This window comes from Camarhynchus parvulus, chromosome 25, assembly GCF_901933205.1.
Source record: "Camarhynchus parvulus chromosome 25, STF_HiC, whole genome shotgun sequence".
Classification (NCBI taxonomy): domain Eukaryota; kingdom Metazoa; phylum Chordata; class Aves; order Passeriformes; family Thraupidae; genus Camarhynchus; species Camarhynchus parvulus.
Window position 1 is genome coordinate 1,572,769 of NC_044595.1, and position 273,448 is coordinate 1,846,216.

General features: G+C 59.7%; 22 protein-coding genes and 1 non-coding gene across 28 annotated transcripts in view; 14 read left to right on the forward strand and 9 right to left on the reverse strand.

Annotated features, from left to right (window-relative positions):
• Positions 1–1,081: 1,081 nt before the first annotated feature.
• TRNAR-UCU lies at positions 1,082–1,155 on the reverse strand. The gene has a single exon. It is a non-coding gene; the product is annotated as a tRNA-Arg (tRNA).
• Positions 1,156–39,476: 38,321 nt separating this feature from the next.
• Positions 39,477–63,150, forward strand: CADM3 (cell adhesion molecule 3). 2 transcript variants are annotated; one of them, XM_030965472.1, is made up of 10 exons: positions 39,477–39,627; positions 51,550–51,690; positions 52,547–52,699; positions 53,740–53,877; positions 55,590–55,760; positions 56,732–56,822; positions 58,409–58,578; positions 60,328–60,438; positions 61,135–61,260; positions 62,298–63,150. In XM_030965472.1, the coding sequence occupies exons 1-10, from the start codon at positions 39,552–39,554 to the stop codon at positions 62,414–62,416; spliced, it is 1,296 nt and encodes a 431-aa protein (XP_030821332.1). In that variant the 5' UTR covers positions 39,477–39,551; the 3' UTR covers positions 62,417–63,150. The 2 variants fall into 2 exon arrangements, with proteins under 2 accessions (XP_030821332.1, XP_030821333.1); XM_030965473.1 differs by lacking the exon at positions 60,328–60,438.
• An 8,305-nt stretch (positions 63,151–71,455) lies between these two features.
• LOC115913450 (serum amyloid P-component-like) lies at positions 71,456–72,705 on the forward strand. Its single transcript, XM_030965474.1, has 2 exons — positions 71,456–71,519; positions 71,701–72,705. The coding sequence occupies exons 1-2, from the start codon at positions 71,456–71,458 to the stop codon at positions 72,318–72,320; spliced, it is 684 nt and encodes a 227-aa protein (XP_030821334.1). The 3' UTR covers positions 72,321–72,705.
• A 99-nt stretch (positions 72,706–72,804) lies between these two features.
• Positions 72,805–73,892, forward strand: LOC115913226 (mucosal pentraxin-like). The gene is made up of 2 exons (XM_030965149.1): positions 72,805–72,972; positions 73,126–73,892. The coding sequence occupies exons 1-2, from the start codon at positions 72,805–72,807 to the stop codon at positions 73,822–73,824; spliced, it is 867 nt and encodes a 288-aa protein (XP_030821009.1). The 3' UTR covers positions 73,825–73,892.
• Positions 73,893–74,859: 967 nt separating this feature from the next.
• DUSP23 (dual specificity phosphatase 23) lies at positions 74,860–78,106 on the forward strand. Of its 2 annotated transcripts, none has more exons than XM_030965390.1 (4): positions 74,860–74,957; positions 76,363–76,635; positions 77,710–77,891; positions 77,998–78,106. In XM_030965390.1, exons 2-4 carry the CDS (start codon positions 76,366–76,368, stop codon positions 78,014–78,016), a joined length of 471 nt encoding a protein of 156 aa, XP_030821250.1. In that variant the 5' UTR covers positions 74,860–74,957; positions 76,363–76,365; the 3' UTR covers positions 78,017–78,106. The 2 variants fall into 2 exon arrangements, with proteins under 2 accessions (XP_030821250.1, XP_030821249.1); XM_030965389.1 differs by lacking the exon at positions 74,860–74,957 and adding an exon at positions 74,961–75,093.
• Positions 78,107–80,908: 2,802 nt separating this feature from the next.
• On the forward strand, positions 80,909–99,906 carry IGSF9 (immunoglobulin superfamily member 9). The gene is given in 24 exon segments (XM_030965453.1): positions 80,909–81,221; positions 81,624–81,815; positions 85,461–85,613; positions 85,742–85,893; positions 86,039–86,156; positions 86,272–86,413; positions 86,563–86,708; positions 86,814–86,956; positions 87,926–88,066; positions 88,146–88,262; positions 88,660–88,810; positions 88,896–89,019; positions 89,093–89,268; positions 89,342–89,592; positions 89,664–89,748; positions 90,593–90,763; positions 90,901–90,946; positions 91,462–92,015; positions 92,018–92,657; positions 93,151–93,296; positions 98,813–99,021; positions 99,092–99,266; positions 99,349–99,451; positions 99,524–99,906. Coding segments are annotated over 24 exon segments (4,461 nt in total). The 5' UTR covers positions 80,909–81,037; the 3' UTR covers positions 99,666–99,906.
• A 2,170-nt stretch (positions 99,907–102,076) lies between these two features.
• SNX27 (sorting nexin 27) lies at positions 102,077–118,231 on the forward strand. The gene is made up of 12 exons (XM_030965444.1): positions 102,077–102,349; positions 107,297–107,528; positions 108,533–108,725; positions 109,798–109,862; positions 110,754–110,858; positions 111,520–111,598; positions 112,909–113,072; positions 114,109–114,198; positions 114,469–114,618; positions 115,909–116,037; positions 116,939–116,998; positions 118,044–118,231. The coding sequence occupies exons 1-12, from the start codon at positions 102,090–102,092 to the stop codon at positions 118,089–118,091; spliced, it is 1,575 nt and encodes a 524-aa protein (XP_030821304.1). The 5' UTR covers positions 102,077–102,089; the 3' UTR covers positions 118,092–118,231.
• Positions 118,232–122,627: 4,396 nt separating this feature from the next.
• CELF3 (CUGBP Elav-like family member 3) lies at positions 122,628–134,524 on the reverse strand. The gene is made up of 13 exons (XM_030965359.1): positions 134,142–134,524; positions 131,700–131,782; positions 129,624–129,672; positions 128,457–128,585; positions 127,993–128,072; positions 127,174–127,317; positions 126,326–126,464; positions 125,796–125,945; positions 125,662–125,727; positions 125,239–125,337; positions 124,246–124,389; positions 123,364–123,496; positions 122,628–122,731 (listed from the first exon to the last, which is right to left on the reverse strand). The coding sequence occupies exons 1-12, from the start codon at positions 134,284–134,286 to the stop codon at positions 123,369–123,371; spliced, it is 1,356 nt and encodes a 451-aa protein (XP_030821219.1). The 5' UTR covers positions 134,287–134,524; the 3' UTR covers positions 122,628–122,731; positions 123,364–123,368.
• A 1,408-nt stretch (positions 134,525–135,932) lies between these two features.
• On the reverse strand, positions 135,933–143,768 carry MRPL9 (mitochondrial ribosomal protein L9). 2 transcript variants are annotated; one of them, XM_030965326.1, is made up of 7 exons: positions 143,664–143,768; positions 141,839–141,998; positions 140,543–140,667; positions 138,866–138,916; positions 138,691–138,792; positions 137,829–137,912; positions 135,933–136,727 (listed from the first exon to the last, which is right to left on the reverse strand). In XM_030965326.1, the coding sequence occupies exons 1-7, from the start codon at positions 143,724–143,726 to the stop codon at positions 136,596–136,598; spliced, it is 717 nt and encodes a 238-aa protein (XP_030821186.1). In that variant the 5' UTR covers positions 143,727–143,768; the 3' UTR covers positions 135,933–136,595. The 2 variants fall into 2 exon arrangements, with proteins under 2 accessions (XP_030821186.1, XP_030821185.1); XM_030965325.1 differs by having other exon boundaries at positions 141,839–142,052; positions 143,664–143,740.
• Positions 143,769–144,058: 290 nt separating this feature from the next.
• Positions 144,059–152,651, reverse strand: TDRKH (tudor and KH domain containing). The gene is made up of 12 exons (XM_030965338.1): positions 152,167–152,651; positions 151,687–151,793; positions 150,433–150,634; positions 149,220–149,362; positions 148,813–149,140; positions 147,296–147,471; positions 146,415–146,587; positions 146,246–146,330; positions 145,319–145,429; positions 144,604–144,672; positions 144,359–144,452; positions 144,059–144,236 (listed from the first exon to the last, which is right to left on the reverse strand). The coding sequence occupies exons 1-12, from the start codon at positions 152,285–152,287 to the stop codon at positions 144,193–144,195; spliced, it is 1,653 nt and encodes a 550-aa protein (XP_030821198.1). The 5' UTR covers positions 152,288–152,651; the 3' UTR covers positions 144,059–144,192.
• Positions 152,652–153,159: 508 nt separating this feature from the next.
• On the reverse strand, positions 153,160–161,170 carry RORC (RAR related orphan receptor C). Its single transcript, XM_030965150.1, is given in 14 exon segments — positions 153,160–153,321; positions 153,577–153,686; positions 154,491–154,601; positions 154,674–154,781; positions 155,865–155,945; positions 155,948–156,063; positions 156,483–156,630; positions 156,913–157,040; positions 157,094–157,325; positions 157,987–158,128; positions 158,775–158,860; positions 160,745–160,876; positions 161,008–161,067; positions 161,158–161,170. Coding segments are annotated over 14 exon segments (1,629 nt in total).
• A 3,073-nt stretch (positions 161,171–164,243) lies between these two features.
• LOC115913404 (acyl-coenzyme A thioesterase THEM4-like) lies at positions 164,244–169,558 on the reverse strand. Of its 2 annotated transcripts, XM_030965425.1 has the most exons (6): positions 169,488–169,558; positions 169,095–169,257; positions 166,752–166,932; positions 165,839–165,949; positions 165,183–165,307; positions 164,244–164,464 (listed from the first exon to the last, which is right to left on the reverse strand). In XM_030965425.1, exons 3-6 carry the CDS (start codon positions 166,928–166,930, stop codon positions 164,403–164,405), a joined length of 477 nt encoding a protein of 158 aa, XP_030821285.1. In that variant the 5' UTR covers positions 166,931–166,932; positions 169,095–169,257; positions 169,488–169,558; the 3' UTR covers positions 164,244–164,402. The 2 variants fall into 2 exon arrangements, with proteins under 2 accessions (XP_030821285.1, XP_030821284.1); XM_030965424.1 differs by lacking the exons at positions 169,095–169,257; positions 169,488–169,558 and adding an exon at positions 168,474–168,785.
• Positions 169,559–170,679: 1,121 nt separating this feature from the next.
• On the reverse strand, positions 170,680–176,765 carry S100A10 (S100 calcium binding protein A10). Its single transcript, XM_030965354.1, has 3 exons — positions 176,603–176,765; positions 173,047–173,200; positions 170,680–171,451 (listed from the first exon to the last, which is right to left on the reverse strand). Exons 2-3 carry the CDS (start codon positions 173,176–173,178, stop codon positions 171,290–171,292), a joined length of 294 nt encoding a protein of 97 aa, XP_030821214.1. The 5' UTR covers positions 173,179–173,200; positions 176,603–176,765; the 3' UTR covers positions 170,680–171,289.
• Positions 176,766–178,010: 1,245 nt separating this feature from the next.
• Positions 178,011–187,717, forward strand: DEDD (death effector domain containing). Its single transcript, XM_030965496.1, is given in 6 exon segments — positions 178,011–178,957; positions 182,704–183,067; positions 183,643–183,750; positions 184,686–184,832; positions 186,399–186,419; positions 186,422–187,717. Coding segments are annotated over 5 exon segments (987 nt in total). The 5' UTR covers positions 178,011–178,957; positions 182,704–182,709; the 3' UTR covers positions 186,775–187,717.
• Positions 187,718–188,209: 492 nt separating this feature from the next.
• NIT1 (nitrilase 1) lies at positions 188,210–193,138 on the reverse strand. Its single transcript, XM_030965350.1, has 6 exons — positions 192,956–193,138; positions 192,240–192,509; positions 191,457–191,560; positions 190,696–190,829; positions 190,218–190,343; positions 188,210–189,626 (listed from the first exon to the last, which is right to left on the reverse strand). Exons 2-6 carry the CDS (start codon positions 192,497–192,499, stop codon positions 189,357–189,359), a joined length of 894 nt encoding a protein of 297 aa, XP_030821210.1. The 5' UTR covers positions 192,500–192,509; positions 192,956–193,138; the 3' UTR covers positions 188,210–189,356.
• Positions 193,139–193,664: 526 nt separating this feature from the next.
• PFDN2 (prefoldin subunit 2) lies at positions 193,665–199,384 on the forward strand. The gene is given in 5 exon segments (XM_030965386.1): positions 193,665–193,727; positions 195,225–195,234; positions 195,237–195,312; positions 196,766–196,889; positions 199,133–199,384. Coding segments are annotated over 5 exon segments (447 nt in total). The 3' UTR covers positions 199,307–199,384.
• Positions 199,385–200,738: 1,354 nt separating this feature from the next.
• Positions 200,739–212,847, forward strand: LOC115913228 (V-type proton ATPase catalytic subunit A-like). The gene is given in 15 exon segments (XM_030965152.1): positions 200,739–200,814; positions 201,278–201,406; positions 202,074–202,288; positions 203,006–203,143; positions 203,827–203,978; positions 204,805–204,967; positions 205,924–206,032; positions 206,541–206,663; positions 207,123–207,257; positions 207,260–207,290; positions 207,856–207,946; positions 209,050–209,253; positions 210,856–210,950; positions 211,494–211,665; positions 212,755–212,847. Coding segments are annotated over 15 exon segments (1,926 nt in total).
• Positions 212,848–215,009: 2,162 nt separating this feature from the next.
• LIM2 (lens intrinsic membrane protein 2) lies at positions 215,010–217,637 on the forward strand. Its single transcript, XM_030965153.1, has 4 exons — positions 215,010–215,175; positions 216,262–216,402; positions 216,831–216,980; positions 217,570–217,637. Exons 1-4 carry the CDS (start codon positions 215,010–215,012, stop codon positions 217,635–217,637), a joined length of 525 nt encoding a protein of 174 aa, XP_030821013.1.
• An 861-nt stretch (positions 217,638–218,498) lies between these two features.
• NECTIN4 (nectin cell adhesion molecule 4) lies at positions 218,499–231,369 on the forward strand. The gene is made up of 9 exons (XM_030965324.1): positions 218,499–218,854; positions 221,987–222,340; positions 223,474–223,764; positions 224,775–224,889; positions 226,273–226,436; positions 227,750–227,897; positions 228,688–228,766; positions 229,483–229,587; positions 230,246–231,369. Exons 1-9 carry the CDS (start codon positions 218,791–218,793, stop codon positions 230,522–230,524), a joined length of 1,599 nt encoding a protein of 532 aa, XP_030821184.1. The 5' UTR covers positions 218,499–218,790; the 3' UTR covers positions 230,525–231,369.
• Positions 231,370–232,348: 979 nt separating this feature from the next.
• ARHGAP30 (Rho GTPase activating protein 30) lies at positions 232,349–240,263 on the forward strand (the record flags this gene model as incomplete). Its single annotated transcript, XM_030965154.1, has 11 exons — positions 232,349–232,553; positions 233,673–233,775; positions 235,282–235,426; positions 235,503–235,585; positions 235,667–235,774; positions 236,329–236,456; positions 237,468–237,603; positions 238,320–238,420; positions 238,513–238,603; positions 239,138–239,463; positions 240,115–240,263. Coding segments are annotated over exons 1-11 (1,479 nt in total), but the record flags the coding sequence as incomplete, so codon positions are not given.
• A 3,863-nt stretch (positions 240,264–244,126) lies between these two features.
• Positions 244,127–254,740, forward strand: USF1 (upstream transcription factor 1). The gene is made up of 11 exons (XM_030965170.1): positions 244,127–244,203; positions 246,279–246,347; positions 247,205–247,254; positions 248,048–248,166; positions 249,030–249,131; positions 250,062–250,251; positions 251,032–251,119; positions 251,496–251,554; positions 252,638–252,732; positions 252,835–252,963; positions 254,556–254,740. The coding sequence occupies exons 1-11, from the start codon at positions 244,145–244,147 to the stop codon at positions 254,643–254,645; spliced, it is 1,050 nt and encodes a 349-aa protein (XP_030821030.1). The 5' UTR covers positions 244,127–244,144; the 3' UTR covers positions 254,646–254,740.
• Positions 254,741–256,487: 1,747 nt separating this feature from the next.
• Positions 256,488–266,879, forward strand: F11R (F11 receptor). The gene is made up of 10 exons (XM_030965171.1): positions 256,488–256,626; positions 259,068–259,124; positions 260,313–260,426; positions 261,388–261,531; positions 262,447–262,649; positions 263,346–263,448; positions 264,467–264,574; positions 265,243–265,252; positions 265,407–265,455; positions 266,391–266,879. Exons 1-10 carry the CDS (start codon positions 256,497–256,499, stop codon positions 266,424–266,426), a joined length of 954 nt encoding a protein of 317 aa, XP_030821031.1. The 5' UTR covers positions 256,488–256,496; the 3' UTR covers positions 266,427–266,879.
• A 1,591-nt stretch (positions 266,880–268,470) lies between these two features.
• The window catches only part of KCNJ10 (potassium inwardly rectifying channel subfamily J member 10), a 7,188-nt gene continuing 2,210 nt past the window's right edge, over positions 268,471–273,448 (reverse strand). For both annotated transcript variants that reach the window (XM_030965168.1, XM_030965169.1), the window contains one exon: positions 268,471–270,366. In XM_030965168.1, the coding sequence (XP_030821028.1) occupies positions 269,227–270,366 (1,140 nt within the window). In that variant the 3' untranslated portion in view covers positions 268,471–269,226. The remainder of the gene's footprint in view (positions 270,367–273,448) is intronic.

The following is a 273,448-nucleotide window of genomic DNA, read 5'->3' on the forward strand; positions in this document are numbered from 1 at the left end:
TCACAACAGGACCATTCCACCATTTCTGCCAATTCTTGGGTTGCCGTGGGATCATTCCACTGTTTCTGTTGTTTCTAGGGTTGCCATGGGCTCATCCCACTGGTTTTATTTGTTTCTAGGGTTGCCATGGTAGAATTCCACACTTTTTGCCAGTTCTGGAGTTGCCAGGGGGGCATTCCACCCTTTTATCAGTTCTAGGATTTCCAGAGGAGCATTCCACCATTTCTGTGGGTTCTAGGGTCACCACAGGACCACTCCACCATTTTTGTTGGCTCTAGGGTTGCCAGAGAAACATTTCTCTAGTCCCACCCCCACCATGGCAGGGTCACCTTCCGCTATCCCAGGGCGCTCCAAGCCCCATCCAACTTGGCTTTGGACACCCATGGGGCATCCATGGAATCATCTGTGCCAGGGCCTCCCCACTCTCACAAGGAACAATTTCTTCCCAATATCCCATCTAACCCTGCCCTCTGGCAGTTTAAAACCATTTCAGAGCACAGAAGTCCAGGTGGGGAGCACTGAGTTACCCAAATTTACCAAGGTGGACCTTCAGATCAGAGACCTACATTTCTTTGGTCACACACAACCCCATTTCTCACAGGAAATGCCACCAGAAGGTTCTGACCTGCTTCCCTACAGCTGGGCCCTACTGGAAAGCACAGAACATCCCTTAGGAAGAAGGTGTCAAAAAATGGGACATTACTGGGGGGGTTAAAACATCTGCTTGGAGGAGAAACCAAAGGGAATGAGGGAAGGGGGTGATGATGGAGGAGAAATGCCTGGAGAAGGGAGCACAGGGATGTTACATCCATCAGCTATGGCAGGAAAAGTGATTCCCTCTCCATGCAAACTCTCAGGGGCGTTATAAACATAAGGGATCGGGACCTGGGAGGGAAAAGAAAAGAGACACCTGCCTGGAGATCCTGGAGATCATCTCTGAGGGTAAATGGCACTAAAAGAAGAGACACCTGCCGGGAGATCATCTCTGAGGGGAAATGCCACTAAAAAAAAAGAGACACCTGCCTGGAGATCATGTCTGAGGGAAATGGCCCTAAAATAAAAGAGACACCTGCCTGGAGATCATCTCTGCCGGGACTCGAACCCGGAACCTCTGGATTAGAAGTCCAGCGCGCTCGTCCATTGCGCCACAGAGACCTCACCGTGAGGGGAGCGTCGGCTCCAGAACTGAAAAATCCACAGCGCCCGCAGGTTCCGGTGCCCATCGACACCTCCCTGGCACAGCAGCACCTCCAGAGTGCCCTCCCTGCACAGGGACAGGCAGGAATAATCCCAGGGATGATCCATATCTCGCTCGGCAGCAGGGATGCAGCAAAAAGCTGGATGCAGGCTGGTATCCGCCTCTCTGGCAACCTTTCTGCAGCATCCCCGGCGCTCTGGGCAGAGCTAAATCCTGGAGCAGAATTCCTCGCTGCATCTCAGCAGCATCACAGCATCCTCCTCGCTGCAGAAGCCGAGGGATAAAGATGAAAGAGGATTTAGCTCAACGGTGAGGGGAGCTCGGCTTGTCGGGGTGAAATAACGGCGAGAACCTGAGGTTTGAGCAGGGGAATGAAAGGGAAAGCAGCTACCGTGGGTTTCCTTTCAGCAAGCTGTCAATCACGGCTTTAATGAAGAAACGTTTGTGCCTCTTCTGTAGGGAAAAAAAAATGAAGACAGATGTCAAAACAACAGGAAAGGTCCATTTACAGCCACTGACCTATTAACAATGGATCAAACTCTGGCACGGAGTCGTCGCTGGGAATTCGCAATCCCCGAAAGGAACAAATTTCAGGCTGGGAACAGCACATTTGGAATGCTTGAATGGAACATATTTCAAGCTGTTCTTTGCTCCCAAACACAGCCCTCGATTCCTGTGAAAGGGGAGATGTTAAGTGCAATCCCAGAAGAGGAATTCCCTGACACAGAGAGCTTTTGCCTCGAGGTCAGTGTGACCTGAAGCTCAGGCAGCTCTTCCTGGCGAAGAACAGCCCAGAGCAGGAATAAACAGCCCAGAGCAGGAATAAAGAGCAGATTCACCCCCTTCAGAACTGAGGATAAACCTCAGAACCTCAAAACTGAGGATAAACCCCCCCAAACCCCATGAAAGGGGAGATGTTAAGTGCAATCCCAGAAAAGGAATTCCCTGACACAGGGAGCTTCTGCCTCGAGGTCAGTGTGACCTGAAGCTCAGGCAGCTCTTCCTGGTGGAGAACAGCCCAGAGCAGGAATAAAGAGGAGATTCATGCCCCAGTGAAACCAGAGTTGAGGATAACCCCCCCCACAAACACCCGTGTTTAGATGGTGAAGATCACACCAGGTGTGTTCCACCTGCACAGAACAAGCTCCTGCTGCATCACTGCTTTCCTCAGTGCCTGTCCTTCCTGCCTCAGGCTGGGGCACCTCTGGGCTCATGGCTAAAATCCCATTCTGTGCCAAATCCTCCCTCGAGGGCTGGAAAAGACCTGACTTCTGCCCAAAGTGAGCTGAGAAGTTGTGTGGTGCTGAAGAGGAGAGGCACAGCACGGAAAACCTCAGCACACCTAATGCAAACCCAAAGGATTTGGAGATCCTTTTACTCATGGAAAGCTTTACGGTGGTCTTGACAAGTAAAATCCACCTTGGAGTGGTGGGAAAGAAGGCAGGGGTTGAACTTCTATCAGAAAAACCCTTCCTGCTGCAAAAGATAGCCCAGTGAATTGATAATCCTTGAAATAAATCCCTCTGTGAACCAACTGTGATCACACTGGGACCTGGAGAAAACTCAAAGTCTAGAAAACACCCATCTGCAGGGTGACCAAAGGCTGTGTTTAAAAATGTCATAGAGAAAAAAAAAAATCTTAAAGGTAAAAAGCTCTAAAGGATGAGCAAAATCTCCCACAGCCTGTGACTGTGTTCTCCTCCTGGGGGATGAAGACACCAGCTTTCAGCATCATTTTGGGAGGCTGCACCTCAAGAGTGCCTGCTTTGAAGTCAGCAGCAAGCAGAAAATCTGGAGAGATGATTAATGAAACAGCAGAAACTCTCAGAAGAATGGCTGTGGCTCTCTGGGCAGCCACATCCCTGGAATCAGAAGTTTGAAGGAATTCCTCCTGCCTGGAGCTTCCCCTCAGCCCTAATTGCACCAAACTCAGCAAACGAGCAGGAGTTTGAGCTGATGAAAATGCCACATTTCTGTCAGGGGAAGTGTGGGGAGAACCAGGGGCTGCAGAGGAGCAGCAGCACTGCCAGGAGAGCACCAGAGCCTCATCCTCATCCTCAACTTCATCCCAACATGCAGCTCTGGAGGCCTGGGAACCTTTCTGTACCTTCAAGAACCCTTCAGTCTTCCCTGAGCTCTCAACTGTCCCTTTGCTCCTTGGAGATGTGACAGATTTGGGAAGCAGAGACTGAAGGGAGCAGCACAGGTGCCACCAGGTTGGTTTTGGTGCATCCCATTCTGTGGGAAGAGCACATCCTGAGGCAGGAGAACATCTCTGTGAAATGTGTCAGGAGTTAAAAAATGTGTCAGGAGTTAAAAAGCTGTCCCCCAGCTCATCCTCCCAGCCTCAAATCATTTCCCACAGACAGCAGGAACATGAGCCACGAGCAAGGATGCAGTGGCCCAGGGTGAACCCAGAGAATTTACCACCTCATAAACAGCTGGGAAAGGCCTTTGGGAAGACAAAACTCTGAGCAATTTGGTGACTGATGGAGCTTTCAGATCCACCACACCTAAAGCTGCACCAGGGCAGCATCACCAGGGCTGGGAGATCCAGAAATCCTGTGTACACTGAAAGAAACAGCAACAGAAAATCCCTACAGAAAATCCCTATAGAAAATCCCTACAGAAAAACCCTACAGAAAAACCCTACAGAAAAACCCTACAAAGCTGGGACTGCTTTGTGGTTCCCAGAGAAAGGTTTTACAGTACATATAAATATAGACAGTAAATATAAATATACATTTACATATTATAAATACAAAATATAATTATATATATAATATATAATGTGATATAAATTATAAATGCAACCACCCAATTCCTCAATAAAACCTTCCCCAAGAGCCACCAAGCTGTGTGACTTGAGACCAAAAATCCACTTACACCTGTGAGATGGTGCAGGCTCTTCCAAAAATTCTTACAATAGGTATATTCTTATTTTTTTCCTAAATTTGTAATGCCTTTTTCTTCCTTTGCAAGCCATTTCAGCAACACCCAAAAGGCAGCCAGGTGTCTTGTTCTTGGTTTTATCACATATATTTTCAAACCCTCCAGTGCCTGAGCCTTGTTTGGTCTGTAGGATTGGGTTCATCTAAAAAACACTTACTAGGAAATCCTAAATTTTGCTCCCCTAAAATGATCACACAGACACAATTTTGGGAGGTTTTGCCATGGGCTGGCAGCAGTGGCTGGGCCAAACTTGCTGGCTAAGTGGCTGATTTTCCTGATTTTTAGTTTGCTGAGCTTTCAGTTAAAATACAGCGTGTGGTCTTTGGAAAAGCAGCTCAAATGCCACAGAAAAATGATTTTTTTGCTGGCCATCAACCCCCAGAGGGGATATTTTTGCATCCCAGGTTGAAGCAAAAACCATCAGGGGGGACAGGAGTGGAGAGAGAGGCTGTGATGATCCTGGGGAGAACACTGGATAAACTAGAAAATTATAAATGGGCACTGGCCTTGATTACAGAATTGAGGGATGGTTTGGGAAGGGATCCAGGGTGATCCTTTGGGTGGGAAAGGATCCAGGATCATCCTCTGGGTGGGAAAAGTTCCAAAAGTACTGGGATCCTTTGGTGGGAAGGGTTCCAGGATCACCCTTTGGTAAGAAAGGATCCAGGATCACCATTGTGTGGGAAGGGATCCAGGGTCATCCTTTGAACAGGAAAGGATCCAGGGTGATCTTTTGGGTGGGAAAAGATCCAGGATCATCCTTAGGCTGGGAAGGGATCCCCCATGCCAGGGACACCCTCCACCATCCCAGGTTGCTCCAAGCCCCATCCAGGCTGACCCTGGACCCTTCCAGAGATGAGGCACCCCTGCAACAAGCCGTTCCAAGCCCTCTCCGCCCTCACAGGGAGGAATTTCCTCCCAAAACCCCAAAACCTCCCCTCCCTTTTAAACCCATCCCCTTTGTCCCACACCCCACGCCTTTTTCCAAACTCCCCCTCCAGCGCTCTTGGAGCCCCTTTAAGCACTGGAAAAGAATTCCCTTCCAACCTCCGCCACCTCCGCCCCTCAGCATTTCAGCTTTTGAATGTTTTCCTTACAAAATTCCCCTCACTCGGGCGCTTTTCCCGTCCCCTCACGGCCCGTCCCGCGCAGGCCGCGCCTCACCTTCAGGGCTCGCTGCGGGGCCGGCGCCGCTCCGGCCGCTGCTCCTCGGTGTTCCCGGGCTTAGTTCACGGTGTCCCCGGTGTTCCCGCTGCTTCCCGGTGCTCCTGGGGCTTAGTTACCGGTGTTCCCGATGTTCCCGGTGTTGTTCCCCGGGCTTGTTTTCCCGGGGTTCTCCGGGGTTGTTTCTCGGTGTTCAGTGTTCCCGGTGCTTCCCGGGCTTGGTTCCCGGTGTTCCCGGTGCTTCCCTGTGTTGTTTCCCAGTGTTCTCGGTGTCCCTCGGTTTTCCTGGCGCTTCCCGAAGTTGTTTCTCGGTGTTCCCGGGGTTGTTCCCCGGTGTTTCCCGGCGCTTCTCGGTGTTCCCGGGGTTGTTACCCGGTGCTTCCCGATGTCCCCCTGGGTTGTTTCCCGTTGTTGTTCCCCGGTGTTCCCCTGGGTTGTTTCCCGGTATAGTTCCCGGTGCTTCCTGGAGTTGCTTCCCGATGTTTCCCCATGTTCCCGGCGTAGTTCCCCGGTCAACTTCCCCTTGGTTGATCCCGGTAAAGTTCCCCGGAGTTGTTCTCCGGTGTTCTCGGTGCAGTTCCCGGTATAGTTCTCGGTGCAGCTCCTCGATGCTGTTCCCGGTGTTATTCCCCGGTACAGTTTCCCAGAGCAGTTCCCGGTACAGTTCCTGGAGCAGTTCCCGGTGTTACTCCCCGGTACAGTTCCCCGGTGCAGTTCCCCGGTGCAGTTTCCCGGAGCAGGACGCGGCCCGCGGGCTCCCGGCGGCTCCAGGCCCGGCCGTGCCCCGTCCCGGTCCCGCCCCGCTCCTTTGTGCCGCCGTCCGGCCCTTTCCGCCGGGCCCGGCCGGGTTTCCATGGGGACGGGGCCGGCCCGGACAAAGGGCCGGGGGAGCGGGGCCGGCCCGGGGGAGGAGGCGCTGGGATCTGCTGGGGGACAACGGGATCTGCTGGGAGATACTGGGATCTGCTGGGATTAGATAGGAGTGGTTAAATCTGCTGGGATCCACTGGGGGATACTGGGATCCGATGGGATCAGATGGGAGCCGCTGGGATCCACTGGGGTCCTTTGGGAGATACTGGGATCCACTGGGATCTGAGAGGAGCTCCTGGGACCCACTGGGATCCACTGGGGTGTGATGGGACCCACTGGGAGAGACTGGGATCCACTGGGATCTGATAGGAGCAGTTGGGATCTGCTGGGAACCACTGGGAGAAGCTGGGATCCACTGGGAGATACTGGGATCCACTGGGAGATACTGGGATCCACTGGGATAGGTCAGGAGCTCTTGGGACCCACTGGGGTCCACTGGGGGGTGCAGGGATCCACTGGGAGTGGGGCTTTTTCCCCTCCAATTCCCATAAAAAAATAGAGGTTTGGGGTTTTCCCCATTGTTTATTGGAAAAAACCAAGATTCTCCAATTCCCGGGGAAAACGGGGATTTGGGAGATTTATTCCAAGTCTAAAACTCCCATCTGCTGAGTGTGGGGCACATCCAACCCCACTCAGGGACGAGCCAATAATATAAATTAGACAATAATAGAAATTATATAAAAATATAAATTATATAATAAGGGAATTTATGATATATAATATAACGGAATATATTCTATATAATAATATATTATGTAATATATGTAATAATATATATAATATAATATAATATTATATTATATTATATTATATTATATTATATTATATTATATTATATTATATTATATTATATTAGTATATTATATAAGTATATTATATATAAGGGAATATATTATATATAAGGGAATATAAACCAGGCTGGGACAAAACTGGTGCCTTTAATAATGAGATTTCTGAATTTTTCACCTGCTGACCCCAGAGCTTTGTGCCAAGTCAATATTTACTCCTGCTCTGCAAACTCAGGCAGTTTGGGGTGCTCTGGATGTGATCATCAAGCCTTGCTGACAGCTCAATTTATCACAGAGCAGGTTTTGGAGTTTGGACCAGGCAGAATTTCCCCCCTCGTCGTTGGTTGTGTTTTATTCCCGCTGAAAAATCTCCGTGGAAATTCCCAGCGACAGCAAAATTCCCTTTGCATTCCTGGTGCACACTCAGGCAGCCAAGCAAGGCTGTAAATAATTGAGAACCCATCATTTTCCCTTTGCAGTCCTCACCAGAACCAGCCTGCTTTGCTCTCAACAGCAAATATTTAGTGAGGTAATCAATCCAAGGGGAAAAAAAAATAAAATCTTACTTTGGATAAGAAAATCCAATGTTTTTTCCCCCAGATCTTCTGTCTGATTATCTCTGGCATCCATCCTGCTGTTCTCAGGGTAGGTGCTGTAGCGGGAGATAATTATGAGGATCCCAATTAACTGCAGCTAATGCTTCTTATTAGCATTTTGCTGGGGCTTGTGGAGTTTTTCAGCTGAAACAGATAAACAAGCTCAAACATTCTCATAGGAAAGCTCAGACAAAAACAGAAACAAAGAGCCACCGAGGGAAAACCCAGAGCAGCTCTGGCTGGAAATCTCAAAGTTTGCAGCTCCAAATTATCCATATCTGGGGGGTTTTTTTGGTGGGTTTTTTGGGGAGCTGCAGGGTGGGAAGATTCCAATTTGTGGACAAGTTCCAGCTGAGGAGCTCCTGTCCTTGGTCTCACCTGCCCCAGGTGTGCTCCAGAAGAACCAAGCAGTTGACAGCTCCAAATTATCCATATTTGGGGTTTTTTGTGGGTGTTTGTGGACAATTTCCATCTCAAGAGCTCCTGTCCCTGGCCTCACCTGCCCCAGGTGCGCTCCCACAAGAACCAGGCAGTTCACAGCTTCAGATTGTCCATATTTGAATTTTTTTTGTGGGTATTTGTGGACAAATTCCATCTCAGGAGCTCCTGGCCTTGGCCTCACCTGCCCCAGGTGTGCTCCCACAGGAACCAGGTAGATCACAGCTCCAAATTTGGATTTTTGCTCCATATTTAGATTTTTTAAATGGGTATTTGGGGAGCTGCAGGATGGGAAGATTCCAATTTGTGGACAAATTCCAGCTCAGGAGCTCCTGTCCTTGGTCTCACCTGCCCCAGGTGTGCTCCCAGAAGAACCAAGCAGTTCTCAGCTCCAAATTATCCATATTTGGGGTTTTTTGTGGGTATTTGGGGAGCTGCAGGGTGGGAAGATTCCAAAAGTCATTCCCAATTTGTGGACAAATTCCATCTCAAGAACTCCTGGCCTTGGCCTCACCTGCCCCAGGTGTGCTCCACAGGAACCAGGTAGATCACAGCTCCAAATTTGGATTTTTGCTCCATATTTGGGGTTTTTTTTAATGGGTATTTGGGGAGCTGCAGGGTGGGAAGATTCCAGAAGTCACTTTAATAAGAGCAGAGCCTGGTGTGGGATTTGCTCAGGGGAATCCCAGATCCTGCACTCAGGGGGTTCCCCAGCACATCCAGGCCCTGGGACATCCTCCCACCAAATCCTGGGCACATCCCAAATGCCAGAAACCTCTTCAGCTGCTGCCTTGTGAAGGTTGACTGAGAACAGAGACCAGACAGAGTTAATTAATAAAATAGGGATTTATTAAAAGGCCTCAATGGATCCACCTTGGGCAGCACAATTTTTATTAACTTTAATAACAGCAGAGCCTGGTGTGTGCTCCAGGCAGGGCCAGAGCCCATTCCAGAGCTGGGGATGGACTCCTGGAGCTCTTTCCTTCCTCTTCTGCTCCCCTCTGAAGTCCCATTAATGTGGGATTTTACATTAACGGGAATGCAGGAATCCCAGATCCTGCATTCAGGGGGTTCCCCAGCACATCCAGGCCCTGGGACATCCTCCCACCAAATCCTGGGCACATCCCAGATGCCAGAAACCTCTTCAGCTGCTGCCTTCTGAAGGTTGACTGAGAACAGAGACCAGACAGAGTTAATGAATAAAATAGGGATTTATTAGGATTTATTTGTGAATCCCTCTATAAAATCCCACAGCTGGTTTTGTGACCAAGCCACACCATCCTATTTTTGATACCTGTTGGCTCTGCAGGCCCCCAGCTCACCCCCAGTTCCTCAGGGCAGGGATTTGGGTCATTTTCCTGCGTTTGTCCTCATTTCCAGGAGTTTCTCAGATGCTCCGGGGGCACAGCATTTGTCTAGAAAAATGCAGCTTTTCCCCCTAAAATATTATAAAAATATAATAATATAATATAACATAACATATATAATATAATATAATATAATATAATATAATATAATATAATATAATATAATATAATATAATATAATATAATATAATATATAACATTAACATATAACATATTATATATAATATACATTATACATTATATATTATATATTATATATTATATATTATATATTATATATTATATATTATATATTATATATTATATATCATATAATAAATAAAAATACAATTAAATACAAATTGAAATATATAAATATAAATGTATGAAAAGGTATAAAATGTATACATATATATATAAATTAAAAAATATATATAATATAAAATATAAAAAATTTCCAAAATATCTCCAAAATCTGTTTTGGAGAGCATCCCTCTCCCAGCCCATCACTCCACAAATAAATATCCTTGGGATGGGTCAGAGCACGTCCCTTACCCCTGGAGCTGCCAAAGCAATGGGAAGCCCCTTGAAGAGAGGTTTGATGTGGCAGCCTGGAGCTGATAAGCCATCGATTTCTTCTCCTTTTTGGGCTGGAGGAGATTGTCAGCCCAGGGACACAATAGCAAGGCAGGGCTGATAACAGCCCAGGCTGCTGGAGGATCCTGGCAGCCCAGGGTGGGATGTCCAGACAAAAACATCCTTCAATTTCTCTTCCCCAGACGGAGACATCCCAGATAAAGCCCTTATCTGGCCTTCTCTCCAATCAATGAGATGCTCCAGCCTGGCTCGGCAGGGCAGCAACAGCTTTATCGCAGCAGCCACGCACGGGGAATTTGTCTAAATTCCCAATATCCGAGCCCAGAGGGGCCTGGGTGCGTCCCTGGCACGGTGGCAGTGCCGGGCTGGAGCTCCAGGGAGCCTGAGGGTGCCAGCCCAGCCCAGCCCGGCCTGGAGGTGCCAGTTTGAATTCATCAAAGCAAAGGTACAAACGCCCTGGGCTCACCTCAAACATTTCCCTGCTGGGTTTCCAGCAGCAGAAACCCCTTTTCTCTCCCTTTCACATTTTCTCCCCCTTTTCCCTTTTTCCTTTCCCATTTTCTCCCCCATTTTCCTTTTCCATTTTCTCCCCCTTTTTCCTTTTCTCTCCTTTTCCCATTTTCTCCCCCCTTTTCCTTTTCCATTTTCTCTCCCTTTTTCTCCCCCCTTTTCCCTTTTCTCCCCCAATTCCAGCCCTTTCCCGCCTGCCTTCGAGCAGGAGAGGGCAGCAAATCGCTCCTCTGGAAGGAAGGCAAAGCACGAGGTCTCCATTTGGGGATGTTTTTGCTGTTTGCTGTGGAAATCTTCACTCAGAATCGTTTTCTCTTCCTCCCAAGGGCTTCCTGCAACCAAAATATTTGGATCAGTTCCCACCGGCTCCTCCCAAAATCGGGATTTTTTAAGGATGTGAGGCAGATGATGCTCAAGTTTTGAGTCCCAGCCACCAAGCCCCGACCTGAAGTGGTTTTTGCAGCCTTGTGCTTGCACCTCCAGCAGTAAATTGGGATTGTCAGCTATTCCTTGGCACAGGGACTGTATCTTTTGGACAGTTTTTAGCCCATTTTCAGCCATGAATCCACCTCCCAAACCATCTCCAGGCACAGAGAAGGGACCATCCCCAAGGGGCTCCTGCTGGGGACGCCCTGCTCTGCAGGATCTGAGCCACCAGAGCTCAAACTCCACTCCTGAGAGGGCCCAGGGATGTTTAAATATCAGTTGTGGTGATCCCCCTGCATTCCCCTGCAGGATTCCCACAGGACTGAGACAATTCCAGAGCCTCAGCTGAGCCCTCATCACCGGTGATGGGAGAGTCATCCTCCCCAAATTAAACAACTGCAAAGTTGTCTCCAGTGAAATCATCAGGTTTTGGGGTTTTGGTGCTGTTAGAGTCACTGGTGAGGAGTGGGAGATGATCCCATACAGGGAGGTGCTCCTTGCTCTCCACCAGACCCTGATCCCTGAACTGAAAAAAAAGCATATTTAAAAAATGCTAAATTAAAAATTCAATTAAAAACTGAATTAAATTAAATTTTTTTAATATTAAACTAATTTAAAATTTGTTTATTTCTCTACGTTATCATTAAAAACTATAAACAAAAACATTCGAAAAAATTCATTTTAATCCCTACTATTTTTTTCTTTTAATCACTATTAATAAAATTTTCTTTATACCCTTTTAAAATTTTAAACCTACTTGACTTTTCTCCTAATCCTATATTACAACAACAACAAAAAAATACACTAATAATTAACCAACACCAAGTTTGGATGCTGAAATTCACAGAATCAAACCCAGAAAGGGTTGGGTTGGAAGGGACCTTAAAGATCACCCAGTGCCACCCCTCTTATTCCACATTTCCCCGAGACAGCTTGAAAAACTAAAAAGAGAAAATAGAAAAACCCTGAAAGTTCAGCTGAAAGTACTACAGAAAACCTTGCAGGGTGGGAGCAGCTGAAAATAGAGCTGCCTGCACACACCCACCCCCCTGGCTCGTGCTTGCAGAGCCATCTCCAGCTCCTGGGTTTGTATTTATAGCCCAGCAAGCCAGGAGCTGGGGGATTGTGCTCAGCACGAGTGGGGAGAGGCATGAACCCAGCAGAGAGCTCGTTTGTCCCTGGAATTCCTCCTGGAATTCCTCGGGGAGCTCGGCCCTGAGCAGCAGCAGCAGCAGCAGGAGGTTCCTCCATCCATGCCACTGACCAGGATCTTGCTCCACTGACCAGGATCCTGCTCCTTTGGGAGCCCAACCCAGATAGATCAACCCCAAAATGGCCAGGATGAACCCAATCCAAAATGACAAACCCAAAATGAGCAGGATCATGCTCCTTTGGGAGCCCAGCCCAAATGGACCAACCCCAAATGGACCATGATCCTGCTGCTTTGGGAGCCCAACCCTCATGGACCTAACCCAAAATGAGCAGGATTCTGCTCCTTTGGGAGCCCAACCCACATGGATCAACCCCAAAATGGCCAGGATGAGCCCAATCCAAAACAACAAACCCAAAATGAGAAGGATCCTCTTCCTTTGGGAGCCCAGCCCAGATGGAGCAACCCAAAATGGACCATGATCCTGCTGCTTTGGGAGCCCAACCCCAAACGACCAACCCAAACCTACCAGGATGAGTCCAACCCAAATGGACCAACCCCAAAACGGCCAGGACGAGCCCAATCCAAAATGACAAACCCAAAATGAGCAGGATCATGCTCCTTTGGGAGCCCAGCCCAAATGGACCAACCCCAAATGGACCTGGATCTTACTCCCTTGGGAGCCCAACCCACATGGACCAACCCAAAATGGCCAGGATGAGCCTAACCCAAATGGATGAACCCAAATGGACCAGGATCCTGCTCCTTTGAGACTCCAACCCCAAAATGACCAATCCAAAATGACCAGGATGAGCCCAACCCAAATGGACCAACCCCAAAATGACCAGGATCCTGCTCCTTTGGGAGTCCAACCCAAAATGAGCAGGATCCTGCTCCTTTTGGACCCCAACCCAGATGGACCAACCCAAAATTGACCAGGATCCTACTCCTTTGGAAACCCAACCCACACGGATCAACCCAAATGGACCAGGATCCTGCTCCTTTGGGAGTCCAATCCACATGGATAAACCCAAAAGGACCAGGATCCTGCTCCTTTGGGATCCCAACCACAAATGACCAACCCCAAAATGGCCAGGATGAGCCCAATCCAAATGACCAACCCAAAATGGACCAGGAGGATCCTGCTCCTTTGGGAGTCCAACCCAAATGGACCAACCCCAAAATAAGCACGATCCTGCTCCTTTTGGATGCCCCAAACCCATTTCCCTTCACAGGAGTGGGCTGAAGCCACCAGAGGTGTCTTGTGCTGCTCATTGGGGACTGTAAAAGCCATTTGGGACCCCCGAGCCCTGAGGGACTGCTCACAGCAGGGAAACGCCCACAAATCCAGGGAAAAGACAGCTTGAGGCACGCAGGTGGTTGGAAACTCATTCCCAGGCCAGGGCTCCTCTGGTTTAAGCTGGAGCCAAGCTGAGGAGCGCAGCTGATCCCTGGATGCAGACCTGGCCCTTCCTGCCAGCTCCGAGAGGGCAGATCTGCAGAGCAAAGCTGAGCTTAGAGCCGAGCCCAGGCTCAGCAGGGCCCGGGGGTTCCTAGGTAAGCGCCAGCTCTGGCAGTGTCACTGCTGTTGTCACTTTATCAGCCTGCTGCAATCTGCTTTTCTGCTATATTTGCCTGTTTATAATTAGCCTGCTGGGTTTGCTGTTCTCTCTCGGTTTTCTTATCTGGCTCCTGACAGTTTTCGAGATGGCTCCATCTTCAATCTCTCCTGTGCTTTAAGAAAAGAAACTCTTCTCCAGCTCCCTTTGAAGCTCAGCACTCCGGGGAGAATGCCAGGAGACAGGCTTTGCACTCCCAGAGAAAGGGACAATTAGGTGGCAGCAAACATTTAATTATCAAATGGATTGGTGCTTCTCACGCTGCCTGCAGTTAAGCAGGTGCCTCACACGCAGGATCCTTCAAATATCAGATGTGAGGAGCCTTTGAGAGCTCACCCAAACGAGCTGATGAGCACACAGAGGCTGTGAATGAGGCAGGAGTTTTCAGCACAAGGCTGGGAGAGGCTTCACACCTGCAGGGAGCAGCTTCCAGGTCACTGCACACCTGGCCCGGGGCACAGGGAACCTGCTGCTGCCTGGAAAAGCCTCCATGGATGCCAGGATCCTGCTCCTTTGGGGGACCAACCCAGATGGAGCAACCCAAAATGAGCAGGATGAGCCCAACCCAAATGGACCAACCCCAAAATGAGCATGATCCTGCTCCTTTGGGAGTCCAGCCCAAATAGTCCAACCCCAAAATGAGCATGATCCTGCTCCTTTGGGAGTCCAACCCAAATAGTCCAACCCCAAAATGAGCATGATCCTGCTCCTTTGGGAGTCCAACCCAAATAGTCCAACCCCAAAATGAGCATGATCCTGCTCCTTTGGGAGTGCAACCCAAATAGTCCAACCCCAAATGGACCAGGATCCTGCTCCTTTGGGAGCCCAACCCAAATGGACCAACCCAAAACGGACCAGGATCCCGCTCCTTTGAGAGTCCAACCCCAAAATGACCAACCCAAAACGGACCAGGATCCTGCTCCTTTGGGAGCCCAACTCAAAATTACCCAAAATGGACCAGGATCCTGCTCTTTTAGGATCCCAACCCAAATGGACCAACCCAATATGAGCAGGATTCTGGTCCTTTGGGAGCCCAACCCAGATGGACCAACCCCAAAGGAGCAGGATGAGTCCAACCCAAATGGACCAATTCCAAATGGACCTACCCCAAATGGACCAGGCTCCTGCTCCATTGGGAGCCCAACCCAATTGGACCAACTCAAATGGACCAGGATGAGCCCAACCCAAATGGACCAACACAAAATGACCAGAATCCTTCTCCTTTGGGAGCCCAACCCAACTGGACCAACCCAAACCTACCAGGATCCTGCTCCCTTGGGGCCCCAACCCAAAATGAGCAGGATCCTGCTCCTTTGAGATCCCAACCCCAAAATGAGCAGGATCCTGCTCCTTTTGGATACCCAAACCCATTTCCCTTCACTGGAGCGGGCTGAAACCACCAGAGGTGTCTTGTCCTGCTCATTGTGGAGTGGAAAAAACATTTGGGACCCCTCATTCTGCGGTGTGCAGGGTGGATCAAAGCTGGGGGAGAAGGTCTGAGCCATTCCCTGCCATCCACTGGGAGGTCAGGGGTATTTCCCTGGATGCTGAGGGGAGAAATCCCAGCCCCAGGACGGAGAGGAGGGTGAGACAGATCCTCCCTGTGAGTTTTAGAGACAAGGCTGCCAGAGCTCCCAGGAAAGCTGCAAACAAACCCTGAGTTCCTCCAGGAAAACAGCAGCACAATCCAGGCACAAAGCAGGAAAAAGGGGCACAAAACTCCCTGCAGCTGTTTCATCCCAGGATGATCTCAGAGGTCTTTTTCTGTGGAGCCTTTGCTTCTTTTTTGTCGAGGATTAAATGTGTGAGGTGGTATTTCTCATTTGGACTCAGATGTTTTGATGTTTTGTTGCTCTTATTTATATTACAGTCTTACAAACTGTGAGTTCTACATCACTCTAACAAACTAAAAAATGGAGCCTTATCTCTCTCTCTCCAAGGCCTTTTAAGGATAAACTGTTTAATTAAGAAATGACACCTAAATTATTTTTACTTTTGACCCAATTACTAACTACCTGTGGCCTGTAATGCCAGACTTTTTAATCTAATTACATAATACCTCCTAAACCCATGGAGAAGGAGGAGAAGAAGGAGAAAAATGAGGAGGTGGAGAAGAAGAAGAGAAGAAGAAGAAGAAGAAGAAGAAGAAGAAGAAGAAGAAGGTGAAGAAGAATGAAGAAGATGAAGATGAATAAGACAAAGGTGAAGCAGAAGGACCAGCCACCGCCCTAAAACCTCCATCTTGCTTTATATATATTTCTATATTCTAAACCCTTAAACTCTAAGTTTTCTGCCCTGTGATATTACACACTTCTAATCAAACTCCACACGCATAATCCCAGTGCTATCATTCACTTTTGGAAGATTTCTCAGGTCAAATGCAGAGTTCTCTTGGGGGTCAGTGCCTGTCAGCACAGAAAAATCTAAAATTCTAAACATCCAGGGTTCCAACATTTTTCAACCTAAAAAAATTTTAAAATTCCAAGTTTCTGTCTTAGACACGCCAGCACCAGGAAGAGGGGACACAGCAGCAACTTGTCCCTGTCCAGGTAACACCCCCTGAGCCTGCAATTCCAGCAGGAATTATCCTGGGACCTTCACCAAGCACCAGGCAGGAATATTTGGCAACAACAACAACAAAAAAGAGCTTTTCCCACTCTCCACCCTCTGCCACTCCAGACTCCCCAGCCCTGACCATCTGCACCAGGGCCAGGCCAGCTCTGGGAAATGGGAAATTAAAAAAAAAAAATAGATTGATTAAAGCAGGCTGTTAGAGCCACTTCCTAATGCAATTTCCCAAACATTTCGTGCTTCAGCTGGGAATTTCTGTTCTTGCATCTTGCAGGGAACAGCACACCCTCAAGACAGAGGGACAGACAAACAGACAGACAGACAAATCCATGCTGGCTTCCCGAGTCTCATCCTTCAGGAACTCCATGTCCCTTCCTGCTTTTCCCCAGTCTCGGGGTGGGGATGGATTTCTGGTGCTCCAGCCCAGTCCTGTGGTCCCCAAAGGTGTCCCCATGCCTGGAACGCCAGCTCTGCTGACCTGAACTCCTCCTGCATCATGAATGGCCCATGAACAGAAGAGATCTCCTGGAGGGAGGGTTTTTTCGTGGGAGAGATAAAGAAAACTGCCCAATGAACAGAAGATAACGGCTCCACCCGGCTCAAATCCTGTCCTGAGCGTGGTGGTGCCACCTCCCTGGGGCCATCGTGCTGCTCTGCTCCAGAGCTGAGCTCTCCTCCCAGCCCCAGGTCTCCTGAGCATTGCAGGGCAGCGGGTTGAACCCCATCCAGATCTGGTGGCATTTGGAGGCACAGAGAGGGTTGGGTTTGGGGTTTTTTTTCCCCATTTATTTGAGCTTTACAAATCCCACCAAACTGTCACTTCACTCCTGATGGAGCAGCAGGGCCATGAAAATGGGGAAGGGTCTGGAAGGGGAAGGTCTGGAGCGGCTGAGGGCATTTGGTTTGTTCAGCTGGAGAAGACACTGAGGGGAGACTCAGCTTCTCCTGAGGGTCAGCTCTGCTCTGTGACCAGGACAGGACCCAGGGAATGGCTGGAGCTGTGCCAAGGGGGGGTTTGGGTTGGATTTTGGGAAAAATTCTTCCCCTAGGAGGTGCTGGCACTGACCGGGGAATGGTCACAGCTCCAAAGCTGCCAGAGCTCCAGGAGAGCTTGGACAACGCTCCCAGCACAGGGTGGGATTTTGGGATGCTTGTGCTGGGTCAGGAGTTGGATTTGATGATCCTTCTGGGCCCCTCCATCTCAGAAAATTCAGTGATTTCAATGCTTGGCCTCCCCTTCAAATTTCCAAACCTTCCCAGGCAGTTCCTCTCCACCACCTCCTAGGAAAGAACCCAAACACAAGCCCTGCCTTCCAGGTGCCCTCAAATCTGATTTTTTTCAGCCCAAATCGAACTTGTCTGAGGCTCAAAGGCCCAAATGGGCTCCTGCTGCCACGGTTCCTCCCCCGTTTGCTCCCTGCTGGTTGAGCCACGCGCAGCTCCCAGAGAGCCAAATCCCTTGGAGACGCAGCACGGGGGCTTTGCTCATGGCTGGAGAGTGCAGCTGAAGCAAAGGCATTAATTCCACTTACAGGATGAAATTGGCAGCAGAGCGACTGAATTTTCCGTCCAGCTCTAAAGTGCTCTCAAAGTGATCTAATTTATCACTGCGGCAGCAGCAGCAGCCATTCAAAGGCTGTCCCAGCTCCCTGCCTCCGCCGTGGCGGGAGGAGATGACTTCAGCAGCAGATGGATCCAAATTCTTTGTCTGGCTCCAGCTCTGGGTCCTCACCAGACCTCGGCTCTGGCAGACTCCAGCCTGGTTTTTGTGCTTCAAGGCTCCACAGGAGGAGAAAGGGCCTTGGGTTGGACATCAGGAGGGATTTTGATGTGGAAAGGGTGGTCAGGGCTTGGAAGGGGTGCCCAGGGGGGTTTGGGGTCACCAAGCTCCCCCAAACCACCTGGAGGTGTCTGAGGAAGGCGTGGAGGTGGCACTCAGTGCTCTGGGCTGGTGACAGTTAATTATTGCAGACAGGGATAATTAGGAGCCTCTGGCCATGGCAGAGCTGTTCTGAGGGATGCTCTGGAATCCTGGTGCTCCTGAGGAGGAGCCACAGCACGGAGCTAAAGGGAGGAGCTCCTGAACCCCCCGTGACAGATTAACCTTGTGACAACGTCCAGGAGACCACAGCATCCAGGAGACCTCATTACAAAATCCAGGAGACCTCATCACAACATCCAGGAGACCACAACATCCTGGAGACCTCAACATTTGGGGGACCTCATCACAATGTCCAGGAGACCAGAACATCCAGAAAACCTCATCACAATATCCAGGAGATCTCAACATCCGGTAGACCTTGTTACAACATCCAGGAGACCTCATCACAATGTCCAGGAGACCTCAACACCCAGGAGATCTTGTCACAACGTCCAGGAGACCTCAATATCCAGGAGACTTCATTGCAACGTCCAGGAGACCACAACGTCCAGGAGACCACAACGTCCTGGAGATGTTAACATTTGGGAGACCTCATCACAGCGTCCAGGAGACCTCAATATCCAGGAGACTTCATCACAACATCCTGGAGACCTCAACACATTTTATTTTATTTTATTTTATTTTATTTTATTTTATTTTATTTTATTTTATTTTATTTTATTTTATTTTATTTTATTTTATTTTATTTTATTTTATTTTATTTTATTTTATTTTATTTCATTTCATTTCATTTCATTTTATTTCATTTCATTTAAGTTCAGTTTATTTTGTTTTATTTCCTAACAAAAAACTGTTATTCCTACTCCCATATCTTTGCCTGAGAGCCCCTTAATTTCAAAATTATTACCATCCAGAGGGAGGGGGTTTACATTTTTCCATTTCTGCCTTCCTTAGCAGACGCCTGTCTTGTCAAACCCAGCAAGGAGAGCTCAGACCTTTGTGGAAATTCATCAAAAATCCCACTGAAGCTTTTCTGGCACTCCAGGGCGGCTGCTGAAGGACAGTGGCTCCATCGCGGCCGATGAGCCGTGCAGCGTTCAGCCTTTGTGGATTTTCCCATGTGCTGCCGGATTTATTGGGGACCTCTGCTGCCCTGAACCTCCTCCAATGGCCCCATCCATCCAGGAGCAACGAGGCAGCTGCAGCTGTCAGAACCCAGGAAATCCCTCTGGTTACCCTGGAGGGCTCCAGCCCCTGCCCAGGGGGCTCAGGGACCCTGGCACAGAGCCCCAGACCCCTGTGCCTTTGATTCAGCCCTTGGAAAAAACAATCACCAACCTTTGTATGAAGGATTACAAGTCACGACAGTTTAAGTAGAATGATAGTGAATTTATCACGGGGTGAAAAACAGAATTTTGAGGTTTTTAGAATGGGGGTTCAGGGGGCAAGATGGAGGAATCTGGGTGTGTCCAGCCTTTCTCCTTCTTCTTCTTGGCCTCCATCTTCTGCTGTGCTGGTGGCTCTTTTGGGTTGGTTTAAGGTAGAAGCTCACTGTCTGACACAGGTGATTGGTATTGGGAAGTTATGGTAAATATTGTACACGTAGTTTTTAGTATAAAAAGATAACACTGCCCCAGGGGCAGGCAGAGTGCCTTGGACTGTCTTGCTGAGTGGACCTCAGCTGTTCAGGAGAAAGAATTTTATAGATAAGGAACAATAAACAACCTTGAGAACGAGAACTGGAGAGTTCTGACTCCTTCTTCGACAGCTGGGCTCGGAAAAGAGATTTTCTGACGCATCTCGGGGTCGCTCTGAGCAGCAGAAGTCCTGAGACCTGCCCTGGCTCCACAGGAGTCACAGAATTCCCAGAGGGGGGAAGAGAGAGGGGCAGGACGCTTTCCATTATCCCAGGCTGCTCCAAGCCCTGTCCAGCTTGGAACATGGGGTTTTGGGGTTTTGGGGTTAGGGTTTGAGGAGCTGCTGACAAGAAATCCCAAGAAGAAAGGTGTAACCACCCTGGAAATACGAAGCAGACCAAGAAGGGACTCAGCATTTCTTCTGGAAGTGTCCTGGCTCCACAGGAGTCACAGAATTCCCAGAGAGGGGAAGAGAGAGGGGCAGGACACTTTCCATTATCCCAGGCTTCTCCAAGCCCTGTCCAGCCTGGCCTTGGGCATTTCCAGGGATCCAGGAGCAGCCTCAGTTGCTCTGGGCACCTGTGCCAGGATCTCCTCACCCTCACAAAGAGAATTTTTTTCTCAACATCTCATCTAAATCTCCCCTTCTTCAGCTTAAAGCCATTCCCCTTTGTCCCATCCCTCCAGGCCTTGTCCAAAGTCCCTCTCCAGCTCTCTTGGAGCCCCTCTTGGTCTTTGAAAAAAATCCCATCCAACCCCTGACACCTTCTAATCTCAGTTTTACCTAATCTCAGCTCACATTCTAATCTCAATATTTCAGGTTTTCCCTTTTTTTCCTCCTCCATCTCTGGATTGTGTGCTCACCCAGCCTGGCCTTGGACACTTCCAGAAGAAATTCTGAGTCCCTTCTTGGTCTGCTTCGTATTCCCAGGGTGGTCACACCTTTCTTCTTGGGATTTCTTGGGAACAGCTCCTCAAACCCGAACCCAAACGCCAAAACTCCATGTTCCAAAGCCCTGTGAGGGAAGAAAAGCAGGATGGGCCTGCTGAAGCCTAATTACTTAATTACAAATTGGCTCATCTGAGCCCCAGGAGGAAACTGGGGACGATGTTCTGTGCGACGCCAGGATGGAGCATTCACACTTCATTTTCCCCCTAAATTTCTCATTTTAAACCCCACCAATTTTCATTCCTGTCCTGGGACTGGCTCCACAATCCAGGCCTGGAGAAGTTTTCCAAATCCCACTTAAATCAGACATTTATCATGGCTCATCTGCAGCAGTTATTTTAGAGAGATGCTCCAGGGAAGGATTGAATTGAGCGTTTAGAGATGCTGCAAGTGCAGCCACCAGGCACCCAAAGCCCCTGAGCTGTCAGGGGATGAAAATGGGTGCAGGTGCCTTCAAAACCCCAAATCCAGGCATGGCTCCTCCCAAACCCAACTTGGTGCCTTTAAAAAACTCCCCAATCGCTTCCAAACCCAACTTGGCGCCTCTAAAACCACCAAAATCCTCCCAAACCCAACTTGGTGCCTTTAAAACCACCAAAATCCTCCCAAACCCAACTTGGTGCCTTTAAAACCACCAAAATCCTCCCAAACCCAACTTGGTGCCTCTAAAACCACCAAAATCCTCCCAAACCTAACTTGGTGCCTCTAAAACCACCAAAATCCTCCCAAACCCAATTTGGTGCCTTCAAAACCCCAAATCCAGGCATAGCTCCTCCCAAACCCAACTTGGTGCCTTTAAAACTCCCCAAACACTTCCAAACCCAACTTGGTGCCTTTAAAACCACCAAAATCCTCCCAAACACAACTTGGTGCCTCTAAAACCACCAAAATCCTCCCAAACCCAGCTTGGTGCCTCTAAAACCACCAAAATCCAAACAAGGCTCCTCCCAAACTAAACCTGGTGCTTTTAAAACCCTCAAATCCAGGCACAGCTCTTCCCGAACCTCCAAATCCAAGTAGGGCTCCTTCCAAACCCAACTTGATGCCTGTGAAACCCCCCAAATTCAGGCACAGCTCTTCCCAAACCCAACCTAGTGCCTTCAAAACCCCAAATCCAGGCAGGGCACCTCCCAAACCCAACCTGGTGCTTTTAAAACCCCCCCAAATCCTCCCAAACCCAAATTGGTGCCTTTTAAACCCCCAAATCCAGACACAGCTCTTCCCAAATCCCCAAATCCAGGCAGGGCTCCTCCCAAACCCCCAGATCTCCAAATCCAGGCAGGGGCTTGTCTCAAACCCAACTTGGTGCCTTTAAAACCCCCAAATTCCAGGCACAGCTCCTCCCAAAGCCCCAAATCCAGGCAGCGCTCCTCCCGAACCCAACTTGGTGCCTTTAAAGCGCAGGGCTGGGAGCTGAGGAATGTGGAAAGGTTTGGAGGAGATGCAGGAGATGCCAGCCCTTCGGAGGAGCCGGTTGCCATGGAGACGGGCTCGTTTAACCCAATCAGGGTCAGGCAACCCTTTGTGCCGGAGCTAATTTAATTAAAGACGTGCGGGGTGAGCGAGAAATAATTTGGCCCGGAGCTCACCTCGGGGTGGTTGCCCCCAAGGCTGGGCAGGATTCTTGGTGCCAGGTTTAGGGGGAGATTTTTTTGGGATGGGGCCATCCCAAACCCCACAGGCAGCCCCTGGAGAGGAAGGAATCGGTGAGGAAGGTCCAGAAAAAAAAAGGAGAGAAGAGGGGAAGCGGAGATGCCCCAGTGCCTCTCATCCCTTAACATCTCCTGGGGTGTGGGAGCTCCCAGCCTGGATGGGTTCCTTGCCTGAGCCGCTGGGAACGCGGCTTTGTCTCCCCCCACCCCTGCTCCCTGAATTTTGAAATGTGGATAAAGCAGAGCTGGCAAGGTAATTATTCCTCGCTGTCAAACATCGCTCTGGGTTTGCTGGCTGCAGACAGCCCGAGAGTGATGAATCCTTTTGTGTTTGCGGCAGCCTTGGATTGGTTCCAGGAAAAGGTGTAAACGGGCAGGGGAGTTTGGCAGGAACCTGCCCCAAATCTGCTCCCAAATTCGGCTGTGGAACCCCCATTTTTTTCTGCCATTTCCTGGATCATCCTGTCCCAAATCCAGGTGTGGAACCCCCATTTTTGGGTTATTTCTGCCATCCCCTCCCCTGGATCATCCTCTCTCCAATCCAGCTGTGGGAACTTCATTTTTGGGTCATTTCTGCCATTATCTGGATCATCCTGTCCCAAATCCAGGTGTGGAACCCCCATTTTTGGGTTATTTCTGCCATCATCTCCCCTGGATCATCCTCTCTCCAATCCAGCTGTGGAACTCCCATTCTTGGGTCATTTCTTCCATTCCCTGGATCTTCCTCTCCCAAATCCAGGTGTGTAATCCCCATCCCAGGGGTTATTCCTGGATCCTCCTGTCCCAAATCCAGGTGTAGAACCCCCATTTTTGGGTTATTTCTGCCATTCCCTGGATCTTCCTGTCCCAAATCCAGATGTGTAATCCCCATTCCAGGGTTATTTCTCACCCACACATTTTTAGGCAGGAAAATGCCCTTTTTATCCCATTCCTCAAGCACAGGATCTGCTCTGTTGCTTCGCCCAGGCTCAGAACTCCTTTCTGTGGCTTTTTTTTCCCCTTCTTTTTCTTTTTCTTTTTTTTTTTTCTCCCTGTTTAAACAATAAATAAATCTCTTTTCCTTTCCTGAGTCTTGTCCAAATTCATTCACTGGCCCTCTGCCTCTCTCCTGAACGACTCCATGGGAGTCCTTGAGTCTCAGCATTATTATATTTTATTTATACAGCACAATAAACGTTCGTGGCACTTCCCAAACATACATCAACCAGCAAGGTCCATTTTCTGATGAGTGCACGATTTGATTCAGAAAAACACTTTTTATAAAATGCAACAGCCCCCCTGGCACGGAGAGGCTGAACTGTGCTGGTGGGAAGGATCTTCCTCAGCCCCTAAAATTGAACCAAGCAGGAGAAATCCCCACCTGGAGAGGAGAATTCGATTTGGAAATGAAATTTCTGGAGCTGCTCAGCTTCCAGGTTTGGGGAGCTGCAGGGGAATTCTGCCTTTGGGGAATCTTTATTCTCTGGTTTTGGGGAATTTTTATGCTCTGGGATAAAAATTTGGGGATCTTCAGGTGAATTATAGGCTTGGGGAATATTTATCCTCTGGGTTTGAGGAATCTTTATCCTCTGGGATAAAAATTTGGGGAGCTGCAGGTGAATTCTGGGTTTGGGGAATTTTTATTTTCTGGGTTTGGGGGATCTTTATCCTCTGGGTTTGGGGGATCTTTATCCTCTGGGTTTGGGGAATCTTTATCCTCTAGGATAAAAATTTGGGGAGCTGCAGGTAAATTCTGGGTTTGGGGAATCTTTATTTTTGGGGTTTGGGGAATCTTTATCCCCTGGGTTTGTGGAGCTGCAGGTGAATTCTAGATTTGGGGATAAAAATTTGGGGAGCTGCAGGAGAATTCTGGATTTGGGGAATTTTTATTTTCTGGGTTTGGGGAATTTTTATTTTCTGGGTTTGGGGAATTTTTATCCTCTGGGTTTGGGGAATCTTTATCCCCTGGGATAAGAATTTGAGGAGCTGCAGGTGAATTCTGGGTTTGGGGAATCTTTATTTTTGGAGTTTGGGGAATCTTTATCCCCTGAGTTTGTGGAGCTGCAGGTGAATTCTAGATTTGGGGCATTTTTATTTTCTGGGTTTGGGGAATTTTTATCCTCTGGGTTTGGGGAATTTTTATCTTCTGGGTTTGGGGAATTTTTATCCCCTGGGATAAGACCACCAAGGTCCAGGAGGAGCCAAAACAGCCCGGGGGTCCCTCCCAGCGATCCCAAATCCCATTTTCTGCCTCACCCAGACAGGAATCAGCAGCTGTGCCTGGCAGCTGGTGACACAGGGTGACAGCTGATGGCAGTGACCGCCCCAAGCTTCATCTGGGCTCCTGGACTGGTGCCACCACCCCTGAGGAGCAGTGGTGGGGCTGAGGGCAGGGTGAGGTCCCGGTGTCACCTCGGGGGTGGTGGCCCGGTGCCATCTGTGGTGCTGTGACCTCCCGGCGAGGATTTGAGCGCGCTCTGCCAAATTAGCGACAGGAATGTGACGCCAGGGGCTGCTGCCACCAGCGAGGGCCAGGGAGGCAGGGCTGGAGCTCTGCTGGAGCCAGATGGGCTGGGAGGGACCTGCGGAGCAGCTCAGCATCAGGAAAGTTCCCTGGGTGAGCCTCTCCTGGAGCTGGGTTAGAGCTGAGGGACGGTGGCAGATCCAGAAATCCACCCTCAGCAATCTCTGGTTTGGGTTTTGGGTGGATCCCTCGAGGGCTTTGTGCAGCTCTGGGGCACTCACAGCAAGACCTGGAGGGGCTGGAGCATGTCCAGAGCTGGAGAAGGGAATGGAGAATCCCTGAGGAGCTGGGAAGGGAATGGAGAATTCCTGAGGAGCTGGGAAGGGAAGGGGATGGAGAATTCCTGAGGAGCTGGGAAGGGAATGGAGAATCCCTGAGGGAGATGGGAAGGGGATGGAGAATTCCTGAGGGAGATGGGAAGGGGATGGAGAATTCCTGAGGGAGATGGGAAGGGAATGGAGAATTCCTGAGGAGTTGGGAAGGGAATGGAGAATCCATGAGGAGCTGGGAAGGGAATGGAGAATCCCTGAGGGAGATGGGAAGGGGATGGAGAATCCCTGAGGAGCTGGGAAGGGAATGGAGAATTCCTGAGGGAGATGGGAATTTCTGAGGGAGCTGGGAAAGGAGAAAAGGAGGATGAGGAGGGACACTCTGGCTCTGCACAACTGCTGCCAGGAGGAAACAGCCAGGGAGGGTCGGGTTCTGCTCCCAGGGAACAGGGACAGGAGGGGAAGGAGAGATTTAGATCAGATTTTAGGAAAAATGTCTTCCTAGGAAGGGTTTTAAGGCCTTGGAGCTGCCCTGGGAGGTTTGGAGTGCCCATCCCCGGAGGTGGCGCCTGGAGGGGGCGCTCGGAGCTCTGGGGACAAGGTGGGAATGGGGCACAGCTGGGACTGGATGCTCTGGGAGGGATTTTCCAGCCTCAGTGATCCCATAATTCTGTTCCATAATCTCCACTTCCCATCCTGATCCCTTGCTGGAGCAGGAGAAAATATTCCATCTTCCATCCATCTTCCTGCTGCTTTTGAAATTCCAAGCAGGAATATCAGTTCCAGAGCCTGGCTTTCCTCTCTGAGGAAGCAGCTCCCGTGTGGGAGTGAGGCTGTGCCAGGGCTGCCATTCCCATTATTCCTGGTAGAAACAAATAAATCCATAATCCCCTTTAATTCCTGCAGACAAAGAGCTGCTGTCGAGCTGTGCCCCACCAGGGGATTCCCAAAAGGACATTTTGGGCTCCTGGGCCAGAAACTGAGAATTTCTCCATGGAATTCTTTTGTACTTTAAGCTCTGGGGTGGCAGGGTCAGAACAGGAATCCAAAAATGAATCAAGGATCCAAACATAAACCAAGGATACAAAAACGAATCAAGGATCCAAACACAAACCAAGGAACTAAACAGAAACAAGGATCCAAACGGAAATCAAGGATCCAAACACCAAAGAAGGATCCAAACAAGAATCAAGGATCCAAACACAAACCAAGGATCCGAACACAAATCAAGAATCCAAACACGAACCAACGATCCAAACACAATTTGAAGATCCAAACACAAATCAAAGATGCAAACACAAACAAGGATCCAACACAAAAAAGGATCCAAATAAGAATTGAGGATCCAAGCACAATTCAAGGATCCAAACACAATTCAAGGATCCAAACACAATTTGAGGATCCAAACACAAATTGAGCGTCCAAACACAAATTGAGGATCCAAACACAAACAAGGATCAAAATACAAATTGATTATCTAAACACAAAAAAGGATCCAAACACAAATCGAGGACCCAAACACAAACAAGGATCCAAACAAAAAATGAAGATCCAAACACCAAGCAAGGATCCAAACACAAAAAAGGATCCAACACAAAAAAGGATCCAAACAAGAATTGAGGATCCAAGCACAAATCTAGGATCCAAATACAATTCAAGGATCCAAACGTGAATTGAGGATCCAAACACCAAACAAGGGTCCAAACACCAAACAAGGATCCAAACACAAAAAAAAGGATCAAAATACAAAAAAGGATCCAGACGCGAATCAGAGATCCAAACGCAAAAAAAGGATCCAAACACCAAACAAGGATCCAAACACAAACAAGGATTCAAACACAAACAAGGATCCAAACACAAACAAGGATCCAAACAAAAAATGAGGATCCAAACACCAAACAAGGATCCAAACACCAAACAACGATCCAAACACAAAACAAGGATCCAAACACAAACAAGGATCCAAACAAAAATGAAAGATTCAAACGTGAACCAAGGATCCAAACATGAATCAAGCTCCCAGACGCAGGAATTTGTTCCTGCCCAGGGATTTCTCACTGCTATATCAGCAAAGTCTCCTGGGTTTCAATTCCCTCAGTCTGGCTGCCGAGGTTGGACAGCAGCCTCAGCCCCAGCCAGGAGAAGGAGCAGAGTTCCACCCTGAGGGGGTTGAACATCAGCTTTGCTGGGTTTTTATCCACTTGGTGGTTTTTTACTGCACACCAGCTGGAGCAGCTCCCCCTGTCAGGTTTTTTCCAGCCAGCCAGCAGCTCCCTGATGTGTCTGTAATGAGCCCCATGGATGTATAATTTAGGAGATGTTTAATCTCGCTGCCTCTGGAATAAAAAGATTCAACATTTTTAGTCTGGGCCTTTTTTTTTTATTTAATTTTTTTTTTTAAATATCTTCAGTTTTGTTGTTTCCCAGGGAATCCCACGTGGGGTGAGGATGGGGAATACCTGATGGGGATGACAACCTGTGCTGTGGCTGCCTCTTTTCCCTGCTCCAAGTCCCTTCTCTGCGTGGTTTGTTTGCCTCCAGCCTCTGATGGATGGGGCACAGACTTAATGAGGTCGTGTTTTCCCACCAGCTCCATTTGGAGCCATTTAATGCTCAGCTCAGAGCAGGAATTTGAGTTAAAGGCTGGTTAAGAGTCTGTGATGCAGAGGAGAATTCTGCCCAATTTTCACTCCTTTCCATATTTGTTAACGAGCAGCTCCAGGGGGAAGGTGAAGCCCAAAGCTCATTTTTTGGGGGATGAGGCTGATTTGGTGCCCCTGGATGAGTGGGACATCCAGCAGAGCAGGAGTTCATCGTTCCCAAGGAGAAAAACCTCACCAGGGCAGGGTTGATGTGTGAAATTCCAGTGTGGGGATGCTGAGGATGAGAGGAGCAGCACAGGCTCCATCCTGCTGGATCCGAGAGGGAAAACCCTTGGATTCCAACTGGGTTAAAGCTGATAAACCAAGAAACACTTGGTATAAACACATTATTACTATTATTATTATTATTATTATTATTATTATCATCATCATCATCATCATCATCATTATCATTATTATTGTATTCATAATATTATTATTACTATTATACAACTGTATAATTAATAAAGAAATAAATAATTAAAATTTAAAATAGTTAACTTATTATAAAAACGTAAATTATAACATCTATAGTATAATTATATAGTATATATTATAGCATATAGTGTATATATAGTATATATTATAGTGTACATATGTAGTATAATTATAGCATCTAGTGTATAGTGTATAAAAAATAAATAAATAGTTAACTTCTAATTATAATAATGTAAATTATAACATCTATATTGTCTCCTCCTTCTCATAAAATGAAAAATAGAATAAATTTTTTTAAAACACCTCTCAATTACCCCATCTCTAAGTCAAAATTTAAAAAAAAAATTAGAAATTAAAAAAATTTTATTACATTAAAAATTAATTTAATAAAAATTAAATCTCCCATCCCTGATGAGGCACCCTGTAATTCCTGCAGGGAGTTCCCCGGAACAGCTCCCAGCTCCGTTTGCAATTCAATGTGAGAACGCTTCATTATCGCCGCTGATGGAGCATCAGATGCTCCTCGTTTGTGGGAATAACTCCAGAAAGAAGCATCCTCCTCACTGAGGAAGCGAATCTGCTGCTCCAGCTCTTTGAGCAGGAGAAAGGAACACGCCAGCGTAGCTGAGAGAACAGAACTGCACAATCCCTTTAATAATCTCCTTTAATAATTTTTTTTCCCCAACGGGCTGGGGAGTTTTGGGGGTGTCGGGGCGTAACCACGATCCCTGCCCTGTGTCTCAGGGAATTCCCCGGGCCAGGATGGAATCTTGCAGGTTTAATGGCCCTTGCTGCGTTTCTCCTTCCACCAACGTGCCCAGCTGCTGTTCTGGCCTCCTCCCAGCCTGGCACAGCCTCGCTGTCCTCAGCTGACCCCCCTGCCAAGGCAGCTCCTTCCTCCTGCTTGTTTGCAAACCCGGGAAAACTCGGGGAAACCAAAGCTCCGTCTCTGCTCAGCTCTCAGGTTTCTGTGGTTGAGATGACCCCCGAGGTGGTAGAAAGTCTTTTTTTTTTTCCCCAGCCCCACAGCTGAAGAAGCCGAGATTCCTCAGTTCTGCTTTTCAAGGTTGTTTATTTTCTCGTATCGGTTCCATTCTTTCTCTGACCTGCCGAGATCTGTCCACCAGGTTGGGTTGTGGCACAGTCCCTGCCCTTGCGGTGGTGTTAGCTTTTTATGCTCTGAACTACCTGTGCTTTATTTGCAATAAATAACTTTATTTACAATAAATAACTTTATTTTCCAATAGCTATTGCTAGGAAAATCAATCCACAAACACCAGAGGTTAATGTCCAAAAAGGAGACAGAGGAGCCCTGTAAATTTGTCTGAATAAAAGGAGAGGCCATGGGGCATTCCCCTGGGATCTCTCACATTTTTGGAGGATGCAGCCTCCGTTTTATCCCAATTTCCCTTCTCTCTTTCCCCATTTCTGAGGTAGTTGGGAGGTTCAGACTTCCCAGAACACCTGATACAAAAGATTTCCCTCTAATGTATAACCCTCCCTTTTAATTTTTAATTCTTATGGAACTTAGAGGGGTTTTCTTCCCCATTGCTTTTTTTTTCAATGTCTAATTTCATTTACCAGCAAACCTAAAGTTTATTTGTAAAAGCAAACATCTTTTTCCATTCATCAATCAGTGGAACCCTTCCCATTGTTTCTTTTATCTCCCAGTGCTGGTTATATCTACCAGCAGCCCCACAGCTGGTTTGGAAAGACAAATCCCCCATTCCTCTCACTATCACCTATGTTAGACAGTTTGTCTCTAAACTCTAAACCAACCCAAAAGTGCCACCACCATCACAGCAGGAGATGGAGGCCAAGAAGAAGAAGGAGAAAGACTGGACACACCCAGATCCTTCCATCTTGCCTCCTGAACCCCCATTCTAAAAACCCCAAAAATCTATTTTTTTCCCTGTGATAAATTCACTATCATTCTACTTAAACTGTCGTGGCTTGTAATCCTTCATACAAAGGTTGGTGATTGTTTTTTTCCAAGGGCTGAATCAAAGGCACAGGGGTCTGGGGCTCTGTGCCAGGGTCCCTGAGCCCCCTGGGCAGGGGCTGGAGCCCTCCAGGGTAACCAGAGGGATTTCCTGGGTTCCAACACTCTGGCACCTCCAGGAGGGTGCTCAGAGAAGCTGTGGCTACTCCTTTGTCTCAGGATTTCTGCTGCTCAGAGTGACCCCGAGATACATCAGAAAATCTCTTTTCCGAGCCCAGCTGTCGAAGAAGGAGTCAGAACTCTCCAGTTCTCGTTCTCAAGATTGTTTATTGTTCCTTATCTATAAAATTCTTTCTCCTGTCCAGCTGAGGTCCACTCAGCAAGACAGTCCAAGGCGCTCTGCCTGCCCCTGGGGCAGTGTTATCTTTTTATACTAAAAACTACGTGTACAATATTTACAATAACTTCCCAATACCGATCACCTGTGTCAGACACTGAGCTTCTACCTTAAACCAACCCAAAAGTGCCACCAGCACAGCAGAAGATGGAGGCCAAGAGGAAGAAGGAGAAAGGCTGGACACACCCAGATCCCTCCATCTTGTCCTCTGAACCCCCATTCTAAAAACCCCAAAATTCTGTTTTTCACCCCGTGATAAACAATATCCTACTTAAACTCTTTTGACTTGCAATCCTTCATACAAAGGTTGGTGATTGTTTTTTTCCAAGGGCTGAATCGAAGGCACAGGGGTCTGGGGCTCTGTGCCAGGGTCCCTGAGCCCCCTGGGCAGGGGCTGGAGCCCTCCAGGGTAACCAGAGGGATTTCCTGGGTTCTGACACCTGGATCCCTGCAGGGGCCAGGACCAGGCTGGATGGGGGCTTGAGGCCACCTGGGCTCATGGAAGGTGTCCCCATGGATGACCCTTGAGGTCCTTCCAGCCCAAACCATTCCGGGATTCTACGATTCCGTGACTCATTCCCAAATTGCTCAATTGAATGTTTTTGAGGCCGTTTCACTTCCTCTTGGCTCAGAATCTTGCTCTGATTTAACTCCTTCCACGTTCTCCCTGCCTCCGGCCGTTCTCATTTCCTGGACTCTCTTCCCAGCCCAGTTTGGAGCTGGATACCCAGCGCAGGGTCCAGCAGTGTCCCTTGTCCCACCAATCCCAAAACAATCCCAAATCCTGGAGCTCCAGCTCTCCCCATTCCAACCATGTATACATATAATATATAGAAATTGAATTATAATAAATTATAATAGAAATAAATTAAAAGAAAGATAAATCAAATCTATTTTATGTAAGTATAAAATATATTAAATTATAAATATATATTAAACATATTATCTATTAAATTATTTCTATTTAATATATTAAATAAAATATATATTTAATATATATTTTTTAAAAAATAAAAATAGGAGCACAGGCTGGAAATTAATAGGATTTTAGCCACCAGAGAAGCTGGCTCTGAAAATCCCAAGCCAGGCAAGAAACCCTCCCGATTCCAGGATGGATTTGCACCATTCCTGGTTTGTGGGAGGACAAGGACAGGAGTGGACGAGGCTCTCATGGCCAGAAATTCGTGTGTACAAACATTAAAAACAGGGCAAACAGGAGGAGCTCAAATTCTTCCCACAAAGCAAAATTCAGATTTAATTGGCAGAACAGGCTCGTTGGGATAATTTCTGTCTGGAATATTAATATCCCGGTGGATCCTGTGAGGGAAGGGCAGGCAAGGAGAAAAAGGAGGATCTCAAGAGCAGGGGACTGAGGGGGGAGGAGACATTTAATGAGAATTGAGGAGGGGAAAAATCAGTGTTGCTACAGCAGAGGCACCAGGAATTGGCTGAGAAGAATCATTTGAAGCATTTAATTTTTTAAAAGAACCCCAGATTTTGGTGGTAGCAAGGGATTTCTCTCCCAGGTGGGGTTTGGGATTTGTCTGGGAGCTCCTTTTCCTCCTTTCCTTTCCTTTCCTTTCCTTTCCTTTCCTTTCCTTTCCTTTCCCTTTCCCTTTCCTTTCCTTTCCCTTTCCTTTCTTTCCCTTTCTTTCCCTTTCCTTTCCTTTCCTTTCCTTTCCTTTCCTTTCCTTTCCTTTCCTTTCCTTTCCTTTCCTTTCCTTTCCTTCCCTTCCCTTCCCTTCCCTTCCCTTCCCTTCCCTTCCCTTCCCTTCCCTTCCCCTTTTCTTTTCCTTCTCCCCTCTCCTCCCTCCTCTCTCATCCTTCTTCCTCCTCTCACCCTTCATCCTCCTCTCTTTTCTCTCATCTTCCTCTCTTTCCCCCATCCTTCCTCTCCCTCCTCTCCCTCCTCTCTCTCTCCCCTCTCCTCCCTCCTCCCCACTCCCATTCTCCCAGGACTCAGCTCCACCCACGGATAAACTCCTGTGAAATCCCAACGCAAAACTTTTCTTTTTTTTTTTTTTTTTTTTTTGGGGGAAGTGAGGAATTTGGGCTGTGAAACCGAGCTTTAAAATGAGCAAAACCGACCCTCTTAAGTGTGGAGTCCTAAACCGGGCTTAAGAGGCTGCAAATCCCCGGGGGATGGCCCGGGAGGCTCGGGCTGCTCCCATCCCAGCTGCCAGCCTGGAAATAATTTGGGTTTTTTTGTAATGAATGACTCCCGTGCCTCACCCAAAGTGTAGGATCTGCTCCTTCACGTGGAAAATTCCCCCTGTCCGTGCCCATTCTGGCTCTTCCTGGGAACAGCAAGGAGCCAAAAGGTCCCAAATTCCAGCTGGAAAATGAGGTGGGAACACGGGGGGGACGTGGCTGAGGTTTGTGATGCCACAAGGGGGTGGAGCAGAGCCGCCCTTCCCCAAAAATACCCCAGAATTCAGTATAAATAGATATATTAATAAAAAACAACATCTCTTTGATAGTGAAATATTGATCCAGGCCCTGTTTATTACCTGGAATAAATCAGAAGTTACTTCTCCCTGTAAGGATTTTGCCTGGCTGCCTCACCAGTTGTCATTTTCAGTGTTTAAAACTCATTTTCTGTCCCCGCAGAAGCTCCTCCAACCTCCGATTTCACCCAGTTGTTCAAGGCGTTTTCCCCAGAATAACAAAAATCTCATTTTCTGAGCTGGGGACGGCAAAGCTGGATCTATAAAATGTCAGTGTTTCGTGGATTAAAGCAGAATTTCACTTAGGACACACTCAGGGAATAACCAGGAGTTCCTCTAAACAAGGTTCTGAATTGTGCTCTGAAGTGTGAGAGTTACCAAGGAGAAAGTTCTGCTGCATTTATCTTTTTTTCTTTTTCTTCCTGTTAATTTTCCTGCCAGCTTTTCAAAACCCATTTTCTTTCGGCCTGTTTTCTTTTCCCTCGGTTTGTGGCTCTCTTTTGACATCAGATGTGCATATATCAAATATATATATGATATTAAATATATATGATAGCAACTATCATTAATGAAATAATATAACAATGAATAATTGTTAATTATCTGCAATCTGAGAAGAATTCTCTTCAAGAATTTGATTTAGGCAATTGGGGATGGAATGGTGCCTTAGGATTCTTGCTTTTAAAATTTTTATCTGTTTGTAATCCTGCAGTTCTTTAGTGTAGAACTCGACTAATATAACAATTCTAATATAATATCATATATAAATACTATATATAAAATATGCTATAAAATCTAAAAATTCTATTATAATTTATTATATTATTTTATAATATACAATATATAACTCTAATAATATAATAATTATACTATAATAATATATAATAATATATAATATAATAATATATAATATAATATAATATACAGGAATATATAACATAATAAGAATATAATAATAATATAATAATATATTATATATAATAGTCTATATATTGTATTATATTCGATAATATGATAAATATTTATTATATTATATAGTATTATATAGTATTATATTATATTATATATTGTATAATATATATATATATTATATATTATATATTATATATTATATATTGTATAATATATATTATATATTATATATTATATAATATATATTATATATTATATATTATATATATTATATATTATATATTATATATTTTATGCTCACAAGCATAAGGTTCTGGCTCCTGACTCACAGCAACGTGAGTCAGGAGGAGCAACCAAACCTCAACAGAAGCAAATCAAGGACAAGATATTTCTGTGCAGAATAATTCTGTAACATCAGCTCAGCTGAGAGTTCAGGAGTTCCACGAGAGCCTGCGCTGGTCAGGAACCAGCTCCAAAACCAGCCTGGCACGGTGCAAGGTGGACTGGATTAGAAAAGGAGGTGCAAGGGTGGAGTAAAAACCAAAACATGTGGCTGGCAGCTCCAGTGAGCAGCCAAAAAGCCAGATGGAATTGCCATTCCTGGATGGAAATTGTCATTTTTAGATGGAATTGCCATTTTTAGATGGAATTGTCATTCCTGGATGGAATTGTCACTCCTAGATGGAATTGCCATACCTGATGGAATTGCCATTCCCAGATGGAATTGTCCTTTTTAGATGGAATTGTCATTTTTAGATAGAATCGTCATTCCCGGATGGAATTGTCATTCCTAGATGGAATCGCCATTCCTGCATGGAATTGTCATTTTTAGATGGAATTGTCATTCCTGGATGGAATTGTCATTACTGGATGGAATTGCCATTCCCAGATGGAATTGCCATTTTTAGATGGAATCGCCATTCCTGGATGGAATTGTCATTTTGGATGGAATTGTCATTCCTGGATGGAATTGTTACTCCGAGATGGAAATTCCTGGATGGAATTGTCATTCCTAGATGGAATCGCCATTCCTGGATGGAATTGTAATTCCTAGATGGAATTGTCATTTTTAGATGGAATTGCCATTTTTAGATGGAATCGCCATTTTTAGATGGAATTGCCATTTTTAGATGGAATTGCTTTTTTTAGATGGAATTGCCATTCCTGGATGGAATTGTTATTCCTGGATGGAATTGTCATTCCTAGATGGAATCGCCATTCCTGCATGGAATTGTCATTTTTAGATGGAATTGTCATTCCTGGATGGAATTGTTATTCCTGGATGGAATTGTCATTCCTGGAAGGAATTGTTATTCTGAGATGGAAATTCCTGGATGGAATTGTCAGTCCTAGATGGAATCGCCATTCCTGGATGGAATTGTAATTCCTAGATGGAATTGTCATTTTTAGATGGAATTGCCATTTTTAGATGGAATTGCCATTCCTGGATGGAATTGCCATTTTTAGATGGAATCGCCATTTTTAGATGGAATTGCCATTCCTGGATGGAATCACATTCCCGCCCCCTCACCCAGGGAACTCCTGGCTACCTGCTCAGGTGAGAGGGATCAAAACGCCAACAATGAGGTGACAAGGACGGGAATTAGCGACAGGAACCGCCGCCAGCCACCGGGGAGGGACACAGCTCCGTCCCACACACTCCCCGGAGCGAGGAGAGCAGCAGGGAGGCTCCTCTTGCCTCAGTTTTGGGCGGAATCTGGGAATTTGGAGCGGCTGGATGCTGCTGAAGAGCAGCTCAGCGCGGAGCAGGGAATCCAGGACTGAGGAGCGCCACCAGACAGGAGCAACCACTCCAACCCAGCGTGGGGCTAATGAAGGGCTTTTTGAAGAGCAAAATCAGCCCAAGGTATAAAAACAAACAGGGCTGAGCGTGTCGGAGAGGCAGCAGGAACACACGAGGCCCTGGGAGTGACGGAGGTTAAAGGAAATGATTCTGGGCACCGAGGATCTCACAGGGATGCTGGAAGCATCTCCCACGGCTTCCCTGGGGATTTCCGTGCCTTTGCAGAGCCTCCAGGGAGATGCCATCCGTGCCTGGGGTGGCAGCAAACGCGGTTGTTTAAAGGCAAAAGGGTTATGGAGCCTGTTTGATGATTCGGAGGGATTTATTCCATCTTTCAGCCTCAATCCCACAGACAGCAGGCACTGCAGGGACTGCAAAGGGAAGGCAGGAGCTTCTGGCCTGATCCTAAAAGTCAGGAGACGGGTGGCAAGCCAAGAGATCATTAAATTCAGATGCTCAGAGAGGAAACTCTCCAGAGCTGTGAGGAGAGAGCGGTCAAACAAACCAGATTTCTGAGATCTGGGGGAGCAGAGGGGGAAGATCGCACCTGGCACTGCCCAGGGATTTGGGGAAATGTTTTAGCTCCATGTTCCACCTGGGCCTGGGTGGAAAACGAACCTCGGGGTGGTCAATCCTTGCCCTGAGGGGTTGGGGTGGTGCCACAGGTGGCAGCAGGAGGCCACTGAGACCTGCCCAGAGATGCTGTGTGTGTGCCACCCACACCTGGCACTGCCCAGGGATTTGGGGAAGTGTTTTAGCGCAACATCCCAGCTGGGTCTGGGTAGAAAATGAACCTCGGGGTGGTCAGTCCTGGCCCTGAGGGGCTGGGGTGGTGCCACAGGTGCTCCTGGCACTGAGACCTGCCCAGGGGCGCTGTGCGTGTGCCACCCACACCTGGCACTGCCCTTCCCACCTGGCTGAGGGATGCCCCTGCAGGGCTGGGACAGCTCCCAGGCAGCGAGGAGGTGACAAAGCTTTGACTCCTGTGCCAGAACCAGAGACACCGAGAGCAGCTCGGCAAACGGGAGCCGAGGAGCTCCATCCTCCCCGGCTCCGCGCAGGGCAGCTCCCGTTACCGGGAGGCTCCGGGACGCCTCGGCAGAGCTGCTGCGGCTCCCCCGGCTCGTTCCCAGATGCTCCGGGGCTGAATCACAGCGATTTGTTGCGGCGAGCGTCGCCTCGGTACCTGCTGCACGCTGAACACCTCCTCTCCCTCCTCTTCCTCCCTCCTCTTCCTCCTCTGCCCGAGGGATGGGGAGTGGGCGCTGCACCCACGCGGGTCGGGGAAGGCAGGAGGCAGGGAAAGGGTTAAAAGCCGTGCCCCTGGGGGGTGACAGCGACAAGGGACAGCCCGGGGGGGGGTCCTCCGGGAGGGGCTCGGAGCTCTGGCACAGCCCGGGGGGAGCACGGACATCCAGGTTTGCTCGGGGATCCCCCAAAAAACCCCCAGGAGAGTCAGTGCCACCCCAAACTCCCCTTTTCCAGATAAAACTGCCCCCTCAGGGCTGCGTGCGAGGCCAGGAGCCCCCCAGACCCCCCAGAGGCACCCAGAGCTGGCCCAGCTCGCCTCCATCCCACGGGACCCTCGCCCTGCTCCAGGAGCCGGGTTTGGGTCCCCTCTGCTGCTCTCGCATCCCTGGGCTTCCCGAGCCCTTCTCCAAGTGGACAAGGAGTGAAAACCTGGGAAAAGCCTCCCGTGACCTCAAATTTGCAGTTTTAGTCACCTCCAGGGCTCCCGGGATGGAGCCGGAGGCAGCGCGGGGATGGGCAGGGACCGTGCCCGAGCTGTTCCTGCCTCCCACGGGTGCTTCCCGAGCCCTTCTCCGACCGGAAAAAGAGCGAAAAACCTCCCGTGACCTCAAATCTGACTCCAAATTTGCAATTTTAGTCATTCCAAGGCCACGTCCGGGAGGAGGGAAGCAGAGCGGGATGGGCAGGGACCGTGCCCGAGCTGTTCTTGCCTCCCACGGGCGCTTCCCGAGCCTTTCTCCAACCCGACAAGGAGCAAAAACCTGGGAAAAGCCTCCTGCGACCTCAAATTTGACCCGAAATTTGCAGTTTTAGTCACCTCCAGGGCTCCCGGGATGGAGCCGGAGGCAGCGCGGGGACGGGCAGGGACCGTGCCCGAGCTGTTGGTGCCTCCCACGGGCGCTTCCCACGGGGATTGTGACTAACGGAGCCATCCCTGGCACAGCTCCGCTGCAGGAGCCTCGGAGCAGCTCCTCCCGAGGGGTTGGAGCCTGCGGGAAATGGATTTGTAGGGAGTTTTTAGGTTCAGTAGAATGAAAAGTTTTTAAAACGCCATCCCGGGGTCAGAAGAGGGTTTTGTCCCACAGGTGGCGAGCTGGGGAGGGAACGCTGCCATAAAGGGTTAATTCTCCTCGGGAAACGAGTTGGGGGTGTCACCGCAGAGCCCTGAAATCCTCCAGAGCTGGAAATGCCTGGGCTGGCACGAGGCAGAGCTCGGGGGGATCAGATGATGGCTGAGACACGGCTGGGTGAGGGGGGACGAAGGAGATGCCAGGGGACAGCCAGGGGACAGCCAGGGGACAGCCAGGACCGGGCACCGACCTCTGGGGGCTGGCACAGAGCGGGACCCGGCCCAAACGGGGCCAGCTGCCAGGAGAGGCTGTGGGACTGGGCGGGACAAGGGACAGGGGCGGGCTGGGACACACAGGTGACAGCCCAGCACGGGGAGCACCCTAGAACAGGTGACACTGCAGTGAGAGTGACACACAGCAGAGGCGACATCCCAGTGAGGGTGGCATCATAGCGAGGGTGACATCATAGCAAGGGTGACATCCTAACATGTGACATCCCAGGGAGAGTGACACCCCAGCACAGGTGTCACCCCAGCACAGGTGTCACCCCAACATAGGTGACACCCCAACATAGGTGACACCCCAGTGAGAGTGACAACCTAGCACAGGTGACATGCCAGCACAGGTGACACCCCAGTGAGAGTGACACCCCAGCATAGGTGACATCCTAGCAAGGGTGACACCCCAGTGAGAGTGACATCCTAACATGGATGACATCCCAGCACGAGTGTCACCCCAGCATAGGTGACATCCCAGCACAGGTGACACCCCAGTGAGAGTGTCCCCCAGCACAGGTGACAGCCCTCATCTCTGCTGAGCAGAGCATCTCTGCTCCGACCCCTCTCCCTGCCAAGGGACCGTGCTCCATCCACCCAGCCGGGTGACAGTGACAGTGACAGGGCCCACGGCGGGGACACCGCGAGCCGAGAGAGGAGCCGACCCGGCGGTGCCCTGCGGTGGGACCGGTCCCGTTTCCGCCGCCACACCGGCGAGACCCCGTTCCATGGCGGGGATCCGGTCTGGGGAAGACAGCCTGGGGCATCGGGGGCGGGATGGGGATCACGGGGACAGAGCGGATGGAGGGACCGAGGGGATGGAGGGGACAGAGGGGACCGAGGGGATCACAGGGATCACGGACACCGAGAGGACCACGGGGACTGGGGGGACCGAGGGGATGAGGGGATGGAGAGGATCACGGGGATCACGGGCCCCATTCCCGCCGCCGCCGCCGCCCCGCGCGCACCTGCCTCCCGCGGGGAGCCGCGCATGCGGCGCGCACCACCGCGCCCCAGCCCGCGGGGGGGGCCGGCGGCCGGAGCGGGCGTGTTTACACGGGGGCCGAGGGGGGCGGCATCGGCGCGGCCCCCCCGCTTTCTCCCCGGCACGAATGGTCTCTTCCTCGCGCTCTATTTAATCGCCGCCGCTGCCGCACCGCCGGCTCCAGAGCTGAGGGAGCAGCGGAGAGAGCAGCGCCCGCAGCCCGCGCTGCGGCTCGGTCGCGCCGGCCCCGCGGGCTCCCGCCGCCGCCAGCATGCAGCCCCCCGCCCTCAGCATCCTCCTGCTCATCGTCTGCTTCGGCAGCGCCCGGGGAAACCTCTCCCGCGACGGTGAGTGGCGGCACCGCGAGCGGGCGAAGCTCCCTCCTCATCCCCGCCGCTCATGGCGGGGGATGCGGGGAAGCGAGCGACAGGTGCGGGGAACGGCGGCGCCGTTATGTGGGTCAGGCAGGTACCGCCCGCCCCGCCCCGCCCGGCCCTCGGGGCCCGCCCCGCCGCCGCCTGCGGGTGCGGCTCCCCGGGCGGCCGGCGGGGCTCAAGGTCACGGCGGCGCCGGTGCTGCCCGTCGTGTCCCCCCACGGCCGCGGCGGAAGGTTCCAGACAGGCCCCGGCGGGCGGCGGCGGCGGCGCTCGGCCCCTCCCGGCGCTGCCCGCGGAGAGCGGGGGGGGGGCGGATGGAGAGTCCCCGGTGCGGCGGAGCCGCCCCGCCGTGAGGGTGCCGGGGCTCGGCGGTGACACACGGAGGGGCGGATGGAGCTCCCGGGGGAGCCCGGTGACATCCGCGCCGCGGCTGGGGCGGCTCCCCGGTGCCTCCGGTGGGAGCCGCCTCCCCGGGATGGGCGGGGGTCCCCGTCCCGCCGGGATGAGCGGGGCTCGTCACACAAAGAGGGGTTCACCGGCGGCGACAGGCGCGACAGGCGCGGAGCGGCTGTGATTTGTGTCGGGGCTCGCCGGTGGCAGCGCCGCGTCCCCCGTCGCTGCGGGTCCCTGCGGGGCGGCCCCGGTGGCTCGGACCCGCCATCCCTGTCTGGCTGCTGGCGGCTCCGTTTGCCGTGTCGGGAGTCGCCTGTCGTGACAGGAGCGATGCTGCTGCGTGTGTTTGGGTGGGGAGGTGCAGCCGCCGGCCGGGGGCTGGGCTGGACCCGCCGTGTTGTGGTCTGGGGGAGCTGGGGCTGGGTCCGGTCTCCATCCACATCCCTGCGCCCCATCAGGAGCAGGGAGGGGGCTCTGGAGCAGCACCGAGGGTCCCGAGGGCTGTGCGGGTGGGAGGTGACACGGTGGGGACAAGGGCTGAGCTCGCAGCCCCCACGGCTCCCCCGCACCCATCTCTGTCGCTGTCACAGCCTCTGGGGGCTGGTGGCTGCGTTCCCATCCACGAATCCTGGGATTTGTTCTGGTTTTGGCCACGGTCCTCCCACGGGCACCCGAAAGAGTCACTTGGGTGTGGGTGATGCTCAGCCCCAGGGTGTGGGGACATCCTGGCAGCCCCAGCGTGGGGATGCTCAGCCTGTGGGGCTGGGGATGGCCGAGCATGCCAGGAGGGGAGGTGGCCGTGACCCGGAGCTGTCCTGGGACAGGACACAGCCCGGATGGTGACACTGCAAGATTTCCTCCTGGGCTGGCCTCTGCTGTGGCCCAGCCCTGGCCGCCAGAGCCAGGGTCCAGCACAGCTGGACAAACAGACCCCCCCAAAAAAATCCTTTAGGAGCAGAGGAGATGGGAGATGCTTGGAAAGAAGTTGTTGTGTTTTCATGGTTGGTGCCTCATCCTGAGCCATCCCAGCGTGACATCCCCTCCCTGGCACCTGTCCTGGGGAGGGATAGAGGCTCCTCCTTGGAGAACATTCCTCCAGGGCTGTGCATGGCTCTGCTACAAGCATGGCAGCGTGTGGTGGAACCCCTGGAAGCCACCCAGGCCCTGCTCCCGCACAAGAGGGCCCTGTCTGAGCTCTTGGCTGCCGTTGTGCTGCTGTCGGCACATTCGGGTGTGTTTGGGCTGGTGCGTGGTTGTCCTTGTGTGTGAGGATCATTCTCTCTCTGCAGGGTTATTCCACTCAGGAGTTGTGTAACCCTTTTGTTTGGACAATGCCCTGGGAGGCCACCACGGGGCCAAAACCAGTTGGCTTTGGGGCTGTCTTTTTTTTCCCTGAGGCACAGGAGGACATGGGGAGGTTTGCAGAGAGACAGGTTCAGGCCACTGTCCCTGTCCTGCAAGTTTGGTCTCTCTGGAGCTGCTGGAGCTCTCAGCTTGGCCAGGCCACTCAGAAAACCTCCCTCTATCCTGGGGAGATGCTCCCAGCCTGTGTGGGATGGGGTCCCACAGGGTTTTTGCAATCCCAGCCTTTGAGCAGGTGACATCTGTAGGTCCAAACCCTTTTGTTTGGACAATGCCATGGGAGGCCACCATGGGGCCAAAACCAGATGATTTGGGGCTGATTTTTCCCTAGGGCACTGGAGGACATGGGGAGGTGTCCTGCAGGGTGTTTTTGTGTCTCTGGAGCTCTCAGCTTGGCCAGGCCACTCAGAAAACCTCCCTCTATCCTGGGGAGATGCCCTGCAGCCTCCCAGCCTGTCCTGCCCATGTGGGATGGGATCCCACATCGTCTTTGCCACCCCCAGCCTTTGAGCAGGTGACATCTGCAGGTCCTGCTGGGATGTGGGAGAGCCCAGCACTGTCTGGAGCTGCAGAATTCTTTGCTCGTTGCTTTCCAGGGTGCTTTTCCCCAAGGAATGTGTGGAGAGCCCCTTTGCCAGTGCCATTAGGGCTTTGCCATATGCTCCCAGTGCCTGTGCCAGCAGCAGCCCTCGGCTCCAGAGCTGAGGAAGCAGTGACAGCCCTGGTGAGGCATGAAAAGGAGGGAGGGCGACCTCTCTGCATCACTCACTACCTGCTTGGCCTGATTTTGGATGACTTGGATCAGCTGCCCGGGGGAAAGGAGCTGTTCCAGGGCTGGGATCAGCGCTCAGCCCCAGGGGAGGGAGCAGAGCATCCCTGTGCAGGCTGGAGAGCACGGAATCCACCACTCAGCTGTCTGGCACAACGCGTTAGGCTCAACAGGCAGGGCTGGATTTTAGGACAAAGCCTGGGATCAGGCTCTGTGGAGGTGCCCAGACGGTGAGGGATGTGCTGGCACCGCTGCCAGGACAGGAATTCTGCCTCTGGCCTGGCAGTGCTGTAGGATTTGGCATGGCCAAACCTCTGGTTGTGCTGTTTGCTGGGAGGAGAAATCCCGAAGGAATGGGGCGATGCTGCTGGAACCCGAGCTGAGCATCCCGAGGTGCGGGTACCCATCCTCCTCTGGAGGGGAAAACGCCCTGCTTGCCCAGGATTCCCTGCCTGGGAGGTCTCCTGCCTGCAGGACGCTGCCTCTTCCCCCTGTGCCTGACGTTCTCACCTCTCCAGGGGTGTTGGAACCGCCGGAGGAACCGGAGGCGGCGGCATCTGGGGAGTCACCCCGGCGCTGGCACGGCGGCCGTGCAGGCAGATGGAGGGAGCTGCAGTAGAGCTGTTCCTGTTTGTTTTCCCTGCCTTGGTTCCTAACCTCGTTTTGTGCCAATCCAGGGTGTCTCGTGCCCATCCGGGTCCCTGCAGGAGAGGAGCGGGGCAGGTTCTGGGCGCGTGTCCGAGGTGGTTTTGGTGGCGGTGCCAGCTGGGAGCTTGGTGGGCTCTGCTTGTTCTGCTGTGCCAGTGGCTGGGCTGGCACCCCCTGCCCAGCCTGGTCTCCACCTGAGCTGCTTTTCCAGCCCTGCTGATGCCTTGGCTGTGCAGGTCCCCCAGTGCTGGTTCTGCACAGATTGAGTGGAGGCCTCGTTGCTTTGGCTCTTCAGTGGGCCCTGGAAGGTGCTGCCAGCTCTGTGACACCCCCACAGTCAGATGGACCTGCTCCTCCTCCTCCTCCTCTCAGTTACTGGGTCAGCTCAGCTTGAACCATCTGGTCCAGTTCTGGCCCCTCTGCTCTTGGCCGGGCACCATCAGCTGAGACCAGCAGAGCCTTCATCGGGTGGTGATGGAGAGGGGTGGGAGTGACCTCTGTGCTGCCCCAGCTCCTCCACCCACCTGTGAGAGCTGAGATTCTCCATCCCCCTCCCAGAGAGCTCCTCTTCCCCCCCGGTGCTATCCCTGGGCGGGAGGATGAGGAGCCGAGGCAGGAACTCGCCGTGCTTTATTTTGGGCAGCCCCGGTGCCAACAGCACCGAGCCAGACAACCCAAAGGCAGCCGGTGCCAGCGGAGGGAGGCGGGGAAGAGAGAGCAGGGATGTGTTTAACCATTCCAGTCACCCGCCCAGCCACGCTCCGCCCGCGCCGGGGTGCGGCCGAGGGCACGGGGACCGCGGGCAGGTGTTGGATGCTGCGGCTGCCCCGGAGCCTCTGCGGTGTCTGGAGGGTGGCAGGACTGGCAGGAACAGCGTTTCCCAGGAGTTTGGCTGGGAAGCTGTTGCGTTGTGAGTTCAGGGTTTAGCCCAGAACCCCGGGTCCCTCCCCTGATAATTCCCTCCCAGGTGTGTCAGTCACCTCTCCTTTCCCCTCCCAGCGCTGTCTGTCAGACCTGGAATTCCAGAAGGAATCGAGTGATTGGCAGGTTCAAACCCCTGGGGGGCATTGGGCCATCCAGGTGTCCTTTGTCCCTTTGTCCCTCCCCTCCTGTCCCTGCTTGGTGGCTCCCGACCCCTTCCCTGCCCCTCTCCCCGGGGTTCAAAGGAGCAGCAACCACGGGCTCAGGGAGTTCTGTTGGAGCTGGTGCTGCATTCAGAGGCCTGTGGGCCAGAATAAAGCTCTGGATCCAAACCCTCCATCAGAACTGACTCCTTTCCTTCACCATCGCCTTAAAGCTTCCCTGGCAGAGATAAACCTGAGGAGCAGCCCCTGTTATGGGGGGAAGCTCCATCCCAGCACCACCAGAGCTCCTGCAGGCCTGGACTTGTCTGCAGTGCCCAGCTGCAGCACCCAGCCAGCCAAAAGTGTCTGTGGGGTGAAACACCACACATCCAGCCAGCCAAAAGTGTCTGTGGGGTGAAACACCACACACCCAGCCAGCCAAAAGTGTCTCTGGGGTGAAACACCACACACCAGCCAGCCAAAAGTGTCTCTGGGGTGAAACACCACACACCAGCCAGCCAAAAGTGTCTGTGGGGTGAAACACCACACACCAACCAGCCAAAAGTGTCTCTGGGGTGAAACACCACACATCCAGCCAGCCAAAAGTGTCTGTGGGGTGAAACACCACACACCAGCTGGCCAAAAGTGTCTCTGGGGTGAAACACCACACATCCAGCCAGCCAAAAGTGTCTGTGGGGTGAAACACCACACATCCAGCCAGCCAAAAGTGTCTGTGGGGTGAAACACCACACACCAGCTGGCCAAAAGTGTCTGTGGGGTGAAACACCACACACCAGCTGGCCAAAAGTGTCTCTGGGGTGAAACACCACACACCCAGCCAGCCAAAAGTGTCTCTGGGGTGAAACACCACACACCCAGCCAGCCAAAAGTGTCTCTGGGGTGAAACACCACACATCCAGCCAGCCAAAAGTGTCTCTGGGGTGAAACACCACACACCAGCCAGCCAAAAGTGTCTCTGGGGTGAAACACCACACACCAGCCAGCCAAAAGTGTCTGTGGGGTGAAACACCACACATCCGCCAGCCAAAAGTGTCTCTGGGGTGAAACACCACAGTTGCCCCTCTTTGGTTCAGCAGCAAGGGCCAGACAAGCTCAGGCACGTCCCCTCGGTTATATTTGTAAATATTCCAATAGGAAACAGCAGAGCTGTGTCCCTGCAGCATCCTGGGAGCTGCCCCGTCCTCGGGTGATGCTCCAGGCGGTGCTTGAGCTGCAGATGTTTTTCCTCAGCCTCCAACACCTCAAACGGTGTTTGTTGGCAAGCTCAGCTTTTCCAGGCTGTTGCTTTCAGGCTGGGATCTCCAGGGAAATGAGTTCTGACGCTGCTGGGCTCAGTGGCCACTGGCAGGGAGAGCAGCAGGTCCCTGGGCTGGGGGCTGCTCAGAGGGACAGGACTTGCTAAGGACCCCCCCAAACCCTGGGGAGATGTTCCAGAGCTCCTCGTTCTCCTCCCTCCTGCTGCCATCAGGATCTTGGTCTGAAGGCACGAGGAGATGGATCCAGGAGAGCTCCTGGGCTTCCCTGAACATCTCATGGCACTCCTGCTGCTTTGGGGTGTCTGCACTGGTGGCCAGAGCTGGACCCCCACGCACCCTGCTGTGGTGTTGTGAGGTCCCCAGGGTGAGGTGAGAGAGGAGAATCTGACTCCATGTTCTCAGAAGGCTGATTTTTAATATAATATCATCAAATAATAAGAAATTATATGCTAAAACTATACTAAAGAGTAAGGATACATCAGAAGGCTAGACAAGAATGATAATAAAAACCCATGACTGACCAGAGTCCTAACACAGCTGATGGTGATTGGCCATTAATTAAAAACAATTCACATGTTTGGATAAACAATCTCCAGACCACATTCCAGAGGAGCAAAACATGGAGACGCTGAGGCTTCTCATGATATATTCTTATATATATTAAAAAAAATGATATACTAAAACTATACTAAAGAAAGAAAGGAGACATCAGAAGGCTGGAAAAGAATGATAATAAAAACCTGTGACTGACCAGAGTCCTGACACAGCTGGACTGGGATTGTTTATCCAAACATGTGAATTGTTTTTAATTAATGACCAATCTCCAGACCACATTCCAGAGGAGAAAAACGTGGAGAAGCTGAGGCTTCTCATCTTGCCAGGAGAAGAAGCCCCGGTGAAAGGATTTGTTCAGAAAATATCACGGTGACATCCTGGGGAGATGTTCCAGAGCTGGGATGTGCTTGGAGTGTCCAGAGCTGCAGCTCCTCATTCTCCCTCCTGCTGCCACCAGGACCTTGGTCTGAAGCCACAAGGAGATGGATCCAGGAGAGCTCCTGAGGTGCTCCAGCCTCTGAGCTTCTCTGAACACCTCATGCTGCTCCTGGAGGCTCCATTTTGCCTCTCCAACTTTGATTTCTGGCTTTATTTTGGTCTCCCTGAGATTGGCGTGTCTGTGGGTTCTTTGCCACTGTGGCCTTTCCGTGATTCCATTTCTTGGCAGGTCAGGAGGAGGCATTGGCTGTGCTGTCCCCCAGGGGAGGAGCAGAGCTGCCAGGGCTTCCCCACCCCTCAGTTCTGTTATTAAAAATAAAGAAATGATTTCAAATAGTCGGATATTAAAAATATAAAATATAATAAATTAATATAACATTAAATATAAGGATATTAAAACCGAATCTCATCTTACACAAGCCTGTGTGGTTAATCCTGGGGGCACTTGGGGTGACAATTGCTCAGGACAGCAGGGCTGAGGTGGCCTCAGGACCACCAAACCTTGTGCCAGGGCATCCAGCTGGGCTGAGGCACCTCGTTGGGCAGGGAGATCCTTAAAGCAGAACTGTCAACGCGCCGAGCTGGTTCCCTTGGCAACAGTCATGTTGGAGATTGGCCTTAGGGTAGGAGCTAAAATCCCACTCGAAAATAGGAGTTCTCAGCTCTTGGCTGTCACACTGGGGGAGGGTGCTGGCACAGGGGTCACCCTGCCCCAGGCCCTGAGGTTTTGGGGGAATTCTCTCATTTTGGGGTCTCTCAGAGAGCTGTGATAGCAGGAAAGGCTATCAGGGGGATTGGGGGATTTGTGGTGGCCCAGTCCCTCTGCTCTGCCCCCTCTCAGCTCTCAGCTGGCACAGGGGTCACCCTGCTCTGTGCCCTGAAGTTTTGGGGGAATTTTCTCCTTTTGGGGTCCCTCAGGGAGCTGTGATAGCAGGAAATGCTATCAGGGGGATTGGGGGATTTGTGGTGGCCCAGTCCCTCTGCTCTGCCCCCTCTCAGCTCTCAGCTGGCACAGGGGTCACCCTGCTCTGTGCCCCAGGATTTTGGGGGAATTCTCTTCTTTTGGGGTCTCTCAGGGAGCTGTGATAGCAGGAAATGCTGTCAGGGGGATTGTGGTGGCACAGAAATGAGGTTTTCCTCTGCTCTGCCCCCTCTCAGCACTCAGCTGGCACAGGGGTCACCCTGCTCTGTGCCCTGAAGTTTTGGGGGAATTCTCTCATTTTGGGGTCTCTCAGGGACCTGTGACACTGGGTTTAATGTGGGGAAGTGTGAAGCCCCTGGAGTCAGGGAATGCTCATTTTCAGGGAAATCCTCTGGAATTTGGGCTTTGGGGTGAGGATATTTCACGTGGGAAGCATTCCCTTGCTGTGCCCCTTCTCAGAAATGTGAATTTTCAGGGAAATCCTCTGAAATTTGAGGTTTGGGGGTTTCATGTGGGGAAGATGTGAAGCCCCTGGGGTCACAAGGGATGAGATCCCGTCCTGCTGGAACATCAGGATCCCCCCTGAACCTCTGGATCTCACAGAGCCAGAGGCTGTGTTTCCCACCCGGGCTGTGTTTCCCACTTTTAGGGGATATTTTCATTCCTGTGACAGTCCCTGGCACGCTGGCTTCAATCCCTTCACCCTGTGGGAGGGAGGGAGTGGCTGTGGGGGCTGGAGATGCAAAAGTTGGAGCTGCCAGAAGGAACTTGAGGCCCCAGTGGAGTTTCTGGATGGATTTATCCCCGTGAGGAGAACAGGAACACCCTGAATTCTGCAGCTCCTGTACCCAGAGCCGGATGACACCACACAGGATGTCCTAAATGCTGAGAATTTCAACTTTTTGACCCCAAAAAAGAACGCTGCGTTTTACCTAACCCCACGTGGAGCCCTGGCCTGGATCAGCCTGGATCCTTCCCACCTTCACCTTTGGCTCTGAGCCTGCTCCAGCATCTTCTCCCTGCTTGGATCTGCATTTTGGGGACAGCCTGGACGGACCCTGCAAGCACAGAGAACATCTGGGCTGGGGAAGGAGCTGCAGGAGCAGATGCACCCGAACAGGAGCGGGTTTCCCTCTCCTGGGAAATCTGGAGCTGCTCAGCTGCCTGGAATTTGTGCTCTGGATATTCCAGACTGTGGATTCACACCCTGCAAAAATCAGCCTGCAAAGGGATGTGCACAGCAGATGTCTGAGGTTTGCTGATCTGTGAGTTCAAAATTCCCTCCCTGCCAGGGCTGATTCCTGCAAGGATCCACGAGAATTCAAAATTCCCACCCTGTTCCTGCGTGGATCCAACTGAGTTCAAGATTCCCTCCCTGCCAGGGCTGATTCCTTTATGGATCCACAGGAATTCAATTCAAAACTCCCTACCCTGCTACAGCTGATTCCTGCAAGAATCCATGAGAATTCAAAATTCCCTCCCTGCCAGGGCTGATTCCTGCATGGATCCACAGGAATTCAAAATTCCCTCCCTGTTCCTGCAAGAATCCATGAGAATTCAAAATTCCCTCCCTGCCAGAGCTGATTCCTGTATGGATCCACACAGGAAAAGTGGGGATGGAGCTGAGGAGGGAATTCCTGGAACATAAAATCCTTGGAGAGGAGAAAAAGGAGCCTTGGAAAACATCTGTGCCCAAGGGGATGAATTGGATCTTTGTGCTGATGAACACAGAGTAAATGGGAAAGAAGGAGGGGAATGAGGAGGGAGTTTTTTTTGGGAATGAAGGAGGGGAATTTTGGGGAAGGAGGAGGGAAATGAGAAATGTTTTTCTGGGAAATCAGGAGGGAAATGAGAAATGCTTTTCTGGGAAAGAAAGAGAGAAATAAGAAATGGGTTTTTTTTGAGAATGAAGGAGGGAAACGAGAAACATTTTTGGGCCGTGACTGTGAACCAGAGGCGTTGGAGGGCTTGGAGCAGTGGGTGGTTTTCCCTGGGGTTATTTCTGCTCCAGAGATGCTTTCCCAGCCTGGAAAAAAAGCTGGGATGGGGAGGACATTCCTTGGAGAGGTTCCTGCAGCTCCAGTCTTGTCCCCCACATCTGCTGGGCTCTTCCCAGCCTCTGTCCCTGCTCCGGGTGAAATCAAACATTTCATTATTGATCTCTAGCACTGAATCTGCTCCGTGGCTGTGGTGCAGAATTCCTGGGATGCAGAAAATCAATTTTTTCCTGGTTTTGGGGGCATCGTGGGGCTGGAGGCCCAGAGCTGCGGAGATTTGGGGACAGTCATTTCTGCATGGGGACAGTCCCTGCTGGATGGGGACACTCAGTGCTGGGTTGGGACAATCCCTGCTGTACGGGACTGTCATTTTTGGATGGGGACAGTAATATATAATAAATAATATAAATAATATATTTATAATATATATTATAAAGAAATATTTTTAAAATAGCTAAATGAATACATATCTATATTTAAAAATATATTTCCACTGAAAAGAACTCCTCCACCTCCCAGAGCAGGGGCTGGAGGGTGCCCTGAGGGGTCCCTGCAGCCCCCAGGCCGGGGCAGGAGGGGGCCAGGGGACAGTGCCAGCCCTGGCAGGTGGCACAGCCTGGGCTGGCACGGGCAGGGCGGATGCTCCTGGCGTGCAGCACCTGGCACAGCTCGTGGTGCCAGCCCTGCCCAGCCTTGGCTGCACAGGGGTGGCACCAGGGGACAGTCCCTGCTCTGAGACCCCTGGGCTGGGGACAGGCTGGTGCTGCTGGCTTGGATTGATCTATTTATTTCGATTTATTAATTATTATTTTTATTTATTTATTAGAATTATATTCGATTTTATGTTTTGTTATTTCTATTCTATTTTTATGTACGAACTGATTTTTTATTAAATTTAAAATTCTATCTGTTATCATGATCTATTTTGTTATTTCTATTACATTTTCATTTTGATTTTTTTTTCTTATTCATTTTAAACTTTTATTTCTTTGTTCTAATACTTTGTATCTTGTTAATGATATCATTTATTAAATTATTATTTTATTATTTAAATTTATGTTTATTATTGAATTAATTTTATTTATATATACATATATACATATATATACATATATACATATATATACATATACATGTACATATACATATACATATACATGTACATATACATATACATAAATAAAGAAATATATATATATATATATATATATATATATATATACTTCTTTATTTATTTACTTACTCACTCATTTATTTGAGGAGTTTGTGATGGCAGCAAAAGGATAAATTTCTTTTCACCTTGCATGTGGAGAACGAGGAAATTCAGGTGTTTCCATTTGCTGGGCCTGGGGATTGTGCCACGTCCCCCTTGTCCCTGGCACTGCAGCTTCCCAAAAATAGCTGTCCTTGGGCTGGGGGGGTTATCTGATCCTGGAGCTGCTGTCCCTGCCCTTGGGCTGCTCCAGGGGAGGAAGGAGAGGAGGAGGAGCTGAAGGAACACAGCCTGGGGTGGCACTGGGAGGGGGACAGTGACACTCACAGGTGGCACTCCATGCGCTGCGGGTGCCTGTGGAGAATGGAGCATCCCAGGAGTGCCTGGCAGGGAGTGCCAGGCTCAATCCCTCCCCAGATGCCACCAGGCAGTGCCAGCTTCTCCTGCTGCGTCCCAGGCAGGGCTTAGGGCACCTGGGACAGTGGAAATTTAGGTGACATTTAGGGTCCCTTCAACCCAACGCATTCCATGAGTCCAGGGTTTCCAGAGAAGCCTCAAACTGGGATTAACCCTTCATCCCCAGGTCCATCCTCCCTGGCCAATTTTGGGATGCTCTGCAGGGATCTGCTCGTGGCAGGACCCTCCAGCAGCTCCTGTCCCTGGGAGCTGCCCTGGGGACAGCAGTGTCCCCCTGTCCCCCTGGCTCCTGCAGGTGGGGTGGCAGGGCTCAGTCCCTCCCCAGATGCCACCAGGCAGTGCCAGCCTCTCCTGCTGCATCCCAGGCAGGGCTTGGAGCACCTGGGACAGCGTCCCTGCCATGGCAAGGGTGACACTGGGTGACATTTAGGGTCCCTTCAACCCAACCCATTCCATGAGTCCCTCCCTGGCCAGGATTTCCAGAGAAGCCTCAAACTGGGATTAACCCTTCATCCCCATCCCCAGGTCCATCCTCCCTGGCCAAATCTGGGATGTGCTCGTGGCAGGACCCTCCAGCAGCTCCGGAGAAGTGTTCCTGTCCCTGGGAGCTGCCTTGGGGACATCAGTGTCCCCTTGTCCCCGTGGCTGCTGCAGGTGGGGTGGCAGGACCCATCCCAGCTCAGGAATGAGGCAAAAACCCCTCTGGTTTTTGGAACCATCTCTGCAAAGGGACAGGGCCGACACAGAGCTGTGCTCAGGTGGCTTTTGGGGACAGTGCTGTGCCCTGGGATGCTCTGGAGGGAGGTGACACCATTAATTGTCCTTTTCCACGTGCAGAGAGCCAGCCCACGACGTCGGACGAGACCGTGGTGGCCGGGGGCACGGTGGTGCTCAAGTGCCAGGTGGAGGATCCCGATGATTCCTCGCTGCAGTGGTCCAACCCTGCCCAGCAGACCCTGTACTTCGGGGAGAAACGAGGTAAAACCCCACAGTTTGGGGAAAATGAGGTAAAATCCCAACTGGAGGTAAAATCCCGGAGCTGGGGAAAAAGGAGGTAAAACCTCAAAGTTGGGGAAAATGAGGTAAAATCCCAAAGTTGGGGAAAATGAGGTAAAATCCCACAGTTGGGGATAAATGAGGTAAAACCCCAACTGGAGGTAAAACCCCACAGTTGGGGGAAAATGAAATAAAATCCCACAGTTGGGGAAAATGAGGTAAAATCCCACAGTTGGGGGAAAATGAAATAAAATCCCACAGTTTGGGGAAAATGGGGTAAAACCCCACAGTTTGGGGAAAATGAGGTAAAATCCCATAGTTTGGGGAAAATGGGGTAAAATCCCAACTGGAGGTAAAATCCCGGAGCTGGGGAAAAAGGACGTAAAACCTCAAAGTTGGGGAAAATGAGGTAAAATCCCACAGATGGGGATAAATGAGGTAAAATCCCAAAGTTGGGGAAAATGAGGTAAAATCCCACAGTTGGGGATAAATGAGGTAAAACCCCAACTGGAGGTAAAACGCCACAGTTGGGGGAAAATGAAATAAAATCCCACAGTTGGGGAAAAAGGACGTAAACCCCACAGTTGGGGAAAATGAGGTAAAATCCCAACTGGAGGTAAAACCCCACAGTTGGGTAAAACCCCAGAACTGGGGAAAAATAAGCTAAAAGCCCAACTTGAGGTAAAACCCCAGAGCTTGGGCACTGAGCTGGGGTGGTGGCATTGGGCTGAGGTGGTGGCACTGGGCTGAGGTGGTGGCATTGGGCTGGGGTGGTGGCTGTGGTGATGGCACTCAGCTGGGGTGGTGGCACTGACCCCAATGTCCCTTTTGTCCCCAGCCCTGCGGGATAACAGGATCCAGCTGGAGAGATCCACCCCCAACGAGCTGACCATCAGCATCAGCGACGTGGTGCTGGCCGACGAGGGCGAGTACACCTGCTCCATCTTCACCATGCCCGTGAGGACGGCCAAGGCCCTGGTCACCGTGCTGGGTAGGACATGGGCACAGCCCTAAATGTGCCACCCATTGCCCACTGTGCCCAAAATCCAGGCTGTGCCACCCTGACTGAAAGATTTCTCACTGTTCCTAAAGTCCAGGTTGTGCCACCCTTATTAAAAGATTTCCCTCTGTGCCTAAAGTCCAGACTGTCCTAAAGTCCAGACTGTGCCACCCTTGTTAAAAATTTCCCTCTTTTTCTAAAGTCCAGGCTGTGCCACCCTGGCTAAAAGATTTCCTTCTTTTCCTAAAATCCAGACTGTGCCACCCTTGTTAAAAGATTTCCCTCTTTTCCTAAAGTTCAGGCTGTCCCTAAAATCCAGGCTGTGCCACCCTGGCTGAAAGATTTCCCAGTGCCAGGGGAAGGTTTTGGAGTACCAGGTGCAGGATTTGGGGTTCCAGGGGAAGGATTTGGGATGCCAGGAGAAGTTTTTTTAGTACCAGGTGCAGGATTTGGTTCCAAGAGCAGGATTTGGGATGCCAGGTGCAGGATTTTGAGTACCAGGTGCAGGATTTGGGATGCCAGGTGCAGGATTTGGGATGCCAGGTGCAGGATTTTGAGTACCAGGTGCAGGATTTGGGATGCCAGGTGCAGGATTTGGGATGCCAGGTGCAGGATTTTGAGTACCAGGTGCAGGATTTGGGATGCCAGGTGCAGGATTTGGGATGCCAGGTGCAGGATTTTGAGTACCAGGTGCAGGATTTGGGATGCCAGGTGCAGGATTTGGGATGCCAGGTGCAGGATTTTGAGTACCAGGTGCAGGATTTGGGATGCCAGGACAGGATTTGGAGTACCAGGTGCAGGATTTGGGGTTCCAAGGACAGGATATAGGATTCTGGGGACAAGATTTGGGATACCAGGGCAGGATTTGAGATGCCAAGGGCAGGCTTTCCCTGAGGAAAGGATTCCACAACCCCCATCAGCAGCTCCCAGACCCCATCACCTGCCTGATGTCACACCTTGCAGCCAGCTCAGGTTTGTCTCCGTTTTTTTGGTTTTTTTTTTTTGTCTCCTCCTCTTCCTCCTTCCTCCAGGAATCCCCCAGAAGCCCCAAATCTTCGGCCACGAGCAGCCCATCGATGAGGAGAAGGTGGCGCGGCTCATCTGCCGCTCGTCCGGCAGCAAACCCGCGGCGCAGCTGCGCTGGAGGAAGGGCAACAGGGACATCAAGGGTGGGGACAGCTTGGGGACACCGCGGGGGGACAGGGGACAGCTGGGAATGGAGGGGGGGGCTGATTGCAGTTTGGGGGTGATTTGTGGGATGGGTGAGTGGCGGCGTTGGAGGTTGGGGGGTTTTAGGAGGGGGTTTGGTTATAGAGCAAGGGGAGTCACGGGTTTCTTTGGTAGGAGGTAATATGTAATTATATTATTTTTATATATATATATAAAAATATATATATATATTGTATTATATATATTGTATATAATTATATATATAAAATATATAAATAATTATATTATGTATAATATAATGTAATATATAGAGTATCATTATATAATATCGTTAAATATAATATAATATAATATAATATAATATAATATAATATAATATAATATAATATAATATAATATAATACTACACTATATTATATCATATATATTATACTATATCATATCTATTCTATTATATCTATTATATCATATATAATAATATATGATATATAAAAGATATAAACAATTATATATATTATATATAATGTATATAAAATCATGAAGTGGAATTATATATTTATATATTATATTATATTTATTCTATAATGTATAATTATATAAAATATAGAATACAGAATATATAATAATTACATAATATACAATATAATTACATTACATTATATTAAATTACATTACATTACATTATTATATATATAATATAATATATAACCTTCTAAACTAATACCACTTTCTAAACTAATACATGTTTATGATTTTTCTGCTTAATGTCTGTGTATTGTATTTTTACAATTATAATAATACAATTATAATGCAATTATAACACAGTTATACTACAGTTTTGATACAATTATAATGCAGTTATAATGCACTATATTATAATACATAATTAATATATAATATGTAATAGAGATATAACACAGCAGGTTATAATACAATTATGATGCAGTTATAATGCAGTTATAATGCAGTTATAATGCACTATAATACATAATTAATATGTAATATATAATATGGTTATAATACAGTTGGTTATAATGCAGTTATAATGCACTATATTATAATACATAATTAATACATAATATGTAATGTAGTTATAATACAGTTGGTTATAATACAATTATAATGCAGTTATAATGCAGTTAAAATGCACTATATTATAATACATAATTAATATGTAATATATAATATGGTTATAATACAGTTGGTTATAATGCAGTTATAATGCACTATATTATAATGCATAATTAATACATAATATGTAATGTAGTTATAATACAGTTGGTTATAATACAATTATAATATAGTTATAATACAATTATAATATAGTTATAATACAATTATAATACAGTTGCAATACCTTTATTATGTAATTATAATTATAATGCAGTTATAATACAGTTATAATGCACTATATTATAATACATAATTAATATGTAACATATAATACAGTTGGTTATAATACAATTATAATACAATTATAATACAATACAGTTGCAATACAGTTATTATGTGATTATAATACAATTATAATGCAGTTATAATTTAATGATAATACAACCACAATAACATTTTTACAATATTTACATCAGCCCAACCTTCTCCCGCGGCTGCAGCTCAAACCCTTCAGTGGAAATTTCTGTTTTCCCCCTTCCCCCGGGCAGGGCTGTCCCCCGCTCAGTGTGCCACCTGTCGCTGTCCCCTGTCCCCACAGACACGGTGACCGAGGTGGTGGAGGACCCCAATGGCAAGACCTTCACGGTGACCAGCAGGGTGGAGTTCCGCGTCACCAAGGAGGACAACGAGGTCGAGGTCACCTGCACCGTGGACCACGAGTCCCTGCAGAACTCGGAGAGGTCCACCACGCAGAAGCTGCAGGTCCACTGTACGTGGGGGGGGACGTTGGGGGTGGGGCACAGGTGGGCTGGTGTCAGCCCTCAGCCCTGCACACCCAGAATCGGCCCGGGGCGGGGGATTTGGGGTGACAGGTGTGAGATTTGGGGTGCCAGGTGTGAGATTTGGGGTGACAGGTGGAGGATTTGGGGTGCCAGGGGAGAGTTTTGGGGTGCCAGGTGGAGGATTTGGGGTGCCAGGGCAGGATTTGGGGTACCAGGTGCAGGATTTGGGGTACCAGAAGCAGGATTTGGGATGCCAGGTGCAGGATTTGGGGTGCCAGGGTACCAGGTGCAGGATTTGGGGTACCAAGGCGGATTTGGGGTTCCAGGTGCAGGATTTGGGATGCCAGGTGCAGGATTTGGGGTGCCAGGAGCAGAATTTGGGACACCAAGGCAGCATTTGGGGTTCCAGGGCAGGATTTGGGATGCCAGGTGCAGGATTTGGGGCACTAAGGCAGGATTTGGGATCCCAGGTGCAGGATTTGGGATCCCAGGTGCAGGATTTGGGGTTCCAAGGCAGGATTTGGGGTTCCAGGGCAGGATTTGGGATGCCAGGTGCAGGATTTGGGGCACTAAGGCAGGATTTGGGATCCCAGGTGCAGGATTTGGGATCCCAGGTGCAGGATTTGGGGTTCCAAGGCAGTATTTGGGGTTCCAGGGCAGGATTTGGGGTGCCAGGGCAGGATTTGGGATGCCAGGTGCAGGATTTGGGGTGCCAGGAGCAGAATTTGGGACACCAAGGCAGCATTTGGGGTTCCAGGGCAGGAGGATTTGGGATCCCAGGGGCAGGATTTGGGGCACTAAGGCAGGATTTGGGATCCCAGGTGCAGGATTTGGGATCCCAGGTGCAGGATTTGGGGTTCCAGGGCAGGATTTGGGGTTCCAGGGCAGGATTTGGGATCCCAGGGCAGGATTTGGGGTGCCAGGCCCTCACCCCCCTGTTCCTCTCCCCGTTTTCCAGACAAACCCACAGCGAAGATCGAGCCGCACCCGCAGTACCCGCGGGAGGGGGAGAAGCTGCAGCTGCAATGTGACGGGCAGGGCAACCCCATGTAAGGCCTTCCTCACCTCCCTCCTCCTCCTCAGGGCCTCCCCTGCCTCTGCCAGGTCCCACACCCCAAACCAGGAGGTGCTGCCTGGGTTTGGGGTGTCCCTGTCCTTGGGGGTTCCATGAGAGCCCCCTGTCCTCTCCTGGAGCAGCAGATCCATCCTGGCTCGTCCCTAAATGAAACATTTCCCCCTCTGTGTCCTGGGACATCCTCAAGGAGCTGGAACTGGGTGGATTTAAGAGGAATAAAGTGAATTTTTATTGAAATGCCATCAAAAGCCACACCCTGGCAGTGCCCAGATGGCTCCAAGATGGAAGAAAAAAGGGCTTGGTCACGAGATCTCACTTTTTAATAAGTTTTAGTCTAGTTTATAAGTTTTTTAGTCTAGTTTATAAGTTGTAGTCCAGTTTATAAATTTTATTTTCATTTATTTGCATATAGGAGTTATCTCCAATTAAGAGCTTCAAATGATGAAGTTTCATCCTCCTTGCTTGCATCTTTTCACGTTGTTGATGATTTGGGCCTGAAGTTTGAATAGATTGGCCTTGAGTCTCCAGCTGGAATAGGATTGTTTTGTGAAAAGATCCTAGGAACATTAATATAAAGCTAAACAGAAAAACTTAAAACCCAGGGTATCAGTTTATCCCCATTCCTATAGGATTTTTTCTTCCCCACCCTGTGAAAAGATCCCAGTTACATTAATATAAAGCTAAACAGAAAAACAGAGCAGAAAAACCCCAAAGAATCAGTTTATCCCCATCCCGTTCCTGTAGGATTTTATCTTCCCCACCCTGTAAAAAGATCCCAGTACCATTAATAAAAAACTAAACAGAAAAATATCACAGAAAAACACAACAGAAATACCCCAAGGAATCAGTTTATGCCCATCTCATTCCTATAGGATTTAGTCTTCCCCACCCTATAAAAAAACCCCAGTACCATTATTATAAAACCAAACTGAAAAACAGAACAGAAAAACTTAAACACAACAGAAAAACCCCAAGGAATCAGTTGACCCCATCCCGTTCCTATCGGATTTTATCTTCCCCACCTTGTGAAAAGATCCCAATAACATTAATATAAAGCTAAACAGAAAAACACAACAGAAATACCCCAAGGATTCAGTTTATGTCCATCCCATTCCTACAGGATTTTATCTTCCCCACCCCATGAAAAGATCCTAGTACCATTAATATAAAGCTGAACAAAAAACCAGAACAGAAAACCCCCAAGGTATCAGAACAGAAACACCCCAGGGTATCATTTTATCCCCATCCCATTCCTTTAGGATTTAGTCTTCCCCACCCTATAAAAAGATCCCAATAACATTAATATTAAGCTGAACAGAAAATCTCAAGGTATCAGTTTATCCCTATCCCATTCCTATAGGATTTAGTCTTCCCCATCCTATAAAAGATCCCGGTGACATTAATATAAAACTAAACAGAGAAACCCCGAGGTATCAGTTTATCCCCATCCCATTCCTTTAGGATTTAGTCTTCCCCACCCTATAAAAACCCCATCCCATTAACCCAAAGCTGCCCAGGAAGGCAGGGCCCTGGGTTCCCAAGGCCTCGTTTTGTGCCCAGCCCGCAGGAATTCCTCTGGGAGAAGGAGGGCAGCGACGCTCCCCTGCAGCTCAGCTCCGACAGCGTGCTCATCTTCCCCTTCCTCAACAAGAGTGACAGTGGCACCTACGTGTGCACGGCCACCAGCTCCATGGGCAGCGTGGTGGCCAAGTACAACCTGGACGTCAGCGGTGAGTGTGGCCCTGGGCGTCCAGAATGTGTCACCATGTCACCTGTGTGCCCAGAAAGTGTCACTGTGTCATCCCTGTCACCTGGGGGTGAGGGCACTGCATCCTGTGCACTGCATCCCGTGTGCCCAAAAAGTGTCACTGTGTCACCTGTGGGTGAGGGCACAGGGGGCACTGCATCCTGTGTGCCCAAAATGTGTCACTGTGTCACCTGTGCACAGGGGGCACTGCATCCTTTGTGCCCAGAAAGTGTCGCTGTGTCACCCTGTGCACAGGGGGCATTGCATCCCGTGTGCCCAAAATGTGTCACTGTGTCATTCCTGTCACCTGTGAGTGAGGGCACTGCATCCTGTGCACTGCATCCTATGTGCTCAGAAAGTGTCACTGTGTCATCCCTGTCACCTGGCGGTGTGAAGGGGCACTGCATCCTGCCGCACGTGTGCATCCCTACTGTGCTCAGAAATTGTCACTATGTCCCCATGCCACCTGTCAACATGGGGTCGGGTAAGGGGCCGCCCCATGCATGCTCCCCACATGGTGCAGGGTCCCCTGTGTGTCCCCATGTCCCCATGGATTGGTGGTTCGCTGTGTGTGTCCCCATGTCCCCATGCCACGTGTCACACATGGTTCAGGGCTCTGTGTGTGTCCCCATGCCATGTCACACATGGGACAGAGCTCTCTGGGTGTCCCCATGTCCCCATGGATTGGTGGTTCAGGGCTGTGTGTGTCCCCATGTCCCCATGCCATGTGTCACACGTGGGACAGGTCTGTGTGTGTCCCCATGTCCCCATGCCACGTGTCACACGTGGTTCAGGGCTCTCTGTGTGTCCCCATGTCCGCATGGATTGGTGGTTCAGGGCTGTGTGTGTCCCCATGTCCCCACGCCATGTGTCACACGTGGTTCAGGGCCGTGTGTGCTGCGTGCTGCTGCCAGTGCCCACCCCTGGCTGCCGTCCCAGCTCCCCTGTGCCCATCCCAGCCCGTGCCCACCCCACATGATCCCATTTCCCTGCCATTTTTCCTTCGATTTGGAAAATCCAAAGGAAATCCAAAGGTTCCCGCTCTCCTCCCCCCTCTCTCCATCTCTGTCTCCCGGCCTTGGACTTCCAGCTCTTCCCTTACCTGGCTCCTTCCCTTGCAGTGTGGTGGCACCTCAGTGGCACTTTGTCCCCTGTGTCCCCTCCCTCAGCCTGCCCAGAACGAGCCCCCAAATGCCCAACCCTGTGCAGCCACTCCTGTGTCACCCCTTGTGTGTCCCCTGTGTCCCCTGTGTGAGCACCCAGAGCTCTCTGCACCCAACCAGGAGCTCACCCTGGGTGCCTGGTGCTGTCCTCGAGAGGTGGCACCTGCTGTCCCTTGAGGGGTGGCACCTGCTGTCCCTTGCCCTGTCACAGCAGACACAGAGCTCCTTATCCAGGCTTGGTGGAATTGTCACTTTTGTCCCTAAAGCCACTCGTGTCTCAGGCACTGGAGCCACCTCCAGCCTTGCCCACCTTGGTGCCAGCACCCTGTGGTCCCCAAGGACACGCACAGGTGACACCTCATCGTGGGTGACACCACGAGAGTCCCTCAAGGAATAACCAAGGTCTGGCAGGACAGGAGATGGTGGAAGATGGTCACAATGTCCCCAAGGTTGGTGGCAGAAGCAAAGGGGTCACAGATGGACCTGCTGAGGGTCCCCTCAGGGCTCTGTCACCTCGCTGGCCCTTCGTGGCATTGATTCATGTCCTGTGTTTTTGTTGTCCTCCCCAGATCATCCCCAGCTCCCCACCCCACACGTTCACTCCACCCCGGGCCCTTCCCAGCCCATCTGTCATGCTTCCATGGCCTCGGCTCCATCCTTCACTCCAGCTCCCATCCAAGGTACCGTAAGCTCCTTTTCTGTCTCTTTGGCCTGGAGAAGCTCCACAGGAGGACGGTGGCCCCGCGCTGGCCTGGGGACAGCCCTGCCAGGTGGCTCCAGCCCCGTGGTGGGTGTGGATTTTGGCGTTTTCCAGGAGGAGCCCTGAGCAGCAGCTCCCCGAGCTGTCCCTTGTCCCGTGTGTCCGTGTGCCGTGTTGTCCCTCTGTCCTGCTGCCACCCCTGCGTGTCCCCCCCGCCTTGTCCTTCCCAAGTGTGGCTCTGTCCCCACCCTGAGCTGATGGGGCACGGCTGGGAGGAGGATTTGTCGCTGTGCCCCAGGGCTGGCACAGGATTCCAGCACGGGATGGAATCTTTCCACTGGATTCCCCATCCAGGACAGGATGTGGCTGACTCGGGACCACCTTTGGGGTCCTGCCATCACCTCTCATGTTGCTGTGCCAGCCTGCATGTCCCCTCCCACCCAAACCTGCCCATCCTCCCTTTTTGGGGTCAACACCCCACTGTGGAGGATGGGATTTCCATTTTGCTTTTTGATTTTTTTTTTTAATTTTTCTGGAAGATGAGATTTCCCCCTTTGCTCACCCCATTCTCACTGTGCCAGGATGGAGCTCCTGGTGGGAGGAGCAGCATCATCTGCTGCCCTGCAGGGTCTCAGCTCCTTTCTGTCTCTTTTTTTTTTCTCCCCTGCCTGGGCAGATGCCAGCCCGGTGCCCTCGACCTCCAGCACCTACCACGCGATGATCGGCGGGGTGGTGGCTGTCATTGTCTTCCTCCTGCTCAGCCTCCTCATCGTGCTGGGACATTACCTGATCAGGCACAAAGGTACGGCCTGGGGAGCTGTAGGGGGGGCTGCAGGAGCCCCCGGGGGTCTCAGGGCAGGGGGGATGAAGGGAGGCAGCTCCTGGTGCTGCCCGTGGCGTGGGGATGTCCCAGGGAATGCAGGGGGAGGCAGCTCCCAGCCCTGTTCTCCATCTCTGTCCTGGGATTGTCCCTGTCCCCATGTCCCCCTCAGCTCCTCCCTCTGCCTTCCTCCTCCTCCTTTCCCTCCACCTGCCCTTTTCATGCCCAGCAGGTTTGTGCCCAGGCTCTGGGGACACGGTGACACCCCCCCATCAGCCACCCCCTGTGGTGATGTGTGAGTAGAGGCCCCCCCCCTGCTCTGGGGGGCAGCCAGGACCCCCTGCTTCTCCAGGAGGGGTTTGGGGGGGGGTCAGGAGCCTGGCTGGCACTGGCCACTCCACAAGTGGACACTGCCCAAAAACCTGGAGCACCCCAGTGAGTCTGCATCCCATCCCATGGATCCCATCCCGTTGATCCCATCCCGTGGATCCCATTGATCCCATCCCATGGATCCCATGGATCCCATCCCATGGATCCCATTGATCCCATCCCATCCCATCCCATGGATCCCATCCCATGGATCCCATCCCATGGATCCCATTGATCCCATCCCATGGATCCCATGGATCCCATCCCATGGATCCCATTGATCCCATCCCATCCCATCCCATGGATCCCATCCCATGGATCCCATTGATCCCATCCCATCCCATCCCATCCCATGGATCCTATCCCATCCCATCAATCCCATCCCATCCCATCCCATCCCATCCCATCCCATCCCATCCCATCCCATCCCATCCCATCCCATCCCATCCCATCCCATTAATCCCATCCCATCCCATCCCATCCCATCCCATCCCATCCCATCCCATTGATCCCATCCCATGGATCCCATTGATCCCATCCCCTCCCAGTGACTTTCCCATTGCATCCAACCCCAGCAGACCCTCCAGGCCCTCTGGCTGTGTGGGAGGGGTCTCTGGCAGAGCCCCCCATGACCCCACCCCCTTTTCCAGGGACGTACCTGACCCACGAGGCCAAAGGCTCGGACGATGCTCCGGACGCCGACACCGCCATCATCAACGCCGAGGGCGGCCAGGCCGGCGGCGACGACAAGAAGGAATATTTCATCTAAAAGGGTCAGAGAGAGGGAGGAGAGAGAGAGAGAGAGAGAGAGAGAGAAATGGAGCCAAGAGAACCCCGATGGCAACGGCAACCAGACCACAAACCCCACAAAACCCAACAGATTTTCTCTGGCGCCCGGCACGGGCGGACGGACGGACGGACAGAGGGATGGCGGGACAGAGAGCAGGGAGAGCCACCGGCCTCGAGGCGCTGCTGACGCTTCTTGAACTTGTACAAATCCTTCACTCCAACAGCGAGAGCCCCGGCCCCGTTTGCTTGCTTGCACCTCCATCCCCACGCCCCAAACCCCACAGACCCAAAACCCGTGAGTGAGCGACTTCTTCCTTCTTCCTTTTTGGACCTTTTTTATTTTTTGGCTTTGGTTTCGTGGCTGCTCTTTGCTTCGGGCCCTTGGTTGGGGTGTTGGGCTGGGGTCGATGTAGCTCTTCCCTTTGTTTCTCTCCCTTTTGGTTTCTTTGATGTCCAAGGATAAAATCACAGCTCCGGGTTCCCGGGGTGAGGTTGGGATCCTGGGTGTCCCCGTTGTCCCCTCCCCGTGCTCGGGGGGTGACTCCAGGTGGGAGCGGAGCGAGCCCCTGCCCCGATTTTATCCTTGGTGGTTCTTGTGGAGCAGTGTCCATGCGGGAGCAGAGCTGTCCTCGTGCAGTCAGTGTGTGAAAGGGGGTGAAAGGCCAGGGTGGGACCCCCAGAGACACCAGGAGCCCCCACAGCTCCCTGGTCCCACCCCAGCGGGAGGGGGGGAGGGCTGAGGTTTATTTTGGGGGAGGGGAGGCAAATCTAGAAGAAAAGCCCCTGATTTTATTTTTTTTTTAATTTATTTAATTTTTCTTAAATTCTCTGATTGGAAATGCCAATTTGAACCATCTATTGAGATGTTCAGTGCAGGAAGCAGCGCCCCTGGGGCTGGGGCTGCTTCCCTGGGGCCCCCCCAGAGCAGAGCTGGGGTCTCTCTGCCCCCAACTTCCCTCCCCAGCCCCTTCCCAGGGCAGGGATGAGCTTGGAAAGGGCTGATTTTCTTCTTGGCTCTGAGAACCCCAACCAAAACACCTGGGTTTGGGGTCTGGGGAGTTTGGGGTCACCACAGAGGCTTTGGGGGGGGGTGGGTTCACCCTTCCTCCTTGTCCTTCCTGCTGCCTCTTCACCTTCACTTCCATGACAAAACCAAACACCTTTCCCCACCTGTCCAGCTCAGCCCCCGCGAACTGGGCACCCCCAGGATGGGGCTGCCCCCCCCGGCATCCTTAGGGCACCCCTGGCCTTGGCATGAGGTGTTCTGGGATCCCACGTCCCAGTCTGGGCACAAGGGGGTGGCAGGAGATGCCCTTGGGCCTGGAACCCCGTGGATTTGGGGTTTTCTGGAGGAGAAGGAACCCTTTAAGAAATGGGTAACCTCACCTGGGAGGTCACCCCATAGATTTTGGGAGGGGTAACCTCATCTTGGGAAGTCACCTCATGGATTTGGGGCCGTCTGGAGAAGAGGAACCCTTTGGGATGGGGGTAACCTCACCTGGGAGGTGACCTCATGGATTTTGGGAGGTGTAACCTCAGCTGGGAGGTCTCTCCATGGATTTGGGGTTGTCTGGAGGAGAAGGAACCCTTTAAGAAATGGGCAACCTCACCTGGGAGGTCACCCCATAGATTTTGGGAGGGGTAACCTCACCTGGGAGGTCTCTCCATGGATTTGGGGTCGTTTGGAGAAGAGGAACCCTCTGGGATGGGGGCAACCTCACCTGGGAGGTCACCCCATGGATTTTGGGAGGTTTAACATCACCTGGGAGGTCACCCCGTGAATTTGGGGTTTTCTGGAGGAGAAGGAACCCTTTAAGAAATGGCTAACCTCACCTGGGAGGTGCAGGAAGAATTTCACCAGCTCTTCCCCAGGGCTGGAAGTGTCACCCTTGCAAACCCTGCCAGCACCTGTGCCACCTGTGCCACCTTTGGGGGCACAAATGGGGCTCAGGTGAGGCAGAGGATGCCCAGCTCGATGCCACACCCAGGTGGCAGTGAGGGATGTGACACTGGGGACACTGCAGAGGTGACCAACATGGCTCAGCTGTGTCAGGAGCAGCGTTGCCACCGGGAAAGAGCAGGACACGGAGTTTTTGAGGTGGTTTTGGGGGTGTTTTCCCTCCTTTCCAACCTCTGGGGGATGAATCCTGGCGCTGCCACCACCTGAGGTCCCCAGAACCGAGTGATTCCTGCAAATAAAACTCATCCAGATGTGTTCTGCAGCAGAATTCCATCTCCTGGGGGCTGCAGGGGTCCCAGGAGCAGGGATGGGAGCGGGGAGGTGGGAGCTGCCAGGGACGAGGAGGATTTTCCCTCTTGGAATTCAGTTCCTTGCTGGTTCTGCTGCTCCAGAGCTGCTCCAAAGGAGAACAGCCCGGTTTGGGTCGGTTTGGAGGTGGTTTCGGTGTTTCTGAGATGGTTTTGAGGCGATTTTGGTGGTTCTGAAGTGGTTTTGAGGTGGTTCTGATGGTTTCGAGGTGGTTTTGGTTGTTTTGAGGTGGTTTTGACTTGGTTTTGGTGGTTTTGAGGTGGTTTTGGTGGTTTTGACTTGTTTGGTGGTTCTGAAGTGGTTTTGAGGTGGTTCTGATGGTTTCGAGGTGGTTTTGGTTGTTTTGAGGTGGTTTTAGTGGTTTTGACTTGGTTTTGGTGGTTTTGAGGTGGTTTTGGGGGTTTGACATGGTTTTGGTGGTTTTGACTTGGTTTTGGTGGTTTTGAGGTGGTTGTGGTTGTTTTGAGGTGGTTTTGGTGGTTTTGACATGGTTTTGGTGGTTCTGAAGTGGTTTCGAGGTGGTTCTGATGGTTTTGAAGTGGTTTTGGTTGTTTTGAGGTGGTTTTGACATGGTTTTGGTGGTTTTGACACGATTTTGAGGTGGTTTTGGTGCTTTTGAGGTGTTTTTTGAGGTGCCCGCTGCTGTGGGGTGTGGCAGGGCAGCCGGGGGAGCAGGCAGAGGAACCTGTGGAGGTGTCACCTGGCCCGGTGTCACCTGGAGGGAGCTGCTGAGGGGCTGGGCGGGCTCAGAGATTCCATCTGAGGCCACTTGTGGCCCCTGGAGCCAAAGGGTTTGGTGGGGGCGGGAGCAGCGGAGGAGATTGGTGTCACACCTGGGGGTGACACCAGCGTGGCCCTGGGGGGGTGACAGGGACCCTCCCAAAGCGGGGAGGATTCCAGGTGGAAGCTGTGACAGGGCCGCTCCACGTCACCGCGGTGACAACGAGTCCCTGACCCTTTTGGGGTCACTGTGTGGAGTCCTTGGGGGGTGACAGGACACCCCCGTGTCACAGAGGGCTGACAGGGCGGGGCGCGGCCCCTGTCCTCGTCCCCACGGGGGTTGGTGACACCGCACGCGGTGGGGAGGTGGCAGGGTCGGTGTCACCGTGGCTGGCAGAGCCCAGGCCACCGCCCCGTCCTTAGGGGGGTCCCGTTGGTGGCCCCACATCCACCCACTCATGGGGTTGGGGCACGAGGAGGATTTGGGGACCCCCTTGGAGGCTTCCTGGCCGGCACTGAACTCTCAATAGACACGAAAGCCATATTTTGGGGAGCTCTGGAGAGGCCGGGGGGGGGCAGAGGCTGGGCTGTGTTGTTGTGCTGTGGTTTTTTTTTGTCTGTACATAAAAAAAAAAGGGAGCCAACGACCGTCGATGTGACTTTATAACCTTTCTAATATCCTGTGCTAATCTCGGAAAATAATCCTATAAATATATCTGGATTACACACACCTTACCTGCCTGCCTCTCTCTGCGTTCGGGGATGGGGAGGGTCAAGGGGGGGGGACAGGGTGACAGAGATCAGCCCCCCAAACCTCCCCTGAGCCCCCAAACCTCCCACCCGCCCCCCAGACCCACCGGGGCCACGCTGATCCTGCCCCTCAGCACCTCCTCCCAAAGAGCAGCAACCCCAATCCCAATCCCTGGGGATCCCCAGGCCTTTAACCCCCAAAATCCGCCCCTCAATCCCCCCCAAATCCCCAATTCCCAAATTCCTTCTCAGCCCCCGCCCGAATTGCCAATTCCTAGATTCCTCCTCATCCCTTTTCCCCCCAAATTTGCCCCTCAATCCCCCCCAAATCCCCAATTCCCAAATTCCTTCTCAGCCCCTCCCCAAACTGTCAATTCCCAGATTCTTCCTCATCCCTTTCCCCCCCAAATCTGCCCCTCAATTCCCCCTAAATTCCTATTTCCAAAATTCCCCCTCAACCCCTCCAAATTGCCAATTCCCAGATTCCTCCTCAGCCCCCCAAATTACCAATTCCCAAATTCCTCCTCATCCCTTTCCCCATAAATTTGCCCCTCAATCCCACCCAAACCGCCAATTCCCAAATTCCCTCTAAAACCCCCACCCTATTGTCAATTCCCAGATTCTTCCTCATCCCTTTCCCCCCAAATCTGCCCCTCAATCCCCCCCAGATTCCCAATTTCCCCCAAAGAACAATAAATCCCCAATCCCTGGAGGCTCCCAGCCCTTTCCCCCCCAAATCTGCCCCTCAGAGACCCCCAAATCCTGGCCCCAATTCCCAACCCCTGGAGCTCCCCAGGCCTTTCACCCCTAAATCTGCTCCACAGCCCCTCCCAAACTGTCACTTCCAGCCCCAAATATCCTCCCAAATTACCACCAGAACCCCAATTCCCAACCCCAGAGCCCCCCCAGCCCTGCTCCTCCCCAGGGATGTCGCTATTAGGTTGTCCCTCAAGGCCACCAAGGCCACCAGCCCTGTCACCGAGCTGCTCCAGTGCCACAGGATGACCCCCGGGAGCCCTTCCTTCCTCCCGAGGGAAAAACCGGGAAATTCCAGGCTCCAGGATGGGGGGTTCCCCTCAATGCCCACCCCCATCCTGCACCCCAAACCCCTCCCTGCAGCTGGCACACCCCACCGCCATCCCAGGAGCGTGCGGAAAGACAAAGAATCCCTAATTAATTGCACTTGTCCTGCCAAGAACTGATGGTTTCCTGCTCGAGAAACGGCGGCGGCGGCTCCGCGGCTTTCCCGGCAGCGCCGTTCCCCCGTTTTCCGCCGGTTTGCCAGGGCGGGAGAGGGCAGGGCCGGCTCTGGGGCACCTCTTATCTCCTGCCCGCAGTCCTCGGCTCCTTTTGGAGCGGAGAAGTCACCCCCAGGCACCTCCTGGTGCCCACCCCGGTGCCACCAGCCCCGGTGCCACCCCCAGAGCCCCCAGACTCGCAGGAGCATCATGGGCAACTGTGTCCCCGTGGTGAGTGACCCCCTCCACCCCAAATTCCTGTCCCTGGGGGTGTCACATCCCCGAGGAGGGGAGGGCTGGGGGGGCACGGAGGTGTGAGGAGGAATATGGGGGTCCCCCAGTGCTGAGGAGGGTCACGGGAATCTCCTCCAGTGGGGTTTAGGGGAGTTCCGTGGGGTTTAGGGGATCCCTGGTGCTGAGTGGGGTCACAGGAGTCCCAAATTCTGAGTAGGATCATGGGGGGGTCCCCAGTTCTGAGCAGGAATCCCCAAGTGCCCAGTGGGGTTTAGGGGATTTTTGGGGTTTAGGAGTCCCCCAGAGCTGAGTAGAGCCCTGAGGGTCCCCAGTTCTGAGCAGGTTCACGGGAATCTCCTCCAGTGGGGTTTAGGGGAGTTGAGTGGGGTTTAGGGGATCCCTGGTGATGAGTGGGGTCACAGGAGTCCCCAGTTCTGAGCAGGATCATGGAGGGGTCCGCAGTTCTGAGCAGGACCACGGGAATCCCCAGTGCTCAGTGGGGTTTAGGGGATTTTCGGGGTTTTGGAGTCCCCAGCACTGAGCAGAGCCCTGAGGGTCCCCAGTTCTGGGCAGGATCATGGGAATCCCCAGTGGGATTTAGGAGAGTTGAGTGGGGTTTAGAGGATCCCTGGTGCTGAGTGGGGTCACAGGAGTCCCAAATTCTGAGTAGGATCATGGGGGGGGCGTCCCCAGTGCCCAGTGGGGTTTGAGGGATTTTAGGGGTTTAGGAGTCCCCAGCACTGAGCAGAGCCCCGAGGGTCCCCAGTTCTGGGCACGATCATGGGGCTCCGTGTCCCCACAGGCTCCGTGTCCACCCTCGGGGCTCTGCATCCTCCCCGTGCCCCTCCTGGGAGAAAACGGCCCCGTCCGGGCCCCACCCCGCAGCCCGGCTGTCCCCGTGTGTCCCTCGCTGATAACCCGCCCTGCCCAGCCCTGCCCGCCATCCCCACACCAGGGGCAGCCCCCCGGCCGGCACCAGCGCCGTGCGGCACCTGCCCGATGCCCACCGCCCTCACCCACAGAGCCCCGGCATCCTGGCGACCCCGGCCTCCCTGGACCTGGAGGAAATCATGGGCGACCTCTCCTACGACGACGACACTTACAGCAACCACACCCTCCTGGACTACGACGCCGCGCCCTGCCACAACCGCTTTTGTCCCCTCTTCCAGAGCGTGGCCCCCCCTTTCCTGGCCGCCACCAGCGTCGCGGCCGCGCTGGCCACCGGCGCCTTGCTGGTGGCGCTGGCCAAGCGTCCCCAGGCGTGGCGCTGGCCGCAGAGCCGAGCGCTGGTGGCACAGCTGGCGCTGGGCGCGGCGCTGTTCGCGGCGCTGCTGCCGGCGCTGGCCGCGGGCGTGGCGCGGGGCTGGCACCTGGGCACGGGGCTGTGTCGCCTCACGCACCTCCTGTGGCACTGGAGCGTCTTCGCCCAGGCGCTGCTGGTGGCCAGCGGCTCCTGCGGCACCGCCTGGGCTCGCTGGGACCCCCGGAGCCGCCGCTTGGCCGTGGCCCTGTGGGCGGCGGCGCTGCTCTTGGCCGCTCCGGCCGCGCTGGTCAGCGGCGTGGCAGCGGGCACCGCCTGTGTCCGGCGCAGCGTGGGCATCCTGGCACCGCTGTACGTGCTGCACCTGGCCCTGTGCCTGTGCCTGCTGCTGCTGCTGCCCGCGGGGCTGCTGCTGGCCGCGCTGGCCGTGCCGCGCCTCAGGGCGAGCGGAGCCGGGCTCGCCTGGCTCTTCCTGGGGCTCTGGGCGCCCTACGGAGCGGGGCTGGCCGGGAGTTCCTGCTGCAGGCCGGGCTGCTGGAGCCCACCTGCGGCTCCTTCGAGCACTTCGACATCGCGCTGGGGCTGAGCGAGGGGCTGGGGGTGCTGCACTGCGGCCTCGGGCCCCTGGCGCTGCTGCTCGCCCGGAGCTGCCGCCGCGATGCCGGTGCTGCCGGGGGCTGCTGAGCTCCGGGGCTGCCGGGCTCCGGGGGATACGGAGCTCCGGGACTGCCGAGATGTGGGGGCTGCTGAGCTCCGGGGCTGCCGGGCTCCGGGGGGTACGGAGCTCCGGAGGCTACTGAGCTCGGGGGCTGCCGAGCTCGGGGGCTGCCGAGCTCCGGGACTGCCGAGCTCCGGGATTGCTGAGCTCCTGGGAATGTCGAGCTCCTGGGAATGCCGAGCTCCTGGGAATGCCGAGCTCCGGGACGGCTGAGCTCCTGGGAATGCCGAGCTCCCGGGACTGCGGGGCTCCGGGATTGCTGAGCTCCCGGGAATGCCGAGCTCCGGGGGATACGGAGCTCCGGGAATGCCCAGATCCGGGACTGCCAAACTCCGGGACTGCCAAACTCCGGGAATGCCGAGCTCCGGGACTGCCGAGCTCCGAGGGCTGCACCGCAGAACCAAACGGACCCACGGCACCGGACTGGACCCCCAGCACCGAGCCCCAGTCCCTCGGCGCCAGACTTGGACCTCTGGCACCAGACTTGGCACCCTGGCTTCCGGGCACCAACCTTGGCCACCCAGCACTGCCCCCTGGCCACCTGGCACAAGCCTTGGCACCCTGGCATCTGCCTCTGGCCCCACAGTGCCCCCACAGCCTCTGTCCCACACCCAGCACTCCCCCAGGACCCTCTGTTCTGTGCCCTCTGCCCCTTGTCCCCTCCCTTGGGGTCTCTTTGGGGCCGGACCCCCCGACTGGCCAGCACAGAAAGCCTTGGGGTGCCCCAGGCTGCCCGGGGGGGGGTTCCCCCAGACTCTTGGGGGATCCCCGAGGCTCAGCCCCAGCCCCTCCTTCCCAGCTCCAGGGGGAGATTTTGGAAGTGATGGGATTTTTTCCATCTCTGCTGACAAACCAAGAGGATGGAGCGGGAATTAAACACAACAAACACAACTGCCAGAGGCACCGGTCCAGCCCAGTTAATGCACGGGATGGGACTGGGAGGTGATGGGGGGACGGGAAATGGGGGGTTTGTGCTCCTCGTGCCTCCAAATTGGCAGCAGAAGTTGCCAAGGAAGCTGCGGAGCCTGCCAGGGGGGAGCGGGGGCATTTGTAGCCAGAGCCCACGAGGGCAGGGCGCGTGCAGTCACGGGTGTGACACGGGCACAGCAGCGGGGACAATGGGGCTGCTCTGCCTGAGCCAAGCCCTGGAGGAGCTGGGGGCTCATCCCAGCTAAACCGGGGGACTGATCAGTGGAAAATGAGCCCACATTGTCCCCAAAATTGGGAATCCATCAAACCCCTGCAGGGACTCTACACGCCCAGCCCGGCACCATCATTTGGGGCAGGCAAAATCTTCCCTCTTCCCATCTGTCTGTCCCCTTGGGTCACCGTGGTCACCCCAGGACACTCGGCCACCTGGTGTCCACGGCTCCACCTCTGTGCCCTCGGGCAGGACAGGCAGAGCAGAGCTCGGGATGTGGCCCCGAGCTGTGGCTCAGGGCAGGGGGGACAGGGGAACCTTTCCCTGCACCCCTCGGATGACCCCAAATCAAACCACATCCCTCCAACGGGGGGTTGCCCACAGCAGGCACACCTGGGGAAGGAGTGTCCGGGGTGTCCCTGTCACACGGGTGGACACATGGCTGGGGTGTCCCTGTCCCCCGGGGGGGGGGACACAAGCCCAGAGCCCAGCCCCAAGGGGAGCCCCGTGCAGGCGGGTGACCCCAGGTCTTGTGGCACAGCCGCGTGATGCCATGAAATCACCCACCCTGGGCATGAAACCAGGCTGCTGAGGATGGGATTTGGGACATCCCCCCGGCAGTCCCCTCCCCTCCTCTGCCACATAAACCCGACGGCAGCGCCGAGCCCGCCCGGCTCCTGCACCGACCATGGGCCACCTGCAGCTCTGGCTGCCCGTCCTGGCCGGGCTCACAGGGATTGTGGCCCAGGAAGGTAGGGGGGACACCGGGGGGGGGACAGGAGCCAGCACAGGGCAGAGCAGGTCCCGGGGGATGTGGCAGCAGCTCTCGGATCACTCTCAGCCAGCAGGGCTGGAGGATGCTGGGGCAGGGGACAATCAGAGAGGGCTGTGGGACACACCAGCCTCCCAGCACGTCACCTCTGTTGTCCCCAGACCTGTACCGAAAGGTGTTCGTGTTCCGCAAGGATCCCAGCGACGCCTTCGTGGTGCTGCAGGCGCAGCTGGAGCAGCCCCTGCGCAACTTCACCGTGTGCCTGCGCTCCTACACCGACCTCAGCCGGCCCCACAGCCTCTTCTCCTACGCCACCAAAGCCCAGGACAACGAGATCCTGCTCTTCAAGCCCAAGCCCGAGGAGTACCGCTTCTACGTGGGGGGAAAGTTTGTCACCTTCCGTGTCCCCGAGGGCCGCAGGGACTGGGAGCACGTCTGCGCCAGCTGGGAATCCTCCACGGGCATCGCCGAGTTCTGGCTCAACGGCAAGCCCTGGCCCAGGAAGGGGCTGCAGAAGGGCTACACGGTGGGGGCCACGGCTGCCATCCTGCTGGGGCAGGAGCAGGACAGCTTCGGGGGTGGCTTTGACCTCTACAACTCCTTCTCGGGGGAGCTGACCGACGTCTACCTGTGGGACACGGGGCTGTCGCCGGATAAGATGCGCGCGGCCTTCCTGTCGCTGCGCCTGCCGCCCGCGCTGCTGGCCTGGAACAGCCTCAGCTACGAGGTCAAGGGGGATGTGGTGGTGAAAGCCCGGCTCCGGGAGGTGCTGGGGGCCTGAGGGCTGGGGGGTGTGGGGCAGGGCTGGCCTCGGTCCCCGCTGTCCCCTCCTCACCCCTGTCACTCACACCCATCTCCCCAGCAGCCAGCACCCCTTCACCTCTACAACCCACCACGAGGAAGGTTCCCCAGCTGGGGACAGGGTCCCCCCGAGTGCCACCAACACCTGGGGCACCCATTCCCCATCCCACACCCGCTGAGCTGCCCCACGGCCGGCCCTGCACGGGCAGGACACGGATCCAGCGGCTCCAGCATTGCCCAGCCCCACATGGAGTCAGGAATGGGAAGGCCCCTCCCTTGGGGACAGGGGGACTGTCCCCAAAGCCAGTCCCCCCCCACGCTCACACGCCATTTCCCAACAGTCCTGGGGCTTGGGGACGAAGGTCAGTGTCACCACCGAAGCCACTGTCACTCTCGGGTGCCCTCGGAGCAGCCTCTGAGCAGCTCTGGGGTCCCCCCTTTCCCACGGGGGTGACAGCGGCCGGATGGACGGGGCCATGGGGCCGCTGTGGCTCTGCCTCCTCATCCTCACTGCACTCCTTGGTCCCACGGCCCCACAAGGTAGTGGGGGGCGTGGGGACATGCAGGGAGGGTTATGGGGTCGGTGGGACACCCTGAGTGCTCCCAAAGGGTGCGGGGTGGGAGCAAAGGGGGTATGGGGGAACCCACAAGGGGCACCCCGAGCTCTGCAAGGGAGGGGTGTGCAGGGCACAGGGGTCTTGGCAAGGGTGGCAGGAGGGGACACGATGGCAAAGCGGCATCCTGAGGACAGGAACGGGTGGTGGGAGGGACAGGGAGGGTGACAGGGACGTGACATTCAACACCCTGTGCCACAGCTGGTGGTGGTGGCACCAACCCAGAGTGCTGGAGGTCACCTCTGTCACCCACCTGTGACTCACCCCCCCGCAGACCTGGGCAGCTCGGTGTTCGTGTTCCCCCGAGAGTCCCAAAGCACCCACGTGCAGGTGACAGCAAAGCTGGAGAAGCCCCTGAACAACTTCACCGTGTGCCTCAAGTCCTACACCGACCTCACCCGGCCCTACAGCCTCTTCTCCTACGCCACCAGAAAACAGAGCAACGAGATCCTCCTCTTCAAGCCCAAACCTGGCCAGTATGAGTTCCACGTGGGCAACCAGTTCTTGTCCTTCAGGGTGCCTGAAACTCTTGGGGAGGCCGAGCACGTCTGCGCCAGCTGGGAATCCTCCACGGGCATCGTGAGGTTCTGGTCCAACGGGAAGCCCTGGCCCAGGAAGGGGCTGCAGAAGGGCTACACGGTGGGAGTGCCAGCATCCATCGTGCTGGGGCAGGACCAGGACAGCTTCGGGGGTGGTTTTGATGCCAAGCAGTCCTTCGTGGGGGAGATTTCATCCGTGTACATGTGGGACATGGGGCTCTCCACCACGGAGGCCGTGTCAGCCCTGTATGACACATCTGAGCAAACCCCCCTTTTTGGCTGGAACAATTTCCCCTACAAGATCGTGGCCGAGGTGTACCTGAAGCCCTGAGGTTGTGGTGGGTGTCCCCAATCCCTGCTGTGTAACCCCCTCCCCAAAAGCCACCCAACATTGCATAAATGGAGAAATGTGCTTTTAGGGTTCTGGTGGTCTTTAGGGGCAGGCGAGTGGGTTGAGGCCCACCAAGGCACGGCAGGCCTCAGGTGATGGATCCAGGCTCAGAAGCTCCCTAGGGTGAGGAGGGAACGGGGGAAAGAGCTCCCAGCCCAGGCCTTGCTCTGGTTTGGGGACACGGGGCTGAGCTGGAGACAGGGCAGTCCTGGGGGGTACATGCACCCCTGGCAGCCCCCAGGCATGGTGGGGCTGGGCTTGGGGCAGAACCCAGGCGGCCAGAACTGTTGGGGGGCAGCCCTGCGACAGCCCAGTGTCCCCAAGCTTGGGCAGGTTCAGTCCCATGACCCAGAGCCCTGGAGGTGCAGTTCTGGAGCTCTTGGAGGGGCTCAGTCCCATGTCCAGGTAGGGCATAGTCCCATGTCCTGGGGGATTCAGAGCTCTGGGGTGCAGTCCTGGAGCCCTTGGGGGATTCAGCCTCCCTGTCCAGGGCGATTCAGCCCCTGTCCCGGGGGGTTCCAGCTCGCTGTCCCGGAGGTTCAGCCCCGTGTCCCACAGTCCCGCGGCCCGGCGTGGCCCGGCAGCCGCGGGTCCCCCCCTTGTCCCCCCGACACCCACCCGACCTCCCCCGTGTCCCCACTGCTCCCTGTGTCACCGCCGCGCCATCTCCGTCGCTCGCTGCGGCCTCTCCCGGCCCAGCTCCGCCTCAGCTCCGATCCCGCTCCCCCTCAGCTCGGACCCAGCTCCGGCCCCGCTCCCCCTCAGCTCCGGCCCAGCTCCGCCTCAGCTCCGATCCCGCTCCGGCCCCGCTCCCCCTCAGCTCCGGCCCAGCTCCGCCTCAGCTCCGGCCCAGCTCCGCCTCAACTCCGCCACATCCCGGGCCCGGCTCCGCCTCAGCTCGCGCCCAAACTCGGCTCCGCTCGGCCTCAGCTCCGCCTCAGCCCGGGTCCCGCTCCGCCTCAGCTCGGACCCAGCTCCGCCTCAGGTCGCGCCCAACTCTGGCCCCGCTCCGCCTCAGCTCCGCCTCAGCCCGGGCCCGGCCCGTTCTCGCTCCGCCCCGCGCGGCCTCCCCGGTACGGCGGGGCCGGGAGGGACCCCGGGGCGGAGGGAACGGAGCGAGACCGGGGCCCCGGAGCTGCGGCCTGTGGGGACGGGGGAGCCCCGAGCTGGGCCCGGGGCGCTGAACGGGAATCCCGGGGGGCTGATGAGGTGCGGGGGGGGGGGTCTGAATTAGGGCACCCGGTTAAACTCTGCTGAGGGGGGTGTGAGGGTCCTGACATGAGGGGTGTCGATTGAGGGGTCTGAATTTGGGGGTTTGGGGTGCAGGGGAGTTTGGGGTACCCTGGTCACGTTCTCCAGGGTGTGGTTTTGGGGGTCCTGGGGCTCCTGACATGAAGGGGGGGTCTCAATTGAGAGGTCTGAATTTGGGGTCTGGGGGCTTTATTTGGGAATTCTGGCAAGGGGGTGCAGGGGAGTTTGGGGTACCCTGGTCATGTTCTCCAGGGTGTGGTTTTGGGGGGCCTGGGGGTCCTGACATGGGGGGTCTCAATTGAGGGGTCTGGGGGCTTCGTTTGGTGGTCCCAGGAGTCCTGGCAAGGGGGTGCAGGGGACTTTGGGGTACCCTGGCCACGTTTTCTAGGGTGTGGTTTGGGGGGGGTTCTGACATGATGGGGGTCTGAATTCGGGAGTCTGGGGTTCTTGACCTGGGGGTCCTGGGGATCTGGCCAGGTTCCCCAGGGGGGTTGGTTTTGGGGGACTGGGGGTCCTGATGGGCAAGGTCTGAGCTGGGGGTCTGGGGGCTTTATTTAGGGGTCCCAAGGGTCCTGGCCAGGGGGTTTTGGGGGTGCTGTTGGGGCTTCTCGAGGCATGGAGGGTTTTCCAGGGGGATGGTGTTGGGGGGCATTAATCTGGGGTCTCAGGGGTCCTGGCTGGGGGCCCTGGCGAGGTGGTAATGGGGTCTGGGGGTCCCAGGGGGCCTGGCCATGTTCCTGGTGGGGGAGGGAAGTGTATTGGGGTTCCTGAGATCCTGGAGGCTTGGCCACATTTACTGGGGGGGGGTGTTGAGGGTCCTGGGGGTCTCTGGGGACCTGATTTGGGGGCCTGGCCACGTTCTCCTGAGGGTGATATTGGGGTTCCTGGAGGTGCTGACCTGAGGGGTGGGCTGGCTGGGGGATCCCAGGGGATCTTTCCTGGGGTCCCACATCCGAAATGGGGGTTCCAGGGGTCCTGATGTGGGGGCTCTGACTTGGGGGTCCTGGCTAGGGGATTCCAGGGAATCATTCCTGGGGTTCCAGCATTGGAAATGGGGGTTCCAGGGGTCCTGATGTAGGGGTCCTGGCCAGGGGATCCCAGGGGATCTTTCCTGGGGTTCCGGGAGTCCTGGCCTGGGGGCTCCTGACTTGGGCGCCCTGACCTGGGGGATCTGAGGGGATCCTTCCTGGGGTCCCCAGAGCAGCAGTGTCCCCTGTCCCCCCACAGGCGATGGGTGCATTGGAGCCCCCCAATTTCTCCTGGGTGGTCGAGGGGCGGCTGGCGGGGCTGGCCATGCCGCGGGAACCGGGGCACTACCGGTACCTGCGGGAGCGCGGCGTGCGACACCTGGTGTCCCTGACCGAGCGGGCCCCGCCCCACCACGGCTGCTGTCCCCAAATCCAGCTGCACCGGCTCCGCATCGCCGACTTCACCCCGCCGAGCCCCGAGCAGATCCAGAGCTTCCTGCAGATCGTGGAGGAGGCCAATGGCCGCGGGGAGGTATGGCCGGGGACACCTGGGGCAGGGGACAGCGGGGGGACAGCAGGGGGACAGCTGGGGGGAGATACTTGGGGGCCAACTGCGGGAAGACACTGGGGGAGACTGGAGGGGACATTTGGGGTGGTGACACCAGGGGAGGGGACACAAGGGAAGACATGTGGGGGAGCACTTAGGGGGCTCCTTGAGGGGGTGGCATCTCAAGGTGGGGAACACCTCGAGGGCTGGGGGGAAACCTCAGCAGGGTGACACCTCAGGGGGGAGGAACACCTTGAGGAGGGATTTTTGGGAAGATGGCACCTTGGTGGTGGGGGACGCTTTGGAGGGTGTGACATCTTGGCAAGATGACACCGTGGTGGGGGACACCTTGGGGGTGGGGGGAGATGGCATCTCGGGGGAATGGCAGCTTAGTGGGGGATGGACACCCCTTGAGAAATGACATCTTGGGAGGGTGACACCTTGGGAGGGTGACACCTTGGGAGGGTGGCACCTTGGGAGATGGACACTCCTTCAGGAATGACATCTTGGGAGGGTGGCACCTTGGGAGATGGACACCCCTTGAGGAATGACACCTTGGGAGGGTGACACCTTGGGAGGGTGACACCTTGGGAGATGGACACTCCTTCAGCAATGACACCTTGGGAGGGTGACACCTTGGGAAGGTGACACCTTGGGAGATGGACACCCCTTGAGAAATGACATCTTGGGAGGGTGACACCTTGGGAGGGTGGCACCTTGGGAAGGTGGCACCTTGGGAGGGTGGCACCTTGGGAGGGTGGCACCTTGGGAAGGTGGCACCTTGGGAGATGGACACTCCTTCAGCAATGACACCTTGGGAGGGTGACACCTGGAGGGGAACACACACCTGTGGCAGGGCTGTGACACCTGGTGGCTGTGACATCTCAGGGAGTTGTCACTTCAAGAAGGGACACCTAAGAAGATGAGGGGAGGGGGTGAGAGAAGGTGACGCCAGGCAGAGATTCCACGCGGGCAGCGCCAAAGTGGGCACCACCTGTCACTCAGAGGGGCACGTGGGCATCCAGCAGTGCCACCCACGTGCTGTGTCCCTGTGCCCAGGCCGTGGCAGTGCACTGCATGCTGGGCCATGGCCGGACTGGCACGCTGCTGGCCTGTTACCTGTGCAAGGAGCAGCACCTGGCAGGTGGTGATGCCATCCGCGAGATCCGGCGCCTCCGGCCCGGCTCCATCGAGACCTCAGAGCAGGAACAGGCCGTGCTCCGCTTCTGCCAGTGCCTGTGGTAGGTGCCACCCTCCCCAGGGTGTCACCGCAGGGGTCTCCTCCCCCAGCTGGGGCTCCCAAATGTCCCCAGTCCTCGCTCACCGGTGGCATTTTCCCCTCCGCAGCGCTGGCAAGGAGAGCTGAGGACATGGATGGCATCCGTGGGATTGGGCACCCTGAAGTGCCAGGCGTGCCCAGCCCCATCTGTCCCCTCCTGCATTAAAGGACTGGCCTGTGGTTTCTCTCCAGGTCTGGTTTTGGGCTACGCATTGGGGGGATGTCTGGTCATGGCTCTGCTGGGCACCCCCAGACCCAGCTTGGTTGGCAGCTGCATCCTGGGATTTGGGGTCCCGGCTCTGTGTTTGGGGTTCCTCAGGGTTCTGGTTCTGAATCCCGGCTTTGAGCTCCCTCAGGGCCCTGGTTTTGGGGTCATTCAGGGTCCCAGTTCTGGGGTTGTTTGGGACCCTGGCTCTGGGGTCCTGTGTTTGGGGTTCCTCAGGGTTCTGGTTCTGAATCCCGGCTTTGAGCTCCCTCAGGGCCCTGGTTTTGGGTCATTCAGGGTCCTGGTTCTGGGGTTGTTTGGGACCCTGGCTCTGGGGTCCCCCGGGTTCCCAGCTCTTGGCTCCTGGCTCTGGATGCTGGCTCTGGGGTCCCAGCTCTGCGTCCTGACTCAGCGGTTCCTCAGAGTCCTGGTTCCAGGATCGTGGGTCTGGGGTCTCTCCAGGTTGTGGTTCTGGGATCCCTTGGTGTCCCAGCTCTGGGGTCTCTCTGGGTTCTGGCTTTGGGGTCCCAACTCTGGGTTCTGGCTCTGGGATCCTTTAGGGTACTCATTCTGGGGTGTCTCAGGGTCCCATCTCTGGGCTCCTGGCTCTGGTTTCTGGCTTGGAGTCCTCACTTCAGGGCCTTGGCTTTGGGGTCCCAAATCTGGCTCCTGGCTCTGGGTTCTGGCTTTGGAGTCCTCATTTGGGGTCTTGGCTCTGGGTTCTGGCTTTGGAGTCCTCATTTGGGGCCTTGGCTTTGGGGTCCCAGCTCTGGGCTCCTGGCTCTGGGTTCTGGCTTTGGGGCTTTGGGGTCCCAAATCTGGCTCCTGGCTCTGGGGTCCCTCAGGGTGCTCTTTGTGGGGTCCCATGGGATCCCAGCTCTGGGGTGGTTCTGGCTCTGGGGTCCTTCAGGGCCCACGAGCAGCCCCCAGAGAGCCCCCCCAGAGCTGTCACCCGCCAGTGCCCCGATGCCACGTGGAGGGTGACAACCGTGTCAGCGCCCGGGGGCCGACCCGGGACGTTGGTGCTTAAAGTGTAGCTTAGCCGGAATTGAGGCATCTCCATCCAAAAATCCAATCCTGGAAATCTCTTCTCAGCTGCTCCTAACCTTGGTGGCATTTAAATCCTGGTTGGAAGCAGTGTCGCCGTCCCCGTTTCCGGGCAGGTGGCACATGGCTGGGAGTGCACGGGGCACAACTGGGGCCAGCGCCTCAACCAGCAGCTCCACAGTCCCCAGAAAGTTCCTTTGGAATGCCACAATGTCACCATCCTCCTGTGGGGACAAGGTGCCAGGGTGGTGACACTGGGGTGGTGACATTGGCGTGGTGACGCTGGGCACTGCTGGCAATCCAGCTGTGCCCTGCCCAGATGTGCCCAAAATTGGGAAGGGGGTTCACCACAGGGTGTGGGGTCACTCCAAAACTCCAGGGCCACCCAGCTGGCCCTGGTGGCCCATGGTGGGGATTTGGGGACACACCCGTGTCCCCCAGGTGATGCCACAGCGAGGCCACACCATGGCACAGAGCCCTGTGGGGGGCACACGTAGCCAGGGCACAGCCAGTCTGGGGTGCCCATCCCTGCGTGGGGACCAGCACGGGGACAATGGGGACGCGGTGGGGACGATGTGGCCGCGCTGGGGACGCCGTGGCCGCGGTGGCAGTGCCGGACAGCGGTGTCCAGCCTAAGCTCACATGGGCCGGAGCGGCCCAAAGCTGCTTACGGCAGAATTATTGCCCTTAACCCTGCTGACTCCACGCTGTCCTCAGAGTCCCCCGGGCTCAGGGGGCCAGGCCGGGCCGGGGGGGCTCCAAGGACCCCCCACCCCTTCCAGGGAGGGCTGGGCTGGGGGGGCATCGCCCCAGTGTCACTGCCGGGGCTCCCGTGTGGCTGGGCCGGTGTCACACGTGCGGGGTTTGCTCGTCCCTCGATGCTGGCTCTGAGCCGGGGACACATCCAGGATGTCCCCTCTGTGTCCCCTCCTCCTGTCCCCCCAGGCTGGCGAGTGGCCCAGCTCCGGCTCAGCCCGCGGGATGGGGACATGGCACCGTGTGGGGACACATTTAGGGTGGGATTAGAGAGCTGGGATGGGGAAGGGCGAGCGGGGAGCGCTGGCACAGAGGGACACGCAGAGGGGACAGAGGGGACAGAGGGCTGAACTGCCCCTAGTGCCACCCCCCTGTCCTTGTGTCCCACCCAAACCCCACCCACGTGTCCTGTCCGTGTGCCATCCATGTGTCCCATCCATGTCCCACCTGTGTGTCCCCTCTTTGACCCACCACAGTCCCACCCTTGTGTCCCATCTGTGTCCCCTGGTCCCACCTCTGTCCCAGGAGTGTTTTCCTTGCATGTCCTGCCCGTGTGTCCCATCTGTGTCCCCTCCATGGTCCCACCTGTGTGTCCCACCCATGTGTCACGCCTGTGTCCTATTCATGACCCCTCGTGTCCCACTCTATGTCCCACATGTGTCCCACCCATGTGTCCCACTCGTGTCCTCCCTCTAGGTGCCCCTCCCGCAGTCCCCCGTGCTTTCCCCGGTCCCACCCGTGATCCCCCCTGTCTCCCCCTATGTCCCCCCCATATCCCCCTCCGTGTCACCCGACACGCCCCCCGGTCCCCCTGCCCCTGTCCGGGTACTACATTTCCCAGCATCCCTCGCTCCCCGCTGCCTCGCTCCGCCATTGGCCGCCTCCAGAAGCGCTCAGCGGCGTCTCCTGATTGGCTGTCGCCGCGGCAACGGTCGGCGGGGGGCGTGGCCGGGGCGGCCCCTCCCGCCGCCGCGGGTTTGTTTGCGGCCGCCCGGCGGCGGCGGCCGGAGCCGAGCGGACCCGGACGGACCCGAACCGAGCCGGAAAGAGCCGAAAGCAACCGGGAAGAGCCGAGCGCAGCCGAGCGCGGCCGGCCGGGCATGAGGAGCGGCGGGACTCGGAGCCCCCCGCGCCCCCGCCCGGGGCCGGTGCCCCCGGGGCTGCCCGGCCGAGCCCGCCAGTCCGCGGGCCCCGGTGACGCCGCGGGAGCCGCCGCAGGGGGGGCCTGGGCTATGCGGTGGTGGCTGCGCGCCGCCGTCCTCAGCCTGCTCGCCGGAGCCGGGGGTGAGGGGCCGCCCCGGGGAGCTGGGGGGGGGGCGGGCGGCGGGGCCGGTCTGGCCGGTGCCGGGCTGCGGGGCTCGGGGGCGGGGAAAGGGTTCCGGTGTGTTCCGGTGTGTCCCGGTGTGTCCCGGCGAGACCGGTCCGTCCAGTGCCGGGAAAGCGGGAGGAGGCGGGGGACGGCGGGGGCGGGGGGCTCCGGGGGCGGGAGGAAGGTCCCGGTGTGTCGCGGGGTGTCGCGGTGGGATCGGTTTGACCAGCACCAGGTCCCGGAGAGGCGGGGGCGGGGGGTTCCGTGGGCAGGGGAAGGATCCCGCTGTGTCCCGGTGTGTCCCGTGCCGTCCCGCCCCCGTCCCGGTTCATCCCGGCGTGTCCCGTCTCACCCGTGGCCCGGTGCCGGTCCCGCAGGCAGCGGCCGGAGCGAGCCCCGGGCCGTGGTGGGGCGCGTCGGGGGCAGCGCGGTGCTGGGCTGCGGGCTCCTGGGCGCACACGAGGCGCGCCCGCCGCTCTACGTGATCGAGTGGGTCCGCTTCGGCTTCGTCCTCCCCATCTTCATCAAGTTCGGGCTCTACTCGCCGCGCGTGGACCCCGAGTACGCGGGTGAGTGGCGGGGACGGGGCGGGCGAGGGGTTCCCGGGACCCTGGTGGGCTGTCCCGTGTCTCTGCTCTCTGTGATTCGGTCCAACCGGGTGCTGCTGGTGTTAGACCACCTTAAACCCGCTCCCGGAGAAGCGGGGGGGCTCTTGCGGGGGTCTCGGGGGGCCAGGGAGGTCCCTGCAGCAGGTGAGTGCCAGTCCCCGTGCCCAGGGATGGCAGGAGGGATGGGGGTGCCCGACTGGCAGAGGGGATGCAGATCCCTGCCCATGCTGGCAGCGGGAGGGATCCCCAGAGGGTGAAATCTGGGAGAAGCCCCCCAAACCCACCCCCGTGGGCATCTCCCGCACGGTGGAACGGCCGAGCCCTGCCGGTGCCACCGGCGTGCCCCGGGGGCTGCGGGCGCTGCCTCGGCCCGTGCGGGTCGCCTGAAGGTTGAGGCTGGGGAGGGGATTTCGGGGGAGCTGCTAATTGGAGCAAAGCTGGGCCGGGGACGGGCTGGGCGTGGGAGGGGGATATTCGCTGCTTTAGCGGGTATTTAAAGTGAGCGGTGGCAGAGGAATGCCAGCGAGAGGATCCCTGAGAGCACGAGGGGAAAAACCACAAGAGTGTCCCCTGGGCATGGGGAGGGCTGGCAGCCCAAAAACCCCGACTTTCTGTGCCAAAATCCGTGCTCTGACCCTTCCTCGGGGGGCTGGATCATGCCCAGATCACAATCCAAACCCTGCTGCCAAAACTGACCCGTGCCTAAAAATCCCCTCGGTTGGGACACCCCACTCTCCTGCTGCCCCCTTCCCATGAGGATGCAGATTTTGGGGGATGCTTTCAGCAGCTCCGCCCTTGCTCTGGGGGACCAGCGGTGCCAACGAACGCCCCGGGCAGGACAAGGCACCGGGAGGCCAGGGCTGAGCTCCTGTTACCTGAGCGCCGAGGGGCCCCGCGGCTGCCGCGGCTCCGGTTACCCAGGAAGGGGCTGGCAGTGCCCTCCCCCGTGTCCCCTCGTCCCCGAGGGCTGCGGGAACAGATTGGGGTCAGCGCTGGGGGAAGGGGCTGCTGCCTGGAATGAGGGCGAGCTGGGTGGGTGGGCAGGGGGGCTGGCGGCCGTCGCCATGGCAGCGGGGCGGTTTGTTCTTGTTTTCCATCGGCCGGGAAGGGCAGGGGAGGTGGGTGCAGGGCGATGCCAGCCCCCTCTCTCCGCCGCTTCCCAGGTGGATCAGATCAGGTGTCACCGCTGCTGTCACCGGTGTCCCTCCTGGGGAGATCGGGGGGGGACAGGGTGGGCTGCGGCTCCTTCTGTGACAGCGCGTGGTGGGATGGGGTCGGCTCTCCCCTGGATGCCACCGCCACCCACGGTGACACGGAGCACTGTCCGCTGCCCTAGAAGAGGGTCGGTGGTCTCTGGGCTGGCTGTGGCCGCGTGGCGGGGCCTGCAGCCCCCTTTGTGTCCCCCTCCCCTCCTTTGTGTCCCGCTGAATGTCGGTTGCCAGGCGCGGGGAGGGGGATGCTGGGCCACAGGGTTTTGTTTTTGCAGGGCGCTGGAGGAGGAGGAGGAGGGGGCTGGGGCCGGCACAGGGGGATTAGGGGGAGGCTGAGGGGCGTCCCCAGACCGCTCTGATCCCTTCCAAAGGGACCTTTGTTCGGGAGCCGGCTGCTCCCGCCGCGCCGGGGGCTGGGGGCTGGCAGCTGCTGGGGCTTCCCAAAGCTTCCCAGAGCTCCCCAAAGCTTCCCAGAGCTCCCCAAAGCTTCCCAGAGCTTCCCAGAGCTTCCCCGAGCTGTCCCAATTCCCAGGGCCCGGCGTGGGAGCCAGGGCTGGGGTGAAGGCTGGCGGAGCCCTCGTCCCACAGTTGTGGGATGAAGGCACAGGGGTGGGAAACAGCTCTGGGCGCTGCGGGAAAGGTTTGCACGGGTTTGTGTGCGGGGTTCGCACGGCTCAGGGCGGATCTCGGTGCCCGAACCCGCCTGCCCGGCTCCTGCCACTCCTCCTCATCCTCATCCTTGCCGGGCTCGTCTGGCGGGACACGGAATCCCAATCCCGCTGCCAGCGGTGCCCGTGCGGTGCCAGCCGGGGCTCCAGTGCCTCGGGCACTGCGTGGGCACCGTCTGTGACACCGGGTGGAGCTGGCAGCGGGGGCTCCCCAAAACTTCCCGTGTCGGGAAGCCCTGGGGAAGCTGCAGCTCCTGGGATGCTGATGGAGCATCGTGGGCTGCTCCGGTGCTGCCCGTGCCGTGGCCCTGCCGTGGTGTCCCGGGAGCAAGGTCACCTGGAATGGCCCGGGGGTGCCCGGGGTGCCAGGGAAGGATGGATGCCCACGGAAGGGGGTGCTCCGGACAGTGGGTGCCCGGGGAAGGGGATGCTCAGGATGGTGGGTGCCCCAGACAGGGGGTGCCCAGGATGGTGGGTGCCCAGAGATGGGGATGCCCAGGATGGTGGGTGCCCCAGACAGGGGATGCTCAGGACAGTGAATGCCCAAGGAAGGGGATGCCCGGGATGGTGGGTGCCCAGAGATGGGGATGCCCGGGATGGTGGGTGCCCCAGACAGGGGATGCCCAGGATAGTGGGTGCCCCAGACAGGGGGTGCCCAGGATGGTGGGTGCCCAGAGATGGGGATGCCCAGGATAGTGGGTGCCCCAGACAGGGGGTGCCAGTGCGTTCGTTTGGGGCCGCTGGCTGCGCACCCCAGCCTGGGCTGAGCCAATTGCTCGCTGCACCCTGAGCCGATTATGGCTCTGATAATAGCCCGGGGGATTACCGCGCTGCGCTCGCTCTCGCTGCGGCCCTTATCCCTCTCCTCATCAAAGAGGCCGCGGGACGTGCGTGGGGCTGGCGCGGGGCGAGGACCGCACGGCCTGGGGGAGCCCCGGTCACCGCGTCCCCCCGGGAAGCTGCAGCGAGGCGGGCGGGGGTTCACCGTGACCGGGGCTGAGCAGGGTGAGAGCGCCGGGGGGGCTCCCAGGGGGAGGGAGAATCCTCGGGAGGGGGAAAAGGGGTCGGGAGAGGAGTGTTGGGGGAGCGATGCTCGAAGTGCGTGGACCCGCCGTGCTGGGGACCCTGCCGAGGGTGACAGAGCCGCTGTCGCCTCCTCTCCGTGTCACCCATGTGTGCCGAGTGCTGGATGTCGCTGGGAGCAACCTCTGGCACCGCCGTTGCCAGCCCCCCGCGGCGGCAGCGTGGGCGGGCGCCCTGGGGAGGGGGTGACCCGGGGAGAGGGGGTGACCTGGAAAGGGGTGGCCTCGGGGAAGGGGTGACCCGGGAGATGGGTGGCCCCAGGAAGGGGGTGACCCGAGGAGAAGGTGGCCCGGGGGAGGGGGTGACCTGGCAAAGGGGTGGCCCGAGGAGGGGGTGACCCCAGGGAGGGGGTGACCCGGGAGGGGGTGACGTGGGGAGAGGGGTGGCCCCAGGGAGGGGGTGGCCCCAGGGAGGGGGTGGCCCCAGGGAGGGGGTGGCCCGAGAGAGGGGGTGACCTGGGAAAAGGGTGGCGCCAGGGAAGGGGTGACCCGGGGAGAGGGTGGCCCGGGGCAGGGGGTGGCCCGAGGAGGGCATGACCCAGGGAGGGGGTGACCTGGCAGAGAGGTGGCTCCAGGGAGGGCGTGACCCAGGGTAGGGGGTGGCCCGGGGACGTGGCTGTCCCTGAGCCGCTGCCGGTGGCGCAGGGCGTGTGCGGCTGGAGGAAGGTGCCTCGCTGCGCCTGGACCTGCTGCGTGCCGAGGACCAGGGCTGGTACGAGTGCCGGGTGCTCTTCCTCGACCGGCACAGCACCGACGCCGACTTCCAGAACGGCACCTGGATCCACCTCACCGTCAACGGTACCGGCCCGTCCCACCCTCAGCTGCTCTGCCCACATCTCCCAGGGCTGGCACGGCAGACGCCGGGCTTCCACACTGACTTGAGCCAGATCTGAGGGTGAGGGCTTGGATCTGGATTTGCCTTCCAGCACCTCCCACCTTCCTGGAGACCCCCCCTGCATTCGTGGAGGTGCGGGACCAGGCTGCACTGAGCCTCACCTGCAGGGCTGTCGGCAACCCCCAGCCTGTTGTCACCTGGAAGAGGAGTGACCAGCCTGTCCAGAGCGGGGACACGGTGCAGGTGAGGGTGACAAACCCCTGGTCGCCCCTCTGTGGCTCTGCTGCCCATCCCCAGCATGGTGGCACCTCCCTGCTGCCACCACCACCCGCTTCACAGGGCACGTTGCTGTCCCTTGGTGGCCGTGCCACAGCTGGTGCCATTGCAGGTGAGCAACGGGACGCTGAGCATTGCCACCGTGGAGCGTGCCAGTGCGGGCACCTACACGTGCCACGCCTCCAGCAAGGAGGGCACCGTCACCCACACCACCCGTGTGCTCGTGCAGGGTAAGCACAGGCGGTGCCCAGGGAGCACCAGGGAGCCACGGCATGGTTGGTTTTGGGAGCAGCTGGGGCCGTGCCCTGTGCCCAGCCCTCAGTGCCACTCTGCCCCGCACCCCAGGGCCACCCATCATCGTGGTGCCACCCCAGAACGTCACTGTCAACATCTCCCAAGATGCCTTTTTGGCGTGCCAGGCTGAGGCATACCCAGGAAACCTCACCTACACCTGGTACCAGGGCAGCAGCAACGTCTTCCACCTCAGGTATGGGATGGCACCGCGGCTGCTGTGCCTCCAAACCTGCCCCCAAGTGCCAGGGACAGCCTGGGTGTGCGCTGGGGGCAAATCCATCACCCCAGGGCAGCAGGGACGGTGCCAGCTGTGCCACTCCCTGCTGTGCCATCCCTTCCCAGCCACCTCCAGGCTCGGGTCCGTGTCCTGGTGGACGGGAGTCTCCTGCTGCAGCGAACGACCCCGGACGACGCTGGGAAATACACGTGCACCCCCAGCAACGGGCTCTGGAAGCCACCTTCCGCCTCAGCCTTCGTCACAGTGCTCTGTAAGACCTCCTCCTGCACCCGCGGGCCATAGGGAGCCCTGCTGTGGGGGCTGTGGTGGGAACAGGGGTGCCCCGTGGGGACCCCAGCCCCGTGTGTCCCCGCAGACCCAGCGCAGGTGACCACCATGCTCCCGGAGACTCACCTGCCCAAGGGCATGAGGGGCGTGATCCGCTGCCCCTGCAGGGCCAACCCGCCCCTGCTCTCCGTCTCATGGACGAGGGACGGGCGCCCGCTGGAGCTGGACAAGGTAGGGCCGCTCCCAGCTCCTTCCCAAACCCCTCCTGCTCACCCATTCCCCATTTCCCACCATCCTTCCCACCTTCCCAAACCCCTCCTGCTCATCCATTCCTGACTCCCAGCTCCTTCCCACCTTCCCAAATCCCTCCTGCTCATCCATTCCTGACTCTCAGCTCCTTCCCACCTTCCCAAATCCCTCCTCCTCACTGAATCCCCTCTCCCAGCTCCTTCCCAAATTCCTCCTGCTCACCCACTCCCCACTGCCAGCTCCTTCCCACCTTCCCAGCTCCTTCCTGCTCATCCATTCCTCACTCCCAGCTCCTTCCCAAATCCCTCCTGCTCATCCATTCCTGACTCCCAGCTCCTTCCCACCTTCCCAAATCCCTCCTGCTCATCCATTCCTGACTCTCAGCTCCTTCCCACCTTCCCAAATCCCTCCTCCTCACTGAATCCCCTCTCCCAGCTCCTTCCCAAATCCCTCCTGCTCACCCACTCCCCACTGCCAGCTCCTTCCCACCTTCCCAGCTCCTTCCTGCTCATCCATTCCTCACTCCCAGCTCCTTCCCAAATCCCTCCTGCTCATCCATTCCTCACTCCCAGCTCCTTCCCACCTTCCCAAATCCCTCCTGCTCATCCATTCCTGACTCCCAGCTCCTTCCCACCTTCCCAAATCCCTCCTCCTCACCGAATCCCCTCTCCCAGCTCCTTCCCAAATCCCTCCTGCTCACCCACTCCCCACTGCCAGCTCCTTCCCACCTTCCCAGCTCCTTCCTGCTCATCCATTCCTCACTCCCAGCTCCTTCCCAAACCCCTCCTGCTCACCCATTCCCCTCTCCCAGCTCCTTCCCAAATCCCTCCTGCTCATCCATTCCTCATTCCCCACTCCCACCATCCTTCCCACCTTCCCAGCTCCTTCCTGCTCCCCCATTCCCCACTCCCAGCTCCTTCCCACCTTCCCAAATCCCTCCTCCTTTCCCAGCTCCCCGGCTGGTCCGTTCGTCCCGACGGCTCCATCGTCATCGCCACGGGCAACGACGACACGCTGGGGCTGTACCGCTGCACGCCCTACAACAGCTACGGCACCGCCGGCGAGTCCCGGCCCACGCGGGTCCTGCTGAAGGTGAGGAGCCCCTCGGGGTCCCCATCCTGGCTCTGCACCCCCTGCCAAGCCCCCCCCGAACCGCCCTTCTGCCTTGCAGGACCCTCCCGCCTTCACGGTGCGGCCCAAGGAGGAATATTTCCAGGAGGTGGGCCGGGAGCTGGTGATTCCCTGCGTGGCTCAAGGGGATCCCCCACCCACCATCACCTGGGTGAAGGTAGGGGATGCTGTTTTGGGGGGTCAGCTGAGCCCCCCTCCAGGGACAGAGATTGTTTTTGGCCTCCAGGATATCATTTCTGGGGCAGCGTCCATGTGCCTACATCACTCCTGGGGCAGTGTCCTTTTCCCTACATCACTTCTGGGGCTGTGTCCCTGTCCCCACTGGGTCCCATCCCAAACTGGAGTCCCATCACATGGTTCCTGAGGGATCTGAGATCACTGTCCTCTAAAAAATTGGCAAAACCCTGCCCCTCGGCCTCCAAACCAGCCCCGGGGTGGTGGGCCATGTCCCCCTTTTCGTGTCCCCTTGTCCCCAGTGTGTGGCGTGTCACGGTCCCAGCTCTGCATGGGACAGGTTGGTGGTGGCCCCCCATCAGCGTGTCCATGCCCCACAGGTGGGCAGCGTGGGGAAGAGCAGTGCCCAGGTGGATGGGAACAGCAGCCTCGTCCTCCACCCCCTCATCAAGGAGCAGCACGGAGTCTGGGAATGCACGGCCACCAACCAGGTGGCCAGTGTCACCACTGCCACCTCTGTCCACGTCCTGGGTGAGCTGCCTGGGTGAGCTGGGATGCTCCTGGGGTGCTGGAAAGGGTGGTCCAAGCCCCCCAGTGTGACACTGCTGCCCGCCAGGTACCAGTCCCCACGCTGTCACCAACGTGTCCGTGCTCCCACTGCTGCTGGCAGCCAACATCTCCTGGGAGCCAGGCTTTGATGGAGGCTACTTCCAGAGGTTCAGCGTCTGGTACACCCCTCTGTGAGTGCCCACCCCCGCTGTGTCCCCCCCCTAGGGACCACAGCTCCCTCTCACGGGTCCCTCCTGTCCCCAGGGTGAGGTACCCACCGCGGGCACACCACGACTGGGTGTCGCTGTCGGTGCCAGCTGGGGCTCAGCACCTTCTGGTGGAGAACCTGCAGCCAGACACCAGTTACCAGTTCAGCGTCCTGGCCCAGAACAAGCTGGGCAGTGGCCCCTTCAGCCAGATCGTCACCTCCGTGCCCAGGGGTAAGGGCAGCTCCCCAAAACACCCCCGGTGCCCCCGTGCCCACCTCGTGCCAACCTCTGCTCGCTCCCCAAGGCTTCCCAGTGACCACAGTGCCTCCGGAGCCTCCGGCCATGACCGTGCACGTCTTCCTGTCCCCACCCCGGGCTCTGACTGCCAACGAGACCGTGAGGGGGGTCCTGCTGCGCTGGGACCCCCCTGCCCGTGCCTCGGTGGCCCTGAGCGGGTACGCGCTGGAGCTGCGGCAGGACAAGGGCGGCTGGGAGGTGCTGGAGCGCTCCATCCCCGGCACTGACACCCAGGTGCTGGTGCCAGGGCTCATCAAGGTGAGGTCTGGCTGGGTTAGGGGTCGATGCTCGCTGTGGCAGCGCGGCTCATGGCTCTGTGTCCTCTTCAGGACGCCTTCTATGAGTTCCGACTGGTGGCCTTTGCTGGCAGCTACATCAGCGACCCCAGCAACACGGTGAACGTGTCCACGGCAGGTGCGTGGGGAGAGAAACCAGGGGTGGGAAACATCCAAATTCCCAAAGGAGAGCCCCCTTCATGCTGCTCCCACCCCCCTGTCCCTGCTGCTAAGCTGGGGGCACAGACAGGGCAGGACCCCCAAGGCTAAAGCTGGGGCAACAGCCAGAGTGGCTTCAGCCTCAGCAACCAGAGCATCTCCTCTCTTGGTGCCCAGGGCAGTGGGCAGAGCAGCCCTGGTGGGGCAAGAGCTGAGTCTTTGCTGTGTCCCCATGATGTGGTGACACCAGGGGAGGGCTGTGCCTGCCTGATGGGGTGCCCTGAGCGTGGCAGGGGGCACAGGTCCCCCCCAAGGGCAGAGCAGCCCTGGTGGGTCAGGAGCTGAGTCTTTGCTGTGTCCCCATGATGCTGGTGACACGTGGCTGCCATGCCATACTCCTCCACATCCCATTCCCTCCCTATCCCATTCCTGCCATGTCACTCGTTTGGCTTTCACTCCGCCAAATCCTGCTGCCTCTCATCCCACTCCTGGCCATGCCACACTCTCCTCCCTCTCCCTCTCCCTCTCCATCTCCCTCTCCCTCTCCATCTCCCTCTCCCTCTCCCTCTCCCTCTCCCTCTCCCTCTCCCTCTCCCTCTCCCTCTCCCTCTCCCTCTCCCTCTCCCTCTCCGTGTCATGCTCCACTCCATCCCTCTCCCTCCCTGTCCCACTCCTGCCTGATGGGGTGCCCTGTGTGTGGCAGGGGGCACAGATCCCCTCCAAGGGCAGAGCAGCCCTGGTGGGGCAAGAGCTGAGCCCCCCATGATCCTGGTGCCACCAGGGGGAGGCTGTGCCTGCCTGAAGGGGTGCCCTGTGTGTGGCAGGGATGGAGGTGTACCCGTCCCGCACGCAGCTGCCGGAGCTGCTGCCACAGCCGGTGCTGGCAGGGGTCATTGGTGGGATCTGCTTCCTCAGCGTGGCCGTCATCTTCAGCACCATGGCCGCCTGCATCATGAACCGGCGCCGCGCCGCGCGCGTCCGCAAGCGCCGCCAAGGTACCCGGGGACAGGGGACAGGGGACAGGGGACAGGCCAGCCTGGGTGGGGACCGAGTGGGTGCTGCCATCTCCTCCTCCTCATCACGTTTTGAGTTGCTCGCCGTGCGATCCCCCTGTGTTCTCATGGCCTTCCAGATCCACCACTCGTCTTCTCCCCCAGCAAGAAGCTTCCACCTCCACAGTAAGTCACGTCATTGCCACGCTCCCTGCTTGTCCTGCCGTGTCACTGCCATGGTCCTTCCATCCCACTCCCTCCCTGTCCTATTCCCACCATGCCACATTCCCTCCCTGTCCTGCCATGCCATGCCATGCCATGCCATGCCATGCCACACTCCCTCCCTGTCCCTCTCTTGCCATGCCATGCTCCTCCACATCCCATTCCCTCCCTATCCCACCCCTGGCCATGCCACACTCCCCACCCTCTCCATGTCATGCTCCCCTCCATCCCTTTTCCTCCCTGTCCCACTTCTGGCTATGCCTCTCCCTGTCCCATCCCACTGCGCTCCTCATCATCCCTCTGCCACCAGCTGTGGGGGCACAGGGACAAGCTGGGGACAGCCCCGCCCTGCCCAAGGGCGTTAGGAGCGAGGTGCTGCCCTCGCGAGCTCCCTCCGGGCAGTTTTGGCTGCAGAAAAGCTCAGGAAATGCAGGAGCAGCACGGCTGGGGGTGCTGCAGCTGCTGCCTCTCCCCTGCAGCAATGCTCGTGGCCCTGGTAGCCCCGCCAGCACGGTGAAGCTGAAGCTGCAGCCGTCGCCGTGCCGGAGCCTGCACCGGAGCCTGCTGTGGGGTGAAAAGGCCGGCACCAGCCTGGGGCTGAGCATCGCCGGCTCCCGTTACCCCGCCTACGAGAGCCACGGCCGGGAGCACCGGGAGCACGTGCCGCTGGAGCGCATCTGCCGCGGCCCCGACGGCCGCTTCGTGCTGGAGAGCGACTCGCAGCCGGAGCCCCCGCGGGACCCGCTGCAGCCCTACCGCCAGCTGCCCGCCGGGGAGCAGGAGGAGGACGAGGAGGACGAGGATGAGGAGGAAGAAGAGGAAGACGACGAGCCCGTGTGGCACAGGGGGGTCTCGCTGCGCCCCCAGCCCGCGGGGCAGCCCCGCCGGGGCGCCCGGGCCTCCGGGCACCGCCACGGCCGCTACTTCGGCTACGGCAGCAGCAGCCCCGTGGACGAGGCCGTGGCGTTGAGCATCACCGACGTGAGCCCCGTGGCCTCTGCCGCCGCCACCCTGCCTTACAGCGCCGTCCAGGAGCCCCCGGCCCCCGCCACGCCCCCCGGGACTCCCGCCCCGCCAGGGCTCCCCGGCCGGCCAGCAGCGCCCCGGTGACCCCCGGCCCCATCAGCGGCATCCTGCAGTACCTCAGCCTGCCCTTCTTCAAGGAGATGTGTGTGGACGGCGACTGGCCCCCGGAGGAGCCGGGGAGCCCCCAGTGCCGGCGGCCGGCCGGAGCCCCCGCCAGCCCCGCGCCCGGGGCGGACGCTGTGCCGGACTGCAATGACACAAGTGCCAACGCCACCTCCCCCCCCGCCACCGCCGCGTTCCTTGAGCCCCCCCGGCTGCCCGTGGGCCCCGCCAAGGCCTCGCTGCCCGGTTCGCCCTCCTGGCCCCGCTCCCCCAGCCCCGGGCCGGCCCCCCAGCCGGCCCCACATCTCCGGACTGAGGCCCCGGGGCGGCCGCCGGACGCTGCAGCCGCGGAGAAGCTCCCTCGGGGCAGCCTGACCAGCCAGAGCAGCGGCCGGGGCAGCGGCTCCTTCCTGCGGCCCCCCTCGCTGGCACCGTCCCTGGGGGGCACCTTCCTGGGCACCCCGGTCGGGGACGGGGGCAGCTGGCACAGTGGGGGCTCGGCAGCCGAGGAGGGACGGGGCAGGACGGATGCTGGCGCCGGGAAGAGGTGAGCCGTGGGCAGGGCACTGGGATGAGCTCCTGCAGCGTGCTGGGGCAGCTCCGCGCCTGTCCCACCCAGCTGCCATGGGGTGGCCTGGCACGGAGCCACCCGGCTGCCTCCCAGCCCTGCAGCGCCTTGGGGACACCCCCTGTGTCCCTGTCCTGAGAGACCCCTCCAGTTCTCCCCAAGCATCCCTGCCGTGTCCCCCCCACACCCCTCGGGCTGGTGTCCCTGACGCTCATCCCTGGGATCTGACCTTGGCATCTGCCCCTGCCACCCATCCCTGGGCTTGGGGTGTCTCCTGGCATTTATCTTGGGGTCTCATGCCCATCCCTGGCATCTGATCCTTCATCCCCTGCCCTGCCCTCCATCCCTGTGCTGTCATCCATCCCCAGGGTGTCACAGCCATCCCTCGGGGTTTCCCTTTCTGGGGTCTCTCCTGGATCCCACCCCGGGGGTCTCACACCCTCGGGCCGTGCCCCTCGCCCCCTCCCCGCAGGAGGAACACCTCGGTGGACGAGAACTACGAGTGGGACGCGGAGTTCGCGCTGGAATCGGAGCTCCTGGAGGCGCTGCAGCTTTACCGGGGCGCGGCCCCGGCCCGGCCCGGCTCCTCCATCGCTCTGCGGGACCGGCAGCGGCACCGTGAGTGCGGCCCCCCCGCGCCCCCCACCCCCGTGCCCAGGGCCCCGTGGCCGCCCCGGCGGGTGCCGCGGCGGGGCCGGACGCTGCTTATCTCCCCGCAGAGCCCGGCTCGGCCCCGGTGAGCTCGGTGTCGGCGGAGGCGTTGGGGACGGGGGGTGCCCCGGAGCGCGGCCAGACCCCCCGGCCCGAGGGGCTGGGGGCGCGGCGCCGCAGGGAGGGGGCCCAGCAGCGGCGGCAGCGGGTGGGCGCCCGCGGGTGCTGCTCCGAGCGCTTCGAGGTGGCCACGCTGCTCTAGGGACCCCCGGGACCCCTCGGGTGAAAGGATGGGCGGGGTGGGGGGGGGAATAAAGAGGCGTGAGAGCAGCTCTGGCTCCTGTTGGCGGGGGATCCCCGAGGTTCTGCCGCGTCTCCCTCCTTCTAAACCCCCTGTGTCCCATGTCTTCCACTCCATCCTACGCCCCCTCCATCTTCTCGGTGTCCCCCTCCCAGCTCGTCCCGCTCTCCGTGTCTTGTGCAGGCTCCCCGATTCTCCTGTGTCCCCATCTTCCTCATCCTCTGGCCACAGCTTCCCCTTCGCCACTCGCATCTGCCCGGCCTCGCCCTATCAATCCCACCCCCCTCATCCTCCCTGGTACCCCCACCTCTCTGGTACCGGCCCATTTTCCTGGTACCCCCCATCTCCCCGGTACCCCCATCTTCTCGTGTCCCCCCACAAATTGCTCTGTCCCCCCATTCTCCTCACGTCTCCCCCCTCATCTTCCTCCCTTGGGGTGTCCCCCCCCATCTTCTCGCTGCCCCTCCCCGTTTTCTCCGTGTCCTCCCCCCCCCATGGGATTTTCCCGCCATCTAATCGCTGTCCCCCCCATCCTATCGGGGTGGCCGCCATTCCTGTCCCCTCTCCAATGTCCCCCCCCCACCCCGTTCCGGTGTCCCTCCCTCGGTTCTCCCCCTTCCCCGGGAGGGGGGCGGGGCCTGGCGGCGGCCCCGAGCGCGCGGGAGGGGCGTGGCCTGCGCGCTCATGCCCTTATATGGCCACGGCGCGGGAGCGCGTCACCGAGGGGGCGGGGTCAGGGGGATGACATCACCGGGGGGTCGCGCGTGGGCTCCGGCGCGGGTCGCGTCGGGTCACGGACGTTGGTCACCCCCTGTCCCCACATCGCGTCCCCCTTTGTCCCCCTGCCACACCCCCATGTCCCTCCGTTATGTCCCCTCGTGTCCCCCTGCCACACCCACCCCCTGTCCCCCCATGTCCCCTTTGTCCCCCTGCCATGCCCCCCCATGTCCCCCTATGTCCCCAATGTCCCCCTGCCACACCCACCCCATGTCCCCCATTACTTCCTCCCGTGTCCCCTTGCCCCGCCCACTTCATGTCCCCCCATATTCCCATCCTGTCCCCCTGTCACATCCACCCCTGTCCCTCGGCATCCCCCTGCCATGTCCCCCTGCCATGTCCCCACTGTGTCCCCTGGTCCTGCCCACATCACACCGTGCCCCCTGCTCTGTGCCCCTCATCCTGCCCTCTGTCCCTGAGTTTGTCCCCAAGGTCCCCTCGCCTTCCACCCCCACTGTGCCCTTTGGGGGTCCTGTCCCCAAATCGCCCCCTGTGTCCCCTGGCTGTGCCCCAGCGTCCCAAGATCCCTTAGGACAGTCCTGCTCGTGCTCTGTGTCACCCTGGGCCACCCCCCTGTGGGTCCTGGCCCCTTTGTCACCCCTAAATCTCTTTGTCACCCCTAATTCCTGTCCCCGTGTCACCCCTAACCCCACCCCTGTTCCTGCACCTCTGTGTCACCCCCTGACCTTGTCCCCCCCATGTCACCCTTGTCCCATGGGTCACCCATGTGTCACTCCCTGCCCTGCTCCCCTGCTCCACGTGTCCCCCACCCATGTCCCCAAAGCCACGGGAAACACCACCCAAAATCCCCAGGGGACACCCACAGCCCTTAGAGGGTTAAAGCCACCCCACCCTGTGGCACCCATGGGTGCGGGAGGGACCCAGGAAGGGCAGGGGGACACTTCTGGGCTGGTCCACAGAGTGACAGTGCCATCCCTGCCGAGCTCTGGTGGCACCAGCATGTGACAGTGCCATCCCATCCGAGCTGTGGTGACACCACAGAGTGACAGTGCCATCCTGCCAAGCTCTGGTGGCACCACAGTGTGACAGTGCCATCCCAGCTGAGCTCTGGAGTGTGACAGTGCCATCCCATCTGAGCTGTGGTGGCACCACAGAGTGACAGTGCCATCCCTGCCAAGCTCTGGTGGTACCAGAGAGTGACAGTGCCATCCCAGCCGAGCTGTGGAGTGTGACAGTGGCATCTCTGCTGAGCTCTGGTGGCAGAACAGTGTGACAGTGCCATCCCAGCCGAGCTCTGGTGACACCACAGAATGACAGTGCCATCCCAGTGGTGGCAGCCCAGCCGAGCTGGGCACGGCGGGTGCTGAGGGTGGGTGGGGTGACGGGGACACTGCAGCAGTGGCCCTGTCACCGTTCCGGAGGCGGCCGGTGGCCTCGAGCCCGGGCTTTGTTTGTTGTTTTGGTGGCGCTCGCCATGGAGACGGGAGCGGTGCCAACGCCACCGGCTGTGCCGGCGCCACCGGGGACACCGCGGGTGCTGCAGGGGCCACGTCCTCCCCCCGAGCCTCAGCTGTCCCCCTGCCACCACAGCTTGTCCCCATCACTGTCACGGCAGGGTCCTGGCACCCACCAGTGCTGCTGTGGGGATTGTCCCCGTCACTGCCACCATGAGAGGTTTTGTCACCACGGTCCTCACCAAAATCCTCAGGGGGTTGTGCCCAGCCTGTCCCCACCACAGCCACGCTGTCCCTGTGTCCCCCTGTGTCCCCCTGTCCCCACTGCAGCCGTTCAGGCCCCACCCCATCCTCATGTCAGCCACCACGGCCACACTGTCCCCACACAGCCCTGTCACCACTGTGTCACTACCACAGCCGCCCCATGTCACCTCAGCCACCACAGCCACCCTGTGTGGCACTGTCACCACGGCCACACTGTCCCCACACAGCCCTGTCACCACTGTGTCACTACCACAGCCGCCCCATCGTCACCTCAGCCACCACAGCCACCGCCGTGTGTGACACTGATCACTGCAGTGACCCCATCCTGACCACTGCCACCACAGCCACCCTGTCCCCCTGTGTCCCCCTGCCACCACAGCCACCCTGTCCCCACCACAGCCACTCTGTCTTTGTCACAATCCCTGCCACCGCGGTCACCCTGTCCCCAGCACAGCCACTCCATCCTCACGTTGGCCACCAGGGCCACCCTGTCCCCTCCCCACCACGACCACCCCATCTTCACCTCAGCCACCACCACGGCCACATTGTCCCCACCATGATCACCCTGTCCCCACCATGGTCACCCTGTCCTCATCTTGGCCACCGCAGCCACCCTGTCCCCACCACAGCCAGCCTGTCCCCACCACGGCCACCCTGTCCCCACCATGATCACCCTGTCCCCACCATGGCTGCCCTGTTCCCATCACGGCCACCCTGTCCCCACCCTGTCCCCACCACGGCCACCCTGTCCCCGTGCCCCCCCGTGTCCCCACGGCGGGGCGGGGCTGCCCCGGGGCGCGGTGCGGGCTCGGTCCCAGCCCCGGCCGCGGATCCCGCCCCGGGGGCGGGCGGTGCCGGGCGGTGCCGGTGACATCAGCCGTGAAAAGGGCGCGGGCGGCGGCATCCGGCACTGCCGCCCCGGGAGCGCGGGACCGGCGCCGCAGGTAGGGAGGGGCTGGCACCGGGCACCGGGCGCCGGGCGCAGGTGGGCACGTGATGGATGGGGACGGCACCGGGAGCGGCGCGGGCACCGGGAAGGAGATGCGGACCGGGACAGCGACAGGGGCGGAGATGGGGACCGGCTCGGGACCGGCCGCTCGGTCCCCGGGGCGCGCCCGGTGTCCCCCGTGGTGTTCCCCCCGCCCGCCCCGCTAGCGGTTGCGGCCGGACCGCGCCCGCGGAGCCGCCGGGACACGCGGCCGCGCCCGGGAAACGGGACCGGGGTGCGGCTTCCGGCCCCGCCGTGCGGGGAGCCCCGGGGCGCGCCCGCGGGACCGGCCCCGGTTCCCTCCCCGCCGCCGCCGGGGTGGCCGTGTCCCCCCGGTGTCCCCTCCCCGCGGCTCCCGGGGGGCTCTGGGCACCCCAAGGTGGTCGAGCCCTGGGCACAGCCTCTCCCTGCTGTCCCCGGGCTGCGTCGGGGTCCCCAGGGTGACCTCGTGCGGGTTGGGGTCCCCTCCCTGTTGGCACTGGAGGGTCTCGGGGGTCCCCAGGGTGGCTCGGTCCCAGCGGGGCTGGGCACAGTGCTTTCCATGCCAGTCCTAGGAGAGAGCTCGGGGTGCCCAGGCTGCCCCTGGAGACCCCCGGGTGGCTGCCCCATAACCGGGACCCTCGCTGTCCCCACGATGGCCGGAGGGTCCACAGCCCAGGCGGGTTGGGCGCAGCCCCCACCCCCGCGGAGTCCGGAGGTCGCCGGGGCAGCGGGGCTGGGTCCGGGTGTGTCCCCATCCCGCCTGGGCAAGCTCCGGCTGGGTCGGGAAATGATCCCAGTTCCAGCTCCTCTTTGTTTCCCAACGCCTTGGCCCCCGGCCGGCCGCCGCTCCCCACGCCGCTCCCCGCGGGGTCCCCGTGGCCCAGGCCTGGCCCTGGAGACCGCCAGGGTTGCCCAAGGCTTTGGCTCGGGGGGCACACCCGGCTGGGCTCGGTTTTCCTCCTGTCCTTGAAGGCAGCACGTCCTGGGGCTGCTCCTGGTGACGGGACCCCCGAGCTGGGTGTGTGACAGGGGTGAGCTCAGCCTGGCACCCCCGAGTGTGGGCTGGGCACTCCCTGGGCAGCAACTGCCACATGTGCCCGGCTGGGACAGGGACACCGGGGCACGTGGGGCTGCCTGCACGTGTTCTGGCTTCTCAGTGCCCCCAAATGCCAGCGGGGCAGGACAGGGCGTGGGGGCAATGCACGGGTGGGCAGCCTCATGTGCCCACCATGGCACTGGTGGGCAGAGGGCACAGAGAGACCCCAGGGGCTCGGGCAGTATGGGCAGGGCCACTCTGCTCATGTCCCCTGTGGGCATTATCTCCAGCATGGGTGGCACCGCTCCAGTGGCACCTTGGCACAGCACCTGGCCAGGGGTGGGGTCCGGCTGCCCCGCCGGGGTGGGGACACCGCCGCCATCAGCCCTGGCCCCACGCTCCTGTGCCAGTCCCGGATCTGGCTCCGGGCCCGAGCAAACGGGCGAGATCTGCAAACAAGCTCTGACCGGCCCCCGGTGGCTGCCAAGCCCGTGAGGGGCCGGGCCGCAGGATGGGGATGCTCAGGGTGGCACAGAGGGTGCTGCCCACCCTGCTGGCCCTTGGGCGGGCACAGAGCCAGCGCCTGCACCCGGCCAGCTGGGCAGGAAGAGGGCAGAGCCTGGGCAGCGCCTGGCATGGGCGATAAGGCTCCATGGCGGACGTGCAGGCAGGATGGGGCTCGCAGGGCGGGCAGAGCACTGACGGGTGCCATCCCCGCAGACCCCCCTGCCGTCAGCATGGCAAACCGGGGCCCCTCGTACGGGCTGAGCCGGGAGGTGCAGCAGAAGATCGACCGGCAGTACGACCCCGAGCTGGAGCAGGTGCTGGTGCGCTGGATCCTGGCGCAGTGCGGCGGCGACGGCGGCAGCGCGGTGGCACAGCCGGCGCCCGGCAGGGACGGCTTCCAGCAGTGGCTGAAGGATGGCACAGTGAGTACCCCCGGGGCCGGCCGGGGTGGGCCTGAGCTGACCGTAATCCTAACCCTGTCCCTGCCTGCAGGTGCTGTGCCGGCTCATCAACAGCCTCCACCCGCGGGGACAGGCGCCCGTGGCCAAAATCCAGGCGTCGGCCATGGCCTTCAAGCAGATGGAGCAGATCTCGCAGTTCCTGCAGGCGGCCGAGCGCTACGGCATCGCCGCCACCGACATCTTCCAGACCGTGGATCTCTGGGAGGGTGAGTGACCCCGGGGCTGTGGGGTGGGACAGGGATGGGGATGGGGATGGGGATGGAGCTGAGCCTGCTGTGGGTCCTCCAGGGAAGAACATGGCGTGCGTGCAGAGGACCCTGATGAACCTGGGCAGCCTGGCCGTGGCCAAGGGTGATGGGCTCTTCGTGGGAGACCCCAACTGGTTCCCCAAGTAGGTGCTGGGGGTGCTGGAGGCCGGGCTGTGGGGGTCCCTTGGGGATGCTGACACCCGCTGTGCCCGCAGGAAGTCGCAGGAGAACCGGCGCGTCTTCTCCGAGGACAAGCTGAAGGAGGGGCAGAGCGTCATCGGGCTGCAGATGGGCACCAACCGGGGCGCCTCGCAGGCTGGCATGACGGGCTACGGGATGCCCCGCCAGATCCTCTGAGCCCCTCTGGACCCCCCAGGCCTCTGCCTGCCAGGGGCCCCCCCCCAACTGCCTTAACCCCCGCCGTGGACCAGCCGGGTCCCCCCCGGCCCCAGTTTTGTCAGGACCAAAGTAATTTTTTATTATTATTATTTGGCTGGGTGGGCGCGGTGCCGCTGCGCCCACCCCAGCGCCCCGCAGTGCCTTGGGGGCTGCTGGAGGGCCCCCCCAGCGTGTGCCCCAATAAACGGATCCTCTTCTTTCCAGGCCTGGATGGTCATGATTTGGGGCTGGGGGAGGGCAGGGGGGTCCTGCTGGGTTACAAAGTGGGGGGGACCCCGGTCTGGGGGTGCAGAGACCCCAAGGCCGCGTGGAGGGGCGGGGCCACGACCAAGGGGGCGGGGTCAGCAGGGACTGGGCGGGGCAAGAGCAAAGGGGGCGGGGCTGAGTTGTCTCTGTATCGCAGCGCCCCCTGCTGGCCGAGAGCGTTCCATGCAGCGCCCCCTGCTGGCCGCGGTTATAACTGCACCAAACATGAAAAACCAGATTGTTTCCCCCCTGAGCAGGTGGGAAAGTTCTGCTTTTGTGCTGTTTGTTCTGTTTGTTTTCTACATTTTTCTCTGAAAGCCGCATATTTTTGAAGTTATAATAATCTGGAGCACGGGGTCTTCTTTTTCATTCCTGCCCTCCTTGGCAGATATTTGTCTTTCGAAGCAAGACACAGAGGATGGAAAGAATTCCACCCCCATTTCTTGGGGACAGTTGAGAGGTGGCCCCCAGGACTCAAAGGGGAGTCAAAACGTAAAGCGCAACTGCCATAAAACTGCCGCAAATCGTGGCTGTCGCAAAATTGTCGTAAAGCATGTGTGCCCAGGTGGCCAAGAAGGCCAATGGCATCCTGGCCAGAATCAGGAATGGCGTGGCCAGCAGGAGCAGGGAGGTCATTCTTCCCCTGTACTCGGCACTGGTGAGGCCACACCTCGAGTATTGCCTCCAATTCTGGGCCCCTCAGTTTAGGAAGGACGTTGAGATGCTTGAGCGTGTCCAAAGAAGAGCAACGAGGCTGGTGAGGGGCTTGGAACACAAGCCGTGTGAAGAACGACTGAGGGAGCTGGGGTTGTTCAGCCTGGAGAAAAGGAGACTCAGAGGTGACCTTATCACTCTCTGCAGCTTCCTGAAGGGCGGCTGTGCTGAGCTGGGGTCGCTCTCTTTCTCCAGGCAACGACAGAACAAGAGGACACAGCCTCAAACTGTGCCAAGGGAGATACAGGCTGGAATTAAGGAGGAAGTTTTTCACAGAAAGAGTGGTCAAATACTGGAATCATCTACCCAGGGAGGTGGTGGAGTCACCATCCCTCGATGTGTTTAAAAAAAGACTGGATCTGGCACTCGGTGCTATGATCTAGTTGAGGTGTTAGAAGATGGGTTGGGCTCGATGATCTTAAAGGTCTCTTCCAACCTAGAAATTCTGTGATTCTGTGATTCTGTGATGTAGGGTGCAGGACCCATGGGGACACACACACACAAAAGGGCATGGGAGACATGCAGAGGACACATGGGGACAGACAGACACAGGGACAGACAGGGACACACAGGACATGGGGACACGCAGGACACAGGGATGGACAGGCATGGGGACACACAGGACATGGGGACACACAGAACTGTTCTTGTGCTCCTGTCTGCCATGAGTGACCGAGGGTGACGCTGTCCCCGGCATGTGACAGTGACAGCGCACGGTGACCCCACGGCTGTCACCCCGACACCCCCAGAGCCCCTGCGCAGGGACTTGGGGTCACGCGAGTGACGTCACCACACTGCACCGCCGCAAACAGCGCCCCCTTCCTGTTCCCAGGGAAACCGCACCCCCGTTTCCATGGCAACACACACCCCGTTCCCATAGCAACAGCGTCCCATCTCCACGGCAGCAGTGCCCCGTTCTCATGTCTGCAACCCCCTGTCCCCACGCCCTCAGCATCCCAATCCCATGGCAACAACACCCTTCTGTTCCCATGGCAACAGCCCCCTCCCCATTTCCACGCCCACATGTTACCATGGCAACGCCCTCACCTCGTTCCCATGCCTACACCTCCCCATTCCCACGGTAACAGCCCCCCATGCCCATGGCACCCGTAACCCCCGTTCCCATGGTAACAACCCCTCGGTTTCCAGGGCAACACTCCCTCCTTCCTATGACAACAGCCCCGTTCCCATGGCAACACCCCCGTTCCCACGCCCACAGCGCATGCGCCACGCTCTCCCCGCCTCTCTTTCTCTCTGACCACATTTCCCATCACCCCCCGCGACCGGGGCTCGCTAACGGCGCCCGGCGGCTCCGCGGACTCCATTTCCCATCGCACCCCGCGGCGCGGACGGGAGGGGCGGGTCCCTACGGCGGCCGTCGCGGGCCCGGTCTCGTGACGCGCGCCGTGCGCGGACGCCAAGATGGCGGACGAGGAGGGCGAAGCGCGGCCGGGGGCGCGGAACGGGGCCGGGGAGGGACCCCCGGGCGGGCCCCGCGTCGTCCGCATCGTCAAGTCCGAGTCGGGTTACGGCTTTAACGTCCGCGGGCAAGTGAGCGAAGGCGGGCAGCTGCGCAGCATCAACGGCGAGCTGTACGCGCCGCTGCAGCACGTCAGCGCCGTGCTGGGCGGAGGGGCCGCCGACCGCGCCGGGGTGCGCAAGGGGGACCGCATCCTGGAGGTGTGAGTACGGGGGGGCCGCCCACCCACAGCCCCCCGGCAGCCGGGCCCGGGAACGCGCCCCACACACACGGGCAGTCCCGGGGGAGCGGGTATGGGGGTCCTGAGGAGGCCATGAGGGGGCTGGGGGCGATGAGGGAGCTCTGGGGGCCATGAGGGGGCTCTGGGGGACCCGGGCTGAGGGGACACCGAGCCCTTGGTGCGGTGTTGGGGTGCTCAGGGGGCTCTGCGGGGTCTCGGGTGAGGGTGTCATGAGGGGGATCGAGACCCCCGAGCCTTGGGGGGATTTGGGGCGTCGTGAGGGGGCTGAGGATCGTGTGATGAGGAGGGACTGAGACCCCCGGGCCTTGCTGAGGGTTTGGGGGGAATGCTGAGGGGGCTGAGCGCCCTTTGGTGAGGTTTGAGGGGTTTTGGGGGCTCTGAGGGTCCCCTGGTGAGGGTGTGGCTGGGGAGGAGGGGGAGTCCCCGGCCCTTGGGGGGATCTGAGGGGGCTGAGGGTCCCATGGTGATGCTGTGCTGAGGAGGAGATGAGCCCTTGGTGGGGTCTGGGGGCGTTCTGTGAGGGGGCCGAGGGTCCCTTGGTGAAAATGTCATGAGGGGGGTGAGACCCCCACCCCTTTTTAGGAGTTTGGGGGGATCCTGAGGGGGCTGAGGATCCCTTAGTGAGAGTGTCATGAGGGGGGGCATGAGCCCTCGGCCCTTTGTGGGAATTTGGGGGGTTCTGAGGAGGCTGACGGTCCCTTGGTGAGAATGTCCTGAGGGGGGTTGAGACCCCCCAGCCCTTTGTGGGAATTTGGGGGGTTCCGGGGGTCCCCCCAGCCCTTTTTAGGGGTTTGGGGGATCCTGAGGGGACTGAGGGTCCCTTGCTGAGGGTATGATGAGGTTTGAGGGGTTTTTGGGGGAGTCCTGAGAGGGCTCAGGGTGGGAGGGAAGTTGAGCCCCCAACCCTTGGTGGGAGTTTTTGGGGGGATCCTGAGGGGGCTGAGGATCCCTTGCTGAAAGTGTCATGGGGGGGGGGGGCTGAGACCTCCATCCCTTGAGGGGAATTTGGGGGGTCCTGAGGAGGGGGGCTGAGCCCAGACTGAGCGCCCCAACCCTCACTGGGGGTTATGGGGGGGTCCTACAGGAGCCTCTCAAGGGGGACCCTCCTGGGGAGGTCAGGAGGGAATTTTTAGGGATAAAATCCTTGGATTTCAACGTGGAGACTCCCAGGAAGGGCAGGGGGCATTTTTAGGGATAAACCCCTCCGATTTCAGTGTGAAGACCATCCTGGGGAGGGCAAAGGAGCATTTTTAGGGATAAACCCCTTGAATTCCAACCTGCAGATGCTTCCTTCCCATTCCTGGCTCTCGTGTTCTCCAGCTGCTGCTTTTTCACACCCAAAATTGTAACTTTGCCCCAGAAAACGCCTTCCCATGGGAATATTCCTGCTGTGTGGAAACTCATCTTCCTTTCCCCCTAAAAAAAAAACCCCTTAAACTTTGCGGCTGTTTTTGGGCTGAAATCCCTCAAACCCCAGCGTGGGGGTTGGTTTTCAGGGATCCCTCGGGATCCTCCCACCGTCGCACTTCGCTCCGGGTCGGTTAAGTCCAATTACTGATTAATTCCAGGGATTTCCCAGCTGCAGGAATGTTTTTGCTGCCAGCTCTGGAAGTCCAAGGGGTGTGAGGAGCTGTCAGGACCTGCCCGTGGCCGGCGAGTCCCGCAGAAATCCCAGCTGGGATTTGGCTCCGTCCCAGCCGACCCAAATTCCCGATTCTTTGATTTTTCCGTGCAGGAGAAAGCTCTGGGAGCAGGAGGAATTCTGCACCTGGATGTGCCAATTGGGGGAGCAGCGTTCCCAGGCTGAGAGGGGAAGGTTTTGTGGGCACTGAGATGAAATTTTCCCTCATTTTTGAGTGTTTTGGGGAATATTTAAAATGCTGGGTTTGGCATGAGGGAGAGGTTTGGAGCTTGGTGCTGGAATTTTGGGGTTCAGTGGCTGGTCCCAAATGAGGACTGGGGCATGATGTGTGAAATAATTAAGCCCTGGGGTTAATGATGGTTAATGAGCAGGGTTTGCTTGTGGTCTCTCAGTCCTGGTATCCCTATGGGAGGTGGAAGGACTGGGAATTTCCTCCTGGTTTATCCATTTATTTCCTGGGAGAAGTGGCTTTAATTTGTCCCTGTGTCCTGTAGGACTGCCAGGTTGGCCCTTGCCATATTCCACTATTTATGTATCCCAATATTCAATATTCCAGTATTTATGTATCCCAATATTTCAATAATCCAATATCCCAATTTCCCAACGGCCCTGTTTTCCAATATTTCAATATTCCAGTATTCCAATTTTCCAATAGCCTTGCATCCCAATATTTCAATATTCCAATATTTGATTATTTCAGTTTTTTATTATTCCTGCATTTCAATATTCCAATATTTTAATATTCCTATATTTCAGGATTTTTTTATTAATCCTGCCTTCCAATATTTCAATATTCCAGTCTTTTGATATTCACTATTTCAATATTTCACTATTTCAATATCCCAGTATTCCAACACTGCTGTATTCCTATTTCCCTATATTCCAATACACCAATATTCCCATAACTCAATGTCCCCATATTCCAATATCCCTGTTTTTCAATATTCCAAGATTACCCAATTCCCATATCCCAGCATTGCCATCTTTTGCTGCAGAAACCACCCCAAAATTCCCGAGTCCCATCCCCTGTTGTGGCAGCGTGAAACCCCCCTCATTTTCCTCAGATCTGTGAAAAATCCCAACTCCTGGAATTCCTGGAGGAGGAAACAATAACCCGGAGTCCCAAAATAGCTCTGATTTCCCTTCCTTTCACGGCAGCAGCGGGATCGGGGCGGGAAATCCGCTCTCCCGGCCATCCCGGTTCCTCCAGAGGGAACTCCCCAAAATCCAGGCCCTGGAGCTCCGGGAGGAGCTGCCTGGGGTGGATTTGGGATGTTCAGGGTGTTGATTCCGTGCAGGATTTCCTTCCCGCCTCCTGGAATTCCCAGCAGACCGGCCCCGAGGAGGGGAATTTTCGGGGAGGAAGAGCCTGAGTGAGGAGGTGGTTCTGCTCCTGAGGGATTCCTGCTGGGATTTGTGGGGGGTATTTGGGATGTGGGTGCTCAGCTCTGGATCTGGCACACCGCAGCTCATCCCTATCCTAAACCCTGGAGATCAGCCCCCATTTTTCATGTTTTCCATGAAAAACCCGCTCTTCCCCACCCTCATCCAACACCAATGGATGCTTCAGGTGCTGCCTGGATGCTCCAGGTCCTTTTTCCATCCTTCCCTCCCAGATCCAGAATCCAGCTCCTCCCTGTGCCTTCCCAGGCTCTGGAATGCTCTGGAATCTGCAGGGACAGACAATGGGAGCTAATTGAACTCTTGATTAAAGCCCGGAATGTCGATCATCACCAATCCACCGGGAAGAGAAGCTCTGGAGCTGTTTGAGGAAGGACAGAATGGAGGAAAAAGGGATTTATCCCAAACACTGAGTGGGAAAATGGCCGGATTTAGGTGGGGTGGGCAGGGCTGGGGCGTCCTGGATCCCACCAGGCTCATTCCTGCTGCAGGGAAACCTCTGGAACAGGTGCAGCACTGGGAAGGTGTCAGGTTTTGATGGAATAACCTCTGGAATCGGCGTCTTCCCAGCCTTCATGGGTGAGGCCGAAGGCTTTTCCCTCAGGAGGTTGGACTGTCCCTCTCTCCGTGGGCTCGATTTCCATTTTATGGGATGGGAGAAGCCAGCTCTGCCTTGGAAATTTTTGGGGTTGCTTGGGATGAGTTTTCTAGGGCAGGTTTGATCCACGTTTTCTGGGCAAAGCCAAATCCAGGCCATGGAGCTCTTGGGAATGTCAGGAACGTTCTAGAGGTGGCTTGGGAATAGTTTCTGTATTTTTGTGGGATTTTCCAGTGTTTCCAGGAAGTTTGGGGCTGGTTGAGATGACTTTTCCTGAGCTGGTGTGATCCAGATTTTCCAGGCAAATCCAGACCCATGCCATGAGGTTCTTGGGAATGTCAGGAATGTTTGAGGTGGCTTGGGAATGTTTCGTGTCTTCAGCGTTCCCATGGGATTCTGGGAGGTTTGGGATTGATTGGGATGAGTTTTCCTGAGCAAGGTTTGATCCAGACTTTATGGGCAAAGCCAGATCTGGGCTATGGGGCTCTTGGGAATGTCAGGAATGTCCTAGAAGTGGCTTTGGGAATGTCTTGGGTCTAAAGAACTTCTGTGGGGTTCTGGGAAGCTGGGAGCAGATTGGGATGAGCTTTCCTAAACATATTGCCCAAGGTGATCCAGATTTTCTGGGCATAGCCAGCGCCAGGTCGTGGAGTTCTTGGGAATGTCAGGAATGTTCTCTGGAGGTGGCTTGGGAATGTCTTCAGCACTTCCATGGGAATTTGGGATTTGTTCCCTGTAGGAACAGGGTGAACTTGGAAGGGGCCATGCACAAGCAGGTGGTGGATCTGCTCCATGGGAATTTGGGATATTTTTCCGTGCAGGAATGGGGTGAACGTGGAGGGAACCACACACAAGCAGGTGGTGGATCTGCTCCATGGGAACTCAATAGGAATTTGGAATATTTTCCATGCAGCAATGGGGTGAATATGGAAGGAGCCACGCACAAGCAGGTGGTGGATCTGCTCCATGGGAACTCAATGGGAATCTGGGATATATTTCCCTTTAGGAACAGGGTGAACGTGGAAGGAGTAATGCACAAGCAGGTGGTGGCTCATTGGACTTTGGGATATTTTTCCCTTTAGGAACGGGGTGAACATGGAGGGAGCCACGCACAAGCAGGTGGTGGATCTGCTCCATGGGAACTCAGCGGGAATTTGGGATATTTTTCCTGTAGGAACGGGGTGAACGTGGAGGGAGCCACGCACAAGCAGGTGGTGGATCTGCTCCATGGGAACTCAACGAGAATTTGGGATATTTTTCCGTGTAGGAACGGGGTGAACGTGGAGGGAGCCACGCACAAGCAGGTGGTGGATCTGATCCGTGCTGGCGAGAAGGAGCTGGTGCTGACGGTGCTGTCGGTGCCGCCGGACGAGGCCGAGAGCCTGGAGCCGCCCGAGGAGCCGCTGGGGCCGCCCTTCTACGACTACAGCGAGAAGCAGGCGGTGCCCATCTCCATCCCCACCTACAAACACGTGGAGCAGAGCGGGGAGAAGTTCGTGGTGAGGCTTTTTTCCCCCCTGGGAATGGGGGGGGAAATGCGGGGGTTTGGGGTTTTGTTTGTTTGTGGGGTCAGGGGGGTTGTTTGCGCTAAGTAGAGGGGTTGAAATGTAGGATTGTTGAAATACAGGAGTGTAGGAATATAGGACTGTTATGGTATGGGAATGTTGGAATGTTGAACACAGGAATACAGGGCTGTTGGAATATTGGAACACATTGGAATATAGGTGTGCTGAAATTTAGGAATATTGGAATTTAGGAAAACAGGGCTGTTGGGAGTATTGAAATTTAGGAATATTGAAACATAGGATTGCTGAAGTACAGGAATGTTGCAATGTAGGAATATAGGACTGTTGTGGTATGAGAATGTTGGGATATTGAACACAGGAATACAGGGCTGTTGGAATATTGAAATTTAGGAATATTGAAACACAGGATTATTGAGATATAGGAATATAGGACAGTTATGATATAGGAATGTTGGAATATTGGACACAGGAATACAGGATATTGGAATATTGGAATATTGGAATACAGGAACATTGGAATATAGGAATGCTGAAATCCCAGAGTGGGATTTGGCCTAAAATCCCAAAATCTGGGACTTTGGATGCAACATGAGGAGTTTGGGATCTCTCAGTGTCCCACGGGAAGTATCCATGATCCCAAATCCCGACTTTGGGGGCTGTGGATGAAACATGATGGGGAGTTTGGGATCTCTGCATTCCACAGGAAGGAGCCAGGGACTTCAATCCCAGGATTTTGGGCTTTGGATGGAAAATGGGTGGTTTGGGACCTCTCAGTCTCATGGGAAGTATCCATGACCCTGAATCACAAGATTTGGGATTCCTGAGGCTCTGGAATACGGGGATCAGCAGGGACACTCCCATCTCCAGGCTCAGCATATTTCCCTCCTCTTTCCCCAAACCCTTCTCTCCAGGAGAGCTTGGCCAAGCTGTGGGGAACACTGGGGAACATTTGGGAATTTTGGGGGCTCTCTCCCCAGGTGTACAACGTTTACATGGCCGGGCGGCAGCTGTGCTCCAAGCGCTACCGGGAATTCGCCATCCTGCACCAGAACCTGAAGCGGGAATTCGCCAACTTCACCTTCCCGCGCCTGCCCGGCAAGTGGCCGTTCTCCCTGTCCGAGCAGCAGCTGGACGCCCGCAGGAGGGGCCTGGAGGAGTACCTGGAGAAGGGTGAGCTGCTCCCTGAATCCCTCCTCGACCCTAAATCCATCCTCAGACCAAAATCCCCCAGCTCAAAATCCCCCCCCACCTCAATCCCGCAACCCAAAATCCTTCATTGACCCTAAATCCATCCTCAGACCAATCCCGCACCCCAAAATCCTTCCTCGACCCTAAATCCATCCTCAGACCAATCCCGCACCCCAAAATCCTTCCTCGACCCTAAATCCATCCTCAGCCCAATCCCGCACCCCAAAATCCCCCCTCATCCCAAAATCCCTCCTCAGCCAAAAATCAATCATCTCAAAATCCCTTCTCAGCCCAAAATCCCTTCTCACCCCAATCCCGCACCCCAAAATCCCTCATCCTCATCCCAAAACCCCTCACCCCAAAATCCCCCCTCACCCCAAAATCCCTCACCCTAAAACCCCTCATCCCCAAACCCCTCACTGGCATTCCCAGGGGGTATTCCTGGTCCATTTGTGGGTTTGCTCTGGGAGGTTTGTGGTGGATGGGTGGGATTTTTGGGGTGGATGCACCTTGGAGAGGGTCTGGAACCATGAGGGACACCAGGACCCGGAGAACATGGGGTTAACAGTTACACTGGGGAGAGGAGGTGACAGAGGTGATCCAGGTGACCAGAGGTGACCCAGGTGGTGCTCCTGGGGCTGGTCCACCTTGCAGAGGGTCTGGATCCATGAGGGACACCAGGACATGGAGAACATGGGGTTAACAGTGACACTGGGGACAGGAGGTGACCCAGGGGACACTCAATCACCTTGGAGAGGGTCTGGATCCATGAGGGACACCAGGACATGGAGAACATGGGGTTAGCGGTGACAGTGGGGAGAGGAGATGACCCAGGGGACACTCAATCACCTTGGAGAGGGTTTGGATCCATGAGGGACACCAGGACCTGGAGAACATGGGGTTAACGGTGACACTGGGGAGAGGAGGTGAGCCAGGTGCAGGAATTCCCCTCAGGATGACTTGGGATGATGGGAAAGGGTTGCTGGGCTGCCCCTGGAGGGGACGTTCCCAGGTCCTGGTGACATTCCGTGTGATGTTCCGTGTGTCCCCACAGTGTGCTCCATCCGGGTCATCGGTGAGAGCGACATCATGCAGGAGTTCCTGTCGGAGTCGGACGAGGTGGGTGACGTCATCCCGCGGAATTCCATGGAAAAAACCCTTCCATGGAATCGCCAAGGTGGGAAAACCCCTCCTGTCCAGCTGTCCCCAAGGCCACCCCTGATCCCTGTCCCCAAGTGCCACATCCGTGGGGTTTTGGGGACAATCCCACCTGATTTTTATGGGATTGGTCCAACAGAATTCCATGGGGAAAAACCCTTCCATGGAATCATGGAATCACCAAGGTTAGAAAACCCCTTGGATCTCCTCATGTTCCTCTGTCCCCAAAGCCACCCCGATCCCTGTACCCAGGTGCCACATCCACGGGTTTTGGGGACAATTCTGCCTGTTTTTTATGGGATTGAGGCTTGGTCCAACAGAATTCCATGGAAAAAAAAACCCCAAGGGCTTCCATGGAATGTCCAAAGCTGGAAAAGCCCTCGGAGCTCCTCCGGTCCCCCTGTCCCCAAGGCCACTTCTGATCCCTGTCCCCAGGTGCCACATCCACAGGTTTTGGGGACAATTCTGCCCGTTTTTTATGGGATTGAGGCACTCCAAGCTCCCAGAATTCCTCCAAACCCCACACTTCTTCGGGATCCAGGGAACACGCTGGGAATGAGCAGGTATTCCAGAGGGTGGATTGGTCCCAAAGCGTCGATCTGGGACAATTCCCAGGATGGCAATTCCCCAGTGCCCTGGACAGTGCTGACCACCAAGGGATGAAGGAATTCCATGGAGGAATTTTCCCAAACATCCCACCTGGAGCTCCCTGGCCATTCCCTCGGGAGAACAATCCAACCCCATCCCTCCTCCCACGCTGAATTCCCACTGGGGGGTTTTTGGGGATCATAAGTAACTGGAAAACCGTGATTTCCTGATTTTTTGGGGGATTTTCCCTTCCCTTTTCCCCAGAATTACAACCGCGTCTCCGACGTGGAGCTGCGGGTGGCGCTCCCGGACGTCACCACGGTGACAGTGAGGGTGAAGAAGAACAGCACCACGGACCAGGTGTACCAGGTGAGCCCATTCCCACCTGGAATTGTCCTTCCCACTGGGAATTTCCATCCTCTCTACTCGATTTCCCCACCCCCACCTGGATTTTCCTGTTTTCCCACCTGGAATTTCCTTCCCCTCGCTCAGTTTTCCTTTCTCGCCCGGATTTTCTTCCCTTCCACCTGGTTTTCTTCTTTTCCCACCTGGATTTTCCCTTTTCCCACCTGGAATTTCCTCTTTTCTCACCTGGAATTTCCTCTTTTCCCACCTGGATTTTCCCCCGTTTTTTGCGGGCTGGGATCCACTGGATCCATGGATTATGGGGAATAAAATAACGCAGGGCAGACCCTTTGGAAAAAGGAGTTGAAAATTCTGCTGGAAAAGAGTAAGAATTCCAGAATTTTGCAGATAAATGGGATTTGGGTGTGTTCAGGACACACAGCCCATGGAATTCCATGCTGTGGGATGATCCCAGACGGGAATTTCTCACTCCTTTTCTTTGGGGAGTATCCAGGCTGGAATTATGGGGACCCCACAACCTCGACATCCCCAGGAACTGGGGAGCAAAAGGGGAATGAAGAGCTGGCCTGGCTGTGCTGGCAGAGTTCCAACGGGGTTTTCCGTGGTCAGGGAATTCCCGGGGATGCCCGGCTGGCGCTGATCCCGTTTTCCCGGCGTTTTCCAGGCGGTGGCTGCCAAGGTGGGCATGGACAGCGTCACCGCCAACTACTTCGCCCTCTTCGAGGTCATCAACCACTCCTTCGGTGAGCCCGGAATTCCGTGGGATTTAGGGGGGAAAAAAAAAAATAAATAATCTGGGAAAAAAGGGGAATGGAGGGATCTGCAGGTCTTTAGGGTGGGATTGTGGAATTCCTGGGGCAGGGATGGCTCCCACCATCCCAGGCTGGTTTTGGATGATTTTTCTGGGATTTTCCCCTGGTTTTCCCAGTGCAGAAGTTGGCTCTTAACGAGTTCCCCCGCAAGCTCCATGTGCAGAACCACACCCGGGATTTTCGGGATGTTCCTCCAGTTTTGGAGGGATTTGGGATCATTCTGGAGGCTTTGGGATCACTCTGGAAGGATTTGGGATCATTTTTGAAGGTTCCCTGTGAGAAAACCCCATTTTAATGCCGATTTCTGGGTTCTCTTGGAATCCCTGTCCTTTCCACATGCTGACCTCAGCATTCCATGTTTTTTCCATTATTTTTCCATTATTTTTCCCTGATTTCTGGGCCATTCCCAGTGTGGAAATTTGCTCTCAACGAGTTCCCCCTCAAGCTCTACATGCAGAACCACACCTGGGATTTTTGAGATGTTCCTCCAGATTCCAGGGGTTTTGGAGGGATTTGAGATCATTCTGGAAGGATTCGGGGATAATTTTGGAAGGGCTTGGGATCATCATCTTGGAGGATTCGGGGGTAATTTAGGAAGATTTTGGGACCATTCTGGAAGGACTTGGGACACTTCTGGAAGGATTTGGGGTCACTCTGGAAGGATTTGGGATCGCTCTGGAAGGGTTTGTGACCATTCTGGAGAATTCGGTATCGCTCTGTAAGGTTTTGGGGTCATTCTGGAGGATTTGGGGTAATTCTGAAGAATTTGGGGTCATTCTGGAGCATTTGAGTAATTCTGGAGGATTTGGGATCATTCTGGAAGGGCTTGTGACCCTTCTGGAAAGATTTGGGGTAATTCTGGAAGGATTTGGGATCACTCTGGAAGGATTCGGGGATAATTTGGAAGATCTGAGGACCATTCTGGAAGGATTCGGGGATAATTCTGGAAGATTTGGAGTAATCTGATAAATTTGGTATCACTCTGGAAGGATTTGGGGTCATTCTGGAAGGATTTGTGACCCTTCTGGAAAGATTTGGGGTCATTCTGGAAGGATTTGGGGTAATTCTGAAGAATTTGGGACCACTCTGGAAAGCTTTGGGATAATTTTTGACGGTTCCCTGTGGGAAAACCCCATTTTAACGCCGATTTTTTTGTTTTGGCTCTCCTGGAACCCCTGTCCTCCCCACGCCCTGACCCCGACATTCCGCGGCCTCTCCGGGCTCTCCCGGGCCGTTCCCAGTGCGGAAGTTGGCTCCCAACGAGTTCCCCCACAAGCTCTACGTGCAGAACTACACCTCGGCCGTGCCGGGGACGTGCCTGACCCTGCGCAAGTGGCTCTTCACCACCGAGGAGGAGGCGCTGCTCAACGACAACGACCTGGCCGTCGCCTACTTCTTCCACCAGGTACGGAATTCCCACCTGGAGTTCCTCTGGAATGTCCCTTCGGGTGGGGAGAACTCCTCATAGGGTCCTTGGTTGATCCCAAGGTTGGATGGGGTTTTGGTTGTTTTTATGGGATTGAATCCCAAGGTTCTCGGGCCACCCCAAGGTCCTGCAGGTGAGGAGTTCCCAGCAGGAGTTCCTCTGGAATGCCCCTTTGGGTGGGGAGAACTCCTCATGGGGTCCTTGGGTCCCATTGTTGATCCCAAGGTGAGATGGGGTTTCGGTTGTTTTTATGGGATTGAGACACCCCAGAGTTCTCGGGCCACCCCAAGGTCCTACAGGTGAGGAATTCCCACCTGGAATTCCTCTGGAATGTCCCCTTCGGGTGGGGAGAACTCCTCATGGGGTCCTTGGTTGATCCCAAGGTAGGATGGGGTATTGGTTGTTTTTATGGGATTGAATCCCAAGGTTCTGGGGCCACCCCAAGGTCCTGCAGGTGAGGAATTCCCAACAGGAGTTCCTCTGGAATGTCCCTTTGAGTGGAGAAAACTCCTCATGGGGTGGTTGGATCCCATAGTTGATCCCAAGGCATGATGGGGTTTTGGTTGTTTGAATCCAAAGATTCTTGGGCCACCCCAAGGTCCTGCAGGTGAGGAATTCCCAACAGGAATTTCTCTGGAATGCCCCTTTGGGTCGGAAAAACCCCTTATGGGGTCCTTGGATCCCATAGTTGATCCCAAGGCATGATGGGGTTTCGGTTGTTTTTATGGGATTGAGATACCTCAGAGTTCTCAGGCCACCCCAAGGTCCTGCAGGTGAGGAATTCCCAGCAGGAATTTCTCTGGAATGTCCCTTTTGGGTGTGGAGAACACCTCATGGGGTCCTTGGGTCCCATGGTTGATCCCAAGGTGCGATGGGGGTTTGGTTGTTTTTATGGGATTGAGACACCCCAAAGTTCTCGGGCCACCGCAAGGTCCCTGAGGGTGAAGCAGGAGGTGGCTCCTCCTCTTCCCATCCCAAATCCCAGATTTTTCCCATGTTTTTTTCCCATCCCCAGGCCGTTGATGACGTCAAGAAAGGCTACATCAAAGCCGAGGAGAAATCCTACCAGCTGCAGAAGCTCTGCGAGCAGAGGAAGATGGTCATGGTGAGTGAATTCCCTGGAATCCTGGTGAATTCCCTGAGATCCTGGTGAATCCCAGGATGCTGGTGACTCCCTGGAATCCCAGTGAATTCCCTGGAATCCCGGTGCATTCCCTGGGATCCCAGTGCCTCCCTGGCATCCTGGTGACTCCTTGGGATTCCTGTGCATTCCCTGAGATCCTGGTGAACCCCTGGGACTCCAGTGACTCCCTGGGATCCCTGTGCATTCCCTGGGATCCCAGTGCCTCCCCGGGTGACTGGGCTGTCCCCGCAGTACCTGAACATGCTGCGGACGTGCGAGGGCTACAACGAGATCACCTTCCCTCACTGCTCGTGCGACTCGCGGCGCAAGGGCCACGTCATCTCTGCCATCAGCATCCGCCACTTCAAGCTGCACGCCTGCACCGAGGAGGGCCAGCTCGAGGTACTCCCTGCCATCCCTGCCAGCCCCAGGTCATCTCCGACCCCACAGCCCTGCATCCGCGCCCTCCCCAATCCCTGGGGTCACCCCAAATCCCTGGGGTTGTCCCCGAGCTCACACTTTGGTTTTACAGCATCACCCTGTTCCCAAATCCCTGAGATTGTCCCCGAGCTCACACCCTGGGTTTTACAGCATCACCCAAATCCCTGAGATTGTCCCTGAGCTCTCTGGGATTGTCGCTGAGCTCACACCCTGGGTTTTACAGCATCACCCAAATCCCTGAGATTGTCCCTGAGCTCTCTGGGATTGTCCCTGAGCTCACACCCTGGGTTTTACAGCATCACCCAAATCCCTGAGATTGTCCCTGAGCTCTCTGGGATTGTCCCTGAGCTCACAGCCTGGGTTTTACACCATCATCCTGTTCCCAAATCCCTGGGGTTGTCCCTGAGCTCTCTGGCATTGTCCCCAAGTTCACACTCTGGGTTTTACAGCATCACTGTGTTCCCAAATCTGTGGGATGGTCCCTGAGCTCACACCCTGGGTTTTACAGCATCACCCAAATCCCTGGGATTGTCCCCGAGCTCTCTGGGATGGTCCCTGAGCTCACAGCCTGGGTTTTACAGCATCACCCAAATCCCTGGGATTGTCCCCGAGCTCCCTGGGATTGTCCCTGAGCTCACAGCCTGGGTTTTACACCATCACCCTGTTCCCAAATCCCTGGGGTGATCCCAACTCCCTGGTATTGTCCCTGAGCTCACCGTGGGTTTTACATCATCACCATGTTCCCAAATCCCTGGGGTCATCCCCAGCCTCACCCCTTGATTTGTGCCATCACTGTGTTCCCAAATCCCTGGGGTCATCGCTGACCTCAGAACTTGGATTTGCACCTGCCCCTTGTCCCCAAATCCCTGGGGATCATCCCCAGCCCAACACCTTTGGATTTGCACCTGGACAGCGTTCCCAAATCCCTGGAGGTTGTGCTGGGATCATCCCTGGCACCCCTGGGATTATCCCTGATTTCACACCTTGGTTTGCACCTGGACTGCGTTCCCAAACCCCTGGGGATCATCCCAGTTCCCTGGGATCATCGCTGACCTCACACCTTTGGATTTGCAAATCCCTGGGATCTCCCTGAGCTCCCTGCTGGGATTTGGGAACCAAGGATAACTCTGGGAATCCTCCCTGCGCTAAACCTGCGACCAATCCTCCTTTTCCCTCACCCCCTGAACCACCCTGAGCCCGGGGGCTCCCCTGGCCGGGATCGTGGCTCAGCTGGGTTTGGGAATTCTGCAGAACCAGGTGATCGCCTTCGAGTGGGAGGAGATGCAGCGCTGGGACACGGACGAGGAGGGCATGGCCTTCTGCTTCGAGTACGTGCGCGCCGAGAAGAAACCGCGCTGGGTCAAGATCTTCACCCCCTACGTGAGTGTCCCTGTCCCAGTCCTGCCCGGAATTCCCTCAAACCCTGCCTGGAATTTCCTTGGGAATGGGATTGTGAGTGTCCCTGTCCCAGTCCTGCCCAGAATTCCCTCAAATCCCACCAGGAATTGCGTTGGGAATGGGATTGAGTGTCCCTGTCCCAATCCTGCCTGGAATTCCCTCAAATCCCGCCCAGAATTGCCTCAAATTCCACCCAGAATTCCCTCAAACCCTGCCCGGAATTCCCTCAAATCCCGCCCAGAATTCCCTTGGGAATGGGATTGTGAGTGTCCCTGTCCCAATCCTGCCCAGAATTCCCTCAAATCCCACCAGGAATTGCGTTGGGAATGGGATTGAGTGTCCCTGTCCCAATCCTGCCTGGAATTCCCTCAAATCCCGCCCAGAATTGCCTCAAATTCCACCCAGAATTCCCTCAAACCCTGCCCGGAATTCCCTCAAATCCCACCCAGAATTCCCTTGGGAATGGGATTGTGAGTGTCCCTGTCCCACCCAGAATTCTCTCAAATCCCACCTGGAATTCCTCAGACCTCCTCTGGAGCTGCTGGCTCCTGTTTGGAATTCCTGGTTCCTACCTGGAGCTTCTGGTTCCTCTCTGAAATTCCTTTGCGAGCTCCTGGTTTTGTTTTTTTTTCCTGGAGCTCCTGGATTTTCCCTGGAGATTCTGGTTCCTCCTGGGAGCTCCTGGTTCCTCCCTGGAGCTGATGGATCCAGAACTTCCAAACAGGAGCCAGGAGCTCCTGGCTCCAGTCTGGAGCCCCCAGTTCCTCCCTGGAGCTCCTGGCTCCTGCCCAGAACTCCCAGTTCCCCTCTGGATCTCCTCCCTCCCCCTGGGTCTCCTGGGTTTTCCCTGGATTTTCCCTGATTCCCGTTTTTTCCCCCGCAGTTCAATTACATGCACGAGTGCTTCGAGCGAGTGTTCTGCGAGCTCAAGTGGAGGAAGGAGGTGAGAATTCCAAACTTCTCCCTTTCCCAGGTGGCTTTCAGTGGGAAATGCTTCTCCTGGTCCATAATTCCCACAGGGAATGACTGGATAATCCCAGGATGGGGAAGAGCAGGGGAGGAGCTCTGGAGGTGGGGAAGGTTTCATGGAGCAGCTGGAAAAAGGAGCTGCAGGTGTTGGGAAAAGGCTCCTGGAGCTGGGCATGTCCTGGGATAAATCTGGGAAAAACCTTGAGGAGATGGGAATGGCCTGGGATAAATCTGGGAAAAGGCTCCTGGAGGTGGGAATGGCCAGGATAAATCTGGGAAGAATCTTCCTTCTCCATTCCAATTCCCTCCTCCTCCCGCTTTAAAGAGAATTTTAAATTGGAATTGGATTGGGATTGGCATTGGATTTGGAATTAAATTGGGATTGGAATTGGAATTTAAATTTGGGATTGGAATTGGAATTTAAATTGCTACTGGGGCTGGGATTGGAATTTAAATTGGGGTTGGAATTGAGGTAAGAATTGGGATTGGGATTGGAATTTAAATTTAAATTGGAATTGGGATTAGAATTGGAATTTAAATTGGGATTGGCATTGGAACTGAAATTTCAATTGGATTTGGAATTGGAATTGGAGTTGGGATTGGAACTAGCATTGGCATTGGAATTGGGATTAGAATCAGAATTTAAATTGGCATTGGCATTGGCATTGGGATTGGGATTTGAATTGGAATTGGCATTGGCATTGGAATTTAAATTGGCATTGGAATTTAAATTGGATTTGGAATTGGGATTGGCATTGGCATTGGAATTTAAATTGGGTTTGGAGTGTAAATTGGGTTTGGAATTGGGATTGGGATTGGCATTGGAATTTAAATTGGGTTTGGAATCGGGATTGGATTGGGATCAGGATTGGCACTGGGACTGGGATTGGGACACTCCAGGTGAGTTGAAGCCCTGCCTGGGATCTGAGCCATTCCCAGCCTCTCCTCAATCCCATTTTCCCAGTGGGAATCCCGGGGTTCTGCCACCTTCACCTTGTCCCCCTTTCCTTCTTTTCCAGAACCTTTTCCAGCTGGTCAGGTCACAGCAAAGGGACGCGGCCACTTAACCCCGGGAGCTTTTCCAGAAACCCCCAAAAATCCGTTATTGTATTAAAGCCCCCCCCACCCCAAACTAAATCTCATCAATTCCAAATCCATTCGTGCCCGTCATCTTTATGGAATTCCAGAGGAAAAACAAAAAAACAAACTGGGAAAAGCCACCTGAGGGGGGCTCCTTTTTCCCACTCAGATCCAGCTCCAGGCTGGGAATTTTGGGATTTTTTCTTTTTTTTTTTTTTTTTTACAACTGGAATTAAGAAGTTGTTGTTTCTGCTGGGTCAGATGTGGAAAAATAGGGGGTGGGGAAAAAAAAAAGCAGGAAAAAGCCCTGAGAATGTTCCATTCCTGCCTGGGCATCCATGGGAATAATTCCTTTAAAATCCCACGGGGTGGCAGCAGCTCTTTAAAGGGATTTTCCACCTGTTTCTCCTCCCAATCTGTTTTTAATCGCTGCACATAAAAAACAAAACAAAACAGGAAAAACATCCAAAAGGAGTAAAATTCCAAGGAAATGCCTCTCCTGGCGCAAGGATCCCGCTCATGGATTGGTATTCCTGCTTTTTGGGGTGTTTTCCCAGGGATTTGGGTGTGCCTGGCTCCTTGGGATGGGATCTGGGAGATTCCAGGATCTCAAGGCTGCCCCTGGGTGGGGATGAGCAGCTCCCAAGAGGAAAAATAACCTGGAAAAGCCACTTTTCCCTATTTTTGATGGGATTTTTCCCTGGATCCAGTGGCTGGGCAGCTCTCAGGAGGGAAAAATAACCTCAAAAAGCCATTTTTTCCTTATTTTTGAGCACTTTTTATCCATGACTTGGGTGTCCAAGCAGGAAAAATAACTTGGAAAAAACCAATTTTCCCTCATTTTGAGCAGGATTTTTTCCGTAGTTGTTGAGGAAAAATGAGGTGGAAAACTCATTTTCCCTGGTTTTGAACAGGATTTTTCCATGGATCCAGTGGCTGAGGTGTTCTCAGGAGGGAAAAATGAGCAGGAAAAGCCTTTTTTTCCCTGGTTTGGAGCACGAATTTTCCATGTCTTGGGTGGACAAGCAGCTGCCAGAGGGGGAAACCCTCTGGAAAAAATATTTTCCCATCTTTTGAGAGGAAAAATAAGGTGGAAAAGCCGTTTTTCCTTGGATTTGAGCAGGTTTTCTCCATGGTCCAGGAGGCCGAGCAGCTTCCAGCAGGAAAAATCACCTGGAAAAGCCATTTTTCCTGGATTTCAGTGCAATTTTTCCATGTTTTGGGAGGAAAAATAAGGTGGAAAAGCCATTTTTCCTTGGTTTTGAGCGGGATTTTTCCATGGATCCAGCGGCTGAGCAATTCCTAGGAGGAAAAATTATGGAAAAGCTGTTTTTCCCTGGTTTGGAGTGGGATTTTTTCCATGTTTTGGGTGGAAAAAAGCACCTGGAAAAGCTGGTTTTGCCTGGTTTGGGGCTGGCCTGGAGCTGGTCCCACCAAGGTTTGGGGTGGATTTGGGAATATTTGGAACCAAACCCAGCAGGAGCATCCTGGCCTCATTCCCGACCTCTGGAATGTGCCAGAATTGCTCCAAATTGGGATTTTCCCCAAAATTCCCTTTTTGGGAAGGGGTTTTCCTCACTCCTCCCCCTGGAGCCAGGATGGGGGAGATTTTTTAGAGGGGGGAAATCCCAAATCCTCGGCTCTGGAGCAGCCGAGAGCAGGGAATTAATTCCATTAATTGGATCCCTGTAATTAATTGGATTTCCGTTGTCCTCGGGAGCCCCGAGCTGTGGAAAACCCAGGAATGGGGGAGGGAAACTGGGAGAGGTTTGGGATCCCCAAAATCCCCCCTAAAATCTCCTTCAGCACCCCCAATTTGGGTAAAATCCCAGGAAAAGTTTTAATTTTGATCCCAATTTTCCCGCTAGCCCCAAATTCCAACGGATCAAGGAGAACTGAACCGTCTTCCTGTGGATTTTTTTTTTAATCCAAAAAGCAGAAAAAAAAAACCCAAAAAAGGGAGAAATCGGTCAAAAAAAAATACAAAAACAAAACCCTCCCCCCCTCATCTTGTCCCATTTTCCCTCTTCCAGCTGCTCCAATTCCTCGGGTTCCCGGTCGGGAAAAGCCCCTTTAGTGTAATTAATTGTAACATATTCTTTTAAATAAATTGATTTATTGAGGAAATTCCGGAGGGCCGTGGCCGTGCTCCTTCCCCTGGGGGGGGCTCCCGTGTCCCCCCAAAATCTGGGAGGATCCAGGGATGATTTCAAACTTCTGGACTTTGGGAATTTGGTGGGGTTTTAAGGTGGGTTTTTTTCTTTTTTGTTTTGTTTTTATTTCGACAGAAAAACCAAAAAAAAAAAAAAAAGAGAGAGAAAAAAAAGTCAATTCTGAAAGGAACTGCAATAAATAGCAAATAAATAAAGCCTTGAGCCCAGGGGGCTTCACTGCCCCTCCCCCAACGCCCCCCAAACCCCCCCAACCCCCAAAATCAACCCAGCAGGTCCCAAACCCCCCCAAAATGGGGGGGACACGGAGGGGGCCCAGCACCCCCCCTTATGTACAGCGGGGATGGGGGTGAAGAGGGGGGGCCCTGGTTTGGGGGTGCTGGGGGCACTGGCAGGGGGGTTTGGGGGGCTGGGGGGCAGCATTGACCCCGTTTGGGGGTGCCCTGACCCCGTCTGGGGGGAACTGGGGGGGCCCTGACCCAGTCTGGGGGGCTTAGGGGGATGTTGGACCCAGTTTGGGGAGGACCCTGACCCAGTCTGGGGGAGCTGGGGTGGCACCGACCCCGCCTGGGGTGGGGGGCTGGAGGGGAATTGTCCCGGTTTGGGGGTGCTGGGGGCACTGGTTTGGGGGCACTGGCCCAGTTTGGGGGGCACCGGCCCAGTTTGGGGCGCTGGGGACACTGGTTTGGGGTTCTGGCCCAGTTTGGGGCACTGGGGACACTGGTTTGGGGATGTTGGGGTTTGGGGTCCTGGGGGGCTCCGGGCTGGACACGGCCCCGGTTTGGCTGGTGGGGGCCGGCACCCCCCGGATTTGGGATCATTTTGGGTTGGGGATTTGGGATCATTTGGGGTTGGGGATTTGGGGCCGGAGCCTCGTGTCTGTGTCCGTGTCCGTGTCCCTGTCCCCGCTCCGGCTGCTCCCGGTGTCCCCCGGTGTCCCCTGGATTTGGCTGGTTTGGAGTTCCCAGGGATTCCCGGGATCGGCCACTCCGTGTCCATCTGGCTCCTGGTGGGGACATCCCGGAGTGGGGACATCCCAAACAGTGGGGACATCCTGGAATGGGGACATCCCAGACAGTGGGGACATCCCGGAGTGGGGACATCTCGGAATGGGGACATCCTGGAATGGGGACATCCCAAACAGTGGGGACATCCTGGAATGGGGACATCCCAGACAGTGGGGACATCCTGGGCTCAGGGCATTCCGGTGCTGAGGCATCATCCCATGGCTGGGGAATTCCGGGATCGGATCATTCCAACGTTGTTGGAGCATCTGGTGGAACGTTCTGGTGTCGGAACATTCCGGTCCTGGATCTCTCTGACCTTGGAGCATCCCAATAACGGAGCATCCCCAGGGTGGAACGTTCTGGATTGGAGCATCCCGGTGTGGGACCATGCCAAGGCTGGAACATCCTCCTGTGGGATCGTCCCGCTGTGGGATCGTCCCAGTGTCAGGGCATCCCCGTGGTGGAACATTCCGGTTCCTGGTCCCAGAGCGTCCCAGTGTCAGAGCATCCCAGTATGGAGCATCCCAGTGCTGGACCAGAGCGGGGCTGGAGCATCCCAGTGTGGAACATCCCCATGGGGAACATCCCGGTGTGGGAACATCCCGGTGCCAGAGCATCCGCGTGATGGAACATCCCGGTGCTGATCCATCCCAGTGCCAGCCTATCCCAGTATCAGCCAATTCCAGTCCCAGTCCATCCCAGTAATGGAGCATCCCAGTGCCAGTCCATCCCAGTCCCAGTCCATCCCAGTGCCAGTCCATCCCAGTCCCAGTCCATCCCAGTAATGGAGCATCCCAGTCCCAGTCCATCCCAGTCCCAGTCCATCCCAGTGCCAGTCCATCCCAGTCCCAGTCCATCCCAGTCTATCCCATTATCAGCCCATCCCAGTCCCATCCCATCCCCGTGCTGGCCCATCCCGAGGGGAAACTGAGGCAGGTTGTGGGCGGAGCGGGTGGCAGTGGCAGTGTTGGGGTCCCGCTGCGCCCCCGGGAGGACACTGGGGGGCCGCATCCCCCCCTTTGGGACCCCCAAAGACCCCCAGGACCCCCCATGACCCCCCCAAAGACCCCCCCCCCAGTTTGGAGCTGCTTTTGGTCCTGTTTGGTGAGAAAAGCCCCAAGAAGGGTCCCTGGGGAGGGGGTGGGAGTGAGGGGGGGTCCTTTTGGGGGCCCCCCAGGGTGGGCACGACCCCCCCAAAAACGGAGTGGATGTGGCTGCTGTGGGGGGGGGCACTGGCACCCTGCACTGGGCTGGACTGGGCTGGACTGGGCTGGGCTGGACTGGGGGGTCGGATGGGGCCTGGAGGGGGGGTCCATCCTTCCTGAGCGTGGGGGGGTCTGGGGCCCCCCCCAGCAGGACCGAGCCCCCCGCCCCGGGCACCGCTGGGTTTGGGGGGAGCTGCTCTGCAATGAGGGGGCACCCAAAGGTGCTGCTCCGGAGCCTCCGGTCCTGGGGAGGGAAAATTTGGGGATGGAGGGGTTAAACAGGGTTTGGGGGGCACTTCCTGCCCCCCCCCAAAACCCTGGGACACCCCAAATCCCAATGGGGGACACCCCAAATACCTCCCTGGGCATTTCCAGCCCCCCAAAATCCCAAGGACCCCACAAATCCCAATGGGGGAACATCCCAACCTAGGGGGCTTGGGGGGCTCAGGGGGTTCCCAGCCGGGGGGGGCCATGGGGGGGTCTGGGGAAGTTCTGGGGGGAGGTCCTGGGGGGGGTCTTGAGGGGATCCCCACGGGTTTTCCAGCGCTGGAGAGGTTCCAGGGGGTCCCAGAGTGTCCCAGGGGGTTCCAGAGGGTCCTGGAGGTGTCCCAAGGGGTCCCGGGGGTGTCCCAGGGGTGTCTCAGAGGGTCCTGGGGGTCCCAGGTGGTCCTGAGGGTGCCCCAGGAGTGTCCCAGGGATGTCCTGGGGGTGTCCCAGGGGGTCCCAGGGTGTCCTGGGGATGTCCCAGGGTGTCCCAAGTGGTCCCAGGGTGTCCCAGGGTGTCCCAGGGGGTCCCAGGGTGTCCCAGGGGGTCCCAGGGTGTCCCAGGGGGTCCTGGGGGCTCCCAGGGGGTCCCAGGGGGTCCCGGGCTCTCACCGGGCTCAGTAGGGCCGGTTGGCGTCTTTGGGCCTCTTGAGCTGCACCTTGAGCCGCTTCATCCCGATCTGGAAGCCGTTCATGGCCTGGATGGCGGCCTGGGCGCTCGCGGGGTTGTCAAAGCTCACGAAGCCTGCGGGGACATCGGGGGAGTGTGGGGACATCAGGGACATGGGGACATCGTGGGGATGTGGGGACATGGAGGACATGGAGGATTTGGGGACACTGTCCCCATGTCCCCATATCCCAATGTCCCTGATGTCTCCAGTATCCCCATATCCCTCACCCCATATCCCATTATGCCCATTGTCCCTCTGTCCCCGTGTCCCCATTGTCCCCGTGTCCTCATATCTCATTATCCCCATCATCCTCATTGTCTTCATTGTCCCCATTATCCCCACTAGCCCCAATGTCCCTGATGTCCCCAATGTCCCTGTGTCCCCAATGCCCCCATTATCCCCATTGTTCCCAATGCCCCCATTATCCCCAAAGTCCCCAATGTCCCCAATGTCCCCAATGTCCCCAATGTCCCTGATGTCCCCAATGTCCCCGTGTCCCCAATGCCCCCATTATCCCCAATGTCCCCAATGCCCCCATTGTCCCCAATGTCCCCATTGTCCCCATTATCCTCAATGTCCCCAAAGTCCCCAATGTCCCCAATGTCCCTGATGTCCCCAATGTCCCCGTGTCCCCAATGCCCCCATTGTCCCCAATGTCCCCAATGCCCCCATTGTCCCCAATGTCCCCATTGTCCCCATTGTCCTCAATGTCCCCAAAGTCCCCAATGTCCCCATTGTCCCCATTGTCCCCAATGTCCCCATTGTCCCCATTATCCCCAATGTCCCCATTGTCCCCAACGTCCCCACTGTCCCGTGTCCCTACCGAAGCACTTGCTCTGGTTGGTGGCCCTGTCCACGAAGACCTTGGCGGAGATGACGTTGCCGAAGGGGAGGAACATCTGCAGGATCTCGGTGTCGGCGAACTCCTGGGGCAGGTGGTAGATGAAGATGTTACAGCCCTCGGGGCCTGCGGAGGGAGCGGGGTCACACCTGGGACACACCTAAGACCGACCTGCCCCCAAAACCGACCGGACCCCAAAACCGGGGCTGTCAAACCAAAATGGACACAGGACCCCAAATCCGGGGCTCTCAACCCAAAACTGGAACTGGACTCCAAATCCGGGGCTCTCAACCCAGACCTAACACGGACCCCACAACCCAGGCTCTCAGCACAAACCAGACATGGACCCCAAAACCGGGGCTTTCAACCTAAACCCAACACGAGACCCCAAAACCAGGGCTCTCAACCCAAAACTGACAGAGACCTGAAAACCGGGGCTGCCAACCCAAACCCAGCACAGACCCCAACACCAGGGCTCTCAACCCAAACCAGACACGGGACCCCAAAACCAGGGCTCTCAATCCAAACCAGACACAGGACCCCAAAACTGGGGCTCTCAATCCAAACCAGACACAGGATCCCAAAACTGGGGCTGACAACCCCAAATGGACACACCACCCCAAAACGGGGGCTCTCAACCCAAACCTGGCTCCTGCTTTGGGTTCACAGCTCTGATTTTGGGGTCCCAAGTCTCAGTGGTGGGGGTCCCAGGGCATTTTGAGGGTCCTGGGCGGTTTTGGGGGCTGTTGTCTCAGGTGTATCAGGGGGTCCTGGGGAGTTTTGGGGGGTCCCGGGGGGAGGTCTCGGGTGTACCAAGGGGGTCCCAGGATATTTCAGGGGATCCAGGGGGTTTTGGGGCTCTGGGGAGTTTTGGGAGGGTCCCAGGGGAGGTCTCGGGGGTCCAGGGAGTTTTGGGGGGTCCCGGGGCGGTCTCGGGGGTCCGGGGAGTTTTGGAGGATCCCAGGGGGGTCTCACCTTCACGCTGCTGCTGCTGCGGGGGGGGCGGGGGGGCGAGCAGGGGTCCCGGGGGGGCGAAGGCCGGGCTCACCAGCCCGTAGGCGGCCGGGTACGCGGCTGGGGGCACGGGGGGCACGGGGTCACCGGGGGCATCGGTGCCACCAGGGCCACCCCAGGGCCCACCCAGTGCCGCACAACACCCTCCCCAAGCCACCAGTGCCACCCCAGTGCCACCCCAGTGCCACCCCAGTGCCACCCCAGCGCCACCCCAGCGTCACCCAACAACCTCCCAGTTCCAACCAGTCCCTCCCAGTTCCCCCCAGTCCCAACAAGAGCTCCCCCATTACCCTTCTCTGTTCCCCCAGTCCTTCCCAGTGCCCCCCAGTACCACACACCCCCTCCCAGTCCCTCCCAGTCCCTCCCAGTGGCCCCAGTACGCACCAGTGTAGTGCTGCATGCCAGCGTACGCCTGCTGCAGGGGGTCCCCGGGGGCCGCGGGGCTCTGGGCTGGGGGCACAGGGGGGGTTAGGGGGGGGCCCGGCGGGGCTCGGGGGGCTGGGGGGGTCGGGGGGCACCTGGGAAGGGGGGGACACCCCCGGCGTAGACGGCGTCGGGGGCGGGGGGTCCCGCGGGCTGCGCGGGCACGGGGCTGTAGCCGTTGACGCTCAGCGGGGCCGCGATGGCCGGGACGGGGGTGGCCGCCATGGCCGGGGGGGTGCTGGTTCCTGGGGACAGCACGGGCACCGCCGGGTCAGCACCGGGTCAGCGCCGGGTCAGCACCGGGTCAGCGCCGGGTCAGCGCCGGGTCAGCACCAGGACACCCCGGGGACACCCCCGGGACTGTGACCCAGAGGGTGGGGAACCCTCCACGGGGTGGGGGTTGAGAGTCCCCATCCCATCCACGGTGTCCCCATCGCACCCCTAGTGTCCCCCCACACCCCATGTCCCACCCCTGGTGTCCCCATCCCATCCATGGTGCCCTGCCATATCTCATGTCCCATTCATGGTGACCCCCATCCCCATGTCCCCATCCCAGTGTCCCCACCCCAGGTGTCTGTCCCCATTGTCCCCGTGTCCGCCACCCCCTCCCCGCTGTCCCCGTTACCTGAGGAGGGTGGCAAGGGGGTGGCGATGAGCCCATTGGGGTTGACCGTGCCCATGTGCTGCATCTGGACGGCCATGGTGGCCATGGGGCTGAGGTAGGCCGAGTGCGCGGCCACCAGGGCCGCCTGCTGCTGCATCAGCTGCGGGGACACGCCTGGCACCGCGCGGCCACCACGGCCACCACCGCCCCGGGAGCCCACCCCGAGCCACCAACACCCCGAGCCACCAACACCCCGGTGCTGCCAACACCCCGGTGCCACCACCGCCCCGGTGCCACCAACACCCCAGTGCCCACCCCGGAGCCACCAACACCCCGGGATGTGGGACCGGCATCTCCCCATGGATGTCACCCTGGTGCCACCAACACCCCATGACATGGGTCTGGCATCTCCCCATGGATGTCACCCCAATGTCCCATCTGGGACCGGCATGTCCCCATGAATGTCACCCCAGTGTCCCACCCAGGACCAGCATGTCCCCATGGATGTCACCCCAGTGTCCATCCCCTCCCACCACCCATCACCCCAATCACCTCAGGCTGGATTTTGGGGCATCCCACCCCCTTCCCCTTGATCCCCCCAGTGCCCCCAATCCCTCCCAGTGTCCCCAATTGCCCCAGTCCCCCCATCCTCCCCAGTGCCCGCAGTACCCCCAGTCTCCCCAGTGTCCCCTTTGTCCCCAGTGCCCCCAATCCCCCCAGTGCTCCCAGTCCCTCCCAGTGTCCCCAGTCCCTCCCAGTGCCCCCAGTGCTCCCAGTCTCTGCAGTGTCCCCTTTGTCCCCAGTCCCCCCAATCCCCCCAGTGTCCCCAGTGTCCCCAGTCCCTCCCAGTCCATCCCAGTGCCCCGTACCGCCTGCGTGTAGGCGCTGTAGGCGCCGAACTGGAGGGCGATGGGGCTGAACATGCCCAGCTGGCTGGCCACCTGCTGCATGCGCCGCAGCCCCCGCTCCTTCTCCGTGTCCGCAAACTTCACCACCAGGCTGGACGAGGCGCCCTGCGGGGACACGGCGGTCACTCGTGGTCACTCGTGGTCACTCATGGTCACTCGTGGTCAGTCAAGGTCAGTTGTGGTCACTCATGGTCAGTTGTGGTCATTCATGGTCAGTTGGGGTCATTCGGGGTCACACGGAGTGGGGCAGTGGTGGGAGTGGTGATGGGGGTGATGGTTGGGTTGTAATGGGGTGAGGATGATGGTGGAGGTGATGAAGAGGATTCGGATGGGGTTGATGATGGGGACATTGGTGAGGATGATGATGGAATGATGGTGGGGACAGTGGTGAGGATGATGATGGAATGATGGTGGGGACAGTGGTGAGGATGATGAAGAGAATGACGAAGGGGCGATAAAGGACACAATGAGGATGATGATGGGATGATGATGAGGATGATGGGGGTGATGAGGGTGACAATGGGGATAAGAACAATGATGAGGAAGATGAAGGGGACAACGAAGGGGAGCATGAAGGGGTGATGATGAGGACAAGGGGACAACAATGAGGACGATGAAGGGGGCAATGATGAAGACGATGAAGGGGATGACAAAGGGGACGATGAAGAGGATGCTGAAGGTGACAGTGCAGGGGGCGATGATGAGGACAGTGACGGGACGATGAAGGGGATGGTGACAAAGGTGACACCGCAGGTGACAGCGCCAAGGACGGTCCCTCACCGGCAGCGTGCGGCTCCCGTGCAGGGCGGCGATGGCGGCCTGGGCCTCCGCGTGGCTCTGGAACTTGACGAAGGCGCAGCCTGGGGACATTGGGGACAATGGGGACATTGGGGACAGTGGGGACATTGGGGACAGTGGGGACATCGGGGACATCGGGGACATTGGGGACAGTGGGGACAATGGGGACATTGGGGACATTGGGGACAGTGGGGACAGTGGGGACATTGGGGACAGTGGGGACATCGGGGACATGGGCCCCATGGCAGCTCCAGGGAGCTCTGGGGGTCCCACCCCCTGCACCCCCATCACCCCATGGACCCCCCAGACCCCATTAACCCCATCCCTGCCGTGCTCGCCCTAAACCCCATCCCTGCCCCACAGCTCACCCCGGTGACCCCCGTGGGACCCCCCGGGACCCCCAAGGGACCCCGCCCGCCCCGGGGTGTCCCCCCAGGTGTCCCCACCTTTGCTGGTGCCGTCGGGGCCGCGCAGCACCGTGCACTCGTCGATGGTGCCGAAGGGCTCGAACATCTTGCGCACGTCCTCGTCCGCCTGCTGCTTGCTCAGCATCCCCACAAAGAGCTTCCGGTCCTCTGCGGGACAGCGCGGGTGACACCGGGACACGGGCATGGGGACACGGGCATGGGGACACGGGCATGGGGACACTGCCGGTGGCATCGGGACACGGGCATGGGGACACCGTGGGTGGCATGCAGGACATGGGGGCATGGGGACACCTGTGTATGGGCTGGGGAACGGGCATGGGGACACCGTGGTGGCATTGGGACAGGGGCAGGGGGACACCGTGAGTGGCACTGGGACATGGGCATGGGGACAGTGGGGGGGGGGGGACATGGGCATGGGGACACCGTGAGTGGTGTTGGGACATGGGCATGGGGACACAGGCACAGGAACATAGGCAGGGATGGCCATGGTGACATGGGCATGGGGACACCGCGGGTGGCACTGGAACAGGGGCAGGGGGACAGGGACACAGGGGACACCACAGGTGGCACTGGGACAGGGGCATGGGGACACAGCCATGGTGGGGACACCGTAGGTGGTGTTGGGACAGGGGCACAGGGACACCATGGGTGGCATTGGGACATGGCCATGGGGACATGGGCATGGGGACAAAGGCACAGGGACACTGCAGGTGGCACCAGGACACCAGCACAGGGACACGGGCACCAGGACACCATAGGTGGCACTGGGACACTGTACTGGCACCAGGACACGGGCACGGGGACACCGCGGGTAGCACTGGGACACCAGCATGGGGACACCATGGGTGGCACCACGACACGGGGACATCACAACCGGCGCTGGGACACCGGCACGGGGGGACAGTGCCACGCAGAGGGGTGTGACACTCCAGGAAGGATGGGGTGGGGACATTGGGAATGGGAAGAGGGTGACAGCTCCTGGGAATGGGGACACGGAGGGACAGCCCAGATGGGGACAGGGACAGACGTGGGGTGGCCCTGGGGGTCTCACATTGAGGGGTGGCCTTGGGGACACCGGGGTTTGGGGACAAGGTGGCACGGGTGAGTTTGAGGGTGACTTGGGGGAAGATTCAGGGGGATTTTTGGGGGGATTCTGGGGGATTTTGGGGTTTTTTGGGGCGGTACCTCCTCGGCTCTCACTGTCCGCCGGCTTCACCTGGATGGGCCGGTTCATCTGGGGGGAAAGGGGACACAGGGGGGGTTGGGGGACACACAGAGACCCCCCCCCCCCCAGCACCTCCTCCACCCCCTCAGAGGGTCCCAAACCCACCCCCCCCGGCCCCCAAAGATGCTCCGGTCGCCATGGCAACGCCGGGCCTGCATCCCGTTACCTGGCAACGGGAGCCGGAGGGGAGGGGGGGGCCCGGGGGGCCGCGTTAATGAGCGCCCCTCCGCCCCCCGCGTTAATTGGGGGATGGACCCAACCCCGCCCCTCCCCCACACCCCGGAACCCCCCAGAGGAACGGGGGGGGGGGAGGGGAGGGCGCAGATGCGCGGTTGCCATGGCAACGGCCGGCTCCGCTCCATGGCAACCGCCCACTCATCCCCAATTTACCCATCGCCGTTGCCTGGCAACGCCGCTGACGTCATCAGCGCTCGCGATAAACAATGACGGGGATGGGGATGGCGGGGGGGCAGGGATGGAGATTTGGGGATGGGGGGGGCGGGGACCCCCCCAGGCCCGGTGTGACCCCGCCCCTCCCCCAAAACCCCCTCGGGGTGTGGGGGAGGGGCGGCCGTGCCCCAGCTCGGGGGGATTTGGGCTGGGGGGGGGCGGGTCCATCCCCGGCTGACCCCGCGCGTTCCTTTCGCCAACGAAAGCGAAGGTGCCCCCCGAGCCCCCCGCCGCCCCCCGAGCCCCAGATGGCGCTGGAAATGCCCCCCCCCGGGCTGGGGGCGTTAATCCCCCCCTAATCCCCCCCCCCTCCCCCGCGCTGGATCAACCCCGGCCGTAAAGCGGGGGGAAAAGGCACAAAGGGGGGGGGCGAACAAAGCCCCCCAACCCCCCACAAACCACACCGGGACCCCCCCCTCCCCCGTGCTCAGCGCAGCTCGGGGGGTGCTGAGGGTGACGCCCCCTCCCCAAATTCCCAGCGCTGCGCGGGGGCAGCTGCTGGGGCGGGGCCGCCCTTAAATCCCCCCAAAAAAAAAACATCCACCGCCCCCCCCACCCCAATCCCCCGGATTTACGGCCCCAAATCCCGGGATTATCCCGGCGAAGCCAAATCCCCCCCGGGCCTGGCGGGACACGCGCGGAGCCCGCGGGGGGGGCGCGCCCTGAGCCCCCTCCCCACCCTGGGGACCCCCAAAGTGCCCCCCGCCTTTTATCCCCCAAGGAAACCGCAAACCGCCCCCCCCAAAATCAGCCTGGGGGGAGGGAATGGGAGGCGAGACCCCCCAGCCTAAATTAATTGGGGGGGGGGGGCACCGAAACTCCTGGACCCCCCAAATTCTTGGGCTTTGTTGTCTCCACGCTTCATTAGCGCCGGGCCCTCATTAGCGGCGTTAATTAAACACCCCGCAGATGTTCGGGGGGGAACCCGGCCCCCCAAAAATCCCCCCAGAGGTGGGGGGTGGGGTGGTCCTGAAAATGGGGGGTGGGGGGTGATTTTGGGGGGATTTGGGGGGGGTTTAAGGCGTTTTGTGGTGATTTTTGGGGGGGTTCAGGGTAATTTTGGGGGGGATTCAGGGTAAGTTTTAGGGGTGATTTTGGGGGATTTAAGGTTGATTTTTGGGGGCTTTCAGGGTGATTTTTGGGGGTTTCAGGGCGATTTTTGGGGGGTTTCAGGGCGATTTTTGGTGGGGGTTCAGGGTAATTTTTAGGGGTGATTTTGGGGCATTGAAGGGTGATTTTGGGAGATTTAAGGGTGATTTTTTGATTGGTCTCTGGGTGATTTTTGGGCGGTTTCAGGGTAATTTTTAGGGGTGATTTGCAGGGATTTAAGGTTTTTTCGGTGGTTTCAGTGTGATTTTTGGAGTTTCAGTGTGATTTTTGGGGTTTCACTGTGATTTTTAGGGATGATTTTGGAGGGATTTAAGGGCGATTTTTTTTCGTTGGTTTCTGGGTGATTTCTGGGCGGTTTCAGAGCGATTTTTGCGGTTTCACTGTGATTTTTGGGGTTCCAGGGCGATTTTTGGGGTGTCCCGGCTTGGGGGCTCACAGGGCGGGTTTGGGGGTGCCTCGGGGGGGTCCCCACTCACCCCCGGCAGCGTTTTCTGCTCGTGCAGGGCGCTCTGCGCCTTCAGGGCCGACTCGCGGGCGCAGTAGGTCAGGAAGGCGCATCCTGGGGGGGAAATGGGGGGGAACAAAAAAGGGGTCGGGGGGCGTGAGGGGGACCCTCGGGGTGTCCTCACCCCCAGCCCGAGGCCTGGAGTGGCCACAGAGCCCCAAAACCGGTGGGACCCCCCAGAACACCCACAGCGCCACAGACCCCAAATCCCCCCACAGACCCCAAATAAACCCCACAGACCCCAAATACCCCCCATAGACCCCAAATAACCCCCACAGACCCCAAATAACTGTCACCCCCGGCTGTGACACCCCCCAGGGACCCCCGGAGCCGGTGTCACTCCCAGGGACACACGGGGTGACCATGCAACACCTCAAAAACAGACACAACACCCCAAAACGACACCTGGACGCCCCAAAACGACACCCAGACAGCTCAAAACGACACCTGGATGCCCCAAAATAACACCCGGACACCCCAAAACGACACCCGGACAGTCCCAGGGACACCCAGAGCCGGTGTCACCCTCACGGGGACCCATGGGGTGACCACGTGACACGCAAAACCTGCCTGGCACCCCAAAACAACACCCGACACAACAGCCTGACGCCCCCAGGGCCGGGTGTCACCTGGAGGGGAACCCACGTGACGCCCAACACCCGAAACAACACCCGGCAGTGCCTGGAACCGCTGCGCCCACCTGGCACAACAGCCCGAAAACAACACCCCAACAACACCCCAACAACACCCCAACAACACCCCAACAACACCCCAACAAGAGCCGGGCACAACAGCCCAGCAACACCCCAACAACAACACCCAAACAGCACCTGACAACAACGCCGCAGCAACAACAGCCCAGCAAAAAAGCAGCCCAAGAACACCCCAACAACACCCCAGCAACAGTCCAACAGCAACAGCCCAACAACAGCCCCAAAAAAGAGCCCAACCCCCAAAAAACAGCCCAAGAACACCCCAGCAAAAACAGCAACAGCCCAACAACAGCCTGCGCTCACCCAGCCCCACAACAGCCGGACACAACACCCCACAGCTGACACCAACAGCTCACAGCTGCCCCCAGGCCCAGCAGCCGGGGCACAACACCGTGACACGGGGTACCCCGGCTGGGCTGGGGGCTGCGGCTGTTCCTAGGACTGTTCCCGGGGCCTGCGGCTGTAGGCTGAGCTGTGGGTGTTGCTCAAGGCCTTTCGCTGTTCCTGGGGCTGTTCCCGGTGCCCTCGGCTGTACCCAGGGCTGTTCCCGGTACCGGGGGCTGTTCCCGGTGCCCTCGGTTGTACCGGGTACCCTTTGTGGGGCTGTTCCCGGTACTGGAGATCGGACCCAGGGCTGTTCCTGGGGCTGTTTCCTGGTGCTTTCGGTTGTACCCGGGGCTGTTCCCGGTACCGGGGGCTGTTCTGGGGGCTGTTCCCAGTTCCCACGGTTGTACCGGTACCATTCATGGGGCTGTTCCCGGTACCGGAGGTTGGATCTGGAGTGGTTCCCAATGCCGGGGCTGTTCCCGGTACCGGGAGCTGTTCCCGGTGCCCTCGGTTGTACCCGGGGCTGTTCCCGGTACCCCAGGCCGTATCACGGGGCTACTCCTGGTGCCAGTGGCTGTTCCCGGTACCGGGGCCATATCCTGGGGCCATTCCCGGTACCAGGAGCTGTTCCCGGTGCCGGTGGCCGTTCCCAGTCCCAGGGACCCCATCCTGGGGCTGTTCCCGGTACCGGGGCCCTGTCACAGGGCCGTTGCCGGTGCTGGGAGCTGTTCCCGGTACCGGGAGCTGTTCCTGGTGCTGGAGGCCGTGGCACGGGGCTGTGCCCGGTACCGGGGCTGGATCCCGGGGCTATTCCCGGTGCTGGGGGCTGTTCCCAGTACCGGGGGCCGTACCGGGGCTGTTCCCGGTACCAGGGTCTGTTCCCAGTACCGGGAGCCATAGCACAAGGCCGCTCCCGGTACCGGAGCCGTCTCCCGGGGCTGTTCCCAGTCCCAGGGGCTGTTCCCGGTACCGGGGGCTGAATCCCAGGGCTGATCCCGGTATCTGGGGCCATTCCCGGTACCGGGGGCCGAATCCCGGGGCTATTTCTCATCCTGGGAGCTATTCCCGGTACCAGGGGTTGTTCCCGGTACCGGGGGCCGTATCCTGGCGCTGTTCCCGGTGCCGGGAGCTGTTCCTGGTACTGGGAGCCACATCACGAGGTCATTCCCGGTACCGAGGGCCACATCCCGGGGCTAATCCCGGTACCGAGGGCCATTCCCGGTACCGGTGGCCGAATCCCGGGGCTCTCCCCGCACCCACCCCCGCTGCCCGGGGCCGTGCCCGCTGCCCCTGCCCCATTCCCGCTGCCCGTTCCCGTTGCTCGGGGCCGTTCCCTTTGCCCATCCCCGGTTCCCGGTTCCCGGTTACCGTACCTTTGTGCATCCCGGTGTACTTGTCCTTGATGACGGTGAGCTCGTAGATTTTGCCGAATTGCTCAAAAATCGGTTTCAGGTCCTTCTCCTCCAGGTGCCGCGGGATCTGCCCCACGAAGAGTTTGATGGCGTCGGGCTCCTTCATGGGGCCGCCGGGGGCTCCCCGGGCCCCGGGGCCGCTCCCGCTCCCCGCTATCACCGCCCGGCCTCGGCTCCCGGTGCTCCCGGCGGTGCCCGGTGCCCCGGCGCACACAAAGGACGAGGCGGCCCCGGGGCTCGGCTCGGCTCCGGGGACGGGGCGCGGCGGGGCGGGGGCAGCTCTGCCCGGGGGGCGGCGCTCCCGGCGCTCCCGGTGCGTCCCGGCCGTTTCCCGGGCGCTGCTCCCCAAAATCCCGGTGGATGCTGCGAGCGCCCGCCCCGCCGGTACCGCCCCGGTGGCCTCGGGGAGGGTCCCGGTACCGGGCGGGGGGCGGGGGGAGCTCAACGCCCGGTTCGGTTCATGGCGGCCGCGGCGGCCGCCGGTCGCCGAGAGCCCCGGTGGTGGCCGAGCCCCCGCCCGCTGGGGCAGCGGTACCGGGTGCCGGGTACCGGCACCGGGATCGGCACCGGGAGATGCTTTTCTTCTCCGGTTGGAGCCGCCCCGCCCCGCCCCGCCCGGTGCTGATGTCAGAGCGGCACCGGGGACCGGCACCGGGGCCTGGGGAGCGGGACCGGCGACGAGAACCGGGAACCGGACACCGGGACCGGGAACCGGGCTCCGGGACCGGATGACGGGCACCGGCACCGGCTGTGGGGCACGGGGCTCTGGCTGCCGGGCACCGGCACCGGCGACAACAGCGGGACCTGGAGTCACCGGGAATGGGGCTCTGGAAACCGGCTACTGGCACCGGCAACCGAGCACCGGATAACGGGCACCGGGACCGGCTGCGGGCAGCGGCGGCAACACCGCGACTGCGAACGGGGAGCGGGGAGGGGACGCTCGGAACCGGGCACGGGGGACAACACCGGCACCGGCACCGGGAACCGGAGGGGGCCCCGGGCTCCGGTAACGGCCCCGCCCGGCCCGGGGGCGGTGGGGGATGGGGGGGGTTGGGGATGTTTTGGGGAGGGGGCGGGGCCCGGGGCCGCTCCCGCGCGCACGCGCGGGGGGGGGAGGGTACGGGGTGGGGGGGGGGAGGGTCCGGTGTCCGCCCACGCGTGTCCCCCCCCCCCCCGTGTCGCTGTCGCCTCCCGGTGCTGTCCCCGGTGCTGAAGTCAGCCCCGCCCCCTTCCCCTCCCGTGTCACCTCCCACGCCGTGTCCCGGTGTCCCCACCCCGTGTCACCCCCCGCTCCGGTGTCACCGTGACCCCCCGCTCTCTGTCACCTCCCTTCACGTCCCGCTGTCCCCAGCCGTGTCCCCGTGTGTCCCCCCCGCCGTTGTCATGGTAACGAGCCGGTGACAGCCCAAGTGGCACCGCCACACCCCCCCGAGGGGTGACACCTGCGGGGACACCCAGCGGCGGCGCTCTGGGGACACGGGGCAGGTGGGGACCCGCCGCTTGGGGTCACAGGCCAGGCTTTGGGGACACCCGGTGGTGGCACTCTGGGGACATCCCGCGGTGACAATTTGGGGACACCCAGTGGTGACAATTTGAGGACACCCCGTGGTGACAATTTGGGGACACCCCGCGGTGATACTTTTTGGGGACCCCCCTGTGGTGGCACTCTGGGGACACCCCGTGGTGACAATTTGGGGACACGGCACTCACCCGGCGGGTCCCGCCCCCAAGAATTGACTCAGAACTCCCAAATTCGGATCCCAAAATTCCCTTTTATTTTGGGGGAGGGGGGGGAAATTTTGCCCTTTTCTTCCCCAAATCCTACAACTCCCAAAAACTCCCAGATCCCCCCCCAAAATCCCTGAGACCCCACAAAACTTTGGGACCCCCCAAAAAATCCTGGGGTGCCCCAAAAAATCGTGACCCCCCCTTTTTGGGGGGATTCCTGCTCCAGGAACTCCCAGAGGTTCCCAAAGGGGGGAACCCCCCCAAATCCATCCTGGTGACCCCAAATCCACCCCAGGGACCCCCCTGGACCAGAGTGGGGCTCAGAGGGATTTGGGGGCTCAAAAAACCCCCAAAATCTGCTCGGGGAACTCAGAGATGTCCAAGAGTTCCACAGAGGTGAGGGGGGATCCCAAAGAGGGGAAACGGCCCCAAATCCACCTTGGGGACCCCAAATCCACTCTGGGAACCCCAAATCCACCTTGGGGACCCCAAATCCACCCGGGGACCCCCCTGGACCAGAGTGGGGTTCAGGGGGATTTGGGGGTTCCTGAGCTGCTGCTCTGGGAATTGGGCAATGTCTGGGAGTTCCATAGAGTGAGGGGATCCCAAAGAGGGGGGGAATGGCCCCAAATCCTTCCAGGGGACCCCAAATCTTTCCAGGGGACCCCAAATCTCCTGGTGGGGGGGTCAGAGGAGCCTCTCCCTGCTGCTCTCCAGCTGCTGCTGCTGCTGCTGCTGCCAGTGCCGGAAGCGTTTGGTTTTGGGGTGCAGGAACTGCACCACGTCCATGGGCACCCGCACCGTGTCCACGCCGTTCACCTGGGGACCCCAAAAACACCTCAGTCACCCCAAAAACCACCCCAAAAAACCCCAAACACACCCCAAAAACACCCCTGGGGCACCACGTCCATGGGCACCCGCACCGTGTCCAAACCGTTCACTTGGGGACCCCAAAAACACCTCAGTCACCCCAAAAATACCTGAGCCACCCCAAAAGCATCCCAAAAATACCTGAGCCACTCCAAAAACACCACAGTCACCCCCAAAACCACCCCAAAAAACATAAAACCACCCCCAAAACCACCCCTGGGGCACCACGGCCATGGGCACCTGCACTGTGTCCAAACTGTTCACATGGGGACCCCAAAAACACCTCAGTCACCCCAAAAACCGCCCCAAAAACACCTCAGTCACCCCAAACCCCCCCCCAAAAAACCCCAAAAATGCCCCAGGGCACCATGTCCATGGGCACCTGGCACTGTGTCCAGCCCGCTCACCTGGGAACCCCAAAAGCAGCCCCAGAACACCCCAAAATCCACCAAGACACCCCAAAATCCCCCAAACCAGCCCAATGTTCCCAGTTGGAGGGGAGTGGGAGAGGAAAATGGGGGAAATCAGCTGGAAATGGGGAAGGAGATGAGGGGGAATGGGGGGAAGTGAAATTGGGAGAAGGGATTTGGGGAAATGGGGAGGGAATGAGGGGGGAATGGGGAGAAAGTGGGAGGGAAATTGGGGGAAATGAGGGGAAAGTGGGAGGGAGAAATGGGGTCGAAGTGAGGGGGAAATTGGGAGTGGGGAAAATGGGGAGAAAATGAGGGGGAAATAGGGTGGAAGTGAGGGGAAAGTGGGAAGGAAAAAGGGGAGGAAATGAGGGGGGAGTGGGAGAGGAAAATGGGGTGGAAGAGAAAGGGAAATTGGGAGTCAAGATTGGGGGAAATGGGGCAGAAATGAGGGGGAGAGGGAGAGGGAAATGGGGTGGAAGTGAGGGGGGAATTGGGAGAAAGTGGAAGGGGAATTGGGGGAAATGGGGAAGAAATGAGGGGGAAACGGGGAGGAAGTGGGAGGGAAATGGGGTGCAAGGGGTCCCCCTGTCCCCTGTCCCGCTGTCCCCTCTGTCCCTCTGTCCCCGTGTCCCCTCACCGTGACGTCACACCAGAAGTGTCCCCAGCGTGTGATGGGCTCCGGCGGCAGCCGCAGGGCGTGGGGGGGCACGAACACCCCGAGCTGGCACGGGACAGAACGGGCACGGCCCCAAATCCCAGGGTGTCACCCCAAATCCTGAGATTCCACCCCAAATCCCGGGGGGTCACCCCAAATCCTGAGATTCCACCCCAAATCCCGGGGTCTCACCCCAAATCCTGAGATTCCACCCCAAATCCCGGGGTTTCACCCCAAATCCCAGCAGCAGGGGCAGGCACAGCCCCCAGACCCTCCCCAGCCCCATCCCGACCCCCCCAGATCCTTTGGGAACCCCAAATCCTGGGATTTGACCCCAAAACCTGGGAACAGAGGCAGGGCAGAGCCCCCTAAACCCTTTGGGAATGACCCCAAATGCTGGGGATGATCCCAATTCTTGGGGATGACCCCAAATGCTGGGAAATGACCCCAAATGTTGGGAGCAGAGCTGGCCAGAGCCCCCCAAACCCCTTGGAAACCCCAAAATCCAGGGAATGGCCCCAAATCCAGGGAATGATCCTAAAATCAGGGAGTGATTCCAAATCCTGGGAGTGACCCCACAACCCAGGAATGGCCCCAAATCCCAGGAATGGCCCCAAAATCCCAGGAAGGGCCCCAAATCCCAGGAATGGCCCCAAAACATGGGAATGATCCCAAAACTCAACAGAATGAGAGTGACCCCAAAACCCAGAAATGGCCCCAAAACCAGGGAGCAGGGCCGGCCTGAATCCCCCAAATCCTTCGGGAATGACCCCAAACCCTGGGATTTGACCGTGGAAATCCTAAAAAAGCCAAAAAGCCCCAAAAGGCCAGAAATGGTGCTCACGTTTTTGAGGAAGTGGCGCGCCACGATGTCGGGGGTGAGCTCCCAGCTCACGTTGTTCTTCATCCCCACCTGGAGCCGGCAGCGCCGCAGGAACTCCAGGGTCTGGGAGAGGGGATTTAGGAACGGGGGGAATTCCAGGGGTTTTGGGGTTTTTGGGATGCGGGACCCCGCTCACCTTCTGCCCGCTCTGGGTTTGGGGCTCGTCCAGCTTCCCCTGCTGAGCCAGCTGGGGGGAAAGGGGGAAATGGGAGTGAGGGGAAATGGGGAAAATGGGGGAAAAATGGGGGAAAATGGGGATTGAGGGGGGAAAATGGGGGAAAATTGGGATAGAGAAGGGGAAATGGGGGAAAAATGGGGAAAAATGGGGGAAAATGGGGGAAAAATGGGATTGAGGAGGGAAAATGGGAAAATGGGATTGAGGAGGGAAAATGGGGGAAAAAAATTGGGATAGAGAAGGGGAAATGGGGGAAAAATGGGGGAAAATGGGATTGAGGGGAGAAAATGGGGGAAAATTGGGGGGAAAGGGGGAAATGGGAGTTAGGGGGGAAAATGGGGGAAAAATGGGGGAAAATGGGGGAAATTGGGATAGAGAAGGGGAAATGGGGAAAAAATGGGGGAAAATGGGGAAAAATGGGGGAAAAATGGGGAAAAATTGGGGGAAAATGGGGTTGAGGGGGGAAAATGGGGGAAAATTGGGATAGAGAAGGGGAAATGGGGGAAAAAGGGGGAAAAATGGGGGAAAATTGGGGAAAAATGGGGGAAAAATGGGATTGATGGGAGAAAATGGGGAAAATGGGATTTAGGAGGGGAAATGGGAGAAAAAATGGGATTGAGGAGGGAAAATGGGGGAAAAAATTGGGATAGAGAAGGGGAAATGGGGGGAAAATGGGGGAAAATGGGATAGAGAAGGGGAAATGGGGGAAAAATGGGGGAAAATGGGATAGAGAAGGGGAAATGGGGGGGGAATGGGATTGAGGAGGGAAAATGGGAGAAAAAATTGGGATTTAGGAGGGGAAATGGGGGAAAAATGGGGGAAAATGGGATTGAGGGGAGAAAATGGGGGGATGGGATTGAGGAGGGAAAATAGGAGAAAAAATGGGAATCTGAAGGGGAAATGGGATTGAGGGGAGAAAATGGGGAAAAATTGGGATAGTGAAGGGGAAATGGGGGAAAATGGGATTCTGAAGGGGAAATGGGGGGAAAATGGGGAAAAATGGGATTGAGGGGAGAAAACGGGGAAAATGGGATTGAGGAGGGAAAATGGGGGGAAAAATTGGGATAGAGAAGGGGAAATGGGAGAGAAAAATAGGATTGAGGGGAGAAAATGGGGGGAAAATGGGATTGAGGAGGGAAAATGGGGAAAAAACTGGGATTTAGGAGGTAAAAAAGGGAAATGGGATTTAGAGGGAGAATGGGGGGAAATGGGATTTAGGAAGGAAAATGGGGGAATAAAAGGTTTAGGAAGCAAAAAAATGGGATTGAGAAGAGAAAACGGGGAGGAAAAAGAGATTTAGAAAGAGAAATGGGAAAAATGGGGATTGAGAAGAAGAAATGGAGGAAAACAGATTGAGGAAAAATGGGGAAAACCAGGGGTTGAGGAGGATAAAAGGGAAGGAATCATCCCCTGGCAAGGCCAGGAGGGCTCTCCCCTCATCCCAAACCCTCCTGTGCAGGAATTTTTTATGGGTCAAGGTGGATTGCATTCCTAAGGAAACCAGCACCTCCCATCCCCAAAATCCCCCCAGAAAGCGTGTGGGGTGATCCCAAAGAGCCTTTAAACCCCAATTCCTGCTTTTGCCCTGGGTTTCCCGAGGGTTGGAGAGGCTGGAGAAGGCCCTGAGGAGCGGCTGACCTGCTTCTCGTGCTGGAAGAGGCGCAGGTTCTGCGGGGATGGGTACACGGCCAGGCCCTGGGGCAGCAGTTTGTTCCTGCCCAGGCTCTTGCTCACGCTCACCACGTCCCCACGGCCGCCCAGGTCTGCCGGGGAAAGGCGGAAAGTCACCGGGAAGGCTGGAAAAACCCCAAATGCCAGGGCAGCTTGCGGGGGCAGCCCAGGGAATGAGGAACCTGAGACCCCAGGGATTGAGGAACCCCAGACCCAGGGAACCCCCAGACCAGGGAATGAGGAACCCCCAGACCCAGGGAATGAGGCCCCCCTAGACCCAAGGGAATGAGGCCCCCCAGACCCAGGGGAATGAGGAACCCCAGACCCAAGGGAATGAGGAACCCCAGACCCAAGGGAATGAGGAACCCCAGACCCAGGGGAATGAGGAACCCCAGACCCAGGGAATGAGGAACCCCCAGACCCAGGGGCCTAGAGGCCCCCAGCCCAAGGGAATGAGGCCCCCAGACGAGCCCCACCCAAACAGGGAAGACCACCCAAGGGAATGAGGCCCCCAGACCCCAGGGAATGAGGCACTCCAGGGAATGAGGCCCCAGACCAAGGAATAGGGAATGAGGAACCCCAGACCCAGGGGAATGAGGAACCCCAGACCCAAGGGAATGAGGAACCTGAGACCCACCCAGGGAATGAGGGTGAGGCCCCAGCCAAGAAGCCCCACCCAGGGGAACGAGGCCCCAGCAGGAGGAACCCCAACCAGGGGACCCCAGACCCAGAAGATGAGGCACCGGAGGACCCCCAGACCCAAGGGAATGAACCGGGAACCTGAGACCCCAGGGGAATGAGGAACCCCACCCAGGGGAATGAGGAACCTGAGACCCCAGGGAATGAGGAACCCCAGACCCAAGGGAATGAGGCCCCCCCAAGGGAATGAGGAACCCCAGACCCAAGGGGAATGAGGAACCCCAGACCCAGGGAATGAGGCACTCTCAGGGAATGAGGCCCCCCAGACCCAAGGGAATGAGGCCCCACGCAGGAACCCCCAGACCCAGGGGAATGAGGAACCCCAGACCCAGGGGAATGAGGAACCTGAGACCCCAGGGAATGAGGAACCCCACCAGGGAATGAGGCCCCCAGGGGAATGAGGACCCCAGACCACAGAACCCAGACCCAGGGGAATGAGGCACCCCAGGAATGAGGCCCCCCAGACCCAAGGGAATGAGGAACCCCCAGACCCAAGGGAATGAGGCCCCCCAGACCCAGGGGAATGAGGCCCCCAGACCCAGGGGAATGAGGCCCCCGGCTCACCCTGCACGGCCCGGCTCAGCAGCAGCTCCATGTCGCCCCGGGGCCGGTGTTTGCCGTCGCGCAGCACTCGGTAGACGCGGTGCCGCCGCGGGTGCAGCCGGGGAGCGGCTCCCGCCCGGCCCAGCGGCACCGGCCACACGCGCTCCACCACCACCGAGCCCTGCGGGGGGACGGAACGTTCCAGAAGGTTCTGATGGGGACGGGGCACCGAGCCCTGCGAGGGTACGGAATGTTCCAGAGAGTCCCAAAGGGAATGGGGCACCGAGCCCTGCAGGGCTCTGGAATGTTCTAAAGGGTTCTGATGGGAGCAGGACACCGAGCCCTGCAGGGATGGAACGTTCCAGAAGGTTCTGATGGGGACGGGGCACTGAGCCCTGTGAGGTTCCAGAAGGTTCTAAAGGGTTCTGATGGGAACAGGGCTCAGGATGGGGCTGGGGCACTGAGCCCTGTGGGGTTCTGGAATGTTCTAGAGTGTGCCCATGGGGATGGGGCACCAAGTCCTGTGGGGTTCTGGAAGGTTCTGATGGGAACAGGGTACCGAGCCCTGTGGGGTTCTGGAATGTTCTAAAAGGTTCTGATGGGAATGGGGCTTGGGCACCAAGCCCTGCGGGGTTCTGGAATGTTCTAGAGTGTGCCCATGGGGCTGGGCCACCAAGCCCTGTGGGGTTCTGGAAGGTTCTAAAGGGTTCTGATGGGAATGGGGCTTGGGATGGGAACCGGGCACTGAGTCCTGCAGGGTTCCAGAACGTTCTAAAGGGTTCTGATGGGAACAGGGCACCGAGCCCCGCGGGGTTCTGGAATGTTCTAAAGGCTTCCCAATGGGAACAGGGCTCAGGATGGGGTTGGGGCACCTCGGGAACGGAACGTTCTAGAATGTTCTGATGGGAACAGGGCAGCGAGCCCTGAGAGGTTTGGGAATGTTCCAGAATATTCTAAAGGGTTCTGATGGGAATGGGGCACCGAGCCCTGGGGCCTATAGGGTCTGTGGGGCCCGTAGGGTCCCATAAAGGGGTTATGGGGTCCACAGGGTCTATGGGGTCTATAGAGTTCCATAATGGGGCTATGGGGTCTCTAGGGGCTATGGGGTTCCATAATGGGGCTATGGTGTGGACAGGGGTTATGGGGTCTATAGGGTTCTATAATGGGGCAATGGGGCCTGTAGGGTTCCATAAGGGGGTCGTGGGGTCTCTAGGGGCTATGGGGTCTACAGGGCCTATAGGGTTCTCTAAGGGGCCTATGGGATCTATAGGGTTCCATAACAGGGCTATGGGGTCTGTAGGGGCTATGGGGTCTATAGGGTTCCATAATGGGGTTATGGGGTCTATAGGGTTCCATAAGGAGGTTATGGGGTCTATAGGGTTCCATAATGGGGTTATGGGGTCTATAAGGTCTATGGAGTCCATACGGTTCCATAATGGGGTTATGGGGTCTATAGGGTTCCATAAGGAGGTTATGGGGTCTATAGGGTTCCATAACGGGGCTATGGGGCCGGCTCAGGGCCCATCCCGCCGCCCCCGGTACCGACCCCAGGCCAACTCCCGCCCCTCGCATCCCCGGCGCTGCTCCGCCCTCGGTCAAGGCCCGTCCCCCTCCTCCCGTACTCAGCCTCAGGCGCCCCCCGCCACTCCCGGTGCCCCCGCCCTCACCGGGCCATGGCTCAGGCTCAGGGCCCGTTCCCCCGCCACTCCCGGTGCTCCCGCCCTCACCGGGCCATGGCTCAGGCTCAGGGCCCGTTCCCCGCCACTCCCGGTGCCCCCGCCCTCACCGGGCCATGGCTCAGGCTCAGGGCCCGTTCCCCCGCCACTCCCGGTGCCCCCGCCCTCACCGGGCCATGGCTCAGGCTCAGGGCCCGGCTCAGCACCCGTCCCACCGCCCCCGGAGCCAACATGGCGGCCCCGCTCCCTCACGGCGCCGAGGACCCCGCGCTGCCCGCACTGCGCCTGCGCAGAGCACGGCGGGGCTGCCCGCAGCGCGCCTGAGCGGGACGCGCGTACCGGAGCGCAAGGACCCCACCGGGGGCTGCCCGCGGGGCGCCTGCGCCCGGTTCCCGCCGGGAGCCGCCGCGGTGAGAACGGAGCGCTGAGAAACCTTCAACTTTATTAACTCAGAACCATAATTAGTGCAACGGAACAGCAAAACAAGGCGAGGGAACCGGGAACTCCCGGTAACGGAAGGGGCACCGCCGGCCCTCGGCCCCGGCGTGTCGTGTCCCGACAAGAGGCACAAGCGGAGATCCCCGCGATTTGTCGGTGCGGCCTCCCGGAGGGCTCTGGAGAGGGCATTGCACTCGGTGGTGGCACCGGGAGCTGCTCCGGTTACCGGGATGGGGTCACCGGGAGCGGCTCCCGGTAGCTTCAGGTCACCGTGACGGCGTCCCCGGGCACGGCAGCGGCGGCGGCTGCGGGACCGGGGAGGGGTCAGGGGGGTCCCGACATCGTTCCCGGGGCAGAGAACGGTGTCACAGAACGGTGTCACAGAACGGTGTCACGGAACGGTGTCACCGGGACACGCCGGGCTCACCGGGCAGGCTGAGGCAGGACGGGGTCCCGGGCCTGTCCCCGGGGCTGTCCCCGGGCTCCGCCGGGCTCGGGATGGAGGCACAGCCGAGATTGTCCTGCCCGGGAACAGCGGGATGAGCCCTCCCGGGACACCGGGACACCGGGAGGGGACACGGGGACACCGGGAGGGGACACGGGGACACGGGGACACCGGGAGGGGACACGGGGACACCGGGAGGGGACACGGGGACACCGGGAGCAGCTCACCGGGGGCTCCTCGGGGGGCCCGGGCACGGCGTAGCCCAAACGCACCAGCTCCGCTCCCACGTCCAGGCTCTGCGGGGACACCGGGGGGGGGACAGGGACACTGAGGGGACAGCTGGGGACACACCTGGCTGTGGCGTAGGGAACACCAGGGATGGGGACAGCTGGGGACAGTTCTGTGACCCTGGGGACGCTTGGGGACAGTTGTGGGGACACTTGGGGACAGTTGATGACCCACCTGCCCGTGTCTCTCAGAACACCAGGAATGGGGACGCTTGGGGACAGTTCTGTGACCCTGGGGACGCTTGGGGACAGTTGTGGGGACACTTGGGGACAGTTGATGACCCACCTGCCCGTGTCTCTCAGAACACCAGGAATGGGGACGCTTGGGGACAGTTCTGTGACCCTGGGGACACTTGTGGGGACACTGGTGATGCACCTGTCCTTGTAGCTGGGAACACCAGGAATGGGGACACTGGGGACTCTTGGGGACAGTTCTGGTGACCCTGGGGACGCTTGGGGACAGTTCTGAGGACCGTTGGTGATACCTGGTGACCCTGGTGGCACACCTGCCCACGGCTCTGGGAACACCAGGAATGGGGACCCTGGTGACGCTGGGGACAGTTTTGGTGACCCAGGTGACAGTTGGTGACCCCAGGTGACAGTTCTGGTGACCCAGGTGACAGTGTTGGTGACCCAGGTGACAGCTGGGACGCACCTGTCCCCGGCAGGCTGTGAAGAGGCGCAGGCGGGGCCCGGCGGGGCCGTAGCTGCAGATCCGAGCCACCAAGGGCGCCCACTGCGCGCAGCCCGTGAGGCGATCGAACTCCTGGCAGGGCGGCCTCGGGCCACGCGCCACCTGCGGGGACACGGGGACAGTGACATGGGGACAGTGACAGGGGGACATGGGGACAGTGACACGAGCCACGTGCGGGGACACGGGGACATGGGGACAGGGACACGGGGACAATGACATGGGGACAGGGCCACGCGCCACCTGTGGGGACATGGGGACATGGGGACAGTGACATGGGGACAGTGACATGGGGACATGGGGACAGTGACACAGGGACAATGACATGATTGAACTCCTGCAGGGCGGCCTTGGGCCACGCGCCTCCTGTGGGGACAGTGACACAGGGACATGGGGACAGTGACATGGGGACAGGGCCACGAGCCACCTGTGGGGACATGGGGACATGGGGACAATGACATGGGGACAATGACATGGGGGGACATGGGGACACAGGGACACGGGGACAGGGCCACGAGCCACCTGTGGGGACACACCAGGACAGCAGTGACAGCAGGACCCAGCAGTCACACTGGACACACCAGGACAGCGGGGACACAGCCTGGGGATGGACTGTGTGCCACCCCCAAGGAGGTGACAGATCCATGTGCCACCCCCAGGAGGTGACAGAGCTGTGTCCCATCCCCAGGAGGTGACAGAGCTGTCCCACCCCAGCAGGTGACAGATCCATGTCCCATCCCCATGAGGTGACAGAGCTGTCCCATCCCCAGGAGGTGACACAGCCGTGTCCCACCCCCCATGAGGTGACAGTGCCGTGTGCCACCCCAGCAGGTGACAGAGCTGTCCCACCCCCCATGAGGTGACAGAGCTGTCCCACCCCCATGAGGTGACAGAGCTGTCCCCCCGCTCACCGTTGGGGACAATCCCGGCCAGGCTGCACTCGATGGCCTGGAAGGGCAGGCTCAGGAAGTCGCTCCTGCAAGGACACGGCGCTGGTGGCACTCCCTGGGGACAGGGCCATCGTCCCAGGGGACAGGGACAGTGCCACCCCCCGGCACACCTGAGGGGCCGCAGAGCCTCGGGGGGCGCCTGGCCGTTGTCCCCAAAGTCCACGTAGTACAGGTCCAGGTGGCCGTTGTCCAGCGTCCCCAGCACGCGCGCCCGGTACCACTCGCCATCGTCCAGGTACGGGGCGGCCACGATGTCACCGGGACGGACGGACGGGGGCGGCACCTGGGGACACGGGGACAGTCAGGGGACATGGGATAGGGGCACAGGGCTGGGACAGCAGGGACATGGGGACGGTCAGGGGACAAGGGGACAGCAGGGACACAGGGATGGTCAGGGGACATGGGGACATCAGGGACATGGGGATGGTCAGGGGACATGGAGGGGCACGGGGCTGGGACAGCAGGGACACGGGGACAGCAGGGACATGGGGACAGTCAGGGGACACGGGGACAGCAGGGACATGGGGACAGTCCTGGGACATGGGGACAGAGGGTAAGGGAGATGGGGACAGTCCTGGGACAGGAGGGGACATGGGGACAGTCAGGGGACACGGGAGGGACATGAGGGGACAGTGCTGGGACAGCAGGGGACACGGGATGGGGACATGGGGACATGGGATGGGGGACAGTGCTGGGACAGCAGGGGGACATGGTGAGGACAGCGCTGGGACAGAAAGGGACATGGGATGGGGAGGGGGACACAGGATAGGGGACAGTTCTGGGACACCAGGGGACATGGGGGGGACACAGGTGACACAGAGGAAGATGGTGAGGGACACAGAGGGGACGAGGGGACACAGGTGACACGGGGGACTCACGGCAGGGCTGCTCTGGTAGAAGTGCCCCATCTTGGCCATGAACTTGTCCATTGCTGGGCCACAGGGGGACACAGAGGGGACACAGGGGGACACAGGGGACACTGAGGTGACACAGGGGACTCACGGCAGGGGCTGCTCTGGTAGAAGTGGCCCATCTCAGCGGTCAGTTTGTCCAGCTGCAGGCTCCGTGTGCCCAGCAGTTGGATCCAGAAGTGCCCGGGGCTCTCGGCCGCCGACACGTAAACGTCCAGGTGCTCGTCAGCAGGGAAACTGAAATCAGGGCTGGGCACTGGGGGAGCCCCCAGAGCAGGGAAATCCACTGAAATCCACTGAAAACTACCCAAATCCACTGAAATCCACGGAAATCCACCCCAAATCCACTGAAATCCACCCAAAATCCACTGAAATCCACGGAAATCCACTGAAATCCACGGAAATCCACTGAAATCTACCCAAAATCCACTGAAATCCACTGAAAACTACCCAAATCCACTGAAATCCACCCAAAATCTACCTGAAATCCACTGAAATCTACCCCAAATCCACTGAAATCCACTGAAATCCACTGAAATCCACTGAAAACTACCCAAATCCACTGAAATCTACCCAAAATCCACTGAAATCCACAGAAATCCAACCCAAATCCACTGAAATCCACTGCACCCCAAATCCACTGAAATCCACTGAAATCTACCCAAAATCCACTGAAATCCACTGAAAACTACCCAAATCCACTGAAATCCACTGAAAACTACCCAAATCCACTGAAATCTACCCAAAATCCACCTGAAATCCACTGAAATCTACCCAAAATCCACTGAAATCCAACCCAAATCCACCCCAAATCCACTGAAATCCAGTAAAATCCACCCCAAATCCACTGAAATCTACTTGAAATCCACTGAGATCTATCCAAATCTACCTGAAATCCACTGAAATCTATCTGAAATTATTGAAATCCACCCAAAATCCATTGGAATCCACCCAAAATCTACCTGAAATGCACTGAAATCGACCCCAAATCCACTGAGACCTACCTGAAATCCACTGAGATTTACCCAAGATCTACTCAAAATCCACCCCAAATCCACTGAAATCTACCCAAAATCCACTGAAATCCACCCAAATCCAACCAAAATCCACCCAAAATTCCCCCAAAATCCCATCGGGACAACCACAGCATGGGGGAACCTTGAAATCCCACTGGGACATGCACAGGAGGAAGGGAACCCCCAAAATCTCCCCAAAATCCCTCTGGGAAAGGCACAGGAGAGCCCCAGGATGGAGGGAACCCCCAAAATCTCCCCAGAAAAGGCACAGGAGAGCCCCAGGACCCCCAAAATCCCTCTGGGAAAGGCACGAGAGGGAGGGACGGAGGGAATTCCCCCAATGGGAGAGCCCCAGGATGGAGAGAATTCCCCAAAATCCCCAGGAACAGCGGGATGGAAACCAAAACCCTCTGGGAAGGCAGAAAAGGATGGAGGGAACCCCCGCCTCAAGGAGAGAGTCCGGGAAAGGCACCGGAGGGATGGAGGGAACTGCCCAGAATCCCTCCCCACGGCCCGAAATTGCCAGAAAAACCAACCCCACCCGCGATTCCCATCGGGAACCGCCCCAGCTCCGCGCTCACCCTCGAACTTGGCCACGGGCGGCTCCTCTCCCGCATCCCGGGGCTCCTCTCCCGGCTTCCGGGGCTCCTCTCCGGCATCCCCGCGCTCCTCACTCCCCATCTCCGCCTCCTGCTCCATGCCGTCGCTCCCCGCCGCCGTTCCCGTGCCGGCCGCCGTTCCCCATTCGGCATCCCAGCACTCCTGCCATGACCCGGGGGCACCGGCGGGCGGCACCGGCGGCTCCCGGCGGCTGCCCAGGGGCTGCTTCCGCGGGCACCGCGCGGCCGCCGCCTGCGCCAGCTCCCGGCGGAACGCCTTGTCCTCCGACAGCTTCTCCATGATCAGCTTCTACCGGGAGCACCGTGACGAGGATGAGGAGGGTCCCGGGGGGTGAAGGAGCCCCCCGGTAGCGGCGAGCCGCGCTCACCTTGGCCGCCTCCACCTCTCTGCGCGTCCCCAGCAGGCGGATGGTGCGCAGCGGGGCCAGGCTGGCCTCGGGCTCGTGGCTGCCGCACTCCACGCGAGCCCCCGAGCTCCGGCAGATGGCCCGGACCGTCTCCCCGCCGCGGCCTGCGGGCACCGGGGGGAACCGGGGGGGAACCGGGGAGAGAGGGGGTTTGGGGTGGTGATTGAAGGGAATGAGGGCTGGGGAAAGGGGGTTTGGGGATAGGGAGTTTGGGATCGGGGTTCTCCCAGGGTTTGGGGTGTCCTTGTGGCTATGGAGGGTTCCCTGCAGGATTTGGGGTGTCCCAGGGGGTACAGAAAGATCCCCCAGGATTTTGGGGTGTCCCTGTGGCTATGGAGGGATCCCCCAGGATTTTGGGGTGTCCCAGGGGGTACAGAAAGATCCCTCAGGATTTTGGGGCGTCCCTGTGGCTATGGAGGGTTCCCTGCAGGATTTGGGGTGTCCCAGGGGGTACAGAAAGATCCCTCAGGATTTTGGGGTGTCCCTTTGGCTATGGAGGGTTCCCTGCAGGATTTGGGGTGTCCCAGGGGGTACAGAAGGATCCCCCAGGATTTTGGGGTGCCCCGTACCAATGATCCTGCCCACAAGCTGCTGAGACACGTGGAGCTGCTCGGTATCCTAGGATTTAGGGTTCCCCAAGGATTTGGGGTGTCCCTGTGGTTATGGAGGGTTCCCTGCAGGATTTGGGGATACAGAAGGTTCTCCTTGGGATTTGGGGTGTCCCTGTGGCTATGGAGGGTTTCCCGTGGCGCTTAAAGGGAATGAGGGCTGGGGAAAGGGGATTTGGGATTGGGGTTCTCCCAGGGTTTGGGGTGTCCCTGTGGCTATGGAGGGTTCCCTGCAGGATTTGGGGTGTCCCAGGGTTACAGAATGTTCCCGTGGGATTTGGGGATACAGAAGGTTCTCCTTGGGATTTGGGGTGCCCTGTACCGATGATCCTGCCCACAACCTTGCTGAGACACATGGAGCTGCTTCGGTACAGGAGGATCCCCCAGGATTTTGGGGTGTCCCAGGGGGTACAGAAAGATCCCTCAGGATTTTGGGGTGTCCCTGTGGCTATGGAGGGTTCCCTTGGGATTTGGGGCGTCTCTGTGGCTATGGAGGGTTCCCTGCAGGATTTGGGGTGTCCCAGGGGGTACAGAAGGGTCCCCCGGGATTTTGGGGTGCCCCGTACCGATGATCCTGCCCACGGCCCGCTGGGGCACGCGCAGCTGCTCGGCCACGGGGGCGCTGTCGGTCACGATCCGCAGCACGGCCGCCCTGGCCCGGCACACCTGGCCCGGGGAGCCCGAGATCTGCACCAGGGACTGCCCCCCTTCCTCCTCCTCCTCGTCCTCCTCCTCCACCTCGATCTGCGCTCCCGTCTCCTGCCTCAGCTGCGGCGACAGCGCCGATGGGGCACTCCCGGTGCTCCCGGTGCCCCCAGTGCTCCCGGTGCTCCCAGTTCCCCCAGTTCCCCCCAGTTCCCCCAGTTCCCCCCAGTTCCCCCAGCACCCCAGCTCTCCCAGTTCCCCAGCACTCCCAGTTCCCCCCCAGTTCCCCAGCACCCCCAGCACCCCCAGTTCCCCAGTTCTCCCCCAGTGTCCCCAGTTCCCCCAGCACCCCCAGCTCTCCCAGTTCCCCCAGTTCCCCCCCAGTTCCCCAGTTCCCCAGCACCCCCAGTTCCCCCAGCACCCCAGCTCTCCCAGTTCCCCCAGTTCCCCAGCTCTCCCAGCACCCCCAGTTCCCCAGCACTCCCAGTTCCCCAGCACCCCCAGTTCCCCCAGTTCCCCCAGTTCCCCAGCACCCCCAGTTCCCCCCAGTTCCCCCAGTTCCCCCAGCACTCCCAGTTCCCCCCCAGTTCCCCCAGCACCCCCAGTTCCCCCAGTTCCCCAGTTCCCCCAGCACCCCCAGCACCCCCCAGTTCCCCCAGTCCCCCAGTTCCCCCAGCACTCCCAGTTCCCCCAGTTCCCCAGCACCCCCAGCTCTCCCAGTTCCCCAGTTCCCCCAGCACCCCCAGTTCCCCAGTTCCCCAGTTCCCCAGTCCCCCCCAGCACCCCCCAGTTCCCCAGCTCCCCCAGCACCCCCAGTTCCCCCAGTTCCCCAGTTCCCCCAGTTCCCCCAGCACCCCCAGTTCCCCCAGTTCCCCAGTTCCCCCAGCACCCCCAGTTCCCCAGTTCCCCAGTTCCCCCAGTTCCCCAGTTCCCCCAGCTCTCCCAGCTCCCCCAGTCCCCCCAGCACCCCCAGCACCCCCAGTTCCCCAGTTCCCCAGCTCTCCCAGTCCCCCAGTTCCCCCAGCACCCCCAGTTCCCCCAGTTCCCCAGCTTCCCCCAGTTCCCCAGTTCCCCAGTTCCCCCCCAGCACCCCAGTTCCCCATTTCCCCAGCACCCCAGTTCCCCAGCCAGTTCCCCAGTTCTCCCAGCATTCCCCCAGTTCCCCAGTTCCCCACCTGGTTGATGGTGGCTCCCCGGCGGCCGATCAGCGATTTCAGGGCCGTGCGGGGCACCCTGAGCGCCACCTCCAGCCCCTCGTCTGCCACCAGCGTCACCTGCGCCTCTGAGGGGACAGCGGGGACACGGCTGGGTCCCCGGGGGGGGGACAGCGGGGACACGGCTGGGTCCCCGGGGGGAGGGGACACCGAGGGGCCGGGACCCCCCCGGGGAGGGGGTGACAAACAGGGCACGGAGAATTCCCTGGGGGAAAAGGGACCCCGCTCCCCAGGGGTGCCCAAAGTGTCCCCAAAGTGTCCCCAAAGTGTCCCCAAAGTGTCCCCAAAGTGTCCCCAAGGTGTCCCCAGGGTGTCCCAAAGGCACAGGGAGCTCCCGAGGGAATTCCCAGTGGCAAAAGGCGACTCCCGCGGGCTCCCCCTCCCCGCGAGGGGCCCCGAGGGAGCTCCCGGTGGTACCGGGGGGGTCAGGCCCGCACGCACCTCGGCTCTCCCGGTAGCGCCGGTACAGGATGTAGAGCACGGTGGCCGCGGCCGGGACGCCCAGGAGCACGGCGGTTTTCTGCAGGCTGCTCAGGCTGTGCACGGGGCCGCGTCCCGCCATGGCCGGCTGCGGACGGGGCTTACCGGGCTTTACCGGGCGTTACCGGGGGGTTACCGGGGGATTACCGGGAGTCCACTGGGAGCTCCCGGTGCGGCCGGGCTACGCTGCGCTCCCCACCCCGGGGACTCCCCGGCCGTACCCTCACGGAGGGCTCGGCTCCGGGCGCGCCGGTGCAGGCCCCGGGCCCGGTGCAGCGGCAGCGGAGCCCCCGCAGCCGCCTCGGTCGCGCCCCCCCGGTGGTCTCACGGTACCTGCAGGTGCCAGGGTCACCCCCCGGCCCCGTAGCGACCCCGGTTCGGCCCAGCCCGGCCCCAGAAGGCTCCGGTTCGGGCCCGGCCCCGGTTCGGGCCCGGTGCGGCCCCGGTGCCGCCGCCGCCTCCCGCGCCCCGCCGCTGGCCCCGCCTCCTCCCGCTCTCCACCAATCACATCGCGGCTCCTCCCCTCCCAGCCAATCACAGCGCGGCCGCGCACGGCTCCCACCCAATCACCGCCTGCGGAGCCGCGGCCAATCCCCGCGAGACCTCCCACATGCGGGGGCGGGAAATAACGGGAATAAAGCAACCAATCAGCGGCGAGTAGCGGAGAGGCGAACCAATCAGAGAGCCAGAAAAAGCCGAATGCCCGCCTCCTAGTTTGAGTGACAGGCACAGCTGCCTATAGGAACTCGGAGCGCTGCGCGGGGCGGGGCTCTAAGGCCGCTCCCGGTGTTCCCCGTGACGGAGCCCACGGACACGCGGTGCCCGAAAACGCCTTTATTGCCCTCAAGCGCTGCCGCATTCCCGGCAGCTGCCTGGGTGGGAGCACCCGCAGGTGCAGGGCCGGTCCCGGTGATCCCGGGGGTCACGGATGCTCCCGGCGGTGCCCGGTGGCGCTCAGCGAGTCCCCGCGGAACCATCGGCGGCGTCGGGGGCGAAGAGCTCCCGGTAGAGCGGCGGGAAAGCGGCCGAGAACCCCGCGGGGTGCAGGCGGCGGAAAACCTGAACCTGCTCCAGGTGCTGCGAGCACAGAGCGCGGAGGCGGCCCGGGGCGGGCAGCTGCGGGGACACGGCTGTGACCGCGGGGACACCGGGGACACCCGGGGACACGGCTGGGACACCCCACGGACACCCGGGGACACGGCTGGGACACCCCCCGAGCCAGGGTCACCCCCAATGTCCCCAAACCCTCCGTCCTGTCCCCTCCCCATGCCCAAAGATCCCCAGGGACACCCGTGTCCCCCCGTGTCCCCTCCCCGGTGTCCCCCCGTGTCCCCTCCCCGGTGTCCCCGTGTCCCCTCCCCGGTGTCGCACCCGCGCCAGGAGCCCCTCGCGGCGGGTCCGGTGCAGCAGCAGCCGGAAGGCGACATCGAGCTGTCCCTGCAGCCGCGCCACCCGCGGGCGGTCCTGCAGCCACGGCCGGCCTGGGGACAGCGGGGACACCGACACGGCTGGGGACACGGACAGGGACAGGGACACGGACAGGGACAGGGACACAGGGACAGGGACAGGGACACAGGGACACAGGGACACAGGGACAGGGACACGGACAGGGACAGGGACAGGGACACAGGGACAGGGACAGGGACAGGGACAGGGACACGGAGGGACAGGGACACAGGGACACGGACACAGGGACACGGACACAGGGACACAGGGACAGGGACACGGACAGGGACAGGGACACGGACAGAGGCATGGGGACAAGGACACAGGTTTAGGGACCCGGATAGGGACAGGGACAGGGAAAGGGACAGAGTGTGGGGACAGCGGGATGGGGACACGGACAGGGAGTGGGGACAATGACAAAGATGGGAACAGAGCTGTGGGGACACCTCGGGAACGCCTTAGGGACACTTTGGGGACACCTTGGGGACACTTTAGGGACACACTAGGGACACTTTGGGGACACCTTAGGGACACTTTGGGGACACTTTGGAGACACTTTAGGGACACTTTGGGGACACCTTAGGGACACTTTAGGGACACCTTAGGGACACTTTGGGGACACTTTGGAGACACCTTAGGGACACTTTGGGGACACTTTAGGGACACTTTGGGGACACCCCGCCGCCCACCCCGCTTAGGGACAAACCCCGTTTGGCGATGGGGAACGCGCAGAAAGGGACACGGGGCGGGGACACAGAGCGGGACAGCGGGTGGAGACACCGAGGGGACACCGAGCGACACTTGGGGACACTTGGGGACACTTGGGGACAGCGGCTGACCGGCGTTGAGCAGCAGCAGCGCGCTGAGCAGCGCCAGCTCGCTCTCGGAGCAGCGCAGCGCGCTCAGCCCCCGCGCGAAGTCAAAGACGGACGCGACGAGCTCGGGACACCCTGGGGACAGCGCGGTGTCACCGCTGTCCCCGAGCGTCCCCGCGTGTCCCCCAGCCCGTGGCGCCGCCCTACCGAGCGAGCGGAAGAGCTCGGGCCCCGCCAGTTTGCCCTCGAACAGAACCGCGCCCGTGGCGGCGTCCAAGGCGCGGCACATGCGGAGCAGGACAACCTCCATGGCACCTGGCGAGGGGACAGCGCTGCTGGCACCGGCCACACCGCCACCGGCCACAGCGGCTGGCACCGGGCGGTGTCACCTCGGCAGGGAGCGGGGGGGGGATGTTGGGGACTGTCACCTCCCCCGTGGGACACATGGGATTGTCACCTCGGCCATGGGACACACGGGATTATCACCTCGCCCATGGGACACACGGGATTGTCACATCACCAGGGAGGGTGGAGGGGACTTTGGGGACTGTCACCTCCCCCGTGGGACACATGGGATTGTCACCTCGCCCATGGGACACACGGGATTGTCACCTCGCCCATGGGACACATGGGATTGTCACATCACCGGGGAGGATGGAGGGGACTTTGGGGACTGTCACCTCCCCGTGGGACACATGGGATTGTCACCTCGGCCATGGGACACACGGGATTGTCACCTCCCCGTGGGACACACGGGATTGTCACCTCGCCCATGGGACACATGGGATTGTCACATCACTGGGGAGGGTGGAGGGGACTTTGGGGATTGTCACCTCCCCTGTGGGACACACGGGATTGTCACCTCGCCCATGGGACACACGGGATTGTCACCTCCCCCGTGGGACACACGGGATTGTCACAAGGGGACAGGGTGGCCCTTGGGCTGGGGACATTGGGGTGGGATGGCCGCTGGTGACAATGGAATGGGGTGGCCCTGGGGGTGGGGACAAGGGCACAGGGTGGCCCTGGGGCTGGTGACAATGTGATGCAGTGTCCCTGCGGCTGGTGACGAAGGGTCATGGTGGCCCTGGGGCTGGGGACAATGAGATGCAGTGTCCCTGCGGCTGGTGACGAAGGGTCATGGTGGCCCTGGGGCTGGGGACAATGAGATGCAGTGTCCCCGGCGGCTGGGCGTAAGGGTCATGGTGGCCCTGGGGCTGGGGACAATGTGATGCAGTGTCCCTGCGGCTGGTGACGAAGGGTCATGGTGGCCCTGGGGCTGGGGACAATGAGATGGGGTGGCCCTGGGGATGGCGACAAGGGGCCGGGGTGGCCCTGTGAGTGTGCGCCAGGGCCCTGGGGAGGTGACAGCGACACGGGGACACGGTGGCCGCGTACCCGCCTTGAGCAGGACGATCTGGTCGTGCTGGCTGAGCTGCAGGAAGCCCGGGGCAGCGTTGGAACACCACGGAACGTACCGATGGCCTCGGTGACACGGCGGGCACAGCGCTGCCACATCTCGGCCATGGGCTGACGCCGTGTCACGGGGACAGCTTTCACCCACCGCGGGCGGCTGTCACCGCCCGTGCCACCGCCCCTGGGGACAGCCGTGTCACCCACCCTGGGACAGCCGTGTCACCGCCCGTGCCACCGCTGGGGACAGCCGTGTCACCCACCCTGGGGACAGCCGTGTCACCAACCCTGGGACAGCCGTGTCACCCACCCTGGGACAGCCGTGTCACCCACACCTGGGGACAGCCGTGTCACCCACCCTGGGGACAGCAGTGTCACCAACCCTGGGGACAGCAGTGTCACCCACCCTGGGGACAGCCGTGTCACCCACACCTGGGGACAGCTGTGTCACCCGTCCCCTGGGGACAGCCGTGTCACCCACACCTGGGGACAGCAGTGTCACCCACTGCTGGGACAGCCGTGTCACCAACCCTGGGGACAGCCGTGTCACCCACCACTGGGACAGCCGTGTCACCCACACCTGGGGACAGCCGTGTCACCCACCCTGGGGACAGCCGTGTCACCCGCACCTGGCTCTGGTAGGCGCAGATCTCCTCGGGGCTGAAGGTGGCCCAGCGGTGGCCCTGGAGGTCCTCGGCACGGGGGTGGCACGTGGCACGGTGTGACAGCAGGACACTCTGTGTCAGCAGCTCTGAGGGGACAGGGGTGGCACGGTGTGACAGCAGGACACAGGGGTGACAGCAGGACACTGCATCAGCAGCTCTGAGGGGACATTCAAGGCCCTGGGGACAGGGAGGGTGGCCTGGTGTGTGGCCTTGGTAGGTAAGGAGTCACCGGCATGGTGGCATCCACAGGCGACAGAGCCAGTGCCACCACCATGGAGCACCCACAGGTGACATCCCGAGGTGCCACCACGCCGCCCGAACAGGTGACACCGCCACCCCCGCCGGTGACAGTCCCCGGTGCCACTCACCGATCTCCAGCCCCGCCGGGGACTCCGCGACGCCGCCGGCACCGGGCCGAGGCACCGGCCCTGTCCCCGCTGTCCCCGCCCTGTCCCCGTCCTGTCCCCTCCTTGTCGCCTCCTCCGCGGGCCACGCCCTGCTGGGACAGCCCGCGGGGACAGCGGGGGACAGCGGGGGACAGCGCCCGGCCGGGGGGGGCTGCGGTGGCCCCGGGGCCGCCCGTTCCTGCTCCCGCTTTTCCCATTTTCCCCTTTTTCCCGGTTTTCCAGCTGTTCCCGGGTTTGTTCCCGGGTTTGTTCCCGGGTTTGTTCCCGGTTTTCCCGGGTTTGTTCCCGGTTTTTTTCCCGCTTTTCCAGCTGTTCCAGCACCTCGGCCTGCAGCCGGTCCCGCTGCTTCTTGGACATGCGGCCGAACTTGACGGCTGCGGGGACAGAGGGGACAGAGGGGACAGCGGGTGACACCGCGGTGCCACACGCGCGCGGGGACACCGAGCGGCCCGGCCCCTCCCCAGGGACACCTCGGGCTGTCCCCAGGGCGGCGACAGGTGGCACAGGGACAGGTGTCCCCAGGTGGCGCCAGGGTGGGGACAAGTGTCCTCAAGGGAGGGGACAGGTGTCTGCAGCTTTGGGGGACAGGTGTCACCAAATGCGGGGACACCAGGGGCGGGTCCTGCTGTCCCCAGAGGGTACAGATGTCCCCAAGGGCACAGATCGATGTCCCCAGGGTCACAGGGGAATGTCCCCAGGGGGTACAGCTGTCCCCAAGGGCAGAGCGGTGTCCCCAGGATCACAGGGTGATGTCCCCAGGGACAGTCCCTGCTGTCCCCAGAGGGTACAGATGTCCCCAAGAGCACAGATCGATGTCCCCAAGGTCCCAGACTGATGTCCCTAGGGGGGTCCAGCTGTCCCCGGGGGCACAGAGCAATGTCCCCAGGGGATCCAGGTGTCCCCAGTGTCATAGGGCGATGTCCCCAGGGGTACAGATCGATGTCCCCAGAGGGTCCAGCTGTCCCCAGGGTCACAGGTCGATGTCCCCAGGGACAGACCCGGGTGTCCCCGCGCTGTCCCCGCGGTGTCACCCACCGTCGCGGGACATGCCGAGGCGCAGGCACTTCTGCAGGCGGCAGTGCTGGCAGCGCGTGCGGGTGGCGCGGTCGATGTCGCAGCGCTGCCCGCGGTGACACGCCAGGCTCGGCCCGCGCCGCTCGCTGCGCCGGAAGAAGCCCTGCGGTGGCACCCGTGTCACCCGTGGTGCCCCCACATCCACCCGTGTCATCCCCTGTCCCAACGTCCCCGTATCCCCCGTGTCCCAATGTCCCCCCCATGTCCCTTTGCTCCCTAAGGTCCCCACGTCCCCTTAATGTCCCCATGTCCCCCATGTCCCCCAATCTCCCCCATGTCCCCCCCATGTCCCCCCAATGTCCCTTTGCTCCCGAGGTCCCCACGTCCCCCTTAATGTCCCCAATGTCCCCCATTGTCCCCATATTTCTCCATGTCCCCATGTCCCCAAGTTCCCCCCACATCCCCCATGTCCCCATTGTCCCCCATTGTCCCCATACACCTCCATGTCCCCATGTCCTCAAGGCCCCCCCATGTCCCCAGTGTCCCCCCCATGTCCCTTTGCTCCCCAGGGTCCCCACGTCCCCCCTCTTGTCCCCATGTCCCCAGTGTCCCCATGTCCCCAATGTCCCCCATTGTCCCCATATTCCTCCATGTCCCCATTTCCCCAAGTCCCCCCCCATATCCCCATGTCCCCCTTTGTCCCATGTCCCCAATGTCCCCATGTCCCCATGTCCCCCCTTGTCCCCCACATGTCCCAGTGTCCCCATGTCCCCCCGTGTCCCCCCGTGTCCCCGTGTCCCCCGTGTCACCTTGCAGCCCTCGCAGGTGATGACCCCGTAGTGCACCCCGGAGGATTTGTCCCCGCAGATCTTGCAGGGAATCACCTCGATGTGGGCTGGGGGGGGGACACTGGCAGGGGGACATTGGCACGGGGACATTGGCACGGGGACATTGGCACGGGGACACTGGCACCAGGCACCCGTGGGACCCACAGTGCCACCCATATCCTCCCGTGGTTCAGGTGTCCCCACGGGCTCGTGCGTCACCCATGGGACCGATTGTCACCTTGTGGCTTCAGGTGTCACCTGTGGGGCCAGGTGCCACCTGTGGAACCAAGTGTCACCCATGAGATCAGATGTCACCTATGGCTTCATGTGTCACCTATGGGACCAAGTGTCACCCATGGCCTCATGTGTCACCAGTGGGACACGTCCCCTGTGTCCTCACGTGTCACCCACAGCTTCGCGTGTCACCGCACGGTCCCCTGTGGCCGCTGCCACCCCCGTGTCCCCTCCGTGCTGACGTCACCGTGGGCTTCCTGTGCCACCTGTGCCACCCACGGTGTCACTGACACCCACTGTCCCCTCTGGTGGCAGCGCCCCCTCTGGTCACAGCGGGCTCCAGTGCCACCCTGGGCTGGGGTGTCCTGAGGCCCCCCAGTGTCCCCAATGTCCCCAGTGTCCCCAATGTCCCCAGTGGTGTCCCGTGTCCCCAGTGTCCCCTGTCACCCTGTGCTGGTGCTGCCGGAGCCACAAAGCCACAACTGGGACACGGCCCCGGGACAGGAAACGCGCGGGGCCCAGCACGGGACTGGTGAGATCCCAGTATGGGACTGGTGAGATCCCAGTATGGCCCAGTATACTGGTGAGATCCCAGTATGGGCTGGTGAGACCCAGTATGGCTGGTGATAGTATGCCCAGTATGGTGCCCAGTATGGGACTGGTGAGATCCCAGTATGGACTGGTGAGATCCCAGTATGGCCCAGTATGGGACTGGTGAGATCCCAGTATGGGACTGGTGAGATCCCAGTATGGCCCAGTATGGGACTGGTGAGATCCCAGTATGGGACTGGTGAGATCCCAGTATGGCCCCAGTATGGAACTGGTGAGATCCCAGTATGGCCCAGTACAGTCCCAGTATGGCCCAGAATGGGACTGGTGAATCCCAGTATGGCCCAGTACCGGACTGGTGAGTCCCAGTATGGCCCAGTATGGGACTGAGAGCTCCCAGTATGGCCCAGTACAGCCCCAGTACAGCAGCGGTGTGACCCCAGCACAGCCCCAGTTTGGCCCTGGCCCTTGCACAGCTGCTGCTCCACCTGCACACGTGTGTGACACACCCGGACATGTGTGACACACCCGGACATGTGTGACACACCCGGACACGTGTGACAGACCCGGACACGTGTGACAACCTTGCCACATGCGTGTGGGACATCTCCAGACACGCGTGACAACCCTGGACACGTGTACCAGCCCTGCCACAAGCGTGTCACCCCCAGACGTGTGTGACACCCCACTCACATGTCACCCCCACTCACATGTCACCCCCGGACACATGTGACACCCCGGACACGTGTGACACCCCGGACACGTGTGACATCCCGGACACGTGTGACCCCCCGGACACGTGTGACCCCCCAGACACGTGTGTCACCCCCGCTCCCTCCCCCCGCCCCGTTTTCCTCCTGCCCCAGTTTTTTGGGGCCGGCGCCGCCCGCGCATCCGGCCCGGGGGGGGAACCGGGGGGGACCGGGGGGACCGGGGGCACCGGAGCCCCGGTTTGGGGGCGCTGAGTCAGCCCCGCGCCCCGAATTACTCAGCCCGTGCCGGGAAGCGCCGCGGCGGGGCCGCTCCTGCCGGGAACCGGCGGGCGGAGGGCACCGGGGGCACCCACAAAACCGGGGGGTACCGGGGAAATCGGGGCAAGCACCGCGCTTGGGGGTACTGGGGAACCGGGGGCACCGGGAGCCCTTGAGGCCCCGTCACACCGGGGTTACCGGGGCACTCCCGAACCCGGCGGGCACCGGGGGTTCCGCGGTTACCGGGAGAAGCGGGGGCGCCCACAGCACCGGGGAACCGGGAAACCGGCGGTACCGGGGCACCGGGGACACCGCGGGTACCGGGGGAATCTGGGGCACCGGGAAACACCGGGATTGCCGGTGAGGCGGGCACGTCAGCGCCACCGGCTCCCGCCGCACCGGGGATACTGGGGATACTGGGAGCGCTGGGGGTGCCCCTGCCCGGTGTCTCCTCCCGGTACCGGCGGCACCCGGCGGGAGCGGCAACTGCGCCAGCGGCACCAGTAACGGACTGGGATGGACTGGGACACACCGGGAACGGAACGGACACTGGGAAAGAATTGGGACACACCGGGACACACCGGGACACACCGGGACGCACAAACCCTCACCAGTATCCGCCATCCCCACCCCCCCAGTCCCTCCCAGTCCCCCCAGTCCCGCCGCCCCCGGGCGCTGTCACCTCCCTGTCCCCACAACAGCCGGGGACAGCCCCGCGCTGCCCCGGGCACCGCGACACGGGGGGACACGGAGGGGACACCGAGGGGACAATGGGGACACGGAGGGGACACCGAGGACAGGAAGGGGACAATGGGGACACGGAGGGGACAATGGGGACACGGAGGGTCCCCAGCACCCCGCGCCGCCCCTCCCCGTTTCCCGGGGGGGTTGGGCGGTGTCGCGGCGCCACCTGCGCGTCCCCACCGTTGTCACCGCAGGGTCCCCCGGGTCCCCCCCCGGCGCCGCCGCCACATCAAGGGAGGGACCCGCAGGTGCGCGGGGGGGGACAGGGACACGCGGGGACACGTGTGACAGCCCGGGACACACACATGTGGGGGTGGGACATGTGTGTGACAGGCTGTGACACGTGTGACACCTGCCACGCGTGTAGGGGACTGGGACATGTGCGTGACAGCCTGGAACACCCGTGTGGGGCTGTGACACACGCGTGTGACACCTGACACGTGTGTGAGCCCTGTGACACACCTGTGCACACTGCGACACGCCTGTACAGCCCCAAACAGGCGTGTGCAGCCTGGGACACACGTGTGTGACCCGTGACACACGTGTACAGCCTGTGACACACATGTACAGCCTGTGACACACGTGTGTGACCCGTGACACACATGTACAGCCTGTGACACACGTGTGTGACCCGTGACACACATGTACAGCCTGTGACACACATATACAGCCTGTGACACACATGTACAGCCTGTGACACACGTGTGTGACCCGTGACACACATGTACAGCCTGGGACACATATGTACAGCCTGTGACACATGTGTGTGACCCGTGACACACATGTACAGCCTGTGACACACATGTACAGCCTGTGACACACGTGTACAGCCCGTGACACACGTGTGTGACCAGTGACACACATGTACAGCCTGGGACACATGTGTGTGCCCCCTAACAGGCGTGTATGGCCTGTGACACGCGTGTGTGCCCCGTGACACACGTGTACAGCCCGTGACACACGTGTGTGACCAGTGACACACCTGTGCAAGCTGCAACACACGTGTGTGACCAGTGACAGACGTGTACAGCCCGTGACACACATGTGCGCCCCAAAACACGCGTGTGCAGCCTGTGGCACACCCGTGTGCCCCATAACAGGTGTGTACAGCCGGAAATGGGCACGTACAGCCCATGACACACATGTGCAGCCCGAAACACGCATGTGCACGCTGTAACACACGTGTGCGTCCTGACACGGGCACGTCCAGCCCGTGACACACCCGTGCGCCCCCTAACAGGCGTGTACGGCCCGTGACACGTGTGTGTGACGTGTGACACGCCTGTACAGCCCGTGACACACCCGTGTGCCCTGTGACACGCCTGTGCACGCTGCAACACACGTGTACGGCCTGTGACACACGTGTGTGCCCCACGACACACCCGTACACGCTGGCACATGTGTGTGTGACCTGTGACACACGTGTGCGCCCCGAAACACGCGCGTGCAGCCTGGGGCACACCCGTGACACACATGTGGAGCCTGTGACACGCGTGTGCGCACTGTGACACACGTGTGTGCCCCATGACAGACGTGAACAGCCCGTGCCACACCCGTGCTCCCTGTGACACGCCCGTACAGCCTGTGACACGCGTGTGCGCCCCACACCAGGCGTGTACAGCCTGTGACACGCCTGTGCGCGCCATAACACGCGCGTGCGCCCCGTGACACGCGTGAACAGCCCGCGGCACACGCGTGTGCCCCGTGACACGCCCGCACACCCCCACCCGCGCGTCCCCCGGCCGCTCACGCGCGTGTGCGCGCGCTGCGAGCCCCAAGCTTTGCACACGCGTGTGCAAACAGCCCGCACCCCCCTCCTTGCACACCCCTGGGGGCTCCCACCCCACGCACGCTCACTCCAACCCGGCCCTTGCACACCCGGCCCCGCCCCTTGCACACTCAGCCGCACACTCAGCCCCGCCCCTTGCACACCCGGCCCCGCCCCTTGCACACTCAGCCCCGCACCTCTCATGGCTCCGCTTCCCTCCCAGCCCCGGCCCGAGCGCGGCCCCTTTAAGGCCTCGGGGTTCCCCCCCCCCCCCCCCCCCAAAAAAAAATTTCCCCGCCCCTCCCCCCCCCCCCGATGTCCCCGCCCCTCCCCCGGCATCCTGCCCCTCCCCCTCCCCCCCAAAAAAAAATAAAAAAACCAACAAAAAACGCGGGAAATTTCCGAATTTCCCCCGCAGGGAAACTGAGGCACGGAGGGGGGGGGGGGAACCCCAAATCCTCCTAAAGTTCCCAATTTTGGGGCGCAGCGACCCCGAACTCCCCCCCGGGCTCGATTTTGGGGTACGGGGACGCCCCTAAAGATCTCAGTTTGGGGTGCAGGGACCCCAAATTGCCCAAATTTGGGGGTTCAGAGATCCCAGAGTTTTAAATTTTGGGGTGCAGGGACCCCAAACTCCCCCCCCGGGCTCAATTTTGGGGTACAGGGACCCCCCAAGTTCCAAATTTCGGGGTACAGAGACCCTAAAGTTCCCAATTTTGGGGTGCAGAGACCCCTGACTCCCCAAAGTTCCCGATTTTGGGGTACAGGGACCCCCCGAGCCCCCAAAGCTCCAAATTTTGGGGGTGCAGAGACCCCAAATTGCCCAAATTTTGGGACACAAAGACCCCAGAGTTCCCAATTTTGGGGTACAGGGACCATGAACTCCCCCCTGGGCTCCATTCTGGGTTCTTGGAAACCCCCAAAGTTCAGAGACCCCAAAGTTCCTAATTCTCGGTCACAGAGACCCCAAAGTTCCCAATTTTGGGGTGCAGAGACCCCCAAGTCCCCTCTGGACTCAATTTTGGGGGTGCAGGGACCCCAAAATCGCCCAAATTTCTCATTTTTGGGTTCAGGGACCCCAAAGTTCCCAAGTTTTGGGTTCAGAGACCCCAAAGTTCCCCAATTCGGGCTGTCCCCACCCCCCCAGGACCCCGAAGTGACACGAGGGACACGAGGGGTGGTGGCAGCGGCCGTGATGGGCACAGGGACACTTGGGGACACTTGGGGACACTTGGGGACAGCCAGGGATGGTTGGAGCAGAGCCAGGGTGGCACCGGGGGACAGGGAGGGCGCCGAGGGTCACACAGGTGGCACGGGAGGTGGCACAGGTGACACAGGTGACAGTCACCGGCCACTGTCCCCTCCCCGTGCCGCCTCCTTGGGTGGGTCCTGCTGGATGAAGAGCCCTGGGGACAGAGGGGACACCTCAGCTGGGGACACCCAGTGTCCCCAAGCGCGTCCCCAGCCCTGTCCCCAATGTCCCTCCCTGGTGGCCTTGGTGTGCAGCATTGAGCCCAATGTCCCCAACGTCCCCAATGTCCCCTCACTGGTGGACCTGGCACGCAGCGTTGTCCCCAATGTCCCCAGGCTGTCCCCAGTATCCCTAGTGTCCCCAATGTCCCCCTGATATCCCGAGGCTGTCACCGATGTCCCCAGAGTGTCCCCTCACTGGTGGCCTTGGCGTGCAGCATGTCCCCAGTGTCCCCAATGTCCCCATGTCCCCAGAGTGTCCCCAGTGTCCCCAATGTCCCCAGTATCCCCAATGTCCCCATGTCCCCAGGCTGTTCCCAATGTCCCAAATGTCCCCAATGTCCCTGTGCTGTCCCCAATGTCCCCAATGTCCCAATGTCCCAATGTCCCCAGTGTCCCCAATGCCCCCAATGTCCCCAATGTCCCCAGTGCTCCCAATGTCCCCAACATCCCCAGTGTCCCAAATGTCCCCATGTCCCCAATGTCCCCAGGCTGTTCCCAATGTCCCCAGCGTCCCCACTGTCCCCAATGCCCCCAGTGCTCCCAATGTCCCCAATATCCCCATGTCCCCAGTGTCCCCAGTGTCCCCAGTGTCCCCAACATCCCCAGTGTCCCCAATGTCCCCAGTGTCCCCAGTGTCCCCGTGTCCCTCACCGGTGGCCTTGGCGTGCAGCGTTGTCCCCTCAGCGTCCCACAGGTCACAGCCCAGGAAGAGCTTCCGGCCCTGGCGGCGCTGCAGGAACGCCTCGAGCAGGAGCACCGAGCGCAGGGGGACAGGCCTGGGGACAGCGGGGACAGGAGGGGACACTGGGGCTCCCTGTGCCACCCCTGTCACTGTCACTGCCCCCTCATGTCACCCCTGTCACTGTCACAGCCCCCAGAGTCCCCTTGTGTCCCCCACCCCGGTCACCCCAGTGTCCCTCCATGGCCACCCCAGTCACCCCCATGTCCCCCGATGTCACCTCAGTGTCCCCCCAGTCCCCACCCTGTCCCTCTCCTGCCCCCGGTCACCCCGGTGTCCCCTGTCACTCTCATGTCCCCTTTGTGTCCCCCTGGGTGTGTGTCCCCTCCCCTGGGGACACTCACGCCACCCTTGGGGACATTTGAGACACCCTTGGGGACACCCCCTGACTATTGGGGACACCCCTGGCCCTTTGGGGACATTTGAGACGCTCTCGGGGACATTTAAGGCACCTCTGGGGACATCCCGTGACCCTTGGGGACACTCAGCCCCTCCCTTGGGGACATTTGACACACCCGTGGGGACACCCGTGTCCCTTGGGGACACCCGTGGGGACAGTGGCACTCACGCCAGGTAGTCGATGCTGAGGTTGGCTGTCACCACCCGCCCGGCCACCGCCAGCGCCAGCGTCCCCAGGGAGGTGTCAATGAGGGTGGCGATGGCACCGCCGTGCGCCAGCCTGGGGACATCGGGGACAATGGGGACATCGGGGACAATGGGGACAAAAGGGGACACTGGGGACATTGGGGACAATGGGGACATCGGGGACACTGGGGACATCAGGGACAATGGGGACATCGGGGACACTGGGGACATTGGGGACATTGGGGACATCAGGGACAATGGGGACATCGGGGACACTGGGGACATTGGGGACAGCAGGGACACTGGGGACAATGGGGACAATGGGGACAATGGGGACAGCAGGGACAGCACAGGGACACTGGGGACAATGGGGACATCGGGGACAATGGGGACATTGGGGACACTGGGGACAGCAGGGACAGCACAGGGACAATGGGGACATCGGGGACAATGGGGACATTGGGGACACTGGGGACAATGGGGACAGCAGGGACAGCACAGGGACACTGGGGACGGCAGGGGGACATTGGGGACAGCACGGACAGCAAGGGGACAGCAGGGGACACAGGGACATTGGGGACAAAAGGGGACAATGGGCTCACTGGGGACATTGGGGACAGCAGGGGGGATGTGAGAGGGACACCAGGGGACATTGGGGACACCCAGTGGGGACACCACGGGGGACATGGGGGTGGCAGAGGGCAGCGGTGTCACACAGGGGACAGGAGGTGACAGGGGGGTCACCCCGGGTGTCCCTGCGGGAAGAGCCTGGGCTGGCACAGGAGGTGACAGGAGGTGACAACAGGTGACAATAGGTGACAAGAACTGACAGTGGGTGACAGGAGGTGACAATGGGTGACAATGGGTGACAATGGGTGACAATGTGTGTCACTCACCCCGGGTGTCCCTCGAGGAAGGGCCCCAGCTGGCACAGGCAGCGCAGGCGGCCCTTGGGGACACTCAGGAAGGTGACAAACTCGAAGCCGTCCCCGTCACCCTCGATGGCCCTCGGGAACAGCCGCGTGTCCCTGTCACCGTCACCGTCACTGTCACTGTCACCGGGCAGCCCCAGCATCTCTGCGGGGACAGCGCTGTCACCGGGCTGGGGATGGGGGGGTTGGGGACACACCAGGGACATGGTGGCACTGGGGACACAGTGACAGTGACAATGACACAGTGACAACGACCCAGTGACACAGGTGACACAATGAAAATGACACAGGTAACAGTGACAGGTGACAATGGCAGTGTCACTCACGGGGACAGTACTGCCGGTAGCTGGGCAGCCGTGCCCAGGACAATGACAGTGACACAGCGACAGTGACACAGTGACAATGACAATGACACAGTGACAATGACACAGTGACAATGTCACTCACGGGGACAGTATCTCCAGTAGCTGGGCAGCCGTGCCCAGCCCTGCTCCAGTGCCCAGGACAATGACAATGTGACAATGACAGTGACACAGGTGACAATGACAGTGACAATGACACAATGACAATGACACAGTGACAGGTGACACAGTGACACAGTGACAATGACATAGGTGGCACGGGTGACAGTGTCACTCACAGGGACAGTACTGCCGGTAGCTGGGCAGCCGTGCCCAGCCCTGCTCCCGGGGTGACACAGTGACAGTGACAATGACACAGTGACAATGACACAAAATAAAAAACGTACAATACATACACGTACAATGACACGTACAATACACAGTACGTGACACGGTACACACAATACACTATGAGTACAATACACAATACAATACACGTGACAGTGACACAGGTTACAATGACAATGACACAGTGACAATGACACAGTGACACAGTGACAATGACACAGTGACAGTGACAATGACACAATGACAATGACACAGTGCCAGTGTCACTCACGAGGACAGTACCGCTGGTAGCTCGGCAGCTGTGCCCACGACAATGACAATGACACAGTGACAATGACACAATGACACAGTGACAATGACACAGTGACAGTGACACAGTGACAATGACACAGGTGGCACGGGTGACAGTGTCACTCACGGGGACAGTATCTCCGGTAGCTGGGCAGCCGTGCCCAGGACAATGACACAGTGACAGTGACACAGGTGACAATGACACAGTGACAGTGACAGTGACAATGACACAGTGGCAATGACACAGTGACAGTGTCACTCACGGGGACAGTACCGCCGGTAGCTCGGCAGCTGTGCCCACAACAATGACAATGACACAGTGACAGTGACAGTGACACAGTGACAATGACACAGTGACAGTGACACAGTGACAATGACACAGTGACAGTGACAGTGACACAGTGACAATGACACAATGACAATGACACAGTGACAATGACACAGTGACAGTGACACAGGTTACAATGACAATGACACAGTGACAGTGACAATGACACAGTGACAGTGACACAGTGACAATGACACAGTGACAATGACAATGACACAGTGACAATGACACAATGACACAGTGACAATGACACAATGACAATGACACAGTGACAGTGACACAGGTTACAATGACAATGACACAGTGACAGTGACAGTGACACAGTGACAGTGACACAGTGACAATGACACAGGTGGCACGGGTGCCAGTGTCACTCACGGGGACAGTATCTCCGGTAGCTGGGCAGCCGTGCCCAGCCCTGCTCCCGGGCCCGCTGCAGCTGCTCGCGGTGGTGGCGCCGCATGCGCTCACTCCAGCCGGGGTTGGGGACAGCCAGGTCCCGGGGCGGGGGACACGGCCGGTGGCAGCGGCGCCGGGGACACGGCGCGGGGGACAGCGCCCGAGCCACCGCCCGGGCGGTGCGCAGCATGGTGACAGCGCCAGCGGGGTGTCACCGAGATGTCAACGTGATGGCACCGGAGTGTCACTGCAATGTCACCACGATGTCACCGCGATGTCACCATGAGGTCACCATGACGCAATGTCACTGCAATGTCACCAGGATGTCACTGCGATGTCACTGCAATGTCACCGAGATGTCACCGCAGCATCACCACAGTGTCACCACAACGTCACTCGCGGTGTCACTGTGATGTCACCACAATGCCACCACAATGTCACCGCAATGCAACCGTGATGTCACCGTGACATCACTGCGACCTCCCCGTAATGTCACCGCGATGTCACGGTGACATCGCCATAACGGCACCGCAATGACACCAGGGTCACGGCGCTTGGGGACGTCACACGGGGATGATGATGTCGCTGCTGGTGTCACACCTGCACTGTGGTGGCACTGGGGACGTCACACCTGCTCAGTGATGTCACTGATGATGTCACACGCGGTCGGTGATGTCACACCTGGTTCCTGGTGACATTGGTGATGTCACATGGGCCACTGAGCACGCTGCTGACGTCACTGCGGTCGCTGCTGAAGTCACACCTGGTCAAGGACGCCAGCCGTGCTGTCACACCCGCTGGTGACGTCACCACCGGTGTCACACCAGCCCCCGCCCCGCTGCCCGTGACGTCACCCGTCCGCCCCGCCCCCAGCCACTGTCACCGCGTCCCCCCCGGTCCCTGTCCCGCTCTGCACCCCCTGCCCGGCCCGTCCCGTCTGTGCCCCCTCCCTGTCCCTTCCCTGTCCCTCCCTGTCCCCAGCCCTGTCCGCACCCGCGCGCTCCGGGGCCACGCCCACCGCCGTGACGTCACGGCGCTTCCGGGTTCCCCCGCTTCCGGGGGCGGGGCCTGAGAGACCGGAACGGAGGCGGTGGGGCCCTACAGAGAGAGACCCTATAGAGACCCTATAGAAACCCTATAGAGACCCTATAGAGACCCTATAGAGACCCTATGGAGTGCTATGGAACCCTATAGAGACCCTATAGAGACCCTATAGAAACCCTATAGAAACCCTATAGAAACCCTATAGAAACCCTATGGCGTGCTATGGAACCCTATAGAAACCCTATAGAGACCCTATAGAGTGCTATGGAACCCTATGGAGACCCTATAGAGACCCTATAGAGACCCTATAGAGACCCTATAGAACCCTATGGAGTGCTATGGAACCCTATAGAAACCCTATAGAGACCTATAGAGTGGCTATGGAACCCTATAGAGACCCTATAGAGACCTATACCTATGGAACCCTATGGACCTATAGAGTTTATGGAACCCTATGGAGACCCGATAGAGACCCTATAGAGACCCTATAGAGACCCAATAGAGACCCTATGGAGTGCTATGGAACCCTATGGAGACCCTATAGAAACCCTATAGAGCCTATGGAGACCCTATAGAGACCCTATAGAGTGCTATGGAACCCTATGGAGACCCTATAGAGACCCGGTAGAAACCCTATAGAGTGCTATGGAACCCTATATGGAGACCCTACAGAGACCCGATAGAAACCCTATAGAGTGCTATGGAACCCTATAGAGACCCTACAGAGACCTTACAGATCCCCTATGGAACCCCATGGAGAACCCTATAGAGAGATACCCTATAGAAACCCTATAGAGACCTATGGAACCCCATGGAACCCTATGGAGACCCTGTAGAGACCCTACAGATCCCCCTATGGAACCCTATACGGACCCTACAGAGACCTTATAGAGACCCTATAGAACCCTGGAGAGACCCTATAGAGACCCTATGGAACCCTATAGAGATCCCCACGGGTCCCCTGTGGAACCCTACAGAGATCCCCTATGCACCCCCATGGACCCCACTGGCACCCCACACAGCTCCCCTACAGCCCCAAAGGGACCCCAAAGTGACCCCAGAGTGACCCCAAAAGGAACAGGGACCCCAAAGTGACCCCAAGAACAGCGAGAGCCCCGGTTCATACAAAACCCCTTTATTGGGGGGGTCAGGGCAGCACCCCAGGGTGGGGGGCACCCATGGTGGGGAGGGGGTGACACTGAAGGGTCCCAACAGGACCCGGGGGGGGGCTGGGGGCACCCAGGGGTGGGGGGGCACCCATGGTGGGGGGGTCAGGACCCCAAATCAGGGTCAGGGCACACATTTAGGGTCGGGACAGGATCCAGGGTGGGTTTGGGGTGGCACCCCTGGGCGGGTGGGGGCACCCATGGGTGGGGGGCACCCCAATCCCCCCAGAGGGGGTCTTAGCTTGCAATGGGGGGGGGTCAGGACCCCCGGGTGGGCTCAGGACCCTCAGAGGGAAAGGGTCAGGACCCCAAAGGGGGATCAGGGCACACATTTAGGGTCAAGGGAGGACCCAAGGCGGGTTTGGGGTGACACCCCCGGGTGGGTGGGGAGCACCCATGGGTGGGGCTGAGGGTCTCAATCCCCCTGGGGGGGTCTCAGCCCCTCAGGAGGGGTTCAGGACCTTAGTGGGGAGAGATCAGAACCCCAAAGGGGGATCAGGGCACACATTTAGGGTTAAGGGAGGATCCAAGGCGGGTTTGGGGTGACACCCCCGGGTGGGTGGGGGGCACCCATGGGTGGGGGTCTCAGCGGCGGCCGCGCTGCTTCATGTGCTGCACGAAGTAGTCGTTGCAGGCGATGGTGAGCCCGGCCACCAGCGAGAAGAAGCCCTGGAAGCCAACGCGGCCATCGCGGCTCTGCTCGACGTCGCGCAGGATGCGGTCCAGGGCGTTGGGGTCCCGCTGGTTCTGGGGGAAAAACGGGGAAAAAAGGGTCAGATCCTAAATGGGAATGGGGTCAGATCCCACATGGTAATGGGGTCCCACAGGATGTGGTCCAGGGCGTTGGGGTCCCGCTGGTTCTGGGGGAAAAAAATGGGAAAAATGGGTCAGATCCTAAATGGAAATGGGGTCAGATCCCACACAGGAATGGGGTCAGATCCCAAATGGGAACAGGGTCAAATCCCACATGGAAATGGGGTCAGATCCCACACACTGCTCCATGTCCCGCAGGATGCGGTCCAGGGCGTTGGGGTCCCGCTGGTTCTGGGGGAAAACGGGGAAGAAAGGGTCAGATCCTAAATGGGAATGGGGAGAACTGGGGGATCATCACCCCCTGATCCCAAAGCTGATGGGGTTTCATCCTGGGGTTTACAGGATCTGATCCCAGAGTTCTGTGGGATCCAGTCTGGGGCTCTGTAGGCTTTGATTCCAGGGTTAATGGGATCTCATCCCAAGGTTGACGGGGTTTGATCCAGGGGTTCTCTAAGTTCCCACTGATCCCATCCCGTGGATCCCATGGATCCCATAGATGAAATCTCATGGATCCCATCCCATAGATCCCATCCCATGGATCCCATGGATCCCATAGATGAAATCCCATAGATGCCATCCCATGGATCCCATAGATGAAATCCCATGGATCCCATCCCATGGATCCCATAGATGCCATCCCATGGATCCCATAGATGAAATCCCATGGATCCCATCCCACTGATCCCATCCCGTGGATCCCATGGATCCCATAGATGAAATGTCATGGATCCCATCCCATGGATCCCATAGATGCCATCCCATGGATCCCATAGATGAAATCCCATAGATCCCATCCCATGGATCCCATAGATGAAATCCCATAGATCCCATCCCATGGATCCCATAGATGAAATCCCATAGATCCCATCCCATGGATCCCATAGATGAAATCCCATAGATGCCATCCCATGGATCCCATAGATGAAATCCCATGGATCCCATAGATGAAATCCCATGGATCCCATCCCATAGATCCCATAGATGCCATCCCATGGATCCCATAGATGAAATCCCATAGATGCCATCCCATGGATCCCATAGATGAAATCCCATAGATGCCATCCCATGGATCCCATAGATGAAATCCCATAGATGCCATCCCATGGATCCCATAGATGAAATCCCATGGATCCCACCCCATGGCTCACATAGATCCCATCCCATGGATCCCATAGATGAAATCCCATAGATGCCATCCCATGGATCCCATAGATGAAATCCCATGGATCCCACCCCATGGCTCACATAGATCCCATCCCATGGATCCCATAGATGAAATCCCATAGATGCCATCCCATGGATCCCATAGATGAAATCCCATGGATCCCACCCCATGGCTCACATAGATCCCATCCCATGGATCCCATAGATGAAATCCCATAGATGCCATCCCATGGATCCCATAGATGAAATCCCATGGATCCCATAGATGAAATCCCATGGATCCCACCCCATGGCTCACATAGATCCCATCCCATCTCATGGACCCCATCCCATGGATGCCCTGGACCCCACAGAGCCGTGCCCACCTCGAGGAACCCCGGGAACTCCTTGTCCATGAGCGCCCTGAGGTCCTCCTTGGCCAGGTGCTCCTTGTCCCCCGCGTACTTGTGGAAGGTGAACATCAGCGTCTCCATGGCGTGCTCCAGCTGCGACGGCATCCTGCCTGGGGCTGCCAAAATCCTGATGGGAAACGCCAAATAACGATGGGAAACACAAAAATCCCAATGGGAAACCCAAAAATCCCAATGGGAAACCTGAAATTCCTGATGGGAAACCTGAAATTCCTGATGGGAAACCCAAAATTCCCCGATGGGAACTCAAAAATCCTGATGGGAAACACAAAAACACCGATGGGAAACCCGAAATTCCTGATGGGAACCCCAAAATCCCAATGGGAAACCCAAAATTCCTGATGGGAACCCCAAAACTCCTGATGGGAAACCCCAGTTCCAATGGGAAACCCAAAAATCCCGATGGGAACCTGAAAATCCCAATGGGAAACCTGAAATTCCTGATGGGAACCCCAAAATCCTGATGGGAAACCCAAAATTCCTGATGGGAAGCCCAAAATCCCAATGGGAACCCCAAAATTACTGAGGGGATCCCAAAAATCCCAATGGGAAACCCAAATTCCCAATGGGAAACCCAAAATTCCTGATGGGAACCTCAAAATCCCAATGGGAACCGTGAACTTCCAATGGGAAACCCAAAATTCCCATTGCCACCCCCAAATTCCTTCTGAACCGCCCCAAATCCCCCCCGCCCCCCCCCAAAATTCCTCCTGGATCCCCCAAAATTCCTCCTGGATCCCCCAAATCCCCCCTGAGATCCCCAAAATTCCTCCTGGATCCCCCAAATTCCCCTGGATCCCCCAAAATTCCTCCTAGATCTCAACAAATTTCCTACCCAGGAACCCCGAAAGTCCCCCTGAGATCCCCAAAATTCCTCCTGGATCCCCCAAATTCCTCCTGGACCACCCCAAAATCCCTCCTGGGACCCTAAAATTCCTGTTGTCACCCCCCAAATCCGTCCAGGACCCCCCAAATCCCCCCAGGACCCCCCCAAATCCCCCCAGGACCCCCCAAATCCCCCCTAGGACCCCCCAAATCCCTCCTGGGACCCTAAAATTCCTGTTGTCACCCCCCAAATCCCCCCAGGACCCCCAAATCCGTCCAGGACCCCCCAAATCCCCCCTAGGACCCCCCCAAATCCGTCCAGGACCCCCCCAAATCCCTCCTGGGACCCTAAAATTCCTGTTGTCACCCCCAGATCCCTCCAGGACCCCCCAAAATCCCTCCAGGACCCCCCAAAATCGCTCCAGGACCCCCAAATCTCTCCAGGACCCCCCCAAATCTGTCCAGGACCCCCAAATCCCTCCAGGACCCCCAAAATCCCTCCAGGACTCCCCCCAAATCCCTCCTGGGCCAAACCTGTTGTCACCCCCAAATCCCTCCAGGACCCCCAAATCCCCCAGGACCCCCCAAATCCCCCCTGGGACCCTAAAATTCCTGTTGTCACCCCCCAAATCCCTCCAGGACCCCCCAAATCCCCCCCAGGACTCCCCCCAAATCCCCCCTGGGACCCTAAAATTCCTGTTGTCACCCCCCAAATCCCCCCAGGACACCCCCAAATCCCCCCAGGACCCCCCCAAATCCCCCGGGCCCTAAAATTCCGTTGACCCCCCAAATCCCCCAGGACCCCCAAATCCCCCAGGACCCCCCAAATCCCCCAGGACCCCCAAAATCCCTCCACCACCCCCAAATCCCCCTAGGACCCCCCCAAATCCCTCCTGGGACCCTAAAATTCCTGTTGTCACCCCCCAAATCCCTCCAGGACCCCCCAAATCCCTCCAGGATCCCCCAAAATCCCCCCAGGACCCCCCAAATCCCTCCAGGACCCCCCAATCCCCCTTTCCCGCCCCCCCCCGGCCGCGGATTTCGCAGCAATGTCCGGAACGCTCCGGCCGTGACTCAGCGCGGGGTGGGGGGGACACGAGGGGGACACGTCCCGAGGGTGTGGCCGCTGTCCCCCCCCCCTTGGGGACACCCCTGTGACTCACGGAGGGAGGGGGGCGGTCCCGAAGCCCCTCCCCCAAGGAGGGACCCGCCCGATTCAGTTCCCCCCACCCCCAAAAAAACCCCAAAAATCCGAAAAGAAAAATGAGGGATCCACCCTAAAAATGAGCCCGGAAAAGGGGAAGGTTTGGAAAAAAAAAAAAAAAGGGAAACGCCCCAAAAAGGAGGAATCCCCCCCCCCCCAAAAAAAGGAGGAATCTCACAAAAAAGAAGGAATTTCCCAAAAAAGAGGAATCCCCCCAAAAAAGGAGGAATCCCCCACAAAAAACAGAAGGAATTTCCCAAAAAAGAGGAATCCCAGAAAAAAGAAGGAATCCCACAAAAAAGAGGAATCCCCCCCAAAAAAGAGGAATCCCCCACAAAAAAAGGAGGAATTTCCCAAAAAAGAGGAACCCCCTCCCCTTAAAAGGAGGATCCCAAAAAAAAAAGGGAATCTTCGAAAAAAGGAGGAATTCCCCAAATCCCCCCCAGCCAAAAAAAGGGGGAATTCCCCCCAAAAGTGACCCCCGGGGAAAGGGGGAACCCCCCAAAAAAAGGGGAACCCTCAAAAAAAGAAGGAACGGCCCCAAAAAAGGAGGATCCCCCCCACCCCAAAAGTGACCCCCGGTAAATGGGGACCGCCCCAAGAAGGGGGAACCCCAAAAAAAGATGGAACTGCCCCAAAAATGACCCCCCCAAAAAGGGTGGGACCCCCCCAAAAAGGGGGGTTTGGGGATGGAGACCCCCAAAGTGGGGGACAGGGATGGGGTTCCTCCAAGTGATGCTGAAAATTCCCCCCCAAAATCGGGGCGCGGGACCCCAAATTTGGGGACAGGAATGATCCCCCCCCCCCAAAATGGGGTCTGGGGATGGAGACCCCCCAAAAACGGACACGGGGATGGAGCCCCCGGTACCGGGCCGGGGGAGGGGGGACCCCCAAATCAGAATTTAGACCCCAAACAAGGATTTGGGGATGGGGTTCCCCAGTTTTGGGGTGCGGGACCGAGCTGCCATTGCCGTTACCGGGAGGGGGACCCCAAAGCGGGATTTGGGGATGGAATTCGCCCTTTTTGGGGTCTGGGACCGATCCGCCGTTCCCGTTACCGGGCGGGGCACCCCAAAGCGGAATTGAGAGCCCAAAGCGGGATTTGGGGATGGGGTTCCCCCTTTTTGGGGTGCGGGACCGAGCCCCCGTTACCGGGACAGGGAGGGAGACCCCAAACTGGAATTTAGACCCCAAAGAGGGGATTTAGAGATGGGATTCCCCCATTTTGGGATCCCGGACCGATCCCCCGTTACCGGGACCGGGAGGGGGACCCCAAACCGGGATTTGGGGATGGGGTTCCCCCTTTTTGGGGTGCGGGACCGAGCCCCCGTTCCCGTTACCGGAGGGGGGACCCCAAATCAGAATTTAGAACCTCAAGCGGGATTTCGACCCCAAACCCGGATTTGGGGATGAGGTTCCCCCGTTTTTGGGGTGCGGGACCGACGCCCCGTTACCGGACGCGGGGGTGCCGCTCTCACTCACCGCGCGGGGCTCGGTGCTCGGTGCTCGGTGCCGGTGGCGGTGCGGGCAGTGCCGGGGCGCGGTCCGGCCCGGGATAGGCACGGCGGGGGCGGGCCGGACCGGGGGGCGCGGAGGGAGCGGGGGGGCACCGTGACTCACCGGGACCGCCCGGACACCGCCCGGGCACCGCGCCCCGCCCCGGGCAGGGGCCCCCAGCGCCACCAGCGCCACGCGGGACAGCGGGGACAGCACCGGGACCCCCCCCGGGATAGAGGGGACCCTCCCCGAGATCCTCCGGTGACACCGCCCGGGACACCGGGGACACCCCCGGGTTCTGTTCCGGGACCCCCCCCGGGCACCGGGGACCACCCGGTGTGACCCTGGATAACCCCCCCGTGTCCCCTCGGTCCTTTCCGTGTCGTGTCCCCCCGGTGTCCCTTCCCCGGTGTTCCCCCCAACCCCGGGGGGACCTCACCGAGGTTCCCCCCCCGCCCCCGGCCCCGGTTCAGGGCCCGGCGCCGCGGTGGCGCGTGCCGCGCTAATGACACGAATTACAATTACAATCGTTAATTGCCGCGCCCCGGGGCAGCCGAGGGAGGGGGGGAAGGGATATTGAGGGTGAGGGGGGGCACACCCAGGTCACCCCCCTTCCCCCTGTGTCCCCTCCCTGCCCTGCCTCAGTTTCCCCACCCAGGAAGGGGCAAAGGTGAAGGGCCCCACCCGTGGGTGGGGGCAGGGAGCGCTCGAGGCCATGGGGGGGGCATTGCCCCCCCTATTGTCGCCTCCTTGTCGCCAGGGTGTCCCCCCCGCCCTCAGGACGGGCTCCTCCTCCTCCCGCACTGTCCCCGTGCCCCTCCCGTTGTCCCCCTCATACACCCGCGCACCCCCCCCTCAATCAACCCCACCCCACGGCTCTCCTCTCCCTCACAGGAGCCCCCTTACCCCATCCCCACCCTCCTCTCCTCCCCCCTTCCCAAAACGTCCCAAAAAAACCCCCAAAATCCTCAAAATCTCCTCAAACCCCCCCGGGCCCCCCTTGCTGCCCTCAGTTAAGATGGCGGCGCCTCCGCCTCACGGTTTCCAAGATGGCGCCCGCCCCGCCACGCGGCCCCGCGTTGCCAGGCTGCCCTTACTCAAGATGGCGCCCGCCCCGTGCTAACCAATAGCGCTGACGCCAACAGCAGTAACCCGGATGTAGCCGCCATCTTGCCCTCACCCAACATGGCGCCGCCCTCCCCGTGTTTCTCTATGGGCGTGAAGCCACAGAGGACGCGCGGGTGCCCGGATGTGGGCGAGGCTCCGCGGCGAGAAGGGGGCGTGGCCTCAGCCTGCCGGAAGTTGCGTCAGGGCGGAGCCGCCCGCGGGGAGCGGGGAGCGGAGCGGACGGAGCCAAGATGGCGGCGCCGGGGCTGGGCCGGCCCTGAGGGGCCGTGAGGGGCCGTGAGGGGCCCCCGCGCTCGGCGGGCTGGGACGGGCCCGCAGGAGGGGCCCCGCCGCTCCCCCCGCCGCTCCTCGCGACGCTGCCGCCGCCGGAGCCTCCCCGGGGCCTGACCGGAGCCTCCTCGGGGGAGACACGGGGCCTGCTCGGGGCCTTTTGCGGCCTTACCGGGGCCTCCCCGCCGCTTTTCGGGGCTCGGCGGGGCCGTTTGGGGCATCCCCGGGGCTCGGCGGGGCCGTTTGCGGCCTTACCGGGGCCTCCCCCGGCCTTGACCGGAGCTTTTTGGGTTCGAACCGGGCCCTTCCCGAGGCCTCCGGGGCTGAACCGGGGCTTTAAGGGCCTTTAACGGGGAGAGCCCCCCGGTGCCCCCGGGTTTGGTTCTTTCTCGCTGGAATTCGGGGCCGATTTCAGCCGAAATCGCAGCAAAGTCGGGTTTTTTTGTTTTTCTTTTCTTCTTTAATTTTGTTTATTTAACAGCGCTTTTCCCGTTTTGTTTTGTTGTGGTTTTTTTTTCTCCCGGGATTTCGGCTCCTCCCGAGGCTCAGAAAATCCCGGGGTTTGAGGAACGGGATGAAATTCCAAGGATTTCTTCAGCCGAGCGAATTTTTTGGGGTTTTTTTATTGCGGTTTTTGCTTTGAGCGAACAAAATCCGCGATCCAGGGAATTCGGGAATGTCGGCCCTGGAACCGGGAATGACTTAAAGGCAACGCTTGGCTTTTCCTCATTAAATTATTAATTAGGAAATTCAAAAATAATTTAAAAAAAGGGGTTTTTTTTTGGGGCGGAGGGGGGGAAAATCGCTGGAACTTTGGGAGCCTCCGAGGGGATTTTTTATTTTTGGGGGGGAGATTTATTGGAAAGGAAAATCAAGGAGAAGGAAAAAAAGGGATCGGAGATCGCTGGGAGCGCCCGGGAGCCGCCATCGGGCACGGCTGAGGTGGGTCCGGGGGCTGAATGAATTGGGGGATTGAATGAATTTGGGATTTATTCGGGGAGTGGGGCAAGGGAGGGATCCAGGGAAGGTCGGGATGGATCCGGAGAGGTTCAGGATGGATCCAGAAGGTCCTGATGGATCTGGAGAGGTTCAGGATGGATCTGAAGAGGTTCGAGATGGATCTGGAGAGGTTCAGGATGGATCTGGAGAGGTTCAGGATGGATCTGGAGAGGTTTGAGATGGATCTGGAGAGGTTCAGGATGGATCTGGAGAGGTTTGAGATGGATCCACAGAGGTTCGAGATGGATCTGGAGAGGTTCAGGATGGATCCAGAGAGGTTCAGGATGGATCTGGAGAGGTTCGAGATGGATCCAGAGAGGTTCAGGATGGATCTGGAGAGGTTCAGGATGGATCTGGAGAGGTTCAGGATGGATCTGGAGAGGTTCGAGATGGATCCAGAGAGGTTCAGGCTGGATCCAGGGAAGGTCGGGATGGATCGGGAGAGGTTCGAGATGGATCCGGAGACATTTGAGATGGATCTGGAGAGGTTCAGGATGGATCCAGAAGGTCCTGATGGATCTGGAGAGGTTCAGGATGGATCTGGAGAGGTTCAGGATGGATCTGGAGAGGTTTGAGATGGATCCAGAGAGGTTCAGGATGGATCTGGAGAGGTTTGAGATGGATCCAGAGAGGTTCAGGATGGATCTGGAGAGGTTTGAGATGGATCCAGAGAGGTTCAGGATGGATCCGGAGAGGTTCAGGATGGATCTGAAGAGGTTCGAGATGGATCTGGAGAGGTTCAGGATGGATCTGGAGAGGTTCAGGATGGATCTGGAGACGTTTGAGATGGATCTGGAGACGTTTGAGATGGATCTGGAGAGGTTCAGGATGGATCCAGAAGGTCCTGATGGATCTGGAGAGGTTCGAGATGGATCTGGAGAGGTTTGAGATGGATCTGGAGAGGTTCAGGATGGATCCAGAGGGTCCTGATGGATCTGGAGAGGTCTGGGATGGATCTAAAGGGGTTTGGGATGGATCCAGGGAAGTCTGGGATGCATCCAGAGGGTCCTGATGGATCTGGAGAGGCTTGAGGTGGATCTGAAGAGGTTTGAGATGGATCCAGAGAGGTTCAGAATAGATCCAGAAGGTCCTGATGGATCTGGAGAGGTCCGGGATGGATGCAAGGATGGATCCAGAAGGTCCTGGTGGAGCTGGAGGGTTCTGGGATGGATCCAGAGAGTCGTGATGGATTTGGAGAAGTTCAGGATTAATCCAAGGAGGTCTGGGATGGATCCAGAGAGGTTCAGGATGGATCTTGGGAAGTCTGGGATGGATCCAGAGGGTCCTGATGGATCTGGAGGGATTCAGGATGGATCCATGGAGGGATCCAAAAGTTCTGAGGGATCTGGAGAAGTCTGGGATGGATCTAAAGGGGTTTGGGATGGATCCAGAAGATCCTGATGGATCTGGAGAGGTTCAGGATGGATCCAAGGATGGATCCAGAGGGTCCTGATGGATCTGGAGAGGCTTGAGGTGGATTTGGAGCGGTTCAGGATGGATCTAAAGGGGTTTGGGAGGGATTCAGAAGTTCCTGATGGATCTGCAGAGGTTCAGGATGGATCCAGGGAGCCTCAGGGTTGATCCAGAGAATCCTGATGGATCCTGGGATGGATCCAGAAGGTCCTGATGGATCTGGAGAGGTCTGGGAAGTTCAGGATGGATCAGGAGAGGCTCAGGAATGAAATTCCCACATTCCCAGCTGGTTTTCCATGGGGTATTTTGGCAGGAGCTTCCTCCTCCTCCTCCTCCTCCTCCCTGCCCAGCCTCTGGAGCTCCTCTTCTTGCCAAAAATCCAATTTATTGGGGCTGGGAATGGATTTTTGGGAATTCCTGCTAGATTTAGGAGGGAGAATTCATCAGACGAAAAAAAAAAAAAAAAGAGGAAAATTCAGGATTAATCCAAATTTTTGTGGATTTTTTCCCTCCAATTGTTTGGGAATTGTTCCTATCCCAGGGAACTGGGGATGAAAAGTTCACCTGGAATCTCCTTCGTGTCCATTTCCCTTGGAAAATTCACCTAAAAATTGGGATTTGGGCTTTTTCTCCCCACCCAAGCTGGGATTTTTTAGGGTTAATGTGGAATTCTGATGGTTCTGGCCTGGATTTAGTGGGGGAAAAAAATCCCAAAATATCCGCAGGGATCCCATGGGGCTGAGCCCTGGGAAGCTCCAGGAACTCGTTTTTCCCGTTTATCCCGAAATTATTTGAATGCTCCCGGAATTCTCTTCCTGGGAAAAGCCTCCAGAGAGGGGTGGGAGGGATTTTCTGAGAGATTTTGGGATCTTTGTGTTTTTCTGGGGGATTTTCCTGCTCATTTCTGAGGAAAATCCATGGATTTTTGGGATTTCTACCTCCCACCCCTGTGGATTTCAGGATTTTGGGAACCGTTGGAATTTTGGGATCTCCTCCACAGCCAGAATCTCCCGCTTGGAAATGAATTTAACAATTTTTGGGGATTTTTTTTTTTTTTGCAGTTTAATCCCAAAATTCTCCTTTCCCAGGGGTCAGCACTTCCATAAAACCTCAATTTTCCCAGATTCCTTTGGATTTTCACACCAAATTCCAGCTTTTTTCTGGCTCCCACGTGAGGAAAACCATCCAGGATCATTCCAGGGGGGTTGGTGCTGACAAATCCAAGGATTTTTCCCAATTTTTCTTAAACTCACCACCCAAATTCGAGGAAAAAGGAGACATTTTAATGAAAACTCCCTAAAAAAAAGCGGGATCACAGCACCAGGTGCTTCCCATTCCTGTTTTTTCCCCCTTGAGCCGGGGCCAGGTTGTTTTTTTCCAGGGATTTTTTGGGAATTTCCTCCTTGGAGAGGAATTGGGGTGGGTGGGGGGGGTTCCTGTCGTGATCCCGATGTTTTCCCTTTGTTTGGGAGATTGTGTCCAGGGAAAGGCTGGAGCCAGGGCTGCAGCAGGGATGGGGGTGGATCCCAGGGAAATCCTGGGACTGGGATCTGATGGAAAATCCTGGGATTGGGGTCAGGATCCTGATGGAAAATCCCTGGGATTGGGGTCAGGATCCTGATGGAAAATCCCTGGGATTGGGGTTGGGATCCTGATGGAAAATCCCAGGGATTGGGGTTGGGATCCTGATGGAAAATCCTTGGGATTGGGGTTGGGATCCTGATGGAAACCCCAGGGATTGGGGTCGGGATCCTGATGGAAAATCCCAGGGATTGGGGTCAGGATCCTGATGGAAAATCCCTGGGATTGGGGTCAGGATCCTGATGGAAAATCCCTGGGATTGGGTTTGGGATCCTGATGGAAAATCCTGGGATTGGGGTCGGGATCCTGATGGAAAATCCTGGGATTGGGGTTGGGATCCTGAGTGGATTCCAGTGGAAAACCCCCAGGATTTGGGGTCAGGATCCTGAGAGGATCCCACAAAAATCCCAGGATTCGAGTCAAGATCCTGATGGAAAATCCCTGGGATTGGGATCAGGATCCTGATGGAAGGTCCTTGGGATTGGGGTCAGGATCCCCACGTCCCCATGTCCGTGTCCCCGGGTGCCCGTGGTGGGCCAGAAGCGCAGTGGCAGTGCCGCAGGTGGCACTGGTGGTGGCACATTGGTGGTGCCACTGGTGGCCGGAGGAGCCGGGCGAGCGCGAGCAGGGCCTGTACTGACCCCGTGTCCCATTGTCCCCGTGTCTGACCCCGTGTCCCATATCGGTGTCCCCAGGTGCCCATGGCGGGCCGGAAGCGCGGCGCAGGCGGTGCCAGTGCCGGCGGTGGCCCGGGCGGGTCGGTGCCGTGGCCCGAGGAGCCGGGCGAGCGCGAGCAGGGCCTGTACTCGCTGCACCGCATGTTCGACATCGTGGGCGCGCAGCTGACGCACCGCGACGTGCGCGTGCTCTCCTTCCTCTTCGTGGACGTGCTGGACGAGGCCGAGCGCGGCCGCATCCGCTCGGGCCGCGACTTCCTGCTGGCCCTGGAGCGCCAGGGCCGCTGCGACGAGAGCAACCTGCGGCAGCTGCTGCAGCTGCTGCGCATCATCACCCGCCACGACCTGCTGCCCTACGTCAGCCTCAAGAGACGGCGCCCCGGTGAGTGTCTGTCGTGATATATCGCGATATGCGGGGCGATATCGGGGTATTGGGGTCACCTCATCACCCGCCATGAGCTGCTGCCTTACATCAGCCTCCAGAGACGGCGCCCAGGTGAGTGCCCGTCGCGATATATCGCGATATGCGGGGTCACCATTGTGGTATAGGGGTGATATCGGGGAATTGGGGTCACCTCATCACCCGCCACGAGCTGCTGCCCTACGTCAGCCTCAAGAGACGGCGCCCAGGTGAGTGCCCGTCGCGATATAGCGCGATATATGGAGTCACTGTCGCGATATATGGGGTGGTATCGGGGTATTGGGGTGACATCATCGCCCCCCATGACCTGCTGCCCTACATCAGCCTCAAACGGTGGCACTGAGGTGAGTGCCTGTCACGATATATCGTGATATACGGGGTCATTGTCACAGTGTACGGGGCTATTGGGGTCACACCATCATCTGCCATTCCCGTGCCACTCCCTGATGTCCCGGTGACATTCCCGGTGACATTCCCGTGACATTCCCGTGACATTGCCGGTGACATTGCCGTGACATTGCCGTTCCCGCTCGCAGTGTGCCCGGACCTGGTGGACAAGTACCTGGAGGAGACGTCCATCCGCTACGTCACCCCCCGCGCGCCCGGGGGGGCCCCGCCCGGCCTCGGCCACCCCCACAAATCAGGTACGGACCCCCTTTTGGGGTCACTGCCACCCCCTTTTGGGGTCACTGCCACCCCCTTTTGGGGCCACCATCCTCATTTGAAATCATTGTCGTCCCCATTTTGGGTCATCATCACCCTTTGGGGTCGCCGTCCCCTTTTGAAATCATTGTCGTCCCCTCCTTTGGGATCATCGCACCCATTCAGGGTCATCATCCCCTTTTGGGGTCATAACCCTCCTTTGGGATCATCACCTCCATGTAGGATCTTCCTTACTCCTCCCTTTGGGATCATTACTCCCATTTGGGGTCACCATCCCCTTTTGAGATCATTGTCGTTCCCATTTGGGATCATCATCACCCCCTCCTTTGGGGTCATCACCCCCATTTGGGATCATCATCACCCTTTGGGGTCACCATCACCCTTTGGGGTCATCACCCCCATTTGGGATCACCATCACCCCCATTTGGGATCATCATCACCCTTTGGGGTCATCACCCCCATTTGGGATCACCATCACCCCCATTTGGGATCATCATCACCCTTTGGGGTCATCACCCCCATTTGGGATCACCATCACCCCCATTTGGGATCATCATCACCCTTTGGGGTCACCATCACCCTTTGGGGTCATCACCCCCATTTGGGATCACCATCACCCCCATTTGGGATCATCGCTCCCATTTGGGGTCACCACCCCCTTGGGGTCATCCCAAAGTTCCCAACCCCAGAGCCTCTCAGCGCTCTGGGTTTGGGGGACCGTGCCCAGATCTAATGGATGGGTTTGGGGTTCCCTGGATGGATTTGGGGTCTGTGGGGTTGATTTGGGATCTCTGACCCCATTTTCCCCCCGTCCCTGTGCTGCCCCCGAGGGTGGGGTTTGGGGTTCCCTGGATGGATTTGGGGTCTGTGGGGTTGGATTTGGGATCTCTGACCCCGTTTCCCCCCCGTGCCCCAGTGCCTGCCCCCCACCCGTCCCTGTGCTGCCCCCCGGGGGGGCCCCAGCTGGGCCCGAAGCGCCCGGGCCGGGCCCGGAGCCTCCTCGGGAGCCAACGGAAACGCAGGAAGTCAGCGACCCCCGACCCCAAGGAGAAACAGACCTGCGGTGAGAGGGGTTGGGATTGTGGGATTGGGAATGGGGGATTTGGAATGTGGGATTGGGATTGGGATCCCCAGGGAGAAACAGACCTGCGGTGAGAGGGGGATTGGGATCAGGGTTGGGAATGTGGGATTGGGATCCCCAATGCATGCGACATCCAAAGACTGGGAGAATTTCCCACGTTCCCCCAGTCCCAAACCCCCTAAACCCCCAGTTTTTCCCCCCAATCCTAAACCCCACATTCCCCAATCCTAAACCCCGTTTCCCCCAATCCCAAACCCCCTAAACCCCCAGTTTTCTCCTCAATCCTAAACCCCACATTCCCCAATCCCAAAACCCCCTAAACCCCACATTGCCCAATCCCAAACCCCCTAAACCCCCAGTTTTCCCCCAATCCTAAACCCCCAGTTTCCCCCCCAATCCCAAAACCCCTAAACCCCCAGTTTTCCCCCAATCCTAAACCCCATATTCTCCCCAGTCCCAAACCCCACATTCCCCAATCCTAACCCCCGTTTCCCCCAATCCTAAACCCCCTAAACCCCCAGTTTTTCCCCCAATCCTAAACCCCACATTCCCCAATCCCAAACCCTCTAAACTCCACATTCCCCAATCCCAAACCCCTGAACCCCACATTGCGCAATCCCAAACCCCTGAACCCCACATTCCCCAATCCCAAACCCCACATTCTCCCCAGTCCCAAACCACACATTGCCCAATCCCAAACCCCTGAACTCCACATTCCCCAATCCCAAACCCCACATTCCCCAATCCCAACCCCCTAAACCCCACATTCACCAATCCCAAACCCCACATTCCCCAATCCCAAATGCCCTAAACCCCCAGTTTTCTCCCCAATCCTAAACCCCACATTCCCCAATCCCAAACCCCACATTCCCCAATCCCAAACCCCCTAAACCCCACATTCCCCAATCCCAAACCCCCTAAACCCCACATTGCCCAATCCCAAACCCCCTAAACCCCCCAGTTTTCCCCCAATCCTAAACCCCACATTCCCCAGTCCCAAACCCCATATTCTCCCCAGTCCCAAACCCCACATTCCCCAATCCTAACCCCCGTTTCCCCCAATCCTAAACCCCCTAAACCCCCAGTTTTTCCCCCAATCCTAAACCCCACATTCCCCAATCCCAAACCCCCTAAACTCCACATTCCCCAATCCCAAACCCCCTAAACTCCACATTCCCCAATCTCAAACCCCTAAACCCCACATTCACCAATCCCAAACCCCTAAACCCCCCATTCCCCAATCCCAAACCCCCTGAACCCCCAGTTTTCTCCCCAATCCTAAACCCCACATCGCCCAATCCCAAACCCCTGAACTCCACATTCCCCAATCCCAAACCCCCTAATCCCCACATTCCCCAATCCTAAACCCCCAGTTTTCTCCCCAATCCTAAACCCCACATTCTCTCCAGTCCCAAACCCCACATTCCCCAATCCCAAACGCCCTAAACCCCCAGTTTTCTCCCCAATCCTAAACCCCACATTCCCCAATCCCAAACCCCACATTCCCCAATCCCAAACCCCCTAACCCCCCGTTTCCCCCGACCGCAGACATCCGCCTGCGCGTGCGCGCCAGTACTGCCAGCACGACTCCGCCCTGCACGGCAACGTCTTCTCCAACAAGCAGGACCCTCTGGAGCGCCAGTTCGAGCGCTTCAACCAGGCCAACACCATCCTGAAATCGCGGGATTTGGGCTCCATCATCTGCGACATCAAATTCTCGGAGCTCACCTACCTCGACGCCTTCTGGCGGGATTACATCAACGGCTCCCTCCTGGAGGCCCTCAAGGGCGTCTTCATCACGGACTCGCTCAAACAGGCCGTGGGCCACGAGGCCATCAAGCTGCTGGTCAACGTGGACGAGGAGGATTACGAGTTGGGTCGCCAGAAACTCCTCAGGAACTTGATGCTCCACACGGCTCCCTGAGGGGATTCACCCCCCTTCCCCCAGTTTGGGTTTTTTTTTTTTTTTTGGTTTTTGGGATTTTCCTGGTTTTTCCCTCTTCCCCCCTCGGTTCTTCGGCGGAGTTCGCTCGTGGATTTGGGGAGGGTTGGAGGTGTGGGGGATTCCGGGATTCGGAGGTTTTTGGGGTTCCTGATGGGTTCTCCTTGTGTTTTCCATGGGGTTTTCCCCTCCTGTTTTTTCTTTTGTATCCATTAAAAATGGTGATGAAAAGGCAAAAATCCCATTGGTGCGACACACTGGGATTTGGGGATCGGGGGTGTGGAATATTCCAGAATTCCTCACTTTTTCCTGTCAATTCCTCACTTTTCCCTGTCAGCTCCTCTTTGTGTTTTCCATGTTTTCTTCCTATTTTCTTTTCTTTTTTATCCATTAAAAATGGTGATGAAAAGGCAAAAATCCCATTGGTGCGACACGCTGGGATTCGGGGATCGGGGGTGTGGAATATTCCAGAATTCCTCACTTTCCTCCTTTGTTTTCCACATTTTCTTCCTGTTTTCTTCCTATTTTCTTTTCTTTTGTATCCATTAAAAATGGTGATGAAAAGGCAAAAATCCCATTGGTGCGACACATTGGGATTTGGGGATCGGGGGTGTGGAATGTTCCAGAATTCCTCACTTTTTCCTGTCAATTCCTCTTTCTGTTTTCCATATTTTCTCCTTCTTTTCTTTTTTATCCATTAAAAATGGTGATGAAAAGGCAAAAATCCCATTGGTGCAACACATTGGGATATGGGGATTGGGAGTGTGGAATATTCCAGAATTCCTCACTTTTTCCTGTCAATTCCTCTTTGTGTTTTCCACATTTTCTCCCTATTATCTTTTTTCCTTCTTTTCTTTTTTTATCCATTAAAAATGGTGATGAAAAGGCAGAAATCCCATTGGTGAGACACGCTGGGATTTGGGCTGTGGAATATTCCAGAATTCCTCATTTTTTTCTTGTCAGACTCCTCCCTTTTCCTGTGTTTTCCATGTTTTCTCCCAATTTTCTTTTATTTTTTTTTCCATTAAAAATGGGATAAACAGGCAAAAAATCCCATTGTTGGAACACACTGGGATTTGGCCATTGGGAGTGTGGAATATTCCAGAATTCCTCATTTTCCTTGTCAAATTCTTGTGTTTTCTGTGATTTTCATCACATTTTCCGCTCTTTTATATCCATTAAAAACAACGACGAAAAGCAAATGGCAATTTCCCCCAAAAATTCCCATTTTTCTCCCCAAATCCCTGTTTTTTCCCCCAAAAAATCCCCATTTTCCCCCCAAAACCCAACATGAGATGGAGTTTTTTCCCATTTTTCTTGGTTTTTCCCCCATTCCCACCCAGCACTTGGGGGGTACAGGGTTGTCCCCAATCCCTCCCATCCGAAAACTCCTCCACACTTTGGGGTTATTTCCTGGGATTTTGTATTTTTCAAATTTTAATAGAAAGAAATTCCTCCCCCCTCAGAACCCCTAAAAAAGGGGGAGCCCCCCAAAAAAGTGGAAATCCCATTTGGGGACAAAAGTGCTGCTTCAGTGCAAATTTGGGCTGATTTTGGGGTTGAATTGATGCAGATTTTGGGGAAAATTGGGGCAGATTTGGGGCTGATTTGAAGCAGATTTGGGGTTGATTTTGGGGCAGTTTCAGAGCAGATTTGGGACCCCCCCCAAAAAAAGGGGGACACCTTGTGCTGTTTCACTTTGGGGACAAAAAGGCTGATTTGGAGCACATTTTGTGTAAATTAGAGCAGATTTGGGGCAGATTCAGGGTCAATTTTGGGCTAAATTGCTGCAGAATTGGAACAAATTTGGGGCTGAATCAGGACCCCAAAAAAGAGTGGGGACCCCAAAAGGAGAACAGGGAGGACACGTTGTGCCATTCCATTCTGGGGACAAAAAGGGCAGATTTGGGACTGATTTGGTGCAAATTTGGGGCTGAGTTGATGGGAGATTTGGGGCTGATTTGGAACCCCAAAAAGACCAGGGAGGACACATTGTGCCATTCCATTTTGGGGACAAAAAGGGCAGATTTGGGACTGACTTGGAGGAAGATTTGGGGCTGAATTGATACAGATTTGAGACCCCCAAAAAAGAAAGGGGGGACACATTGTGCCATTCCATTTTGGGGACAAAAAGGGCAGATTTGGGACCCCAAAAAGAGCAGGGAGGACATATTGTGCCATTTCATTTTGGGGATAAAAGGGCAGCTTTGGGGCTGAATTGATGCAGGTTTGGGGCAGATTTGGGACTCCCAAAAAGAAAGGGGAGGACACATTGTGCCAGTCCATTTTGGGGAAAAAAAAGGGCAGATTTGGGGCTGAATTGATACAGATTTGGGGCTGATTTGGAACCCCAAAAAGAGCAGGGAGGACATATTGTGCCATTTCATTTTGGGGATAAAAGGGCAGATTTGGGGCTGAATTGATGCAGGTTTGGGGCAGATTTGGGACTCCCAAAAAGAAAGGGGATGACACATTGTGCCATTCCATTTTGAGGACAGAAAAGCAAACCCGGTGCAAATTCCGGCAGATTCGAGCCAAACCCGGCCCCGTTGCCGCCGGCGCCGTCACGTCCCCGGTGTCCCCGTCGGGGTCCCGTAGATGTCCCCGCGGCGGTGGCCGTGCACGGGCAGCTCCCTGCGCACCTGCTCCAGGTAGGCCAGGTCGATGTGGGCCAGGCAGAGCCCCGGCCCCTCGTGGCACTGAGCCACCACGGCGCCCCAGGGATCGGCCACCAGCGAGTGACCGAAGGACGCGCGGGTGGCGTTGTGGCGGCCGCACTGAGCCGCGGCCACCACGTAGCACTGGCACTCGATGGCACGGGCACGCAGCAGCACCTGGGGGACAGCGGGGACACAGAGGGGGACACTCAATGACATGGGCACGCAGCAGCACCTGGGGGACAGTGCTGTCACCGACGGGGGCATGGGCACGCAGGGGTGTCACCAAGGGGGACGTGGGGGGCACGGGCACGCAGCAGCACCTGGGGGACAGCAGGGACACTGAGGGGGACATGGGGGGCACAGGGGTGTCACCAAGGGGGACACAGGAGGCACTCGATGGCATGGGCACGCAGGGGTGTCACCAAGGGGGACACAGTGGGGCACAGGGGGCACGGGCACACAGCAGCACCTAGGGGACAGCAGTGTCACCAAGAGGGACACTCAAAGACACGGGCATGCAGCAGCACCTAGGGGACAGCAGGGTCACCAAGGGGGGCACACAGGGGGCACGGGCACGCAGCAGCACCTGTGGGACAGTGCTGTCACTGGGAAGGGACAGGGGTGCCACCCAGGGTACAGAACCAGGGCACACGGGGGACACTTGATGGCACAGGCATCCCAACCTCCCCAGAGGTGTCCCCAGCCCTCCCCGAGTGTCCCCAGGCCCCCCAGGGTGTCCCCAAGCCCCCAGGGCTGTCCCCTCACCTCCCAGTGTGCAGCTCCGGTGGGGACGGTGAAGGCCGAGGGGAAGGTCAGGATTTGGGCACCGGCCCCGCGCAGGGCCTGGGCCAGCTCCGGGAAACGCAGGTCATAGCACACGGCCAGCCCCAGCTGGGGACAGGGAGGGACATTGGGGACATTGGGACAGCCAGGGACAGCCTTGGGTATGGGGCCAGCTCTGGGAAACGCAGGGCATAGCACACGGCCAGCCCCAGCTGGGGAAGGGACAGGGTGAGGGGACACTGGGGACACCTGGGGACAGCCCTGGGGACATGCAGGGACACCCCGGGGGACACCCCTGAGCACTGTGGGGTCAGGGGTTGGGTTTAGGACTGGGGTCAGGATTAGGGCAGGGCCAGCTCTGGGTACCACAGGCTGTGACACGCGGGTTTTTTGGGAATAGCAGGGATCAGTGATGGCAGGGGACACTTGGGGACAGCAGGGGACAGGGGCAGGGCCGTACCTTGCCCACGGGGGTGTCGATGGGGGGCAGCAGCTCCTGGCCAGGGTTGGTGAAGGAGCTCTCGCACAGCGCCGGCTGCCCCGGCAGCGCCGCGTCAAACAGGTGCAGCTTGCGGTACGCGGCCACCAGAGAGCCTGGGGACAGCCACCACCACGGTTGGGGACAGCCACGGGGGGCTGGGGACAATGGGGACAGCCATGGGGGGTTGGGGACAGCCACGGAGACAATGGGGACAGCCATGGGGACTGGGGACAATGGGGACAGCCATGGGGGGTTGGGGACAGCCACAGGGGGCTGGGGACAATGGGGACAGCCATGGGGACTGGGGACAATGGGGACAGCCATGGGGGTTGGGGACAGCCACAGGGGGTTGGGGACAATGGGGACAGCCATGGGGACTGAGACAATGGGAACAGCCAGGGGTTGGGAATTGTGCAGGTATGCAGCCACCAGCATTGGGGACAGTCACCACCAGGGTTGAGGACAGTGGAGACAGCCACCACCGCAGTTGGGGACAGCCACAGCAGGGGTTGGGGACAGTGGGGACAGTGGGGACAGCCACTGGGGGGTTGGGAATGGTGCAGGTATGTGGCCACCAGCACGCCTGAGGACAGCCACCACCACACCTGGGGACAGCCACAGGGGTTGGGGACAGTGGGGACATCCAAGGGTTGGGAATGTTGGGGACACGGGGACTGGGGATCTGGGGGACACGGGGGTGGCACGGGGGTGGCACAGGGCTCAGGAAGGCCGTGTCCCACCCGAGCTGTCCAGCAGCAGGTGACAGTTGTAGATGCGGCCGGTGCTGTCCCAGTCCTGGCCACGCTCGTGGAAACCCCCGAGGGAGAGCCACACGTCACATTCCCTGGGGACAGACAGGGACATTCCCTGGAGACACACAGCAACATGGCCTGGGGACACATGGTGATGATGTTCCCTGGGGACACGCAGTGACATTCCCTAGGGACACATGGTGACACACACACAGTGACATTCCCCGGGGACACATGGTGACACTTCCTAGGGACACAACATCACTTTCCCTGGGGACACAGAGTGACATTCCCTGGAAACACAGAATGACATCTGTGTATGGGTATACGGAGTGACAGAGCCTGGGGACAGATAGTGACATCCTCTGGGTACACAGAGTGACACGTGGGGACACACGGTGACATACACACAGTGACACTCCCTAGGGACATGGAGTGACATTCCCTGAGGACACGCGGTGACACACACACACTGCCATCCCCTGGGGACACACGGTGATACACACACACAGTGACATTCCCTAGGGACACATGGCACATCCCCTGGGGACACACAGTGCCATCCCCTGGGGACACACGGTGACACACACACAGTGCCATCCCCTGGGGACACACGGTGACACACACGCAGTGACATTCCCTAGGGACACACAGTGCCGTTCCCTGGGGACACGCGGTGACACACACACAGTGACATTCCCTAGGGACACACAGTGCCGTTCCCTGGGGACACGCGGTGACACTCCCTGCTGCCACCGCCGGTGTCGGTACCTGGCCAGCTGCTGGTATCGCCGCACGGTGTCGCCGTGCAGTGGCTCTGCCAGCTCCAGGCTGTGCTGGGGACTGTCCCCGATGAAGTCGAAGCCCTCGGGCAGGAACACGGCCCGGGCCCCCGCGGCCGCCGCGCGCCGCACCAGGGCCGAGCACTGCCGCCAGTTGTGCTCCTTGTCCGCCGTGGATGTCACCTGTGCCACCGCCACCAGCCCGCCCGGGGCGCCTGGGGACACTGCGGGGCCTGGGGACGCTGCCATGGCTGCGGGGCTGCGGGGAGGGGACACCGTGAGGGACGGGGGACACCAATGGGCCTGGGGACACCGAGGGGTCTGGGGGCGCTGCCATGGCCGTGGGTCTGTGAGGAGGGGACACCGTGAGGGACTGAGAGGGACAGGGGGACACCAACAAGCCTGGCAACGCTGCCATGGCTATGGGACACTGAGGGGACCTCACAGTGACAGGAGGACATGGCCATGGGGCTGCGGGCAGGGGACACCAAGGGCACCTCGTGGGCACTGGGGTCACCCCATGGGACACCTCAAAGGGACTGGGGTCACCCAGAGGCCACCCCCTTGGGGACAGGGACACCTCCAGGTGACCCCATGGGGGGCACGGTCACTCTTGAACCCCCCAAAACACACCTGGGGTCACCCCCAGGGTCACCCTCAGCCCCCCTTGGGGTCCCCACGGGGTTTTTGGGGTCCCCCCCGTACCTGCCCGCGCTGCTGCAGCTCTGGGGGGCTCTCGAGGCTCTCGGGGGGCAGCACAGCAGGGCCCGGGGGGCCACCCTCAGCCTGGGGGGGGGACACCCCAAATTGCGGAGGGGTCACACGGCTGGGGAGGGCCTGGAACCCCCCGAAAACTGCCCCGAATATCCTCAAAGTACCCCAGGTGTGACCCCAAAGTGCCCCCTGACTCCCCCAAATGTCTTCAGCTCCCCCTATGTTGATCCCAAAGTACCTCAGCCCCCCCAAAACTGCTCCCAGACCCCCCAAAATTGTCCCAAACACCCCTTAATCTACCCCAGACCCCCCGAAACTGCCCCAACCACCCCCAAAATTGCCGCAATTTGGACCCCAAACTGCCCCAAACACCCCCAAACTCCCCAAAACTGCCCCAATTTGAACCCCAAACTACCCCCACTCCCCCAAACCGCCCTCCACCCGTCCCCAACCCCCAAACCCCCCGCACCTCCGCTCTCCCCCCACCCCAAACCCCCTTTTCCCCCCACTTTTTCCCCGTTTTCCGCCCCCATTCCCGCACATTCCCCGCCGGCGGCAGCGCGGCCAAAGTCCCCCCCTCAGGCGCTGCCCTCACCCAAGATGGCGGCGCCGCCGCCTCACCCGCACTCAAGATGGCGGCCGGAAGTGCCGGCGGCGCGAGAGCGGCGGGAACGGAAGGGGCGGAGCCGAGCGGGACAAGATGGCGGAGCCGGGGAAGGGGCGAGGGGCGGCCCCGGCGGGGAAGGGGCTGAGCGCTGAGCAGGTCCGGGGGAACCGGGAGATGGGGAGGGGTCCCCGGGGGCTGCCGGGGGGCGGAGGAGTGAGGGGAGTGCGAGGGAAAGCGGAGGGGGGGGGTGGGCCTGGGCGTGAGGGGAAAGTGGGGATGGGGGGGGGGGTCTGTGGGAGAGGGGGGATGGGGAGTGAGGGAGGGGTCCCTGATAACGGGGGGGGTCCCTGATAACGGGGAGGGGTCCCTGATAATGCAGGAGGGGTCTTTGATAACAAGGAGGAGACCCTGATAATGAGGAGGGGTCTCTGATAGTGAGGGGGGGATCCCTGATAACGGGGAGGGGAAATGAAGGGGGGAGCCCTGGGCCTGAGGGGAAGGTGGGGAATGAGGGGGGGTCCCTGATAACGGGGAGGGGTCTTTGATAACAAGGAGGAGAGCCTGATAATGGGGAGGGGTTCCTGATAATGAGGACGGGTCTCTGATAAGGGGAGGGGTCTCTGATAAGGGGAGGGGTCTCTGATAAGGGGAGGGGTCTCTGGACCCGAGGCGGGGGCGCTGCTGTGGGGTTGGGGGGTTCCCTCTCGTCCCGGGGGACTCCCCAAGCCCCCAGTGAGATTCCCCCCCCCCTTAATCCCAGGGGTTTATCCCAGTCCAATCCCATTCCCAGTTCCCCAGTCCCGGTTTATCCAATCCCAGTTTATCCCAGTTTATCCCAGTTTATCCCATTCCCAGTTCCCCAGTCCCAGTTTATCTCATTCCCAGTCCCTCACAGACTGCTCCCCGTTCCATCCCAGTCCATTCCCAGTTGCTCCCAGTCCCTCCCAGTTAACCCAGTTGCCATCCCAGTCCATCCCAGTCCCCTTTCAGTCCCATCCTAGTCAATCCCAGTCCCTCCCAGACCATTCCCAGTCCCTCCCAGTGGCTCCCAGTTAACCCAGTTCCCTTCCAGTCTCTCCCAGACCATTCCCAGTCCCATCCCAGTCCCATTCTACCCATCCCAGTCCCTCCCAGTCCCACTCCAGGCTGTCCCAGTGGCTCCCAGTTAACCCAGTTCCCTCCCAGACCATTCCCAGACTGCTCCCAGTCCCATCCCAGTCCCATTCTAGTCCATCCCAGTCCCTCCCAGTCCCATCCCAGTCCCACTCCAGCCCGTCCCAGTGGCTCCCAGTTAACCCAGTTCCCATCCCAGTCCCATCCCAGTCCCATTCTAGTCCATCCCAGTCCCTCCCAGTCTCATCCCAGTGGCTCCCAGTCAACCCAGTTCCCATCCCAGTCCCTCTCAGGCCCATCCCAGTCCCTCCCAGTCCCATCCCAGTGGCTCCCAGTTAACCCAGTTCCCATCCCAGTCTATCCCAGTCCCATCCCAGTCCCATTCTAGTCCATCCCAGTCCCTCCCAGTCCCTCCCAGTCCCATCCCAGTTAACCCAGTTCCCATCCCAGTCCCTCTCAGTCCCATCCCAGTCCCTCCCAGTTAACCCAGTTCCCATCCCAGTCCCTCCCAGTGCCCCCAGTGATCCCAGTTTGGGGCAGGTGGTGTCCCGCTTAACCGCCTGCGGCAGGACCAGCGCGGTTTGGCCTCCAAGGCGGCCGAGCTGGAGCTGGAGCTCAACGAGCACACGTGGGTCAGGGGGCTTGGGGGGTTTGGGAGCGGGCTGGGGGGTTTGGGAGCGGGACTGGGGGGTTTGGGAGCGGGCTTGGGGGTTTGGGAGCGGGCTTGGGGGGTTTGGGGTTGGGATTGGGGGGTTTGGGAGCGGGATTGGGGGGTCTGGGGTCAGGATTGGGGGATTTGGGAGCGGGATTGGGGGGTTTGGGAGGGATTTTGGGGGTTTGGGGGTTGGGATTGGGGGTTTAGGGCCAGGGGTTTGGGGTCGGGATTGGGGGGTTGGGGGGTCGGGATTTGGGGGTTTGGGGTTGGGATTGGGGGGTTTGGGGGTCGGATTGGGGGATTTGGGGTCGGGATTTGGGGATTTGGGGTCGGGATTTGGGGGTTTGGGGTCAGATTTGGGGGATTTGGGGTCGGGATTGGGGGGTTTGGGGTCAAGGGTGAGGGGTTTGGGGTCAGGATTTGGGGGATTTGGGGTTGGGATTTGGGGGGTTTGGGATTGGGGATTTGGGGTCGGGATTGGGGGGGTCTGGGGTCGGGATTTGGGGGGTTTGGGGTTGGGATTGGGGGGTTTGGGAGTGGGACTGGGGGGGTTTGGGAGCAGGATTGGGGGATTTGGGGTCAGGATTGGGGGATTGGGGGGGCTTTGGGGGGCGGGATTGGGGGTTTAGGGCCAGGGGTTTGGGGTCGGGATTGGGGATTTGGGGGCTTTGGGGACTGGATTGGGGGGATTTTGGGGTCAGGCATGAGGGGTTTGGGATCGGGACTGGGAGACTTGGGGTCCATATTGGAGGATTTTGGGTTGAGATTGGGGGGTTTGGGGTCGGGATTGGGGGTTTGGGATGGGGATTGAGGGGTTTGGGGTCAGGATTGGAGATTGGGAATGGGGGTGGGATTGGGGATTTGGGGTCGGGATTTGGGGGGGGTTTGGGGTTTGGGTGAGGATTGGGGGTTTGGGGGGGTTTGGGATGATTTGGGGGATTGGGGGTTTGGGGGGTTGAGGATTGGGGTGAGATTGGGGGAATGGGGGTCAGGATTTGGGGGGTTTGGGGTCGGGATTGGGGGTTTGGGATGGGGATTGAGGGGTTTGGGGTTGAGATTGGAGATTGGGAATGGGGGTCAGGATTTGGGGGGTTTGGGGTCGGGTTTGGGGGTTTAGAATGGGGATTTGGGATGGAGATTTGGGTGGATTTGGAATGGGGATTTGGGATCGCGATTGGGGTGGATTTCAGGTGGGGGTTTGGGGTGGATTTTGGGGGTTGGGATGGATTTGGGGTGGGGATTTGGGGTGGATTTGGGATCAGAATTGGGGTGGATTTGGGATGGGGTTTTGGGGTGCGTTTGGGACAGGTTTGGGATGGGGATTTGGGGGTGCATTTGGGGCGGATCAGGGTGTGTTTGGGGTATATTTGGGATATGTTTGGGGTGTGTTGGGGGTGTGTTTGGGACGCTGACCCCGCTGCCCCAGGCTGGTGATTGAGACGCTGCGGGAGGTGGATCCCACCCGGAAGTGTTTCCGCATGGTCGGGGGGGTGCTGGTGGAGAGGACGGTCAAGGAGGTGCTGCCCGCCCTGGAGAGCAACAGGGAGCAGGTCTGTGACCCCAAAAACACCCTGGGGTCCCGTAAAAACCCAATGGGATGGCCATAAACCCGTTGGGGTCGTGTAAAAACCCAATGGGATAGCCCCAAACCCACTGGGATCCCATAAAAACCCAATGGGATAGCCCCAAACCCACTGGGATCCTGTAAAAATTCATTGGGATAGCCCCAAACCCACTGGGGTCCCATAAAAACCCATTGGGATAGTCCTAAACCCACTGGGGTTCTGTAAAAATCCACTGGGATAGCCCTAAGCCCACTGGGGTCCCATAAAAACCCATTGGGATAGTCCTAAACCCACTGGGGTCCCATAAAAACCCATTGGGATAGTCCTAAACCCACTGGGGTTCTGTAAAAATCCACTGGGATAGCCCTAAGCCCACTGGGATCCCATAAAAATCCAATGGGATGGCCATAAACCCACTGGGGTCCCATAAAAACCCACTGGGGAGCCCAAAATTCCACTGGGATCCCATAAAAATCCAATGGGGTCCCGTAAAAACCCAATGGGATAGCCCCAAACCCACTGGGATCCCATAAAAATCCAATGGGATAGCCCCAAATCCACTGGGATCCCATAAAAATCCAATGGGGTCCCATAAAAACCCAATGGGATAGCCCCAAACCCACTGGGATCCCATAAAAATCCAATGGGGTCCCGTAAAAACCCAATGGGATAGCCCCAAACCCACTGGGATCCCATAAAAATCCAATGGGGAGCCCCAAAATCCCACTGGGATCCCATAAAATCCTAACAGGTTATGCCAAAATCCAATGGAATGTCCCCAAAGCTACTGGGATGCCATAGAATTCCAACAGGCGATCCCAAAATTCACTGGAATCCCATAAATGTCCATTGGGGAGTCCAAAAAAATCTCCCGGGACCACCCCAAAAAAACTCTCTGGACCTTTTTCCTTTTTCCCCCCTTTTTTTTTTTTTTTCTCTCCTTTTTCCCCCTTTTCCCCTATTCTACAATTTTCCCGTTCCCCCAAATCTCCACCTTCCCCCCCCCACATCACAATTTTCCTGGGTTTTCCCCCAGATCTCCACTCTAACCAAGTCTCTCTCTTTTCCCCCTTTTCCCCCATTTCCCATTTTCCCTTTTCCCCATTTTCCCCCCTATTTCCTAATTCTACAATTTTCCCCGTTTTCCCCCAAATCTCCAAGGTGCTTGAGTCTCTCTCTTCCCCCCCTTCCCACATTTCCCATATTTCCAATTTTTCCTGGGTTTTCCCCCAGATCTCCACTCTAACCAAGTTTCTCTCTTTTCCCCCCTTTCCCCCATTTCCCCAATTCCCATATTTCCAATTTTTCCCATTTTCCCCAGACTCCTCTTTTCCCTCTTTCTTTCTCCCCAATAATCTCCATTTTCCCCATTCCCCGCTGATCTCCATTTAAGTCTTTCTCTTTTCCCCCATTTCCCCCAATTTCCCCATTTTCCCCTTTTTCCCCCCAAATCTCCAAGGTGCTTGAGTCTCTCTCTTTCCCCCCCTTCCCCACATTTCCCATATTTCCAATTTTTCCTGGGTTTTCCCCCCAGATCTCCACTCTAACCAAGTCTCTCTCTTTTCTCCCTTTTCCCCCATTTCCCCTATTTCCTAATTTTACCATTTTCCTTGTTTTTCCCCCCAAATCTCCAAGGTGCTTGAGTCTCTCTCTTTCCCCCCCTTTCCCATTTCCCCATTTCCCCCCAATTCCCAAGGTTTTCCCATTCCCCCCCTTTCCCCTTTCCCGTTTTATTTCCCCCAGATCCCCACTCTGAGTTTCTCTCTTTTCCCCCAATTCCCAATTTTCCCCATTTTCCCCCCAGATCTCCACTCTAACCAAGTCTCTCTCTTTCTTTTTCCCCTTTTCCCCCATTTCCCCCAATTCCCAATTTTCCCATTTTCCCCTTTTTTCTCCCAAATCTCCAAGCTGATTGATTCTTTCTCTTTTCCCCCATTTCCCCCAATTCCCAATTTTCCCATTTTCCCCCAAATCTCCAAGGTGCTTGAGTCTCTCTTTTTCCCCCCCTTTCCCACATTTCCCATATTTCCAATTTTTCCTGGGTTTTCCCCCAGATCCCCACTCTAACCAAGTCTCTCTCTTTTCCCCCTTTTCCCCCATTTCCCCCAATTCCCAATTTTCCCATTTTCCCCTTTTTTCTCCCAAACCTCCAAGCTGATTGATTCTTTCTCTTTTCCCCCATTTCCCCCAATTCCCACTTTTCCCATTTTCCCCGTTTTTGCCCCCAGATCTCCAAGCTGATCGAGGCTCTGGCTCAGCAGCTGCAGGCCAAGGGCCGGGAGCTCTCCGAGTTTCGGGAACGCCACAACATCCGCCTGGTGGGGGAGGACGACCCCAAATCCGCCCCCAGGGACGGCCCCGAGGGGGGCAAGGGGGGTCCCGGGGGGGTCTTGGTGTCCTGACCCCCCCCAAAAAAAATTCCCAGAGGGATTTGGGGGCGTTTCGGGGGGGTTTGGGTAATAAACGGGAGTTTGGGACAACGCCCGGGTTGGTTTTTGTGGGAAAAGGGGGGAAAAGGGTTTGGGGTGAGGGGAGGGGGGAAAGGGGGAGAGCCTCAAATGGCGGGGGACCCCAAAAATGGGGGAAAAGGGTCCCAAAAATGGGGGGGAGATCCTAAAATGAAAAGGGGACCCAAAAATGGGGGGTAAAGGGATCCCAAAATGGGGGAAAAGGGCCCCCAGAAAAGGGGATCCCAAAACCGGGAGAGGGGATCCCAAAAATGGGGGTGAGACCCCAAAAAGGGGACCCCAAAATGGGGAGAGGGGCCCCAGAAAAGGGGATCCCAAAACGGGGAGAGGGGATCTCAAAAATGGGGGTGGGACCCCCAAATTAGGGGGGTGCCAGGGGGGACCCCAAAATTTTGCTGGTGACAAGGTGGGGGGGCAGAGGACACAGGGAGGTGACAAAGGGAAGGGGGTGACAAAGATACGGTGGAGAGGTGACAAGGACATGGGGGGGTGACAAAGAGAAGGGAATGACAAAGACATGGGGGTGACAAGGACATGGGAAGTGACAAAAGGAAGGGGGTGACAAGGACATGAGGGAGTGACAGGGCCATGGGGGTGACAGAGAGAAAGGGGTGACAAGAACATGGCAGGAAGGTGACAAGGCCATGGGGGAGGTGACAAAGAGGCCAAGGGGAAGATTTGGGGAGGTGACAAAGGAAAGGGGGTGACAAGGCCGTGAAGGTGACAAAAGGAAGGGGATGGCACGGCCCTGGGGGTGACAAAGAGGAAGGGGTGACAAGGACACAGCAGGGAGGTGACAAGGCCATGGGGGTGACAAAAGGAAGAGGGTGACAAGGCCTTGAGGGTGACAGGACCATGAGAGTGACAAAAGGAGGGGGGTGACAACGCCATGGGGGTGACAAAGAGAAAGGGGTGACAAGGACACAGCAGGGAGGTGACAAGGCCATGGGGGTGACAAAAGAAAAGGGGGTGACAAGGCTATGGAGGTGACAAGGACATGGGAGGGTGACATAGGGAAGGGGATGAAAAGGCCATGGGGGTGACAAAGTGGTGACAAGGACGCAGCAGGGAGGGGACAAGGACACCCACGCCGTGTCCCCGTCACCCCGAGCCGGGCCGTGCCGGTGTCACCCGGTGTCACCTGGAGCAGCGGGGACACGGCTGTTGACTGCACACAGTGCCACACCCGCGCTGGCCCTGTCACCGGAGCCAGCCGGTGTCACCCCCTGTCCCCGCGCTGTCCCCGGGGGTGGGGACACGGCCGTTGGGGCCACACCTGCGCTGGTGGCCCTGTCCGGTTGTCGCCGGCGCCCGGGGCCATTTAACGGCGGTGGCAGCGCGGGCGGGGAGGGGACACGGGGACAGCATGGAGGGGACACGGGGGACACGGCTGGAGGAGCGCGAGAGCCTGGTGGGGGCCGTGCATGGCGTGTCCGGGCCCGGTACGGTGACACCGGCGACACCTGGGGACAGCCTGGGGACAGCCTGGGATGGGGAGCCGGTGGCGTTTGTGGCGCTAATGGGGACAGGAGAGGGGACAGTGGAGGGGGACAGAGGGACAGGAGGGGGGACAATGGAGAGGGGACAATGGGGGGGAGCACCCGGGGAGGGGACAATGGGGAGGGGACAGGCTTGGGAGCAGGGAGGGGACATCGTGGGGACAGCCTGGGGACAGAAGGAATGGGGATCCCGATGGCGTTTGTGGCACTAAAATGGGGACAGGAGAGGGGACAACGGGGAGGGGACAGTGCGGGAAAGCACCCGGGGGTGGTGGTGGGGAGGGGACAGGGATGGGGACACAGGGGTCCCGGCTGGGGTGGTGACCCCGGGGCTGGCCCGGTGACATGGGGGGATGGCAGGGGGTGGTGACCCCGGGGCCGAGGTGACAGCGGCGTGTCCCCGCAGTGGTGACAGCCACGCGCATGGCGGGGGCGGCCATGTACGAGCTGGTGCGGGTGGGACACGCGGAGCTCGTGGGGGAGATCATCCGGCTCGAGGGGGACATGGCCACGCTCCAGGTGTACGAGGAGACCTGTATCCTGTCCCCGCTGTCCCCTCCCCGCCACCCCTCTGTCCCTCCGAGCGCCCCGCCCTGTCCCCGCCGTCCTCTGCTGTCCCCTCCCTTGTTCCCCTGAGTTTCTGTCCTGTCCCAGCCTGCTCTGTCCCCTCCCTGTCCCCTCCCTGTCCCCCCCATCCTGTCCTGTGCCCTCATCCTGTCCCTCCCCGTGTCCCCCGTGTCCCCCTCAGCCCGTCCCGTCCCGCTGCCCCCCAGTCCCCGTGTCACCCCCGGTCCTGATGTCCTCGTTGTCCCGCCCGGTCCCCGTGTCCCCCCGCAGTCACCGTGTCCCCGTTGTCCCCTCGGTCCCCGCTGTCCCCGCTGTCCTCGTGTCCCCGCTATCCCGCCCGGTCCCTGTGTCCCCGCAGTCCCCGTGTCCCCCTCGGTTCCGGTGTCCTCGCAGTCCCCGTGTCCCCCTCGGTTCCGGTGTCCCCGTTGTCCCGCCTGGTTCCCGTGTCCCCGCAGTCCCCCCAGTCCCTGTGTCCCGCCGGTCCCCGCAGTCCCCGTGTCCCCGTTGTCCCCCTCGTCTCCCGGCTATCCCGCCCGGTCCCCGTGTCCCCGCTGTCCCCATGTCCCCGCTGTCCCCCCGTGTCCCCGCAGTCCCCCCGCTGTCCCTCCCGCGGTGACATTCCTGAGCGGCCGCAGCGGGGGTGCAGGTTGGGGACCCGGTTCGGCGCACGGGGACGCCGCTCTCGGTGGAGCTGGGCCCGGGCATCCTGGGCTCCATCTTCGACGGGATCCAGCGGCCGCTGCGCGACATCGCCGAGGCCACGCGCAGCATCTACATCCCGCGGGGCACCAATGTCCCCGCGCTGCCGCGACACCTGGACTGGGACTTTGTCCCCAGCAAGAACCTCCGGGTGCGCGGCCCTTCCCTGGCACCCCCCTGTACCCCGGTCCTGTCCCTTTGTCCCGTCCCTGTCGTGTCCCCCCTTCCCCGTCTGGCTTCCCAGGTTCTCTGTCCCCTTCTTGTCCCCACCTTGTCCCCTCCCCGTCCTGTCCTGCCATCCCTCTCCCCTTCTTGTCCCCTCCCTGTCCCCTCCCCATCCTGCCCTGTCCCCCTCAACCCCTGTGTCTCCTTTTGTCCCCCCCAGTCCCGTCCTGTCCCTGCCAAGGGACATCATCCTCCACTGTCCCCTCCCTGTCCTCCCCTGTCCCTTCCCTGTCACCCCTGCCAAGGAGGGGACCCCAAAAAGGGGGTGGGGACACAGTGACAGAGAGGACACAGGGACGGGGGGATGCGGGGACATTGGGGACACAGGGACATGGGGGACACGGGGGTCGCAGAGCCGCGGGGACATCGGGGGACACGGGGCACACAGGGGACAGCGGGACACGGGGGTCACAGCGACATTGTGGGACACAGGGACACTGAGGATGCAGCGACATGAGGACACGAAGGTGGCAGGGACGTGGGGACACGGGTCACGTGACACGGGGACACGGGGACATAGGGGGACACAGAGGGGACACAGAGGGACACGGCGGGACACGGGCACCGCCGTTGTCCCGGCAGCCGGGGCGGGTGGCGCGGAGCCCCCCGGGGGTCGCTGACGGTGTCGCCGCGGTGTCGCCAGGTCGGGAGCCACGTGACGGGCGGGGACATTTACGGCTCGGTGGCGGAGAACTCGCTGCTGCAGCACCGGTTGATGGTCCCGCCCCGCAGCCGCGGCACCGTCACCTACATCGCGCCCCCCGGGCACTACAAAGTGACGGTGAGCGGCACCGGGAACGGCACCGGCACCGGGACCGGACCGGGACCGGGAACGGCACCGGGACCGGCGGGATTGGGATCGGGATCGGGATCAACAGGATTAGCGGGATTGGGATCAGAGAGACCGGGACCAGGATCTTTGGGATCAGCGGGGTCGAGGTCGGGATTAGCGGGATTGGGATCGGGATCAGGATTGGGATCAGCGGGAGCGGGATCGGGATCCAGGGGAGCGGGGTCGGGATCAGCGGGATAGGGATAGGCGGGGTGGGGGCCAGGCAGGGTGTCCCGAGCTGATCCCGGGCTGGTCCCGGGCCAGTCCCAGATTGATCCCGGGCTGATCCCGGGCCAGTCCCGGCTGATCCCGGGCTGATCCCGGGCCAATCCCGGCTGATCCCGGGCTGATCCCGGGCTGATCCCGGGCCAGTCCCAGATTGATCCCGAGCTGATCCCGGGCCAGTCCCGGCTGATCCCGGCTGATCCCGGCTGATCCCGGGCCAGTCCCGGCTGATCCCGGCTGATCCCGGGCTGATCCCGGCAGTCCCAATTGATGGCGCCCCGCGTGATCCCGGCCAGTCCCAGATTCCGGGCTGATCCCGGGCCAGTCCCAGATTGATCCCGGCTGATCCCGGGCTGATCCCGGCCAGTCCCAGATTGATCCCGGGCTGATCCCGGCCGATCCCGCAGGACGTGGTGCTGGAGCTGGAGTTCCAGGGGGTCCGTGAGCCGCTCTCCATGATCCAGGTGTGGCCGGTCCGGCAGGTCCGGCCCGTGGCCGAGAAGCTCCCGGCCAATCACCCCCTGCTGACCGGCCAGAGGGTCCTGGACGCGCTGTTCCCGTAGGGACCGGGAACGGGATCGGGATGGGGATCGGGACTGGGACAGGGCGGGTGCCCTGTTCCTGTAGGGAGCGGGATCGGGACAGGGATGGGGACAGGGACAGGGATGGGATTGGGGACAGGAAAGATGGAGCTGAGGACAGGAAAGGGGACAGGCAGAGCTGCATTTGGGGACAGGGATGGGGACAGGGAAAGATGGATTTGGGGACAAGGATAGTGACAGCAGAGAAAGATTTGGGGACAAGGATGGGGACAGGGAAAGATGGATTTGGGGACAGGGATGGGGGCAGGCAGAGATGGATTTGGGGACAAGGGATGGGGACAGTGATAGGGACAGGCAGAAATAGATTTGGGGACAGGAATGGGGACAGGTAGAGATGGATTTGGGGTCAGGGAGAGCTGGATTTGGGGGGTGGGACAGGAATGGGGACCAGATGCATTTGGGGAAAGGGAGGGGAGACATGGATTTTGGGGACAGGAATGGGGACAGGAGAGATGGATAGGGATGGTTGGGGAGCAGGGATGGGGACAAGCAGAGATGGATTTGGGGTCAGGGAGAGATGGATTTGGGGAAAAGGAGAGACAGATTTGGGGACAGGAATGGGGACAGGCAGAGATAGATTTGGGGACAGGGATGGGGACAGCAGAGATGGATTTGGGGACAGGGATGGGGACAGGAATGGGGACAGCAGAGATGGATTTGGGGACAGGAAGCGGGAAACAGCGACAGGACGGGGCTGGCGCAGGGACAGGGCTGGATGGGGACAGGCGCGGGGTGTGGCCGCGGTGCCACCACCGGGGCCGTGCAGTGTCACCTTGTCACCAGGTGCGTGCAGGGCGGCACCACGGCCATCCCGGGCGCGTTCGGCTGCGGGAAGACGGTGATCTCGCAGTCCCTGTCCAAGTACTCCAACAGCGACGTCATCGTCTACGTGGGCTGCGGGGAGCGCGGCAACGAAATGTCCGAGGTGCTGCGGGACTTCCCCGAGGTGACAGCGCCGCACCGGACACCGGGACAGCCGGGGGACACCGGGGACATCGGGGTGGCGCTGCGACATGGCGGGACACGGGGATATCGGGGACATGGGGGTGGCGGGGCAGTTACAGTGACACGGGTGTTCATGGAACTTCCCCGAGGTGACATGGGGACATCCGGGGGACACCGGGACATCAGGGTGGCACTGGGACACGGAGGGACATGGGGGTGGCAGTGACACGGATGTTCATGGAGAGTCCTCAGGGAGTTCCCCAAGGTGACGTGGGGACATCGGGACATTGGGGTAGCACTGGGACACAGCGGATGGCACTGGGACGCAGCAGATGGCACTGGCGGGACACGGGGACATCAGGGACATGGGGGTGGCAGGGGGGTGGCAGTGACACGGGTGTTCATGGAGAGTCCTCAGGGATTTTCCCGAGGTGACACAGGGACACGGCACACAGGGACATCGGGGTGGCACTGGGACACGGGGGGACATTGAGGTGCCACTGGGACATGGCGGGACACAGGGACATCAGGGACATGGGGGTGGCAGGGGGGTGGCAGTGACACGGGCGTTCATGGAGAGTCCTCAGGGATTTTCCCGAGGTGACACGGTGACACGAGACATGGCGGGGCATCGGGGTGGCACTGGGACACGGGGGGATGCAGGGACACGGGAGGGACATTGGGGTGGCACTGGGAGAGGGGGTGGCACTGGGACACAGCGGGACACGGGGACATAGGGGGACATCGGGGTGGCACTGGGACACGGGGGTGGCAGGGCAGTGACAGTGACACGGGAGTTCATGGAGAGTCCTCAGGGACTTCCCCGAGGTGACAGCGCCGCACGGGGGGACATGGTGGGACATCGGAGTGGCACGGCTGTCCCATGGTGCCACAGGGATGACAGGAGGTGGCACAGGGAGGTGGCAGGCAGTGACAATGTGACACTGCTGTCCCCAGCTGACCATGGAGGTCGGGGGCCGCTCCGAGTCCATCATGAAGCGCACGACGCTCGTGGCCAACACGTCCAACATGCCCGTGGCTGCGCGAGAGGCCTCCATCTACACCGGTGGGGACACGGGGGGGACAGGGACACGTGTGTGTGTGACAGGGACACGGGGACATGGGGGGACACGGAGGGACAGGGACACGTGTGTGTGTGACAGGGACACGGGGGGACATGGGGGGACAGGGACACGTGTGTGTGTGACAGGGACATGGGGACACGGGGGGACAGGGACACGTGTGTGTGTGACAGGGACACGGGGGGACACGGGGGGACACAGGGGGACAGGGACACGTGTGTGTGTGACAGGGACACGGGGACATGGGGGGACACAGGGGGACAGGGACACGTGTGTGTGTGACGGGGCTGGGGCTGTCCCTGGGGGTGTGACAGGTGTGTGACACACACGTGACACGTGTGACAGGGATCACGCTGTCCCTGGCGGTGTGACAGGTGTGACAGGTGTGTGACACACGTGTGACACACGTGACAGGGATCACGCTGTCCCTGGGGGTGTGACAGGTGTGACAGGTGTGTGACACGCGTGTGACACGTGTGACACGCGTGGCAGGGATCACGCTGGCCGAGTATTTCCGGGACATGGGGCTGCACAGCTGCCTCCTGGCCGACTCCACCTCGCGCTGGGCCGAGGCGCTCCGCGAGATCTCGGGGCGGCTGGCGGAGATGCCCGCGGGTGAGACCCCGAAAACCCCGGGATGGGCACGGGGGAGACCCCAAAAACCAAAGGGTGATGGGGGAGACCCCAAAACCCGCGGGGTGTGGGGTGGGACACAAATCCCAGGGGGTTGGGCAGGAGGGAAACCCCAAAAACGCCAGGGTGGGCGGTGGGAGAGACCCCAAAACCACGGGGTGACAGGGAGGTGACAGGGAGGTGACAAGGCAGTGACAGCTGTGTCCCCGCAGACAGCGGGTACCGGGGGGTGACAGTGGTGTCCTGGGAGGTCACAAAGCGGTGATAGGACAGTGACAGGGCAGTGACAGGGAGGTGACAGGGAGGTGACAGCCGTGTCCCCACGGACAGCGGGTACCGGGGCGTGACAGGGCAGTGACAGGGAGGTGACAGTGGTGACAGGGAGGTGACAGGGAGGTGACAGTGGTGACAGGGAGGTGACAGCCGTGTCCCCACAGACAGCGGGTACCCCCGACCTGACGGGGAGGGAGGGAGGGGGAAGTGGGACGGAGGGACGCCGTCCCCACAGACAGGGGGCCCGCGTGTCTGGGCCCGCCTGGCCAGCGAGTGCCGGGGCGGCGCGGTGCCTGGGCAGCCCGAGCGCGAGGGCAGCGTCAGCATCGTCGGCGCGTGAGTGTCACCTGTCCCCATGAATGTCACCTGTCCCCGTGTCCCCCTGTCCCTCTGAGTGTCCCCATGTCCCCCTGAATGCCCCCGTGTGTGTCCCCGTGTCCCTGTGTCCCCCTGTCCCCATGTCCCCTGAGAGTGGCCCTGTGCCCCCTGTCCCTGTGTCCCCATGTCCCCATGTCCCCGTGAGTGTCCCCATGTCCCTGTGTGTGTCCCTGTGTCCCCTGTCCCTGTGTCCCCTGTCCCCATATCCCCGTGTGTCCCCATGATAGTCCCCATGTCCCCGTGAGTGTCCCCGTGTCTCCCTGAGTGTCCCCCTGTCCCTGTGTCCCTGTGTCCCCTGTCTCTGTGTCCCCTGTGTCACCCCATATCCCCGTGTCCCCATGAGTGTCCCCATGTCCTCATGAGTGTTCCCATGTCCCTCTGTCCCTGTGTCCCTGTGTGTCCCCTGTCCCCATGTCCCCAGTGTCCCCATGAGTGTCCCCATGTCCCCATGTCTCTGTGTCCCCTGTGTCACCCCATATCCCCGTGTCCCATGAGTGTCCCCTAGTGTCCCCATTCCCCCGAGTGCCCCGGGGACCCTGTGCACCCCCCATACGCGTCCCCCAGGTGTCCCCGGGGGCTTCTCGACTGTCCCCGGGGACACCCTGGGCACGCAGGTGAGGGCTCACACTGGGACCCCACAGGGACCCCTGCGGGGTGTCCCCGGGGACACTGCGGACCCTGTCACCGGGGCCGGGCCACGCTGGGCACACGGGCAGGGGGTGGGGGACGACACTGGGACACTGGGGACACCGACAGGGGACACTGGGGACACCGACAGGGGACACCGGGGACAGCGGGCGGCGTGAGTGGGACACGGACACACCGCGGGAGGGGAGATGGCGGGGATGGGGATGGGGACAGGGTGGGGGGGACATGGAAGGGACAGGGACACCCCGGAGGGCACAGGGACGTGGTGGCAGTGAGCCCTGGCTGAGGACACGGCGGTGACATTCCCGCTGTGGCAGGTGCTCGGGGGCTGGACCTGAAACTTGGGGACAGCCTGGGTGACACGAGGCGACACTGGGTGACACGAGGTGACACTGGGTGACACGAGGTGACACTGGGTGGCACTGCCACATGTTCTGGGGGCTGGACAAGGGATGCTGGGTGACCCCGGGGTGACACGGGGGTGACACTGTGGGGTATTCCATGGGGACAAGAAACTCGGGGACAGGATGGGTGACACGGGGGTGACATTCCCGACCTGGGGGTGACACTGGGTGACACTAGGTGACACTGGGTGACCCTCGGTGACACTGCCACGTGTTCTGGGGGCTGGACAAGAGACGCTGGGTGACACCGGGGTGACACGGGGGTGACGCTGCCAGGTGTTCCATGGGGATAAGAAGCTCGGGGGTGCCCTGGGTGACCCGAAGGTGACACTGGGTGACACTGCCAGGTGTTCTGGGAGCTGGACAAGAGACGCTGGGTGACACGGGGGTGACACTGCCAGGTGTTCCATGGGGATAAGAAGTTCGGGGACAGGATGGGTGACGCGGGGGTGACATTCCCGACCCGGGGGTGACACTGGGTGACACTAAGTGACACTGGGTGACACGCCAGGTGTTCTGGGGGCTGGACAAGAGACGCTGGGTGACACGGGGGTGACACTGCCAGGTATTCTGTGGGGATAAGAAGCTCGGGGGTGCCCTGGGTGACCCGAAGGTGACACTAGGTGACACTGGGTGACACTAAGTGACACTGGGTGACACGCCAGGTGTTCTGGGGGCTGGACAAGAAGCTGGCGCAGCGCAAGCACTTCCCCTCGGTGAACTGGCTGATCTCGTACTCGCGCTACCTGCGCGCCCTCGAGCCGCACTACGAGCGCGCCCACCCCGAGCTGCCCGCGCTGCGGGACCGCGCCCGCCGCATCCTGCAGGAGGAGGAGGAGCTGGCCGAGATCGTGCAGCTCGTGGGGAAGGTCCGGGATTGGGGTTTGTGGTGTCTGTGGGGTTTGTAGGGTCTGGGATGTGAGATGTGGGGTGTGGGATGTGGGGTTTGTGAGGTCTGGGATGTGGGATCCTGCAGGAGGAGCCGGCCGAGATCGTGCAACTCGTGGGGAAGGATCCGGGATTGGGGTTTGGGGGTTTATGGGGTCTGGGATTGGGGTTTGGGGGTTATGGGGTCTGGGATTGGGGTTTGTGGTGTCTGTGGGGTTTGTAGGGTCTGGGATGTGAGATGTGGGGTGTGGGATGTGGGGTTTGTGAGGTCTGGGATGTGGGGTCTGGGATGTGGGATCCTGCAGGAGGAGCCGGCCGAGATCGTGCAGCTCGTGGGGAAGGATCCGGGATTGGGGTTTGGGGGGTTTATGGGGTCTGGAATTGGTGTTTGTGGTGTCTGTGGCATTTATAGGGTCTGGGATGTGAGATGTGGGGTGTAGGATGTGAGATATGGGATATGGGATGTGGGGTCTGGGACCCTGCAGGAGGAGGAGCTGGCCGAGATCGTGCAGCTCGTGGGGAAGGATCCGGGATTGGGGTTTGGGGGTTTATGGGGTCTGTGGGGTCTGGGATGTGAGATGTGGGGTGTAGGATGTGAGATACGGGATGTGGGATGTGAGATACGGGATGTGAGATACGGGATGTGAGATACGGGATGTGAGATGTGGGATGTGGGATGTGGGTGTGGGATGTGGGGTCTGGGATCCTGCAGGAGGAGGAGGAGCCGGCCGAGATCGTGCAGCTCGTGGGGAAGGTCTGGGATTGGGGAGTTTATGGGGTTTGGGGGATTTATGGGGTCTGGGATATGAGATATGGGGTGTGGGATGTGAGATACGGGATGTGGGATGTGAGATACGGGATGTGGGATATGGGATATGGGGTGTGGGATGTGGGGTCTGGGATCCTGCAGGAGGAGGAGCTGGCCGAGATCGTGCAGCTCGTGGGGAAGGTCTGGGATTTATGGGATTGATGGGACTGATAGGATCAATGGGATCTGTGGGATTTATGGGATCTGTGGGATGAACAAGATCTATGGATCAGTGGCGTTGATGGGATGATGGGATTGATGGGGTTTGTGGGATTTGTGGGAGCTATGGGGTCAGTGAGATCTGTGGGATTGATGGGGTTGATGGGATTGATGGGACTGATCGGATCAATGGGATCTGTGGGATGAACGAGATCTATGGGATCAGTGGCGTTGATGGGATGATGGGATCAGTGGGATCGATGGGGTTTGTGGGATTTGTGGATCAATAGGATCGATGGGATCAGTGAGGTTGATGGGGTTGATGGGACTGATGGGACCGATGGGGTTTGTGGGATTTGTGGGATCTATGGGCGGTAGGGATAGGGGTTCGGACTGATGGGATCGATGGGGTTTCTGGGATTTGTGGGACGGATGGGATGGATGGGATCGATGGGATGGATGGGATCGATGGGGTTTGTGGGATTTGTGGGATGAATGGGATGAATGGGATCAATGGGATGGATGGGATCGATGGGGTTTGTGTGGTTCGGGCTCCGGGCCGGGCTCTGTGGGCTCAGGAGGCCCCGGCAGCGCCAGGACCGCGCTGTCCCCGCAGGCGTCGCTGGCCGAGGGTGACAAAGTGACGCTGGAAGTGGCCAAACTGCTCAAGGACGATTTCCTGCAGCAGAACGGATACTCGGCCTACGACCGGTACCGGGACCCCCCCGGGACCCCCGACCCTGACCCCCCCGGGCCCCCCCAAATTCTGCCCCTTCTACAAGACCCTGGCCATGCTGCACCCAGACACCCCCAACCCAATTCTGACCCCTCAAACCCTCCCCTAACACCCCCAAATCCCCCTCAAACCCCCCAAATTTCCTCTCTGACCCCCCAAACTCCCCCATCCTGGCCTCCCTGACCCCCCAAACCACTCCCAACCCCACCCAAACCCCCCCATCGTGACCCCCCCAAATTCTGCCCGTTCTACGAGACCGTGGTGATGCTGAACCCTGACACCCCCAACCCAATTCTGAACCCCCAAATCCCCCCAAAACCTCCCAAATTTCCTCCCTGATCGCCCAAAACCCCCCATCCTGACCCTCCCGGGCTGCCCCAAATTCTGCCCGTTCTACGAGACCGTGGTGATGCTGCACCCTGACACCCCCAAACTCCCTCCTGACCCCCCAAACCCCCCCAAAACCCCCTCAAACCCCCCCAAACCCCCCCATCCTGACCCCCCCCGGGGCCCCCCAGGTTCTGCCCCTTCTACAAGACCGTGGGCATGCTGCAGAACCTCGTCACCTTCTACGACCTGGCGCGGGGGGCGGTGGAAGGCGCAGGGCCCGAGGAGCAGCGCGTCACCTGGGCCACCATCCGCGAGGGGCTCGGCGACATCCTGTACCGCCTGAGCGCCATGAAGTTCCAGGTGGGGGCCCGGGGGGCGTTAAAGGGGAGTTTGGGGGTCCTAGGGGAAAGTTAAAGGAGGTTTTGAGGGCAGAGACCCCCGTGGAGGGGTCCTGAGGGAGGTTAAAGGGGGTTTGGGGGTTCTAGGGGAAGGATAATGGGGAGTTTGGGGGTCCTGAGGGACGTTAAAGCGAGTTTGGGGGTCCCACGGGAGGGTTAAGGGGGGATTTGGGGTTCCTGGGGAAGATTAGGGGGAGTTTGGGGGTTCCAGACGTGGGTTAAGGGGGGATTTGGGGGCAGAGACCCCCATGGGGGTGTTCTAGGCTGAGGTAAGGGGGATTTGGGGGTCCTGGGGGAGGGTTAAGGGGGTTTGGGGGTCCCATGGGAGAGTTAAGGGGGAATTTGGGGGTTCTAGGGGTGGGTTAATGGGGGATTTGGGGGCAGAGACCCTTGTAGGGGGGCCCTAGGTGAGAGTTAAGGAGGAGTTTGGGGGTCCTAGGGGAAGATTAGGGGAGGTTTGGGGATCCTGGGGGACGTTAAAGGGGGGGTTTAGGGGTCCTAGGGGAGGTTAAGGAGGTTTTGGGGTCCCACAGGAACGTTAAGGGGGGTTTGGGGGCAGAGACCCCCGTGGGGGTGGCCCCAGGTGGATTTTTTTTGGGGGGGGATCCCGTAGGAATCTCAATGTGGGTGACCCGGGGGGGTTTGGGGACCCCTCTGTGCGGGTCTGAGGGTGACACCCCCGTGTCCCCCCCGTGTCCCCCGTGTCCCCTGTGACGGTCAGGGTGGGTGTGACCCCATTTGAGGGGTGACATCGCCGTGTCCCACACGGATCTCAATGTGGGTGACCCGGGGGGCTTCTGGGACCCCCCCCCATGTGGCTCTGGAGGTGCCACCTCCGTGTCCCCCATGTCCCCATGTCCCTTGTGACGGTCAGAACAGGGACTGTGACCCCATTTGGGGGGTCCAGGCTGGATGTTTTTGGGGGGATCCCGTAGGAATCTCAATGTGGGTGACCCGGGGGGGTTTGGGGACCCCTCTGTGCGGGTCTGAGGGTGACACCCCCGTGTCCCCCCCGTGTCCCCCCGTGTCCCCCCCGTGTCCCCACGGCCAGGACCCGGTGCAGGACGGCGAGCAGCGCATCCTGGCGTGCTACGCGCAGCTGCAGGAGGAGATGGTGGCGGCGTTCCGCAACCTGGAGGACTGAGGGGGGGGTCACAGGATGGGGGGGTTCCCAGGGTCCCCCCGCCCTCCCCAATAAAGGGCCCGTGGTGACACTCGGGCTCCAGGCGTGGCTTTCCCGAGGAGGGCGGGAGCGGCCGGTGACACCCGGGGGGTGACAATGGGGGGGACACCGGGGGTGGCACTGGGGGGGTCCGGAGGGGTCGGGGGGTGGTGAGGTGGGGTTGGGTTGTTCGAGCCCCGCTCTGTGTGACATCGGGGGATGGGGACACACGGAGAGGGTGGGGACACCCCTGGGGGGGGACATGGGGACAGGATGGGAGGGGGGGGCACAGAGAGGGGGGACACGGGGGTGACAGGGACAACCTGGGGGGGACAGGGGGACACCTTGGATGGGTCACAGGGGTGACAGTGACAGCCTGGGGGGGACACAGAGGTGACAAGGACACCGTGAGGGGGGGGGGACACCCTGGGTGGGACACGGCGACACTTTGGGGGGACACGGGGGTGACAGTGACACCCTGGCAGGGACACGGGGACACTTTGAGGGGACTTGGGGACACTTTGGGGGGACACGGGGGTGACAGTGACACCCTGGCAGGGACACGGGGACACTCTGGGGGGACACGGGCGCGGCAGGGACACCCCGAGGGGGACATGGGGACACTTTGGATGGGGCACAGAGGTGACAGTGACAGCCTGGGGAGGACACGGGGGTGACAATGACACCGGAGGTGACCCCAGCACTTGGCCGGGGGGTTGTGGGGGTCCGGGGGCTCTGGGGGGTCCGGGGGTCCCGGGGGTCCCGGGGTGAGGAGGGTCCGGGGGTCTCCGCGGTCGCGGGGGCTCGCAGGGGGCGGGTTTGGGGTGCGGCGGTACCGGGCGGATGTCGCTGTCCTGTCCCCGTCGCTGTCCCCATCGCTGTCCCCGCCCCTGTCCGGAGCTGCTGGCGGTCCCCGAGTGTCCCCCAGCAGTGTCACCCCCGCCCGTGGGACGGTGACACCGCCAGGGTCCCCTCATGGACCCCCCCCTCCCCCCCCCATCTGTCCCCGCTGTCCCCAGCGCCACCAGGCGCGGCTGCCAGCCCCGCTGTGACACTCGGCGTTGTCCCCAGTGTCCCTGTCCCCATGTCCCCATTGTCCCCAGTGTCTCCATGTCCTCAATGTCCCTAATGTCCCATCCCCAATGTCCCCAATGTCCCCAAAGTCTGTCCCCAATGTCCCCAGTGTCCCATCCCCAATGTCCCCCACAGTGTCCCCATGTCCCAAATGTCCCCAATGTCCCCAGTGTCCCCCATGTCCCCATGTCCCAAATGTCCCCAATGTCCCCTCTCCAGCCGGGCAGGGTCCCTGCCCTCGGGGCTGTCACCCGCTGTCCCCAAGGCGCTGGCAGGACCCGTCCGTGTCACCGGGGCTGTGTCCCCCCCTTCCCCCGGTGTCACCCGCCTGGGGACAGCCCGCTGCCACCTCAGCAGCCAGAGCCTTCCCGCATTGTGTCCCCAACAATGGCAGCGCCACGTGCCGGGGGCCCTGTCCCCTCCCTGGGGACAGCGGGACACGGGGACAGGCGGCCATGGGCCAGCGGCACGGCGGCTGCTGACAGCGGGTGAGTCCCAATGTCCCCAATGTCCCCAATGTCCCCAATGTCCCCCCCTCTGCGTCCCCCCTCCCGTCCCCTAACGATGTCCCCAGAGGTGCCACCCCCGTGTAGCGCCTTCCCCCAGAGATGTCCCCACGCTGTACCCGTGTCCCCATGCCTGTCCCTGTGTCCCCCAGAGATGTCCCCACATTTTCCGTGTCCCCATGTCCCCACACTGTCCCCACGCCTGTCCCTGTATCCCCCCACCTGTCCCCGTGTCCCCACACTCTCCCACACTGTCCCCACACTGTCCCCAGCTGTCCCCGTGTCCCCATACTTTCCCCACGCTCTCCCCACTCTGTCCCCGTGTCCCCATGTCCCCAGCTGTCCCCGTGTCCCCATGCCTGTCCCCAGCTGTCCCCATGTCCCCAGCTGTCCCCGTGTCCCCATGTCCGTCCCCAGCTGTCCTTACACTGTCCCCATGCCTGTCCCCATGTCCCCATGCTGTCCCCACTGTCCCCATGTCCCCACACTGTCCCCACGTCCCTACGCTGTCCCTAGCTCTCTCCATGTCCCCACACTGTCCCCATGTCCCCGTGTCCCCTCAGGATGCCGCCGGGGGGGTCTCTGTGCGGTGCCACCGGGCTGGCACTGCTGGTGGCCGCCACGGCCACCCCGTTCTGGGCACAGCGCGGGGCCCCGGGGGGCACGGCCAGCGTGGGGCTGTGGCACGGCTGCCTCGGGGGACAGTGCCACCCGCACGCCACCGCGCCAGGTACGGCCGGCACGGGGGGCGAGGGGGCGGCAACCGGGGGGGCCATCCCTGTCCCCAGTGTCCCCAGCCCCGGGTCCTTCGGTGGTGTCCCTGCTGTCCCTGGTGGTGCCACCCGCGGGGAACCCCAGAGATGTCCCCACGGGTGTCCCCAGTGTCCCCCGGAGATGCCACCCCCGTGCAGGGCAGGAATTTGGGAGGGTCCATCCCTGTCCCCAGTGTCCCCATCCGTGAGTGTCCCCTCTGTCCCCGGCAGTGCCACCCTCAGGGTTGTCCCCACGGGTGTCCCCAGTGTCCCTGGGAGGTGTCACCCCCGTGCAGGGCGGGAATTTGGGAGGGTCCATCCCTGTCCCCAGTGTCCCCAGCCCCGGGTTCCTCTGTGGTGTCCCTGCTGTCCCTGGTGGTGCCACCCGCGGGGAACCCCAGAGATGTCCCCACGGGTGTCCCCAGTGTCCCCCGGAGACCGGAGGTGTCTGTCCTCGGAGGTGTCACGCCCAGAGACGTCCCCACGGTGTCCCCCAGAGATGTCACCTGCCCGTGCAGGGCGGCGATTTGGGAGGGTCCATCTCTGTCCCCAACGTCCCCAGCCCTGTCCCCGGCGGTGCCACCCTCAGGGCTGTACCCACAATGTCCCCAGTGTCCCCCGGAGGTGTCACCCCAGTGCAGGACGGAAATTGGGGGGGGGGTCCATCCCTGTCCCCAACGTCTCCAGCCCTGTCCCCGGAGGTGCCAACCCCAGAGATGTCCCCACGGGTGTCCCCAGTGTCCCCCAGAGATGTCACCCCCGTGCAGGGCAGGAATGGGGGATTCCATCTCTGTCCCCAACGTCCCCAGCCTTGGTGCTGTCCCCGCTGTCCCTGGCAGTGCCACCCCCAGGGCTGTCCCCACAATGTCCCCAGCGTCCCCCGAAGATGCCACCCCCGCTCAGGGCGGGAATTGGGGAGGGTCCATCTCTGTCCCCAACGTCCCCAGCCCTGTCCCCGGCGGTGCCACCCCCAGCGCTGTCCCCGCGGGTGTCCCCCGGCCATGGTGACCGGGGGTGCCACCCGCGTGTCCCCGCGGTGTCCCCAAGCCGTGTCCCCCCCCCAGCGCTCCTGGAGGCCACCCGGGCGCTGCTGCTGCTCTCGGTGGTGGCCGCGGCCGCGGGGCTCGTCCTGGGGCTGCCCCTGGGCACCGGCGGCGCCCGGCGGGAGCGGGAACGAGCGGCCGGGGCCACCCTGCTGCTGGCAGGTACGTGGGGACATCGGGGGACACCTGGGGACACCTGGGGACACGGGGGGACACGGGGGTTGGGGACTGTCCCCAGCAGGGCAGTGATGGGCTGGGCAGGACGGGGATTTGGGGACATCGGGGCTGTCCCTGTCCCTGCTGGGAGTGTCACCTGTGTCCTGAGCTGTCCCCTGTCCCTGCAGGGCGGGAATTTGGGGATCATCAGTGCCCCAAACTGTCCCGAGCTGTCCCTGCTGTCCCCTGTCCCTGCTGTCCCCAATCACTCCTGTCCCAAACTGTCCCCTGTCCCTGCTCTATTGTCACTCCTGTCCCCTGTCCCTGCTGGGAGTGTCACCCCTGCCCCGAGCTGTTCCCTGTCCCCGTCCCCGCTGTCGCTGGTCCTTTGTCCCGCTGTCCCTGTCCCGCTGTCCCCCGCGCTCTGTCCCCAGGCCCGCTGGCGTCCCCGGGGCGCGCGCTCCTGGGGCTCGGGCTGGGTTCTGGGGGGGCTCTGGCCCTGCTGGGCCCCCCCCGCAGCTCCTGGAGCTTCTCCTGGTCCTTCATCCTGGCCTGGGTGGCGGCGGCGCTGCTGGGATCGGCCGGTACCGGGAACGGGACCGGGAACGAGGGAACGGGAACGAGAACGGGAACGAGAACGGGGGGGAGAAACGGGAACGGGAACGGGAATGGGGGAACGGGAACGGGAATGGGGGAACGGGAACGGGAATGGGGCGGGGGGAACGGCGATTGAGGGGAAACGGGAACGATGGGGGGGAATGGGAACGGGGAGGAACGGGAACGGGAATGGGGGAACGGGAAGCGGGGGGCGGAACGGGAACGGCGGGCACCGGAACGGTGAGGGGAGAACGGGATTGAGAGGGAACGGGAACGGGGCGGAGAACGGGGATTTGGGGGGGTCACGGTAACGTGGGGGGGTCAGGGGAATTGGGGGGAACACGGGAACGGGAGGGACACCGGAACGGGGGGAGAAACGGGAACGGGGAGGGGGGGGGGTCACGGGAACGGGGGGCGGTCACAGGGATGGGGGGGTCACGGGGTTCAGGGTGTCCATCCCTGCCCTGAGCTGTGCCCGGGCTCTGCAGGGGGTGGGATTTCGGCCCCCCCCACAATTTTTTGGGGTTCCCCAATCCCCTCCTCACCCCGCTAACCCCTCCTTACCCCCCCCCCCAGGGATTTTCCACATCTGCTCCGCTTCCAAGGACCCGTCCCCGGAGAGCTCCGAAGTTGGGGGGTCCTGAGAGGTCCTGGGGGCCGGGGGTCTTCGTTCCCCCCCCCGCTCCCCCCAATTTTGGGGTCTCCCGGGTGTGCTCAGCTGGGTCTGGCCTCTGCTGATCCCACCTCGCTCCCGTTCCCGGTTTTTCCCAAATTTCCCAATTTTTGCTGTGCCAATAAACGCCCCCCCCCTTCCCCCATCCTCCCCGACTCCCATTGGGTTTCCCTGGGAAATTCGGGGATCCCAAAACTTTCGGGGGCGCCGGTGACGGGTCCCAGGTATGGGAAGGAGGTGGGATATGCTGGGGGCGGGGGAATGGGAAGGATTGGGGGGGGGCACTGGGAGGGGACAGGAATAGATTGGGGGGGGGATAGGAGGGGCACTGGGAGCACTGGGGGGCAACTGGGAGCACTGGGAAGTCCATGGGAGCACTGGGGATGCCATGGGGGGGGTCACCGGGTGCACTGGGAGGTCCATGGGGGAAACTGGGGTTGCCATGAAGGGCACTGGGAGCACTGGGAGGGAGCTCTGGGAGATCCATGGAGGGTCCTGAGGGCACTGGGAGAGGGCACTGGGAGGGGGCACTGGGGGGGGCACTGGGGGCAAGGGGGCACTGGGAGGGGGCACTGGGAGCACTGGGAGCACTGGGAGCACTGGGAGCACTGGGAGCACTGGGAGCACTGGGAGCACTCCCGGCCTCGCCGCTCCCCCCGCCGGGTGTGGCCCCACCGCTCCCCCCGCGGCCATCGCCGCTTTAAGGCCGCGCCCTCGGCCCCGCCCCCGGCCGGACCTGCCGGACCGGTCCGCCCCGCCCGGCCCCGCCCCCTGCCCCGCCCGGCCCGGCCCCGCCCCCTGGGCTCCGCCCCGCCCCGCCCCTGCCCCGGTACCGTCCCGCAGCCGAGCAGCACCGGCCCCTCCGCCGCCACCGGCCCGGCTCGGCCCCATCGGCCCCGGTCCCGCCCGGTCCGGCCCGGCTCAGCCCGGAGCCCCTCGGTGCCTCCCGGTGCGTCCCGGTGGCTCCCGGTGCTTCCCGGTACTGCCCGGAGGGAGCCGCCGAGGCTGTGCCCGGTTGTCCCGGCGCTGTCCCGGGGCTGTCCCGGCGGTGCCGGTGGGGCCCGCTCCGGTCCGGATGGTGCTGCCCGGGCCCCGAGCCGCGCCGTGAGCCCGGAGCGCTCCGCATGGAGCCCCGCGGGATGCCCGGGGCGCCCGTGCTCCTGCTCGGCTTCCTGCTCGCCGTGACCGGTAAGGGCCACGGGACACCGGGACTGGGATCGGGAGCGGCACCGGGAGCGGCACCGGGAGCGGCACCGGGAGCGGCTGTCCCGGCTGCGAGTCGGGCCGGGGGCGGGAGCGCTTCCCCCGGTTCTCCCCGACCGGCACCGGGGCTCGGGGCTACCGGGGCCAGCCCGGAGCTCCCGGAGGGGCCGAACCGGGACCGGGACCGGGACCGGAGGGGATGATCGGGGATCCCATGGAGCGGGGGTTGGGGTGAAACCGGGAGCGGCGGGGGCGCGCGCAGGTGTGCGCGCACACGCGTGTGTGCAGGTGCGTGTGTACGTGGGAGCGCTCGCGTGTGCACCTGCGGCCCCGCGTGTCCGTGGGGGGGAACAGGGGGGATGATGATGATGATGAGTGATGGTGATGGTGATGGTGATGGTGGGGGTGAGCAGCGCCGCGGGCGCTTCACACGCGTGTGCGCGCACACCTGCGCGCGTGCCCGTGCGTGCGCACCTGCGCCTCTGCGTGGGCTCCGCTCCCCCCCAGGCACGCGGACCCGTTTGGGGACACCCGAGGTGGAGGTGGGCGGGGGGGGGGACAAACCGTGGGAACGGCGACACCACCGGGATGCCCCGGGGCGGGGGGGGATCCCCTGCTCTGCCCCGCCCCCCCCCGTGCCTCAGTTTCCCCTCGGGACCCGTGGGAACGGGCTGGGGACCACCGGAGGGTGCTGAACCCCCCCCCTGCCCCACGCGAGACCCGAACCCCACGGGGGGGCTCGGGGGGTCCCCGCGGCCGCTCTCGGTGCCTTGCGGGGGCGTGGGGCGCGCACGCGTGTGCGAGGGCTTCCCACGGGTGTGCGAGGGGCTCCCACGAACGTGCGAGCGATGTTTTTGGATTTTGGGGGGGTCCCTCCACTTGCGTGTCCTCCCCCCCATCGGGGTGAGGGGACCGGGGGTGGCCCCGCACGTGCGCGCGCGTCCCCGTGGGAAAAAACCGCCCCAAGCGCCTCCCCCTCCCCCACGCAGGGCTCGACCCCCGTGGGAATTTGGGGGGACCCCCCCTCCCCCTTCCCCCAACCAACCCCCGGGACCCCCCCGTGGCCGCTGCCGGGGCTGGTTTTGGGCCCCCCCGCTTTGCGCGCGGCCGGGGCGTGGGGGCCGCGGGGCCGGTTCTGCCGGTTCCCCGCGCCCGTTCCCACGCGCTCGGGCCCCGCTGGGTGGGGACGCCCCGAGGGGGGGAACCTCCCCACGGAACCCCAGAACCGCCCCGCGACCCCAGCGGGACCCCCCAGGAGCCCTCCCGGGACCCCCCCCACAGCCCCGAGCTCTCCGTTGGCTCTGCGAGAGCGGCGGCGCTCGGGGAAACTGAGGCACGCGGTGGGGGGAGGGGGAACTGCGAGGTAATTAATGAAAGGGTTAATGAGTCGGGGGTCCTCGGGGGGGTTGGGGTGGCCGGGGGCGTTTTGGGGAGCCCCCGGGGGGCTCGGCGAGGGCGGCAGAGCGGGATCCGTCCCGGCCGGTTGGGCTGGACGGGCCGGCCCGGCCGCTTCTGGCGGCGGCGGCGAGGCGGGACACGCCCCCCAAAGCTGCGGGACACGCCCACCGGACACGCCCCCCTCCCAAAAATGCACCCCCAAAAATGCACCTCGACCCCCACCCCGAGGAGACCCCCAAATCCTGGACCCCAAACTCGAACCTAAAGGCTCCTGATGAGCCCCAAATCCCGCACCCCAAATTCTCAACCACAACCCTGCGCCCCAAAACTGCACCCCAAATCCTGCGCCCCACATTCTCAGCCACAAACCTGCCCCCAAAACCCTCAGCCCGTTCCCAAAACCGCGCCCTAAAACTGCACCCCGAATCTGCACCCCAAATCCTCCGATAGCCCCCTGAAACTGCACCCCAAATCCTGAACCTCCAAACCTGCGCCCCACATTCTGCACCCCAAATTCTCAACCACAAACCTGCCCCCTAAAACCTCAGCCAGTCCCCAAAACTGTGCCCTAAAACTGCACCCCCAAAAATGTGCTTCAAATCCTCCGATAGCCCCCCAAAGCTGCTCCCCAAGTCCTGCACCCCAAATCCTGCACCTCAAATTCCCCGATCAAGCCCCAGCACCCGAACCCCCAAATCTGCACCCCGAGCACCCAACCAGCCCCCCAAATCCTGAACCCCAAAACTGCCCCAAAACCCTAAGGCAGCCCCGGGCTCCCCAAACCCCACACCCTGAACCCCAAATGCAGTATCCATTGTCCAGTTAGTTGCCAATGTATGTGCATGTGTGGAGAGCCAGGTGTGTGTGTGTAGGCCGGTTAGTGATTCCCAGGTTCCGGTGTTAACGGTGTGAGTGTGCCCAGGTGTGTGTGAGTGTGCCCAGGTGCTGTGAGCCGAACCCGGGTGTGCGAGCGTGTGCCCGGTGAACGCGATATCCTGCAGGTGTGCCCGGGTGTGAGTGAGTGTGCCCGGGTGTGAGTGAGTGTGCCCAGGTGTGCCCAGGGTGTGTGTGAGTGTGCCCATGTGTGTGTGAGTGTGCCCAGGTGTGCCCGAGCCCTGTGCAGCTGTGCACAGATGTGCTCTCACACACCTGGAATCCCCCCAGGTGCCCACAGGTGGTGGCACAGGGGACACGCTGAGGTCCCCGTGTGTCCCTGCAGGTGGGGGCCGGTGGAGGAGCCACATCCCTGTCCCCCTGCACATCCCTGTGCCACACCTGGTGACACAGGTGTCACCTCAGGTGTCACTGCCCTGTCCCTGCAGGTGGTGGCCACGTGGAGGTGCCTGTACCCACAGGTGTCCCTCAGGTGTCCCTCAGGTGTCACACTCAAATGTCACAGGTGTTACTCAGGTGTCCCCTGTCCCGCAGGCGGTGGCTGCGTGGAGGTGCCTGTACCCACACTCAGGTGTCCCCCAGGTGTCACAGGTGTCCCTCAGGTGTCACAGGTGCCCCCCAGGTGTCCCTCAGGTGTCACAGGTGCCTCCCATGTGTCACGCAGGTGTCCCCTGTCCTGCAGGCGGTGGCCGCGTGGAGGTGCCTGTACCCACACTCAGGTGTCCCTTGGGTGTCCCAGGTGTCACACTCAGGTGTCACTCAGGTGTCCCTTGGGTGTCCCAGGTGTCACACTCAGGTGTCACTCAGGTGTCCCCTGTCCCGCAGGCGGTGGCCGCGTGGAGGTGCCGCGCAGCGTCACGGCGGTGCTGGGCCAGGACGTGGTGCTGCCGTGCCGGTACCGGGCGCAGGAGCAGGAGCAGGTGGTGCAGGTGACGTGGCTGAAGCGCGGCGGTGGCAGCGGCGGTGGCGCGGCCGAGGTGGCCGTGCTGAACCCGCAGCACGGCGAGCACGTGCAGGAGCCCTTCGTGGGCCGCGTCCTGCGCCACGGGCACGGCGACCTCGGCGACGGCGCCATCGTCCTGCGCAACGCCGTGCAGGGCGACGAGGGCGACTACGAGTGCCACCTGATCACCTTCCCCATGGGCAACTTCGAGGGGCGCCTCACGCTCAGGGTGCTCGGTGAGCAACGGGGACGTGGGGGACAGGGGTGGGGGACACAGCGTGTGGGGGGCGCAGGACACATGGGGCGGGAACATGGGGCGTGTAGGGCACGGAACAGGGGACACAGGGGACACAGGGAACATGGGACACAGGGGACATAGGGGACACGGGACAGGGATGAGGGGCACAGGGGACATCGGGGTATGGGGGGCACAGGGAACATGGGGCATATAGGACAGGGGTGTGGGGCACAGGGGACATGGGGCACATGGGGTAGGGGACATGGGGGATATACATGGGACACAGGACATGGAGAGTATGGGGGACGGGGACACAGGGCACATGGGGCACATGGGACAGGGGATATATGGGACAGAGGATATGTGGTCATGGGCATACAGGGCACAGGGGGCATCTAGGGGATATGGGGTATGTGGGACAGGGGACAGGGGACATGAAGGGCATGTGGGACATGGGGCACGTAAGGCTGGGGACACAGGGGACGTGGGGCACATGGGACATGTGGGACATGGGGGGTATGGGGGGTGTAGAGGACATGGGGGACATGAAAGAGAGGACATGAGGGTATGGGGCACATGGGGACACATGGGACATGGGGTATGTGGGACAGGGGACATTGGGCACAGGGGACACAGGAGATATGGGGCACGTGGGACAGGGCACAGGGGACATGGGGCACATGGAGGGCAGAGCGGACACCATGGGCATGCGTGATTTGGGGACTCTGGGGAGACAGAAGGCACTGGGGAAACAACGGTGCCACGTGGACACCCCACACATCACCACCGCCACCATCCCCACCGTGCCCCTAACCACCCTGTCCCCCCGTCAGTGCCACCACCATCCTCACTGTGCCCCTAACCACCCTGTCCCCCTGTCAGTGCCACCACCATCCCAACTGTGCCCCTAACCACCCTGTCCCCCCGTCAGTGCCACCACCATCCCCACCGTGCCCTTAACCACCCTGTCCCCCCGTCAGTGCCACCACCATCCCCACCGTGCCCTAACCACCCTGTCCCCCCGTCAGTGCCACCACCATCCCTACTGTGCCCCTAACCACCCTGTCCCCCTGTCAGTGCCACCACCACCACCATCCTCACCATGCCCTAACCACCCTGTCCCCCCGTCAGTGCCACCGCTGCCCATCCTGAACCCGGGCCCGCCGCTCGAGGAGGGCCAGGGCCGGACGCTGGCGGCCTCGTGCACGGCCGAGGGCAGCCCGGTGCCCTCGGTGCGCTGGGAGACCGAGGTGCGCGGCACCAACGCCACGCGGCGCTCGGCCCACGCGCGCTCCGCCTCCGTCACCAGCGAGTTCTTCCTGGTGCCCGGGCGCAGCATGAACGGCAAGAGCCTCACCTGCGTGGTGGCGCACCCCGGCCTGCGCCACGAGAAGAGGATCACGCACACGCTCAGCGTCGCCTGTGCGCCAGCGGGCAGTGATGGGGGCACGGGGGGTGTGGGGGGTGTTGGGGGCATGGGGGGTAATGGGGGACATGGGCGGTGTTGGGGGCATGGGGCGTGTGGAGAGCACCGGGGACATGGGGGACGTGGAGGGTGTTGGGGGCATGAGGGGTGTTGGGGATGTGGGGGGTGTTGGGGACATGGGGACGTTGGGGGTAATGGGGGGCATGGCGGACAGGGGGGGTGTTGGGGATATGAGAGGTGTTGGGGATGTGGAGGCACTGGGGACATGGCAGGGCATTGGGGACGTGGGGGTTGGCAGGGGACATGGAGGGTGTTGGGGACATGGGAGGTGTTGGGGATGTAGGAGGTGTTGGGGACATGGGGGGCATTGAGGACATGGGGGTTGACAGGGGACATGGAGGGTGTTGGGGATATGGGGGGCGTTGGGGATGTGGGGGTTGACAGGGGACATGGAGGGTGTTGGGGACATGGCAGGGCATTGGGGACGTGGGGGTTGACAGGGGACATGGAGGCTCTTGGGGACATGATGGGCATTGGGGACAGAGGAGTTGATGGGGGACATGGTGTTGGGGACATGGGGGGCACTGGGGACGTGGAGAGCCTTGAGGGACATGGAGGGCATTGGGGATATTGAGAGGTGTGGAGGACACTGGGGACATGGAGGGTGTTGGGGACATCCTGGGCACAGGGGACGTGGAGGGTGAGGGGGACATGGGGGACATGGAGGGGCAGTGAGGGCATTGGGGACTTTGGGAACATGGAAATCTGGGGAGCACTGAGGGCATTGGGGACTTTGGGGACATTGGGGACACTGGGTAGGTGGAGGGTGTTGGGGACATGAGGGACACAGGTGACACTGGGGGATGCTGGCACGGAGGACCTTGGGGACACGGAGGGTGGGACATTGGGCGTAGGGAGGATGAAGGACACAGGGGGACACTGTGGCCATGGGGGGCACAGCGGGGCCGTGGGACCTTGTCCCTGACTGTCCCCTCGGTGTCCCCAGACCTGTCGGATGCGTCGGTGCTGGGCCACACGGCCGAGTGGCAGGAGGGGATGGAGGGGGCGGCGCTGACCTGCCTGGGGGACGGCAACCCCCCCCCGACCTACAACTGGACACGGTGAGGCCACTGTCACCCCCTGTCACCCCCTGTCACCTCCCCATGGCCCCCTGCCCTGGCTCCCCTCGCCCATGTCCCCCTGTGTCCCCAGAGCACGGCTGTGTCCCCAGCAGGTTTGTGTCCCTGTGGTGTCCCCTGTCCCAGCTCTGTCCCCACTGTGTCCCCCTGACCGTGTCCCTGCCATGTCCGTGTCCCATGGCCCTGCTGCGTCCCCGCTGCCTGTGCTGGTGTCCTCCCTGTCCCTGCCATGTCCCCCCATGTCCCTGCTGTGTCACCCCTGTCCCTGCCACATCCCCCTGTCCCTGCCATGTCCCTGTTTTGTCACCCTTGTCCCTTCCATGTCCCCCTGTTCCTGCCAGGTCTCCCTGCTCCTGCCACATCCCCCTGTCCCTGTCACATTGCCAGTCCCTGCCACATCCCCCAGTTCCTGCCACGTCCCCCTGTCCTTGTCACATCGCCTTATCCCTGCCACGTCCCCCAGTGCCTTCCGTGTCCCTGTTGTGTCACCCTTGTCCCTTCCACCTCCCCCAGTCGCTGTCACATCCCCCTGTCCCTTCCGTGTCCCCCTGTCCCTGCCGTGTCCCTGTGCCCATGTCCCTGCCATGTCTCTGTTGTGTCCCCCTGTCCCTGCCCCACCTCCCTGTCCCGCCCGTGCCATTCCGGTGCCGCCGTGGCTGGGCCTGGCAGCGCCGCGTGCCCGGGCAGGCCCCGGCTGGGCGGCACCCGTGGGAACCGGCACGGCGGCTTTGATGGCACCGATGGCACCGCCCGGGCAGGCCGGGGCTGTCACCGGGGCTGTCACCGGGGCTGTCATGGGGAGATGTCACCAGGGGTGTCACCGGGGGTGGTCACTGGGGCTGTCATGGGGAGATGTCACTGGGGGGGTGTCACCGGGGTTGGTACTGGGGCTGACACCAGGGCGGTCCTGAGGGTTGTCACTGGGGGGGTGTCATCGGGGCTGTCACTGGGAGATGTCCCTGGGGCTGTCACCCAGAGCTGACACCAGGGGCTGGCACCAGGACATGTCACCAGGGGCTATCGCTGCAGTTGAGCCCAGGGGCTGACACCGGGGAGGTCACCGAGGGGTGTCACTAGGAGATGTCACTGGGGTTGTCACTGGGGATTGTCACTGGGGATTGTCACTGGGGATTGTCACTGGGGTTGTCACCGGGGTTGTCACTGGGATTGTCACCGGGGTTGTCACCAGGAGATGTCACCGGAAGATGACCCTGGGGGCTGTCACTGGGGTTGACACCAGGGGCTGACTCTGGGGTGGTCACCGGGAGATGTCACTGGAGCTGTCACCAGGGGCTGTCACCGGGGGTTGTCACCAGGGTTGTCATCAGGGTTTGTCCCTGTGCTGACCCCGGGCTGTCCCCGCAGGGTGGACGCGCAGCTGCCCGCGGGTGTCAGGGTCAAGGGGGACATGCTGCTGTTCCAGCGGCCGCTGGCCGTGGCCGATGCTGGTGACTACGTGTGCCGAGTGTCCAACCGTGTGGCCACCAAGGAGGCCCGGGCCAACGTCAGCATCCGGGGACGCGCCACAGGTGGGGACGGGACAGGGGGACACCTCTGGGGGTGGGGGTGGCAGAAGGGACAGGGTGTGGAGGGTGGAGTGCTGGGCTTGGTTTCTCCGTCTGTCTGTATGTCCATCTGTCTGTCTGTTTATCTGACCATCCACTTTTCCATCCATCCATCCATCCATCCATCCATCCATCCATCCATCCATCCATCCATCCATCCATCCATCCATCCATCCATCCATCCACTTGTCCACCCATCCATCTGTCCATCCACCCATCCATGTGTCCATCCACCTATCCATTCATTCACTCATCCACCCACCCATCTGTCCATCTGTCCATCCACACACCCATTCATTCACTCATCCATCCGTCTGTCCCTCCCTGCTCCGCTCCTCCCATCCTGTGCCCATCCCACCAAGGTCCATCCCTCTTCCACGCCCGTCCACTCATCGTGTGCTCACCCAGCCCGGCTTTACTCACTGCCTGCTCACACCTGCCCTGCCGTTCCCTCACCCGCCCTTCCGTCCACTCATCTGTCCTTCTGTCCACTCATCCACCCTTCCGTCCACTCCTTCATCCTTCTGTCCATTCACCTGCCCTGCCGTTCCCTCACCCGCCCTGCCGTCCACTCATCCATCCTTCCATCCCCTCTCCCGTCCTTCCATCCACTCCTCCACCCTTCTGTCCACTCATCCATCCTTCTGTCCACTCCTCCACCCTTCTGTCCACTCACCTGCCCTTTCGTCCACTCACCCATCTGGTCGTGCCTCCAGATTCCTGCTTATCCATCCATCCATCCATCCATCCATCCATCCATCCATCCATCCATCCATCCATCCATCCATCCATCCATCCGTCCCTCTGACACCTCTTGCTGTCCATCCCCACCCATTGGTCACCCACCCACCTGCTGTCCATGGGCTTGTCCATCCGTCCATCTGTCCATCCTCCCACCCCTGGATGTCCTTGTCAGTCCATCTGATCATGGACACCCCTCCATCCATCCATGGATGGACTTGTCCATCTGTCCATCCATCTGCCTGTCCATGGACTTGTCCATCCATGGATTGTCCATCTGTCCCTCTGACACCTCTCGCTGTCCATCCCAACCCACTGGTCACCCACCCCCACTGTCCCACACCACCCTTTGGGGTGTCCCCTGATCCCTTTGGGGTGTCCCCCAGTTTGGGGTGTCCCCTGACCTCTGGTTTGGAGGTCTCCCCTGGTTCGGGGTGTCCCCCATGCGGTGTCCCCCCATTTTGGGTGCCCCCTGACCCCTGGTTTGGGGTCTCCCCCATTTTGGGGTGCCCCCTGACCCCCGTGGGTGCCCGCAGAGGACACGGTGCGCCGCGTGGACCTGGTGTCGGCCTCGGTGGTGGTGGTCGGGGTCATCGCCGCCGTCCTGCTCTGCGTCCTCGTCATCGTCGTGGTGGTCATGACCCTGTACCACAAACGCAAGACGCAGCGCATCTCCGAGAAGTAGTAAGGGAGGGGACAGGGGACATGGGGGGACATGGGGGGACACAGGGACATGGGGGGACATGGCGGGACATGGGGACACAGGGTACATGGGAGGACACTGGGTGACATGGAGGGACATGGGGACACAGGGGACATGGGTGGACATAGGGGACATTGTGGGGCATGGGGACATGGGGGGACACTGGGGGACATAGGTACATGGAGGGACATGGGGACACAGGGGACATGGGTGGACATAGGGGACACTGGGGGACATGGAAACACAGGGGACATGGATGGACATGGTAGGTATGGGGGTGTATGGGGACATGAGGGACATGGGGACATGAGGGGACACAGGGGGGCACGGGTACACGGAGGGACTTGGGGACATGGGGGGACATGGAGGGACATGGGGACACAAGGCACACAAGAGACATGAAGGACATGGGGCACATCGGGGGACATGGGGACATGGAGGGACATTGGGGGCCACGGGGAGACACTGGGGGACACAGGTAGTGGAGGGACTTGGGGACATGAGGGACATGGGGGATGTGGGGGACAGGGGTCAGTGGGAGACAGGATGGACACAAGGACATGGAGGATGCAGGGGGACACATGGGGACATAGAGGACACGGCAGGACGCGAGGGACACGGGGGACAGAATGGGACAAGGGGGGACACAGGATGTGGGAGATGGACACAAGGGGACATGGGAGGACACGGGGGGACACAGAAGGACACAGCAGGACGTGTGGGGACACAGAGGGATGACACAGGGGTGCTGAGTGTCCCCTGTGTCCCCAGCGAGGAGGAGCTGACGCTGACCCGGGAAAATTCCATCCGGAGGCTCCACTCCAGCCACAGCAGCGACCCCCGGGCACAGGTGGGGACACGGAAATGGGGGGCACCGGGGGGGCTTGGGGGGCCCGGGGTGCCCAAGGAAGGGGGGTTGGGTTGGGCTATGGGGTGTCCATGGGGTCAGACTTTGGGGTGTCCATGGGGTGTCTGTGGGGTGTCCATGGGGTGTCCATGGGGTCAGACTTTGGGGTGTCCATGGGGTGTCTGTGGGGTGTCCATGGGGTCAGACTTTGGGGTGTCCACGGGGTCTCCATGGAATCAAACTGGGGAATGTCCATGGGGTGTCCTTGGGGTGTCTATGGCGTGTCATGGAATGTCTGTGGGGTCAAACTTTGGGTGTCCATGGGGTGTCCATGGGGTCAGACTGGGGGATGTCCATGAGGGATCCATGGGGTCAGGCTTTGGAATGTTCATGGATTGTCCATGGAATGTCCATGGGGTCAAACTTTGGGGTGTCCATGGAACATCCGTGTCATGTCCGTGGGGTCAGACTAGGGGATGTCCATGGAGTCTCCATGGGGTCAAACTGGGGGATGTCCATGGGGGATCCGTGGGGTGTCCATGGGGTCAGACTGGGGGATGTCCATGGGGTCTCCAGACGTGTTCATGCAGTGTCCGTGGGATGTCCATGGGGTCAGTCCATGGGGCTGGACTGTGGGGTGTTCATGGGGTGTCTGGGGCTGCCCGTGGGGTGTCCTTGGTGTGTCCGGGGTGTCCTGGGCGCTGACCAGCCTGTCCCAGCTGGAGGAGACGCTGCAGCTGCGGACGGAGAGTCGCCAGGGCAGCCTGCGAGGGGACAGCCTGAGGGGGGACAGCCTGCGTGGCACCAGCATCTGCTCCGCCATGGTGAGACACGGCGGACACGGGGTCACCGCGTTCCTGGCGGCGGCGCTGTCCCCAGTGACACTCCTGGCCCCAGTGGCACCCATGTCCCCCACAATGATGTCCATGTCCCCGTGGTCCCCATTGATGTCCCTGTCCGTGTCCCTGTTCTGATCATGTCCCCCTGGTGGCCATGTCCCTGGTGGCACCCATGTCCACAGCAGTGTCTGTGTCCCCAGCAGTCCCTATGTCCTCATGGTGGCTATGTCCCTATCAATGCCATGTCCCCATTGATCCCTGTGTCCCCATGGTGCCCATATCCCTGGTGGCACCCATGTCCCCAGCAGTACCTTTGTCCCCACTGGTCCCCATGTCCCCATTTGTCTCCATGGTCCACACATCCCCACGGTCCCCGTTGGTCCCCATGTCCCCACAGTGCCCATGTCCCCACAGTGCCCATGTCCCCATTGGTCCCCATGGTTCCAACGTCCCCGTGGTCCCCATGTCCCCATGCTCCCTATGTTCCCATTGGTTCCCACAGTCCCCATGTCCCCACAGTCCCCATGTCCCCACAGCGCCCATGTCCCCACGGTGCCCATGTCCCCACGGTGCCCACGTCCCCACCAATCCCCGCCCCACACCCGGTGGCACCCCTGACGTGTCCCTTGTCCCCTGTCCCCAGAGCGAGGAGCCCGAGGGCCGCAGCTACTCCACGCTCTCCACGGTGCGGGAGATCGAGACGCAGACCGACGTCCCCGTGGTTGTCCCCGCTGTCCCCGCGGTGCCACCACTGCCAGCGCCCGGCGGGAAGGAGCCCAAGGAGGAGGAGGAGGAGGGTGGGGGCGGCGGGGGGGACCCCATCAAGGCGGCCATGACGCACTTTGTGCAGGAGAACGGGATGCTGCAGGCCAAGCCCAGCTCCAACGGCATCTACATCAACGGCCGCGGCCACCTGGTGTGAGCCGGGCCCGGGGGGGACACCTGGGGACATCTGGGGCACAGCCAGCCCCCTCTGTGCCCGCCCGGCTCTGTCCCCTCTGCTCCGGTCCCCGGGTGTCACCTCCCTGCTGGTGTGGGGACAAGGATGGACTCTGGCCCCCAAGTGTCACCTCCCTGCTGGTGTGGGGACAAGGACAGTGCCCCAGAACTGTCACCTCCCTGCTGGTGTGGGGACAAGGATGGACTCTGGCCCCCAAGTGTCACCTCCCTGCTGGTGTGGGGACAAGGACAGTGCCCCAGAACTGTCACCTCCCTGCTGGTGTGGGGTCAAGGACAGTGCCCCAGGACTGTGTCACCTCCCTGCTGGTGTGGGGACAAGGATGGACTCTGGTCCCCAAGTGTCACCTCCCTGCTGCTGTGGGGCTGGGGACAAGGACAGTGCCCCAGAACTGGCTGCCGTCCCCGGGTGTCACCTCCCTGCTGGCACATGGAGCTGGGGACACCACCAAGCCCCAGGACATTCTCTGGTCCCCAAGTGCCACCACCTCCCTGCTTCAGAGATGGACTCTGGTCCCCAAGTGCCACCTCCCTGCGGTCACAGCCTTGGGACACCACCAAGCCCAGGACAAGCTCCTGTCCCCAGGTGCCACCCAGCCATGGGAACACTCGTGGTGACACCAGGGACCCCCGGACCGAGTGGGGCAGGAGCCCCCGTGTCCCCCCAAAGCCCCCCGGGGTGGTGGCACGGGGACAGCCGTGTCCCCTCCCCCATGGTGTGGTGGCACTGGGGACAGCCGTGTCCCCTCCCCCGGGTGGGGGAGGGGCTGTACAGCCGTGTATAGACCCTGTAAATAAAGAACCCGCGGGACTGGGACCTGTGTGACACCTTGGGGACAATGGGGACACGGGGGGGACACCGAGACACGCGGGTGACACGGGTAATGTGGGTGACACGGGGATGACACGGGGGTGACACGGGGATGGCACGGGTGACATGGGTGGTATGAGGGGTGACACTGAGACATGTGGGTGACACGGTAACACACAGGTGACGTGGGGGTGACATGGGTGACAGCGAGACACACGGGTGACACAGGTAACGTGGGTGACACGGGGGGTGGCATGGGAGTGACACTGAGACACGCGGGTGACATGGGGATGGCATGGGTGACACGGTGAGCTGGGGGTGACACTGAGACACGTGGGTGAGACAGGTGGCACACAGGTGACACTGAGACGTGGAGGTGACATGCAGCTGGCACGGGTGAAATGTGGGTGACACGGGGGTGACATGGGGGTGGCACTGAGACACAGAGGTGACACGGGTGACACGGGGGTGGCACAGGGGTGGCACTGTTGGCCGGGGCGGGGCTGGGGGGTACAGGTGAGCTGGTGCAAGGATGTCCCCAGGTGTGCCCAGATGTTCCCAGGTGTGTCCCCAGGTGTGGTCAAATGCCCCCAGATGTGCCCAAGTGATTCCAGGTGTGTCACGCACATTGGCCTGTCCCTGTCCCCAGGGCGTGTCCCTCACACACTCAGGTGTCCCCAGGGTGTGCCCCTTGCACAGTCAGGTGTCCCTCACACACTCAGGTGTCCCCAGGCCGTGTCCCTTGCACACTCAGGTGTCCCCTGTCCCCACTCCCACGTCCTCTGTCCCCAGGGCGTGTCCCTCTCACACTCAGGTGTCCCCAGGCCGTGTCCCTCGCACACTCAGGTGTCCCCTGTCCCCACTCCCACGTCCCCTGTCCCCAGGGCGTGCCCCTTGCACACGCGTGTGCGCAGGCGTCCCCGCCCTCACTGTGGTTTCGCTGTGGCCGCGGGGAGCAGGAAGCGCCTCGAGCGCGGCCTCTGCCTTCCTGCCACCCCCGGGACCCCCCTGGCGTGGCCCCCGCGTCCCCGGCCGCGTCCCCCGCGCTGTCCCCGGCCGCGTCCCTGTGTCCCCATGTCCCTGGCGCTCAAGGCCCGGCAGCGGGCGAGGCGCAAGGGCGGCTCCCGGGAGCGGCTCTTCGGCTGCGACCTGCAGGAGCATCTCCAGCGCTCGGGGCAGGACGGTGAGTGCCACCACCCTGCCCACCCTGCTGAGCCCCCCGCGGGCCACCAGGGCCACCAGGGACACCGAGGGAAGTGGGGAAGGGGCCCCGGAGGGGACGCGAAGGGGACTCGAAGGGGACTTGCGCCACCCGTTGCGTCACCGGGGCTCCAGGAAGCGTCGCGGCCGCCGAGGCTCGGCCGGGATTTGGGGGGGTTGGAGCTCGCTGGGGCTCCAATCTCAGGGGGGTTGGCCCTGAGGGGTGGGGGGGTCTGTGCCTTGGGGTTGGTGGCTCCATCCTTTGGGATTTGGTGGCTCCATCCCTTTGGATTTGGTGGCTCCATCCTTTGGATTTGGTGGCTCCATCCCTGTGGGATTTGGTGGCTCCATCCCTTTGGATTTGGTGGCTCCATTGTTTGGGATTTGGTGGCCCCATCCCCATGGATTTGGTGGCTCCATCCTTTGGGATTTGGTGACTCTGTCCCTGTGGAGATGGTAGTTTCATCCTTTGGAATGTGGTGGCCTCATCCCTGTGGGGTTGGTGGCTCCATGCTTTGGGATTTGGTGGCCCCATCCCTTGGGAACCAGTGGCTCTGTGGGATCAGGGATCAGTGGGATCCCATGGGATCCAGGCTCACCGGGACCCTGCAGGGCCGGGCTCAGTGAGATCCTATGGGATCAGGGATCAGTGGGATCCCGTGGGATTGGGCTCACTGGGACCCTGTTGGGATCAGTGGGATCCCATGGGATGGGGCTCAGTCAGACCCTGTGGGATCAGGGATCAGTGGGATCCCTCAGGCTCACCGACCCTGTGGGGTCACTTGGGACGGTAGTGGGATCCCATGGGATCAGGATCACTGGGATCCTGTGGGATCAGGGATCAGTGGGATCCTGACCGTGGGGATCAGGGACATGGACCAGCCGGGCCGTGGGATGGGGCCACCCCGGGATGGGGACCCTGGGGTATCACTGGGACCCGTGGGGGATCCCTTGGGACGGTACAGTGGGATCCCATGGGAAGGATCACTGGGATCCAGTGGGATCCCGTGGGATGGGGCTCACCGGGATCCTCGGGATCAGTATCACTGGGATCCCGTGGGATGGGGCTCACCGGACCGCGGGGCCGGGCCGTGTCCCGCAGTGCCGCAGGTGCTCCGGAGCTGCACGGAGTTCGTGGAGCAGCACGGGGTGGTCGATGGCATCTACCGCCTGTCTGGGGTGTCCTCCAACACACAGCGGCTGCGGTCAGCGGGACAGGGGACGGGAACGGGATTGGGGACGGGATTGGGATTGGGGACGGGGATGGGATAGGATCAGTGGGAAGGGATGGGATCAGGATGGGATTGGGATAGGATGGGATTGGGGACAGGATGGGATGGGTTGGGATGGGATCAGTGGGATGGGATGGGATGGGACGGGATTGGGGCTGGGACCAGGGACGGGATGGGATGGGATGGGATGGATCAGGACTAGGGCAGGAATAGGGACAGGAACAGGGATGGGAAGGGATCGGGATCAGGATGGAAAAAGGATTGGGGTGGGAATGGGGAGGGATTGAGATGGGACTGGGATTGGGTGGGAACAGGGCGGGATCAGGACTGGGATGGGAACGGGGCTGGGAATGGGGATCGGGATGAGGGTGGAGTGGGGAGCGGGGTGGGATGGGATGGGATGGGATGGGATGGGATCAACGACATCGGATGGGATCAATGGGATGTGGGTGGAGTCTGGAGGATGCCGGGACTGAGAGGGAGGGAGGGAGGGGACAGGAATGGGACGGGAAAAGGTGGAAGCAGGGACGGGGGGGATGGGCCCGTCCCCCCCCCCCGGCCCTTTCCCTTCCCCCATCCCGCTCCGGCCCCTCTTCCCCCGCTCCTTTCCTTCCCTTTTTCCCTCTTTATTGCCTTTGGGGTTTTCCCTGCCCATTCTCTTTCACTTTCCCCGGGGAAGTTTTTCCCTCCTGTGCTTCTCTCCCTGCGGGCTTTTCTCCCCTGTTCCTGGGGCAACCCAGAATTGCCCGGACCTCGATCCCATATTCCCATATCCCCAATCCCAAACCCCAAATCCCAAATCTCAAATCTCAAATCCCCAATCCCAAATCCCAAACCCCAGTCAAGAGTTCGAGGTGCAGCACAGTCTGGATGCCAAGGCCGTATCCCCATTCAATCCCGTATCCCAAATCCCAGATCCCAAATCCCAATCCCAGGCAGGAGTTCGAGGCACAGCCCGGACCCCAATCCCATATTCCCAATCCCAGATCCCAAACCCCAAACCCCAAATCCAATCCTAGGCAGGAGTTCGAGGCGCAGCGCAGCCCGGACCCCAATCCCCATCCCCAATCCCATATCCCAATTCTCAGATCCCAAACCCCAAATCCCCACCCCAGACAGGAGTTTGAAGCCCAGCTCAGCCCAGACCCCAATCCCCATTCCCAATCCCATATCCCAATTCCCAGATCCCAAACCCCAAACCTCAAACCCCAAACCCCAAATCCCGATCCCAGGCAGGAGTTTGAAGCCCAGCGCAGCCTGGACCCCAATCCCCAATCCCATATCCCATTTCCCAGATCCCAAACCCCAAACTCCAAATCCCAACCTGAAACCCCAATCCCAAACCCCAAATCCCAAACCCCAATTCCCAGACCCCAAACCCCCATCCCAAACCCCAAACCCCAATTCCCAGACCCCAATCCCAAAGCCCAAACCCCAATTCCCAGATCCCAAACCCCAAACCCCAAAACCCCACCGCAGGCAGGAGTTTGAAGCGCAGCGCAGCCCGGACCTGGCGCGGGACGTTTACCTGCAGGACGTTCACTGCGTCAGCTCCCTGTGCAAGGCCTACTGCCGCGAGCTGCCCAACCCCCTGCTCACCTACCAGCTCTACGACAAGTTCGCCGTGAGTCGCTGTCCCTGCATGTCCCCAGGGTGTCCCCAGGGCGGCGGGTGGCCCCGTCACCGCGCTGTCCCCACAGGACGCCGTGGCCATCCAGATGGAGGAGGCGCGGCTGGTGAAGATCAAGGAGGTGCTGAAGGAGCTGCCGGCGCCTCACTACAGGTGAAGGGCGGTGGGGACATCCCCTGCAGTGTCCCCGGGCGGTGTCCCCTGCGGTGGCACTGAGCGGCGGCGCTGTCGCAGGACGCTGGAGTTCCTGATGCGGCACCTGCTGCGCATGGCGGCGCACAGCGGGCGCACCAACATGCACGCCAGGAACCTGGCCATCGTCTGGGCGCCCAACCTGCTGCGGTGAGGGACACCCGGCACCTGGCACTGTCACCTGTCACCTGTCACTGTCAGTCTGGTCACTGCCAGCCCTGTAACTGTCAGCCCTGTCACCCTCAGCCCTGTCACTGTCACCTGTCACTGTCACCTGTCACTGTCATCTGTCGCTGTCAGTCCACTCACCTGTCCCCTGTCATGGCCAGCCCTGTCATTGTTACCCCTGCCAGCCCTGTCACCCTCAGCCCTGTCACACTCAGCCCTTCACTGTCACCTGTCACTGTCACCATCAGTCCTGTCACACTCAGCCCTTCACTGTCACCTGTCACTGTCACCCTCAGCCCTGTCACTGTCACCTGTCACTGTCACCATCAGTCCCAGCACTGCCAGCCCTGTCACCGTCAGTTCTGTCACCCTCATCCCCGTCACACTCAGCCTTGTCACCCTCAGCTCTGTCACTGCCAGCCCTGTCACTGTCACCCCTGTCACCCTCAGCCCCATCACCCTCCATCCCACATGTCCCCCGCTGTCCCCTCACCCTGTGGTGACCTTGGTGACCCTGGTGACCCCGCTGTCCCCAGCTCGAGGGACATCGAGGCCTCGGGGTTCAACGGCACGGCGGCGTTCATGGAGGTGCGCGTGCAGTCCATCGTGGTGGAGTTCATCCTCACGCACGTGGAGCAGCTCTTCGGGGACGCGCCGCTCCCAGGCAGGGACAGCGCAGGGACACTGTGGGGACACTGTGGGGACACTGTGGGGACATTGGTGGGACAGCGGGGGGACACTGGGGGAACATCAGGGGGACACCAGGGCGGACACTGTGGGGACATCGGGGGGACACCGCAGGGACACCATGGGGACATTGGGGGGACACCATGGGGACATTGGGGGGACGCTGTGGAGACAGAAGAGGGACACTGCGGGGATATCGGGGGGACATCAGGGGGACACCACAGGGACACTGTGGGGACATCGGGGGGACACCACAGGGACACCATGGGGACATTGGGGGGACACCGGGGGGACACCTTTTTGGGGTCTCCAGGTGGGGAATCCCCCCTGACCTTGGCTGGGGGTCCCAAGGGGACATTGGGGGTCCCAAGGGACATTGACTCCCCATTTTTGGGGGTCTCCAAGGTGGAGATGAAGTGACACTGTCACATTTTGCGTCCCTGAGGGGACATTGTCACATCTTTTGGGGTCCCAGGTGGGGACTGTCCCCATCGCCCTGCTCCCAGGGGGCTCTGGGCACTGAGGCCCCGGGGACATTGTCACATTTTGGGGTCCCAGGTTGGCCTCTCTGAGGTGACCCTGTCACATTTTGTGTCCCTGAGGACCCTGTCATTTTGCAGGTTGGGGTCCCGAGGCCCTGTCCCTTTTGGGTGAGGGACCCTGTCCCCTTTTGGGGTCCCAGGTGGGGACTGTCCCCATGTCACTCCCTGATCCCAGATTGGGGCTCTCTGAGGTGACCCTGTCCCCTTTTGGGTCCCCGAGGTGACACTGTCCCGTTTTGGGGTCCCAGGTGGGGACAGTCCCCATCGCTCGCTGCTCCTGCCCGGGGGGGCTCTGGGGGACACTGAGGGTCCCCGGGGTGACATTGTCACATTTTGGGGTCCCAGGTTGGGGTCCCCGAGGTGACCCTGTCCTCTTTTGGGTCCCCGAGGTGACCCTGTCACATTTTGTGTCCCCGAGGTGACCCTGTCCCGTTTTGGGGTCCCAGGTGGGGACAGTCCCCGTCGCTCGCTGCTCCTGCCCGGGGGTGTCGCCCCCCTGCACGTCCCGGCCGTGCTGAGCCAGGGCGACGGCCCCCCCCAGATGCGGCCCTACCACACCATCATCGAGCTCAGCGAGCACAGGTACGGCCACCTGCGGCCACCTGGGCACAGGTGACACCCCCAACCCACCCCGGGGACCCTCAGGGACCCCCAAACCACGGGCCTGGCTCAGGTGGTCCCAACTCACTGTGACCCAGGTGGCCCCAGGTGTGCCAGGGTGTGCTCAGGTGTCCCCAGGTGTGCCCAGGTACCCTCAGGTGTATCACAGGTGTCCCCAGGTGTGCCCAGGTGTGCTCAGGTGTCCCCAGGTGTGCCCAGGTACCCTCAGGTGTATCCCAGGTGCTTCCAGGTGTCCCCAGGTGTATCCCAGGTGCCTCCAGGTGTCCCCAGGTGTGTCCAAGTGTATCCCATGTGCCTGGAGGTGTATCCAGGTGTGTTTCAGATGTGTCCAGGTGCCCCCAGATATGTTCAGGTGCCTCCAGGTGCCCCCAGGTGTATCCCAGGTGCCCCTAGGTGTGCCCAGGTGTGCCCAGGTGCCCTCAGGTGTATCCCAGGTGCCCCCAGGTGTATCCCCAGGTGCCCCCAGGTGTATCCCAGGTGTCCCCAGGTGTGCCCACATGTGCCCAGGTGCCCCCAGGTGTATCCCAGGTGCCCCCAGGTGTATCCCCAGGTGTCCCCAGGTGTATCCCAGGTGTCCCCAGGTGTGCCCACATGTGCCCAGGTGCCCCCAGGTGTATCCCAGGTGTCCCCAGGTGTATCCCAGGTGTCCCCAGGTGTATCCCCAGGTGTCCCCACAGGAGCAAGGGCTCCCTCAAGGCCAAGAAGTGGAGATCCATCTTCAACCTGGGCCGCTCCGGGCACGAGGCCAAGCGGAAATCGGGGAAGGCTGAGGAGAAAGGTGGGAATTCGGGGGGATCTGAGGGGGCAGAGGGGGTGTCCCCAAATCCCCCCCAAAATCCCCCAAATCCCCTTCTCCCTCCCCATTCCCAGAGAAGTGTGGGAAGGTCACTCTGCGGCCGGCCAAGAGCATGGACTCGCTCAGCTCCGGCCCCTCCGGACCGGCCGGTAAGAGGGACCCTCTGTCCCCTGGGGAATGTCCCTCTGTCCCCTGGGGTTTGTCCCTCTGCCCCCTTGGGTTTGTCCCTCTGTCCCCTTGGGGTTGTCCCTCTGTCCCCTCAAGGAATTGTGCCTTTGTCCCTGGGATTGTCTCTCTGTCCTCAAGGGATTGTCCCTCTGTCCCCTGGGGAATGTCCCTCTCTCCTCTCAGGAATTGTCCCTCTGTCCCCTGGGGATTGTCCCTCTGTCCCCATAGGATTGTCCCTCTAATCCCTCAGGAATTGTCCCTCTGTCCCTATGGGATTGTCCCTTCATCCCCTCAGGAATTATCCCTATGTCCCCTGGGGATTGTCCCTCTGACCCCTCAGATCCCCACACACCCGCGATCCCCCCATAACCCGGGGCTCCCCACACCCCGGGAGCCCCGGCCCCGCTCCGGACGCGCCCCCGGGAGCCCCGGGAGCCCCGGCCCCCGGCCCGACGCCCCTCCGCAGGCCCGAGGCCGGCTGCGGCTGCTGCCGAAGCTGTCGGTGAAGCTGCGGCCGCAGCGGCAGCACAGCTCGGATGAGACCCCCGCGGCCCCGGAGCCGCCCCCGGAGCTGGACGAGAGCCTGGAGGAGGCGCTGGAAGCGGCGGCCGAGAGCAGCACCAAGTCGGAGCCCACCACCCCCAAAGCCCCCCGGGCGGGGCCGGGCGTCGGCGGCCGCTCCCGCGCCGAGAAATGCGCGGGGCTGCACATCTCGGGCCCCTTCTCGGTCACCGTCCCCTTCCACATCACCTCCAACCTGTCCCGCCTCACCCGCGGGCTCCCGTGCCCCGCGCTGGAACGGGAACAGAGCCCCGGCAGCCCCCCCGAGCCCGCCCGGGACCCCCGGCCCCGCTCCGGTGAGACCCCGCGGTGGGACACCCGGGGGGACACCGGCATCAGGGGGACATCGGGATAGAGGGGACACCGGGACTGGGGGGACATTGGGATCAGGGGGACATCGGGATCAGGGGGACATCGGGACTGGGGGGACATTGGGATCAGGGGACATCGGGATTGGGGGACATTGGGATCAGGGGGACATTGGGACTGGGGGACATCGGGATAGAGGGGACACCGGGATCAGGGGGACATCGGGATTGGGGGGACATCGGGATTGGGGGGACACCGGGATTGGGGGGACATTGGGACTGGGGGGACACCGGGACTGGGGGACATTGAGCCTGGGGGGACACCAGGATTGGGGGAACATTGGGATAAAGGGGACACCGGGACTGGGGGGACATTGGGATTGGGGGGACATTGGGATCAGGGGGACATCAGCATTGGGGGGACATCGGCATAGAGGGGACACCGGGATTGGGGGGATATCAGGATTGGGGGACACCGGGATCGGGGGGACATTGGGATAGAGGGGACACTGGGATTGGGGGACAGCGGGATCGGGGGACACCGGGATCAGGGGACACCGGGATCGGGGGAACAGCGGGATCGGGATTACCCAGGGATCGGGGGGTGCCGGTACCGAGCGCTCCCGGTTCTCCCCGCAGAAGATGCGGAGCAGACCCGGCTCTCCCTGGAGCTCCGCGACTCCTTCGCCTTCCTGGACGGCCCCGAGACGTGGCTGGAGGGCGGCGGGGACACGGAGGCGGCGGCGTGGAGCCCCGGGATCGAGGATGAGACCTTCAGGATCGAGGATGGGACCCCGGGATCGAGGATGGGACCCTCGGGATCGAGGATGGGACCCCCGGGATCGAGGATGGGACCCCCGGGATCGGGGACGGGTTCCCGGCCATGGAGGAGGGGATGGAGAGCGGGTTCATGAACGTGAGCGCCGGCGGCGTTCCCGGGATTTGGGGACGGGGTGGGACCGGGGGAGGCGGGAGGAGTGGGTGGGGTGAGATCAATGGGATTGGGGTGGGATCAATGGGATGGGATCAATGGGGTCAGTGGGATTGATGGGATGGGATGGGATTGATGGGATGGGATTGATGGGATCAATGGGATCAGTGGGATCAATGGGATGGGATGGGATCAATGGGATCAGTGAGATGGGATTGGGATGGGATTGGGATGGGATTGGGGTGGGATTGATGGGATAGCATCAATGGGATCAATGGGATGGGATGGGATTGATGGGATCAATGGGATCAATGGGATCAGTGGGATCAATGAGGGATTGGGGTGGGATCAATGGGATGTGATCAGTAGGATCAATGGGATCGATGGGATCAATGGGATGGGATCAACAGGATCAATGGGATGGGATGGGATCGATGGGATGGAATCAATAGGATCGATGGGATCGATGGGATGGAATCAATAGGATCAATGGGATCAGTGTGATCAACGGGATCAATGGGATCAGTGGGATCAATGGGATCAATGGAATCAATGGGATCAAAAAGATCAATGGGATGGGATCGATGGGATGGGATCAATAGGATTAGTGGGATCAATGGGATCAACGTGATCAACGTGATCAACGGGATCAATGGGATCAACAGGATCAATGGGATGGGATGGGATCAATGGGATGGGATCAATAGGATCAGTGGGATCAATGGGATCAATGGAATCAATGGGATCAACAGGATCAATGGGATGGGATCGATGGGATGGGATCAATAGGATCAGTGGGATCAGTGGGATCAATGGGATCAACGGGATGGACAGGGGGACACAGTGAACCCACCCGCGTTTCCCGGCCGTGCCTGGGGGTCCCATCCGTGTCCCACCCCGCAGCCAGGTGAGCAGTGGGCGGAGCAGCCGGACGCTTACCTGTCCATCGAGGAGTGCACGGAGCAGGACATGTTCTTCCTGGCCCCCGACTCCGACCCCGACGAAATCTTCCTGAGCGCCAACGACGAGCTCAGCCCGCTGGGGACCCCCAAGGGACCCCAGGGTGAGGGGACAGCCCTGGGGACCCCGGAGAGCCCAGAGACCCTGGAGAACCCAGAGATCCCAGAAATCCTGGAGATCCCAGAGACCCCAGCTATCCTGGAGATCCCAGGGATGTCAGAGATGTCAGAGACCCCAAAAATCCCAAAAGTCCTGGAAACCCTGGAGAACCGAGAGATCCTGGAGATCCCAGAGATCCTGGAGATCCCAGAGACCCCAGAAATTTCAGAAATCCCAGAGACCCCAAGTATCCTGGAGATCCCAGAGATCCCAAAAATCCTGGAGATCCCAGAGATCCCAGAGATCATGGAGATCCCAGAGATCATGGAGATGCCAGAGATCATGGAGATGCCAGAGATCCCAGAGACCCCCGAAATCCCAGAGACTCTGGCCCAAACACCCCCAGAAAAGGATGGTCCAGGAGTGGGGGACCCCCCCTGGCACCCCCATGGGGAGGGGGCTGCAGAGGGAGACCCCAGCCCCAGGACGGGGCTGTGGGGTGAGGGGGGAGGGCTCGGGGGTCCCGCTGGGAATGGGGGGGCGGATGGAGCTGGATCCCGGCCCCTCATCCCGGGGGAGGGGGATCCCCGGGATTTAGGGGGGTCCCCTCCAGCCCCGGCCCCGGCAGAGCCCCCCCAGGAGCCCCCCGAGCCCCCAGCCCCGGGGTCTGTTCCAGACGGGGCCGGTGTCACCCCTGGGACCACCCCGAGCTCCCCCTCTCCCCCTGCTCCAGCCCCCAAAAACCTGGGCACCCCCAGGCCCTCGGAGCTGATCCAGGATGGGCCCCCAAAACTGATCCGGGATGAGCCCCCCAAAATCCTGGAGCTCCCTGGACCCCCGGAGGCCCCAGAATCCCTGGAGCTGATTTGGGATGAGCCCCCCAAATCCCTGAAGCTGATCCAGGATGAGCCCCCCAGAATCTCAGAGCCCCCCAGATCCCTGGAGCCCATCTGGGGTGAGCCCCCCAAATCCTGGGACACCCCCAAATCCCTGGAGCCGATCTGGGGTGAGCCCCCCAAATCCTGGGACACCCCCAAATCCTTGGAGCCGATCTGGGGTGAGCCCCCCAAATCCTGGGACACCCCCAAATCCCTGGAGCCGATCTGGGGTGAACCCCCCAGACCCCTGAATGTGACCCAGGGTGGTGCCCCCCAATCCCGAGACCCCCCTGGACCCCCAAATCTGATCTGGGACGGGCGCCCCAAATCCCTGGAGCCGATCCTGGCCGAGCCCCCCGGATCCTGGGACACCCCGGGAGCCCCAGATCCGACCCGGGGCGGGCGCCCCAAATCCCTGGGGCCTCTCCCGGACCCCCCGCGCAGCTCCCGCCGCCCCCTCCCCATTTTGGGGGCGCGGGTGATGCTGGCCCGGGCCGTGCCCGTGGTGCCCCCCAAACCCCAATTTGCCCGTGCCCTCCCGGGACCCCCCAAATCCCGCTGGGAACCCCAAAATTTCCCCCGGGGACCCCCCCAGATACCCCTGGGACCCCCCCAATTCCCTCCGGGACCCCCCCAAATCCCCCTGGAACTCCCTGGCAGCCCTGGGGGGGGGAAAGGGCTGAGGGTGGGCAGGGCCCCCCCAGAGCAGAGTGCAAATAAATAATGATAAAGTGAGAATTAAATGATAATGAAATGATAAAAATAAAAATACCAAGGTGAGAATTCCAGAGTCGGAGAGGCTGGTGGGTTGTTGGTGTTTATTTATAGATTTTACTTTATTTTGTTTTTTAATTTACATTTCATTTTATATTTTAAAAGTCAATTTAATATTTTAGTTTACTTTTTTATTTTTATTTTTAAACTTCTTTTAAAATATTTTTATTATTTTATTTCTTTAAAAATTGTTATTATTATTTGAAATTTTTAAAAAAACCTTTTTCTTTTTAAATTTAGAAATTTTGGGGACATGGGACATTGGGGGACATTTGAGGACATTGGGACAGGGAGCATGGGGACATTTGGGGACTTTGTGACAGGGCGAAATGGGGACATTGGGATAAGGGGACATGGGGACATTTGGGGACATTGGGACATGAGGTCATTTGGGGACACTGGGCTATGGGGACACAGGGACATTTGGGGACACGGGGGCAGGAGAACACGTGGCTGTGGGCACCTGGGCACACAGACACACAGGAACATGAGGACAGAGGCCCACGGGGACAGAGGGACACCGAGGGGACGCTGAGGCCACACCAGGCCAGCCACAAACCCCGGCCTTTGTTTACACCGCCGCCATCTTTGCCTTTAACATGGCAGCGCCCTCAGCGGCCTCACCGCGGGGGCGGCCCTGGGTCTCCGGGCTCATCCCCCAAACCCCTCCGGTACCGACGGGCGGGGCGGAGGTTCCTCACCCTCGGCAGCGCCGGGTCCTGTCCCCACGCCACCATCGCGGCGCTAACCGAGCGCCGCCCTCTTCCAACATGGCGCCGCCCTCACCCAAGATGGCGGCGGGGCGGCGGAAGCGCCGCGCGCCTTCGCCGTCTAAGATGGCGCCGCCCGCGGCGCCGCGCGCTAAGATGGCGCCCGGCCGTGAGGGCGGCCCTGCCCGGCGCCAAGATGGCGGCGCGGCGCTGCGGCGCGGCGCCCCGGCCCAAGATGGCGGCGCGAAGCCGGGCCGGGGCCGCGTGAGGGGAACTTCCGCCCGCGCCCACGATGGCGGCGCGGCGGCGCCGTGCGCATGTGCGGGGCCCATGGCGAGACAAGGGGCCGAAGGCGCGCAGAGCCCGAGGCCGAGAGGTACCGGGGGGCCCGGGCGGCCCCTGGGGCGAACCCCGCCGGGAACGGCGGCACCGCGGCCCCGGCACGGCCCCGGCGGCGGGGGAGCGGCCGCGCCCGCCGGGCCCGCGGGGAGGGGCGGGGGGGGCGGCGGGGGTGACCCCCCTCAGGCGCGCGCGGCGGGGTGTCACTGTCACCCCCCGGTGCTGTCCCCCCCCCCCGCTCGGTAACCACCCCCTCCGTGTGTCGGTGTCACCGCCGTGCGTGTCGCCACCCCCCCACCACCCCCACTTTGTCACCGTTTCGTGTGTCCCGTCCCCACCCCCGCTGTGGCAGTGGCGCTCTCGTTGTGAACCCCCGCTTTGTCACCCTTTTTGTGTCGCCTCCCCCCCTCTGTCGCCCCCCCGTGTGTGTGTGTGTCCCGTTACGTCGCTGTCACCCCTCTGTTTGTCACCCCCTCCGTGTCTGTCCCCACCCCCCCGTGTCACCCCCACTCTGTCACTGTCACCTCCCCTCCGTGTCACCCCCCTTTGTGTGTCCCCACTCTTGTCACCCCCTTCCTGCCCCCCGCTCTGTCACTGTCACCCCTCTCTGGTTTTGTCACCCCCCACCTTGTGTCCCCCCGGCTCTGTCACTGTCACCCCCCCCTTGTGTCCCCCCCCATCACTGTCACCCCACTGAATGTCCCCCCCCCGGTTCTTGTCCCTCTGGGTGTGTCACTGTCACCCCCTCATCCCTGTCCCCCATCTGTCCCCCCTCCCCTCAGTGACCCCCAACTTGTCACCTCCTGGTGTCCCCCCCATTTCCCCATCCCGGGGGAGGTGACAAGGGACAGCCCCCCCTCCCCCCGGGGTGACACCGGGGTGGCCGTGGTGTCACTGCCGCTGCTCGGGGTGACACTGGGGACACCCAGGGGGAGGTTACGGCCACCTTGGCGTGACCCCAAAGTGCCACCCTGGGCGAGCAGGTGGCTGTGGGGACAGGCTGTGTGGCTGTGGGGACAGGCTGTGTGGCTTTGGGGACTCGTTGTCACCTGGGGGGGAAGGGGGCAGTGAGGGGACACCTGGAGGTGTGGCTGTGGTCACAGGTGGTGGCCGCTGCTCCGTTGTGGTGGCCCACACCTGGTGGCTGTGGTCACAGTGGTCACTGTCCCATCATGGTGGCTGGTCGCAGTGGTCACTGTCCCATCATGGTGACCAGTGTCCCATGGTGGTGGCCAGTGTCCCATGGTGGTGGCCAGTGTCTGGTCAGGATGGCCAGTGTCCTGTCCCGGTGTCCTGTCCCGGTGTCCTGTCCCAGTGTCCCATCCATGTCCCATTCTGGTCCTGTTCCAGTTCCTGTCCCCATCCTGACCCCCTGTGACCCCATGTCCCTGTTGTGTCCCCATCCCCATGTCCCTGTCCCCATCCCCGTGTCCCTGTCCCCGACACCCCTGTCCCTGTCCCCATCCCTGTCCCTATCCCCATCCCTGTCCCTGTCCCCATGTCCCTGTCCCTGTATCCCCATCCCTGTCCCCATCCCTGACCCCCCTTGTCCCCGTATGCCTGTCCCCGTGTCCCTGTCCCCATCCTTGTATTCTTGTGTCCCTGTCCTGTCCCCACCCCTGTCCCTATCCTGACCCTGTCCCCATGTCCCTGTCCCAATCCCTGTGTCTGTGTGTCCCTGTGTCCCCACATCCCTGTCCCCATATCCTTGTCCCCATCCCTGTGTCCCTGTCCCCCTGCGTGTCTTTGTCCCTGTGTCCTGGTGTCCCTGACCCCAGTGTCCCTATAGCTCAGTGTCTGTGTATCCCTGTGTCCCCATATCCCAATGTCTGTGTATCCTGCTGTCCCTGTGTCCCCCTGTCCCTGTGTCCCCCTGTCCCTGTGTCCCCGTGTCCCTGCTGTCCCTGTGTCCGTGCTGTCCCTGTGTCCGTGCTGTCCCCCTGTCCCTGACCCGCTGTCCCCATGTCCCATGTTCCCGTGTCCCCCTGTCCCTGTCCCCATGTCCCCATGTCCGTGACGTGCTGTCCCCATGTCCTATGTCCCCCATGTCCCTGTGTCCCTCTGTCCCCATGTCCCCATGTCCCCCGTGTCCCTGACCCGCTGTCCCCGCAGGGCTCTGAAGGCCGTGAGGCTGCTCCGCTCCCGCCCCGCTGATGCCCGAGGGAGCCGAGCCATGAAGGGGTGAGTGGGACCCCAAAACCTGCTCTGGGACCCCAAAAACCTGCTCTGGGAACCCCAGAACTCACCTGGGACCCCAAAACCCACCTGGGACCCCAAAACCTGCTCTGGGACCCCAAAAACCGCCTGGGAACCCCAGAACCCACCTGGGACCCCAAAACCTGCTCTGGGACCCCAAAAACCTGCTCTGGGAACCCCAGAACTCACCTGGGACCCCAAAACCCACCTGGGACCCCAAAATCGGCTCTGGGAACCCCAAAACCCACCTGGAACCCCAAAACCTGCTCTGGGACCCCAAAACTTGCTTTGGGCTCCCCAAAACCTGCTCTGGGACCCCAAAACCTGCTCTGGGAACCCCAGAACCCACCTGGGACCCCAAAACCTTCTCTGGGACCCCAAAACTTGCTTTGGGCTCCCCAAAACCTGATCTGGGACCCCCAGAACTCACTGGGACCCCGAAACCTGCTCTGGGACCCCAAAACCCACCTGGGCTCCCCAAACTCTCACCTGAGACCTCAAAATCTGCTCTGGGATCCCAGCGTCTCCTCTGGGACCCCAAAACCCACCTGAGACCCCCAAAATCTGCTCTGGGAACCCCTCAAGATGACGGGACCCCCCCCAAAATGGCCCCAGGACCCCCCAAATCTGAGCCAGGACCCCAAAACTCCCCCAGGCACCCCAAAACTGGCCCAAGACCCCCCCAAACCTGATCTGTAGCCCCCAAATTGCCCCAAGATCTCCAAAACTGCCCCATGGGTGGGACCCACGAGGGGTGGGGGATTTGGGGGTGTCCCAGATTTGGGGTTTGGGGGTTTTGGGGGGCTCAGGGACTACCCCCTCACAGTTTTGTTCCCCCCCAGGCAGCAAAAAGCAGCCGAGACCGAGGAGGGGACGGTGCAGATCCAGGAAGGTGATGGGGGGACCCCGAAATTGGGGTTTGGGGGGTGGATTTGGGGAGGTTTCGGGGTATTTGGGGGAATTTGGGATCTTTGGCAGGGAATTTGGGGAGGTTTCGGGGTATTTGGGGGAATTTGGGAAGGTTTTGGTGAGGTTTTTGCGTCCCGCCCAATCCCGTATCCCCCCTCAGTTTGGGGTGCCCCCTCCCCAATTTGGGGTGTGTCCCCCCCATCCTGTGTCCCCCACTCCCCAGTTTGGGGTGCCCCCTCCCCAATTTCGGGTGCCCCTTCCCCAGTTTGTGGTGTCCCCCCAATCCCATGTGTCCTCTCACTTTTGGGTCCCCCTCCCCAGTTTGGGGTTCTCCCCAGTTTTGGGTTCCCTTCCCAGTTTGGGGTGCCCCCTCCACAGTTTAGGGTACCCTCTCCCCAGTTTGGGGTTCCCCTCCTCAGTTTGGGGTTCCCATTCCAAATTTGGGGTGCCCCCCCCCAGTGCTGTGTCCCCCCAGTTTGGGTTCCCCCTCCCCAGTTTAGGGTACCCCCTCCCCAATTTGGCTGCCCCCCCCAGTTTAGGGTACCCCCTCCCCAATTTGGGGTGTCCCTCCCCACTTTTGGGTGCTCCCCCCCCCCAGTTTGGATACCCCTTCCCCAATTTGGGATCCCCCCCAATGCCATGTCCCCGCAGTTTGGGGTTCCCCTCCCCAGTTTAGGGTTCCCTCCCCAGTTTGGGGTTCCCCCCCCAGTTTGGGGTTCCCTCCCCAGTTTGGGGTTCCCCAATTTGGGTGCCCCCCCACTCTGGTGTCCCCCCAGGCTCGGTGGCCACGGGCGAGGACCCCACGAGCGTGGCCATCGCCAGCATCCAGTCGGCCGCCACCTTCCCCGACCCCGGCGTCAAGTATGTGTTCAGGACCGAGGGCGGCGGCACGCAGGTACACGCCTGGCACACCTGGGGCACCTGGGGCACCTGGGGGCAGCTGGGATGCACTTGGGGGCAGCTGGGCACACCTGGGGGCACCCAGGATACACCTGAGAGTACCTGGGATACACCTGGGATACACCTGGGGGCAGCTGCGCACACCTGGGCACGCCTGGGATACACCTAGGCACACATGGGATACACCTGAGGGTACCTGGGATACACCTGGGCACACCTGGGATACACCTGGGGGCAGCTGGGCACACCTGGGGCACCTGGGGGCACCTGGGATACACCTGGGGGCAGCTGGGTACACCTGGGTACACCTGGGCGCACCTGGGGGCACCTGGGATACACCTGGGGGCAGCTGGGATACACCTGGGGGCAGCTGAGATACACCTGGGCACACCTGGGATATACCTGGGCACACCTGGGGCACCTGGGCACACCTGGGTACACCTGGAGTACACCTGGGAGGGGCTTGGATACACCAGGGGAGGCACCTGGGTACACCTGAGATCCTCCTGGGCACACCTGGGAGGTACCTGGGGATTGGGGGTTGGCTCCACACCAAGAGTGTGGCACACCTGGGGGACACTGTGCGGTGGCTCTGGGGAGGTCTCTGTGTCTCACCTGTGTGAGATGCCCCACCTGTCCCCAGGTGATGTACGGGATGATGCAGGTGGTGACACTGGGGATTTGGGGTCTCTGTCTCACCTGTGTCCCACCTGTGGCAGGTGATGTACCAGGTGACCCAGGTGGTGACACTGGGGGTCTCTGTGTCTCACCTGTGTGATGTCCCACCTGTCCCAGGTGATACCGGGTGATCCAGGGGGGTTTGGGGTCTCTGTCTCACCTGTGTCCCACCTGTGCCAGGTGATGTACCGGGTGATCCAGGTGGCTGACGGGCAGCTGGACGCGCAGACCGAGGGCACCAGCGCCATCAGCGGCTACCCGGCCACACAGTCCATGACACAGGTGCGTCACCTGGCCACGCCCACTGCCACACCCACTGTCCCCACCCCACCTGTGCCCCACCCAGTCCATGGCCCAGGTGTGTTGTTGTGCCATGCCCACTGCCACACCCCCGTGTCACCTGTGCCCCACACAGTCCATGACACAGGTGTGTCACCTGGCCACGCCCACTGCCACACCCCCTGCCATGCCCTGGGCCTCACCTGTGCCCCACGCAGGTGGTGACCCGGGTGTGCCATGGGGCAGGGTGACACCTGTGTCCTGTCCCTCACCTGTCCCACCTGTGTCCCTCACCTTTCCCACCTGAGACCCTCACCTGTCCCCTACATGTCCCACCTCTCTCACCTGTCCTACCTGTCCCACACTTGTCCTTCACCTCTCACCTGTGTCCCTCACCTGTGTCCCCCTTGTCTCACCTGTGTCCCTCACCTCTCCCCCTTGTCTCACCTGTGCCACACCTGTGTCCCACCTGTGTCCCTCACCTGTCCCCCCCATCTCTCACCTCTGTCCCTCACCTGTCCCTCACCTGTCCCTCACCTGTCCCACCTGTCCCAATTATCTCACCTGTCCTACCTGGCCATCACCTGTCCCACACCTGTCACACACCTCTCCCTCACCTGTCTCACTTATCCCACCTGACCTACCTATCCCATACCTGTCCCACCTGTGTCCCTCCTGTCCCCCACCTGTCTGCCACCTGTCCCACTTGTGTTCCTCACCTGTGTCCCTCACCTGTCCCAGCTGTGTCCCTCACCCGTGTCCCCCTTGTCTCATCTGTCCCACCTGTGTCCCTCACGTGTCCCTCACCTGTCTCACCTGTCCCTCACCTGTCCCTCACCTGTCCCACCTGTCCCTCACCTGTCCCTCACCTGTCCCACCTGTGTCCCTCACCTGTCCCTCACCTGTCTCACCTGTCCCTCACCTGTCCCCCAGGCGGTGATCCAGGGCGCGTTCACGAGTGAGGAGCAGGTGGACGCGGAGGCGGCTCCCAGCGAGACTCACTACACCTACTTCCCCGCGGCAGGTGTGGCCGATGGCGCCGCCGCCACCGCCGCCACCGCCGCCACCGCCGTGGTGACCACGCAGAGCTCCGAGGCGCTGCTGGGACAGCCCACGCCCACAGGTGAGCGCCTAGCCACGGTGCGGGCACCTGGGACACTTTGGGCAGGTCTGGGTTGGGTTTGGGCTCACCTGGGTTGGGTTTGGGCTCACCTGGATTGGGTTTGGGGTGTCTGGATTGGGTTTGGGCTCACCTGGGCCACTTTGGGGGGGTCTGGGTTGGGTTTGGGCTCACTGGTTGTTTGGGCTCACTGGTTGGGTTTGGGGCATCTGGGTTGGGTTTGGGCTCACCTGGATTGGGTTTGGGCTCACCTGGATGAGTTTGGGGTGGCTGGGTTGGGTTTGGGCTCACCTGGATTGGGTTTGGGGTGTCTGGGTTGGGTTTGGGCTCACCTGGATTGGGTTTAGGCTCACCTGGGTTGGGTTTGGGGCATCTGGGTTGGGTTTGGGGCATCTGGGTTGGGTTTGGGCTCACCTGGGTTGGGTTTGGGGTGGCTGGGTTGGGTTTGGGCTCACCTGGATTGGGTTTGGGGTGTCTGGGTTGGGTTTGGGCTCACCTGAGTTGGGTTTGGGCTCACCTGGGTTGGGTTTGGGGCATCTGGGTTGGGTTTGGGCTCACCTGGATTGGGTTTGGGCTCACCTGGATGAGTTTGGGGTGGCTGGGTTGGGTTTGGGCTCACCTGGATTGAGTTTGGGCTCACCTGGGTTGGGTTTGGGGTGGCTGGGTTGGGTTTGGGGGCACCTGGGTGAGTTTGGGAGCACCTGGAATGGGTTGGGATCATGTGGATGCGTTTGGGCTCTCACCTGTGGGTTTTTGGCTCTCACCTGTGGCTCTGGGCTCCAGGGCAGTTTTTCGTGATGATGTCACCACAGGAGGTGCTCCCGGGGGGGGCCCAGCGCTCCATCGCCCCCCGCGCACATCCCTACTCCCCGTGAGTACCTGGGCACACCTGGGCACACCTGGGATACACCCAAACACACCTGGGCACACCCGGGGTACACCTGGGCACACTCGGGGCACACCTGGGTACACCTGGGCACACCTGGGACACGCTCAGACACACGCATGTCACACCTGGGGCACAGTGGGACATAGCCAGGCACACCTGGATGTGCTGGGGTACACCTGGGACATATATGGAGACACCTTGACACACCTGGGTCACATCCAAACACACCTGGGGCACACCTGGGGCATACTTAAAACACATCTGGACCTGTTGGAGCACACCTGGGCACACCTGGGGACACCTGAACACACCCAGGACACACCTGGGCACACCTGTGCCCACCTGTGCCCCTCCGCAGGAAGTCGGAGGCTCCCCGAGCCACGCGGGACGAGAAGCGCCGGGCACAGCACAACGAAGGTACCGGGACAGGCGGGACCCCGATCCCAGAGGGGCACCCCAATTCCCAGTGCCCCATTCCCACTGGGAATTCCCCATCCCCATTCCAAATTCCATTGGGAATCCCCATTCCCCAATCCCAATCCCAATCCCATTGGAAATCCCCAATCCCCGTTCCCATTCCCCGTTCCCAATCCCATTGGGAATCCCCGTTCCCAATCCCGTTCCCATTGGAAATCCCGTTCCTATTCCCTGTTCCCAATCCCCGTTCCTATTCCCTGTTCCCAATCCCATTCCCACTGGGAATCCTGTTCCTATTCCCCCTTCCCATTCCCTGTCCCCAGTCCCAATCCCAATCCCGTTGGAAATCCCCATTCCCATTGGGAATCCCCGTTCCCATTCCCAATTCCCCCATTCCCAATCCCAATCCCAGTCCCCAATTAGAAATCCCCATTCCCATTCCCCGTTCCCATTGGGAATCCCCATTCCCTGTTCCCAATCCCCAGTCCTAATCCCAATCCCACTGCAAATCCCCGATCCCAATCCATTGGAACTCCCTGTTCGCATTCCCCATTGCCCCGTTCCCCATTCCCAGTCCCAGTCCCACTGGGAATCCCGCTCCCAATCCCCGTTCCCAATCCCCGTTCCCATTCCCTGTTCCCAATCCCATTGGGAATCCCTGTTCTCATTCCCCAATCCCAATCCCACTGGGAATCCCGTTCCCAATTCCCCCATTCCCGCCAGGAATCCTGTTCCCAATCCCATTCCCATTGGGAATCCCTGTTCCCATTCCCCGTTCCCATTCCCCGTTCCCAATCCCATTGGGAATCCCTGTTCCCATTCCCAATCCCGTTCCCATTCCCCCAATCCCCATTCCCAATCCCGTTCCCAATTCCCCCATTCCCACCGGGAATCCTGTTCCCATTCCCAATCCCATTGGGAATCCCTGTTCCCATTCCCCATTCCCAATCCCATTGGGAATCCCGTTCCCATTCCCAATCCCCATTCCCAATCCCAATCCCATTCCTACTGGGAACCCCATTCCCAATTCCCCCATTCCCACTGGGAATCCAGTTCCCAATCCCGTTCCCAATCCCGTTCCAGTGGAGCGCCGGCGCCGGGACAAGATCAACAACTGGATCGTGCAGCTGTCCAAGATCATCCCCGACTGCTCCATGGAGAACACCAAATCCGGACAGGTCCACGCACTGGGGATTACTTGGGATTTTTTGGGGATTATTTGGGATTTTTTGGGGTCGTTTGGGGTTATGGGGCGCCAGCAGTGACCCCAAACCCCACAGAGCAAGGGCGGGATCCTGTCCAAGGCCTGCGACTACATCCAGGAGCTGCGGCAGAGCAACCTGCGGCTGAGCGAGGAGCTGCAGGGCCTGGACCAGCTGCAGATGGACAACGAGGTGCTGCGCCAGCAGGTCAGACTGGGAGGGACTGGGGGAAACTGGGAATGGGGCTGGGAACACTGGGAATAGGGCTGGGATGGGATCGGGGTCACTGGGATCAATGGGATGGGGGCCTGGAGCAGCTGCAGATGGACAACGAGGTGCTGCACCAGCAGGTCAGACTGGGAGGGACTGGGGGAAACTGGGAATGGGGCTGGGATGGACTGGGAATGGGATTGGGGTCTTTGGGATGGGATTGGGGTCATTGGGATGGGATTGGGGTCTTTGGGATCAGTGGGATGGGGCTGGGATCGATGGGATTGGGGCCTGGAGCAGCTGCAGATGGACAACAAGGTGCTGCACCAGCAGGTCAGACTGGGAGGGACTGGGGGAAACTGGGAATGGGGCTGGGATGGACTGGGAATGGGATTGGGGTCTTTGGGATGGGATTGGGGTCATTGGGATGGGATTGGGGTCTTTAGGATGGGGCTGGAGTCATGGAAATGGGATTGAGATCCATGGGGTTGGGGCTGGAGCAAATGGACAACGAGGTGCTGCGCCAGCAGGTCAGACTGGGAGCAATGGGGGGCAACTGGGGGAAACTGGGAATGGGGCTGGGATGGGATTGGGGTCATTGGGATGGAGCTGGAGTCATGGGAATGGGGTTGGGGTCATTGGGATGGGATTGGGGTCATGGGAATGGGGTTGGGGTCATTGGGATGGAGCTGGAGCAGCTGCACATGGACAACGAGGTGCTGCGGCAGCAGGTCAGACTGGGGGAAACTGGGAATGGGGCTGGGATGGACTGGGAATGGGATTGGGGTCTTTGGGATGGGATTGGGGTCATTGGGATGGGATTGGGGTCGTTAGGATGGAGCTGGAGTCATGGAAATGGGATTGAGATCCATGGGGTTGGGGCTGGAGCAGATGGACAACGAGGTGCTGCGGCAGCAGGTCAGACTGGGAGCAATTGGGGGCAACTGGGGGAAACTGGGAATGGGGCTGGGATGGACTGGGAATGGGATCGGGGTCATTGGGATGGGATTGGGGTCTTTGGGATGGGATTGGGGTCACTGGGATCAATGGGATCGATGGGATCAGGGCTGGAGCAGCTGCACATGGACAACGGGGTGCTGCAGCAGCAGGTCAGACTGGGATGGACTGGGAGGGACTGGGAGTGCCCTGGGGGATGTTTTGGGGTGCAGGGGGATATTTTGGGCTGTCTGGACCCCCCAAACCCCCTTGGGACCCCTCCAAAGTCCAGTGGAGGAGCTGAAGAGCAAGAACCTGCTGGTTTGGGTTACTGGGAGCACTGGGGGTTACTGGGCTGTACTGGGAGCACTGGGAGGGCACTGGGGGATATTTTGGGGTGACTGGGGGATGTTTTGGGGTCACTGGGGGATGTTTTGGGGTGTCTGACCCCTCCGAACGCAGGTGGAGGAGCTGAAGAACAAGAACCTGCTGCTGCTGTGGGTTTGGATACTGGGGGTTACTGGGAGCACTGGGAATGCCCTGGGGGATATTTTGGGGTGCAGGGCGATATTTTGGGGCCACTGGGGGATGTTTTGGGGTGCAGGGCGATATTTTGGGGTTTCTTTCGGGGTGTCTGACCCCTCCGAACGCAGGTGGAGGAGCTGAAGAACAAGAACCTGCTGCTGCGGGCGCAGCTGCGCCAGCACGGGCTGGAGATCGTCATCAAAAACGACACCCACTGACCCCCAAAACCCCCAAAACTCACCCCAAAATCCACCCCCCACCCCCAAAACCCCCCGGGACCCCGCAGCCCCTCCCCCCGCGCTCGGTTCTGCCCCTCCCCAATCATGTGACCCCTCCTCCCCCAAAATTCCCCCAAAATTCCCCAAAATTTCCCCCCAAACGTCGCCCCCGCACCCCAAAATTCTCCCCCCACGCTCTCGGCCCGGCGGGCCCCTCCCCCACCCCCACCCCCCCCCTTACAATTTTGGGACCCCCTCCCCTCCCCCACCCTAAAATTTGGGGCCCCTCCCCCAAAAATGGGATTTGGGGTCGCCCCTCCCCCACCGGGGGGGTTTTGGGGTTTGGGGGGAGGGGATTTTTGGGGGGGGGTTTGGGGTGTTGGGACCCTCACATCCCTCCCCCACCCCCCCTTTTTTTGCCCCTCCCCCCTCTCTTTCCCCTCCCCCGCGGGGTTTTGGGATTTTTTTTTTTTTTTTTTTTGGTAAAACTCTCTCGGAATTGCAAAAAAAAAAACAACAACAACAACAACAACAAAAAAAAACCCAAAAAGAAAAAAAAAATATAATTCCAGGTTAAAAAAAAAAAAAAAAAAAAAGAAATAAAAATGGGATTTGGTTTTGTTGTTTTTTAGGGTCCTTCAGGTTCTTCCCAGAGCCCATCCCCACCCCAAAGGGATTTCCCAAAATCACCTAAAACCCACAAAATCCCCCAAAATCCCCAAAGGGACCCCAGAATTCCCTGAAACCCCCGAAGAGACCCGAAAATCCTGAAAACACCAAAGGGATTTCCCCAAAAATCCTTTAAATCCCCTAAAACCTCAAAGGGACCCCCCAAAATCCCCTAAAACTCCCCCAAATCCCCTAAAACCCCAAAAGGGATCCCAAAATTCCCCTGAATTCCTTCAAGGAACCCAAAATGCCCCTGAAAACCCCAAAAGGATTTCCCAAAAATCCCCTAAAACCTCAGAGGGATCCCAAAATCCTTTAAAACCCCCTAAGGGACCCCAAAATCCCCTAAAACCCCAAAAGGGAGCCCAAAATCCCCTAAAACCCCCCAAAATCACCTAAAACTCCCTAAGGGACCCCAAAATTCCCCTGAATTCCTTCAAGGAACCCAAAATGCCCCTGAAAACCCCAAAGGGATTTCCCAAAAATCCCTTAAATCCCCTGAAACCTCAAAGGGATCCCAAAATCCTTTAAAAACCCCTTAAGGGACCCCAAAATTCCCCTAAAACCCTCAAAAGGATTTCCTAAAATCTCCTGGGACCTCCCCCTTCAGTGCCCCCGCTGGGAGGGGACTGGGCTGGACTGGGGGGCACTGGTTTGTACTGGGAGGGGTCACTGGGGGGTCACTGGGCGGGGTCAATGGGGGGTCACTGGTCCCAACTGGGAGCCCTGGGTGGTTACTGGGGGTCACTGGGGGTCACTGGGGCATCACTGGTCCAAACTGGGGGTCACTGAGGGTCACTGGTCCCAACTGGTCCCAACTGGTCCGGACTGGGAGCGGCTCCCGGGCCCTCAGCGCCCCCTAGCGGCCCAAGCCGCTCGGTCTCCACGGCAACGCCAGGCCCCGCCCCCCCCGCGCGCTCCCATTGGCCAGAAGTTACAGCGCGCTCTCCCATTGGCCGCCGCTCCCCGCCCTCCCCTTTAACCAATCAGACCGCGCGGGCGGCGCCCCCCCGGACCGATCAGCGCGCGCCGCTTTGAACCGACAGGCGGGACAACCAATAAGAGAGCGGGGAGGGCGTGGTCAACGCGGCACCTGGCGGGGTGGGCGTGGCTTTGGGTGGGGAGGGGGCGGGGCTTGGCGGGGCGGGGCGGGCGCACCTGGAGCGGGGCGGTGGCGGCGCCATGGCGGGAGCGGAGCGGGGACAGCCCGGGGGACAGCGGGGACAGCCCCGGGGACAGCGGGGACAGCCCCGGGGACAGCGGGGACAGCCCGGGGTGGGGCTGCGGCTGCTGCTGCTGCTGGGGGGGCTCGGTGAGTGCGGGGGAGGGGGCTCCGGGAACTGTGGGGGTCGGGGGGTAGGGAATTGGGGAGGGGGCTCCGGGAACCGGAGGGGACCGGGGGAACCGGGGGGAGGGGCGGGAATTGGGATGGGGGGGTAAAATTGGGGAGGGGGCTCCGGGAACCGGGAGGGACCGGGGGGAGCGGGGGGAGGGGCGGGAATTGGGGAGGGGGCTCGGAGAAGCGGGGGGCAGGGCGGGAATTGAGGAGGGGGCTCGGGAATGTCGGGGTCGTTAACGGAGGAGCAGAACCGGGGGGCTCCGGTAGGACGGGAGGGGGGGAGGTCGGTGGCTACCGGAGAAGGCTCGGGAAAGGGGAGGGGGGGTCGTTAACGGGGAGCACGTGGGGGGTGGGCGGGGGAAGGTCGGTACCGGGGGAGGGGTCTGGGGTCACCCCGGGGGGTGAGGACCGGGGGCTCCTCATGGCCCCGGTGAGGGTTTGGGGGGCACCGGAGCCGGTCCCGGTAGCGGAGAGGCGATGGGGACCCCCCCGCAAGGTTCCCGTGCGGGGCCGGTACCGGGACCGGGGGGGCGCTCGGTGTTCGTGCCCCGGGGGGTCCATCCGGAGCGGGGGGGGGGGCGGGGGTGGCCTTCCTGTCCCCTCCATTGTGTGCGACAATGCCGGGATTAACCCGATCCCGCCTGGGCTGGACCCGGCCTGAGTCGGGACTAGCCCCATCCCGGTTTATTTAGACCCAAAACGAGTCGGGATTAGCTTGATCCCGGTTTATTGAGACCTAAAATGGGTTGGGACTAACCCGATCCCCGTTTGTTTGGACCCAAAACAGGTCGGGATTAACCCGATCCCAAATGATTTGAACTAAAACAGGTCGGGATTAATCCAATCTCGATTTATTTGGACCCAAAACGGGTCGGGATTAACCCGATCCCGGTTTATTTAGACCCAAACCAGGTCGGGATTTACCCAATCCCGGCAGATTTAGACCCGGTCCTGGCAGGCCCCGACTCCAGGGTTGATCCCAGACTCCCTCGGGATGTTCCCATCCTTTTGTTTATTCCCCAAATCCACCCAAACATCCCGTCCTGATTCTGATTTCCCCCCAAATCCCAATTTTTCCCCCCCAAAATCCCAATTTCTTCCCCAAATCCCCATTTCCCCCCATTTTCATCCCCAAAACCCCGATTTCCCCCCCGCCCCAGAATCCAAATTTTTCCTCCCCAAATCCCGATTTTCCCCCAAAATCCCCATTTCCCCCCCAAAATCCCGGTTTCCCTCCCCAAATCCCCCCTTTTTCCCCTAAATCTAAATCCCGATTTTCCCCCCCAAAAGTCCCGACTTGTCCCCAAAAACTCCCGCTTTTCCCCCCTAAAACCCGATTTTCCCCCCAAAAATCCCGATTTTCCCCCCTAAATCCCGATTTTCCCCCCTAAAACCCGATTTTCCCTCCCAAAAAAATCCCGATTTTTCCCCCAGAAGTCCCGATTTTCCCCAAAAAAGTCCCGATTTCTCCCCCCCAATCCCGATTTTCCCGCCCGGGTTTCGCTTGGCAGCGGCCCCGGGGGTGCAAAGGTGGCGCGGGCGGGTGGCGGCCGAGGCGTTCCCGGTGACAATCCCGGTGACATTCCCGGCGACATTCCCGCTTGGGATGAGTCACCGGAGCCAAACCCGGCACCGGGAATGTCCCAGCTCCGGGGGGGACACGGAGGGGACAGGAGGGGACACGGTGGCGGGGGGGACACGGGCGTGTCCCCGCGCACACGGAGCTTCGGGGGAGTTGCGACATTCCCGGCCGGTTTCCTGCGAAACTGGGCAGGAACTGGGCAGAAACTGGGAAAGAACTGGAGAGAAACTGGGAAAGAACTGGAGAGAAACTGGGCAGGAAATGAGCAGAGACTGGATAGAAACTGGGCAGAGATGGCAGGAAATGGGCAGAAACTGGGAAAGAACTGGGGAGAGACTGAGCAGAAACTGGGGAGAAACTGGGTAAGAACTGTGAAGAAACTGGGTAGAAATTGGGCAGGAGCTGGGCAGAAACTGGGAAGGAACTGGAGAGAAGCTGGGAAAGAACTGGGGAGAAACTGGGAAGGAACTGGAGAGAAGCTGGGAAAGAACTGGGGAGAAACTGGGAAGGAACTGGAGAGAAACTGGGCAGGAAATGGGCAGAGACTGGGGAGGAGCTGGGTTGGAACTGGGAAAGAACTGGGTAGAAAATGAGCAGAGACTGGGCAGGAAATGAGAAAGAACTGGGTAGAAACTGGGCAGAGACTGGGAAAGGACTGAGCAGAAACCGAGCAGGAGCTGGGCAGGGCAGGAGTGGCCGGACGGGATTTTCCGGCTCCCGGTGGTGGCCGTGCCCAGTGACCTCCTGGTGGCCGTGCCCGCGGCTCCCGGTGACCTCCCGGTGGCCCTGTGGGGGCTCCCGGTGACGTCCCCTCCCCGCGGTGTCCCCACAGCCGCGCTGGCCGCAGCCCAGGTGACCTCGGAGGACCAGGAAGTGCCGGAGCACAAACGTGAGTGACCCAGGAGTGACCCCGGGAGTGACCCCGGTGTCCCCGCGGTGTCCCCAGCCCGGGGATGCACCCGGGGCCGTCCTGAACCCAGGGCTGGGGGCTCCGCCCGGGGAGGTTTGGGGGGGTCGGTTTGGGGTCAGCCTGGTTTGGGAGGGCCCGGTTTTGGGTGGTCTCGGTTCAGGTGGTCTCGGTTTTGGGCTGATCCCATTTCAGGGTGGTTCTGGGTTTGGGCTGATCCCAGTTTTGGGGGGTCCCAGTTGGGGTCCATCCGGGTTCTGGTTGATCCTGGTTCCAGTTCTGGCTGACCCTGGTTCCAGTTCCAGTCCCAGTTCTGTCCGGTTATGGTTCTGTCTGACCCCGGTTCTGGTCCCGTCCCTGTTCTGACCCCGGTCCCAGTCCTGGTTCTATCTGACCCCAGTTCTCTCTGACCCTGGTTCTGTCTGGTCTCGGTTCTGGTCCCAGTTCTGTCTGACCCTGGTTCCAGTCCCGGTTCTGGTCCCAGTTCTGTCTGACCCCAGTTCTGTCTGACCCCTGTTTTGCCCGGTCCTGGTTCTGTTCTGACCCCAGTCCCGGTGCCGTTTTCGGTTCTGTCTGACCCCGGTTCTGCCTGGTTGTGGCCCCAGTCCCGGTTCGGTTCTGTCCCTGGTCCTGGTTCTGACCCCAGTCCCTGTCCTGGTTCTGACTCCGTTCCCAGTTCTGACCCTGGTTCTGCCCCCATTCCCGGTTCTTGTCCCGGTTCTGACCCCGGTCCCGGTCCTGGTTCTGCCCCCGGTCCTGGTTCTTGTCCTGGTTCTGACCCCGGTCCCGGCTGTAGTCCCGGTTCTGACCCTGGTCCTGGTCCCAGTTCTGTCTGCCCCTGTTCCCGGTTCTGACCCCAGTGCCTGTCCTGGTTCTGGTCCCAGTTCTACCCCTGGTCCCAGTTCTGCCCCCATTCCTGGTTCTGTCCCGGTTCCGCCCCGGTTCTGCCTGGGTTCCCGTTCCCTGTTCTGACCCGGTTCCTGTCGTCTCCCCTTCCTTGTTCCTGTTCTTCTCCCGTCCTGTCCGGTCCTGTCCCGTTCCTGTCCCCGTTCCTGTTCCCGGTTTTGACCCGGTTCCTGTGCCCGGTCCTGTCCCCGTTCCTGTCCCCGTTCCTGTTCCCGGTTCTGACCCGGTTCCTGTTCCCGGTTCTGACCCGGTTCCGTCCCCCAGCCGTGGAGCTGCGCTGCGCCGCGTTCCGCTCCAGCTCGGGCAGCGCCCGCATCGAGTGGAAATTCCAGAGGGGCTCGTCCCTGGCACTGATCTACTACGGGGGGGAGCTCACAGGTACCGGGGACAGCGGGGACATTGGGGACAGCGGGGACAGTAGGGACAGTGGGGACATTGGGGACAGCGGGGACGGGACACTGGGGACAGTGGGGATATTGGGGACAGCAGGGACAGTGGGGATATTGGGGACAGCAGGGACAGTGGGGACATTGGGGACAGTGGGGATATTGGGGACAGCGGGGACATTGGGGACAGTGGGGATATTGGGGACAGCGGGGATATTGGGGGAAATCGAGGGCACTGGGGGTATCAAGGACACTGGGGACAGTGGGGGCACTGGGGACATTGAGGGACAGTGGGGGCATTGGGGGACATTGGGGGCATTGGGGACAGCAGGGACATTGGGGACACTGGGGGACATCAGGGACATCGGGAATATTGGAGACGTTGAGGACAGTGGGGACGCTGGGGATAGCGGGGCCATTGGGGACACCAGGGCCATTGGGGACATTGGGGACATTGGGGGACATTTGAGGACACTGGGGACATCGGGGACGTTGAGAATATCGGGGACACTGGGAGACATTGGGGACATCAGGGACACCAGGGACATTGGAGGAGCCCTGTGGGGACATCTGGGGGGGTCCCAAAGCCCATGGGGACATTGGGGGTGTCTCTGTGGGGTCCCAGCCTTGTGTCCTGCAGAGCTGCACAGGGGGGGACACTGAGGAGTCCCTGTAGGGCCATGGGGTGTCCCCTGGGTTTCCCAGCCCGGTGTCCCCCAGATCTGTACCAGGGTGTCCCTGTAGGGCCATGGGGTGTCCCTGGGGTGTCCCCCTGGTGTCCCCTCAATGTCCCAGCCCAGTGTCCCCCAGAGCCGTACTGGGGTGTCCCCATGGGGCCACGGGGTGTCCCTGTAGGGCCACGGGGGGTCCCAGTGGCACCACTGGGGATCCTTGTGGGGCCATGGGGGTGTCCCCGTGGTGTCCCCTGGGTGTCCCAGCGCGGTGTCCCCCAGAGCCGTACCGGGACCGGGTGCAGTTCTCGCCCACGTCCATCCGCTTCGGGTCGGTGACGCGGGAGGACAGCGGGAAGTACATCTGCGAGGTGGTGGGGGATGGCAGCCACATCGCCAAGTCCGAGGTCAACCTCATCGTCCAGGGTGAGGCCACCCTGTCCCCAACCCCGGCCTTGTCCCCTGTCCCCAACCCCGGCCTTGTCCCCATCCCTGTCCTTGGCTCTGACCTTGTCCCTGGCCATGTCATTGTCACCCATCCCCGCTCCCTGGCCTTGTCTTCATCCCTGTCCTTGGCTGTGGTCTTGTCACCATCCCTGTCCCCAGGGTGACTCCTGGCAGTGCCATCACTGTCCCTGTCCTGTGTCATGGTGACTCCAGGCAGTGCTGTCACTGTCCCTGTCCTTGGGGTGATCCAGGCAGTGCCATCACTGTCCCTGTGCCTGCAGTGCCCCCGGGGAAGCCATTGGCACAGTGGGTGCCCGGGCTGTGCTGTCCCTGTCCCCGTGTCCCTGTCCCTATGTCCCTGTCCCTGTGTCACTATCCCCGTGTCACTGTCCCTGTCCCCGTGTCCCTGTCCCCGTGTCCCTGTCCCCGTGTCACTGTCCCTGTCCCCGTGTCCCTGTCCCTGTCCCTGTGTCACTGTCCCTGTGTCCCTGTCCCTGTCCCTGTGTCCCTGTCCCTGTCCCCGTGTCCCTGTCCCCGTGTCCCTGTCCCTGTCCCCGTGTCCCTGTCCCTGTCCCTGTGTCACTGTCCCTGTGTCCCTGTCCCTGTCCCCGTGTCACTGTCCCTGTCCCCGTGTCCCTGTCCCTGTCCCTGTGTCCCTGTCCCTGTCCCCGTGTCACTGTCCCTGTCCCCGTGTCCCTGTGTCCCTGTCCCCGTGTCCCTGTGTCACTGTCCCCGTGTCCCTGTCCCCGTGTCCCTGTGTCCCTGTCCCTGTCCCCATGTCCCTGTCCCTGTCCCCGTGTCCCTGTCCCTGTCCCCGTGTCCCTGTCCCCCTGTCCCTGTCCCTGTCCCCGTGTCCCTGTCCCCGTGTCACCGTCCCTGTCCCTGTGCCCGCAGTGCCCCCGGGGAAGCCGCTGGTGCACGTGCCCAGCTCAGCCACGGTGGGTGCCCGGGCCGTTCTGCGCTGCTCCGAGGCTCAGGGCTCGCCCCCTCCCACCTTCCGCTGGTACAAGGACGGCACCGAGCTGCCCCAGGACCCCAAATCCAGCCCCGCCTTCCGCAACTCCTCCTACAGCCTGGACCCGCGCACGGGGGAGCTGGTCAGTGCCGGGCCCTTCCTGCCCCCCTCCCTCCCTCTCCCCTTTTCCTGCCCCTTCCCCTCTTTTCCTCCCCTTCTCCTGCTCCCTTTCCCTGTTTTCCTGCCCTTTCTCCCTGATTTCCTCCCCTTTTCCTGCCATTTTCCCTCTCCCTTCCACATTTTCCTCTCCCTTTCCCTGTTTTCCTCTCTCTTTCCTCCTTTTCATGCCCTTTTCTCTGTTCTTCTGTCCCTTTACCTGTCCTTTTCCCCGTTTTCCTCTCCTTTTCCCCCTTTTCCTACCCCTTTCCTGTTTTCCTCTCCTTTTCCCATTTTCCTGTCCTTCTCTCTCTCCCTTTCCTTCTTTTTCTCTCCTTTTCCCTCTCCCTTTCCTCCTTTTCCTGCCCCTTTCCCTCTGCCTTCCACATTTTCCTGCCCCTTTTCCCTGTTTTCCTCTCTCTTTCCACTTTTCCTCTCCTTTTCCCCTTTTTCCTGTCCTTGTCCCTGTTTTCCTCTCTTTCTCTCTTTTTCTGTTATCCTCTCATTTTCTCCCTTTTCCTGCCCCCATTTCTCCCCTTTCCCCCCCTATTTTCCCCCATTTCCCTCCCATTTTACCACCCATTTTTCCCTCCTTTTCCCTCAATTTCTCCCCCTTTTCCCCACATTTTCGCCCATTTTTTCCCATTTTCCCCCCATTTCCCTGACCCCTGCCCCGTTTCAGGTCTTTGAGCCCGTGGGGGGCTGGGACACGGGCGATTATCACTGCGAGGCCTCCAACAACGTGGGCAGCCCCCAGAAATCCGACGTCTTCCGCATGGAAGCCAGTAAGGAGCGATCCCCATCCCAATCCTGATCCCGATCCCAATCCCGATCCTGATCCCAGTCCCCATCCCACTCCCCATCCCGATCCCCTGATCCCAGTCCCCATCCCAATCCCAATCCTATTTCTGATCCCCATCCCAATCCCCATCCCAATCCCATTCCTGATCCTGATCCCCATCCCAATCCCTCTCCCGATCCCCATCCCGATCCTGATCCCATTCCTGATCCCAGTCCCAATCCTCATCCCAATCCCAATCCCCTTCCTGATCCCAATCCCAATCCCCATCCCAATCCCAATCATGATCCCTATCCCAATCCCAATCCCAATCCTGATCCCATTCCTGATCCCAGTCCCAATCCTCATCCCAATCCCAATCCCCTTCCTGATCCCCATCCCAATCCCATTCCGATCCCAATCCCGATCCCAATCCTGATCCCATTCCTACTCCCCATCCCAATCCCCATCCTGATCCCAGTCCCCCCAGTCCAGTGGGATCCCTCCCGATCCTATGGGATCCTCGCCAATCCTGTGGGATCCCTCCCGATCCCATGGGATCTCCCCGATCCCCCAATCCCGTTGGATCCCCCCGATCCCATGGGATCCCTCCTGATCCGGTTGGATCCCCCCAATACCGTGGGGTGCTCCCAATCCCCCCCAATCCTGTGGGATCCCCCTGATCCTGTTAGATCCCCCCGATCCCATGGGATCTCCCTGATCTCCCCGATCCCCCTGATCCCATCGGATGCCCCCCAATCCCGTGGGATCTCTCCAATCCCCCCGATCCTGCGGGATCCCCCTGAGGCCATTGGATCCCTGCAATGCTGCGGGATCCCCCCAGTCCCCCCAATCCCGTGGGGTCTCCCTGATCCTGTGGGATCTCCCCAATCCCATGTGATTCCCCCAATCCCGTTGGATCCCCGTGATCCCAGTGGATCCCCCCCAGTCCCGTGGGGTCTCCCTGATCCCGTGGGACGCCCCCGATCCCCGGGATGCCCCGCTCCCCTCCGCGTGTCCCGCAGGCGAGGTGAACGTGGGCGGCATCGTGGCCGCCGTGGTGCTGCTGCTCCTGGTCCTGGGGCTCGCCGCATTCGGCATCTGGTTCGCCCACAGGCGCGGCTACTTCAGCAGTGAGAGACTGGGAGGGACTGGGAGGGACTGGGAATGGACTGGGAGGGACTGGGAGGGACTGGGAGGGACTGGGAATGGATTGGGAGGGACTGGGAGGGACTGGGAATGGACTGGGAGGGACTGGGAATGGACTGGGAGGGACTGGGAGGGACTGGGAATGGACTGGGAGGGACTGGGATGGACTGGGAGGGACTGGGAATGGATTGGGGAGGGAATGGGAGGGACTGGGATGGGACTGGGATAGGATGGGAATGGACTGGGAGGGACTGGGAGGGACTGGGAGGGACTGGGAATGGATTGGGGAGGGACTGGGAGGGACTGGGAATGGACTGGGAGGGACTGGGAATGGACTGGGAGGGACTGGGAGGGACTGGGAATGGACTGGGAGGGACTGGGATGGACTGGGAGGGACTGGGAATGGATTGGGGAGGGAATGGGAGGGACTGGGAGGGAATGGGAGGGAACTGGGATGGGACTGGGATAGGATGGGAATGGACTGGGAGGGACTGGGAGGACTGGGAGCAAACAGGGATGGATTGGGAGGGGATTGGAAGGGACTGGGATGTACTGGGAATGGCCCCATGCCCCTGGGGATGTCCCCATGTCCCAGTAATGTCCCCCCGTGTCCCCTCCCCTCCCTGATCCCCGTTTTTTCCCTTTTTTCCAGAAAAAACAGAGTGAGTGACACCGGAGCCACCTCCTCCTCCTGGGTGACCCCCACCCCCCCTTGGTGTCACCTTGGTGTCCCCCCGGTCCCTGGGGTGTCCCCTGGTGGGGACAGAGGGGACACGGGGGGGGGTGGCACATCCCAAAATCCCGATTTTCCCGCAGTGCCGGAGGGAAGAAGGTGATTTACAGCCAGCCCTCGCAGCGCAGCGAGGTGAGGAGGACACCGTGGGGACAATGTGGGGACACCAGGACCTGCCACCGCCCTGGCGGGGACACCCCGGTGGCAGGGGGACACCACGGTGTCTTCAGTGTCCCTTGGCAGGAGGGTCCTGGGGGGTGGTGGGTGGGGATGGTGTCACCTGTGATGTCCCCAGTGATGGCCCTGTGTCCCCATTGATGTCACCATGTCCCCAGTGAAGTCACCATGTCCCTGTTAATGTCCCCAGTGTCCCTCGGGATGGTGGTGGAGGGAGGGGGCTCATGGGGCTCCCTGTCCCCATTGATGTCCCCATTAATGTCCCTATTAGTGTCCCAGTGTTCCCATTAATGTCCCTGTAATGTCCCCATTAGTGTCCTGTCATTGTCCCTGGTGTCCCCATTGATGTCCCCATGAATGTCCCTGTCAATGCCCCATCCCTGTCTCATGAACGTCCCCATGAGTGTCCTGTCCCTGTCCCCATGGCTGTCCCCATGGTTGTCCCCATGTCCCCATCCATATCCCCATTGATGTCCTCATTGATGTCCCCATGGCTGTCCCCATCAATGTCCCCATGTCCCCATCCATATCCCCATTGATGTCCCCATGTCTGTCCCTATGTCCCCATCCATGTCTCTATTGATGTCCCCATGTCCCCACCTGTCCCCATGTCCCCATGTCCCCATGCCTGTCTCCCATGGCTATCCCCATGTCCCCATCAATGTCGCCATGGCTGTCCCCATGTCCCCATCCATGTCCCTATTGATGTCCCCGTGTCCCCATCCATGTCCCCATGTCCCCATCCATGTCCCCATGCCTGTCCCCAGTCCATGTCCCCATCAGTGTCGCCATGGCTGTCCCCATGTCCCCATCCATGTCCCTATTGATGTCCCCGTGTCCCCATCCATGTCCCCACCGATGTCCCCACCACTGTCCCCGTGTCCCCGCAGGGCGAGTTCAAGCAAACCTCCTCGTTCCTGGTGTGACGTCGTCCCCGCCACCCCCCGGACACTTTTTCCCAATTCCTGGAATCCCGCGGGATTTGGGGAATTCCGCAAGATTTTACGAGATCCACGGGATTTCGGGAATTCTGTGGGATTTTGGGAAATTTCCTGTGGCGTTTGGGAATTCCCGCCGGGTTTTTGGGAATTCCCGCAGGATTTTTGGAAATTCCCGCGGGATTTTCAGAATTCTGCAGGATTTGAGGAATTTCCTGTGGGATTTGGGAATTCCCGCAGGATTTTTGGGAATTCCCGCAGGATTTTCGCCGCGTTTTTTTTAAAGCCTCTCCGGTGCCTTCGCCGCCGCTGCCTCTGGAATTTGGGGGTCCCCGTGTCCCCTCTTTGTCCCCTGTTTGTGTCCCCCATTGTCCCCTCCCATTCTCCCCTTGTCCCCCTCTTTGTCCCCCCCATTGTCCCCTCCCCTCGTTCCCCCTTTTTGTCCCCCATTGTCCCTCCCTGTCCCCTCACTGTCCCCGGGGGGCTCTGGGGGGGGGCCGGGCTGGTGCCACCACCTGGGGACAGCGCCAGTGTCCCACTGGTCCCAGTGTCCCCCCCAAACTGGGAGCGTGGGGGGGGGGTACTGGAAATAAACCTGTGTCCTTTACCTGGCCTGGTGACACTGGGGGGACACTGGGGGGACACTGGGGATACTGGGGGGGACATTGGGGGGTCTCTGGGGGGACACTGGGGATATTGGGGGGGTCTCTGGGGACATTGAGGGGACCCTGGGGGGACACTGGGGATATTGGGGGGGTCTCTGGGGACATTGGGGGGGACACTGGGGACACAGTGGGGGCATTGGGGTCACAGTGGGGACATCGGGGGACCCCTGAGGACATTGGGGGGGGTTCCTGGGGGCTGAGGTGACGTTGGGGTTGCAGTGGGGACATTGGGGGAGGCTTGGGAGAACCCAGGGACCCTGGGAGTCACCAGGGGAACCCCTGAGGGGACATTTGGGACCCTTGGGGACATTTTGGGGGGGTTCCTGGGGCTGAGGGGACATTGGGGGGGGTCACAGTGGGGACATTGGGGGGGTCACAGTGGGGGCATTGGGGGGGTCACAGTGGGGACATCGGGGGACACTGGGGACACCCCCCACCATCGACGTCACCTTTATTGAGCTCCTGCCCCTCCCCCCGCCTGCCCCCAAACCGAGCTCGGGCCCCCCCAAGGGAGGGGCGGCTTTGGGGGGGGGGATCCCGCTCCTTCCTCGTTACCGACACCTTTAATTAGTGGCACTAATTGCCCCGGCGCGGGGGGGCCGCGTTAATTGCGGGGTCTACGTTAAGCAGCAGCGACGGGCGGCGGGGGAGGGGACACGGTGGCCGATTATCGGTGACACCCCCGGGGGGAACCCCCGACACTGCCCGGAGTGGGCGGGGCACAGGGAAGGGGCTCCAGCGCTTGGGGGGCCTGTGGGGGGTCTCCTGCCTCAGTTTCCCCTGGCAGGTGGGGGAGCAGCGGCACCCTGGGGGCTGGTGGCACCTCCAGGGGGGGTGACATTCCAGGCATGGTGGCACCTCCAGGGGTTGGTGGCACTCCAGGGGTGGTGGCACCTCCAAGGTTTGGTGACACTCCAGGGGTGGCGACACTCCAGGCATGGTGGCACCTCCAGGGGTTGGTGGCACTCCAGGGGTGGTGGCACTCCAGGGGCGGTGACACTCCAGGGGTGGTGGCACCTCCAGGGTTTGGTGGCACTCCAGGTGTTGGTGACACTCCAGGGGTGGTGGCACCTCCAGGGTTTGGTGGCACTCCAGGGGTGGTGGCACCTCCAGGGGTGGTGGCACCTCCAAGGTTTGGTGACACTCCAGGGGTGGTGGCACTCCAGGGGTGGTGGCACCTCCAGGGGTTGGTGACACTCCAGGGGTGGTGGCACTCCAGGGGTGGTGGCGCTCCAGGGGTGGTGGCGCTCCAGGGGTGGTGGCACTCCAGGGGTGGTGGCGCTCCAGGGGTGGTGGCACCTCCAGGGATTGGTGACACTCCAGGCATTGGTGGCACCTCCAGGCACTGATGGAATCTTGGCTGGTGGCTCTTCTGGGCGTTGGTGACGCTTTGGGGCTGGTGGCACTTCCAGATGTTGGTGGTGGCACCTCCAGTGGTTGGGGACACCTCCAGGGCTTAGTGACACATCCAGTCACTGATGGCACTTCCAGGTGTTGGTGACACTTTGGGGCTGGTGGTACCTTCAGGACCTGGTGGCACTTCCAGGCATTGGTGGCATCTTGGGGTTGGTGTCACCTCCAGATGTTGGTGTCACCTCCAGATGTTGGTGTCCTTTTGGGGCTGGTGGCACCTCCAGCACTGGTGACACTCCCAGATGTTGGTGTCCCCTTGAATCCAATGACACCTCCAGACGCTGGCATCCCTTTGGGGCTGGTGACACCCCCAGATGTTGATGTCCCTTTGGGGCTGGTGTCCCCTTGGGGCTGGTGACACCCCCAGATGTTGATGTCCCCTTGAATCCAGCGGCACCCCCAGATGCTGATGTCCCTTTGGTGCTGGTGACACCTCCAGGTGTTGGTGTCCCCTTGAATCTGGTGACACCCTCAGGTGCTGGTGTCCCTTTGGGGCTGGTGGCACCCCCAGATGCTGGCGCCCCCCTGACCCTGGCGCCACCTCCAGATGTTGATGTCCCCTTGAATGCGGTGATACCCCCAGATGCTGGCACCCCCCTGACCCTGGTGCCACCTCCAGCCACAGCGACACCTCCACCATCTGCCACCACCCCCTCGCTCCGCTGCCGCCCCTGGCCCCGGCGCCGATGTCACCTCCGTGTCCCCCCATCTCAGACGTTGCTGATGCGGACGCTGAGCGGGGCCCCCTCCCCGTCCCGCTCCGCCTCCCGCAGCGACTCCTCCAGCTTGACCTTCTCGGGGTCCCCGAACCGCACGGCCTCGTGGTGACAGCAGGGCGCCGCCACCTTCACCACGCGGTCGAAGAGGCTGAAGTCGGCCACGTACTTGCCGCTGGCCGACAGCGAGATGGCCGGCGTGAACTCGTAGCCCCACAGGATCTCCTCGGGCAGGTAGGACGTGCGCACCTGGCACGTGGCGCTGGTGGACTCCACGGTGCCGCTCAGGATGACCACCAGCTCGAAGTCGCCGTCCCCCGAGCGCAGGGACACGTCCCGCAGCGGGCTGGCCTCGTCCACCACGTGGTAGAAGGTCAGCGGCAGGATGAGGAAGGGGCTGTCCGAGGATGTGTCCACCTGGAAGTCCACGTTGAGCTGGTTGAGCCGGACGCTCTCGCCCTCCTTGGTCAGGTGGGTCTGCAGCAGCTTGCCGGTGACCTGGCAGCCGATCAGGAGGCTCTTCCTCATGTTGGCCACGCGGATCATCAGGCAGGTCTTGCCGTCGTGCTGCGCCACCACGGCGTTCTGGCTGAACTTGATGGTCTCGGCGCGCTTCTTGGGCCGAGCGATCTTGGCCAGGAAGGTGCCGGTGATGAAGATCTCCAGGATGGTGGTGAGCACCAGCTGGGTGATGAGCAGCACGATGGCCAGCGGGCACTCCTCGCTGATGTAGCGGAAGCCGTAGCCGATGGTGGTCTGCGACTCGAGGGAGAAGAGGAAGGCGCCGGTCAGCGTGTGCACCTGCATCACGCACGGCGTGTGGTTGGCGGGCGGCTCGAACTCCAGCAGGTCGCCGTGCGCCGTCGCCACCAGGTACCACACCACGCCGAAGGCGAACCAGGTGCCGGCGAAGGTGGCGGAGAAGAGCAGGAGCTTGTAGCGCCACTGGAGGTCGATGAAGGTGGTCCACAGGTCCTTGAGGTACAGGAAGCGCTTGTCCGAGATGTGCTCCATGCGCACGTTGCTGCGGCCGTCCTTGGTCAGCACGCGGCGCCGCCGCAGCCCCGGCCCCATCAGAGGGCGGCTGTCGGTCTGCGTGGTCTGGCTGTAGTACACCTTGGTGGAGGACGTCATCTGCGGGACAGGTGAGGGACAGGTGAGAGGTGGGGACAGGTGGGGGACAGGTAGGGGACAAATGGAGGAGATCATCTGCGGGACAGGTGAGGGACAGGTGGGGGACAGGTGGGGGACAGGTGGGGGACAGGTGGGGGGCAAATGGAGGAGATCATCTGCGGGACAGGTGGGGGACAGGTGGGGGACATGTAGAGAATGTCATCTGTGGGGACACATGAGGGACGGGTGAGGGACAGGTGGAGGAGATCGTCTGGGGACACGTGAGGGACATGGGAGGGACACATGGAGGAGATCATCTGTGGGAACATGAGGAGACACATGAGGGACAGGTGAGGGACAAGTGGAGAGGGAAATCTGCAGGAGACACAGGGACAGGTGAGGGACAGGTGTGGCAGTGATCAGAGGTGACACGGGGGACATGTGAGGGACATGTGGAGAACATCATCTGTGGGGACACAGGGGCAGGTGGGGGTCATCAAGGGGGACACAGGGAGAGATGGAGGGGGTCATCTGTAGGGACATGGGAACAGGCGAGGGACATGGGGAGAACATCATCTGTGGGGACACGGGGACACGCGAGGGACAGGTAGGGCAGTGTCACCAAAGGGGGACACAGGGACAGGTGGAGGGGGTGATCAAGGGGGACAGGGGAGGGGGTGATCAAGGGGGACAGGGGAGGGACAGATGGAGGACAACATCACGGGGGGGAACCAGGGGGTCATCCCTGTAGCTGTCCATCCCCATGTCCCTCTGTCCATCCCTCTGTCCATCCCCACGTCCCTCCATCCCTCCACGTGCTCCCCCCAAATCCCAAATCCCTTGGTGTCCCCCCGTGTCCCCCCCCGTGTCCCCCTCTGTCCCTGGCAGCTCCGGTGGCCGTGGAAGTGTCCCGGGCGTCCGGGAGGAAGAGGAAGGGGATGAATGGGAGGTGACAGGGACAAACGGCCGGGGGCAGCGCCAGGCGCCTCCCCGGTGTCCCGGTGTCCCCGTGTCCCGGTGTCCCCATCCCAAAAAAGGCCCTTTCAGCCCCCGCCAGCCCCTGGCCCCGCCACCGTTTCCGCCGCAGAAGGGGCAGCGTGCCGGGGACACGGGGACACCGGGACACCGGGGGGTGGTGGCACCACGGGGGGGTCTCCTTGGAGCCCGGTGTCCCCGTGGCAGCCAAGGCTGGGGGACACGAGTGGCACTGCCACTGTCAGAGAAAGGTCCTGGGAGGGACGGTGGTGGCAGCCGGGACAGAGGGGACAGCGGGGTCCCCAAAGAGGGGACATGGAGCTGCTCCTTCCCAGAGGGGCTGTGGGGGTCCCTGGGGCCACCGTGTCCCCTCAGAGCCACCGTGTCCCCAAAGCCACTGGGTGTCCTGGAGCTGCTGGGGTCCCCAGAACCCCTCGATGTCCCCAAAGCCCCCCATATCCCCAGAGCCCCTCGTGTCCCCAGAGTCCCCCATGTCCCCAAAGCCACTGGGTGTCCCCAAAGCCACCATGCGTCCCAGATCTGCTGGGGGTCCCCAGAGCCCCCCATGTCCCCAGAGAGCTATTGTGTCCCCAGAGCCCCCCATGTCCCTGGAGCCTCTGTGTCCTCCAAGAGCCACCGTGTCCCCAAAGCCACTGTGTGTCCTGGAGCTCCTGGGGGTCCCCAGAGCCCCCCATGTCCCCAGAGCCACCAGCTGTCCCCAGAGTCCCACTGTGTCCTCAAGTTCCTGGGGTGCCCAGGGCCTCCCATGTCCCTGAAGCCACTGTGCCCCCTAAAGCCCCCCCCATGTCCCCAGAGCCACCGAGTCCCCAAAGCCACCGAGTCCCCAGAGCCACTGTGTCCCCAAAGCCACCGTGTCCCCACCCCCTGTTTGGGGGTCTCTGCCCATCCCTGTCCCCCTCTAGGGTGGTCCCGACCCCTCTCTTTATGCTCCTGACCCCCCCCTTCTCCCCCCATTTTTGGTCTCCCCACCCCCTGCCCCATTTTCGGGTGTCCCCGCCCCCTCGGAGGGCCCCGCGTGCCCCCCGTGCCCCCCGGGCGTGCTCCGGTGGCCGGACACGGTTCGGGACAAGCCGCAGCTTGTTCCCGGTGCCCGCGGCACAACCGGTTACCCATTAACCCCCCCCTCTACACCCCCCTCGTGCCTCAGTTTCCCCTCGGGGGGTTCTGGTCACTTTGGGGGTCACCGCAAAGGCCCGGCCCTACATGGGGGGGGGGGGTACAGGAGGACTGGGGGGGGCCCCAGGGACGCGTCCCCGTTCCCCGCGTCCCGCTGGCACCGGCGGCGCGGGCACCGTTCCCACGCCACGGCGGTGCCAGGCGTGACCGGGCACCCCGCCAGCCGCCCCCCCGCCCCCAAACTGGGGCGCGGGGCTGCTCCAAACTGGGGTAACTGGGATCTGGGGGGGAAGGGGAGCGGCCCCCCAGCCCCGCGGAGGGGTCCCCGAATTGAGGAGGGGGGCGCGGGGTGGGTGCGGCGGGGGTGGGGGGGGTGGCGGTGGCGGGGGGGGGACAGGGACGGGGACAGGGACAGTGGGGCCATTGTGCGGCCGGAGCCGAGGTTTCAATGGGGCTGGCGGGGGGACAAAGGCGCTTTGACGGAGCCCTCGTTAAGATGCAGAGCCCCGCGCGGCCGCCACCGCCAGCGCGGGGGTCCCGGGGGGCCCGCGACACCGCCAGGGCCAGCGAGGGGACACAGGGACCCCCATGGCTGATGGCACTGCCACCGAGGGGGGCACAGGGACCCCCATGGCTGATGGCACTGTCACCGAGGGGGGCACAGGGACCCCCACGGTTAATGGCACTGTCACCAAGAGGGACTCAGGGACCCCCATGGTTAATGGCACTGCCACCGAGGGGGGCACAGGGACCCCCATGGCTGATGGCACTGTCACCGAGGGGGGCACAGGGACCCCCATCGCTAATGCCACTGTCACCGAGGGGGGCACAGGGACCCCCACGGTTAATGGCACTGTCACCAAGAGGGACACAGGGACCTCCATGGTTAATGGCACTGTCACCGAGGGGTCACAGGGACCCCCATCGTTAATGCCACTGTCACTGAGAGGGGGCCCGTGACACCGCCAGGGCCACCAAGGGGATGCAGGGA

Coding starts and splice junctions, on each gene's coding strand:
- CADM3 (XM_030965472.1), top strand. CDS start 39,552: ATGCAGCCCCCCGCCCTCAGCATCCTCCTGCTCATCGTCTGCTTCGGC. Junction 52,700..53,739: donor GGCCCTGGTCACCGTGCTGG/GTAGGACATGGG, acceptor TCCTTCCTCCAG/GAATCCCCCAGAAGCCCCAA. Junction 61,261..62,297: donor TTACCTGATCAGGCACAAAG/GTACGGCCTGGG, acceptor CCCCTTTTCCAG/GGACGTACCTGACCCACGAG.
- LOC115913450 (XM_030965474.1), top strand. CDS start 71,456: ATGGGCCACCTGCAGCTCTGGCTGCCCGTCCTGGCCGGGCTCACAGGG. Junction 71,520..71,700: donor AGGGATTGTGGCCCAGGAAG/GTAGGGGGGACA, acceptor TGTTGTCCCCAG/ACCTGTACCGAAAGGTGTTC.
- LOC115913226 (XM_030965149.1), top strand. CDS start 72,805: ATGGACGGGGCCATGGGGCCGCTGTGGCTCTGCCTCCTCATCCTCACT. Junction 72,973..73,125: donor GCGGGGTGGGAGCAAAGGGG/GTATGGGGGAAC, acceptor GGAGGGTGACAG/GGACGTGACATTCAACACCC.
- DUSP23 (XM_030965390.1), top strand. CDS start 76,366: ATGGGTGCATTGGAGCCCCCCAATTTCTCCTGGGTGGTCGAGGGGCGG. Junction 76,636..77,709: donor AGGCCAATGGCCGCGGGGAG/GTATGGCCGGGG, acceptor CCCTGTGCCCAG/GCCGTGGCAGTGCACTGCAT.
- SNX27 (XM_030965444.1), top strand. CDS start 102,090: ATGGCGGACGAGGAGGGCGAAGCGCGGCCGGGGGCGCGGAACGGGGCC. Junction 110,859..111,519: donor CCACGGACCAGGTGTACCAG/GTGAGCCCATTC, acceptor GGCGTTTTCCAG/GCGGTGGCTGCCAAGGTGGG. Junction 114,199..114,468: donor AGCAGAGGAAGATGGTCATG/GTGAGTGAATTC, acceptor CTGTCCCCGCAG/TACCTGAACATGCTGCGGAC.
- CELF3 (XM_030965359.1), bottom strand. CDS start 134,286: ATGAAGGAGCCCGACGCCATCAAACTCTTCGTGGGGCAGATCCCGCGG. Junction 128,073..128,456: donor CCCCGACGGCACCAGCAAAG/GTGGGGACACCT, acceptor CAATGTCCCCAG/GCTGCGCCTTCGTCAAGTTC. Junction 127,318..127,992: donor ACGGGAGCCGCACGCTGCCG/GTGAGGGACCGT, acceptor GTGTCCCCGCAG/GGCGCCTCGTCCAGCCTGGT.
- MRPL9 (XM_030965325.1), bottom strand. CDS start 143,726: ATGTTGGCTCCGGGGGCGGTGGGACGGGTGCTGAGCCGGGCCCTGAGC. Junction 137,913..138,690: donor CGCGCCACTTCCTCAAAAAC/GTGAGCACCATT, acceptor GTCCCGTGCCAG/CTCGGGGTGTTCGTGCCCCC. Junction 136,728..137,828: donor ACTTCTGGTGTGACGTCACG/GTGAGGGGACAC, acceptor TGGGGTCCCCAG/GTGAACGGCGTGGACACGGT.
- TDRKH (XM_030965338.1), bottom strand. CDS start 152,287: ATGGCGGGACGCGGCCCCGTGCACAGCCTGAGCAGCCTGCAGAAAACC. Junction 150,635..151,686: donor GGGGAGCCACCATCAACCAG/GTGGGGAACTGG, acceptor CTGTCGCCGCAG/CTGAGGCAGGAGACGGGAGC. Junction 145,430..146,245: donor GTGAGCGGGGGGACAGCTCT/GTCACCTCATGG, acceptor CCGCCCTGCCAG/GAGTTCGATCGCCTCACGGG.
- LOC115913404 (XM_030965424.1), bottom strand. CDS start 168,684: ATGCTGCGCACCGCCCGGGCGGTGGCTCGGGCGCTGTCCCCCGCGCCG. Junction 166,933..168,473: donor CTACCGGAGATACTGTCCCC/GTGAGTGACACT, acceptor CTGTCCCCGCAG/AGATGCTGGGGCTGCCCGGT. Junction 165,950..166,751: donor TTCCTCGAGGGACACCCGGG/GTGAGTGACACA, acceptor CGATGTCCCCAG/GCTGGCGCACGGCGGTGCCA.
- S100A10 (XM_030965354.1), bottom strand. CDS start 173,178: ATGCCGTCGCAGCTGGAGCACGCCATGGAGACGCTGATGTTCACCTTC. Junction 171,452..173,046: donor AGTTCCCGGGGTTCCTCGAG/GTGGGCACGGCT, acceptor TTTTTCCCCCAG/AACCAGCGGGACCCCAACGC.
- NIT1 (XM_030965350.1), bottom strand. CDS start 192,499: ATGGCAGCGTCCCCAGGCCCCGCAGTGTCCCCAGGCGCCCCGGGCGGG. Junction 191,561..192,239: donor CGATACCAGCAGCTGGCCAG/GTACCGACACCG, acceptor GTCTGTCCCCAG/GGAATGTGACGTGTGGCTCT. Junction 189,627..190,217: donor CCGGAGCTGCACACTGGGAG/GTGAGGGGACAG, acceptor GCTGTCCCCCAG/GTGCTGCTGCGTGCCCGTGC.
- LIM2 (XM_030965153.1), top strand. CDS start 215,010: ATGCCGCCGGGGGGGTCTCTGTGCGGTGCCACCGGGCTGGCACTGCTG. Junction 215,176..216,261: donor CCCGCACGCCACCGCGCCAG/GTACGGCCGGCA, acceptor TCCCCCCCCCAG/CGCTCCTGGAGGCCACCCGG. Junction 216,403..216,830: donor GGCCACCCTGCTGCTGGCAG/GTACGTGGGGAC, acceptor CTCTGTCCCCAG/GCCCGCTGGCGTCCCCGGGG.
- NECTIN4 (XM_030965324.1), top strand. CDS start 218,791: ATGGAGCCCCGCGGGATGCCCGGGGCGCCCGTGCTCCTGCTCGGCTTC. Junction 224,890..226,272: donor CCGACCTACAACTGGACACG/GTGAGGCCACTG, acceptor CTGTCCCCGCAG/GGTGGACGCGCAGCTGCCCG. Junction 226,437..227,749: donor CATCCGGGGACGCGCCACAG/GTGGGGACGGGA, acceptor GGGTGCCCGCAG/AGGACACGGTGCGCCGCGTG.
- USF1 (XM_030965170.1), top strand. CDS start 244,145: ATGTGCGGGGCCCATGGCGAGACAAGGGGCCGAAGGCGCGCAGAGCCC. Junction 244,204..246,278: donor GCAGAGCCCGAGGCCGAGAG/GTACCGGGGGGC, acceptor CTGTCCCCGCAG/GGCTCTGAAGGCCGTGAGGC. Junction 251,120..251,495: donor CGCGCACATCCCTACTCCCC/GTGAGTACCTGG, acceptor GCCCCTCCGCAG/GAAGTCGGAGGCTCCCCGAG.
- F11R (XM_030965171.1), top strand. CDS start 256,497: ATGGCGGGAGCGGAGCGGGGACAGCCCGGGGGACAGCGGGGACAGCCC. Junction 259,125..260,312: donor GGAAGTGCCGGAGCACAAAC/GTGAGTGACCCA, acceptor TCCGTCCCCCAG/CCGTGGAGCTGCGCTGCGCC. Junction 261,532..262,446: donor GGTCAACCTCATCGTCCAGG/GTGAGGCCACCC, acceptor CTGTGCCCGCAG/TGCCCCCGGGGAAGCCGCTG.